Source organism: Delphinapterus leucas, chromosome 12 (assembly GCF_059928025.1).
Source record: "Delphinapterus leucas isolate spDelLeu-1000000601 "Yukka" chromosome 12, BTC_Dleu_Yukka2, whole genome shotgun sequence".
Classification (NCBI taxonomy): domain Eukaryota; kingdom Metazoa; phylum Chordata; class Mammalia; order Artiodactyla; family Monodontidae; genus Delphinapterus; species Delphinapterus leucas.
Genome location: NC_143140.1, coordinates 59,936,022 through 60,224,379, shown reverse-complemented (window position 1 = coordinate 60,224,379; position 288,358 = coordinate 59,936,022). Strand labels below are relative to the sequence as shown.

At 38.6% G+C, this 288,358-nt stretch overlaps 3 protein-coding genes across 5 annotated transcripts in view; 1 reads left to right on the top strand and 2 right to left on the bottom strand.

Annotated features, from left to right (window-relative positions):
• The window catches only part of HDDC2 (HD domain containing 2), a 17,817-nt gene extending 5,147 nt beyond the window's left edge, over positions 1-12,670 (top strand). The window contains exons 4-6 of the mRNA XM_022555905.2: positions 4,776-4,844; positions 8,717-8,855; positions 12,327-12,670. Coding sequence (XP_022411613.1) covers positions 4,776-4,844; positions 8,717-8,855; positions 12,327-12,424 — 306 coding nt within the window. The 3' untranslated portion in view covers positions 12,425-12,670. The remainder of the gene's footprint in view (positions 1-4,775; positions 4,845-8,716; positions 8,856-12,326) is intronic.
• On the bottom strand, positions 7,520-115,398 carry TPD52L1 (TPD52 like 1). 2 transcript variants are annotated; one of them, XM_089921979.1, is made up of 6 exons: positions 115,173-115,398; positions 54,357-54,472; positions 44,683-44,831; positions 31,363-31,464; positions 23,320-23,380; positions 7,520-18,372 (listed from the first exon to the last, which is right to left on the bottom strand). In XM_089921979.1, exons 1-6 carry the CDS (start codon positions 115,189-115,191, stop codon positions 18,244-18,246), a joined length of 576 nt encoding a protein of 191 aa, XP_089778105.1. In that variant the 5' UTR covers positions 115,192-115,398; the 3' UTR covers positions 7,520-18,243. The 2 variants fall into 2 exon arrangements, with proteins under 2 accessions (XP_089778105.1, XP_030616163.1); XM_030760303.2 differs by lacking the exon at positions 23,320-23,380 and having other exon boundaries at positions 7,520-18,415; positions 115,173-115,397.
• A 27,447-nt stretch (positions 115,399-142,845) lies between these two features.
• Positions 142,846-275,174, bottom strand: RNF217 (ring finger protein 217). Of its 2 annotated transcripts, XM_022555848.3 has the most exons (6): positions 273,066-275,174; positions 191,423-191,656; positions 179,492-179,656; positions 153,762-153,963; positions 149,028-149,099; positions 142,846-147,638 (listed from the first exon to the last, which is right to left on the bottom strand). In XM_022555848.3, exons 1-6 carry the CDS (start codon positions 273,939-273,941, stop codon positions 147,565-147,567), a joined length of 1,623 nt encoding a protein of 540 aa, XP_022411556.1. In that variant the 5' UTR covers positions 273,942-275,174; the 3' UTR covers positions 142,846-147,564. The 2 variants fall into 2 exon arrangements, with proteins under 2 accessions (XP_022411556.1, XP_022411566.1); XM_022555858.3 differs by lacking the exon at positions 149,028-149,099.
• Positions 275,175-288,358: the final 13,184 nt, after the last annotated feature.

Genomic DNA, 288,358 nt, shown 5'->3' with positions numbered 1-288,358 from the left:
CCGTATGCAAGCAATGATGAAAAGCCTGCCCAGCCTCATTAAACCTCCTGGCTGCTGCCCACTCCATCTGATTTACAGGAGAATAAATATCATCAGAAGGGACAGGGGAAACATCTTAAAGAACCCCAAGTTCTTGGACAGGAAACCAAAGGCTTGGGGAGCGCTGATACTCCATTGCCTCTTCCTCTGCTAGTTAGGATTTGGGACAGAGAAAAAGATCTGGGAGGTGAACAGTTCTTTATGCAGATGGTGTTCATGAATAAGATGTGGATGTCTGAGCCATAACTTAAGATAATTAAATGAGGGTTTCTTGGCTCCTTGAGGTGGAATGCACATACTGAAAACCAGGAAGTATCATTTGCCCAGAGGCTAGCCAACGGCATCAGAAAGGCTTTAAACCAAAGTAGGAATGGGAGGAAAAATACTTGATAAAATTGGAAGGCTGATTGTCTTGGAGGAGAGTAGGTATTAAGATGAAAGGGAGAATGAAGGTGTAGAAGAGAAAATTCAGGGGGGCCAAAAGTAATACTTGTAGTCTGACTCCTCTCCTAAACAGGATAAAATAAACTTCATATTATAACCCTAGTTGGTAAATGATGCCTGGTAGGGATCATTAAGAAGTAGTGGGATGAAGCTTGACTCTGGAATATAGCAATAGCAGGTTATATTCCTTTGCAAAGGGAAAACTTATTAAAACAGAAGGCAGAGTTATGATATATATGTACCTGAGAGTTAAAGTTGCTGAAGAACTAGAGGTTAAAAGGGGAAGAACAAAACTTTATTATGGGAGTAAACATGGCAAGATGGAGAAAGTGAAAAATACAGTGAACATTTTACAGAGTGCTTTTCCTGTGCCAGATAATGAGCACTTTATATATATATTAACTATTTAATCCTCACAGCAATCCTTTCAGGTAGGTACCACTATTAACCCCATTTTACAGATGAGAAACCTGAAGGACAAAGAAGTAACTTGCACAGGGTTCCACAGCTAGTAAATGGCAAGCAGGGTTTCAAACCCCATCTGTATCTACAGTTTGTCATTAGCTGTTGCACTCTTCAGCCTCACCAAAGATGTGTGAGTAATGAATACTGCTCTCTGGGTGCTTGTCACAAAACTGACAGACATTTGCTGAAAGCTTCACTCAGCTCAGAACTGTAGGCAGATTCTTGACATGCTTTGCTAACAGGAAGAAGCTAGGGAGATTATCACTCTAAATCTGTGTGAACAAGACAAAACTCAGTTTAGAAGTGGGAGTGGCAGGGCTCACCATCAGGCAGGGAAAGTCTGACATCTTCAGCCATTTGTCCTGGACTTTAATGAAGTCGATTTCAGTGGCTCATTTGAAAAGGTAGGCATGATTCTGTGGCATATGAGGCCAAACAAGGAATAACAACTAAGAGGTCTCAAAATGCAATTCTGATTGTATAATAACAAATGATATCAATGAGTTTAGGTCCAGAAAATCATTGCTTAATTTCAGGAAGAGAGCAAAAACGTATTTGTTTGCTATGTATTGTTTTTTAAAAGACATGGTGATTTTAGTCACCAGGAAGCTTATTAATAAGTCAATAATCATATGTGATTTCCAAAAAGCCAACTCAGCCTTGGGCTGCATTTATAGAAATAGAGCATTTGGCACGATGGAAGCTTTGGTTCCATTGTGTTTCGGGGTCAGACCACATATCAATCACCGTATTCAGTGCTGGGTGCATCGCTCTGAAGGAAATAAAGTAATCCCTTGTCACAGCAGGACTTTTATGTTTATATGCTAAAAGTTTAGATTTTGATATGTTTCTGTACCTATATGTTATTCAGTTCATTCTTTTCAAACAAAAGCAATGGGCAAACTTATGTTTCTAGAATGGTGTAGAGAAAAGCGATCTCTTTATAAAGACACTATTAATTTTTGAAAGTGCAAAGTATTTTCTCAAATATTTTGCTGAGATTTATGAAAAAGAAACAAGGGAGAACGCAGGTGCAAAATACTCTAAATTTCATACCACTAAGCCTGCTGTAATGGTACAAACCATTCAAGATGGTGATGTTAGTTACAAGAGCAGATTGTTGACACTGGCCAATATGGTTTGCTCTGGAAGTGGTTGTATTCTATAACATTTTTTTCTCCCGGTAATAAATAATTATATATACAAATATTCATTTTTATTTTTATTGCTTTTTCCCATCTCACCATTTGATTTTATGTGAGACCTTTGCCACTTTTATATACCCACTTTGCCAAAAGTGGTTCTTACAACCATGTTCTTTTCAAAGAGCCTAAGCTCGAGTTAGAAGAACTGGCCCAGATTAAGAGGCATAGGATGAGGATAGTGAAGGAACTGGAAGCCTTTGAGAGTAGATTGCAGACCTCATGCCCCCAAAGTGTGATATTTTAGAATTTTGGAGCAACATAGAAATGAAGGAAGAGATGGGAATGAGAGGGGCTCCTGGGACTTGGAGACTAGAAATACATACTGAACACCCTCCATGCTCTCACTCTCTCATCTCTGCTTTTCTGTGGATTTTGGCTCTCCAGGCTCTACTCGGGGCTTCTGTCTCCCAGCCTGTGCTGGACAACTCATGCAGATGGTCCCTGAGTGGCTGGTTTGAGTTACATGGCCATCCCTTGGACCAATCACTGGTCACAGAGATTCTGGCCCAGCCGGGCCACTGCTCACCTGTTTGACATTGTGTTTTTATGAGGGAGGAAGGCAGAAGAGCTGGGGCTATAGGCATGGTGGAAGGACTACAGGGACAATTTTCAGCTTGATGTAAGAAAGTACTTTCTACCAATGCTGCCTAAAGCCCATTTGGGTAACCTCTTGAGGTGCTAGGTTCCCACCACTGGACATGTTTATGGAGGGAGACTAAGAAGTGCCCAGTGATGCTGCTGGATGGTTTGGCTCATTACCCTTTAACATCTCTTTTCAGTCTGTGAGTCTGTGAGCCTACAAAATGCTGCTTGTAGTTTCCTTTATGTTAATAACAATATCTGCCCATTTGTGTAGTGCTTTACATTTTGCAATAAAAACATTTTAACAGTAAAAAATGAACATAATGGTATACAAAAAATTTCTTTGAGATTTGTAATTCACTGATACTTTCCTGTTCTCCCCACACTCAGGTTTGTTTTGAACTCTAGTATGCTTATGGTTGAAATTCATGTGGGCATCTTGCAATTCATCCACAAGATGTAAAATCCATAAAACTCTTAGAGGAAAACATAGGCAGAACACTCTATGAAATAAATCACAGCAAGATCCTTTTTGACCCACCTCCTAGAGTAATGGAAATAAAAACAAAAATAAGCAAATGGGACCTAATGAAACTTAAAAGCTTTTGCACAGCAAAGGAAACCATAAACAAGAAAAATATACAACCCTCAGAATGGGAGAAAATATTTACAAACAAAGCAACAGACAAAGGATTAATCTCCAAAGTATACAAGCAGCTCATGCAGCTCAATATCAAAAAAAAAACACAATCCAAAAATGGGTAGAAGACCTAAATAGACATTTCTCCAAAGAAGATATACAGATTGCCAACAAACACATGAAAGGATGCTCAACATCACTAATGATTAGAGAAATGCAAATCAAAACCACAATGAGGTATCACCTCACACTGGTCAGAATGACCATCATCACAAAATCTACAAACAATAAATGCTGGAGAGGGTGTGGAGAAAAGGGAACCCTCTTGCACTGTTGATGGGAATGTAAATTGATACAGCCACTATGGAGAACAGTATGGAGATTCCTTAAAAAACTAAAAACAGAACTACCATATGACCCAGCAATCCCACTACTGGGCATATACCCTGAGAAAACCATAATTCAAAATGAGTCATGTATCACAATGTTCACTGCAGCACTATTTACAATAGCCAGGACATGGAAGCAACCTAAGTGTCCATCGACAGATGAATGGATAAAGAAGATGTGGTACATATATACAATGGAATATTACTCAGCCATAAAAAGAAACGAATTTGAGTTATTTGTAGTAAGGTGGATGGACCTAGAGTCTGTCATACAGAGTAAAGTAAGTCAGAAAGAGAAAAACAAATACCATATGGTAACACATATACATGGAATCTAAAAAACAAAAAAGGTTCTGACGAACTTAGGAGCAGAACAGGAATAAAGATGCAGATGTAGAGAATGGACTCGAGGACACGGGGAGGGGGAAGGGTAAGCTGGGACGAAGTGAGAGTGGCATGGACGTATATACACTATCAAATGTAAAATAGATAGCTAGTGGGAAGCAGCCGCATAGCACAGGGAGATCAGCTCGGTGCTTTATGACCACCTAGAGGAGTGGGATAGGGAGAGTGGGAGGGAGACGCAAGAGGGAGGAGATATGGGGATATATGTATATGTATATGTATAGCTGATTCACTTTGTTATACAGCAGAAACTAACACAACATTGTAAAGCAATTGTACTCCAATAAAGATGTTAAAAAAAAAAAAAAGATGGAAGCTCCTTGGCCTTGCTTCTGATATTTCTGTAATCATTTCACACCCTCCTCATTGTCCTTATTTGTGTCTGGTGTGCTGTAGGCCACAAAATAAGTGCTCGTGAATAAATACATATGAACAAATACATTTATTTAATGTACACAACTGCCCTCCTTGTAAGCCTAAATATTGTCCAATATTCTGCTGCCCCTTTGGGAGTTATTTGTAAGAGTTTGAGTCCATTATTTGGCATTTGTAGATGAGTTGTTAAATAAATGTGAATATGATTAAAGTAATGATTTGATATTTCAGGAAGCTATGAAGCAGCTAACCCAGCTTCTCCCAGAGGGTCTCAGAAAAGAGCTCTATGAACTTTGGGAAGTAAGTATATCTGATGGGTCGCTTTTTATTGTAACTGAATTTATATGGCTCATCAGTGTTTTATTTGACTTAGACTATCTCAATAAGCTGTCTCCAACTTGTTGCTTTTTTGGTCGTGTCAGTTTCTCACCTCCCAGCTGCTGCAGGAACTTCTCAGGACTAACAGTAATTTTTCTTCCCATTTCCCTTGTCACCATAAAGCCTGGTACGGATACTGACTCACAGCCCCTGGATTTCCTGATGCATGGCTCTCATCCTCCACCCTGTCAACCTCACACCCCCCCACCCCCGTCTCTGGTCCTTGAAAGGAATGTAGGCTTTGGGGTAGTTCAGAACTGGGTTCCCACCTCACTCACCACTTCCTGGCTCAGTGACCTTGGACTCCTTCCCCTCCCTGAGTCAGTTGTCCATCTCTGAAACCATTAAGGGGTGTTAGGGCTGAGTGAGGTCAAGGCCAGGTGCTGCCATGGAGCCCAGCGCAGAACGTGGGCTCTGTGGGTGTTCAGTCCCTCCCTGGTGCTGTTTTCCAGCAGTGAAGGGAAAACGACAAACAAACCCTGCCTACTGCAGTTTCTCACTCCCCTCCAGCCCCACTGACCCTCCCTTGCTTGAGCCTCTAGCCCCTCCCCTTACGCTTGGGTAGCCCTGCCTCTCACTCTCGCTTTTCACGTTTCCTTCAAAGCCCTGCTCCCTCCTCCTGTCTTCTGAACCTGACCTTCCACCTTTTCTTTCACCCCCTAAAACTCATATGTACCTCCAAATAAGACCTTATTTGGAACTAGGATTCTTACAGAGGTAATCAAGTTAAAATGAGGTCATTTGGGTGGGGCGCTTTTCCAATATGACTGGTGTCCTTATAAAAAGGGGAGTTTGGATGTAGAGACACACATATTGGAAGAATACCATGTGAGCATGAAGAAGGCCATCTGTAAGCCAAGGACAGAGGCCTGGAGCAGTTCCTTCCCTCACAGCCCTCAGAAGGAACCAACCCTGCAAATACCTTGATTTCCAATTCCCAGCCTCCAGAACTGGGAGATAATAAATTTCTGTTGCTTAAGCCACCCGGTTTGTGGTACTTTTTACAGCAGCCTTAGAAAACTAATTCTCTCTTTCTTCCTCTTTCCCTGATTCTGTGCAGTGGCTACTTTATTATATTCTTCATTATTTTTTAATTATCTCTGTATTCTCTCTGTTTGGCTCTTTACTGTATCTGTTAGAGTTTTGTACAGTTATAGCTGAAAGAAAGCCTGTTTCCAACTCCCTTATTTTATAGATAAGAAGACTGGAGACTAAAGAGTTTTGCCTTCCCCAAGGTCTCTTAGCCAGCTGGTGACAAAGCAAGGCCACAAGCCTGCCTCCTAACTCAGCATTTTCTTTATGTCATTACGCTGTATGTTAATTAATTGAACAAGCATTTATAGTTCTTATGTATTCATGATACTATGTCAGTTACTTACTATTAATTGTAAGAGACCCTGGGTTTCCAGGGGCTGCTGTAACAAATTACCACGAACTCGGATGGCTTAAAACAACAATGTATTGTCTCACAGTTTTGGAGGCCAGAAGTCCAAATCAAGGTGCTGGCAGGGCCATGCTCCCTGAAGGCTCTGGGAGAGGATCCTTCCTTGCCTCTCCCTAGCTTCTGGTGAATGCGTCTTCCAGCTTTGACATCCTTGCCTTCTGAATACGTTGTTCGAGTCTCTGCCTCCTTAGTCAGGTGATGTTCTTCCTGTGTCTGTATCTGTGCCCAGATTTCCCTCCTGTAAGGATGTCGGTCATGGGAACTAATCCATTATGACTTTATCTTAATTTGATTACATCTGCAAAGACTCTATTTCCAAATAAGGTTACATTCGTGCGTTACAGGTAGACATGATTTTGTGGGAATGCTATTCAACAGAGAACAGACTCTCATATTAACTTACACATGTTTTAGATTCATGTACATTGGCTTCAATACCAGATTTCCAAAGTTCAAATTACTGGCTCCTCTGTTTACTAGCTATTTGATCTTGGGCAACTTACTGAACCTCTCTGTGTCTCAATTTCCTCATCTATAAAATGGTACTAATAGTAGTATACCTATTTTACAGGGTTGCGTGGCAATCAAATGAATATATGTAAAGCAGTTAGAATATTGCCTGACACATAGTACACTCTGTTTTTCTGTCTCCAGTCCATATGTTCTGATTTTGATTTAAGAAAATAGGGTCATTCTGTACCCAGGGAACTGAGTACTAGTTACATAGAAAATGGCAGTTGATCGATTTCTGAAACGTTAATCACTGCTATTCACAACTGTAAATAGCTATCAGCCCACAGGGTCACATCTAGTTAAAGCAATTAGATATCCTCGATTATAATTTATCTTTTACCATAGAAGTGTGAAGTCAAATTTTAGTAAGTCAAGGGAAAACATTTTCATTTTTTTCCTCGAAGTATCACAGAAAGATATCCGCCCTACCACCTGCATTTTGCTTTAAAGAAATAACCCTTGGAATCCCGAGGCAAAGCAAGAGGTGCTCCCTGCCATATGCTGAATGCCTGGCACACTCACCTGCCCTTGGATTGTTTCCCAACATACAGCTGAAGATACTGTTGGGTTAACAAGTACCCCTTAAAAAAGCCTCTCTCTGTTCTATCCTTTGAAGTACAAGTGCAGTATTTTGGTGGGGAGTTTGATATACAGCAACATGAGGGTCCTGGGTCCCAGAGGGAGAGTCACGAGGAGGTGGGAAAGTGGAACACATAAAAGACAAACTTTATATATGTCAGTACTTCATGTAGTGCCAATCTTTCCCCAAGGGAGAGGGAGGTAACCTTTGATCTTCCTCTCCTTTCCTCTCTTTCTCTTTCCTTCGGTCCTCCATGTTGAGAACCTGGAACTTGTATCTCTTTCCTGCTTGAAATCCTCATCCTTCTGTTGTTCTGAAAACCCCAATCAGAGCTGCATCTAATAAAAACCAAGAAATCTTCAGTGATTCACATCACATCACCCTGCTGAGAAAGCATGACAGGTTCATTATCTGAACACATCTAGGGTGGAATTACAAATGAGAACTTGGCAGGGAAATCAGTTGGGAATACTTTGGTCTTAATAGAAGAATGGTTCTATATAGTATTAATTGGGACTGGTGGTTTTGTGACATGTGTCATGCAGTATGAAGCAGACTGCCTCTTATTTCTGGTCTGCACTGAGGAGGGAGGGAACAAAGGGAAGAGGAAAGGTAAAAAAGCCACACCCCGTCCGCTACCTTCACCGCCTCCCTGCCACCAACACATGCACATACCCATGGCATGAAGAGTTCTCAGACCCTGGCTGTATCCTCAAGAGTCATAACCCGGAGGGACTTGATTAACTCCTCCCTATTTGGAAAGCAGGGACAGAGATTTTCATTGTAGAGTGGTAACCGAAATTAAATGAGAAAGCTAGAAATTCACTTCAAAAGGAAAAGGAAACGCGACATTAAATGGAGAGGGAAATAATTTGAGAAGCATAAGATGAAATATTAGCTTGAAGTTGAAAAGACCTGCTCTACTCAGGTGGATTAAAGAATAATGATCTTGAAGATAAATTACTAAACAGGAAGGAAAATGCTTGGAAGTGTCCATGTGAACACATGAGGCCTCGCAGGCATCGGGTGGAATAGATGGAGCTGTGAGCACCGCCTTCCCACATACAGCGCCGCTGTTAAGCTGTGGAATTGCAGGTGACTAGTCTCTGTGATGGGTTTGTATGCAGTGGAGAAATGTGGCCAGTGCAGAATGTGCTTTTAGCTGTGACTCTGATTTCAGGTACCAGAATGAGAATTTTCCTGGAATAACCTATCATGCAGCCCTAATCATGTGGCTTTAATTGTCCCTTTACTTAGGAATATGAGACCCAATCTAGTGCAGAAGCTAAATTTGTGAAGGAGCTGGACCAATGTGAAATGATTCTTCAGGCATCTGAATATGAAGACCTTGAGAACAAACCTGGGAGACTGCAGGACTTCTACAATTCCACCGCAGGTGCGCAATGCTGCTTTCAATAAGCATCACTTTAGTTCGGCTTAATTTACTCCTAGTGTATAAAATGTTAGTCATAACATTATATTATATGTCCACTGTTGTTACCCTCCTCTGACACTTTCGTATGGAGCATCTAAGAAGCAAATGGTGGGGTTTATGGTATGAGGTGACCTAGTGCACAAGAGCATTGCCGCCCTGGAGTCTGAGCACCAGGTTCACATCACACATACTAGCTGTGTGCTTCCAGGCAGTCTCCTGACCTCTCTGAAAAATGGAAATCATAATACCCTACTTAAGACATAGGCTGGTTTTGAGATTCAAGAGAGGTAATGTATGTCAAATGCATTATAATATGTAAGTGCTTTATAGATGTCAGGTCATGTTAAGGTGGAGGTAGAAATAGAGACTTAAAAAGAGAAAACTCCAAACAGCTGAAGTCACCGTCGTCATTATAGCTCTTCAGAGCACAGGCCTAAAGTCAAACTGCATGGGTTTGAATCCTGGTTCTGCCACATACAATTTACGTAACTTCCAGTAAATTAATACTTAACCTAGCTCTGGGCCTTTGTTTCCTTATTTTTAACTTGAGGATAATTACAAAATCTACTTTATAGGGTTATTTGAGGATATATGTGAAGTGCTTAGAAAATGGCTGGCAATAAGCCTTAGCTATCTTCTTTTTTTTTTTTTTTTTTTTTTTTTGCGGTACGCGGGCCTCTCACTGTTGTGGCCTCTCCCGTTGCGGAGCACAGGCTCCGGACGCACAGGCTCAGCGGCCATGGCTCACGGGCCCAGCCGCTCCGTGGCATGTGGGATCTTCCCGGACCGGGGCACGAACCTGCGTCCCCTGCGTTGGCAGGCAGACTCCCAACCACTGCGCCACCAGGGAAGCCTGCTATCTTCATTTTGATTCAGCTTCTAGAGTGAGGCACCAGGTGCACCGACCGCTGGTGTTCATGTTGCTCCCTGGAGTAGAACTCCATCTCTCTTCCCTGGGAGTTCTTCAGGCTCAGCTCAGCCTCCATCTCCCCTGAGAATACTGTTAGCGATGATTTTGGGGGGACCTCTCTGGACCCTTTTGTGACCTCATCAAGTAGAGGAAAGTCCCAGCTCCAAAATATGCTCCAAACTATGATTTGCATTGTAATGAAGTTGATGTGATTTTCCTTCTCTCTTTTCCAGCCCCACTACCTCTGCCCTAGACAAGGCCCTCATTATTTCCGTATTGAACTGTTGTTATAACCACCTAATTTAATCTGCTAGGCTCATGAGTTCATCCTGCATGTCTCAGTGCTTTCCTCCTCTGTAGATATAGGTATCATCACCTCTTTGTTTTTTAAACGTTTGTGGCTTTCCTCTTCCTTAAAAATAAAATCTTGACAATTTTTAAGTCATCTGAACAGCTCTGCAGGCTAAGGCCACTCAGCTGTCTGGTTTCCTCTCCTAATCTTCCCTGTCACAGCTGAGCATTCCCTTCTTTTTGCTCAATCTGCCCTTGGCCTGCAGCTTGCCTTAGTGTTGTCACAGTCTGACTTGCATTCTCTGTAATGATGTTCCTCATTGGGTTTCTTTCCAAAACCCCACTTGCGCACCCCACCCTATCATAAGCTGTTTGAGGGCTGAGACCAACCAGCTTTGTCTTATCTGTCCTTGATATAGGTGATGCTCAAAATGTTTGACTTTGGTTCAGTGGAATAATGTTGTAAACCAGGTGTCAACCAACTATAGCCCGTGGGCCAAACTGGCTGCTGCTTGTTTCTATCAATAAAGCTTTACTGAAACAGCCACGCTCTTTCTTTCTCTGTTGTCTATACTGTTTTCATGCTACAGCAGCAGAGCTGAGTACTTGGCAGCAAAGACCAAATAGTTCACAAAACCTAAAATATTTACTGTCTGACTCTTTACACGAAAAAAGGTTTGACCAATGATTGGGTTACTAGATAGCATATTTCCCCAATAAGGTAATAAAATATGTCATGTTTATGTTGTTCTTTGCATTTTAATACTATTATCTTCTATTTTGGTACATTCACAATGAAAAACAGAAAATGAAACATGAGAATACTAGTACAGTCAAAAACTATGGGAGCTGGAAGGTCATCTGGTTTAAACTCCACATTTTATTGCGGAAGAAACTTGAGCCTGGAAAGAGGGTGATGTGCGCACAGCTGATGAGATTAAAATTCACTGCACTTTCCACTGTGGTGCACTATTTCTAGTAAAAAATTAGTAAACTTAAACAGTGTAAATGATGTAAGAAATGGTTTCTTCCTATTTCTTGCCCTGGTTTGGACCAGGGTAGTAATGGTAGAAAAAGTAAGAAGTCAGATTCTGGATATATTTTGAGTATAGAGTCGACAGGATTTGTGTATGGGGTGTTTATAAGAGGAGTCTGAGGATTTTGGCCTTTCCACTAGACAGGAAAGATGGGGGGAAGAATAGGTTTGGAGGAAGAAAATCTGGGGTCCCAGAAGCCAAGGGAAGAAAGTGTTTCAAGAGGGCAGGAGTAGCCGTCGGATTTAGCAACATGGAGCTGATCGGTGTCCTTGGTAAAAGCAGTTTTGGTGGAATGACGTTAAGTCTGACAGCACGACTTTTACACCGTGGGGCAGAGGATGGCCTGGAAGCAACGAGGAGTGTGGAGGACAAGCCCTGGCCTGGTGGTAGGAGCTGCATGAGACGGAAGACAGCCACGGGTGGAGGGGCTGCAGAGAAAGCTGTATCCTCAGGACGAGTAGGTGTCAGTTAGGGCAAGAAAGTGAAGGGGACGTTCAGAGAAGAGATTGAGCATAGCGAATCAATGGAATAGAGTTAACTGTGGAATGAAGAGCAAGCAACAAAAGGCACTGGCAAGAGAAGACAGGGAAGAAGGGACGGTGGGTTTAACCACCCCCCGCCCACCGCGTGCTAGCCACCACCCACCTAAGATAGCTCGGAGCTTGGCTGCTGCCCAGGGCAGAAACCCAGAGGGGCCAAGGAGCCAGGAAGACAGCACAGACTAGCTGGTTTCATTGTAGATGTTTGCACTCTTGTTTGCATCCTGGGACAGCCCAGACCCCCTGGTCTTCCTATCAGTCTTTTTATATGTAGGTGCATTGTTCCCCACAACTAATTGCAGATTCAGAATGGACAGCAATTGTTCTCAGTTCTCTGGACTCCATCCTCCCTGAGTTTCCCTGGAGTTCCTGGTAGGGGTACTCAGAGGCTGCCTGGTGAGGTTTTCCCCAGGTCTGCCTGAGCTGTAGTTCTTTGCCTGATTCTCATCCTTACGCTTGATAGCATCTGGGGTGACTAGCGTAAGCTCCGAGTGGTTGCCTTTGGCCTCTCTCCAGGACCTGGAATCTTACTCTGCGTTGGAGTCAAGTATGGGTCAGATCACAGAATCGGGCTCCTGACAAGCCCTAGGATCCAGCTGGAGAAACTGATGTATTCACTTGTCATTATCTTTTTCCCTATCTTCTTGCATTGCAGGAAAATTCAGTCACCCTGAGATAGCCCAGCTTGTTTCTGAACTTGAGGCAGAAAGAAATGCTAACATAGCTGCCGCCGCCAGTGAACCACACTCGTGAGATGCACTCCTGTAACAAACATTTTATTTTTCTGTTTCATGGTATTGTGTTTTGCCACTGTTGGTCTGTTGATTCCCCAGATGTGAGTCTATTTTCAATTGCCTGGACTCCAGCAAGAAACGTGATAAAATTTGGACAGTAAAAGAAGCGACAGAACAGGGTGTGGTTCTGAAAATGCCATGGATGAAGACTTGGAGGGTGGGGGGCTTTTTATGAACTGAATAAATAAATTTTTAAAACCTTAAACTTCGGAATATTTATTACTGATTTTAAGTCATCTTATTCTGAGTTAATAACCTACCTCCCTGAAGGCCAGATTCGTTGAACAATAGAAAATTTAATTATGATTGCTTTTAAGAAGATTCTTCAGCTGGCTTAGTGATAAGGATCCAGGAAAGACAAAAGTATCATAATGCATTCTCCCATCAGATGAAATGTTGCTTTATTCAGATTCTGCAGCCAGATTTTTAATTCACTATGATCTGCTTTAGGCCCCTGATCGTAGACTTGTAAACCTGGTAACTGGTTCTGCCCCCGCCCCCGTCAATCCTTTCTGTCATTTGGGGATATAAATCTGGGCATGTGATCTCAAATGGCATTTCTCCTCCTCTGTTTTCCCCTGGCTGATTTATATTCTTCAGACCTTGATTATAAGATATTTATCACCAGATGAGAAATATATGAGTTATTACTGGGTCACGGGACCTTATGGAGCGAACACATCAGACCCGACTTCTTCCCCTCATTTCCCTAGCATAGGGTGAGTAATCTGCCCGCTTGCCTTTACATGTTGCACAGCCACTGAATGGTGAGGAAGGGAAGGCTATCCATGCAAACCTGCTCAGTAGTTTGGTGGGAGCATGATGCCTGTCCCTTTAATTCAAATGTCAGTTTCCATTTGAAGAAGGCCTAAAAAGGCTGGCATGGTGAGACTCCTAGGCACCGTTTCTTTGGAAACTTTGCAGTATCCATGGATACCCAATCTGCCGGAAGCAAGGTGCATGATCTCTTTAGGAGCAACACAAACGTGTACATAGAGCTGATCTGCATTGAAAAGAGCAGTGCTGCTCTGCACCGAAATGCTGTTGCATCACAGCAACAGTATGTAAAAAGCAGTAAATAGTTGAAAGTCAGCAAAGTCTGGTTATTCATTGGAGATACGGTTTAGAAGAAAACAACTATATCTATCAGTGTTTTGGAGTTTTTTCTCCTGGCATGAAAACATGCACACAAAATAACCCTTGATAAAGTTCAAATATTTGTAACCAGAAGATTTTCTGTGGCCCTGGAGTTTTATTTGGGTTGTTTGCCTGTTGTAATTTTCATAAATCCACACAGAGACTCTCGAAGTCTTTACTGGGTCAGACTTAATACTGGTCACAATCATTATCTCAGTTTTCCATTTACCTACCAAATGAGGGTTCACACTTAGTCCTAAACCTTCCTTATTGGGCTGATATATTTAAAAACAGAAAATGTAATGGTGTTATAAATAAAATATCCTTTAATAAGGACAAAATGAAGATCAGTAAAAGAAGATAGCTATTGCATTCACCAGCCGATGTCTACAAATAGTTAAGCATTATCAATCTAATGTTTTTTTCTTCTTAGATACCTGTGCTACTTGTCTGGAATTGGTCTTCTGAATAACAAACCCTAGAACTATGTTGCCGAGTAAATAATTATTCTTGGGTTGAACTGTTGGTTCGCAGACCGGCTCCCCTACGCGGAGGGCAAGGAGAGACTGCAGAAGAGGCAGCCACTCCAGCTTAGTAGGTGGCCAGTTCATAAGCAAGGCAACTTACATATGCAGCTTGTCTGGGGCGGCCTCAAGACAAGATCTCTGCACTCGCCTGTCAGAATCTTGAATTTATATAGAAGCTTTAACTGGCTTCAGTCAGTCATGTGTACCGTCCAGATGGTCTCAACCATTACCGTCACAAGGCAGCTTCCTGAAACAGCTCCTAGTGTGGGAATGGTAGGTGGAACACACATTACACGCACAGGGATGGGGGTGAGTAGCCTCCGATTGCCTGGGCCCAGCTCTCTGGTCAGCTGGTGGTCACATCCTCCTGATGACCTCCAACATGAACTCAACAAAAACAATTCCTTGTTACCTCTTGGTAATGAGGAAGAGACTACCCCGCACTCAAAAAGAGGAGCAGCTGGAAGGGTTGGTCTGCAGGGGGCACCTCAGGCTAGTTCTCCCTGCCTGGTCCCTGGGGCTGATCCCGGTCGGGTGGAGGTGGGGGTGGTTCTATCTCCAAAACAGTTCCTTGTTTTCCCATTGTCTGTGGGCTACCATTTCCCTAGCTCTTACGTAATTCTCAATGCCCTTATATTTGACAAATACTAATTCTAACAGAATGGCCAACCTGTTCGTCTTAAAATCTTGTATGCTCTAGGATAAATGACTAACGGAGTGCCTTGGGAAGAGCATCCTCTGTACCCAGCATTTTTATTTAAGTAACTTGCCAGTCTTTATAGACAAAGTGAGATTGGGGATGATTTCTATGGGAGACTTAGGATTATGTTATTTGTGGTTTGCCTTGATATATATACTCTTTATGGTAGAAACTGAAAGTCAAGTAGAAATGTAGAATAAAGAATTTTACCATTCTTAAATAAAGATTATCAAAAATAACCGTAAGACTTTGCCAAATATAGTTTGAAATTATATTTGAACGCCAGGTTTGAAGAAGTTGCTTTACATGTCATATTTAAATCACTTTTTAACCTTATCACCACCTTCCTTTATTGTACCCATCCACACTCCAATTTAATAAAAAGGGAGAGGAGAGGCTTGGGGTTAAAGTTCACAACCTTATGCACCATTTTATAGTGAAGTTCAACAACTTTCAAGCTGATGGGTAATTTTGGAACAATGCACTGTGGCAGAAGAGCCGCTTAGATTCCCAGAGTTCTCTTCACGTTGACCACTGTGAGTGGCATGGCTTATCAGGACAGTTTGTTCTGTTGTCTATGGTTCAAGAGCAGATTTATAAGAAAATGTGTAATTTAGGGAAAGATACAGATTGCTTTGCTGACATGACCTACCAATAGTCATAGTCTATGAGATTTGAGTTTAAGATAAATTTGCAGTGTAAATTTCTGAATATTTTCCATCAAAGCAACAGGATTTTAAAAGTAATGAATGGTTAAATTACAGAATGGCTTACTTAAAAACAGTTTATTTTGTAATCACAATTCACATTGGAGTTTTCAATTATTGAGATGCATTTTTGGTATCATACATGTTGTGGCATTTCGTATACTTGGCTGGCCTGACCTGAAGTCGTTTTGATTTGTTAGCAAAAGGCTATGTCCATTGCGTGCAAATACTGTTCAGTACTTGTGGAACACTTTAAACTACTGCATGTGAACTAAGCCCAGCTGGACAAAATAGGGCAACTCAGCGGCCAGTCAAGTTGGGACATACTTGCCTGTGCAAAGTCAGGGAGACACGAGCAGCTCCTGAGTGAGTAAGCAGTGAGAAGATGAGACCTACCAACCAAAAACTGATTTAATTATTCTACTCACACATCTCATGACAAAATGAAAAAAGAGATGTCATGGCCATTATATCGCTCCCAGATGAGAGGGAATAATTTTAATTAAAAACAAACTTTTCAATTAATAGAGGTGATGTGAATATAGTTTTTAAAAAACTGATGAAATTAGAATTTTTGAAGAATGGTTTAAAATAAACAGCTAGGGACTTTCCTGGTGGTCTAGTGGTTAAGACTCCATGCTCCCAATGCAGGGGACCTGGGTTCAATCCCTGGTCAGGGAACTAGATTCTGCATGCTGCAACTAAGACCTGGTGCAGCCAAAAGAATTAAAATAAATAAATAAAATAAACAGATAAAATATATTTTATTTTATTTTATTTTAGCTTTGAGGCATTAACACTAATTTTCTTGATTATTTTTCTACCGAATTTTAATACTGTGTTTTCAGATTGTAGGGTTGAGACTATTGTGTGCAGAAATGGGTTGGTGAATGAAAATACGTTTATAGCAACATAACTGCATTTTCTAATACAATGCAGGGTGCTGAATGCAATCAAAACAATGGCAGTGAGTTTACAAAAGGTGACCAGGCAACTGCAGATTGGTCACAGAGAGACCGAGGACACGCTGTAGCAGGGGGTGAGCAACACAGTCACAAGCCAGTTTGGCTTCAACCAGCAGGCTGGAAGGATAAATTAGGGAGAATGCCAAACGCTCCTACTGGCAGGGCTCCTTTGTCCACTCTGCTTCAAGTTTATAGCCCCACACCTATTGCTCCTGAGATTTCAGGCCTCAGAGATTATGTGGCCCTGAACCAGTTCGATTTTCAGTTAGGTGTATGGATTGTCCTGCTGCATTAACTTCAATGGAAGTTTTTAGGTTGGTCTTACTTCACTATTTACATATATCCACTTCTATTTAATAATAAGTTAAAAAATGAACAATGGGGCTTCCCTGGTGGCGCAGTGGTTGAGAGTCCGCCTGCCGATGCAGGGGACGCGGGTTCGTGCCCCGGTCTGGGAAGATCCCACATGCCGCGGAGCGGCTGGGCCCGTGAGCCACGGCCGCTGAGCCTGCGCGTCCGGAGCCTGTGCTCCACAACGGGAGAGGCCACAACAGTGAGAGGCCCGCGCAACGCAAAAAAAACCAAACCAAACCAAAACAAAAAACAATGAACATACTATCTCTCTATATTATGTATATTATATGTATTATATATTATTTATATATAATATATAGTTATATATATTGCTTATTTAAATTGTGAATTTTTAGTTGGTAGGTCTATTCTACACTCTACAGTGTACATTTAAAAAACGTAGCTATAGGATGCTACTAACAACAAATGCTACCTTCTACCTAATAACAAATGTATGTTCCCATTTAGAAGAAAAAAGAAGCATATGATGTGGAAGGTAAACAGTACTGCGGAAATCTGATTGTACTGATTGATGCTTTTTTCATTCTTGTGAGCAATTTGCAAACTGGAAACCGTTGCAGAGCCCTGCTTCTCCCATTTTCTAGCAATTCCCTTTTCAGCTATCTCTTGCCTACTTAACTCAGTAGTTACCAAGTTAACTACTACTCTAGGTAGATTAGAGAGAATTTTATAATTGTAGATTGTTTCAGCATCCTAAGGTAGTTGAGGTTATAATTACTTACATATCCTCTCTCATATTTTCCAAATTAGCAGAAGTCGATTTAAAATAGCATCTGCAGAATTATACCTACCACCTTTCAAGGTCATCAGCAGAACTGAAACGTAAAGAAATTAAGAATTCAAAGTCGTCATTAAAATCAATTATTTTAATTGCTTAAATAAACATAAGGAATTAAAGTAGGCGAGGGAGATTGGAAGCAGTTTGATGAAATTCTCAGTGTCATCCCATTCACTGCTAGAGACGGTCAGAAAGAGCCCCATCCTGTGGACAGAACTGAAAGGCGGCACTGAGCCTTCAAAGACATGCACTTCGTACAGGAGTCCAAGCAAAAATCAAAGCAAATAATTAATAGCTACATGTTTGGAAAATATGTTGAATTACACAAAAAACAAGGGTCGTGACCAACTGTGTACCTGCTGCAGCCGACATTTTAAAAGATGACAATCTATGAATACTAAAGTGTGATGGTCACGTGGTCCATCATCAACACAAATTCAAGTGGAAATCATTTAATTAAACTTTCAGGAGAAGCCATTTGAAGAACAAGGTCAAGGCCTGGGTCTTCCAGTGGGATTCTGGTCTTCATATCCGGATGCGCGCGGGCAGAGCAGGGTCCCTGGAGGCGGCTGCGGGCGCGGGCGGGGCCCTAGCACTGCAGCTCCTCCTCCTCGGCCCGCCGGGGGCCGCCGGCCGAGCTCTGCGCGCTGGCTTGGGCCGTGGAGCTCAGCACCTCCTCGAAGCTGCCTCCGCCGTGGTTCGTCCCGCCTACTTTCGTCTGAAACGGGTTGAGACGCGCACATGCAGTTATTTCGTTATTTCTGTAATTTTAAAAATAAGATCGATTGCTTTCAAGTTCACAAATATACTTGTCTTCTTGAAAGGGGATGCAAAGGATGTAGAGAAGTTAGTTTCCTTTAGCAGGGGGCTAGGATATCATTCATATTTGGGTTCTGCGACTGGACTCGAAACTTTAATTTGTACAGATTTGGCGACTCTCTCTTTGTCTCTTCTACATCTAAAATTCTCAGTCCCTTCAGGGGCATATGCAGATCTGTGGATTTGCACCATCTACTCACTCACCCAGAGAACCGATTTAATCAAATGCAATGGGATATTAGATAAATTCCCCCAATTTCACAAATGTGTGAATGCCTTTTAGTGACTCCAGCTTGAGTTTTCCATTTGGGATTTAGCAAGGCAATCTGGATTTCCGAAAAATGTCTCTTGAAAAGCAGAGTGGCTCAATGGAACATGATTTCTGGTTTCTAATACTTTGAGGGTTGGAGATGAATCATGGCTTAAGCACTGCTCCTCTCATATCTTTCCTGGCAGTTGTCTTTATAGGAGGAATATACCTTAAAATGCAAAGTTATGATGCTTTACGAAGCTCTCTGTGTACTTGTTATTGGCTAATAAGAATATAGTCAGGGGCTTCCCTGGTGGCGCAGTGGTTGAGAATCTGCCTGCCAATGCAGGGGACTCGGGTTCGAGCCCTGGTCTGGGAAGATCCCACATACCGCGGAGCAACTGGGCCCGTGAGCTGCAATTACTGAGCCTGCGCGTCTGGAGCCTGTGCTCCGCAGAGAACAAGAGAGGCAGCGATAGTGAGAGGCCCGCGCACCGCAATGAAGAGTGGCCCCTGCTTGCCACAACTAGAGAAAGCCCTCGCACAGAAACGAAGACCCAACACAGCCATAAATAAATAAATAAATATTTTTAAAAATTAAAAAAAAAAAAGAATATAGTCAGGAAGAAATCAATTTATAATAAAGAAATATGGTTAAGTATTTTGAAAAATTCCTTATTATAAGGTCTCTCAAAAGAATATTTAATGGTCCAAAATGCTTAATGCAAGTCTTGTTAATGGCCACATCGGCCTTCCTTTAACCATTAACAATATGGAAAAATACTTTGAGGAAAAGAAAGGTATAGAAGATGTTGCTCTTCCCAAAATGCTGTCTACACCTCACTGTCACTTATGATCACTCACAAGGACATAAACCACACTGGGAAATGTACCTGCCAATTGCCTGGCCTGCCCTTTTAAAACCTTAACCAGGATTTAAAAGCAGTTCAGTCATCGCAAATCACACACGAACTTTTCTCCCATTGTCACTAAAATCCCCCTGCCTCCGTAAATTCAGTTACTAAGTTGAATTTTTCCACTCTGCTTGGGATTGGAAAACTCATTCTGGAAAGTGACAGATTATAAATATTTTAGGCTTAGGAACCACATCGTCTCTGTCACAAATACTCAAATCAGCCATTGTAGAAAGCAGCCAAGATAATACATAAGTGAATGAGCATGTCTGTGTTCCATACAGGCTGTATGAATGGACACTGAAATGTGAATTTCGTGTAATTTAATTTTCAAATCACAAAATATTGTTCTTCCTTTGATTTTTTTTAACCATTAAAAAAAAAGTGAAAACCATTCTTAGCATACAGACGGCTCAAAAATAGGCAACCAGCTGAATCTGGCCCATAAACCTTAGTTTGCAGACCTCAGGGACAGAGCACTGATTCCTCCTCCACTCTGTGTTACCTTAGCACTGGAAAGAAGCAGGGGGTTGGTTTCAACTATCTGATTGTTCACTATGGTTATTTCTTTTCCGAGAGAGGCAAGGTTAATTCAATGTAATTAACTCTACTAATAGTTCCCGTCTTCCGTCTTCCTCTTTAGTCGCATTCTCTTTAGCAACAGAAGTCACACACAGTGTTGAAATCAGGTGAATACCAATTACTGATGTTTTCTTCTGGGCTTTGTTTTGTTCTTCTCTTCTAGTTCTTGATTTCTCAAATCAAAATAGAAAAATAAAGAGGGAGGAAACCGCTTGGAAATAAAGCAGTTTGGCCAAGAAAGGAGTGGACTAAAGGGGTTTCCTAACCATGCGGGTTTTAACTACACACTACAATACTTTAGCCAAGGACCTCCTTAAGCAGAGATGTGAACAATAAGCTTCTCCCGGACCCTTCCCTTCAAAATGGTTTTTCATCCAAGAAGTTGTCACTGTGTCCCCAACACTATAACTGCTCTTTGCAAAAAAATTTTATTTGAATTACTGAACTGGGCTTCCTGATCTTTCTTAATAAAAGTATCCGGTTGAAAGGACACAAAGAAACAGTAAGTATATCTTACCTTTTTTTATGGTTTTAATTCAGGCCATACAATGTGCTCACCAAAAAGTAGGGGCACTAAAAATATGTTCTGCTTGACATGGGTGCAGAACGGTCAGAGGGGATGTAGTTGCTCATGAGTCACTGGAACATAGTAGAACATTCCAAATATGGTTTCATAGGAGCTGATTCTGGGTCTGTTTTCTGTTTGCTTGTTTTAGATGAAATAGAAATTGTGCTTATTGAGTGTACAGGTGACACCAGCCAAGATGTCAAGTAATACATTGATGTATTACAAGGATGTAGGCAGAAAGGACTAAATTTTATATGATTTTGATGAACTGGCAAGTTTTTCATGGGAAATCAAACTATCTACACAATTGGGTATAAAATAAGAACGATCCATTGCGTGCAAATGCCAGATGGTGTGACAGATTGTGTGCAAAGATGGCAGGAACGGACGTCGCTTCACAGCAGAACATTACTCCTAATAGAACACAAATATGAACACGATGCCCTCTAAGTGGTGTTCGAAAAATCAGGCTTAAAGCAGGATGTGTGAGTGGAAATACAGCATATAGACCTGCAAGGAATTTCACTCATCTGTACTGATTCATGAGTCATTCCCTCAGCAGGAAATAACCTCAGGATTGACAAGTTACAGAAGTTTTGGAGAAGATTCAGAACACAAAAGAAAACTATGCAGAAAATAAACTATACACAGAAGGGTTAAATATCTATTGTTTAGTCTGGAGGGAAAAAAAGGAATGAGAAGTTTGTAATTATTGAGGAAGTGGGAGGTCTGACACACAGCATGACTATTAGCTATTCTCTTGTTGCCTGTGTGGGCAGAGAAAGAGAAACTAGGTGGTGGGTGGGCTGTGAGTCTTGTTAAACCCATGGACAATCATGCAGACATAGAATCTGCTTTCAGGAGGTCTTGACACAGGCTAGTATCCAGTTGGCTGAGTTAGTTTTGTGCATGTCTGAGGAAGGCGGCAGGCTCTGTACCTTCCATCCAGATGCGGTGAGAAAAGTGAGAGGCTGACAGTGTGGATCAGACACTTATCTCATATATGAACTGTGAGCTAACCAGAGTTTCCTAAAAGCAAATGAAAACAGGTTGTTCTTTATTCTTCTTTTGCTTCTTCATACCTCCTTCTTCTAAAGAAAACCTAAAAAGCACAACTTCTCCTATGTCAGAACTTGACAACAGAGTCCATCCTTCTTGGATTGTCTTAAGGCTGAGAACCAAATGTTGAGAAATTAACTCCTGGGGTTTTTGGAATCTTTTGTTTTGAAACTAGATATTCTGGCATGAGAAACGTCTGTGACACTGCAGGTCTCTACCCATAAAAAGTTTTTCCTACAAACAGCGGCAATTTAATGGCTCCCCTGGGTCCCTAAATAAATGATAATGTTGACAGGCAGAGCAGTAAAACTGCACAACTAGAGACTGCTGGTAAATGAAATCAATGAAAGCATGGTAAGTGTTGAGTAATAATTTCATTCTTGAGCCTTAAACACCTAATCACAGGTCTGGAAAAGAGAAGACTATGTGAAAGCCTCTTCTAAGGGGAAAGACCCTCCAGGTCAAAATCAATAAGAGCATCTAAGACCTCGACTAAGGAATAACTTATACCCTCACAGACTCATCTGGCAGCACATGTGAGGGTCGTATGATTCAGAAGCAGCTGGGTAATCAGCACGAGCCTATATGTGCTTTTGATCTGATTAAAGATCACACATATTCTTAATTTTCCCAGTAATAGGGAAATATAGAAATGGATTGTATGTAAAATAGTGATAATGATGTCAAGATGTAATTAAGTTTAGGTGGTATCTTTAAAAAATCTTAGTAGTATCAATGACTTTTCGTGTTTTAAACGTTCTATACAGTTAGGACTAGACTGATTTTACTTTTGCTCTTTTATCCTCTGTACGTTAACTTACCTATGCTCAAACGATAAATTCAATGATTTTTTTTTTTTTTTAGCACCTACTATAGAACAGGCATACTTTCAGTTTATACCCAGGGAACAAATGCACTATTACAAAATAATGCATTTTGTGATTCAGCTTTATTTTCCCTCCATGATAACCACGCTGTGCTGTGCTCAGTACGTGAGTGGAGCCGGCAAGTGGTGTTGATGGGCGGTGGATGGCAGGACAGCGCATGGAACCAAGTTCATTTCTACTGGTCCGTGTCCAAACCAGAGGAGCTCTGAGCTGTTACTGAACTTTCACTTACACTCTAATTTCAGAGCTCACAGGTCCTTTGTCCTATCCACAGTCATCTATCACATATCTGCTTCTTGGGGGATAGCATTAAGAGTTCTAACCAGTGAACAGATCAACACAAATCCCAATTCGCTTTCATGAACAGTTCACTTCTGAATGATTTATTTATATAAACAACTTGGTATGGCTACAGTAACACTATTCAATATTGGTTTTCTTTATAGATTTATATGTGAAGAAAAGTGACTCTGTGCACTGCTGCCTTCAAATGCTGGTAGCCCCCGCCTTTGGAGCCAATGGCCAGCAACGCCTAAGCTGTCCTGATTCAACGAACCCAGCGACACAAAATTCACTTCATCTGTACCTTAAGGCTTGTGACAGTTGTCTCAACCCTCTCCTCAAATGATTTGAAAGTAGGAGAATTCCTAAAATAACAAAAAAAGAGAGGTCAGCTCCGAAGACCTAGCTGTCTTAGCAATCGTGCTGCGCTGCCTGTTTTCTGCTCTTACTTGCAAACATCACCTCTGCACCAGAGTTAGTTGCTGATTTGCCACCTACACCAATCATGTTTTCAAATTTATTTCGCTTCTGCTAGGTTAGATCCAGAAACCATAACCCGACATGGAATTTTTCTAAGTAAAATAGATAACTATAGAATAAATAATATAGCATTTGGCAAGGATACAACTGTAATAATTCCATGGTGCACCGTACATCATTTCCAACGAGTCAAAGGAGTGATAGCTTAATTTTTCATTTACTAATTAATTGTTTCTATCATAACACTCCTTTTCCCAGCTCAGTTATTTTATAACCAATAGAAAGTCTACCTGAAGAACGTCACATTCGAGTTTTCCCACTTGGAATTTTAAAAGTCATTTATTTTAGTGAATGTGACACAAGACAGAAATAGCTAAAGGAAAAAAAAGTTCAGATGTTTTCAAACTTTAAAGTTTTAAAACTAAGCATTTTCTCAACATCCAGGAAGCAGTGTTTCTGAAAGTCAGTGCGCCCATTATTTTAGGCTGAAATATACTCACTACTTGTTTAATGCTTGATCAAAATGGTGCTATTGGCACGTGTTATACTTCCTCCCAAAGAAGATACACTTACTTGTTCTTACCAGACAGAACCTTTGCTGTCTATTGACAATTTATTTGTGACTCATTCACTGTGTTAAATAATCTACATACCATCTTGTAACTTTAAGATTTAGATCTTTATTTGGTGCTTTTTGGTTTCCTATACTGGATTTGGCCACATGACATTATGACTTAATGACATCATTACCATTAAAAATGATATCACCAAGTCCAACTAAGGAAACAGGAACTGAATTAAAAATGTGTCTTAAATCTTGTGTTCATGTTGGCTTTCAGCAACAACTGCCATCATTTTCAGGTCAAAAAATTCAACTGAACGTTACTATACTTGATAAGCCACTTGCTATTCTCTCTTGAGTGCAGAAGAAATAAAATAAGAGGAATGGCCTAAAGAAACTTCATAAGGGCGGATGGTTATAAAATACGGGCTTCATTGTATGGTGTGGGCTGTAGCATGGCTCTAATACTATCAAGAGGAAACTAATGTAGAGGATATATTTTTGAATGAATTTGGCTCATTAGGGATTGTCTCCCAAGACTCTGATGCTCCGGATGGTCACAAATGCATTTGCATCCAGGCTGTATGAAGTAACAGTGGTGAGTTCAGAGGGCCCAAGCATGGCATCACACCTTGTATATGACTCAAACATGAGTTGAATTCCTGTGAGGAATCCTCCACCGTACCTGTCTCACGATGAAATATTAGTGAAATTACATAAGAATGATTCAGAAGTGTACACTTATTAGCACTTTACTTCCAATGCATGTTTTATTTGGCCAAGCTGGTCACATGACTAACTACCTGTCATCCATCAGTTGCACAGGACCACAGTGAGCAGACAGTTCAGCCTAATGGTTCATGGTTTATGTTAGTTGAGCAAAACCTTTTTTTTTTTTTTTTTAAAGTTAATTTCAGGCAAGCTCACAAGGAATACATTTGACCCATAAGTCACTAGATGGATTCCTGGTTTCATATTTTTATGAATTCCTGATTCATATTTTTTTTCAAGGCTTTTTTGGACACCCAGACTTAAAATTTAACAAGTAAAGAAGCTCAGAGCTGCAGGCTGCACTGCTCAATTCTGGTGCTCTTATTCTAGGGGCAGCAAGTCATTCAAATATGAACTAAGCCATCTTGAATCTATGCTCTCTACTTACCACCAAATTAGGGAAATCAAATGCTGTGGTTAAACTTCCAAAGTAACCACATAACCCCAGTGTAGAAGAGACATCATCAGATATATAAAACAGACATTCCTCTAATCAAATTACACTAGAGTGCATGCTGGGGAATACGGAGAAACTATTTATTCAGATTTAATCATGTCATATACAACTACAAACTTGTAGCACTGCAAATGACCCTGGAAAGAATTTGGCTTCAGTGGGCTCAAACTATTTAGAGTAACTGAACTCCCTCTAGAATGTATTCACACCACAGTATATAATATAAAGCAGGAAGAAGAGGCACAGTTCTGACTGAAGTGAGGGAGGGTCCCAGAGACTAGATCCCCTCCCATGGAGCCCCAACCAGGGCAGCCCAAGGAAGCACTAGGGCTCCTGGAAGCACCAAGGGAAGAGCAGTAAAGCTGGTTCTAGCCTCTTATTTTTAAACATGATGAAAATGCTGTCACTGAGGTGACCTCCCCAAGGCTGCCAAGTTCACCCCTCAGGTCACACAAATCAAGAGTGTCTGGACTTAACCCAGTGTGTCTGGTCAATAGCCCAAGCCCATGACACCTACAATACTTGTACAGGATTGTCAGCCTTTTTTCCTGAGGGTCCTCAGAAAAGAGCATAAGATAGGTCATGGCATTTCCCTTTATATAAAGAAGGAAAAAACCCACAAAGTATCAACAAAGTTAACACTTCATGCACATTATACACTGATATTATGTAAAATAATTTACACAGATTACCTCATAGCAGGCATACTTATGGAATGGCGAATGGAGTAGCTTCAGGGCAAAAGCAGATTAAAGGGAAAAAAAAAAAGAAAGAAAAAAAGATAGCACAATATAAGTACATGAGAAACTCCCTATTCACAGTTTCAAAACAGCAACTTCAACTATCTGAAGTGTTCCCTGCACACCCCACCAAGATGAGATTTGCTTTTGTTGGGTAGGATGGGCCACAGTCACTTCCAAGGGAATAAGGAGACCAGGTGGTCCATGGCTGCATATTATTTCACTTCCTGTAGGTTCCCTGTAGGCCAGGGAGGAGAGGAGGAGACTGTCTGGTTTGCCCTAGGTCAGCCCAACAGCTGGTGGACATGCTCACCTGGTCCAGCTCCCTTCTCCTGTTCAGGAAGACAGTAAGGGGCAAGGGGCAGTGCCTAGCACATAGAGGCAGGCAGCTAAAAGCTAACCATTCCATTGTAGAGAAGCACTCCAGAGGACTGTGTGTAGTTAACATGAGTCAATCAAGGAAACACATGCCAGGTAAACGCAATTCACACAGTCCAACATGGTGGCAGGGCTTCTGCATCCATCCCAGGACATCTGGTACAAAGATCAACTTTTCTGAGAACTCTTAGGATCATCAGCCTTCTCACCCTGCTGATCCTACAGTGGCTATAACTCGTCTTCCCTCTGATCGGCTGCCTGTTATTTCTACGTGAGTTCCACTCGGAAATCAGGCTGCGGGAAGGGAGCAAGCAAAATGGGGTCCATTTTCCTAGGCTAGCATGCCCTCATCCAATTTCCACCACAGTCCCGGCCTTCTCTTCTCCCAGGAAGCTAACAGGTAGGGGATCAGACTCATCACCTTCCCCAACAATATCCACTGAGGTCATCAGTAGGGGCGGCACTTTACTAGAACTCAGAAAGAAAAGGACAAAGAAGTGCAGGGGATACTTACGGTCTTACCCTAGACACTCCATTTAGAAATCATAGGCAAATATTTCCTCATAAGTTACATTAAAAAAAGAATTACTAAAAGAACTTCATCAGCATTATAAATTATTCATCTCTTTAAATACAGGTAGTTTTCTTAATAAAAAAAATTTTTTTAAGGCATGTAATAAGATTCTACCTAAAAGGAGGCTTAATTCAGAGACCTGGGACTGACAGTTGCACACTTGCTAACATTTGAGCTCTTCCGGTGGCCTTTCTCCTCTTCAACTTCAGAAGGTACAGAGTTGAAGGTAAATCATCTGCCTAAGTAACAGTTACTAGGAATTCAGAAAAACACAACAATCTAGAGGAAAAAACTCCTGTTTCTCGACTTCACTTTCTGAAAGTTTCGTAAACATACGCAACTCGCAATTGCCACTTTCCTCTTCTTTGAATCTAAGGACCTCTGCCAATGTAAGAAGGCATGATGCAGAAGGAGATTCCTGAGGGATGGCTCAGCAAGTGAAAGTCGTGTAAATGATTCAGAAGTGAGATACACAGGGGCTGAAATAGATTCAAATGCATTAGGCGCCCTATACTCTGTAACTCTCCCCGGTTGTGAACACTCTCCGCAACAGAGACCTGGTCTTTGGCTGAAGCGCACCCACAGTGGGGCTCCGGGGAGGAAGGGAGCTGCTAGGGAGCCGGCAGGGCCCTGGAGGCAGCGCTTACCCGATGGAGTGAGACCTGCAGCCGGAGCAGCACAGGAGAGAAGAGCAGGAGCAGGGTTAGCACATCAGGATGCAAGGAACCGGCCTCACTGCCCACTGTCCCCTCTCTGAAGGGCCCCAAGGAAAAGACGAGGGGACCCCATTTGTTACTCTTTTTGAGTATACTGACTTTTTAATGTCTTCACAATTACTTTACCAACCTACCGTATGTGTGCTTCTCACTATTTTTCTCATGGACATATAGAGGTGGCTGGATTCTCTAATAAAGTCACACGCCTCCTCCAAAGATTTCCTCTCCACTAGACCACAAGCAGTTTGAACAAATTCACCGAGAAGTCCCAAGAAGATGGCAACATTATTAATATAAAAGTGATTCTAATAGCTTGCATTTCTTCAGAGTACTTTCATAAATGTGACCTTATTTTAACTTCAGAGAAAACAGTCTAGTTAGGTAGCTATTAACCACGTTACCTGACAGGTGGAGAAGAAGCCAGAGCAATTCCGTGACCAGGCTCGGGGCCTTCACTTAGTGGCCGTCAGGAGAAAATGAGAACCTTAGCTCAGGAAATCTTATTTATTTTTATAAAACATCTAAATTAAATCCTAACATAGCGCTTTTCATCCAGTTATTAAAAGGCCCAAATTCTAGGTTTTCAAAACCTGTAAGCATTAACTTTTAATTATTTTAAAGAAAAACTGAGAGGGGATTCCCTGGAGGTCCAGTGGTTAGGACTCTGAGCTCTTACTGCCAAGGGCCCGAGTTCGATCCCTGTTCGGGGAACTAGGATCCCGTAAGCCTCGCGGTGCAGCCAACAACAACAACAACAACAACAACCAAAAACAAAACCCCACAAAACTGAGAGGTACTGTTTTTCTTCTCAGGTATCTGAATTTTTCTGTCAATCTTTTTGAAGAAGTTCAGAAATTTGTTCCCAGAATTCACAAAAGAATTTTATGGTATAACCAACAAAATATAAAATAATATGATACTTTCAAACTGAAAAGGGGTTCAAAGTAAAATGCCTGTGATAAAATTTCCCCACTATCATTTTATAAATTGGCAAATTAATTTGAACAAAAAATTTAAAACTTACTAATTGTTCTCTTTTGAGAATCGTTATTATATTAAACTTAAATACTTTTCAAATATGACTTTTACATATATTACTTGTTCTAGTATAAAAGTAACAATTCTTTGTAAAACTTTTTGCTTTCACAGAGAGTTATCCTCATTTATTTCAAATGTTAGATATTATAGTTTGAGAAAAATATAGGCCTGAAAATATAGGTCTACAAAATTTTACAGGCCCATATTTGAATGTGGACTACATTTCCCAATATTTTTAGCCTCAGTTTGTAATGGAAGTTTTGTATCCTCTACACAGAGCAATAATTAATGAAAAGTTTGGAACTCCTGGGAAACAGGTTATCCATTATGCTAAAACAAAGCCACATTGAAACAGGAGGAAAGGCAGTCAACACAACCTTGATATTATGCCCAGCTCTTGTAGGAACATGAGTATGTCAACATGCTGCACGTGTGAAACACAGTCCTCGTTCTCTACAACTTATGAAACACACTGCACTCCTGTTCACGGACTCTCCCAATTTCAATCCTGTGGGGTCACCTTGTAACTGAGAGAGTCACTTAGTAAAGGTAAAAACTGGCATTTATTGAGTGCTTAATACATAGCAGGCTCTCGTTTGCTACTTGTATAATAAACTGAAGACGTTGTTACTTATATTCCCACTTATAACTGAGAACAGCCACAGATTCCTAGACGCCACCCAAGACCTACTGAGGTGCAACCTTGGAGAGAGAGGTGGAATCTGGGAATATGCATTTGTCAAGCTTCAGAGGTGTCCCTGAGGTCTGCTACCGTTAGAGAAACACTATTATAGTCGGCAGTATTATGCCACTGAATCCCAGTGTTCAAGTGAAAGGTTTCAACTAAGTATGTGGAGAACAAACTTTATAAACATGACAAAATATATTTTCTTGGATATAACTGGTGATAAGGTCTTTCCTGTTTTAAGGAGTTATTTAATTAGTTTAGATAAATGTTTTAATGCCACTGAAATGACTGCAAATTTTTATATAATAAAGTTAGGGTTAATTCATAATCCAGAGTATTTACCGTTCATCACACACTGCCTCTGAAGAATTTTAACTGCTTTTTGTTATTGCTTTATTAGCAAAAATGAAGATAAAGCAATGTACTCAGATTCATGCACATGTACTTACTTAACTCTAGCCTCATGAATGCCAAGTTGTTAAGATGATGCATGAATTTTGGGCACAATCCAGTAATTTTTGACGTCAAAAAATAACTTAAACACAAAGATATAAATATTTGCCTCTAGGTATCAAAGCTGCAGGGTAACAAAGAAAGCAATAGTTTAAGAATCCAGTAAAATAATACACACATATTTTTAAAAAAGAAGAACTATAAAATGTACTTGAGAAGTTTTTAAAAAGTGAATTTGATTTCTAGAGAGAAAAGTGACATTGATTTATACAGAAAAATCTCCTAAGCATATCAGCCAAATTCAAAATAAACTATGATAGGTATTTAAACAAGCAAAAAAAATGAGAGTAACAACTCTATGTAAGATAACTTCCTAGTACATAATATGAAAAATAAAAATGGTCAATACTACATTGTTTTCCTGGTGCCCATAGTGAGGTCATTTGGTTCTCGGTTCAAAATCTTGATATTCACCCTAATTTTATATAACAAATACTGAAAATAACCAAAATGAGCAAAGGGACTGGTTTAAAAATTTTGCTACAGCTATGCACTGGAAGATAATACAGCCATTAAAAATGAAGATGTAAGGACTTCCCTGGTGGTGCACTGGTTTGGAGTCCACCTGCCAATGCAGGAGACATGGGTTCGATCCCTGCTCCGGGAGGATCCCATGTGCCGTGGAGCAACTGGGCCCATGAGCCACAACTACTGAGCCTTTGAGCCTCGAGCCCGTGCTCTGCAGTGGGAGAGGCCACCGCAATGAGAAGCCTGCACACCGCAACGAGAAGTGGCCCTTGCTCTCCGCAACTAGAGAAGGCCTGTGTGCAGTAACAAAGACCCGATGCAGACAAAAATAAATAAATAATTTTTTTAAAAATGAAGATGCAATAAACATTTATTAACATATTCACAATATATTGCTAAAGTAAAGAAAGAATACTACCAGGAGCATACACTATATGGTACCTTTTTAGAATAAAAGAATAAATATCTATGCATTTAGCATAGAAAAAATACATGTACTAGTTGGGTATATACAAAAATGTAACCAAGAATAGTTTATCAGAGAATATTCCACTGAAGGCATATTTTAACTTATTGTTTAAATTACAGTGATTAAAATTCAGTGTGTGCTGCATTCTTTTGAAATCTCTCCTTATTACTGGTGATTAAAGGCACCCCCCTCTATCTTCTATTTCTACTAGGTCGGGTCCTAGTGGAAAGGGCATCTCTGGGACCAGGCCCACTAACCTGACCTTCAGGCAGAAAATGTCCCAATATAAAAATGTATCTCAGTCACCAATACTATCAGCCACATAAAATTTTAATCCAACTTAAAAAAAAAGAATGTGTTAGGAAGACCAGTTGATATATATATATATATATATATATATATATATATATATATATATATATATATATAATGCTCCCCTTCTCTCAGAAAGCCAAAGGCTTAGCCCCGTTCCCGTGGTTCTTTCCCACAGTACCTCATGTCTCCAAACTTCTTGCTGATGGCCGTCCCAACGTTGCTGAAAGCTGCAGTTGCCTTCTGCCCTGCGTGACTCAGAGTTTCATGTGTTTTCTTGTAGCTAGAAATAAAACAAAAAATAAAACAGAGAAAGATAATATCATGATTTCCCATGAAACATTCATCATACTCCTCTCTCCTGACTTTGAAAATTCCCTTTCCAAGCCAGATTTAGGAAGATGATCCACAGAAGTAATTGTTTCTATTCGTTGTTTGGGGAGGATGGGTTGGTGGCCGCTCATCAGAGGGAAACTCAGACCATTAAATCTGAATTCAGGAAAAATATACATATATAAGTCCAGATCTGAATGTGCAGATCTTTAATCACAAATAGTGGAACTGCTCTGAGAGTAGAGAGTTATTCTTAAAGAGATGTATTAACTCTGTGAAGTGACGATGAAAGCTCTAGCCATCAACGGTAACACGAATTAGAAAATGTATATTTCAAAGGGAAATTTAAGCTTTTACTGCTTATGTGGGTAAAAGTAACCATAAAATGGCAAAATAGAACTAGTTACTTAATTTTCAAATACTTAGAGCTGGGAATAAGAAGGGTGCATAATCTTAATATAGTTACTTTTTTTAAAACAGTTTTAGGAATATAGTACTGCAATGATCTGTTTACAAACCTATGTCCCCACAAGGCTGACTCCCTGAGGGCAAGGAAGCCATTCATCTTTGTGTCCCCAGTACGTGGCAGAGGGATACAAGGGAAGCTTAATAAATATTAGAGGAATGAATCAATGATCAAAGAGGAAGCTCCTCTGTAGCTCTGAACTAGGAGTCATGACAGTAAGAACAATGCAGTGTGATGGATTATAGAGAGAGAATGGACGGACTTGACAGGAGGTTATAAGTGACAAATGGAACAAGACGAATAAATTGGTTTAAGGTTTTGCGCATGGTGACAGGAAAGGTGGTGGTGTATCCACTGGGCTAGGAAATTTCTAAGTGTTAACTAATAAAGTAGAAAACAAAAGGCACCTAACCTGAGGGAATAAAAAGAAATCAGCCGAAAGTTTTGTACACCATTTCACAGTATATGTAAGTCAAGTCATTATGCTATACAGCTTAAACTTATACAGTGTTGTATGTATTATATTTAATTTAATATATCTCAATAAAACTGAAACAAACCAAACCAAAAAGTGTTCAACTGACTTTTAAAAAATAAACGAATTCTTTTTTTTTAACATCTTTATTGGAGTATAATTGCTTTACAATGGTGTGTTAGTTTCTGCTTTATAACAAAGAGAATCAGCTCTACATATACATATATCCCCATATCTCCTCCCTCTTGTGTCTCCTTCCCACCCTCCCTATCCCACCCCTCTAGGTGGTCACAAAGCACCGAGCTGATCTCCCTGTGCTATGCGGCTGCTATGTGGCTGCTTCCCACTATAAACTAATTCTTATAATGCACATACCATCTTCTTCCCATATATGTTGCTCCCAGGTAAGTTCCCCCAAAGCTCCTTGCTTAGCCTAGAACACTTGCATGCATATGGTACATCTAAGAAGACTATGTCCTGTGACATTCATTGTGTAGGAACTTCCGTTATCCCTCCCACCCTTCCACTTCCCACAAATCATCCGGCCCTAAATATACTATCAGACTCTACACAAATGCTTTAAAACATGCTCCTTGGTCTTCCTTGGGACTGAAATCACTTTATTAACATGGTATTCTATTATTCTTTTTTTGTTAGCAGGAAGGAATGAGTCTGATATTATCAGCACCGTATGTTATTTATTTACACAATGTCTGTTCTTCAGGAAGTGTAAAAATCAAGTATTATCTAGATGATAAAACCAAACCAAATATTCATTTACTAAACAGACATTTTCTAGGGAATAGGGAAAGACTGACAGGAAAAAGGGTCAAAGCAGAATTTGGTGAACGGGAGGTAATTTGTCTCTGGGGAGAGGTATGTGATTAGGGGAGGTGGACCCCAGACGGCTCTGGGTCAAGCAGCAAATGAGAAGTGGGAAAATGAAAGAAAGGAACAGCTTTTAGAATGTTTGCTTAATTTTGTTCGCTGCCAAGTTACAAAAATATCAGTTATTCAAATTACAACTTTATTTTTACATTTTACTACAGGATGTTAGGTTTTAATTATGGCGGGAGAATATTTTTGATCATGTGAAATCATGGAATTGCAGGCAGATTACACATAAAATAAAATATTAATCTCTAACTTCTTATTAGTGATAAGGCAGTTAATATAGCACTAAATGTGGACCAGAAATAAAAACCTCAATCATTATTACAAGAATTCAGGAGATGTGATCTTGAAATGGCACATGCTGAGAATTCTTCAGAAGAAACATGCTACTAAACAGGTTCCCAAAGCAGTGTCCTGATGCTTGGATTAACTAGGCGTAGAGATAGCCTTTAAAACAAAGATTTAAAGGTAGTAGTTTTAGCCTTAAAAACAAAAGGATTTATTTACAAATAAACAAAGAAAAATGTGGAATTGCTATTCCAGTTATATTTTTAGGATGCTGACAAAGTTTTCACAAAGTAGTAACCCGGCCATGAAATCAGATCTGTAGAGGGAACTCCCTGGCGGTCCAGTGGCTACGATTCTGTGCTTTCACTGCCGAGGGCGCGGGTTCGATCCCTGGTTGGGGAACTAAGATCCCACAAGCTGCACAGCATGGCCCAAAAAACCCCCAAAAATCAGATCTATGGAAAATGGGCTGTAAAACATGAAATCCATACATGATGGAAGTGAGGAAGACACTATATTATACACAGATGAAACATGGTCTTGCACTATGGACTGGAATTTAGAATTAGGCTCAGTTCTAATTAGCAAGGAAAATGTTTCCTTATGCAAAAGTTTCTCAGGCATATTGGTGAGGAAATAATCCATTAAATAACCCAAAGAGGAGACTTTGTATCTTCTCTTCCCTTCTATTCCTTTCACACTCCATAGCCAACCCATCAAGAGACCCTGCTAGTTCAGCCCTCCAAATAGATCTCGAATCTGTCTACTGTCTCACCACCTCTACTCGTCTCTGCCTTAGTTCAATTCACCATCATCACTCACCTGGGGTCTTGGCCAAGTGAGTGTCAGAGGAACAGAGTTGGGTTCTGGGGGAAAATGGGCACAGAAGAGGGAATCAAGGAAGGCCAAGGGAAGACAGTCAATCGGGTATCCACTCAGTACTGCATCTGTAAGGCCTGAAAGGTGACTCAAGGGAAAAGTAAAAAAGTACTCTGTCACACTGTGGTCTTTGCATGAGGTTGGGACTGGGTACCAGTTAGAGAATTCCTTCTTGTGTTGGTCCTGCATTTCTTTCAGGAATTTCTTGCAATTAAAGCAAATATTTAATTTACTTGTAAACTTTCCACGTAGTTTAACTTTTATATATTTGAGAATGCTTTGAATTTTGAGGTAAGAAGTGACTTTTGAACACTTTGTGTGTGTGTGTGTGAGACATTCTAAATTTAATGGCTTCATTTAAAAATAGCTGGTCAGGGAGAAGTACAGTTAGCCCGCCGCGTCTGTGGGTTCTGCATCTGCGCATTCAACCAACCACACATGGAAAACGTTCAGGAAAAAAATTCCAGGAAGTTCTAAAAAGCAAAACTTGAATTTGCCATCAGTGGGTAACTATTTCCATAGCATTTACACTGTATTTACAACTATTTACACTGCATTAGGTAGTATAAGTAATCTAGAGATGATTTCATGTGTATGGGAGGATGCATATAGGTCATGCAAATACTACACCATTTTATATAAGGGACTCGAGCATCCATGGATTTTGGTATCTTCATGGGTCCTGGGACAAAACCCCCGCAGATACCTAGGGGTGACTCTACATATAGTAAGCAATAAGTGTTAGCACATTATGTTTTAAAAACGCTTCTGTATCAAAATGTGAGACAGGTGTTTACAGGCATCTGACTACTTTAGTGAGGTATTAGGGGCATTTAAGTCCTCACCATGAAAAATGCATCTCTATATCTATGTGAAATTTCAAAGTTAAAATTCAAACGTATGGATAGCTCAATGGAGTGTTAAAGATTTTAGGGACTGTTAACTCTATTTCTGGGAATTATAAAATGTTAAATCTGAAAGGCACTACAGCCCGATCCCTTAAGACTACAGATGATGAAACTGAGGCCCAGAAGAGCTGAGTGACTCTTTAATGACAGAGGTAGGGTTAGAGTAGGCAGTGTGCCTGCCTTCCACCAGAGTGTCTTGTTGCCTAGGAGATGAGAAGGGTGAATTAGATCAACTCCAGTGTTTGTGGAGAGAAATAATACTACTATATTTCGAGAAATTTTAAGATGCACATTTTCTACCCACACTTTTAGGCCTCTTCCCCTAGGCTAACCACTACATTTCTTGAAAACAATTAGTAGTCCTTATATACATTACTTAGAGACCAATAATTGAGGACAAGAGATTTCTAGGGGTTAGGCAGTGAGAGAGGGTTATACATGGGGAAGTGAGCTCCACGAACAAAATAACTAGGGAATCCATGAGAAATAGGTCAGCAGGCTCAGAGCATTTAAAAGCTCCAAGGAGTACCACACACATTACAGCCTAAGTGAAGGGTCCCTCTGGAGTTGTGCACTGCACAGACCCTGTACCTTATGGTGCATCCCAATTGGGCTTGATCTTAAAACTGAATAAGTAATATACATCCTCATCCAGAGGCTAGGAGCCTGTGTCTTGAAACAGTGCTCTTCGGTCAGGCCACAGATAACCCCCAAGGAAGTCGGTGTATTTGCATTTTACTCCCTTTATTGTGCCATGAAATTCTGTACATAGTTTGTACTACTAATACTGAAAACTGTTTTTTCAACTCTATCACATAAAATTATGTTCAACAGTATTCAAATAATGAAAAACAATTTAAATACTAACATTCTGATTGACTTGACAACCTTATAATTTAAATGGAAGTGGTATTTAGCATTTTACGTTACTAGCATCTCTTATTTTAAGCTAAAGATAAATTATACCATTGCTGAGTTCCATAATTGATAGAGCGGACAACTAACACATTTTCCTTAAATAAAAATCAAGTGTTAAGATATCCTCAGGGACTTCCCTGGTGGCACAGTGGTTAAGAATCCGCCTGACAATGCAGGGGACACGGGCTCGAGCCCTGGTCTGGGAAGATCCCACATGCCACAGAGCAACTAAGCACATGTGCCACAACTACTGGGCCTGCGCCATACAGCCTGCAAGCCACAACTACTGAGCCTGTGTGCCACAACTACTGAAGCCCGTGCTCCTAGAGCCCGTGCTCCGCAGCAAGAGAAGTCACTGCAATGAGAAGCCCGTGCACCGCAACGAAGAGTAGACCCCACTCGCCACAACTATAGAAAGCCTGCGCGCAACGACGGAGACCCAACGCAGCCATAAATAAATAAATAAATTTATTGAAAAAAAAAAAGATATCCTCAGGTTGCTGTCAATTGTGCACTGGGAGGCAAGAAAATTGGGAGTATTTGCTTCAAGAAGTCTGTGTTGGGTGCCTCTCCTCAGGGTTCCCATAATCCCCTCTGCACAGCTCTTTGCAAACATCCTCCCAATGTGCTGCAATCACGGTTTTTAAACCTCTCTCTGGGACTCGCCTGAACTTCCTGAGGGCAGAACCACGTCTTTTTCATCATCACTGTATCCCCAGTGCCTGAATCAACTACAGCAAGAGTCACGTGAGTCTCCTCTGGATTCTGGAGGCTGGGATGCCCCAGCTTCAGCTACAGGTGCAGAGTCAGGACTTGGCAGTGCGAAGTTTCTAACTCTGCAGAAGAGCCACAGCGACCTTAAGGTGAGTGAGGGCAATTCTGCCTTGCGTGCTCTAAAGCAATCCAGCTAACAGTAGCTTTGGAGGAACCTGCACTTCCCAACAAGGCTCGAATATGGTCCAGTGTTGAACCTTTCTTTGGCAAAAGTTTAACTGTGATAAGCAAATGGCAGCTCACGTTTACTAAGCACTTTGTATGCGTTAACCTATTGAAGATGCATTTTGTTTGCTTGTTTGGAGTACAAGTAATCTTCCTCTTTTCCAATGAAAGTCAACAGAAAAATAGGCTTTACTTTTCATAGATTCAGTTTGGCTGGAATGGATAGCTTCCCCCTTCCCAGCTTTACTGAGGTATAACTGACGAAACAAAATTGTGAGATATTGGATTTGATATACATATACACTGTGAAAGGACTCTTTTCCATCTAGTAAATTAACATATCCATCACCTCACATACATATGTGTGTGTGTGTGTGTATGTATGTGTGTAGATGAGAACATTTAAGTTCTACTCTCTTAGCAATTTCAATTATACAATACAGTGTTACCAACTGTAGTCATGATATTATACATTAGATCCTCAGACCTTATTCATCTTATAACTGAAAGTATGTATTCTTACCAACCTCTCCCTATTTCACCCATATGCCCACCTCTGCAACCATCCTTGAACCCTGTTTCCAAGAGTTTGACGTTTTTTTAGATTCCACATATAATAATACCATGCAGTATCTGTCCTTCTCTGACTTACTTCACTTAGCATAATGCCCTCAAGGTCCATCCATGTTGTCGCAAACAGCAGGATTTCTTTCTTTCTCATGGCTGAATAATATTCCATTGCATTCGTGTGTGTGTGTGTGTGTGTGTGTGCGCGCGCGTGCGCGCGCGCGCACATCTTTAAGGAATGGGTAGCATTTAACTGCTAGAACAGGTGAGCTGTTTGGCCAGCACACCAACAAGGGGCTCTTCAGTAGTGTGGGGTAAGGTTCTCTGCAAGCCAAATAAAAGGCATTCTGTTGACTTGCCACGCAGATTCCTCTTCATGTCTTACAGATTTGAAAGTCAGTGTTAATAATCAAAAGGAGAAAGCGTGTCATCTTCTAACATGTTCTGACTTAAAGCATTTTTCTACATACGGATCGAAGAAAAAAATTTTAATTCAATAGTCTTCTTACAAGAAGATATCTTATAGCCCAAATCTGTTTTCTATTATGGAATTTAAAAGAGAGCATTACTTGAACAGTTGCATATGCAGCATTTCACCAAAGACACAAAAACTAGGCTTCTTTTCTTCCAAAGCTTCCCTAAACACACTATCAAAACATAGATTTACCACTTGAATCTAGAAAAGCAGAACCTACTTCCTGCCTTGTGTGATAAGACGAAAGCCGAAAGGTAAGAAGAATGAACGACCATGTGAGAGATGCGCTACGTGGTCTTTTAAAATTAGGTCTTTAATCTTCACTGGCACTTCTGAACCCAATGGTGCCACAACAGGCTCCTCATAAAAAGAGATAATAATCTTTACTGACCATAATAAGCTGTAAGTCTTAGAAGCACAAAGCAAAGAGTAAATAAATCATAAATTGAGCTTCAATTTTCAAGCACTGTGCTTTTTTTTTTTTTAATGCTGAATGTTAGAGTTTTACTCCTCTGTATATAGGATGAAGTTATTAAGTTTTCTGAAAAGATGGAATGGTTTAAATTCCATTCCACAACCTTCTCCTCTTTGTAGACCTGCCATTTGTTCTATGATACAACTCAGTGTTTATTGGTGGGCAATTTCACAGGTTAGCAAAGGCTGAACACTCACTAAAATGCAGCATATCAGTTTTAACAGCCCACCACGACATCAAGCTTACAAATTCCTTTTCCTTCTATTTCCAGAAGAGATTCAATTTCTCCTCCAGTGGTCTCCCCACCTCTTCACCCCAAAGCCGCCCACCTCCCCCATGCTTCCTTGAAGCCTAAAAACATTAAAAAGCTTCAAAGGATGAGGGTGGGGGGAATTTTTTGTGAGTGTTCTTAGATTCTCCAAAATCAAGGCAAATAAAAAACTATGACAAAAACAACAGCAACGACAAACCCAGGGACACAGATGGCCTCTCGACCTACTACTGTATGGTTATCTTTCTATTAAGGAGATAATTTTCGTCTGCGGTGTAGTTATTCCTACTCATCTGGTCCTATTCCAATTTGAATCCTACCACAGACTAAAATATGCCAAGATCTTTCATTAACATATCACAGATTTTCTTTTCATTATAAATCAAACTAAATAGGTCATGATCGCTTAATCAGTATGCAAAGTATTGCCTCTGGGATACCTGCAATACTCTGACAGCTGAAATTCTTTTTGGTGCTTTGAAATCTAATTTTATCCAATCTAACCTTACCCCAGTTCATCATTCCCCCACATCAAAATTTCATTGTATGAGGTACAGATATTGTTCTAGAATGGGTATCATGGACACTAATAGCAGGGATTTAAATATTCAAGGGAAAAATAGATTCTGCTTTTCTGTCTGCCCCCCTCCCCCCACCATATGATTAAGACTTTTCCCTTTCTCTCAGCAGCCAAGAAAAAATGGTGGGAGCAAGATGCTCTCCTGAAATTATGTTGCTGATAGACTCATGCCTCCCTCTTAAGAAAGAGATTTATTCTTCTTTACAAAGGAAAGTTCACATCATTCCTAAAGGTTAGTGAGTCCATGATCATCTGTATTTATTAACTAATCTCTGAGGAAATCTCATCTAGGTCTGCAGCTTTCAATGCATCAATATGTAGATGACTCTCAAATGTCCATTTCCATCCCTGACTTTTCCTCCGAGTTGCCCTGTCAATATATAAACTTGTTTATCTACTGGACATCTCAGACTGCACACAGCCAAAGCAGAATTCTTGGGTGTCCTCACCAGACCTGTTTCCTAGAAGAGCAAAAAGGCCTACAAAGTATCAGACACTGTTCTGCACTCATTTAATCCTCACTACCTATGATAGGTACTAATACGATCTCATTTCATGGAGGCAGGGGACCTAGATTTCAAACCAGGCAATTGGTTGGAGTCCGCAGCCCACCAGCTTAACCACAATGCTAAATCCCCACTGCTGTAACCAGTCTCAGTATTCACCCAGTAGCCCAAGTCAGAGACCTAACGTCACATTTGATCCCTCTATTTCCCTCAACCCCCCACATCCACACCACTGGGAAGTCCCATTGGGTCGACCTCCAGATCCTGTCCCCTCTCTGCTCATGACTCTCCATCACGACAACCTGGGCCATTGCAACAGTCTTATAAATGATTTTCTGGTTTCCATTCCTGCCTCTTCACAATCAATATTACACAAACCAACCAGAACGTTCTTTTTAAAAGGTGAATTAGAACAAGTCACTTCCTGCTGCAAATTCTCCAACGGCATCCAAAGCTCTTGGAATAAAATCCTCACTCCTCCCCTTGGCCTGGGAGGCCCCAGAGGCTCTGACCTCAAGCTCCTTTCACTACACTCCAGACACAGCCCTTTCTTCTGCTTCCTGAAACCTGTAAAGCTAGGTCTTGCCTCAGTGTCCTTGTGGCAATTTTTTCCTCAGCCTAAAAGCTCTTCCCCAGATCCTCTGTCATTCAGGTCTCAGCTCAAAGAAACCTCCCAGGACAGGATTTCCCTGTCAGGGACCCATCAAAGCAGCTTCCACCCTCTCCGGCAAGTCACTCTCTAGTACCTCAACCTATGCTGTCTTCATCATAGCGTCCCGACAGATCCTCATTTGTTTGCTGCTTGTTTCATGCCCTTTTCCCTTTCAACATTCATAGAGATTAGGAACTTTGTCCATCTTGTTGAATCCTGTATCCTGAGGGCTTAGATTAGCCCCTGGGTAATAATGCCTAATAGCAGACACTCACTAACACTTGTTGGGTAAACAAACTGTCAGGACCCCCCTAACAGCTTTCTATTGCCTGTGGATAAAGAATAACTCTGTTATAAACAGTTGCCACAAGCCCCGGCCCCTTCTCCCCACCACCTCAACAAGCCTAAGTAATTGGATGGATTTTCCTTAGGAGAAGGAGCCTTCTCTGCCAGCCTCAACCAGGCTGTGCCTGTGCGTCCCCCAGGACGTCCCTCCTGCCCCCCGTGGCCGGATTAAACTCCAAATCATCCTCCAGAGTTCTGCTTAAACATCTTACTCAAAAGAGCTTCCCTGAGACCCCAGGCAAGGTTCCATCCCCTGCTTTACATCCCCTACAATACCCTGGATTTGCCGTTACAACCCTGTCACACTTAGCTTTTAACCGGTTACTTGTAAAAACTTGTAAAATAAACAAAAACAAAACTGTTTTCCTGACCACGACTTTAAACTCGATAACCCCAGGGAATAACTCTGTTCTACTCATTCAACAAAAAGCTTGATACTAAGTGTACCGCCTGACTATAAAACCAGCTGGTTTTTTCAAACGTGGGAAAACAAGAAACTATATATTCTCCAGTGTGCAAAGAGGCTACAAGCCTTCCTTGAACTTGCCTGCTCTAATTCCACGTCTCAGGAAACCATGACCCATTCCCCTCACTCCCCCCGCCGCCTGCCCTGGCAGACCCAGAACAAACTGGCCACATCCTCTGCTCAGATATTCGCTGCTCCCTCCCTCCTCTCAGCAACAGAAGAGCCAGAATTGCCCTCCCTCCATTGGGTTCTCTTACCCTTGCAGTGTGGTCAGGGAGCCCAAGCAGAAAGGTCCTGCCTGGTTCTGACACCCCAGAAGGAAGTTCAGATCAAGTGACAAGAAAGCCCAGACCTGGATTAAATACAGAGGCCACCAGACCCAGGGAATTAGAGATGACTCGGCCTCACCCTATCAGGGCCATTAATTGGTATAGGCCACCAAAGTGCAAAGACAAAAAGCAAAACTACTGACAGATAAGCTCATTTAATTTAGTGCCTAAAATCCAGCTATCCTGAATTTTCAAGAGATTGTTCATATGGTGTTGGCGAGATATATATATATATATATATATATATATTTTTTTTTTTTTTCTTTTGCGGTACGTGGGCCTCTCACTGCTGTGGTCTCTCCCGTTGCAGAGCACAGGCTCCGGACGCGCAGGCCCAGCGGCCATGGCTCACGGGCCCAGCCGCTCCGCGGCATGTGGGATCTTCCCGGACTGGGGCACGAACCCGTGTCCCTTGCATCGGCAGGCGGACTCTCAACCACTGCGCCACCAGGGAAGCCCGATATATATTTTTTAAATTGATAAACATCAGTGTGTAGTTTCTTATCTTCTTCCATAATCATCAGGTTGGGGAAGGTTGGTTAACCTCTGGAGAGACACTGATGGGCTCCCTGGCTCCATCCTGCCCTACTCTGGACTGTGTCCTGACCCTTTCTGGATGAGCCCACGGGGTGCACATGCACAGATGCAGATAGAATTGCTAGGCTCTTAGAGCTGGAGAGAACATTCCCCTTTACATGGACACTAAGGGAACCACAGTGTGGAGACGTCAGGCTCCTCTTAGATCTAACTCCTCATGCAAAGGGTATCTTCACTAAGGTCTTAGATCTTAGTTCTCAGTAACCAGCAGGCAAACTTGGCCCCCAGCCAAACTGAAATAATTGCTCTCTATCATGGGTACCTTTTCTTACTACCAGGCCCCTCTACACCTGGGAGAAAAGTACCAGCAAAGAGAAAAATTGTTTCCCACTTAGATACTAGCAATGTATCTTTACCTTCCAAGGAGGAATACTAGGGAAGAAAATGCATAACACAAAGACAAAAATTTCTTGATGGTGGAATCTGGGGTCAAGGGATAGGAAGCTTCTGTGGTTTCTCCATCGGCCCCCAGCTCCCAACACACAAAAGGAAACACAATTGCATATGATGCGGGCACCTTCTTCGCTTTGGCACAAGACCCCCTGGCAAGCAAAATATTTTAAATCATTAGAGAAGTACCACAATAGTTAAATATTTCACATAATTTAAAAAGTAACGCCATGAAAGCATGATTGTAGAATACCCAAACCTATTCTGTACCTTGCCTAACATCAGACAGGAAGATAATGGCAAAGCTGAAAAACATTTCTGTTGGTCTAAGTAAGAAAAACTTGCTTCTCCTGTGTTTCTCCTTTACTCTCACATTACTATCAGACTCACAATACTTCTGACATCAGCTGTGGGGGGGTTTCCACACACCAAGCAATTCTGTGACACCAGCTGGGTGTCCTACAATTTAACTCAATTCTGACACTATCTACCTGGAGATCGAGTCAGATCCCACAGGTTAAGGGCTCACAGCCCCACAAGACTGCCCCCCCCATTCACCTCACTCCAGATGCCAATCGCAAGTCCAGATTATCACCAGTGCTTCTGACCAGTGGGCTATAAATCAGAGGTTCCCACAACCTCCTCCTTGAGTTCAATTAATTTGCTAGAGTGCCTCACAGAACTCAGGAAAACAGGTTTCTTACTGGGTTACCGATTTATTGTAAAAATGATATGATAAAAGATACAGATGTACAACCAGATGGAAGAGGCATGTGGGGATGGGTACCGAGCTTCCATTCTCTCTCCTGGCACGCCACCCTCCCGGCACCTCCATGTGTTCAGCAACCCTAAAGCTCTCCAAACCCCATATTTTTGAGATTTCTATGGAAGCTTCATCATGTAGGCATGATAGATCACTTCCAGCTCCTTTTCCCTCTCTAGAGAACGGGGCTGTGGGACTGACAGTTCCAAGCTTCTAATAATGGCTTGGTCTTTCTGGTGACCAGCCCTCATCCAGGAGTCCACCAAAAGTCACCTCATTAGAACCAAGGATACTGCTATCACCCAGGAAATTCCAAGGGATCTAGGAACTCTGTGTCAGGAACCAGGGTCAAAATGCAAATGTTAGAACAAAAGATGCTCCTGGTATAGGAAATTATAAGGGTTTTGGGAGCTCTGTGCCAGAAACCAGGGGCAGAAACCAATATATTCTATTATTTCATGAGGCCTTAACCCAGTTCTAACATTCCCTAGAGTAGTGGGGATAAAAGCACACCCCCAAACATGAGAGGTACAAACTTTTCTTTTCATGTAAATGGACAAAAAGTCTGTACAGTTTTTAAAGCTGTCAACCATTTTTTATAGTAACTCAAAATATGCAGTGAATGCCAAGTATTCTGAGGATTTAGAATTTTATGAAAAAACATAAGGAAAAAGTATATATTTAACAAATGTTAAAAAAATATATATATATATATAATGAAGAGAAAGAACTTTAAACTGTACAACTCCATAAAAGTAGTCTAAGTGAAAACAGAGTGTTGGTGAACAAAGTTTTATTTCATGAAGCTACTTTATAGAGTCTGCATCATGCAACATATTAATGATTATTCATATTTCCTTATTTTACTTCTGGAGGAAATATTTTTCCCTAGCCACCAGTATGAAATCAGCCTCATGGGAAAAAAAACTGAAGAGGCAAGACAGCAGGCTGAGTGAATTTTTTTTAAAGAAAAACATATACTTACGCAGTAGTAGTCTGCACGTCATGCCAGCTTCTGCTGAAGTTCTGTTTTAATTCATTCATCAAGTTCATGCCGAGTTTTTGTTTTATCTCAACCAGACGCCTTTCTTTCGCTGATAAAACTTGTCGTAATGTTGTAATTTCGTCTTCTAGCTACAGGTAGGAGGGAAAATGGTGGGGAAAGAGGTCAGACCAGCTGAAACACACACGGGTGCCCTCGGTGCTCCAAAGCAGCCTCTGCGCCCTCTTGTTCACATAGCCCAGTGCATGGCCTTGGCAAACACATCCTGTAGAGAAGACCATCTAATATTTAAAAATGAAAGTAGATTTTTTTAGCTTTAATAATTCTAAAAGAAATCACTACTCCTTGTAAAAAATTCACTCATACAGGGGCTTCCCTGGTGGCGCAGTGGTTTAGAGTCCGCCTGCCAATGCAGGGGGCACGGGTTCGTGCCCTGGTCCGGGAAGATCCCACATGCCACGGAGCAGTTGGGCCCGTGAGCCACGGCCACTGGGCCTGCGCGTCCAGAGCCTGTGCTCCGCAACAGCAGAGGCCACAACAGTGAGAAGCCCACGTACTGCAAAAAAAAAAAAAAAAAAAAAAATTCACTCATACAGCAAAATGTAAAGAAAATAAAAATCATGTGTAATCTACTAGGAAACAGCCACTGCTTAATTTTTTTGGTTTCTAATCATCTAAACGTTTTTCTAAAATTATACATAGATATAATTTTTGAAAAGACTGTTTTTGTAGTCTATGCCTAACAAGTTCTTTTAAAGTGTTATTAGTCAGTGTTGTTTATTTTTTGCCAACCACACCTAGCATATGTTGTGGTTTGCCAAGGTGGTGCCTCAGGAGAGAATGAACAAGGGAGGAGAGGATGTATGCAAGGGAGTGATTTGTACTGATTTTTCTTTTTAACAATCTTAATTGACATGTAGTTAACATACAATAAACTGTACACACGTAAAGTGTCCAATCTGTAAGTTTTGATATATGTATACTCCTTTGAAGTCATCGCCTTAATCAACATAGTAAAGAAATCACCACCTCCAAAAGTTTTCTAGTTCTTCTTTGTAATTCCTCCCTCCCTTTTCTCTTCCCTCACCCAGGCAGTCACTGATCTTTCACTGGAGTTTAGTTTGTATTTTCTGGAATTTAATATAAATTGAACTATACAGTATGAACTCATTCTTGCCTGACTTTGTTCACTCAATATAATAATTTGAAATCATTTGATTCATCCATGTTGCTGCATCATCAATGGCTTTTCCTTTTTTCTGCAGAGTAGTACTCCATTGTATGGATATACCACAGTTTGTTTTCTATTCAACTACTGAAGGATATTTGGGTTTGGCTAATGCAACTAAAGCTACTATTAACATTCATGTAGAAGTCTTTGTACTGATGTATCTCCTGTTTCCCCTGTGTTAGCACAACAGTAAATCTCTCCAGCATCATAAAATTGCTCTTGTACACTCTGGAAAACAGTATGGAGATTCTTTTAAAAATTAAAAATAGAACTCTCATATGATCCAGGAATTCCACTTCTGAGGATTTATCCAAAGAAAATAAAAACACTAGCTCAGAAAAGATACATGTACCCCCCCACATGTTCATTGCAGCATTATTAACAATAGCTAAGATATGGAAATAACCTAAGTGTCCATTGATAGATAAATGGATAAAGAAGATATTTTACATACACACACACACACACACACACACACACACACATACAGAAATATTATTCAGCCATTTTAAAACGAAGGAAATCTTGCCATTTAAAACATGAATGGACCTTGAGGGCAATATGCTAAGTAAAAGAAGTCAGACAGAGAAAGACAAATACCATATGACTGTATGATCTCATTTATACGTGGAATCTTAAAAAAACCACCAACCCCACAGATAAAGAGAATAGACTGGTGGTTGCCAGAGGCAAGGGAGGGGGGTGGGTGAAATGGGTGAAGGGGATCAAAAGGTATAAACTTCCTGTTATAAAATAAATAAGTCATGAAAAAATTGCTCTTGCAAATCTAATTTCTAACAAAGGAATTCTGTAAAATACCCAGATTTTAGAGAGCATTGCTATATTTTGTGAAAATAATTTTGAACCTCCTCAAAGTCTTTGATTCCAGTTATCATACTTTATTCTATTGTCACACTCTGTAACATATTGCCCTGGTAATATTGCTTAAATTTACATCTTGGTTTTCTGAAAAGTATAAATATTTGTGACTTTCTTTGTGAAGCCAGAAGAGAATCAATAGTACTCCCTTAGTATCCCACACGCACAGAGGTAAAAAAAAAAAAAGTGCCTGACACTTTACAAGATTATTATTTTTTTTAATGGAGATCTGTGTCTCATTTACATTCTAAGTGTCACTCTACTTCTGACCACAAGGAGCATCACTAACCCTGTCAGTCATCTTGCAAATGTGTTCCTTGGGTCACCAGAGACGTAGCTGCTAAAAAACACATCTCAACAATGACAGTTACCTTTGCAAAAATTAGTCCTTTTTATTAGAGCAAGGAAGATTTTACCGCAATGGTGAACAGACAAAAATAGCATTGTAAACCTTCATATTCACAAAAAATCACTTAAGCAAAACAGGCAGAAATACTGAATCAAGCATCTTAAATAATCTAGTAGAAAAGAACAATATCTTGGAGCTTTTAATATCAGCAAAATGTCCTAATAATCTAACATTATCCATTTTTTTTATGGTTATGGAACATTTCTTGTATGTTCATGGAAATCTTTCTGAAATGAATTTCACCTTCCATAAACATGTTATAATCAATAGCACCCTGTCTTTTCTTGATGAGCAAGAGTCTTCAGTATGCAGACATATACTCATTACTGCAAAAGGAGTGTACGTAGGTACCACCAAGGGGGATTATGTTTTTAGTCTTTCCATTAAATGAGAACATACTGTCATTTATTTGATTATTTTTGGCGGTACGCGGGGCTCTCACTGTTGTGGCCTCTCCCGTTGCAGAGCACAGGCTCCGGACGCGCAGGTCCAGCGGCCATGGCTCATGGGCCCAGCTGCTCCATGGCATGTGGGATCTTCCCAGACCGGGGCACAAACCCGTGTCCCCTGCATCGGCAGGCGGACTCTCAACCACTGCGCCACCAGGGAAGCCCAGACACTGTCATTTTAAAGTCAAACCCTTCTATCCTTTTGTTCTCATGTTATATTCCACTTTTTCATCTTTGTCAATGTGTTCTTCTGCATTTAGTTTGCTGCCTAAGATTTCTCAAGGTTGTATCTCTATCTCTCTTACCATAGAAAATACATGGGCTTCATTTCTGCCTTTTATTCTGTATTAGAAAGACCTTTTTGGCTTTCTTTCAGTTTGGGTGACTGAAATGACTAGGAATCTGGTTTTGTACATATATCAGGTATTACTGTAGTTTCCAACTTGTAACAAAATTAATGGGAAGTTTTTTAACTTGCAAAAAGAAATGAAAGATGTAGAGAAGAAGAAAGAGGTTTAAACAACTTGGTATTCTCAATCTTATATCTATGGAACCCCAGAAATTTATTCAAAACTATGGGGGACAGTAAGATATTCATTAGTTATTTGGGGGTGGGAGGAGTGGGTAAAGTATTCACAATTTTCTAATGAAATCCACAATCCCAAAAAGTGATAGAAACACTGAAGTGACCAATTTACCAAACAACATCCTAAAGAAAGATAAAATTCCACACCTAATAATTTAAAAATCGAAGCATACATTAAAAGGCATTTGTAGAGAAAAAACTTCTAATGATGGAAACATGAACTCAGTTACTCTGTTGGGTCTATTGTCAGGTTCTATAATGAAAGTCTCACCATTTCAATAAAATGTAAGGCTCACACTTCTTAAAGCTTTCATTTATTTATCAGTGATCTAAATATATGCCAAAATATCTATGAAGCAAAACCCAGAAGGTGAAAAAACAGATAATCTTAAATTACATTAACATGCCAGACTGAAAATGGCCAATCTCATCTCTCTCAGCAGAGCAGAGAGTCCTGACACAGCAGAAAGGCCTTTAATCACAAATGGTTTAAATGACAATCCTGGTGAGATTCATTCACTTATTTGACTAATGAGAATTTTTGGCCTAGTTACACCAGTGGTTCTCAATTTCAGTTTATATAAAAGTCACTCAGAGAGCACATTTAAAATGCAGATTCCAGAAGTAGGCCCCTTTAAATGCCCTAAGATTCTGATATCTCAAATTTGGTGAGGCCAGCCTACATATATTTTTTAACAAGCACCCCCAGTTATTCTGATGCAGGTAGTATGCAAATTCTACATTGTAAGTACCTCTGCAGCCATATCAAATTCGTTTTGGAATGAGCTGGAGTGCAGGTAAATCATCAATTAAAGTATTTAAGATATCCTTTCCCCTTTAATTTTAAATTAATCATATCTTCACTAGAAACTGATAGTCTGGTTCTTTGGTTTCTTGACCCCTTAGAAGATCTTTTTTTTTTTTTTTTTTCGTGGTACGCGGGCCTCTCACCGTTGTGGCCTCTCCCATTGCGGAGCACAGGCTCTGGACCCGCAGGCTCAGCGGCCATGGCTCACGGGCCCAGCCACTCCGCGGCATGTGGGATCTTCCCGGACCGGGGCACGAACCCGTGTCCCCTGCATCGGCAGGCGGACTCCCAACCACCGTGCCACCAGGGAAGCCCAGAAGATCTTCTTATAGGATAAATATTTATGCACAAGATTAGATATTTCAACTTGATTACTCAGATATGAATGAATAGGAATGAAAGTGTTGGTGAGGATGTGGAGAAATTGAAACCCTTGTTCATTGCTGGTGAGAATGAAAAATGGTTCAGTCACTGCGGAAAACAGTCTCTCAGTTTCTCAAAAAGTTAAACATGGAATTACCATATGACACAGCACTCCTGCTCCTAGGCATATTCTCCAAAGAATTGAGAACAGGTACTCAAATAAATACATGTATATGCATGCTCAAAACAGCACTGCTCACAATAGCCAAAAGGTGAAAACAACCCAAATATTCATCAAAGGACGAATGGATAAACAAATTGCAGTATATACATAAAATGGAATATTATTCAGTGGTAAAAATGAATGAAGTACTGATATAAGCTACAACACAGGTGAACCTCAAAAACACCAGGCTAAGTGAAATAAAGCCAGCCACTAAAGGTCACCTACTGTATGATGCCATTTACATGAACTATCTAATCCATAGAGACAGAATGCAGGCTGATGGCTGCAGAGAAGAAAGAGAAATAGGAAGCAACTGCTTCGCGGGTATGGGGTTCCCTTTTGGGACGATTAAAATGTTTTGGGGCTGGACAGAGGTGGTAGTTACACAACACTGTAAGTTTCTAAATGCCATTGAATGGTTCAATTTAAAATAATTTTATGCTATGCCAATTTATTTCAATAAAAAATAAAAAAATTATAAATTAAGTAATGAGTTAGCTTCAATATGAAATTTATACTAGAAGATTGAAAGCTTACTTTTCTATTTAATCTGCTATATTACATAAAATATCTAACTTAAATCCAGAAAAAGAAATACTTTTATAAACTATTAAGTATCAGTATGATGTTTAGGAGTAAGAGCATTTGGTCTCTTGTACACACTGCTTCAAGTCCTACCACTTCTCCTGGTTTACTCCTGCCTTGGCTAAGAATATGGAAGAATTAAAATTCAAATTCAAATAATATCTGGGAGGGTGTGACAGGCCATGGGGTGCCCAGACATTTGGTCAAACATTATTCTGGGTGTGTCTGTGAGGGTTAGTCTGCATGAGATTAACATTTGAATTGGCAGACTGAGTAAAGCAGATTGCTCTCCCAAAGTGGGTGGGCCTCATCTAATCAGTTGAAGACCTATATAGAACAAAAAGGCTGACCCTACCTTGAGTAAAAGGGAACTCTATCTGCCTGTCTGCTTTTGAGATGGGCCACTGTTTTGTCTTGTTGTTGTTTGTTTTTTTGTTTTTTCCTGCCTTCAGATTCAAACTGTAACATTGGCTCTTCCTAGGCCTTCAGACTGGAGCCACACAATCAGCTAAGTCCTTATAATAAATCTCTTTCTATATACATATATATATATATATATATATATCCTATTGGTTCTGCTTCTCTGCGGAACCCTGATTAACACAGAGGGGTGTTACAATAAGACAGTATTGGTTGTGAAGACTTTAGTTGTTCACTAGCTCAGTCCAGAAAAAATGAAAGTCTTGAAGGAAAAAAACTGAGAGAGGAAGGAAGAGCTTAGGGCACTTCTTTGGAAAGGCTAAGAGACGGGTGGCTTGAGGGCACTGTGTGCTTTTCTTGGGGAACGACACACTGAGCAACAGCCACTGTCTATTTGATGATGCTGTCTGGTATTTTTCCTACTCCTAGTAATGCCCATTTTTCTTGAGTCATTTTATCTAGGGGACATTGGCAGTACTTGATTGTTATATAATCATAAATTTATGGTTCTAATGCTAACACTTCATCCTTTTCAAAAGGCAAGCCACATTATAGAATACTGAGCATCAAATGCAGCTTAGCGAGATGAAAGTGGGAGTGGGATGTTAGTAGCACAGAAATATTGAGCAAGTTTATCTAAAAAGGGAGAATGGAAAAAACAACCCACAGAATAGATGCATAAAAACCTCAGAAAAGATGTTAGGAGCAGCTGGTAATAAGACTAATGAGAACAAATATCTGAAACAAAATAATATTTCTTTATATATTGACAAGATTTGTAAAAAAAAAAATATTCTTCTTCCAGTATTCACAAATATAAATGTTTGTTGGTGCTATGATTCAAGTTAATTATAAATCTTAATTGCTCACCTTCTGTGCACAAACCACTGCACCAGATCGGAAGTGATATTGGCCCCGCATTGAAGGAACTTTTAAAAACACACTTATTGCGTGAACATGATAATAAACTCGAGACTGAACTGTGTTAACGACAGATTCCTCTTTTAAGATGCAGACCTCGGCTAAGATGTAGCCCCTTGGCCAATACTGGCTTATTTTATGTCTCTCCCCACAAGGACAGGTCTTCTGCCAGCACTTGGTAAGCACAACAGTGCGCTGGCTGTGCGGCTGAATGGGGTTACAGGCTCGCCTGAAGTCTAAGGGCGCCCTCCTGAGAATACAGACCACAAAACAGTGCAGGGTAAAGCAGTGGGGTGGGGATCCAGCACAGTCAGCAAACAGTAGGAGAATCTGAGGAAACGAGGGAGAGGAGTGTACAGAAGAGGAGAGCGGGTGCCTGGAACACCCCAAGACCCCTCTAAGCAAAGCAATCAGACATAAGAAGTCCTCCTACACGAAGCTCTTGCTTTGGATCATGCCCACAACTGACTGCCTGATTCAAAAGCAGTCTAATAGGCTGACCTGTGAGGTGTCCTGTTACCCAAGTGCCTAACAGACCCAGTAGGATCTTCCCTCAAACAGAGAGGGGTTGCTTATGACCAGGGGCCCCAGAGGAATATCTGTGGAGAATTGAGGCAGAGAAGCTGAGCTGTCTGCACGATGTCTCAGTTCTTCATAGGGCCAGCCGTGGGACTGCTGAGATGTCCGTGATGCAATTAAACCCTAGCATTTACGGTAATCTGAATGCATGTGTGATATGAAAGAACCTAATTTGTGGTGTGTGTGTGTGTGTGTGTGTGCGCGCATGTACGCTGTGAAAGGGCAGAGAAAGTGGATTTAAGAGAATAATGAGCAGAAAACAGAGGTGACACAGATGGAGGGAGAAGAAATGGAAATGTGAAGAGGAAAAATAGGAAAGATCCCCTCCTTTGCTTTTTGCTGGGCCTGAGGCAAACAGCTGTGCCCAGTGCCCCTGGAGGTTACACTGCTACCTTTGGCAAGACATGGTGCTTCTCCACCCCTGAGGAATCCAGAAATAAGAGACAGGAAGCATGGAGGCTAATGCATCCTAAAGGATGAAAACATCAATCCTGGTAATGTGAAAAAGTAACAAGGAGTCTGGTGTTATTTTCAGAAGTCAGGCTTAAAAAGTCTTAGGAATGAGACACACTGGAGGGTCATTAATGTGGCCAAATGAGACAAGAATGTGTGAAAACACTGGTTTTTTATATTCATGGGGGCATCCATTGAGAACCAAGGCTTACTGTTTCTTGATCATAAACATAATACTTGCTCATTGTTGAAAGTTTAGAAAATACAGCATGCAGGCACACAAAAAACACAGATGTATGTACGTGTGTGTGTGTATATATATATCCCAGTAATCCCAGAACTGAGAAAAATCAAGTCATTTTATAAAAGTTGGTCTGTTACAGAGGTTGTGTATGAACTTAAACTTGGATGATAACAGTGAAGGAGTTAAATTTCAGTTTAGAATCAGTTAGCTGATGACAGTCTGCAGAATATAACTTTTGTCAACACAATTGACAGGAACAAGTCATAATCCAGGATTCCAGGCCCTAAGAAAACGTGGAGCTCAGATATTCTCTGTTTAGGTTGACTTTGGTCCATCCACTCTGGCAGGTATGGCCAATCTGAAATAAACGAGGTGGCTCTGGATCAGTGGCCACAGACAGGTCCAGCTAAAGAACCAGGCTATTTGATCTGAGGCACTGTCCTTACTAACATAATTTCTGCTGTACTAGAAGAACAAGCTGCTCCTTCATTTTATCATGAGGTTATTCTAGGGTGTGTCTTAGGAAAGCACCTGAAATGTCTTTAGTATTATTATGAGCTGTCATAAACACACACTATCAGAACCTTAGAGCTTGGAGAGTCTGGGGTGGACACAGCGGGGTGAAGCTTAATTTAAAGCTGTGTCTCCAGCCTGTAGAAGAGGCCAGAGGAAGAAGACAAGCCTTGATTCCAGCTGGACCAGGAGCTTCCTACCCTCTGGGCCAGGGATTCAAATGGGGAGGAATGCTGGCCCCTTCCCCTCTTGCCTTACTGCTTCTTCTACTTGAGAAGCTCCCTTCTCCTGCCCTTTCCTCCTACAATGTAAACGCTCCCTAGCAAAGTATTTAAGAGGTAGCAAAGTGTATGTAGTGGGTGCTACGAACAAATGGCTTTAACGAAGAGTTGTCTTCACGACAAGCCAGGCACCCTCCTCATCTCTAGGTCCAGATGCCCACGGCAACTACACAAGCTCTAATGAAGCCTAAAGTCATCATAGCTTCCCTCTCTACCGCCGGAGCTTTATTCTTCTAAAAAAGAGTACATCAACTTAATAAATTCAGTTGCTTCTATGAATGGAGTTTTCATTATAAACATAAATCCCTTCACAGTATTTGTTGAGCTAAGCTGCTGACCTAAAACAACAACTGCTCTTCAAAGGCAGCTTGCGACTGTACCAAGGTCTTGAAGGAATTCCATAAGGTTTGTAAGTGATTTATTGCCCCCACAGCATTGTGATACTAAGAAGAGTAAGAGGTGCATATTTACAACTAATTATTGTTGCTTAAGCAGCATAACCGTTTGTTTTCCCATGGCCACCAATGGATAATGGACAATTAGCATTACAAAAATACCTCAGAAAAATGAATCATCTTACAATATATCACTTATTAAATCTTATTAAATGGAAGACAACATAATTGTAATATGCAACTTATATCAACTAACAATAATTCTCAGGATTTGGAGACAGACATAGCAACAATAAGAAGATTACTAAACATACCTGAACTAGTTCTGCCTTTAATTCTTCTTTTTCCTCCTCAGAGAGCATGCTAGGGAAGTCAGCACTGGCTACTGTGTCTTCATCTCTTCCTTGCAGTGGTTCAGTCTCCAACAAACCTTTAGGCAAGATTGGGAAAACATAACGCAAGTTAAAAAATGAATTTAGGGCTTCCCTGGTGGCGCAGTGGTTGAGAGTCCGCCTGTCGATGCAGGAGACACGGGTTCGTGCCCCGGTCCGGGAAGATCCCACATGCTGTGGAGTGGCTGGGCCCCTGAGCCATGGCCGCTGAGCCTGCGCGTCCGGAGCCTGTGCTCCGCAACGGGAGAGGCCACAACAGTGAGAGGCCCATGTACCGCAAAAGAAAAAAAAAAAAAAGAATGTTTCTTCATCAAAAACACTAACTGTATGGAAAATAAAAAGACAAGCCACTAATGGAAGAAGATATCTCCCAGATGTAGAACTAGCAAAATTAGTTCCCAGAATAAACAGAATTCCTACCAACCCACATAAACAATGGAAATAACCCAATAGAAACATGGGCCAAAAAACCCAAACAGATTCATTACAGGGAGAAATCACAAGTGGTTAATAAATCCCGAATAACATGCTCAACCTCATTGATATTCCAGGAAATACAAATTAAAACATTTCATACCCACTGGATTAGCAAAAAGTTAAAAGTTTGATGATATTAATAAAAGTTGATGACTATGTAGAGGATGGAAACTCTGATCCACTGCTTGTAAAAATATAAACAGATACAAATAACTTGAAAAAAATGTATCATTATCTAGTAAAGTTGAACATTCACACACCCTACAATCCAGCATTCCACACCTATGGATATACCCAAGACACTCATACATCAGTACCTGAGGTCATTAATAAGAACTTTCATGGTAGCAAAAAACTGTAAATCAGCAAAAGTCTATCAACAGGAGAACATAAAAGCACACCGTGGTCATTTACACCAAGAAAACTCGACCCTAGTGAAATGAGTCAACTACAGCCATGCACGCCACATGGGTGAAACTCAGAAACAAGATGCTGAGTGAAAAACACAGGTTGCAGAAGAATAATAAAGCATAATTGCACATATATGAAGTCCTCAAACACACAAACTAAATAAAATACTGTTTAGGAATAAAAGTAAAAAGACAAGCAAGGCTATGGTAAAAAATTCAGGACCATGGTTTTCTCTGAGGAGTGGGAGAGACCAGTTTCAATGCTAAGTATTTCTTTTTCATAAGTAATACCTGTTCGTTGTAAAAGATAATAACATAAAATGACCCATTAGTCATTAAAATTCCTATTAATCACACTACCCAGAAATAATGATCATTTTGTCCATCCTTTCTGGTATTTCTTCTATGCATTTGTTTACATTCTCTTGTATATATTTATATGCATTTACTGTTGTGAATTTAATTTACTTTTTCAATAGGATAACATGATATCCTTCATGTCTAAAAACACATATCTATATTTATTTTTATGGTTGTACAGTATTTTGTCTCATGTATGACTGATAAATTATCCTGTTTATTGGGGAGCTGCAGTGAACATCTCCTTGCCAAGTCATTAGGCAAAATCTTGATGATTTCCTACACACTGGGTTACAGAGGCAAAGGCCATGGACATTTTTAAACCTTCTGCCTAGTTATCCCCCAGAAAGGTGGTGCCAGTTTTATGCAAACATCAGCAACCTAGGAGAGTATCTCTAGATTCTCGGTACAAGAATGTTAAGTAGGTCATTTAAAAGGTTTTAAACACTGTCATTTATTTTTGCTGGTAAATATTTATGTTTACATGTGGCCAATATATTTTTAGTCAGTGTTCTAGGATAATTGTCTAAATCAGGAATCAGCAGTAATTCCAAGCACAGTTTTAAGAGATGCACCCAGAAAGTAAGCTGCCCGCCTGCACTGGGGGCTGGGGAAGAGCCATAGGAGGAACCTGTAAGACACTCTGGTCTTCTCCCCAACTCAGCCTGGCCCAGGAACTTAGCAGATACTGCTCAAACTTAGCCAGAACCTAAATTCTCCATCTTCTCCTTTCTTGACAGTATGAGCGGACATGTACCAGGGAACAGAAAACAGTTCCAGGCACTTAGACTTTTCAAGACATCAAATGTCTTTAGTATCTTCCTATATTCTAGGAAGATTCGAAATCCATTTTAATTGCTAATATGTGAATTGGGAAACTTCTAGCAAGTTTAGGGAAGGACAGACCTCCCCTTATCCAGCAGTAGCTTCTACTCTTCAGGGGGAAGGTATATACATCTTATAAAGTGAGATATTTCCTGCACTGGCTTCAGCTCTGATCTGTCACACATGCCACTCCTCAGAGACATCATGAATCTCAAAGTTTCTCTCCCAGAAAGCAGCCATTCAGGAAATCTGCCTGGAGCCCAGAAGCTGCTAGTTAGGTCAGGTCTAATTAGACCAGCTACCTTCTTTACTCTTGTCTTTGAAATAAATGTCAGTTCCCCATCATTTTTTTGACTCACTGCGTTAGGGAAGCAGCAATCACTCATGAGGTCAAAGGATAATTCCAGAATCAAGGAGTAGGGGGAAAAAGGAGTTCGATTTTAAAAAGTGATTAAACAGTGAAAGAGTCAAAATCAGAAAGAAAAAAAAAGCAAATAGGAAGAGATACCAAGTGACAGATGATAATGTGAGAAGGGCAGTAAAATGAGTACAAAATAACCTAGTTACTATGGAAGAAGATATTAGAGAAGATTAAAAACATATTTTTAATAAAAGCAGTAATTAGTGGGCAAAACTGTTCAAGAAGCACAGTTTTTAGCAGGTACCAATACATTATGAATTTTGTTCTCTTTTCCAAATGTGCAGAACTACGCTGCCTTTATCTGGCATAGAAGAAAGAGCACTACAACAGGAGGTGGGACACTTGGAATTCTGCCTACCTGTGGGCTTGCCACTAACCAGCAGAGGACACTTGACCTCAATTATCTCATCTGTAAAATGGGTACCTTACAGGATTGTTGTTAAGATTAAATGATGTTAAATCAGATATGTGAAAATGTTTAAATTTCCATACAGACCTCAGCAACATATTGGTGAAATTTGGGGGTGACAGTTTTTAAAAGTATTAATGTGCTATGTTCTCTTTTGTGTTTCAGCCTCCCCAAGATATAGTATTTTCCTAACTGGTCTAAGGCATCCATCTGTCTGAGGTAGAGAAAAGGAGCAAAAGAAACACAAAGATTAATATTTAGATTTTTGGCATCTGAAATTGGATTTGCCAGGAAGACAACAGTTTTGCAAAATGGGCAATATTCTTAGGAGGGGATGTTCTCCACATCTTTATTTCCCTCTTTGTACATCAGAAGCCAAGGCCAGGACATCCAGGCCAGGAAGTTCCCCTTAGGTACACAGTGCATGAGGATTTACCAAGGATGTATGTACCTCCTGCTCTATGCCCCGGAGCAGGCGGGAAGAGGGAAGGGAGAAAGGAGAGGAGCTGTGAGGTGTGTATGTCCAATCTTTTCCTTTGGGTTTTGGCCCAGAAAGATTTATAGAGGAACCCGCTGGAGGTTCTGTTTGCTTCTCCAGACCCACCCTCTATCCTCTTCCACTCTGCTCTGTGCCTGGGAGACTGGCCTAAGGATTACATCAACATGGTTCCCTCACCCTTCTGCTTCCTTTCTGCATTGGCCATCAGAGCCCCAGCGGGACCCTGCGGGACAGAAAGGGGCAGGGACTGCCTTTCTCCCTGCCAGGCAGCACTGTGCAGTTTTATTTTTCCACCACCAAAGACCACAGCTTCTATTCAGTAGTTTTCTTCTACAGCTCAGCTCTTGTCAAGTTCCTAGAACCCCGCCCTGTCCTCCAGCCTAGGGATTGTACTGACTTCCTGCTGCTATTGCTCTGAGGAGCTTCAACATCCCCTGTTGGTTTCCCTTAATTCTTCCTATCTTTCTAATAGTCCCTTCATTAAACTCTTGAATCAGGCACCCCTTTGAGCATGTCATCCATTTACTTCTTTCCTGGTCCCTGACTGATATAGGAAGCCTGCCCCACTCTGATTTGGAGGGCAGTGGTCGCTCCAGAGAAAAATATCTTTCAGGCTGTCTTGCACCAACCTGGACCACATCCCTATCAACAGGTGCTGGGCGGTTGGGCATCTTGGCCCTTGGTGTTTAGTTCCCCAATTCACTCTTCTGCAGTCAGTTAACCACGCATGGGATCCAGAACTCCCCTTAGCACTTAGAGAGAAACTTGCTGCCTTGGCAAAGGGTTGGTGCCCCTGCAGCAGGAGCGGAGGTTACTGGCCCTGGCCAGAGGTCTGGGTGGAGGGGGTGGAGAAATCAGCCATCAAGAACCAAAGTGAAGCTGAATCAGCTTGGAAAGGCCCAGACTCAGGTAAGGAAGACAAGATCATAAGTAATATCTGCAGAAAACGTCAGCATCGGAAGACTTCATGGTCCCAGTGGCCCAAAGAGCCAGAGAAGAAGCCAAGGCACTACGTGGGCCCTTCCTGCTTCCATATACCAGACATCCCCTTAGCTGGGACAAGGAAAAGGGGAGCTGAAAAAGGAGAATTCTGAGCTAGAGGGTAATTTTACTAAGGAATTAAGTACTATTTAAAGGGGCTTTAAAAATGATTGTATTGGAATGGACTAAAGCTATTTTTTCTTCCCCACTATCCAAAGCGCAAGGGTAGTAGAGATACAGGTATAGGTCAGGTATGGAGCACAAGTATGTGCACCAAGGTGTGGTGTGAATAAATCTTGCAAACCTGCTGTGGGGTATTTTGCACTTCAAGATGCCCATTTTACTTTCATTAGTACATGCAACAAAATATACAGACCTGTCTTAATAAAAGTAACAAATATTCACAGGAATGACTCTACCGCAGGAACTGTGCTTCTGCATTGGCCAGGTGACATCCTGGTCTTTAAATACTCGTCAAATGCTACCATCCGCCTGCTTTCACTATACCTACAATGACCCAGTGATGACTCATTTAAGTCCCACATATGGGACTGAATGACACAACAAACTGAACCAGATCCAACTGAGAAGTCACTGTGGGCCAGTCTCAGCCTTTGCTAATGGGGACCTTCACTCATGGGACCTGGGTTCAGAGTCTGGCTCAGTTACAAGTTGCTGTGTTCTAACTTAGGTTAGTCTGAGTCCTAAGCCTATGCCTTTACCTGGCTTACAACCATCTGAAGAATAGTAAACAAAATGCTGCTGAGTACAAGTCAAGAATGAACTTGGGATGAAAGTGCCTCCCCTCCAACCTTGAAATGAAATCACCTGTTGGCATCAACATACTTGAATGCATCCGGTCAAGCGCTCCCCTGGGTTAGGCTGTGGCTTCATGCACATGACTGAAACAGTACAGATAGCTATGAGGTAAAATGATTATGAACTGTGATTTCAGATGAGTGACCATACCCTGAATTGTTGGCAAATATATAAAAGTTTCAGAATTTCTTTTAAATAACAAAAGAATCTTGCCTGTTTGTGTGCGTGCACCATATTCAGGAATTAAGAAATAAATCCAGCGAAGGAAGCGCGTATTTTCAAAAAGAATACAAAGTTATCCTAGGACTTAATAAAAAAGAAGATAGACCTGGATAGACCTAGAGTCTGTCATACAGAGTGAAGTAAGTCAGAAAGCGAAAGACAAATACCATACGCTAACACATATATATGGAATTTAAGAAAAAAAAAATGTCATGAAGAACCTAGGGGTAAGACAGGAATAAAGACACAGACCTACTAGAGAATGGACTTGAGGATATGGGGCGGGGGAAGGGTAAGCTGTGACAAAGCGAGAGAGAGGCATGGACATACATACACTACCAAACGTAAGGTAGATAGCTAGTGGGAAGCAGCCGCATAGCACAGGGAGATCAGCTCGGTGCTTTGTGACCGCCTGGAGGGGTGGGATAGGGAGGGTAGGAGGAAGGGAGACGCAAGAGAGAAGAGGTATGGGAACATATGTATATATATAACTGATTCATTTTGTTGTAAAGCAGAAACTAACACACCATTGCAAAGCAATTATACTCTAATAAAGATGTTAAAAAAATTTTTAAAAAGAATTCAATAAAATAGCTTAAATGAAAATTCACCATGCTTTAAATAACAAATTTACAACTGTAATATTTATTACTTAATTATATTTTCTTCATGATGTTTGGTAAAAATAGCTTCAGGCATTCTTTTAACATAAAACTTCAAAATATCTCCATTTATTCCCTAGGGAAAAGCTATTGAGCTTATCTCATTATTGTTGGATTTATGATTATCTCTGAGTATACACACAAAAAGCAAATACATGTTAATTTGAGAAGGGTAGAAATTAAAGCTATAAAACAAATTAGTTTATTAGAATCCCTCCTGCACATTTACTAAATCTTCCACACAAAAAACCCAAATATTATTTCTTATGCACCTCCCTTCTTGAACTGCTGTTCATTCATTTACCAGAAACTCGTATCTAGCCTATTGTTGAATCACATGTAGAGCAGATAGGGCTTTGAATGCTTTTCCTTGTTTTGCCCTGTAGTTTTGGCAGAGGGCTCAAATGCTAAGAACAATATAATGAGAGCTTTAAACTCCCACATCCTAAAAGCAAGGCTGGAACCCTAATGTAGGACACGCCAGTGGGGTAACCTATCTCCAGCCTTTGAGAGAGGGGGTGACACATAAACCCCAGCTGCCACCTATGGCAGTCTGTAGCTTTAACATATGTAGGGTCTCCCACTGTTGAGCACTGGGAAGAGTCCACCGTGGGCTTTCATCTCCCAAACCCTCTCATATAGGAGTTGCTCAACTAATATTTGTTGAGTTAATCCCCTAGAATAGAAAATCAAGCTATCAACTCTTCTTTTTTTTTTGCAGTACGCGGGCATCTCACTGTTGTGGCCTCTCCCGTTGCGGAGCACAGGCTCCGGACACGCAGGCTCAGCGGCCATGGCTCACGGGCCCAGCCGCTCCGCGGCATGTGGGATCTTCCCGGACCGGGGCACGAACCCGCGTCCCCTGCATCGGCAGGCGGATTCTCAACCACTGCACCACCAGGGAAGCCCCAACTCTTCTTTTTTTAAAAACACTGAAGTATTGTTGATTTACAATGTTGTGTAAAGTGATTCAATTATACATATATATGTCTATATATTCTTTTCCATATTCTTTTCCATTATGGCTTATTATAGGGTATTGAATATAGTTCCCTGTGCAATACAGTAGGATCTTGTGGTTTATCTATTTTATATATAGTAGTTTGTATCTGCTAATCTCAAACTCCTAATTTATCCCTCCCCCAATCCCTTTCCCCTTTGGTAACCACAGGCTTGTTTTCTATGTCTTACCAAGTCTTCCTGATGCCCTTTGCATATCTTTTCATCATCTATCATATCTGTCTATCCTTCTGAATTTTCATTGCTATGACACAGTACTGCTTGCTGTGCATACTGCTTGCTGTGATTTAGGGCTTTTGTCACTACACACTCAAAATTATTTAAATCTTAGCTAAATTTTACCTCCTTGCTTGTAGTCTCTTTCTCCACCACCCAATCTACACAACACTCAAATTAATATTTTGAACACATAACCTTCATCATGTTAAAACCCAGTTGCAAAAACATTACATGGATGGAATGGAATTGCTTCTAGCCTAAATTTGAAAATTTTTACACTAACATTCAAAACCTTCCACAGCTGGCTACAAGTGGTGATTCCAACTAGCCTGCCTATGATTCTCCCGCCAAGGCCTCAAAACCCACCAGGCTGTCATATGCAGTGTTCCTCACTCATGTTCTATTCATTCTTATGTTTTTGTGCCACTCCATCTCTCTCGAAAGCCTCTCTCCCCTTCCTCTTCAGTTTCTCTTCTAAGGATCCTACCAAGTTGCCAACAACACGAGAATAACAAGTTAACATGTCGTGTGCCTTAAACTGATCTAAAATGGCTCTTTTGCTTTCTCTATGTATTACGATGTACATTACTCTATATATTATGATATACATTATTCTATATATTACCACTAAGTATTATATAGAGTAAAAGCTACACTACGACTTGCATTTTATAAATTGCATTAATACACATAATACTATGTATTACTATAATTATAAACAAGTTTATGAAGAAAATATTTCAGGCACTGTCCTGTAAAATTTTATTAGCCTTCTTAAAATATGAAGAACACATGAGTCACCACTACTAATAGCATTATTTTCTAAAGCTTTGGTGTCATTTAATAATGTAGCTAAAAAAGATCATCTCTGTAATGCTCAGCCTGAGAGCGTGCTTATCAGTTGAATAAGGACTTTATGCTTTTTACTAAGTATTTTATCTAAAGATGCTTCTGAGGTTGTAGATGACTAAATTAAATTCTTATACTCCATCTTTCCCCTTTTTTTAAAATATGCCGTTTAGGTAATAATCCACATAGTCAGATGCTGGTTAAAATAGACTCTACTCTCTAAAGAAAAATTTGTGACTTACCAAAACCTAACGTTGGCTAAAGATGGAAGTGACATGCTATCACAGATAGAGATAAACAAATATATGGAAATATTTCCTTCCATTTCTCATTTACCCATATGTACAAGGTAACTGTCTTCTGACTGTAAGAGGAAACATACCTTTGATATAAAAATTTTAGGTGCATTGTGTATTGATGAGGTTACCAAAATTCAATAGGATACTAAAGTTAGCAGAAAGTATATGGCACGCAAGAGTTAAATAAGTACTGCACAGCCCTGAAGGGCAGGCCATCTTCAAGGAGCTCAAATCAATCAGGGATGCACATAAACCTAAATTATCATTTCTGTGACTAAGGTCTGATCAGGACTCTTACCTACCGTCAGGGATAAGAATCCCAGACAGTCTGAACTGGCCCCATTTACCCAAGGCTTCCCTGGGCTCATGCCCAACCCACGCCTTTAGGGTGCTTCTGAAGGTACTGAGAGCTGTGGAAATTTGAGGGATGGAGAGGTCCTGCTCCTCTATGGCTACAGTGGCGCTGCCCAGGCCCATGGGAGTGGCTTGCTTTGTGGCATCATTTTACTGGGCTAACTACAGAAAATGTCCTTGCATTAAGACATGGCTTCAATTATTGTGAAAGACCAGCTGGCCATTCAGGCTGGGATCCCCAGGCTGGCTGCATCTTTGAGAGATGTCATATTCTGTGGTCTGTTAAATCCAGATATTTTATTTCACTACTTCACATTGTGGTAATCAGCCTCTTAGATGATAGTTTCCACTAACAAATCTTCTGGGAGACTGATTTGCCAAGAAGACCAAATTTCTTTCGGGAAATTCTGTACTCTTTACTTTCTCAGAACAAAATCTACTAGAGAAACCAAATGAACAGCAAAAGATTATCTGGTAAGCACTGGGAAGGATAAAGAGAGTTTGATGACTTCAAGATATTTATCACTTATGCTATATTTTAACCACACAATTCATTGTCTTTCTCCTCCTTCAGATTATGAGGTACTTTATACACTCTTAATACAAGGTTCTCCATAAATATCAATATTTGTGGACTAATTTAATTAGCTCTCATGACCTTACATATGTACTATTCAAATGTCTATAAATTAAATCTGATATTCAGTCAGGGGAGCCTCTGTCTTTTTGCAGTGTTGAAGACAAAATGATCAAGACTTACAACCATTAAACTCTTAGAGGAAAACACAGGCAGAACACTCTACGACATAAATCACAGCAAGATCCTTTTTGACCCACCTCCTAGAGAAATGGAAATAAAAACAAAAATAAACAAATGGGACCTAATGAAACTTCAAAGCTTTTGCACAGCAAAGGAAACCATAAACAAGACCAAAAGACAAGCCTCAGAATAGGAGAAAATATTTGCAAATGAAGCAACTGACAAAGGATTAATCTCCAAAATTTATAAGCAGCTCATGCAGCTCAGTAACAAAAAAACAAATAACCCAATCCAAAACTTGGCAGAAGACCTAAATAGACATTTCTCTAAAGAAGATATACAGACTGCCAACAAACACATGAAAGAATGCTCAACTTCATTAATCATTAGAGAAATGCAAATCAAAACTACAATGAGATATCATCTCACACCAGTCAGAATGGCCATCATCAAAAAATCTAGAAACAATGAATACTGGAGAGGGTGTGGAGAAAAGGGAACCCTCTTGCACTGTTGGTGGGAATGTAAATTGATACAGCCACTGTGGAGAACAGTATGGAGGTTCCTTAAAAAACTACAAATAGAACTACCATATGACCCAGCAATCCCACTACTGGGCATATACCCTGAGAAAACCATAATTCAAAATGAGTCATGTACCACAATGTTCATTGCAGCTCTATTTACAATAGCCCAGAGATGGAAACAACCTAAGTGCCCATCATCAGATGAATGGATAAAGAATATGTGGCACATATATACAATGGAATATTACTCAGCCATAAAAAGAAATGAAATTGAGCTATTTGTAATGAGGTGGATAGACCTAGAGTCTGTCATACAGAGTGAAGTAAGTCAGAAAGAGAAAGACAAATACCGTATGCTAACACATATGTATGGAATTTAAGAAAAAAAAAGTCATGAAGAACCTAGGGGTAAGACAGGAATAAAGACACAGACCTACTAGAGAATGGACTTGAGGATATGGGGAGGGGGAAGGGTAAGCTGTGACAAAGCGAGAGAGAGGCATGGACATATATACACTACCAAACGTAAGCTAGTGGGAAGCAGTCGCATAGCACAAGGAGATCAGCTCGGTGCTTTGTGACCGTAGGGAGGGTGGGAGAGAGGGAGACGCAAGAGGGAAGAGATATGGGAACATATGTATATGTATAACTGATTCACTTTGTTATAAAGCAGAAACTAACACACCATTGTAAAGCAATTATACTCCAATAAAGATGTAAGAAAAAAAAAAGACAACCAACGCAGTGGCCATTGACAGAAGTATTAAATAACGCAGCAGAGAAGTAACGATCAGCACACATCAATGTATCAGCTGTCCTGGCACCATCACTACATTTTTGTTACTGCATCTAGTCCCTTCAAGAACTACATTAAGCCAGAGGCTAGCTTTCATTCTATCAATGTTCTGCCTGAGTTTATACCTTTATATTCCCCAATAAAACAATTCTGTTTCTACTTCCTTGAAAGAGATACAAGTAATTAAAGGGAGAAAGTTTAAGAGGAACTAGGATCCTCAAGACATGATGGGTGTCCCTAGAATATTAACTCCATTTGGTAACAGAAAACACCTACAGCAGGATCTTACCCAACATCCCGACAAGTTGAAATTTGACATATACCTGGGACTATCTGTGGTAGAAAGGTGTCCCTTCATGTCACCCAGGACATGGTTGTGTTACACTGTCCAACTTCTGTGTTAATTTAGGTTGTTTAGAAAATATCAATAAAAGAAAACTTTAGTTAACTGTGAATACTGTAGAAAAAAATTTCTTTAAATGTTTAAAAGTGGGTCAAGGGAACAAGTATAGAAAACACTGGGTTTTCTTTAATGAAAGTCAGAAACAGAGAAGCTTAAGTTCCTTACAGTTGATGTGGTAGATGTGTTCCTCCGGGGGCTGCTTCTGAAATTCACTCATGTGAGGCCAATGTGAATCACAACCAAAGAGTGAGCCACTCAGACCTGAGTTTTTATTCCTCACCTGAGGTCACATGGCCTTATCCACACCAATGGCTTCTGTTGGTTACAAGCATTTCAAGTGACCACACTCAAAGCCATGGGAAAAAACCACGAAGTCAATTTTCAATTAAAAGATGTGACACGAGGCAGGCCTGGATGGGGAGGCTGCAGGACGGGGAGAGGGGACAGAGCCTGGAGCCGTGCCCCATGCTCCCGGCTGGGACATCAAGGCTGTCCACGGGGCCCGGTCCGCCGTGCAGGCTGTGCAGCGGGGCCGCAGTAGGCTGCCCAGGTGGGTGCGAGGGGCAGGAAAGCATCCCTGGCAGCTTTGTAGCAGCCCACCCGGACGGACCCCTTTTGAGGACGGCAGCTTAGCTTGCACTGAGGACTGTGAAAGCATTTCATTGAGCGCTTGCTATGTGCCGAGCCTGGTTCTTGGCACCAAACCGACTGTGCCAGCCATGCAGCAAGGGGAGCGGGGGAGCAAATGGACGGTTTCCTGAGCGACAGGGACCTTGATGACGGCCGCTACCTGCCCAGGCCCAGGCCGTCCGCAGGTGGAGATGGCTATCCCTTGTACGGCAACCCACAAGGCAACAGGATAGCAAAAATCCTGTCTCCTATCGTGTGCGGGGTGGTGGTGACCCTGGTGGGGGCAACGGCCAGCTATTTCCAGTACAACAGGAGGAGGAATTGTTTCAGGACAAATGAACCAGAAAACATCTGAGGCCTTGAAGATCCACCCATTGCTTTGAGAAAAGCTCCACCCAGACAAGATCCGCCTTCATCGATCCCGTGCAAAGTTCCTTTCCTTCTTGGCTTAAGCAGCTGCCCTGAAGGGTTTTCTCTTCTGTCTGCAATAGACATGCTACCTAACCAGGAATTCCTAATTCCTCAGACACCTCAATCATGATAAGGTAGACAGCTGGACCTTGGGTTGTAAAAAGATTGCTTGATCTGTTGGTTCCATCGTGAATCCGGACAGAGATTCCAGCTCTGGAATGAGCTCCGAAACTACCTCCGGGTGTGACCTCAGGCCATGGCCATGGTCACAAAGCACAGGGGCAGCAGAATGACACCGGGGTCTTGGGCGGGAATGCCATCGGCTTCTAAAAGATGGAGACAGACTGCTGTTTGGGTTTCCAAGAAGCTGGTAAGAAGCTCGACTGATGCTGCAAGTTCCTTAGTTACGTCAGGAATCCAGACCCGCTCTGATATCACCGCCCGTGAATCGGGAATGAGTGATTTCTGACACTAACGGCAGAATTTGAACATTATTCCAGCTCACAAAAGTATGGTCATCTGCAGTGGATGAGGCTGGATTTGGGAAATTGAAGTGCAAGATGGCTGATGTGGAAACCGTCTCGGGGAAGTGATCAGGGGGCGCTTTTTCCTGTGAACATTGTTTTGCAGAACGTGGGGTAGAAACAGAGATTTGCAGATGTTGAGGCTTTTCGTATTATTTTTGGTCTTTGACCCTCTGTGGGTACCAGTTCTTAAGGCGACGGCAATGCTTTCCTTGGTTTATACTTTTCTTTTTACTGGACTAGATAGTCTTCTATCTTCAAACATCTAAAAAGTATACTACATTTTAGTAAAACTTTAGGGGAGGAAAAAGGATGGTTTGGGCAGATGAGTATAGTTTGATTCAACTGAGATTAATGCTGGTAGAATTTGAGAGTTTAAATATTAGAAGCAAAGAGGAAACCAGTCACTAGAATCTGGATCTCATAAAGAGGACACATTAAGATTCCAAATATGCATGCTTTGTGCTCACCCTTAAGGATTGAGAGCTAGGTCTCCAAAGAGAAGCTGAAAGCACAAAGCATTTGAAAGAGCTTCCCCAAAATGGAAAAGAACTTAAAACTAAAGATCCTGATTAGATGTGTCAGAATTGCATGACTTCTGTCCTGGATTTACAAAGATTTGAGCCATTTGAAGACAGCCTGCATTTCCTATTTTAGTATGAATGTCCTAGGCCTCTTCCCAAATCTTGTTGAGCTTCCCCATAAGTGAGGATGCCCACTACACATTTCCCATATATGATTTTTAGTGGAGAGTTTAATTTAACTATTGTTAAAAAGTGCGTGCATGTACACACACAGATGTACATAAATGGAACTTAAGCATTTTTAAGGTAACTCCATCCATTTTCTGTAACTGTCATGGGCAACTTTTCGTCATTTAAAATACATGTAAGAGAATAAATAAATAAATAAATAAAATACGTGACATATTTATCATGAATCTTCTTGGCTTCTCCAATTGCCTACGTTTCAAGTATAAGATTAAGGCACTTGGAATATTCTTCCCATTCCAAACCATCATTTGCTATTCTAGAAAGGCACAGTTTGACACACACCAAATAGATGCACAGTGGATAAATCTGCAACTCACACCAAAACAATCCAAAAGCAGAGTGATAAAAACGCAGCAGCCACGAAGTTGTGAATAAAAAACCAAACAAATAGTTATGGAAAAACAAAAAATAACTAATCTTCCTGATGGACAGACTCTAGGAACTTCCTTCTCTGAATAAACTCCTACATTGATGTGGAAAAATAAAACTATTGCAAGAATGTGTATAGACAAACCAAAAATAGGTAGATCATTTAACCTTTAAATAATCCTTTTTTTGTATCCCCATCCTCATTTCACACCCCCCAGCCCTATATATACATATTCAACTTTACCTCTCATGAAACTTGGAAAAGGAAACCAAACCTGACAAAAGATAAATCCGCGGAATTTAACACCCAGCCTTAGATTTTTGCCTTGAACAAGAAGGAAGACAGTCTCACTTATATTACAAGAAAAGCCCAAGGTAATAAACTATCCTGTATTCAAACTCATCAACAAAAATTAACACTCATTTAAAAAAAAGAAAGAATCTCTTCTCCTTTTCTCTCTACTTCTCCCCTCTTTCTTCTTACACCATCAGAAATAGACTCGAGAATTAGATTTTCCATTTATTTATTTGGTGAGTCATCTTGAGATAACTGAGCTATAGTCAAGGGACCTGGGACCAGTTTCTCATTTCCTCCAACCCCTGAGGGAGTGAGACAGACACAAGCTTACATATGGTCAGCTTCACTGGACAGGCTACACTCCCATCCTCGGTCATTCCTTGAATGCTCATGGGTCTTTGTAAAGGTCTGGGTCATTCTTCAGGGCAAGTTCAAGCAAAAAAAGTAAAACCATTCCCTTTACAATAGAAGACATCTTCTAGGGACTCAAGCAGAACAAAATATAACTTCCCCCCCCCCCACCGCATATTTACAGAAAGGGGTAAATAGTAAGAAAGACCTCCATAGGACCAAGGTTTTTTTTTTTTTAATAAGCTTTTAAAAGTTCTTTAGTCCTTATACAACATTATGGCTATGGTGAGAGCTAAAGAATAATGCCAGGATGCAGCCTATTGGTACCACAGCCAGACTTGAAGGCCTGATCATTTAAAAAGCATTGGCCAGAGTTATAGGCAGCCTTCCCTTTACTGTTAACAATCAGTTCAGTAGCATTCACATTTCCCCAGTTTTGCTTATCAAATCTTTAGCATTTCAAATAGTTGCTACTGACAATGTCCAGGAGAAAATCTTTTTCTCCTGAAATCTCAGTAGGAAAATAAATGCTAAAAGAGATGGAAAGATGTGTTTCTGCATCATGAAATGTTCAGCAGAAATAAAGTATGCAAGAACTAGGAAAGTTTAAGGCAAGTCATACACAAGAAAATACAATGGCTAAATAATATATGAAAAGACAACCTTACTAGTAGAAGGAAAATGCAAATTAAAATTGCAAAGTGGTATGATTTTTCGTCTAAGAGATTAGCAAAAATTCGAACGCTGGAGGACAGCCTGTGTTTGCAAGGTTGTAGAGAAACCGGTCCTCCACCACATCACTGGCTTCCGGACTCTGACAGCTGATTGGGAGAGCCTCTGACCCTGCCATCCCACTCTTGAGAATCAATCTTACAGAAAAAAATGAGAAGATGTAAGAAAATAGGTATAAGTATTTACTGCAGCATTGTTGGTAGCGGCAGAAAACTAAAAAAAACTGGCTACCCATCAGTAGGGGAACACCTGAAAGAAGTACAGGATACCCATATTGCGTTATTAAAAATAATGAACTGGACTGACATTCATGGACCAGGAGGAATGTTCACTGTATGTTGTTAAATGTGTAAAGCAACCTGCTACATCATGTTCACCCATGACCCATTTGGGGACAGCAATAAAAACTGTTGGGGAAGGCAGTCTCAAGCATGCAGTCTTTGGACCCCCATTTGGCTGAATGAGAAATGGGCCTTGTGCCTGGAACACTTCCTTACTAAGAGATAAAGAGCCCACATAGCCTGTGCTGGGCTTATCACCTCGTGAGGGAATCTCTTTCCCTATCTCAGGCTCAGTGGGTGCTCTTTTGCTCTGCTTAAGCATGTGTGTCCATGGCCTTCAAGTGCACCCCACCTTTCAGTATTTCAGACTCCACAGGGGTGCAGTTGGGATCATTCCTCTCTATTGCTGATGGTGGTAGAAAGGAGAGGGGTGAGTAAGGTCAATTGCCCCAGCCAGCTGCTGGGTGAGGGAGGGAACCTGCTAGCCATGAAGGACCTAGGCACAATACTGAAGCTCACCTTGCTCTCTTTCCTATACAAGTAAAGCACTGCTCCATCTAGAGCCTGACCGCGTTGTTGTATCTTCCTTGGCAACTCCAATATCAAGATACAATGGACAGGAGTGTTTATAGAGTCCTAGCATTGGTGCACAGTGTTCTGCTCCCGTGGGATTAATAACCAGCACACAGTACTCTGCCCAACAAAAATACCTTTTACATGTGGACATGAATGTCTGTGTGTTTGGAAGAACACTGAGGAAGGTGAGAAAAGATACACACCAAATCATTAATGCTGTTCACTTCAAAAGGGTGAGATTGGATACGGAAAAGATTAACTCTGTTTTACATAGCTCTGTATTACCTGGCTGGTTACAGTAAGCATGTGCAAGGGACTGAATGTTTGTGGTCCCCAAATTCACATGTTGAAATCATAATACCCAATGTTATGATATTAGGAGGTGGGGGGTCTTTGAGAAGTGATTAGGTCATGAGGGTTGAGCCCTCATGAATGGGATTAGTGCTCAGAGAGATCTCTCCCCACTTCCACCATGTGAGGACATAGCAAAAGATGGCCATCTATGAACCAGGAAGTGGGCTCCCACCAGACACAGAATCTGCTGGCACCTTGATCTTGGACTTCCTAGCCTCCAGAACTGTGATAAATAAATTTCTATTGTTTAAGCCACCCAGTCTATGGTATTTTTGTTATGGCATCCCAAATGGACCAACATAGCATGTAATTGTTAAAATTTTTCAAAATTTGTAATTTCAAATTTATGTATAAGTAAAACTTAAAAGGATTACAAAAGTATAAATATAGATATAAGATACTACCTATCCTAGTCAATTCAGGTAAGAAAGATAATACTTAAATCTTGGCTATTAATTTTTAAAATATCCAGAAAATGGGTTCAGGAGTCCCATGGTTGCAAATATGTCTCACAATCGTTATAGTAAGGAAGTCCTTTCTAATGTCTAACTCAAATTATTCTCACTACCATCAAAGCAAATGCCTCATTTCCATTCAGGTCAACCAACATTTATTTATTTACTATTTATTATCTTTTGTCAGTGGAATTAGTGAAAAAATACACAATATCACTGACGTGGTATTTTTAACAATATTAACTGGTATGCTCAGCAAACTACCTTAAAGACAAATATCGAAGACTAACAACAATAAAAAGGGTGAAATGCGTTAAATGCCAAAAAATGGAGGACTATTTATACACTCTGGTAAATCCATAAAAAGGAACATTTTGCAACATAAAAAAATCATTTTCCAGAAAAACAATAATAACATTAAAAGTTAAAAATACCATGTTAATTTTAAAACATATAAAACCATAGTTTCAAATTTTATATCAAATATTAAAGTGCATAGGGCTTCCCTGGTGGCGCAGTGGTTGAGAGTCCGCCTGCCAATGTAGGGGACACGGGTTCGTGCCCCGGTCCAGGAAGATCCCACATGCCGCGGAGCGGCTGGGCCCGTGAGCCATGGCTGCTGAGCCTGGGCATCCAGAACCTGTGCTCTGCAACGGGAGAGGCCACAACAGTGAGAGGCCCGCGCAGCGCAAAAAAAAAAAAAAAAAAAGTGCATATATTTTCTGTGCATAGAAAAAGACTATATGAAGGAAATCCACAAAAATCTTAAAAATGAATATTACTGGGAAGTGGATTTACAGGTGATTTTTTTTCATTTACTTCCACTTTCCTGTATTCTTCAAATTTTCTAAAATAAATATATATTAAGAAGAAAGTACAGATCTTTCTAGTTGGGTTCCTCAGGGTCCCTACATCATTCCTATCCTGGTCTGTAACATCACAGTAGAGCCTTTGATGTCTCTTTACCGGATTCAGAATGAAATACAACCCTCGAAGCAGAGCATCGAGACTGAGTAGAGCCCCCCTATGCTGGGCCCTTCAGCCTTTCTCCATCAGGCAGCCTACTCTACAGCTGTACCAGCTCACCAGTCATTCTCAGAGCCCTGGGCAATCTCTGCTCCCATTCCTCTACTCATGCTACTCTTTGGCAAGTCATGCCCTTCCCTACCATCTTCATGTGTCCAACACTGCTTCGTCCTCTAAGCCCAGGTCAAATGGTGCCTACACTGTGAAAGCTTTTCTCTGAATTAACTGCTTCCTCATGTATGTGTCTTATCTGTTCTCACTGGTTCCATTCTGGCACTCATCACATTGAATTTAGGGCTTATTAGTCCTTACCCATGAACTCTTCAAGAATAGAGACACTGTCATAATCATGTCTGAATCTCCAGCACTTAGCATCGTTGTGGCATATAACAGGAGAATTATTGGAACCTCCAGCCAAAAATCACCAGGAAAACAGAAAAGACAAGAAGGATCACTGGATCAAGGAGACCTTTCTGAGCAAGAGAGTCACAGAGTCTTACAAATTGCAATCCAAAATCAAAATCAAGGGCCATTTTTAAAAAGCCATACGTGGGAAGATAGATTTTTTACATATGTAAGAACGAATATGTAGAACGAATAGATGAGTCTTTTCAATTGTGTCAATGTTATCATCAAAGAACAGTATATATACAGTATATGTATAAACCATTAAATAACTCATTCACTTTACAGTTTTGGTATCAGTGGGAGACAATGCACACTTCTAAATCATGAATGGTGGTTTTTATTTCAAATACAGAGTGGGCGAAGGAACATGCATGAAGAAATCCTAACTTACACAAACTGAGCGAAATGGACCCAGGCAAAGGAGGTCTGGCTTTTCGAAGGTGGCTGAGGAGACTGCCTTTGGAGACAGCCAGGGAGGTACAGGGAGAGCATACAGTTCCAGAGTTCCCGCCCTCCCTGTCTCTCAGACAGTGCTAACATGCCCACCGCAATCAGAAGTCTTCAGAAGCCGGTCGACTGTCCCACACTCGCAGACACACAAGCCTTTGCTCACTCTGGGGATAAATGACTATTGAGGAACATTTAAAAATTAGGTCACACTGAATTATTGAGAAACTGTGTATATCATTTGTCTCTATTTTGTGACATTTCTGATATTTTCAATGCACATTTTTTCAAAGAAAATACATATTTAAATCTGTGGCTAGTACAATTTTGTACACATGTCGTCAATTTTCAACACATTTTTAACAGATGACTAAATCTAGAACTATATTTTAAAAAAGATCAAAGAATTTATTAATGGAACTTATGGCATGCTAAACATAGAAGCAGGAAGAATCCTGGTCCTCTTTTAAAATCCTTCCCAGTCGGTGGCAAACAAAACTTAAAAACCAGTCTTCAAGTAAGATGACTGAAAGAAGGTTTTAAATAATAATCATGGCTTTAAAATGTATGTTCTTTTAGAAAGGTGCCACCGCAGAAGTTCAACACAGACTACGAAACATGGCAGTGACTGCAGGCTCACCTACGTATCCCAGGCAACCCAACCCAGGCAGGCAGGTGGTAATCACCCACTAAGGAGACTTCATCTAATGATGCAACAACGTGGAAACACAAGGCAACTCGAGCTTTACAAAGTGCTCTATGATTCTAAAGCATTCTTGTGCAGTAAGTCATTTAAAAATTTTCATCAACATCTGATATTTTGTGATACAAGTGCTCAATTCTAGCACATTTTCTTGTATATTAAGGCAAGCTGAACTTGATATCCTTTTCCTTTAGAGTTTCATTTGAATTGAAGTAAGTGTCTAAACACAGAATTTAACACTTGACCTTTTCTTGGTTTTGTGTGTCATGCAAACATCAGTAATTATTTAGTAAATCATACAAATCTAGCAAAACATTTTTTAGGCTGTATGACTGTTAAAAATTAAAATCAATAAAATCCAGCCTTAGATCCTTCAATCCACAATCAAGAAACCAGCTGAATAGATAGGATTGCTTATTTAAATTAAAACAAACAAACAAACAAAATACCTTTACTTTTGTTTTCTTTCACCACAATCAGATTTAGTTTCATAGCATTGTCTAGATTTTATAGGCTGTTTCTTTAAGTGCCAGAAGAGGTCAGTATTGTTATGTTATCATGTATGTTCTTTTTCCTAAGGATGAAGGAAAATGAGCCAACCTTGCCCTTTTTTGCTATGACTTTTCAGTCAGATGGGTTTCTCTACCCCAGCACTATTTGACATTTGGGGCCAGAGGATTCTTTGTTGTGGAAGACCGTCCTGTGCATTGTAGGATGTTCAGTAATTTACAGGGCTTCTGCCAGACAGATACCAGTAGTACCCTTCCCCCAGCTGGGACTATCAAACTCTCTCCAGACATTGCCCCGTGTTTGCAGGGCAAAACCACACCCAGTTGAGAACCATTAAGGAAGCTCTCCTGGGGCACAGAGGCAGCCCCACATCCACAATTATGGCTGCTGGGAAGGAGCTGACACTTGTGTTCTTCATGTGTCAGGCCCTAGGTCAAGGGGTTCGATGCTCATTAATTCATATGGTTAGGCATCCCTACCCCTAATTTATAGATGAGAAAATTGATGCTCACAGAGAGAAAATGGTCGAGCCAGGTTTCCCTGCTTTTTCTATATTCAGGCAACTTATCATCTCAGTGTGTCCCTAGGCCTCCCAGCTCTGGAAGCTGCTCATGTGTTTGCAAATAGATTTCCCTTACTCCATGCATCCAAACGTGTGTAGAGGGGTAGAATGGGGGCAGCCACTGCAAGTGAGTAGAAATGTAAAATAAAGAAGAATTTTGTGATTTTTTTTCCATCTCCAGTGAATAACTGAAAAATCACTTGACCTGGCCACTACAGGTTTCAAACACTACACAAGATGCCTTCAAAGACAACAGACACAGAAGACTCAAATTGCCTTAAAGGGTTTAAAGTACTGTAAGAGCCTCCCAGTGGCTGAGAGCCTTTGCGGCTGCCTCTGCTGTAATTGGGATCCACTGGAAACTAACCGCAGATATTCTGTCCCTAAAGGTGGACAGACCTTGAGCTCCTCCATTCAGGGAGCAAAGCAGAGTTCAAGATCAAATGAAGATGGGGCTGAGGGCCAGGGTCTCAGCTTGAAGCCCTGGGCACAGTCCTACTTCCTGGTAGTGCTTTGACAGTGCTGACCTTCCCAGATCCTGACCCTTACTTATTTAACTGGAGCCACGGGCTCACTCAGAGGGCCCTGGGCTACCTGATCCCTCGGCCAGCCTCACGCTGACCCAGAGCTGCAGAGGCGCTGGCCAGCCTCACCCATGTGGACACCAGCAGTGACTGTTACTAACCACACTTGGTTGTGACATCCCCTACCTCTCTCTTTTCTTTTTTTCTGGAGACACTAGTGCCTCTACTGTCTCAGGTAAATGACACCCAAATGCCTCTTTGAAAATTGGGTGGTGCAACCCCTCACCTCTGAGGTTTAGCGGGCTTCATTCAATTCCCTTTGGGTTCTTCCACGTCACCAATTACGTACACTTTCGTTTACTTAGTTTCTGCCACCCATCTGAATCCTTAGCACTAAGATGAAAGGAAAAGTAACTTGGCAAGTTTTTAATAATCTTTTGGGGTACAGCTTAGTTAAGAGTAATCACTGGAAAAGCAATCTTGTTTCTGAAGTGTGGTCTAACTTTAAGAAAGTGTTAAATTATATATTATTTTAGAAATAACTAGTTTGCACACCTGATTAGAACATTATATTTTACTTCGGGTAGAAAATAGCTTTTGCTTAAAAAAATTCATCCAACTATTCTGCCTCTTACAGGCCTGAATCGTACACTTGACCCTCAAAAAAGTCTTTACTTTAGGGTCTCGCAGGACGAAAGAGGGAAGTGCCTCCTGATCTGGGCGACAAACATTTCACTAAAGTACTCTACGGTAGAAAAGGAACTCAAAAGAGACATGAAAATGAGAATGCAGAAAAATAAGAAAAGTTACATTTCCTGCATTTCTGAGCATGTGAGCTTGATTCATACCGCTCAATACTGAACTGGATCAAGGGGCAGATATGTACTGTTTAGAACTATTTAATTAGAGATTATGAAGAGAACAGACCTACCAAGAAGGAAAAGTAAAATGGTTCAAGGATTTAGAAGGTCAAAGTGATAACATATAAACAGAGATTGTAGTCTAGAAAAGTGACATCTCTAGAGACTGTTCAAAAGGAAAAGGACAGCAGCTCTTCTTTTCAGCAAGCAATAAGAAAGATGAAATAAAATTTCAGCAAGCAAGATTATGAGACTATGTTTGGAATATTTTCAGATTATAAATTAAATGTAGTTCCTCATGATCTAGAAAAGGTTGGGAAAATCCTTTCTGGAGCCCCTTAGTGGGAGATTCACCACACGAATGTTCTGATTAAAAGCACAGACGTGTCCAGATATCTCTGAGGAACAGTTTCAAGGTTGTTGTTTTTATTTCCCTGCCTAATGATTTAGGAATATGACTACACTTTTGCTACTAAGGGGGAGGAATCCTGATGCTGGGTCTGCCACTCACTGGGTAAGTGGCTCCGGGCAGGAACCTTCCTCACTCTCGCCTCTGTGCCCCATGTGTAAAATAAGGGGCACAGCATGTCACAGTCATAAATCTGTTTAGATACCATGGTGATGCGGGAGGTGGAGAGTCTAAGAATAAAGTCTGATATCAAATACACAAATATGAGGAAAAAGAAAAAGTTCTATTTTCACTGAAACCTGTTTTACAATTTTAATGGAATCTGATAAATACCAAAGTACATATTATGGATAAAATAAACATTTATTTCAAATACATTATTCAGTGTCATGTATTTTATATAAGCTAATAAAAAATAACCATTTAACATGTAGTATATTTCTTAAAAATAATTTGGTGATTGTTGGTCTTGCATTGAGACAGAAGGCCGGATGATAATTATATTTCCTTTATTTGTAGGGCGACATACCCAAACTCGTTTCAACATTCAAACTATAATTAAGCTCTTAACATTACTGAAACGGTAATTAAAACTTTGGAACTGCCCCAGATGTTTCTTTGGCTAATGTAAATTCGTGTTTAATCTTCTTATTATCTCTCTGTGACAGTCACGAGGATTAAGGATATGAGATGAGGTCTTAAAATAAAATATAGAAAGTCTTATAAACAACCACAACTTTGGAAGCTGTGGAAAGCTTATCTTTCCTTGTTTTCCTGAGCTTTTGATGATTCATACATTTAGAGCTAAATTTAAGGGCATCACTCCAGGTCAACTGAATTGGAATCTTTGAAGTCAACTTGGCACATCTGTGTTTTTTTAAGCCCCACAGGTGACACTGGTGTGCAGCCAGTGTTGAGAACCACTGATTTTAAATAACATAATATGATGTAAGTGGTGCCACTGTGAAACCGGCCCTGGTCTAGTTCTTAGATAAAACCTCTGCTCTCATGAAGCTTAAGAGACGCTTGATGAGCAGATAAGCAACAACTCTCGTGGCTGTGGCAGTGCTCTGGTACAACAGGGCACCGTGACAGAGCAACTGGAAGCAGGGTTTCTGTCTCAACACATGACCGACAATGATTTGAGAAGTCAAAGGAAGCCTCGCTAAGATGGGTCAGGTGTGCCGACCCCAAGAATGGGCTGAAGTTTAAAACTCCCAAAAGGAAAGAGAGCTCCAGGGAGAGATAACAGCTAGTTCAAAAGCCCTAAGGTTAAAATCTCTGCTTGGAACATCAAAGAATCAAAATATGCACGTGTTGATTAGAGCAACTGGAGATGACAATGCTGATTTGCCCAGTATTATCAGGGAATGTCACATCAGTTCCTTTTCCATAGATCTAAAGTTTACTTAATGTTAAAGCATTTTAAACTACTCATTTTATATAGAATCTTTCTCTCATTAAAGGGTGATACAAAAAATGCATGACATGCTTCTTACCCTCAAAGAACAGAGTAGAGAGCCTTAGTGTAGTCAGCTAACTATAAATTAAGAATGTATTAAACACTTTAGCCAAGGTCTAAACAATGTAGTATTAGCATAAATAAGAAATGTTTAATGCAAAAACTAATCCTGAAGGTCTTCACAGAGATAATGTTGTTTGATTTTGGTCTTACAAAATAGGAGAATTTTGACAGGTAGAGATGGGGAGGGAGATCTTGTAGGAAGAGCACTGGCAAAGTATAAGAACCAAAAAAGTTCAGGTACAGTACAAGAATGAAGAGTTGCTTAACTATCTGACGTTAGGCTTCTAGGGGAAGGAGTTAAGGAATGTACCAAAAAGCATGTTTGGTCTAGATCACAGAGGATCCTGAATTGGAAAAAAGATGGAAAGGAGACTGGAGGCAGGAGAGGAAAAGAGAAGCACAGGTTGAGCAGAGGAGTGATAGGATGTGCTTAAGGAAGAAAACACGACTTTCCTGATGCTATGATGTGCTCATGGATGACCTCAGGGGCTGCTGAATTATGAATGGCCCTTTCATCCTTAAACAGAAAACCCAGAAATGCTGAGCTTCCAGATCTATCCCTGTTTCTTCCAGACTTTTCCCTGTTGTGAACTGCCACTTCTAATTGATTGCAAACTAGACGTTGCCAAGGGAAACAAAAAAGTCGCACTCAATATTAATCATTAATTGAGTAAATAAGCTTGAATTCCAAAGGTGGTCCTAGTCAGCTCTTAGAGACTAAAAGGCATGGAGCCTTAGTATTCGTTTTCTGGGATTTTTGGGGGGGTTTTTTAGATTTTTTTTTTTTTCACGTGGACCATCTTTAAAGCCTTTATTGAATTTGTTACAACATTGCTTCTGTTTTATGTTTTGGTTCCTTGGCCGTAGGCATGTGGGATATTAGCTCCCCGACCAGGGATCAAACCCGCACCCCCTGCGTTGGAAGGTGAAGTCTTAACCACTGGACCGCCAGGAAAGACCCTGTATTCATTTTTTAATTCTTTTACTTTTCAGAAGACTTTTCCACAGAATTCTCTGGCTGTCTAAATCTTGACGATCTAAAAGAATGGATCCATAAATAGAACTGTCAGTATTATCCTCAAGAAAAAAAGCCCTTTGGGTTGTGAGATCCTTGAAGGCCTGGGCGTGGCCTTCAGCCCCACCAACTCCCCAGCTCAGTCTTGCAAGTCTCCAAGGAGAACTGCCCCGCAATGAACATATCAAAGCTTTGCACCCTTACTAAGGTTGATGCTGGAATTGGGAGAGGAGGAAGCACAAACCTAGAGTCCAACACATACACATCAATATCTATACCTAGGTATATAGATTCATATATAAAATATATGTGCATATATATTTTCTCATATATGTATGTATTTTTCATGTATATGTTTTGCATATGTATGTTTTCCATGTGTATATGCACTTTATATACATGTTTCCTGCTTTTGATATACATACAATTCTCATATCCAGAGAGGCTGTTTTCCAGCCTGCCTTAGCACTCTGCTGCTGTGTGCGCCCCCTGAAGCTATGCCGTCACAGAGAGAACGCCTCACACTGAAAGTCACAGAAAAATTGCTTGCGGATTTGTTAGCCTTCCTTCAGCCCACTGGTTCTCAGCTATTTTCCATCACGGTGCCCCTAAGGGCTGTAGCACAGCCCTCAGGAACAGTACTCAGTGTGGCACTGAGTGGCAATGGTGAGGACAGGTACTCCCCTATTCTGTCTACCCAGGAAAGTACATCAGAATAGGAAAAAGGAGGGGAGCAGAGAGGAGGGAGGAGGGACATGGGAAGGGAGAATATAAACACAAGCAGCTTGAAAACAAATTCACTAAGTCCTTCTGCCGTACCTCACTGGGGACAGGTCGTAGCCCCAGTCTCCACCCTCTATACTGAGAATCACAATATAATTTAAGAATGTCTCTTTTGGAATAAGATGGGCCTGAATCTAGTCTTGGCAACACAATTATTAGCTGAGCAATCCTGGCTATCTCACTTAGCTTCTCTAAGCTTCACTTTCCTCATCTGTAAAATACAGAAAATAATAGTAACTACCTCAAAAAGTTGCCTGGAAGATTAAATGAGATTAAGTTATGTAAACTCTTGGGTACAATGTTTAACACATAAGGGTAATGAATAGATGTTAGCAATGATTATTATAAACAATCAGCCAGGGAGAGCTGAACTGCTCCGTCAGTGCCCTTATAATTAAATGCTTGCCAGGGAAGACATGGATGCTAATAAAATCTTTCAAGAAATCAGGTGGGACACTTGTGACAGAACCAGCTCTCACTGGAGTGGCCACACATGGGCCTGACTTTATCAGTAAGGTATGTGTGCGGGTCCAGTGCAGAGCACGGGGGAGGTGAGCCCCACAGGGGTCAGTGCAGACTCGGGCCCACCACCAAAGCAGACCACTGTGGCAAAGCCCTTGGCTGGTGTTTGGAACCACGGCTAATATTCTCTTTTCTCTCCGAGTTCTTATTAACTCTAAGAAAAGTGGACTTAAACCTAGTTGGTAAGTTAACCAAGGGGAGAAAAATCAATGCTTACTTCCTTAGAACTGAAGATGGGCAGACAGCAGGAAGACTCCCTTATGAGGTGCTGCTGTACTAAAAAAACAAAACAAAACAAACCCAACCCCTTCTTCTTTCCCATGAGGTGCTAGCAGCACATCCCCTGGTGGCCACGTGATGTCATAGCAGGTGTTTTTCCATTATGGGGACAAAGTCTGCGTAAGTCACATCTGCATGTCTATTTCTCCTCCCCTTAGTAGATTACGTTTCAAGTTACTAGCATGTACATTTTGGGATCCTGCTGAGGCACTTGCAGATAAGGAAAATAAGGATTTTCCTTTTTTCTCAAAATTTGTATTGCTATGGATTAACCCAAACGAACTTCATGATGCTGGTTCTGAAACCCTTGGCATTAAGGACAGGTGTCAACATGGCCGGGTGATAGTCACATGCCTGGAGCTAAATGTCTGGTGTCCTGAGTGCTAGCTAGCCCAGTTCATCAGGAGAACACCAATTTCCACCTGGAGTCAAAGTCATCCTCAGCCCCCCTACCCCCCACTATTCTCCTGCAACAGAGGCCCTGAGGGAATAATGATGAGAGGACAGGTTTCTCCAACAACATGATCAGGAGAGCTTGATGGCTGTGTAGTAGCTATTTCAGGTCCTTCATTCATAATTCTGTTCAAATCTTTTATGATTCTAGTTTGTGCCTTGAATAGCAAGTTCCATATGTTATTATACCGTGTGAATATTGGTTCTTTTTTATTTTTCTTGAACTTACCTTTTAAAAAATAGTAATAGTTCATAATGACAAGGTATGTAGGTGTCCAGTGAGCAGAAGAAGGAGAGAGAAAAGTCAAGTAACAGAAGGCCAGTGAGGACTTCGATGTCCCACAGTTGTTCATTTCTTCCTTTGCTCTGAGCTCTCTCTCTCCTCAGACGTTAGGGAGAGAGACACACTCAGAGAATGTTTGGCTTTATACTTAGGATATCTGCACCCTGTTTTTCTATTTTGACAAACTACATGTAAGAATAGCCAGCCAAATGGGAAACACTGCTGTTCTTGGGCATCTACAATGCTGCACCATGATATTTGATAGTGGGTAGGTTCCTCTACACTGTTTCAGTAAGAAGAAAGAATATTATTCACCCAGTTTTGAACGCATCACTATCCCTTCACCATTTCCTTCTGAAATTAAAGAAAAATAATTAAGTCCATATTTTGATGGAACCTGGAAGAGGACATTCAGTCTCTCTCTTCTTCATTTAGGAATGCTTCATTTAGGAATGGTTTGGAAATTCTTTTCTTTCCATTTGAGCATATAATTTTAAAGCCTAAGTGGAAAAGATAATCTAAGAATGTTTAGGGCAGAGGTGAAATCAACTGAGATGCCTTCTATTTACACCAGGACAACCCACCTTCTTATGACAGACCCAACCGCTGGAGAAAAATCATTACCTAAGGCATCTACCACAGCAGGAAAAAAAAGTATTTGCTCCCATTTTAAGCTAATTCTCTAAAAGTAACACAATGCTTTGCCTAAGACTGAAAACTATCTTAAGGAACCTGCTCCCTGAATGTCTTCCACATAAGCTGGCCTTACTGGCATATACTCAATAAAGCAAAGCAAGCCTAGGTCTGGATTTGACCTCACTGAGTCACTGCCTTGACAGCCCAGTGGAAATCTTCTGACCGTGGAATGCCATGCACGCAGCTTGATAGGAATCTTCTAATGCAGTATTTTTTTCAAACTGTAGGTCACTACCCCATTTAGTGGATCACTAAGTCAACTTAATGGGCTGTGACTAGCATTTTTTAAATGAAATAAAACAAAGTAGCCTAGTAATATGACAGATGTATTAGTTTTATTCCTTTTATCTGTTTGATGATTTCTGTTTAAAGTCCTTTGTTTTCTATATATTTCTATATTTTTCTTCTTTGTTTTTATAATTTGTTCTTTTTAAAAAATCTATTTTACTTAAATATAGTTGATTTACAAGGTTGTATTAGTTTCTGCCATACAGCAAAGTGAATCAGCTATACATATACATATATCTCCTCGTTTATGGACTTCCTTCCCATTTAGGTCACCACAGAGCACTGAGTAGAGTTCCCTGTGCTATACAGTAGGTTCCCATTAGTTATCTATTTTATACATAGTATCAATAGCATATATATGTCAATCCCAATCTCCCAATTCATCCCACCCCTCCCCCCTTGGTACCCATAAGTTTTCTCTACATCTGTCTTTATTTCAGCTTTGCAAATAAGATCATCTATACCATTTTTTTAGATTCCACATATATGCATTAATATGTGATATTTGTTTTTCTCTTTCTCACTTACTTCACTCTGTTTGACAGTCTCTAGGTTCATTCACATCTCTACAAATGACCCAATTTTGTTCCTTTTTATGGCTGACTAATATTCCATTGTATACATGTACCACATCTTCTTTATCTATTCCCCTGTTATGGACATTTAGGTTGCTTCCGTGTCCTGGCTATTGTAAATAGTGCTGCAATGAACATTGGGGTGCATGTGTCTTTTTGAATTACGGTTTTCTCTGCATATATGCCCACTAGTGGAATTGCTGGGTCGTATGGTAGTTCGATTATTTATTTTTTTTGAGGAAACTCCATACTGTTCTCCATAGTGGTTGTATCAATTTACATTCTCACCAACAGTGCAAAAGGGTTCCCTTTTCTCCACACCCTCTCCAGCATTTATTGTTTGTAGATTTTGTGATGATGGCCATTCTGACCGGTGTGAGGTGACACCTCATTGTAGTTTTGATTTACATTTCTCTAATAATTAGTGATGTTGAGCATCTTTTCATGTGCCTCTTGGCCATCTGTTTGTCTTCTTTGGAGAAAAGTCTATTTAGGTCTTCCACCCATTATTTGATCGGTTTGGTTTTTTGATATTGAGCTGCATGAGCTGTTTGTATATTTTGGAGATTAATCCTTTGTCAGTTGCTTCATTTGCAAATATTTTCTCCTGTCTGTCATGTTAGTAAATAAAATGGGATAAATTTGCCTCAAGAGAAAAATTTCTCCAAAGAGATCATAAAGCACAACCCAACTACACCTGCTTAAAACTATCTAAAAACTATGTGAGTTGGAGGAGGTCAAAGATAAAAGTATGCGAAATGGTATACCAGATGGAGGTAAATAGTGAAAACAAACAAAAACAAAATAAAAACAGACAGCTGAAAATAATAATAATAGAAGGCAAGATTATAGTCAAGGTAAAAGCCAGTCATGAGATAAAGAGGAGCATTTCATAAAGAAAACCATCACAGGTGGATGCCTAACCAATTCACCCCAAGATCAAATACTAAACATGCACAGTAGAGGTAATACCAGCATTTGCAGGGGATGGATCCAGGCCATTTCCTGGGGCTACTGGTTGTGACATCATGGAGCATATAGTCCCCCATTGTCCCCTTCCAGGAAATCTGTTGACACTCTATACCCAAGGCTCTTGTTGGAATATTTCAGTTGTCTTATATTTTCTGGCTGCTGTAGTGAAAGTGTGAGAAGAAATCACTTCACAGTGCCTTGGCTTCCAGGCTCTTGCTGTGAGGACCTGTGACATCTGAGATGGCCTAGAAATTACTGACAAACATCCATTGGCCTTCCTTGAGCAGAATATTTTGGACTTTCTTCCTTATGATTTTCCCGTATTATTTCCTTTCTTTTTGAATGAATTGCTGTGTTTAATTCCGGTTTTTCCTCTATTACATTGAGAGCTATGTCCTCTAGTTTTGTTCTATCATTGATTACTAGAGGATTTTGACACTCATACTTAAAAATATACACTTAAAAGTCCAAAGTTTAACAATATTTCTACACTCTCCTTAAAAATTATAAAATGCTGAACATAATCCCTCTTCCTTTTATGTATTTATAAAAGCTCAAATTTTTAGTTGTCTTTTTAAACCTAAATGTTCCATTTTTCTAAACAGTCAATTTTCATTTGGATTTCCTTATCTATACTGATTTATTTTTCAGAATGATTTCTTATATCTTCTTCTCCTCCTCCTTCTTCCTCTTCTTCTCCTTCTTATACTTCCTTTAGAAGTAACTTTAATGATGGCTTATTGGCACTAAAATCATATTTTTCCACTAAAATAGTTGCTGTGGGTACATTTCTGGGTTTTCAATATTCTCTGCTGCGTTCTGGCCTCCGTTGCTTATAAGATGCTCGCCATCCAGTGGTTAAGAATCCGCCTGCCAATGCAGGGGACACGGGTTTGAGCCCTGGTCCAGGAAGATCCCACATGACACAGAGCAACTAAGCCCGCGAGCCACAACTACTGAAGCTCATGCGCCTAGAGCCCGTGCTCTGCAACAAGAGAAGCCACCACAATGAGAAGCAGGCGCACCGCAATGAAGAGTAGCCCCTGCTCGCCACAACTAGAGAAAGCCCGCGCACAACAATTTAGACCCAATGCAGACCCAAAAACTAAATAATTAAATAAAATTTTAAAAAATAAAAAAAAAAAGATGCCTGCCATCAATTTTTTTCTTTGTAGTTAATCTGAGTTCTCTTTATGGATACTTTTAAGATGTTTGCTTTACCTTTATTGTTCTCTGCGGTATACCTCGAAGAACTGTGGTTTAGTTCCAGACCACCTAAGTAAGGCGAGTGTCACAATAAAGTCAGTAATAAAAATTTTCTGGTGTCCCAGGGCATATAAAAGTTATGTTTATACTATAGTATAGTCTATTAAGTGTGCAATAATAGCATTATGTCTAAAAATATCACACTTACTACAGGAAGAAGATCCACTGAAGGATAAAAACCTGTCCTTCCACTTAGATAACAAGTTGACAGAGGAGAGAGTCACTGTAAAGTTTCCACTGGAGTCACTCGTGTTGTCTGCTATGGTAACTTGTCTGAAACCTACCCAACTGTGAAGGCTTTGGCGGAATGTACAATACGCTTGGATAACTATGGGTATCTTATTCAGCAGGTGATGCCATAAAACCTGGCCACCTTCTCAACAGAAACTTCCCAAACAAGATCACTATTAGTTATTCTTAAAGGTGAAATGCTCCCTTACTCCTCCTTCCGAATCCCAGCTAAAAACCTTTATGTCTTAACACCATAAAAATCCTCAGTAGGGCTTCCCTGGTGGCGCAGTGGTTGAGAGTCCGCCTTCCGATGCAGGGGACACGGGTTCGTGCCCCGGTCCCGGAAGATCCCACATGCTGCGGAGCCATGGCCACTGGGCCTGCACGTCCGGAGCCTGTGCTCCGCAACGGGAGAGTCCACAACAGTGAGAGGCCCACGTACCTCAAAAAAAAAAAAATCCTCGGTTAATGAGGAGGTATAAAAATAAAAGTTCATCTGACAGTTTCTGGATTTGAGATAACACAAGACTTTGTTTATTCTCTGGCAATGTGTGTATGTATGTGTGTGTGTACATGTACAAATATCTAATTACACATACACATGCACTTTTTTTGCCACTGTTTGAGAAAAACAGCATCATATTTATATACTCCTCTGTCTCTCGTTATTCTTATTTAACAATTCACAATGAATATACATGCTAAATGGTATAGCTATAGCTAATTGTTTTAAGGGACTGGTGACTATTCCATGATAAGCAAATACTATATGTATTCAAGCATTGCCCCTTTGATGGACACTTATTTACTTCACTTTTTTCTGGATGGGGAAGGGCCTACTATAATCAGTGCGGCAATGAGTATCAGTGTGTGTATTATTACACAAGGTAGTTTTAGTTCCAAAAAATTTCAAGAGAAGAATTTAAATTTTAATAGATGTTGCCTGATTGTTTTCCTAAAAGACTGAAGCAATTCACATTTCAACCAGCAGCATATGAAAGTATTCCTTTCCTCCATCCTTCTCAGTTACTGGAGTTATCACACTTTTAACTTTTTACCTATCCAAAGTATATAACACAATATCATATCATTACTCAAATCTGCGTTTGTATATTTAAGCATCTTTTCATATGCTGTCAGCCAACTGCATTTGCTTTTCTGTAAACTGTCCATTCAAATAATTTGCCTATTTTCTACTGATATATCAAAGTATTAGATTTTTTTACACTTTATTGATATTAATCCATTAACTGCTATATATGATGAAATTTTTTCTCCCACCTATTATTTGCTGATGGAATTTGATAATACTTTTTTGTGATGTAAATACTTTAAAATTTTATGTAGAATAAAATGTTTATTATTTTTCTTTTCTGTGTTTCCTTTCTTAGTAAAAACAGTCTCCCCAGTCATTACATGGTACATAGCCATGTCACTTTTCTTTGAATATTTGCATTTTTTTACAGTAAAGATTTTATTCTATGTACAATTAATTTTTTAAGGCATAGAATAAGAGTCTGACTTTATTTTTTTCAAATAGTCAATTGTACTAGGACTTTGTTATTAAATATTTTCCACTAAATTGCATATATTAAATTCCAGAATACTCTAAGATCCATCCTGGACTCCATTTTGTGGTACTTATCTATGTTGGCAATACCATGCTATTTACAGTGACTTTAGGGTATATATTAATAGTACATAAGGTGGGACTTCCCTGGTGGTGCAGTGGTTAAGAATCCACCTGCCAATGCAGGGGACACGGGTTCGATCCCTGGTCGGGGAAGATCCCACATGCCACGGAGCAACTAAGCCCATGCACCACAACTACTAAGCCTGTGCTCTAGATCCCGCAAGCCACAACTACTGAGCCCATACGCCACAATTACCGAAACCTTCACGCCTAGAGCCCGTGCTCCACAACAAGAGAAGCCACCGCAATGACAGTGTGCACCGTAACAAAGAGTAGCCCCTGCTCGCCGCAACGAGAGAAAGCCCGTGTGCAGCAAAGACCCAACGCAGCCAAAAGAAAATAAATAAATAAATAAAAATAAAATAAAGTAGTAATATTTTTTAAAAGTCCATAAGGCAACTCCCTCCCACACTTAGCTGTCGTTATCATAATGCCTTGTCTAATCTCACATATTTTTTCTTTATAGCGACTCTTAAGAGCATTTGTCCAATTCCAAAATATCTTATCTATATTGGAACTTCAAATGGACTTATATGAAATACAGTTATTAATTAATCTATTAAAGTTTTCAATTCTCCTTGGATTAATTTTGGTAGTTTATATTTTGCTATACTTCCTCTGGTTCAGGGGTCAGCAAACTACGGCTTGCAGGCCAAATCTGGCCCATTGTCCATTTTTGTAAATAAAGTTGTATTGGATCATAGCCATGCCCATTTGTTTTTATAATGTTTGTAGCTCCTTTTGTGCTACTGTGACAGAACAGAGTAGTTGTGACAGAGACCATATGACCTACAAAACCTAAAATATTTACTATATGTCCCTTTATAGAAAAAGTTCACAGGCAAAAACCAAAATAAATGAACAAACCAAAACAAACATGTAGATACAGAGTAGTGATTACCAGAAGGGAAGAGGGAGGGAGATGGTGAAATGGGTAAAGGGGGTCAACTGTATGGTGATGGATAGAAACTAAATTTTCGTGGTGAGCACACTGTAGTGTATACAGAAGTAGAAATACAATGTTGTACACGTGAAACTTATATAATGTTATAAACCAAGGTAACCTCAATAAAAGAAAAGGAAGAAAAAAAAGTTTGCAGATCCCTGCTCTAGGTTTAAAATTTAGTTTCCAAAAAGTTATATGTGGTATTCTTCAGCTTCTAAAATTTCAATATTTTAGTTTTGTTTCTTTTTTTACTTCTAACTTTGCTCTCTTTTTCTCTGGAAATAGGCTCTCAAGGGGTGTGTATCTTTCCAAATATTAACTTTTGATTTACCCTTTCTACTATTCTTGTTGTTGCTGTTTTCATTCATTTCTGTTTCCATCTTTTAAAATTCTCTCTTCTTTTAGTGTGTTTTTTCTAGTTTCTTAAGTATTAACTTTTATTATTTGTGGTTACTTTGTATCTCATAGATTTTGGAGTGTTTTCCTTTTCATTGTTTTCTAGACAGTTCAGAATTCATTTTGATTTTTTCTCTGGCCAAGTATGTTTATTTCCAAATTTCTAAAAATTTAGGGTTATATTTTAATATTTATTTCTAATTTTGTTGGACAATAAAAAATGTGGTCTGTTACACACTAACAACAGAATGTCAGAAAGAGAAATTAAGGAAACAATCCCATTTACCATTGCATAAAAAGATTAAAATACCTAGGAATAAACCTACCTAAAGAGGCAAAAGACCTGTACTCTGAAAACTGTAAGCTGCTGATGAAAGAAACTGAGTATGACACAAACAGATGGAAAGATATACCGTGTTCTTGGACTGGAAGAATCAATATTGGTAAAATGACCATACTACCCAAGGCAATCTGCAGATTCAATGCAATCCCTAACAAATTACCAATGGCATTTTTTACAGAACTAGAACAAAAACACTTTAAATCTGTATGGAAACACAAAAGACCCTGAATAGTCAAAACAATCTTGAGAAAGAAGAATGGAGCTGGAGGGATCATACTCCCTGACTTCACACTATACTACAAAGTTGCAGTAATCAAAACAGTATGGTACTGGCACAAAAACAGACATATAGATCAATGGAACAGGATAGAAAGCCCCAAATAAACCAATGAACCTATGGTCAATTAATCTATGACAAAGGGGGCAAGAGTATTCAGTGGAGAAAACACTGTCTCTTCAATAAGTGGTGCTGGGAAAACTGAACAGCTACAGGTAAAAGAATGAAATCAGAACATTCTCTAACACCATATACAAAAATAAACTCAAAATGGATTAGAGACCTAAATGTAAGACCATATACTATAAAACTCTTAGAGGAAAACATAGGCAGAACACCCTTTGACATAAGTCGCAGCACTGTTTTATTGGATCCACCTCCTAGAGTAATGAAAATAAAAACATAAATAAACAAATGGGACCTAATTAAACTTAAAAGCTTTTGCACAGCAAAGGAAACCATAAACAAAAAGACAACCTTTGGAAAGGGAGAAAATATCTGCAAATGATGCTACAGACAAGGGATTAAGTTCCAAAATAAACAAACAGCTCATACGGCTTAATATCAAAAGAAACACAAACAACCCAATAAAAAATGGACAGAAGACCTAAACAGCCATTTCTCCAAAGAAGACATACAGATGACCAACAGGCAAACTTTTCATGTGTGCCTGTTTCAATTATTAGAGAAATGCAAATCAAAACTAAAATGAGGTATCACCTCACACCTGTCAGAATGGCCATCATTAAAAAGTCTACAAATAATAAATTCTGGAGAGGGTGTGGAGAAAAAGGAACCCTCCTACACTGTTGTGGAAATGTAAATTGATGCAGCCACTATGGAGAACAGTATGGAGGTTCCTTAAAAACTAAAAATAGAGTTACCATATGATCCTGCAATCCCAGTTCCTGGGTGTGTATCCACAGAAAACTCTAATTTGAAAAGATATATGTACCCCAATGTCCACAGCATTATTTACAATAGCCAAGACATGGAAGCAACCTAAATGTCCATTGACAGATGAATGGATAAAGAAGATGTAGTGTGTATATATATAGTGGAATATTACTCAGCCATCAAAAAGAATGAAATAATGTCATGTGCAGGAACATGGATGGACCTAGAAATTATCATAGTAAGTGAAGTCAGACAAATATCATATGATATCACTTATATGTGGAATCTAAAAAAATGACATAAATGAACTTATTTACAAAACAGAAATAGACTCACAGACAGAAAATAAACTTATGGTTATGAAGGAGGATGGGGGGGATAAATTAGGAGTTTGGGATTAACATATACACACAATGATATATAAAATAGATAAACAACAAACACAGGGAACTATATTCAATATTTTATAATAATCTATAATGGAAAAGAATCTGAAATAGAATATTTAACTGAATCACTTTGCTGTACACCTTAAACTAACACAACATTGTTAATTAACTAAACTTCAAAAAAGTAAAAAAAAAAAAAAATCCCATTCCACATAAGCTAAAAAGGTAACGTTACTGTCAGAGCGTGTAATAAATTCCTCATTTTCAACATAAAAAAAGTATGTGGTCTGTAAAAGCTGTTCTGAAATTTTTAAGCTCTTTTTTGGGCCAAGTACTTCACTAACCTTCTCCATGTTTCATGGCACCAAGAGAGTTAGGGAAAGAACATGAAGTTCTATAGAAAGTTCCATAATATATCCTATTAAGTCAACTTAATTGAATCACCCAAGGCCCTTTTGTCTTTACCTATTATCTACTATCTCCTCATTAAAATACATCACTATAAAACTGAATTATTAAACAGTTATCCATGCAATTGTGATAGCTTTTGATTATGCATTTCTAGTTGCTATGCCATTATGAAGATTATGATATCACAAAGTGTGACTCTTTTTATTGTTTTGTGCTTTCCTTCCAATACAAATATTGTTCCTCATGCTTTTATTTTGTTTGCTCTTTGCCTTGTATATTTTTGCCTATCCCCTTCCTCCCTCAACCTTAAAAAATATTGCTTAAGTTTATTTCTTATAGCAACTTTTCTCCATGCTTTTATTTTTATTGCAACAGTCTCTTTATTTAGATCTTTTACACTGTAATGTAACAATGGTATACTAGATTTTTTTAATTTTATAGTTACGATTTAGTTTGTTTTCTCCTCTTTTTTTCTCTGTTATTTTGCTGGCTTGGTAGACTTTCTGTTCATTCTTTTTTCTCTTGTTAATTTGAAATTTCTACTACTCTTCTCAATTCTATAAGTTGTTGCCTTTCCTTCACAAACAGTGGTACTAAAATCTTCTGAAAACAAAGTGCCTAATACTAGTAATCAGACAAAATCGAATGTTGGCTATCTTATACAAAGCCAACTATTGCTTCCTTCCAGATCCATTATGAATCCTACATCACTTCCTCCTTTGTCCCTGTAAGGTGAGAGCTTGCATTCTTCTCTCTGTGGATATGCCCACCTCTACTGCAAAGTCCCAGAAGCTGGCCTCCTTGGATGACGCCGGAGGGCCTCATGTGACTTTGGTTTGGTCAGCCAGAGGTTTTCCCAGGAGATCTGTGAGAGCAGAGAGGTAGAAGACTCACTTCAGCCATTTCTGCTGTTCCTGCAGCCAAGCACAGTCTTGGAGGCATCGGCTTTCTGTGGCTGAGGTCCCAGTGTTTGCCCCCCACCAGCTTCATGACGTGAGCCATCCATTTTGCCGGTGCAGACAGGAGCAGGTGTAGCTCAGTTCTGGAGCCAATGGCAGGAACGGCGCTTGGTGGCAGCAGGTCCCGATGGCAGTGGCTTCCTGATTCCAAATGCTTCTTAATAGTAGCTGTGGCAGCAGCAATATGGGGCCCCAGTTCTGGGAGTAGCTTTAAGAGTTGTTCCTGAAAGCTGAGTCTGGAGTCTACCCCTTTGGCCACTATGATTCTGTGGCCTTTTAACAGGGCTCTGTAACAAATTCCTTCCTGTTTAAAATGGATGGGTGCATTCTGTCCTCTGCCGTTGGACTCTAAATGACATGCCCCTTCCTCCCCAAAGGACTCCCAGATTTTACTGAGATAATAATTGAGTACATTTGGTTTAAGACGAAGTTTCCCTTTCAGTATGTCTCTTCTATGTCAAGACTCCTTATTTAGCTCATATTACACATTCCCAATCACTATCATGATTTATTTACATTTAATCAACATTTGAGTGTCAACCAAGTTGCCAGGGATTGGGCTCTGCAGGAAAAACAACTGCTAAAACTTGATCCCTGGCTCATATAGTCACCTTCACAAGTTTCACAGGTTTTATAGATATTTTCCAGTTTCATTCTCATACAATCCAGTGACGCTTTGTTCATTGTTTTCATTAAACGTCCTTCCCTTACGATCTTCCAGTGGAGTCATACAAAGAAATAACAACAACATCAACCCTTCTTCTGTTCAAGGCCCTTCAGTGGGCACTCTTCATCCATCTATGCTTCTTTCAAATACTTATATCCTATCACTCCTAAATACAAAACCTAGCTCCAAGCTCACCCCTCCAAAAAGTTCTCCTATATAGTTCTGACCCAGGCTGGCCACCTTGAACCTTCTGGATGCTTCAGTGTTGCATATGCACCTTCAATGCTGCTTTCATTCCCATTTTTCATTCCCATTTTCTTTTCATTTTTCTTTACTGTATAAGGATTGGCTCTACTGGAAATCCCTCAGAGAAGGGGAAGTTGTCTCTTTGGCTGTCCTCAGAGTTTATAACACAGTGACTGGCATGAAGTACTCAAAATAACATGCCTTACATTCTTAATCCCCACCGTGTGTGTGTGTGTGTGTGTGTGTGTGTGTATTCCAACGTGGTATATAAACACACACACACACACACACACACACAGTAATTGTTTGAGTACTTGGTGTGCAAATTACTTAAACTCTCCAGGCCTCCATTTATTAACCTGCAAAATGAAGACGCTGTCACCTACTGCTTAGCTCTATTCTGATGAACATGAAATGGGATCTTATATGGCAATGCTCTGAGCAGTGGTCCAGGGTCCAGAGGTGAGGAAATGGTAGGGATGATGATGTCTGACAGCCAAGCCAGTGCTCATAACATCCTGACTCCCTCAGCTGTTCTCAGCCAAATTAATTTAATGTCTTCTTCTTTCCATGTACTCCAAAAGCAAAGGCTCCTTTAAGAAGCTGCACCCAGAGCCTGGAATGTCATCATCCATCCAAATGGCAGGTTCCCTCCCTTTCTACCTTCAACCACCTCTCAGAACCACCCCCTCGGCAGGCAATCCTCTCCTGACTGCCTATACAGAGGCAGCCACTGCTCTCCACCTCACAGATCTAAAAGCCTAACTCCTACACTTTGCTCACGACCTCAGCTCATGAATCCTGAAAAACAACTTGTGCTTAGATAGGTAATGGGAAGCAGCCACATAGCACAGGGAGATCAGCTCGGTGCTTTGTAACCACCTAGAGGGGTGGGATAGGGAGGGTGGGAGGGAGACACAAGAGGGAGGAGATATGGGGATATATGTATATGTATAGCTGATTCACTTTGCTATAAGGCAGAAACTAACACACCAGTATAAAGCAATTATACTCCAATAAAGATGTTAAAAAAAATAAAACTAGAAAAGAAAATGACACAGCGCTGTGCGTTTGTTCAGGGTTTACACACTTCCCCTGTGCCTCTGTGTGCTTTGCACATCTGCCTTAGATGCTGTTTAAACTGCTTTGTACGAGGTCCAGCCAAGTAACACACATTTACAGCTATTGGCTTAATAAAGTCCTCCCAGCATTGACTCAGCACCTATGCCTATCTGCCTTCCTAGGGACTCTTGGTCATTATATGCTTAACTGGTTTCTAGAAAGTACAGCTGCAGAGGAGCATAGCAGTGCCTCCGTAAAGTCAGAAGTATCCTAGAGTTAGCCTTGCCCATAAGAACTGCCCTGAAGGGGTGATCTAGGCAAGAGCCACCAGGAGAGCGGCAGTCCGAACTCAACATTCCGAATGAAAGCCAACTGCCCCAGAATCTCTGTAATGTCCTAGAGACTCCTCAGACCCTGAAATCAGTGCACCACCTAATAACAACTCACTCCAGCTCTCCTTTGACAAACTGAGAGAAGAGAGAAATTGTTCAGAGATCTATGGCTCATACCACATCAACGGAAACAGATCAAGCCTGGAGGCTCACAGTTATCTGTGCTGACACATTTTAGCATCCCTCCTAGTTCATCACTGTATCCCAGAATCTATACGTTACTCAGCGCCCAGAAGATGCTCAGGAAATGCTTGTCAGTAAACAAATGTTATCATATGCCTCTATCTAGTTCTGTCCTCAGTGCTAGTGGAAAACATCCAAATCCTGTAACTATTCTTAGTCTGATATTTAAATCCCATGATGTGGTTAGATCTCAGTTTGGTTTCCTCTCTCTTTTTTTTTCTCTAGAAAATAGCATGTACATAATCAGGTAAAATAGCTGGTCTGCCTCGACACTATCGCTGAAGTCCCCAATGGTTAGCTCTTTTTGTACTGTGGCCGATATGTTTCTTGAGTCTCTTAGATAGGTCTGTTATGTAGTTCTCTTGTTTATTCCTAAGTCCTCCTGAAGGTCTTATATTACAGCCTCTTAGTCTTCCTGAATTTTGGTCTTGGCATTGCTACTTATGCTAATCATTTAGATCACGTATTATCAGGTTTGTTACCTCATTGCTACAAATTAATCACTCCAGTATATAAATCAATCAATTAATTTGATATCATATTCACTGCTTGGTTCACTGCCATCAGATTCTCTACCCTTTCTAAATCTTAAAGAGAAAAACAAACAGTGGGCTTGAACCCAACTTCTAAGATTACTTTAAGCCATCATTGTTTCCCCTCTTCTGGCTCTACCTTTGTAACCTGCACAAGAGCAACACCAGGCAGCCTCCTTCGCACTACCAGAAAGCACTGTGAATAGTCACAATTAGATGTACTGAATAGCATTCAGCAAGCATAAAGGGCTACGGTAATAGCAAGTCATTTGGCTGCCATTCCGTGGGCCACCAGAGCTGGAACTGGTGGGATTCTGTTTCTTTATTTAAAAGAACTCTGAGCAAGTAAATAGAAAACATTTTTGATACCTGAATGTATCATTAGAAAAAACAAGAAACAGTGTTTTATATAGATGTTAAACAGTCCCACTCATGTTTTCAATTATAAGTTGAATTCTACAGAATAGGGTAATTCACACTCTCCTTTATATTCTCTGATAAAGAAAAGTTGAATACATAACACATACATATGCTGAATTTATTTATTTACTTAAAAATTATGTATCACATTTAATTTGAAAATTCCAATTTGTCGGTAATGTCACGACCTTCAAAGTTAAAGTGAAATTTTGCTCAATTTAGAAAAGTTCTAAACCATGCTTGGCACTAACTGGCCGATTAACCATAGCAGATGGTAGGTGACTCTGGGAAAAGACTCACTTTCAAATGTCTATCTTTGAAATCTTAATAATACAAGCCTGCTTTTCTTTTCCTTCCTTCCCTCCCTTTCACCTTCACTCCATAACAGAGTCGAATTGGCTTACGACATCATATATGATGAAATAATAATTACACAAAAATAAAACAGGGCTTGTGCAGCAGTTACGAAAAGACAGAGAAGAAACTGAGACATCTGATGATTCACCAAGACTCTGAGCAGAATAATTATTCACATGATAGAGCGTCAACAGAAGAACAGTAATAACCAGAGCTATGGATTAGAGGTAATGAAAAGGTAGGATCAGGATGGTATCGGAGTTCTGCCTGGTGGTGGATTCAGGTGCATTCAGACACCAGGTAGAAAGTGACTTTCCTTGTTGAAATGGCTATCAAACACTCTCCCTTAACCAGATTGCCTCTAAGAAGCTGCTCCCCAGAGCAACACAGCCCTCTTAAAAACCATTTCCAAATTTTTCTTAGAATGCTCAAACAATGCTATCATGCACGAGAGCAGAAAAGACTCACTTCAAATAAGAGCTGCCTTCTCAGCATTTCTGTCCAAAAAAACATCGCTGGCATTCAGAGTAAGTAAATTGAAGGACTAGAAAAAAGAAGTTAGTACCACTGAAAAGAAAGAAATGAAAGATCATTCTGCTACATTGAAGCTATCCTGTGGAAAAAAACTTGTGCCTTCAATATATACCAGACACAATAAAATTATCAGCATTGTGAAAACAAAACAATAGTACAACTTGCATTATCCTAAAGCCTAAATAGAAAGGGAAAAAGACGATCTGCTTGTGAAGTGCTTTGAGGGATTTACAGAATAAACATTCAACCACGAATACCACGGAAAATTAGCATTCCTGTAGTGGTTCTTAGTTAACAAAGGTCTTTGAGGCTTGTGGGGATTATTATAATTCTTATTCACACTTCAGGGAGTCCAGCCGCTGAGCAATTGCCTTCAACCCAGAGGCTGAGTGGGACTACCCTGTCTTTCTTTGAGCAGCTCTATACTTACTGCCTTTAGCAACAGGGTCTACTTGGGTAATCCACTGTCTTCTAAGGGTCTACTTGGGTTCTACAGAACACAGTGATAAACGAGAAACGGAAGATCTAAGGCACAGCGTTTTTCCTCTTGAAGTTCACTGTTGCCTGGAGAGTTAAAGTTGATCAGGCAAGCGACTGGGGAAGTTATGTCCAAATTGCAGGAGAGAACCATGAAGGATGGCTGGAATGCAGTCAGGTACGTCTGTTAAGATTGAGCGGTCTGAAGAAGATGCAGGATTTCAGAGGGACATCAAAGGTCTTTAAGGTTGGGTGAAAAGAATGTTTATATTTTGTAAGAGACAAAGAAATAACAAAATCCAATCAAGTGATGTGGGGCTACAGGTTGCCCTTTAGAAGTCACGGAGTTGTGGACACAGCAATTATAAGTTCAGAATATTCACCAGGGTCACCAGTGGGAATGCAGGCAGCGTCCCAACCCAAATCTCTTCTCCTTGTGCAACTTCAAGTGTACTCAGAAAGCCACGTCTCTCTTCTGGAAAGTAAGCTCAGTTAAAGGCTCTGTGCACAGTATCAATCCCAGAGAGAGGCAGAATCATCTACAACCATCACTCCACCCACCACCTTCAGCACTTTACTGTTTTCTTTAGCACTGACCAACAACTAGTATACTACATCTTCAGTTAATTTATGTTGTTTACTATTTGCCTCTTCCCTAGAATATGAACTTCCTGAGGGCAGAAATTTTCATTTTGTTTGCTTGTGTTTTTCTGGTCTAGAACAATGTCTTGGCACATAGATATTTTTTTTATTTATTCACTTATTTTTTAGATATCTTTTTTTATTGAGGTAAAATGGTTTATAACATTATATTAGTTTCAGGTGTAAATATTTTAGATAATTATTGCACAAAGAAATGAATGAATGAAAAAATGAATAAAACCAAAGCCACAGAACTGGGGTACTTGCGGGAAGACATCTGAGTATTTGGTATTTTATATTATGTTTGAGAGAATTTCGTCTATTGAGAGACGATCAGGTTTATAATTACAATTTTAAGTGTTTAATTAGGAAATTGATTTAAATGTGATTTTTAAGTGGAAATCTTACTAAGTTTGTAAGTAATATTAGAACATTTAAGAGAATTTTAGATTTACTATATTTACATATTTAATTTTTAGATTTACAAGATTTAAGTAATTGGGAAGGATGTCAACTAGAAAACTGAAGTACTCAAATATGAAATTGACTATATGAGCTAAATTTGTATGTCATACTATTTGACTGTCATACTATTCAAAGTTCCTTTAAGAGTAATTATTAGCATTTGCTAATTTTATAAATAGAATAAGATTTGCAAGCTGAACTTAAGAGTGTAAGTTTTCTGAATCTGACTGTCATGAATAAAATGTTAATGTTTGAATGAAAAAAATAAACCTCCACATAGTCTTTTCAACAAGACACAGGAACAAATCACCACAATGTGCTGCAGAAGGTGGAAGGCTGCACGTGACAGGATCACAGGGCTGCGAGGCAGGAAGGAAACCCGTGTTCTGTTCTAGTGTCTCCACTTATAAGAAACTAGCCTGGGTCAACGCCCCCATCCCCCCTCCAGATCTCTTGGAGTGTTTTCATCCACAAAATGAGGAGACTGTATGAGATCATTTATTAGTCCCTCCCAACTCTAAATTATGATGCTGTTCCTTAAGGACATAAAACAGATTCCAAATGCCATGGAAGTTGACAGAAGAGGGGGATTACCTCCAGGGAGAAGATCAGAAGTTCATTAGTAGCTGGATGGGATCTGACAAGTTGAAATGAGAGGAACCAGCATTCCAGGCGGACAAAACCACCTGAGCGAAGGGTCTAACATGGGGAAGTAGAAAGTGGGCTTGGAAAACGAAGGGACAGGAAAACGTCCAATGATGAGCAAGCCATCCAGTGCGGCCAAGAGAGCACTTCACCAGTGTGTTGATGAATACATCTCATAGCTCAAAAAGCTAATGTGTTAGTAGCAGCCTTTACTGTATCTGCTAGGACGCCAGAGATATTTTCATAGCACAATGATAGTATTTACACAGGACCTAAACAAACACTTGATTATCAAAATTATTACATCTATTTGTATTAAGATTAGATTTGGGAAGAAGGATATGCTTTTACATTACACAGTTATTTCTTGGGAGCTTATTTTAAAATGACCTTATACTGTACTACTTTATTAGTATAAAAGACTAATCATGATTCAAGTATTCATTTTACAGAATTCACCTTGAGTTCTATGAAACAGTTCTATGATCTGATATTTCTGTAAGAGATTTCCTCTTTAAATTCTCAGCAAAGCTAAAAATACTCTCCAGTGAAAGGTCAGTGAAAATGAGAGAAAAATGGACTCATATTCATCAATATTTCAAACCCTCACAGGTTATCAGCAAAGACTTGGGGGAGGTGGCACATTCAGGGAAGGAAATAAGTGTTTTTCAAGTTCAGTAACTTCTTGCAACATGCAGAATAGTGGACATAAGGATATGGACATATTTTCTCATAAATCTCTACAAAATAGAAAGCAGAGCAGGTCACATGCACATTACAGAAGAAAATGTTACCAAATTATTGTAGCTTTTATTTCTATAAATGAGACTTTCATTTGTCCAGTTAAAATAGTTTTAACAGGTTTGCTGATCCGAGGTTTTCAACTGCACTGAAAATCAGCTGCTCAGGTAAAGCATCCCCACGGGACTGGGCTGCAGTCTCTCCTTCTCGTCCCTCCTCTGCCCTGTTGGACCCTCCGCCCCAGGACAGTCAGAAAAACCTGGGCACCGAAAGCACACGGTTCATTTGCACATCTCATACTGAAGACTATTAAGTATTTGCTCAATATTTGCTTAATGGAGATTGGGAGAAACTGAATATCTATTTCTTTGTTTGGAAAATATACATCAGGTGTCCAATGACCTCTTCTCTTTTGAGCTGTCTCACGAACAAAACTCTATGAAAAAAATGTGAAATTCTATATTGAATAAAGATATCACAGGGGAAACTAAGAGGTGATGATAGCATTTCCTGGGAAAGCACCATTAGACGCATCTCTTGTCCTAAGTTTATCTCCTCAGCCTCCAGGCATCTCTTCATCTCTCCTGCTCTATTTCTTTTTCTCCTGCTAAGGCTCACTCTTTGTGGGTCCTTCCCTCCCTGCTTCCCATATTTCTCCCTTACCCTCTCCACAGCCCTCTCACCCTCGTTTTCTTAAGAGGAGCAACTTAGTTCTGCCCCAGCTTCTATTTTTATGTCGACATTCCCCAACACCTAAGCTTAATATCTTCTTCAACATTTCAATCTTGGAAACATTCTGTGACAATGAAAGAATACTGAGAATTCTTACTATCACTCTAGCACTTCTTTAATTTGGAGAGCTTTTATGAGAAGTTATAATAAAAAATTTTAAAAACTATTCACTTCTTATAAAAGTTGAAATGTTCATCCCCTATTACACCCTGCCGGAGTTATATAAGACATTATCCACTCAGTTCTTTTCATTCATTCATTCACCGTTTCCTCCACAAATATTTACAGAGTGCTTTCCATGGGCCAGACATTGTTCTGGACACTGGGGATATGGTAATAAAGGAGACAAAGCCCCTGCCCTCAAGGAGTTTAAATGATAGTTGGGAGAAAATGAAGACAAATAGTTATGCATAATATAACATGCCATAGTGCTATGAAGAAAAAGAAGGTAAAGGGAATAGATTGTGATGGGGTTTTACGTATTTATATTTATACATAAATAGTTTTCATTTGTGCATTATTTATTTTTTGAAACATCTGAAATAGCAAGAGCAGAAATCTGCATTTGTCATTAGGAGCTTTACAGAATATTCAGAAATCTCAAGCATGCTGCTAAGCAACAGAAACCGGGATCTTCCAAGGCCCGCCATCCAGAATACACACCTTGCTCCACAGGCTCCGCATTCCTTCAGCAAGGCTGCACTGTAATAATCAACATCCAAGCCACAAGAGATCAGAAATAAGATCAGCTAACTGAAAAGACAAGCAATGCCAGCACTCCCCACCACCCTGATGATCTATTAAATTATTATGAGAGAAGCAATGGAAATGAAGCAAAAAATTTAACCTGTTCGTCCTCAAAACATGTCCAAACGATGAACATTGCTTTGTTATGCCTGCATATCTCTAAGCTTTTACCCAAGTAAAGAAAGAAGGACCCAAAGAGCAATCATTTAAAATATCCTCTTGGGACTTCCCTGGGGGCGCAGTGGTTAACAGTCCGCCTGCCAATACGGGGGACACGGGTTCGAGCCCTGGTCCGGGAAGATCCCACATGCTGTGGAGCAACTAAGCCCATGAGCCACAACTACTGAGCCCGTGAGCCACAACTGCTGAGCCCGTGTGCCACAACTACTGAAGCCCGCGCACCTAGAGCCCGTGCTCCACAACAAGAGAAGCCACCACGAGAAGCCCGCGCACCACAATGAAGAGTAGCCCCGGCTCACTGCAACTAGAGAAAGCCCGCACCAGCAACGAAGACCCAATGCAGCCAAAAATAAATAAATAAATTTATAAAAATAAAAATTAAATAAAATATCCTCTTGTTAGCAAAACTGCAGTGTGCTTTAGTAGGTAAAATTTATACTTCAGAAAAGAACTTTGCATGCTGGCCAGATGTCCAAATTCCATCAACTTATGTACTTATTTCTATCTTCAACCTACTCATCTTTCCTTAGCTCCAGAGAGCTATATTTAATCGTGTGGTAGGTGGTGTACCACATCCAAAGAATTTTCTGATAAAAGACTGCATTAAACATAGTAACTTGACACCTAACTGCTTCAATAAAAATAGGGTGGTAAGCTCACAAAGAAATGACATTTATTTAATAAATAAATCTCACCTTTCCTTTAATTACCATAATAGTACCCAAGCACCATCCCAAGTGCTTCACGGGCATCATCTCCCTCAGTCATCACCAAACCCACTGGGTGGCCACAACTCTCACCGTTTTGCAGATGACCAAACTGAGACTTGGTTAAGTTAAAGGTCACACAACCAAAAAATGACTGAACTGGGACACGAATCCAAATCTCTGTGACAACATCTGTGCTCTCCACCACTAGGCCAGAGTTCCTTTATCTGACAGAACCTTTATCTTTCTTCTATTTCTTCCTCCTGACTTCTCCCCACATGACCGCACTCATCTTCTCAGCCTGGAGAAACAGCTTATGTGGGTGTACAGTCAATCTCTAAATGAGAAGTACCAGTATCCAGACTAAAATATTAGGAATTACGTTAGGAAATGAAAATACCTAACTTGATTGCAAACTTTCCATATAGAAATGCAAGCAAGCATAGTTCCATTATGATTGTTTTATATATATAGGAACAGCAGCTTTATATATAGAAACATACACACACATTTATACGTGTACATATATACATACACAACTTTTTTATTTTTAGAAAGCAACACGGATAAAAGAACTTGAATGAGCCTTTCAAGAACGAGCTAGTCAGTACCTCAAAGGACATCCGATCCAACCCCTCAGGTAAGAGGTGAGCAAACAGACCTGAGAGGTGAGTCATAATGATCTCAAAGCCGAGACCAGACACAAGTCTCCGGGCTCCCAGGCCAGTGCCCTCTCTCTACATCAGACTGCCTCCCAAAAGGGTTTGATCAAGAGACAGATGACAGAAACAACAGAAAGCATCTACCCAGGGAAAAATGTAGATTTATATTGGGGAAAGCAGCCAGGGCTCTCTATAGATATCCTTTGGACCATGTGCCTGACTCAAAGTGGAGAGTCCTTTGGGGCAAATGACTGAGCTGGCACAGCCTGGTAATTAGGGGAAGGGAGAGAGGAAAATGGGGCACAGACCAGTGGGGAAGCTGGGCTCTCTCTGCCTCCTGGATTCCTTCTGTGAGCACGTGATCACATCTACAAACTGACCGCACAGTCACCAGTCTGCCACAGAAAAAGAAGAGGCCTGCTGATAGAAAGTAAGGGTTACATTTCATGGTGATACTGGTAGATGGACTCTGGTCTTGCAAGAATGGCAAACCCTGGGTCAGTTTGTTCTTTTTATGGGGGAAGTCGCAGGGAATGGAACATATTTTTTCATTTATTTAACTACTATGCTTCAAACTATTTTCTTCACATTTATTTTTTCCCATTCATGCAATTATCCAATACTGAACTGAGTCAGTAGAAAGAGCCAGTTGATTTCAGTGGAGCACTAACAAGGAACCAGTAGACTCTCAAAAAGATTGTAACTTGCTTCATTCATTTAACAAATATCGATTGAACCCCTATTATGTGTAAGCTCCAGGTACTGGAGATTGAGCACTGACGAACACAGTAAAATATTTTGGCCTCAGTGAACTTACTTTTAGGAGGGGTAGGAAAAGCCAAGGGAAAAAAAATACATTAGGTAAAATAGACAGTATGTGAGAGGGGAATAGCGGCTAAAAAGAGAAATGGAAAGCAGGTTAGGGAAATATCAATAGTAAGTGTCTCTGTGCACCTGAGTGGTGAGGGTGTAGGGTGAAGTGTCATGTAAAGAGGCCACAACGACATGATCATCACTAACCTTTGCGGGGCCCACAGCAAGAGCGCAAAGGAGGCACACAGCCTGTCCTCTCTTCCCACAGACACGCTGCACCATGTTAGCTACCAACTGCCACATGGCATGTTACCATGAAGTTAGCTGCTTCAAATGACATGCTTCTATTATCTCTGAGCTTCTGTGGGTCAGAAACCTGGGCACAGCTTGGCTGGGTCCTCTTTCAGGGTATCACAGGGCAGTAAGCTGTAACCCAGGTGTCAGCCACAGTGCACTCTCTTTTTTTCTTTTTTTTTAAAAATTAATTAATTAATTTATTTATTTTTGGTTGCTGCACGTGGGCTTTCTCTAGTTGCAGCGAGCGGGGGCTACTCTTCGTTGTGGTGCACGGGCTTCTCATTGCGGTGGCCTCTCTTGTTGCAGAGCACAGGCCCTAGGTGTGCGGGCTTCAGTAGTTGTGGTGTGCGGGCTCAGTAGTTGTGCCTCGTGGGCTCTAGAGCACAGGCTCAGTAGTTGTAGCGCACGGGCCTAGTTGCTCCACGGCATGTGGGATCTTCCCGGACCAGGGCTTGAGCCCGTGTCCCCTGCACTGGCAGGTGGATTCTTAACCACTGTGCCACCAGGGAAGCCCAGCGCTCTCATCTAGAAGTTTGACTGGGGAGAATCCACTTCAAGTCTCACTCAGGTTGTTGGCAGAATAATTTCCTGGCATCTACAGAGCAGAAGGCCTTAGGTTTTTGCTGCCTTCCTCAGGTCCTAGAAAACACCCACAGTTTCTAGAAGCTGCCCAAAGTTCCTGGTCACGTGAGCTTGTCTAACACAGCTGCTTCCTTCATCAACCCACCAGGAGAGTCTCAACTCCAGTCTGCTAAGACAGAGTATTATTAAAGTAACATAATCAAAGGATAACATCCCATCATGTCTGTCACATGCTGTTAGAAGCGAGTCACAGGTCCTGCCTGAAATCTCGGTGGAAAGACCATACAGGGGTATGAAAACTGGAAATCATTCATCACCTGGGGTCACCTAGAGGTCTGTCCATCACAAGCACAAACAGGGGTTCCTGTGCACGTGCATGGGGAAACCTAGCCCAGTGAGTTTATATCGGAACTCTCAAACAGAACGTGCATCAGAATCATTGGGAGGGCATTTTAAAACACAGATGGCTCGCCTCCAAAGTCTCTGATTCAGTAGGTCGAGAGCGGGGCTTAAGAATTTGCACTTCTGACAAGTTCCCAGGTGAAGCCCATGATGCTGGTCAAGGGATCACATTGACAACCAGTACCCTAGCCTGTATGTCCAAGCGGCTCCCACTGCCAACTCCAAGAGCAGCCTGCCCGTCATCTCTCAGGATGGAGAATGTTCACACTGGCAGCATGGTCTACTCTTGGAAGCACAGGCAAGCCTGGTAACACACTGAGGGCTGTTTGCGCAGAGAATTCTGGAGTCCCGGGTACCCAGAGCTCGGTCTAGAAGAAGAGGCATAGGTTCTAGGCGGGTCTATAGACTACTCATTCCAGACAAGGCTCACACAGAAGGCCAAAATGGGGTCCTCTAAAGTTAATGGCTCAGGAAAGGTGTCAAGAATTGTGAAGTGTTGGATTTTGCCCCACTTGCAAGCAAACAAATTAGCCTGCCAGTTTCATAGATGTTGGCAGAAGATACAAGACTCCTGGGTCACAGAAAAAAGAAAATGTATTACTTACAACAATAGCAGTAGCCATAGCAACATCATTGCACCAGTTCCCTAAGCCCTAATTCCACAAGGGTGACGTGCTGAGGGCCGATTACACAGTGGGATGTGTTTCCGAGAGTAGCACCGAGATTAGGATGCTCCGATTTTATACAGGGGCTGCTAGCAAATCTGCACGACATGGGGTCCAGAGGGAGTCCTGATCTTTATTATCTTGGATGGTAAATCTACCTGCCCCTAAGGGAGACAGTCTCTGTCTTCCAAGGCTGCCTGCTATGCAAAACCTCCTTGAAAAGAGAGTCAAGGGAAAATTAGCTGTGAATGCCTTTGCTCACAAGACCAGTTGCGCAGAAACTTGAGAGACCGACAGAGAACTGTCTCCTGACAACAGGGGCCCAGTTGCCAGGACTAAGGGTAACACTGAAGGTACTGTGGGAGAGTTAGGGAAAGTAGCTGAGGGAGAGTTTCTGAGGCAGAAGGCTCAGAAGGCTCAGCTGAAAGGCTCTGAAGAGGCAGCAAAGGGAACTCCAAAGGAGAGCATTAGGAGATAAGGTCGGGGAAACGACGAGGAGGAAGGGGAATCACGCAGCACCCTTGTGGCCACAGTAAGGACCCTCCTCTTTATTCTTAGTGAAAGGAGGAGTTCCTGCAGAGTTCTGCAGGGAGGAATGGCATGATACTACCTGTTTTGAGACGATCACTCTCGTTACTATGCTGGGAATAGACTGAAGACAGGCCAGGGCCCAAGCAGGGAGACCAGCTAGGAAAATCCTGCAGGAACTCAGGTGAGAAATAGTGGTGGCCTGGACCAAGGTCAGAGAGAGGGTGGGAAGCTGTCTCCCCAGCTAGGAAAATCCTGCAGGAACTCAGGTGAGAAATAGTGGTGGCCGGGACCAAGGTCAGCAGAGAGGGTGGGAAGCTGTTCCACTCTCAATATATTGTGAAAGTAGAGCTGGCATGACAGACTGGAAATGGGATATGGATATGATGGGGGGGAACCCCAAAACAAAAACCTTTCCTGGGATAGGTTTTGGGCTTCCATGTTTGAAATGGAGTTGCCATTAGCTGAGATGGCAATAACTTTGGGAGATACTGGGAGACTAGGGTTATTTCAGAGGAAGAAGATCAGAAATTCAATGTTAGACATGTTAAGTTCAAGATTTTAGACATTCATGCAGACGTAGTAAGTGAGTAGGCTGAAGGTGAGGGGCCAGGTCCAGGCTGGGAAAATAAATTTGGGAGTTGCTGGTTTGTTGGCGTATGAATTGAATTTAAAAGCACAAGTCACGAGGAGCTCACCAAGAGAGCGAGTGCAGATAGAAGGCAAAGGACACTGAGGGGGGGCTTGCGAAGAAGGAGGGGGGCAAAGTGCTTGGCATCCTGGAAACCAAGAGAACAAAGTGCTCCAGGGAGGAGGGAATGAGCAACTGCGCCAAGAGATGCTGGTAGGTCAACTAAGATGGGGACGGTCGGAGGACTGACCACTGGATTTTTAAAGAGAAAGAGCTAATTTTCTCTTTCCTCAAAGAGAACCCAAATTCAAAGCAATTACATGGGACCGTTATAACTCCACCATATATAACAGGTCCCATTACATTAATCCAAAATATCTATTTTCCCTCAGCCTTGAGGAAGGAATAAGAAGAAAGGACAAAAATCTGAGAAAGGCAACTCTGCAGAGGCAGGCACAGGGCGTCACGGGGAAGAGAGGGCCAAGCAAAACACTGGCATCAAGTTCTTTTTTTCCTGAGGTCAGATCTCCACAGGAGGTAGTTTTTGTACTTACATGTTGTGAATTCCTGGGTCATTGCAAACAAGCATATTTAACTGTAAGTACACAACATGTGGGATGACACTAAATATAAATGGATTTTTTCTCTACAGTAGCAAAAGTCATAAAAAGTTATATTTGTATCTAATTGTAAGATTTGGGATAGTAGATTATAAAATGTTAGTGCTAATACCACTATTATTTGTCCAGTTCTCTTAATGAGGGAAGTCAGCAACCCTATAACATACCTAATCAAAGAACTTAAGTCAATGTGGCGTGGGCAATATTGTGATTCCAATTCTTTTCAAATGTATACCTGAATCTCTTTTCAGATGTGTGTTTTACCGCTGCTTTTTTACTGTTACTCAACCGACCTCCCTTTTTCTTCCAATACGAGATTTGCTTTTCAAATGTAGTGGATTTTTTATTTGTAAGTACAAGGGCCTTTCTCCCTTGTGGACGCCAAAACCCTTGCTCGAAAGGAGGGGCCTGGGTCTCAGGCCTTCTCCTGCATGCAAGAGAATCTGTAAAGCATATGCGTTGAGCACTACCATGAAGTGACCACCTGCCTTCTGGCTGGTGGATACACTCCCCTTATGTCTTCACGTGCAGATTTTATCAAAATAGCAAGATCATATTTCAAAAAATTTCTGCATGTGTATTCTTGTCTCTATACATTGTATCTATGCATCTTATCTCATCTGTATACATTCTCTGTCACAGGGAAAAAAACGCAAAGTCCTAATCCTCCTTCTTTCAGGGACAGTGTCATTGAGAGTGGACTACGGGAACCTGATGGAACATCTCATAATGACTGCAACCATGCCTGGCACACAGTAGGCCCACAATAGATATTTTCCTTGTCAGTAATGTCCTTCATGGAATGAGGAAAATAGAAATAGGTGAGTGCTTATAAGAACCTTCCAATCACTTGAAATAAACTTTGCAGGAAGAATGAAGATCTCGAAATTTCCAGATGGAGACCTGGGGTATCAAAAGAGGAATAACGAGGCCAAAGACTTCAATTTCCTCCTGGCCTAATTCTTGTCCTAACTCTTAAGTAAGGGAACCATCTTTCCATGATGTCTTCATGTGGAAATGAATCCATTTTGAAATCCCGAATGTTGGAAATACTTATAAACAATTTTCTTTTCTACTCTCATTATTGCTACTCTCAGCTCATTCATGTGCAGGGGGGAAAATCAGTGAAAAACAAATAAACAAATATCCAACAGCCAGAGACTCTGAAACTGAGAAATCTGAAGAGATCCCTTCTCACCGTCCCCAATCCCTAGTTACCTTTTTCTTTTGAATGAATCAGTTCTGTTTCCAGAATACTTGACAAGGTGCTCTTGTTATTGATTGACAAAAGAAGTGTCTAATTATAAGAAAATTGCATTTTGCAATTTCCAAGGGCTTGGAGGATTCTATGTTTTAGATACACAGCAGGGAAAATGTAATTTGCGTAAGGTGCAAATAACCATGGATAAGTCTGGAGATGAGGTGTAACATATACACACATTTTCAGTGTGTGGTACATCATTTGGCTATAGCACAAATAGTCAAGTGTCAGATTTTTGTCTTTTGAGAAAGAAGCAATATGGTGGTGAAGAAGGGGTACTCTTGGAGATTTGTGGTTTTATTCTGGGAATTTCACACCCTCTGCATCAAAATGTAGCACTTATAAACGACTCACACTGTGAGAAACTATTTAAAATTCATCTTTCCTTGAGGACCCAAAGCTTTCATTTAGCCAACTCAAATTCATTAAAATGTCCTACTGCCTTCCCTGGTGCATTAATAGTGATTCTTAATTTAATGTATAGGTTTTAAATAAATTACACTTCATTTCTAAAATATTCAATGAAAAGTAGAATGACAGGCTTGAAAATCCACAGATTGGGGTCATCCTTTACGTGTTCTTAACTGCATCCTAACTCCATAAGTTTAAAAGGTGGCTTCAAAGTGTTGCTGGGGACCTTCCAAAACTGCAGTAATGAAGAACGTCCACATACATGGAGAGCAAGCCAGGCTGATGACTGGGACTGCCACCCTCTTTTCTTCAATTGCCATTTTTAAAAATTAATTTTTATTGGAGTATAGTTGATTTACAATGTTGTGTCAGTTTCTGCTGTACAGCAAAGTGAATCAGTTATACATATACATATATCCACTCTTTTTTAGATTCTTTTCCTATATAGGTCATTACAGAGTATTAAGAAGAGTTTCCTGTGCATATATTATACAATAGGTCCTTATTAGTTATCTATCTTATATATAGCAGTGTGTATATGTCAATCCCAATCTCCCAGTTTATCCTTTCCCCCTCTTTCCCCCTCGGTAACCATAAGTTTGTTTCAATTGCCATTTTAGACCACAAAAATTTAACACAGAGATTGCTACAGTAGCTTAAGGACAAACCCTCTGACGATTCAATTTTTTCCACCAGGTACCTTCTTAAAGTAGGTATTGTGCTAACATGCTGGGAGACGGTTAAATTAAAACATATCGGGGTAAACAAGTAATTATAATACTCATGAGACTATAAAAATCTTTCTTTCTTGGGTATTCCTTGAGATGAGTCTTTTTAGCAGGCATCTAGAGTGTACAGACCCTACTTTGTGGAGACAAGCAGGTAGATCCTATGCCTTTTATTTATTTTAAAGTCCTGAGATTACGAGATGTAGACGAACACGAAGTGGAATAACATATTTGAACCATTCTACCTTTGAAATGGCTTTTCCTTGCAGCTGCTGATAAAATTCCATACTGGTTCTAAGAATCACATGGCCTGTGATTTTACAGAATTTCCCATCTTGAAAACAGAACTAAAACAGCAAGCTGTTGCTACATAAGCACCCCTACCCCAACTTGCCATAATACGGGGCTTATTCTTGCAGACCTCAGCTATTCTGGGTCATATGCCCAGACCTAGACGCTGCCCATATATGCAATGGACAGTATGGTTAAATTCTGCCCTTTTAAAACCCCCTTGACCATACTCTATTATTTTTAACTTTGCACACTGACCACTTCTACACACCAACTTAAGGAGATGGTATAGAATATTAATGAAATCCCAAAGTGTGGAGTCAAACTCTCTGATTCCAACTCTGGGCTCCAACACATCCAAGACCTATGAATTAAAGGAAGTTGTGCTACTACTCTGTCATTTAGTTTCTTCATCTGTAAAACGAAAATAGCATTACCTTTCTCTTGACTTTGTTGTATTTAGTAATAACATAATTTTTTTTAAGTGCATAATAGCATGGCATCTGGCACTTTAAAAAAATATAGTATTATTGTTTTTATCACCCTCATTGTGAATTAGTTCTAATTAGTACTTTAATACTCAAAAAGTCCCAATGAGATGGAAATATATCATGTCGTTAGTTCTATGTGCCATTACCCATAGGAATGACTCTTCTTGGTTGCCCTCCCTGGAAAGATGACCCATGTCAATCAAACACATCTTTGCTTCCCGTTGGCATATACTGCCCATCCCATACTGAGAAATGGTGTAGTATAGTGGTGGAGCTCACACTCTGGACTCAGATGGACTTGCAATTGAATTCTGCCTGCCTCACTGAATTTTTCTGACCTTCAGTTTTCCCTGTCTATAAAATGAGTTAAAAGTAATAGTATCTATCCCATGGTGTCATTAAAAGATTCAATAAGATAATGCAGGTAAAGTTCTTTGCTACTAAAAACATCAGCAAATGTTTATAGAGTACTTACAAAGTGTCAGGTACCGTTTTAAGCACTTTGCATATATTAACTCGTTAAATCCTCATTACAGTCCTATGAGATAGCTGTTATTGTTTTCCTCACTTTATGTATGGGGAAACCAAGGCCCAGAGAGATCAAATACATTTTTCAGGGTCATGTTAATGATAAGTGACCATGGTAGGATCAAAATACAAGCAGTTTGACTTGATTCTGGAATCTTAACCACTATCCCCTGCTACCTCTCAACAGTAAGTGCTTATTGAATATTTGCTATTACTATAGTAATCAATAAATATTTGTTGAAATATTTATTTGACAAATCATTATTTGTCAACGTATCAATGCTTATTTATTATTTACTTAGCTCCCTAAGTACCAAATCTTATGACTGGCCAGAAAAATGGACTCTTTTGCTTATAAGTTTTTTGAAGCAACTTCTCAGATTCTGCCTACCAAGAGTATCAAGAAAACAAGGTGTATATTAGGGAATGCAATTCAAAATAGGTTCCAATATACTATAATATCTATGATTTGTGGTTCCAATATACTATAATATCTATGATTTATTATGACTCCATTTTATAAGAATTTTAATTGCAACAATAGTACATGATTTGTTGCAAATGATTGACTTTATCTTATATAAACATCATTAATTACTTTAAAACTTTTATTTAGAGGGAAAATAAAACAATAGAAGGTAGCTCTGAAGACACTAAGAATGCTCTTCATAATATTTTCAAAAGTCATTAATCAAAATGTGTAATACCTAGCTTCCACAGTTTGAGGTTTATGATTATATGGCCTGAAATGTGGAAAACAGATTTTTTTTCCTTGGGTATCTGATCCCTACAATATAAGAGACTTGACCTGTTGCTATTTATGAGAGAAGGGATTATTTTACTGCTTTGTAAAAAAAAAAAAAATGCCTTGTTTACAAAGCAAGAATTTGTTTTCATGGAATATTAATAAAAAGGTTATAACTGTATTCATTTTTCTAGAGCTCATTCCTTGCTTCATTTTCTTTTCTTATCCTGGCTTGTTTTCTTTCATCTGTTTCTAATTTACATTACCTTGCTGTAATGTAATTTACATTACCTTGTTTCATATATCTGTATAAACTGCCCTGAGCTCTTCCTGGAAAAATATGAGTGCAGATAAATGTCCTTTGAGCAAAGTAGAAAGTAAGGTAAATATGACCTTTTCACTTTAATGGAATCTGCAAACAGGATTAATCTGATGTTTATTACTTTATGTCATTCATGGACTTATGAGAATCCTCCTGAGCAGAATGTCTGAATACAAAAAATAGTTACTGTAATTTGGCTGAATAATGGCACCCAAAGATATCAGGTCCCAATAACTGGAACCTCTGAATGTTACCTTATATGGGCAAAGGGTCTTTGCAGATGTGATGAAGTTAAGGATCTTGGGATGGGGAGATTATCTTGGATTACCCAGGGGAGCTCTAAATGAAATCACAAGCATTCTTAAAAGAGAGACAGAGGGAGATCTGACAGACAGAAGAGAAGGCAATATGACCACAAAAGCAGAGACTGGAAAGATGCAGCCAAAGAATACCAACAGCCACCAGTAGCTGGAAGAGGTAAGGAAAACTTATTCCTTAGAGCATCCAGAGGGATCGAAGCCTTGCTGACATCTTAATTTTGGTCCAGTGATAGTGACTTTGGACTTCTAGCCTCCAAACTGTGAGAGAAAACATTTCTGTTGTTTTAAGCCACTAAGTTTGCAGTAATTTGTTACAGCAATTATAGGACACTAATACAATTATTAATCTGAATACATACAAGTGTGAAGTGAAATTTTGCCTTTTAACATTAAAGACAATGGGAAAGACAGAAAGTTATTTCCTAGAGTAACGAAATATTGAAAGGTAGTTCAAAAAGATCAGGAACTTTAAAGGACTGCCATATGTTTCAGGAAAATGCTACATTCCTAAATAAATTCCCTAATATATCATTTTTATGAAAGCAAATTCTCTACTACCAGGAAAACAACTGGCAACGTTGGCCTCCTGTGGGCCTCTCACTGCATACTGTTCTCCAGGCCCTCTTCGTGGAATGGCTCTGCTCCTAACCCCACTTCTGTGTTTTACCTTCTACCAAAGTCAAAGAACATATCTGCAGCATTTCACTTAGGGAAACGTTTCTAGGACCCGCTGCTGCATTTATGGAGTGATGTGTGCAAATCATATCCATAGCATTTGTGGCGGGGGGCGTGGTCCCCTGCAAAGTACATGGGGATATCTTATCAGCAGCTGACCACTTAACCTCACTCAGTTTTGCTTTTCTCTAGATCAAGAGGCAGAAAGAGAAGCCATCCCCACTCTAGATAATTCTAAAATAAACGGTGTTGAAGATAGAAACTTGCATTTAGGAAATCACAGGACTCTCTTAGAATCTAAGAGGCAATTCATTTAGCCAGAGTAACGTGCGAAGGGGCAAGAAGATCTTGAACTTGATGTTACAAGAAATTTACATCTTTGACCTGTTTCCTTTCTGGAGAACGGGAAGGGCAACACTACCTAGCTCATGAGACTGCTGTGAAGAAGAAATGAGTCAACACATGTAAAGCACAAAGAGCAGAAACAGGGACACAGTGAACAAACTCTGCTGGTTTGATTATCACCTACTAGGCCAGGAGATTTTTCAGGCTCTTGCTACACTGTGGCCCTCTTCTTATCGTTAAGATGCTTGCAATTTTACATTTTACTTATCAAATAACTATCAAATTAATGTCCATCTCTTCCTCTACTGTAAATTTCATGAAGCAGAGATCAAGGCCATGTTTGTTCCTCCTAGCACAGTGCTTGGCCAAGGAAAGCACTGGAATATTTGTTAAGTATACTTCTCAAGTAAAGCAAACGAATGACACTAGTGGGTCCAATCTGTAGTTTCAGTAACCTGATGAATGTTTTCTATCTGCTGTGCCAGAGTAACAGATTCTGTTACTCACTCACTGAGTGAGTAACCTCACTGAGTAACAGATTCACCTGGGAAGATTTCAAATATATCCATGCCAAGGCCCCAGAGATTCCAATTTGATTGGCCTGGAATCTGCCAGGGCCTGTATTTAAGACTGCAAATAATTCTAATCTGCAAAGCAGGTTGGAAAGCTCCAGCCTTGTTTCCACCTGCTTCAGCTTAGGAGTGAAGGCCTCCAACCTGACCTCTGCTTTTGAATTTGACCAACAACCCTTGGTTGAATTCTCCTTTCCTATTTAGAGAGTGCGGGAAAAAATACTGGAATTGGCAGCTTTATGCACAGGATCTTGGCTGATGGTAAGAACGAGGATGGTTTGTACTGTTCAGACCATCGTAATCCTGGCAGCAAACCTGCTGGGTGGCTCCAGGCCCAAGTATCTGCCAAGTCGCTCACATGCAAGACGCTTAGGCCTCTAAAGGGCGAGCACATAGGGTCATGAACCTCTTCTTCCTTTTTTTTTTTTAAACGGGTTTTTAATTTATTTTAAAAAGGCTTCACAGAATTTCCCGCAGTGTGTTAGAAAGGTGGTGGTGATTGTTTTAAAGGCTGAACTCTGCCCCCTGATCCCTTCTTGGCGTTGCTCCCAAGACAGACTCCAGAGTCAGTGTCCTTCCTACCAGTCTCCTGTTCCACCTCCGCCCACCTCTGTTTCTTTCCACCGACCATTTACTTCCACTCTTGTACGATTCCTTCAGGATTCCCTAACCCTCGTCCGCGTGTGACCCCAAGACACCAGGCTGCCCTTGGTGAAGCGGTCTCGGGCTCCTCGAGCGGGCGACCCCAGGAGCTGGGAGCGTGGCGGCCAGACCGTGGCCGGCGGCCCTGCGCGCCTGGGGAGGCAGAAGTCGCTCCCGACCGTGGGAAACAGGGACACCCGTGTCGAGCTGCTGAAGATCAGCGGGCCGTAACGCTCTCCCGGCCTTGGAAGGCAGGTCCAGGCCCTGCAAACCCCTCGCGTAGCCGGGAGAGCCGGGTCCCGCGGAACCACCGCCGCGGCGCGCGCCGCGCTCAGCCCGGGACTTGGGAGTTGCGGGACGCTAGCCCTCCGCTCAGGGCAGGAGGCGTAGCGCTCCCCGCTACTCCCCGCGGGGAAAAGGGAACGAAACGCGGACTCCGGTTCCTGCCCAACAGGTTCTTTGGGCGCCCACGAGGCTCGGGAAGCGTGTGGGCGACGGGCTGGGAAAGGAGTAGGGCATTCCGCTGGCGCATTTCCTGCGGAGGGTCCTCTGCATTTAATGCGTCCTTCACTGGTCCCCAGCCCCACAGCAAGTCCTGAGTTTGGGGAGCAGGAATTGCCCCGCAAGCGCGGGTAGGAGCGGAGTTGCGGGCATGTGGTGCGGTCACCCACCAGCTCGGTCCGGGAGCAAAGTTAGGTGATGCAGGGAAAGGGCCTTTACGTTCCCCAGGGCCTGACCCTCAGGGGGGTCGGCGACCACTCACCTCGTGCCTGCGCCTCCATGGTGGCCGACTTCGGACTGAGCGCGGCGGGGGCGCCCGGCGCTTGGAGGAAAAGCAGCAGCGGTGCCCGAGCTCGGAACGCAGCTGGCACAGCCGCTCGCGTCCTCTTCCTGCAAGGTTGTAGCGAGCGCAGCGCTGAAAGGGCGGGGACCGCGGAGCGGCCTCAGCTGCCCGCTTCTGGTTACCTCCGCCCCTTCCAGTCCACCTGGCCCAGGCCTCGCGGGGAGGGAGCCTACCGCTGGGCGCCACCTGCCGGCCGCTCCGCGCATCGGGCGGACGGCGCCCGCTCTGGGCTCTGGGCGCGTGCTCCGCCCTATGAAGGCTTGAGGTCGGCTGTGCCTTCACTGTTTTGTGTATTTGGGGTTTTTTTAGTGAATACATTTATTGATACCCATTTTATATAGTTCAATGAAATAATCCACAAATTTAAAAGCATTTTTCTTTTGGATATCACCATGGTCCATGTAAATACTTAACTGTCAGAATCGTCTGCAAGTAGCCCTCCAAGTCACGTGTTTAAGTTTACAGACCTGAATATACATATTTCATTAAACAGTGGCACTTATGTACTCAAGTGATCCAGTGGCTTTGGAATTTATGACTACTGGGCATGTGGGATAAAAATAATGTGTACGTTTAAATCAAGGGAAGGGTATCAATCATCAACAAAAAGAAAAATTATGAATTAATATCCTAGGTGAAGAAAGTTCCACAGTTGACACTTGGTGTCAGAATACTGGAGATGAACTTTTTTGTGTGTGTGTGTTTTGTTTTTGTTTTTATGGGACAGTTTATTGTGAATGATGTTGCTAGGCCAATGGCAAGATCCATGGGCTGCAGCACAGTGGGCCAATGCCCCGGGGAGAGGAAGGAGGGTGGATTTACAGTAAGGAATCATTGCTCCTGGTAGAAATACAGTGCTAGGTTCCTCTGACATTCTGGACCCCAAATTTTTGTCAACTGATCAGTATATAACTGTTTTATGTGTGTTTCTGTTTAACGATACATCACTTAATACATGCTGTTAACTCATTAACATTGAGCTCCCCGGTCAACAGCCCTATTAAGCTTATTTAACTTAGGAAACCTGAATGAAACTTCTTAAGCTTATTCAATGTATGCATTTCTCCCTAAGGCACAGACTGCCATCTGGCACTTAGGATACCTGACAGCACTTCAGCACTAGGCTTGGGGATCATTTTAAATAGCAAAATCACCCTCCATAACACACAAAAATAGCCTGTTTATAGTCTGTGAGAAGGGCACTTGTTTCTAATCTGAGTGCTGAAACAAGAAGGTGGAGCTTAGCCTTTTTAGACCTTTGCTGGGAGGTGTGCACATGTCTACCCAAGTTTTTCAGGCTTGTACCCGTGTCCGGGAGGGACCATGAAAGCACTTTATTGATTCTGGTGTCACAAATAAATTTTTGTGGGGAGGCAAATTCACAGATATGGAATCTGCAAATAAAAAGCATCAACTGTGGATATACTTTCTAATCTGAAACCCATGGGTTGTATCTGTAAGTTGATGAAGCAGTCATATTTTCAGAGAAAAGACTAGAAACTCACAGTTCACTTCTTGGCCTGGCCTGGCAATGTGACTAGAAAGCATGGCAGGGACTAAGAAATATCACCTGTCTCACCTCCTCAGGTCCTTAGCTGTCACGGATCTTCCCCTTTTCTTCCCATCTATGCCATCCTCATTTGCAAAATACACTGTAGTATTTACTTACATTTGGTCTTGAATGATTTGCTGTATGACTCAGTCTCTTTTCTCTCTTAGATGGTAAAGTCTGTCAGGGTCCAGTGTGGGTCTTATATTGAGCCTCTCATATTTCCTGCCAAAGAGCCTTATACAAATTCATAGCTAAAAAAAGATTTATTGAATAAACAATTAACTAACTAGTAGGTTCTATAGTTACTCTCAGATTATAGTCTAATAAACATTAATAGAATCTTACATTTTTGCTTGAAAGAAGGAATACTCATGATTGCCTGGCACATGTATAAACATATTAGTGTTTTTTGTTATGTTGAAGATGTCCTTGATTTGTAATCAGTGCCATTAAAATTCCTCTATAGGGCTTCCCTGGTGGCGCAGTGGTTAAGAATCCGCCTGCCAATGCAGGGGACATGGGTTCAAGCCCTAGTCCAGGAAGATCCCACATGCCGCGTAGCAACTAAGCCCGTGAGCCACAACTACTGAGCCTGCGCTCTAGACCCCATGAGCCACAGCTACTGAGCCCGCGTGCTGCAACTACTGAAGCCCGCGTGCCCTAGAGCCCGTGCACCGCAACAAAGAGTAGCCCCTGCTCTCCACAGCTAGAGAAAGCCCAAGCGCAGCAACAAAGACCCAATGCAGCCAAAAATAAATAAAGTCATATAAAAAAAATTCCTCTATAGATCACCAGGCATAGGTGAGCTATAGAGGAATGGTTTTTGGTGATAGTGACCATGGATGCACCAAGTGATGAATCAGAATTGGTGATTAAATCACTTTTTAGAGTCTATTCCGTCGTTCTGGTCCTCTCTACACTGGAGATTAAACACCAGGTTACAGCTGACTCTTAGCTGTTAAAAGGAGCTAAAAATAGTTAACGATGTTCTAGCTTGAGTCATCTAAACTTCTTCTAAACTCTGACTTATTTTTCTGATTTATAAAATTTTAAGGTCTGCCCTCTTAAACTCTTGTATCATTGTTCATAATAATGAAATATCGATATTGATTCAGAAACAGCTACTGAATATCTTCTATGTGTCAAGGACTGTGCTAGATGCTGAGGATACAGGTAGAGCCATGATCCGTTTTACCCGGCGGTTTATGGTCTCGTGAGAAGGAGGGGTAAAGAGATGCTTTATAAAGCAGTGCAATATAATAAGTCTGTACCAGAGTTAAGTCGAGTATGCATGTGAGAAATGAGGGAGGTCTCCTAACTCAGACGGGGGAGGAGATAAAGGAAGGTTTCTTTGAGGATGCTTGCCTCACCTGAGTCTTGCAGGATGAAGGAATTAACCAGGTTTGCGGTGTTATTCCCCACATAATGGTTTAGGCAAAGAAGACTGTGCTATGTCCTTCTTTCTCCTTGCCACTTAGGATGATGAATTTCCTTCACATCTTTAAAGCTTAGGAAAACAACCCTCTTCACCCTCTTGTTCTTTGTTCCAGTAGATACTCCACATGGAAAACAACGGGAGGGTGTTTGGTTAAGTCAATGAAAACCTGGTTCGCTCCTCCAGAATTGACCTTTCTACAGAGGTGGGGATGCAGTGGAAATCTTAAGTGTCCAAAGGGAAGGGGTACTCAGCAGTCTCGCCTAAACGAGTCCTGGTTACTTATAACCAAGATTTTTTTAAAAAGCAGTAATTTTCTAAGGTCTTAATACAGAGTTTCTTAACCTCAGCACTGTTGCTATTTTTCACTTGCTAATGTTTTCTTGTGCTATAGGATGGATAGGAGCATCCCTGGCCTTTGTTCACTACATGCCAGTAGCAACTCCTCAGTTGTGACGTCAAAAATGTCTCCAGACGTTGCCAAATGTCCCCTGGAGGGCCAAGTTGCCCCCTGGTGAGAACCATGACTTTAACTCTTTCCTGAAGGTCATTATGAATAGAACAATATGAATAGAAATGCTTACCGTGTGTAATATAGGGAGGCCCATAGTATACAGAGCCCTCTGCACCTAGCCAGGGAGGGATCCTTACCCAACATTTCCGCACACAGCTGCTCTGGAGCTTTCCTGTCGTCTCTTCCCTTGTCATCATCACTCCTCACCTGCAGACGCCTTTTCCGAAAAAGGACTAAGAGGGGCTTTACCTCGTTCCTAAAGAGAGAGGGGAAGAGAAAGAGAAGGCAGAATGATCCCTGTGGTTTTTCTCTGTAACTCTGTATGAGGAAAGTGCTAGAAGTTCGTTCTCTTTTTTTTTTTTTGCAGTATGCGGGCCTCTCACTGTTGTGGCCTCTCCCATTGCAGAGAACAGGCTCCGGAAGCGCAGGCTCAGCGGCCACGGCTCACGGGCCCAGCCGCTCCGCGGCATGTGGGATCTTCCCAGACCGGGGCACGAACCCGTGTCCCCTGCATCGGCAGGCGGACTCTCAACTGCGTCACCAGGGAAGCCCTCGTTCTCTTTTTTGAGGTTGAACGTGTTCATGTAAGTTCTGCCCAACTACACACTTGACCTTACAGTGACAGTGTTCTTAGCCCAATCTCTTTTCCTGGGAGACGGGTAACAAGGAGGATGGGGAAGACATTACTTATGTGGGCCCTCAGGTTGGTTCAAAGGTGCAATTTCTTTACAAAAGGCCCCAAGATGGCTTGTTGCTGATTAGATAGCTCTTGTGGTTAGTGGCTGTGTTTCCAGTGGCCGCCTTAGCCAGGGTTTGACCTCTAGATAAGTGGATATGACCACACCATTCTCGTAAAACAAAAGCGGAAAAGCAAGTATCGGCCCTGCTTTTTCAAACACAATGTACACTTCTGGCTTTGTTGTTTACAAGTGACATTGAAAAATTAGAGAAAGGTTAAGTAGAACATCACAGAGATTATTGATAAGGTCTTACAGGAGCCAGGAGGCTCGTTCATTTTGTTAACAGAAATCTGGGTGATATCTTAATGACAGCCCACGTCTATCATCCACGGTCACGGGATAGACCGCAGACAATGCCACAAATGGCAAAGGATTGTTTATCATTAAAACTGCAGTAGGTCAATAAGAACATGTCAACGTAACCTGTGTTACACCAGCTTATGTCAAATTCAAGGACCTGGGCTGGTAGGTAGGCTTGTCTCAGTTTAAGACTCAATCAGAAAATCAGCTCTGCTAGGGTTGTGAATGAGTGAATAGTATTAACTTTTCATTTTGCAAACTATAAAATGGAATAAAGCCATTTAAATTTGATTTGAAATGCTGTATATTGCCCAGTGTATATATAATATACACTGTATAGTGCCAACATATTTGTGGAAGAAGAAAAAATAAACCCCAAATTAGTAATTATTAAAAAGAATCATTTTGGAGTTGAAAAATTCTTAAAGCACTATAAACTTCAATTGATCAAATATTCTAATGATAATATTTAAACTTTTGAATAAAAATGAGCATATATGAATTGTTCAGAGGAAAACATTTTCATGAGCTCTCTCTCAGAAGTTTTTGTTTTTTGGTAGTAAGACTTCCTCATGAGTGAGGAGAAATCTGTTTCTCCAGGGAACTTTCCTATGATAAGCTGATGAAGCAAGTTGTACAGGAAAAATTAGCAAGTCAAATATATCTCATATAGTATTAACTCATAATTAACTTTGGAATTAACTGCATTTTACATTCACTAATTTCAACCAAACACATAGTTTATGTAAAAAAAATCTGTAAATTTTCTTTTTTTGTTCATATATACAGAGTTGTTCTCAGTTAATTTCAAAACTTAAAAAATCTATTATGAAAATCTGTGAAATGGTTTTACCAAGATTAAACAAAACATTTTTTGAAGTTTATTTTTAAAATGGAAAAAAATCCAAGAGTTTTTAGTAGTTCTTTTAAGGTTCTGATTAGGAAGTCTGAAAATTTTCAATTTATACATCACCTTATATAGGTGTATAAGGTGTATAATTTTCACCTTATACATCAAAAGTAATTTCACAGAAATTAAAATATCAAATATTTCTAAGCCATAGAAAAGCTAAAAGAAAATATAACTGAGTATTTATTAGGTTTTGCAGTTTGAGGAGTACTTTCAAAGTTTAGATATGATAGAAAGGGGAAAAACGAACATATTTGGCTTCAAAAACTAAAACTTCTATCCATCAAAAATAATCAAAATTAGCAATATGGAAAATAACTTACAACACCAACAATAGGAAAAGGGATGAAATCTCTAGACTCTAAAAGACCTTGTACAGCTGCAACCTTGATACCCAAACCCAACAAAGGCAGTCCTAGGAGAGAAAATTATGAAAAATTATTACTATCAATGCAAAAGTTCTAAATAAAATGAAGGCAAATAAAATCCAACAGTATATTAAATGCGTGTGTGTGTGTGTGTGTGTGTGTGTGTGTGCTTATCACTTTACCAATCAAGGTTAAACCAAGCAATCCAGGATGGTTTGACTTTAGAAAATACAGTAATGAAACCAGTGGAGTACCGTAGCTGGCTTGTACTGACTTGTGAGATTGTCGAATCTTCAGGAGATAGGAAAGGATGTTATTCAGGAAAAAAGAAAATGAATCTAGATGTAAGGTCAGAAATGCAGAATGGAATGGAAAACGAATGGTGACTATAAGGGGTAAAGCATAAATACAATAAAAAAAAATGCTCAAGTTTAGAATAACATGGAATTTAAAGATATTGCACAATTGTGTATATATACGTGTTATATATATGTGTTATATATATATACATATATATATATACACGCAGAGAAAAAAATATTCACAAAAATGTATTTGTGGAAAATGATTATCATAAATTTGCAAAAACCCAAAAGATCTGAGTAAATTATTAAATAAGTTGATTTCTTTACTTAGAAAACATTAAACATCCGTTAAAGTTATGATTCCAAAGAGTGGGTGATAAAACAAAAAATATGTGGTACTATGAAAAAGAATATGTTATAAGGTTCACTAAAAAAATCAAGGTATAAATTATATAGAAAAATATATTTCAACCATGTTTAAAGGCAGGGGACCTATGCTTTTTTTTTTTTTTTTTTTTTTTGGGGGGACCTATGCTTTTAAAAGACTGAAGGAAATACGACATGTTAATAATAGTTGTTTGAGTTATGGGACTGAGAATGATTTGATTTCTGAGTTTTTCCAGTTGTGCTTTAATGAACACATATTACTTTTCCATTGAATAAAATAAACATTTAAATTTTAAAAATTATGTTAAGGAAAGGAACACATTTTTGTCGAACTAAATACATAATATAATTTATGTATCCATCTTCCCCTCAAATTTTTTGAGTCGTTTCCTTTTCTTGCTATCATAAACCAGGGCTATTATGCACATTGTTGTAAATATATTCAGGTGTAATTGTGCAACATTTTTGTTAAAGTGTATATCTAGGAGTGGAATTGCTGGCTTGAATGGTATCAAATATTCAATTTTATGATATAATTATAAATTATTTTAAAAATTGTTTCCATTTTGTCTCATACTCTCTTAGTATATAAGAATTCTTCTTGCTCCGTACCCTTGCCAACATGTAAAAATCCTTTGTAAATTTTTAGGTTATACAATGAAATGGGCTAATGTGATCAATATTAATCTTTATAATTATCTGCACAAACTTCATCAATATATGTTTTTCTTTATGAACTTTTTACTTAAATACAGTGTTTCTTAAGTGTTGCCAATCTAGTGTGTGTAAAATTGTATTTCATTGCAGTCTTCATATGCATTTCCTAGAATAACAAGATTAAGTATATTTTCATATGATTATTTACCATTCTGTTTCCTCTTTTGTAATATACATGTTCTTTTCTTTTGCCCACTTCTCTATTGGGTTGTTTTGCATTATATGGTTAACATTTGGGAGCTCTATACACATTCTACATACTAGTCTTTTGTCAGTTACACATATTGCAAACATTTTCTCCCACTTTGTAGCTTCTCTTCTCACTTGTTTTCTATATTTTTTAATTGATTGGCATTCTAATTTTAATATGGTGAACTGTTCTATTTTCACTTACTTTTTGTGCTTTTCTGTTTAGTAAGAGAGAGCATTTATTGCTCTGGAATCATAAATATATTCTCCCTATATTTTCTTCTAAAGGTCTTAATATTTTGTCTTTCACATTTAAATAAAATATTCTTTCAATTTAAGTGAATTAAATTTTGCTTATAGTGTGAAGAAAGAATCCAAGTGCATTTTCCTCCATACCATTCCAGGTCAATTATTAGTACATCTTTTTTTTTTTTTTCCAAAAAATTTGCAATGCCAACTCTGTCATATATGACATTCCCATACATATGTGGTTTAATTTCTGGAATATCTATTCCATTCCACTGATCAATTTATCTATCCCTAGGCCGATATTACAGAATCTTAATTAATGATATTTGATACTAAATTGTAAATCTGCTCAGGAACATCTTCTAGCTTGTACTTCTTCAAATGTGTCTTGGCTACACATAGCTCTTTATTCTTTCACAGACATTTCAGAATTAGCAAGACAAATTCTACAAAAACTGCTACTAGAATTTTGATCAAAGTATCATAGAACCTATAGATAAATTTTTAAAAATTTGAATCTCCCATCCATGATCAGAGTAACTAATTCCATTCATTTATGTCTCCTTTAATATCTTTCAATTAAGTTTTATCGTATTCTTAATACAATAAACACCTTGAACTTCTTTTGTTACATTCATTCCTAGGTTCCTTGTATTTTTTGTTGAGTCTAAACTTTATGAAGACTATTCTTGCATTTGACTCCCCATTTTTTTATAGTTACAAGACCTTTTTTCTTATTTCTTTCTGAATGGAAATAAGAATCTGCATATGCCTCCAAGGGATCTTACTTCCCCAGATATCTGCCCATAAGTCACCCCTGTCCTCATATCTCCCTTACTATTTTTTAGCCTCTTCTCTTCATTTAAAAAGTGTATTTAAAGTTTTCAATAATTTAAGAATATGTACGTTTTTATCTAGTGGGGTGGTATCAGGATCTCTGGTCTATCATATTATGAGAATTAGAGATTTGAGGTTTTCATTTGCCAAATGTAAATTTACTAATGCAAGGTTTTCTCATTCCTAGTTTTCCTTACTTTCTAATCTTCGAAGGAGCAATAGACTTCACATGTAAGTATTATCCTGTTGATCTATGATGATCTTATGTATGGGCAGAGTGGACAGGCAACCACTTGGAGCTGTCAATACAGCCTTTTGCCAAAAATTACTCCTGACTCTTGATGATTGACATTCTCTCGCTAGGCAGTTTTCTAGATAACTTGAAGGCAGTTGTTAAAAAGTAAACGTGTTCTGACAAATGGTTAATATACTAATTTATGATCATATATATGGATACCTTAAAAGAGAATTAGGGACCTGTGCTTGATAAGTGTTGACTGGGAAAAGTGAAGATAGAGTGCCACCTCTAGGTGACCATCCGGTTGGAATCTCTAGAAAATAGAAGTTAGGAAGGCTGGTCAGCAAGACCAGCCACACAGAAATGGTGGGTTAGTTCTGGGAATAAGTTGTAGATAAGGTTGGATAAATCAGTGGAACCCAAGGAGAATCTGAGATGCCAAATGGTTCATACTATTAGAGGTCATGTTCTAATTTTCATTTTGAAAAATGAAACCCAAAGTAATAATATTGATTTAAGTTAATATTAACAATTTAATTTTAGACTGTGCCACAATGATAAAATAATCTCTTGCACACACATAAAGTCTCTTTGAAGAGAGGTATTTTCATTAACCTTACAGACAAAACTGAGTCTTGGGTTGTTTAACTGGCTTAGATCAGACAGCTAACAACTGTGGAGCTGAACTATGAACCCAGATTAAATTCCTCAACCTGTGTTCTTAACACAGATGCCAGACTGCCTCCAGTTTCTAATTATTTTTCCCTCCATTCCTGGGAACAGTTAAAAAAATTACAACCACAATTCATTCTGTAATAAGATTAGGGAATATTCAGTGAAAATATAAGTTAAAAAAAATTAATCGATTAAATTCTCCTGAAATAAATGTTGCATAACATCAATGGAAGAATTTGAAAAAAGAAAAAAATAATGTTGGCTTTCTCTTAAAAACATTGACTTACCTCTAGACCAGGATGCTTCGCTTTCTGCATATCCAACGATATCTGTTACCCAATCACCTGTCTTTTTCAGAAGAGGAAGAAAAGGGCTGCTCTATTTATGAGCTGGGTCAACAGTTTAAAACACTCACTAGAAAAATGAAGAAAATTAACACAATCTGACAAGCTGAAGGAACTCTCAAGCAATGTGACATTTCAAACCAGTTCAGTAAGGAAAATGTGTAATTATTCCCCATAACTGTCAAATGAGTAGAGCAGCTGCTTTAAATGCTAGTTAATAAAATCAATTTGACAGCAAACAGGATCCATCAAACTGCTTGAATAATTCAATATCCTCTGGAAAAAAGATTTTCCTCCCTTTTTACTACTCTTAAATATTCAAGAAGTTTTGTTTTCTACTTACGAGATTAAAAAAAAAATTCCACCTCTCTGTATCTCCAACTCACTTTTGCCAAAGTACTACCCTGTACTAACATACATATGTTCACAGCCTGGTTTTGATAACTCATAATGATAAGAGTCACAACTGATTTCTACTTCATAAGCTAAAGTGTTCCACCTACATCTGTCATTTTCAATAAAAGCAGCAAGAAACTTTTGAAGTACACAATATAATTATTCAAATAAAAAGGAAGTAATTTTTTCTATAATTTGTTACTGTTGAGCATTTATCATACCTTTTATTCTATCATCATGATTATTTTCTGTTACTCAGATTTGCCTGTCATTGTACTAATTTCTTGGCATGGGATATTTCTCTATTTTTCTAAGAAGTCTCTCCTTCTGTCAGTTCTTTATGTCTCTTAGGTTTTGTCATTCTTTCCAATAAGCTCCATTACTTTATTTAATGTCTCTTTTTTTTAAGCCATAAATTACTGCGTTCAAATTTGTACTGCCCTAAAATTATTTTTAGCTATTATAGTTTAAAATTCATGACATATGCAGTGATTATGTTACATTTTCTACATGTACTATGGGCGATTCAGCCATAATCTAACTCATTTGGCAGCCTCTAGTATTTTTTTTCTTTCAAGTCAGCCACCATGCTGTTACTAATGATTCTTCTAATCATGTTATCACTGTCTTTATAAAAAAAAAGAACTCTCCATAACCCAAGGGCATTTCTTACTTGCGTTGTCTCACAAGTAAGACAACATTTAAAAAAATAAACTACTCCAAGATCAAACATGTTAGGAAATCTGCATATTATAATGTCCTCTTAGAGTTTTACAGTGCTGTGACAACCTCTGCAATAACAAAATACTGTGTAATTTGATTTAACTCAGCTTTTCGCAAACTCGACACCACATACACACACATAAACACTTTTGAGGGGTGGTGAGGAGAAGTATTTACTAAAATCTCATGGAACTCAATTCTCGGGAAAACGATGACTCTACAGGAAAGGAGTCCACAGTCTTCCCCACGACCCAGGAGGCCTTCCCTGATGTGGCCACATCCACCTCTCTCCCTGTGCCGGCCAATTACTCACTTGTACTCCGGGGTCCGGCTATTTGTAACCGCTTGCAGTTTCCACCATGAGGCAAGTGCTTCCACAGCCCTCTGCATTTACATGTACTTTAATCTCTGTTGGGAAAATCCTTTGTCCTCTTGTCCATCAAACTAATGTCTCATAATTCTTTGATTCAATTTTAAAAAATTGCTTCCTCTTTCGAAAACTCTCCTAACCCTTCATATAATGAAATCTATTGATATAAAATAATGTTTCTCAAGTGCTGTATGAGGTATAGTTCTGGTTGGTACCCAAAGTACAGTTTTCTACATTAACACTTATGTATCTAACAAATGTTAAAAACATACTGGTTTAACATTTATCATAATGATAGAAAACTGGTTTTGGAAATATATTGATTTTCCCTTAAGAAATAAGTCAAGTTAAATAAAAATATTAAGTAAGTAACAGCTCTTTTGGATTGACAAAATAGGATGTAAATGATAGTTTGAGGAAATACTGACCTAAGCTAGCTTAACGCTACTGATTCAAAATTGCAGTGCCCAATAGGAACACCAGAGGGCTCCAAACCATAAGCACGTTGAAACATAAGCACGTAAAAGACCTTATTTCAGTGGCAACAAATCCAATGATGATAACAGCTATCATTTCTTGATTATCTAGTTTGTTTTAAGCATTTTGCTAGGCAATTTACATGTATAAACTGAGTTATCCCTCACGATATCCCTTGAAATGAGCTATTATTACCTCCGTTTTCTAGGTGAGGTTATTTCTGTTAGTGACAATGTTTTGTTTCAATTTGATCTTTTGAATGTAACATTGTTCCATGCACTGTGCAGAGGTTTTGATATAGGTCACCTTAGTTATGACTTTCAAGAACGCTGTGCGCTAGGCTGTGTTGCATTCCTTGTTTACAGATGAAGAAACTGAGGCTTAAGAGTGATTAGTTAATTTGCCCAAAATTACAGGGTAAGGCAGTTTTTGGTGAGACACGTCTGTCTGAAACTAAAGCTTCTGATTTCATGCAGTCAAACAGCTTCTCAAGCATTTCACAGCGCACCTTTCTCTTCGTGTGCATTAAATACATAACGTTTAGCATATTCATTACATCACCCCTATAACAGTGTGGTATTAGGTTAACGTGTTAAAAGCAATCATCACGCAAGGTATAACAATGTTGATACAAGTGTTGGATGTTTATTACAATATTCTTATGTATATTTATCAGCAAAAATAAAGAAGCAAGGGAACGAGCAGCTTAAGTAAATTCACCATTGTATACTAAATGCATTTCATGATTTAATAAAGTGACACGTATCAAGGTAAGAATAAATCCTAACCTAAAGTCAGTGTTGGCTACGTGACTCTGGGTCATTTTAGAAATGCAAGGGTTATACACCTTTGTACCGGTACCAAGAGAGTTATCTATTAAAAAAGAGATAGAGACCCAAAGAGAGATTCCAGGGTAATCACTATAATGATTATGGCTTTAATAACCGTGTCTTGGTTCAACAAATATTTATGCTGCTGACAGCATTTCACCAGCAGCTGAAATGCTGAACACTCACCAGAGTGTTCCCCACAAGAAGCTTCTATTTTAAAGTTTATACTAAAGTGGAAGCATCATGAAAGAAATTTAAATTGTGAAATTTCAAATGCGATAGTAAGGACTTGCCTGGTTAAGAATCCACCTGCCAACGCAGGGGACACGGGTTCGAGCCCTGGTCCGCGAAGATCCCCCATGCCGCTGAGCAACTAAGCCCACGTGCCACGACTACTGAGCCTGCATTTTAGAGCCCACAAGCCACAACTACTGAGCCCGTGAGCCACAACTACTGAGCCCGTGCGCCACAACTACTGAAGCCCGTGTGCCCTAGAGCCCATGCTCTGCAACAAGAGAAGCCACCGCAATGAGAAGCCTGCGCACTGCAATGAAGGGTAACCGCTGCTCACTGCAACTACAGAAAGCCCGCGCGCAGCAACGAAGACCCAATGCAGCCAAAAATACATAAATAAATAAATAAATTTATTTTTTTTAAGTGCAGTAGTAGTCCTACATTAGAATATTTACTTTAGTAATAAATCACCTGGGATAAATGTAAATAGAATAGCCCTGGTTCCTGACAGCAAAGATAATCACAGAATTGAAGCATTGGCTTTTGCAGAAGTTTTCCCCTTTTGTATGTTCTGGCCCTCTGAACAAATACTTCTCTGTGACAAGCTTTGTTATCTTTGGTCACCAGATTGTCCTCTAAATTGGTTGAAGCTTGTGGATCCTAAGTTATAAGTAAGATCTTTCAAACCACAAGAAGTTATAAGCAATATGATGAGTTCAATAGTTTGAATTTAGGCCCCAAATGGCTGTGTTTGAATTTTAAAACACACCTGTTTTTTAAGGGACTTTGAAAGGATTGGAGGACTACTCGTGTTACGTGGCCCTGTTCTTGAATGTCTGATAAATTTCATGCATATGCTGGTCAGGTCGTAACAGATTGTCATATGGCTACTAACCCAGCTAGAGGTCTTTTCTTTCTTACACATTTAATCTGTGGGTTGGTAGGTGGTGGCATTAACATTTTGCTCATGCTTTCAAGTTTAGTCCTTCACAGAAAGGCTCCTATGATAGCTTCTATTTTGGAATCAAGATAGTACTATTTTTAAATTTAATTGATTTTTATTATTTCACCAAAATACAATTTACAAATAAGTTAAACCTTTGTCATGTGTGTCTCTGTATAGGCACCCACACATATATATGGATACATACACGTAGTAGTCATGTGCTGGCAAACCAGCTCTCTGCCCCACTCCCACCAAACAAACAAACAAAAATGCTCTGGTGTGTAGATACTGCCAATTTCTGTAGTGTAAACACTCACATCTTTGCTGATTTGAAACTACTAACTTGCTGTTACTGAACATAGAGTCTGGAAGAGATGAACATAATTGATTCTTGAAATCTGATGGAAGCCAGTGTCAAGACATGCGTGCGTGCGCACGTGTGTGTGTGTATCAGAGGCTAATGTGATTAGCCTAACAAACTGTCTTATTTCTCTTCTTTGTTGGTATATTTATCCCTACAACGCTGCATTGCTACCGCTTACGCTCTCACGTCTCCTCAGCCCAGGCTTTTACTTTGGCCGCACAGAGGCAATCAGTTGCTGGCAAAGGTAACCTGGCAGCACCTTCCTCAGATTTCCATCTTGGGAGCTCTCTGCCTCTACTTCACTGGATGCCCTGTGCAGACTTCTGAGCCCTTGAAATTCACGTACATGGAAGTATGAAGGAGTTATTGTTCCACGGAGCAACCCTCAACTAATGGGCATCAGAGCAGGTGGATAAACTTGTCCTCTTCTGTCTTTGGGGTGGGCAATTCTGAGAAACAGATTACATGGCTATTCTCAGGGACCTCGAGGATTGATTGAGGTACAGTTCCCACAGAGACAACTGTGCCTTGATAATGCATCCTTAGATAAGCCTACAGTCCTTTCCTTTTTCATTCTCCCAGCTGTTCACTTGGGTTCACTGTTTCTTGGGTTCACATCCCAAATTAAATTATTACCTTCAAGCAAGATCTTGGGCTCTGCTTTTTTGGAGGGCACAGCCTGAGACTCTAGGCTTATTGCTAAGGCTATATGATGAGAGCGAACTGATGAAATGTAATCACCACCAGCAACAACGAATAGGTGTTTTTTTGTCTACAAAAATTTTTGTCTACAAAACACTTAATTTGCTTTCTCCTTAGTTTAACTTCAAATTAAGATCATTTGGCTTAGACTGTAACTTCCAATAAAAAAAAAGACAGTTATGTGATAAAACCCAAATGGCCTTATAAAAAGGAGAAAATACTTGCAATACAATGGTTTACAAAATTGCCTTGGGCTTCTTCTATTTAAGGTTTATATGTCAGCAAACTATCAAAGACAAAGAAATATACATTTACTCAGTAAACTATCTATTTCTCCTGCCCACATTCACAAAATATGAGTTCTTATAGTCATATACCAGAAGTAATACGTTTAAGAGCACACAAAATTCTCATGCAGGGTTTAAAATGGTTATGGAAACCATTGTCATAATATAATAGCAAAACATGGTGACTATGCTGATTTTCACATCAGTAAGTAAAAAAATTAATAATGAACTCAGAAGGTAATTTTAACCCCTACACATCCTGTGTTATAAATTGGGTTATACTATTTTGGGCTTAGGTTTAAAACATTTAAGTATGGTAAGAGCTATTTTTGATTTATACATTTCTGTGTTTTCCTTCTCTTTCAAATAACCACAAATCAAAACTTAATAGGAGGCATTCTCATTCAAATAAAATGAAAGAAGAAACACTCTAAATACACAACATATCCAAAAGATAAGACATATATAAAACTTAAATTTTCTTTAAATCTTTAATAGAAAGTACCCAAATACATAACCAGATGAGTAATACTATATTTTACCTAAGTTACTTATTTAGAAACAAATAATTTTAACTTTCCCCAATTTTAAAACATAGAACTTGAACACAAAAGAAAGACGTGTATATAATGAGAATTTAGAAAATACAAAAAAGACTATTAAAAGAAAACCAAAAATCTTATTTGAGTGTAAGAACATTTCATTTTCTTTTCTTCCTTTTTATTTTGGTGTGTGTATGTAATTCAAAATTTTAAAAGCCATTTCATTGATGTACAATTGACATTAAACTTTTATATTTAAATTTAAAATGTACAATTGAATGAGTTCCCACATGTGTATAAATCATTACCACAATCAAGTTAATGAACATTTTCCAAAAAGTTTTCTTGTGTCCAATTGTAATCTATCCTCCAATCTCTTTCTTCTCTCTGTCTAGGAGTCCAAGTGCACATGCATGAGAACTTCTGATATTGTCCCACAGATTCTTAAGATTTTTTTCATTTTTCTTCAATCTTTTCCTTTCTGTTCTTCAGATAGAATAATTTTTACTGATCTAGCTTCAAGTTTACTGACTCTTTACTCTGCTATCTCCATTATACTTTTGAACTCATCCAGGGAATTTTTCCAGATATTGCATTTTTCAAGTTTAAAAAATTTCATTTGATTCTTTTTTTTTTTTTTTGCGGTACGCGGGCCTCTCACTGTTGTGGCCTCTCCCGTTGCGGAGCACAGGCTCCGGATGTGCAGGCTCAGCGGCCATGGCTCAACGGGCCCAGCCGCTCTGTGGCACGTGGGATCTTCCCGGACCGGGGCACGAACCCGTGCCCCCTGCATCGGCAGGCGGACTCTCAACCACTGCACCACCAGGGAAGCCCTCATTTGATTCTTTTTAAAATAGTTTCTATTTCTCTGCTGAGCTTTCCTCTTTTCATTCATTTCTCCTTCTCCACTCTCTCCCCTCCACAACTCCCCTCCTGCCCTGTCTTCTTTCTGTGGTTCTGAAGGCAGGTAAAGGTAGCAGAGGGTTCTACTGGAACTTTAGCAGCTGTGTCCTCTACAATCATGCCTTTGGAGCAAAACATTAGAGGTAAACAACAGAGACCATCCCACCATGGGGGTTGCTTCTCCACGTTTGATTTTTGACCACAACCTGCCTGTTCTTGTTTATTTTAACCTTTTCTGGTACATGTTTTTTGTTTTTGTTGTACTCACAGGAAAGGGTCAGCTATAGGGCGTTTATACCACCATAGCAGAACATATGCTCCCTAGAAACATTTATTTTTGTTTTATAAAACAAATTTTAGATGAAATAAAAGCAAAGAGCTAGACTTTTATAATAAAAAATGGCTACCTGTAGTTTTAAACACATTTGTTCAGCCCCAAAGACATTTGGGGGATAAAGACTTGGAGCCTTTCTTGGCTTATTTAATAGTAATAATACCAAGTTAACATAGTTGAAATAAGTTTCAGGTGGTTATTGTGCTGTACTTGATACTTCCTGGTTCTGCTCCTGAACCCATGCCTAATGAATTAGATTATTGCAATTTTCCAGGCCTTTATTAATTCATTTGTAGAGAAAATACGCAACAAGAATAGTGTTCTTAAAGGCTCTTAGCAAAGATATGAGAGATGTTTGACGCTGTTTCCTAATGACCTGGTAACTGTTTAGCAATGATGTGTAAAGTGTTCCAATACAAACCTCTTACTCCTCCCAGGCTTTAAAAAATGATTCAGCTTTCTCTTCACAATTACTCTTAGTCTAACACTGAGCAAAGTTTGAATACAAAGTCGTGGAGGATAAAAACTGGGGGATCATGCAATCCTGTTTTTTATGCTTTTCATTTAACAAAACACCATCAGCATTTAGTCATGTTGTAGATATTGCTCGTCATTCTGAAGCAACTCCAAGAATAATGGAATGATTCTGAGTGCCTCTGGTGGTTACAGGAAATGTTGCAGTGATGTGTGTGGTGTTTAGCACACAGATTTCCTCCTCAGAGGACCAAATGGTTCTAGCAATGAGCTAGCAACATGACTCCAAAAGTACTTTGAGCAGCCTTTATTCATGCTGCTTGGGACTGGGCTTATGGCCTCCTGGAGTTAATTGCAGCTGCCAGTCTTTCCTGCAGGGCCAGCTGCTTTTTATGGTCAGAGGAGATAAACAGAGGCTCAATAGGAGATCTATTTCTGGATGTTGAAAGGGCCTCTGTGCTGCTGGTTGCAGGGGTGTGTGTGTGTGTGGGGGGAATCATCCAACCTCCCTCATGGAATGCCTGGATGATTTCTCGGGCTGTCCGCATGCAGGCACTTCCTGTACCCAATTTAAATAGTAGATCGGCTAAGAGAAACAAGTATTAAAGCATCTTACAGTATGCAATGATGTCTAACTTGGCAAGCCAATATGTTAATTCAAGGTTGAATTAATGACCAGGGTAAGAAGCTTACTAATTTGGGGTCACTATTACAACCCAGCAATTGTTAAGGACATTCTCTGGGTCAAGTGTGATTTGCTTGAGGGAAGGGAGAAGGGAGATTCCATTCATTGAACACTACTTTGAACCTCCTGCATGAACAGTATCCACAGTATGTTTATTCCCATTGTGCAGTTGTTAAAGCAAATTTAACTTTATACAATTGTGAAAGAGGTTTTTAACTGCCGTAGTTTAACTTTATTACATATTACTGTTCATATAATGTGTGTGTTAGCGATCTGGTCCCCCCACATTCAAGGAAGGGAACTTGGCTACAGAAAGATGGAACACCTCCTCCAAGGCCAGGGACCCATGAGCAGGCAGTAGAAACCAGGCCTTTGGACTCAAGTCATGCTCTTTTCATTACCCCAGACCACCTTATTCATGTGATCTAAGTTTCTTGGTTAAGAATGCAAGTCAACTGGAAGTTTATACCTCTTTGTGAACTTCTAGTTGCAAAATAAATGAGTCACAGGTACGAAATGCACAGTGTGGCATATATAGTCAATAACTGTGGAATATCTTTGTTAACATATGGTAACTAGACTTACTATGGTGATCACTTTGAAATGTATAGAAGTATGGAATTACTATGTTGAGTAACAGGAAGTAACATAGTGTTCTAGGCCAATTATACTTCAAAAACAAACAAACAAACTCATAGAAAAAGAGATCAGATTTGTGGTCAACCAGAGGCCGGGGGTGGGGGAGGAGGGGGGATTGGATGAAGTCAGTCAAAAGGTACAGACTTCCAGTTATAAGATAAATAAGAACTAGGGATGTCATGTACAATATGATAAATATAATTAACACTGCTGCATGTTATATATGAAAGTTGTTAAAGACTAAATCTTAAAGTTCTCATCACAAAGAAAAATCGTTTTTTCTATTTTTAAAAATTTTGTATCTATATGAGATGATGGGTGTTCACTAAACTTATTGTGATAATCATTTCCTGATGTACTGATATGTAAATCAAAACATTATGGGGGCTTCCCTGGTGGCGCAGTGGTTGAGAGTCCGCCTGCCGATGCAGGGGACACGGGTTCGTGCCCCGGTCCGGGAAGATCCCACATGCCGCGGAGCGGCTGGGCCCGTGAGCCATGGCCGCTGAGCCTGCGCGTCCGGAGGCTGTGCTCCGCAGCGGGAGAGGCCACAACAGTGAGAGGCCCGCGTACCGCAAAAAAAACAAAAAACAAAACAAACAAACAAAAAAAAACATTATGCTGTACGCCTTGAACCTTTGCCTAGCACTGTCTCCACTAGACCAGTGTTGGGGCCTGGCCTTCTCCTAAATGCATATACGCTATATTTCTTATAACATAGGAGGAGCTCAATACATGTTTACCAAAAAACTAATTAACTGAATAAAAAATATCAAATAGATTTGCAACAAATGATTAAATCAAAGAGAAAATAATTGGCAATATTCTGTGTGCTCGCAGACATGCTGTCCATTTGATGGGAGCCTCAACTCCCTATGTGTGATTATTCCCTATTTCCCAATGTTCCTTTGTAAAAAATTGCAGATGTTGAAAGACTGCTTCGGTAACTTGCCTCGGATTCCCTGGCTAATAAGAGGAGATGGAGAAGCAATCCACTGCTGTGGCTCAAATCTCAGCTCTGTCCCTGACAGGCTGTATGACGGGGCAAGTTATTTAGACACAGTCAATGCTAACAAATAATGGAACAGTGGTAATTCTAATGTTTGGGGGGAACCAGGACACGCTAATGTAGAGGAAAGAAAATTGCCTTTGGGACTGAAATCAGATGCGGTTTGCAACTGTCTTGACTTCACTTCTTCGGCTCCTTTTTCCTATTCTAGCTTCTTAAATGTCCCTTTCTTTCCTCTTTCCTTCCCTTCTCCCTTTCATCCCGTTCTCCTTCTGTTCCTTTTCTTTTGGGTAACGTTTTTAATGAGATGTAGAAACTTTATCAGCCAGGTTTATGAGAAGTGATCTGGCAAATGGAAGCTGCGATCAGAACACTGCAGGCAACTGTCTTCTAGCCTCCCCATAAAACTAATTTAATTTAAAAATTCACCTCCTCAATTAAAAAACAAACAAAACAACTTTCTTCCTTTAAACATGCAGGCATGGGATGTGTTGCTGGCGCACAGACGTCCCAGCCTCGCTGTCCCTCCCCTTGTGCTCGCGGAGGGAGACTCGCTTCTCCCAGAACCCCTGTCCAGAGGAGCGGGCAACAGCTGAGGTGGGCGGGGGGAGGGAGGCGGCGAGCAGCGTCCGGGCCGCAAGCGCCCCACCCGTGTCCCCGCCAGACGCCCGGAGGCAAGGCGGTCACCGCCCGCAGCCAGTCCGACTGCCTCGCTCAGGGCAGCCGGCGGCCTCGTGCGAGGCTTGCCGGGGACCAAGATGCTCGTGGGCACTGGCTCCGCCTCCCCCGAAGGAAGGCTTTTGCAACCCCTGGATCCCAGGACTGTAGTGGTCCTTGGGGCGCCTCCCACTGGACCGGGTGTGCCTGGTCCCGGCCTGCGCTGGGAGAGGATGCGCGGAGCGGGCCTCTGAGTGTAAGCTCCTGTCCGGAGACGCCCACTCTGCTTTGGACAAAGGCAACTCCAATTTGTTTTTGTTGAGGATTGGGGAGAAGGATGTTGAAACTGTGAAATGGTATTTCCCTCTCCCTTCCCTTCACTTCCCCTTTCGTCCTTCCTTTCCTTCCTGCCCTCTCTTTTCTTTTCTCTTTCCTTCTCTTCTCTCTCCCTCCCTTCTTTCCTTTCTTCCTTTCCTTCTTTCTTCCCAAAAGATATCAGAATTTTCCCAGGGGAAGGAACTACCTACTTGCAGGCAGCAGCCTGGAGTTTGAATGAAGACGTTGCTGCATGACTTCAAACAGATCACTGAACTTTTGGTATTTTTAGTTTTGTTTCATTTGTAAAACTTATAAAATGGGGATAATATAACACCACAGGGTGGCTGTAAGGATTACATAAGAATACATGTGAACATACTGGATGAACAGAGATCCTGCATGAACACATAACAGGTTCGTGTCAAGCATTATCCATTAAAATAATTTGCCTTTTGGCAAAACACGATGTCTAGGAATGATACCAAGCTAGCATATTCCAGTACTTGTGAGTGATATCAGTGAATCATATTGTATGGGCCAATGTGTCCATAATGAAACGGTCACTAACAATAGTAAGCGCTAACGTTTATTGAAAGCTTGTTAAGAGCAAGGCACTATTTTAAATGCTTTACGTGTTTTTAAAACTCAGTTAACCCTCACAGCTCACTTGGAGGCATGTGCTGCCCTCCCCAGTACAGAAGAGAAAACTGAGCCACAGAGAGGTTAAGTGACTTGGCCAAGGTTACACACCCTGCAAGAGGCAGAGTTGGGGTTTGAATACAGCAGCCTAGCCACCCAGCTGTGGTCTTAACTTCTTTGCAAACCTACCTCAATTGCGCTGAGGATTAAAACCTGGCCTATTGTAAGTTTCATTTCTAATAATCATTTTATATTAAATTCCTAATAGTACCTTGTCTAACACCCGTATGAAGTGATACAATATATTTTTTATCATCCCTTCCTAGTCAATAACCCACACCCCTAAAGTAACTAGTGTTGTGGCTTCTGTCACCATCGATTAGTTTTATCATAAGTATATCCCCTTTCGTGTCTGGCTTCATTTGCTCAACAGGTCTGTGAGATTCAACCATATTTTTGTGCACTGCTCTGTAGATTTTTAAGAATTATTTTTTCATTGTTGTTGCTCTGTAGTATTCCATGGTATAAATCTACCCCAGTATACTTATCCACTTTACTCTTGATGGGAATCCTTATACATGTCCTTTGGTCAACAAATGCCCTTGTTTCCCTGATTATAGATCTAGGGAAAGAATTGCTAGGTTAAAGAGAAGGCGTATATATTTAGCTCTAATGGTTTACTGGTTTCTACTTTCCCCACTCCAGTCCAGCCTCCTCTGTCTAAAGAGCAATCACCACCCTAGCCAAATTCCTAATTTCACAGTATTTGCTTCTTTATCACACCCCATGCAGAATGATCGTCACTGTTCTGTGCGCTTTCCTCAAAACATGCCACGGCAACACAACACAATCCACCTTCCAAAACACACACTCATGAATTTCTATGCATTCCCGCTTCTCCATTCTTAGAATCTAGTGCAGAAATGACTTCGATAACTTTCCAAATTTACTTATGTACATGTAACTTTGGCACTGCCAAATTTTATCTTTTAATTTCTTTAAATTCCAAATCTATTGGAAAAAAACCCCGAGTCTTCTCTTTTAAAAACTTTTATTAGGCTTTGCTAGGTGACGCTGCACGATGTCTTGCACACATCATGCGAGTAAACAGCACTCCACAGGAATCCATACAACAGTTCATACAGTGACAATCAAAGTAGTTGATTCCCATTATAGTTTGCATCCAAGTAGAGTGAATGTCGTTACACCCCTCCATGATCTGATCTCACAATTAAGATTACCCTTCCATTCTAAAACAATCAACCAAAAACAAACAAACAAAAAAAAATAGAAGCCCAACCACAACAAAAAGCCATAGGGATGTTACTGAAAGTCCAAAATTGGACTCCAAAATTTCACAAAGTATCAATCTTTTGAAAGACTAGCCCCTGAATTTTAGGGTAGCCCCTAAAATTTGTGTGATCTGACACTTGGGTTGCTTTTACCGCCAGCAGCAAGTGAGATTGTATTTACGAAGAAGGATCATTACACTGATATATATCCACTGAAAATTCTTGAGGTAATAGATTTTTAAATCTCATTGCTTAAAAAAAAAAAAAAAAAAAAAAATCTGTTAATTTCCATGTCCTGTCCAGCAGGACATATCTGTTGGCAGGAAGATTCTTTTCCTCTTTTTTTCTTTGTCAAATATTTACACATATTTGCATATACAACCTGTGTCTTTGTCTTTTCTAAGCACATGATTTATTTTAATTATTCACTATACATTCATCAGGAAACATTGAATTGCATACTATAGTACATAAAGAATACAACAAAACCAGCTTTTTGTATAACACAAAAGGCAAGGACCAAGAAGAGCAAGGTAATATACTGTACAAAATGTCTCGATGTCGATAAAGCCCACTGTGAGTTAATAACTCTATGTAAATAGCAAACACCATCATTCTTCAGCATCTGTGTGGAAGTAGATTACAGATGAAATATTACCAAAGACAACTGGTAGTGAACTGGTCGAATTCCTGAAGTACCATATAATTTCTTTTATTTTTAATGCTTTTTTAAAGTAATTTTGCCCTAATTGGAGTATAGATAAAGACCGATAACCATTTCAATTCCTGTTTTAAACTTTAATAATCAGCATTCTTTTTGGTGGTTTAAAAATACATTTCAATTATAATGGCTTCAATTTATGGTGTTTAAGATCCTTTTAAAAATACTTTAGCTTAAAAATGAGCAATGAATTTAAGAAAAATATATTGGCTAACCTGTTGTTCTAGAGATAATACAGTGAATGAAAGTAGCAAATGCAGCCTATATATATATATTCCTAGAGATACACTGTCTCATCAGCACTTTAAATAGGACAAAAGAACACTCACAAAAAATATATGGCTCTTTAGATAAGAAATAAAGTCAAGTGAAAAAAATAAGGCACTAAGAACATATATAAATGTTTTATATTCTCATCACACAAAGCACCGTATGGAAGGTTAAAGGGACTATACATTAGTGCTATTGGAAAATGGTAATAAGCCCAGTTTCCCTGACTTTTATTCACTAATTTCTTGCTTTCTTATAAGTGATTAATGTATAAACACTAAAATGGTGGGGGGAAATTATATATTCTGCTAAAAGCACAATTCATGGAACCAACAGCATGAAATAATCATTTGGAGATAAGCAGCAGATTGCTCTAAAAATGTAAGAAATTAAGGTCTTAAATACTCCTGATTTTTCAACATTTTCATCACAAAAGAATTTGTTTCCTTTCCAGCTTTCTTTTAGGAATTTCTACAAAAGAGTATTAATATTTTCTATTTTCTTATTTTATTTCTACATGTCTCTTTCTTAAAATATATTCATAATGGTTTCCTCCACATAGTTTTATGAATACCAAAGTTAACAGTATGACTAATGAAATGTAGACAAAGTTAAAAAGTAAAATTATATAAATACTTTCAATATCATTGAAAATGTAAAGAAAATCTCTTTTCAACCAGGCTCATATATAAATATGAAAAGTAGTATGACATTATTTGGAAAATGGCTACAAGTTTTACAGAAAATGAAAAACGTATAATGTAATGAAACTATGGACAAGATCTAGTACAAACTACTAGTGAAAGTCATTCATCTTAAAATTAAGAAATTCTTCTCATTTGCTATTGTTTGTGAGGATGTAATTATTGATAAAATGGGATATATTCTGGTAATTCAAACAGGAGGTAACAATTATTCTTTAGAACTGCAATTTCTAAATATAATGACAGCGTAAACACCCAAATGTTTTTCTTTTTAGCATTTTACATTCTTTGAGTAAAAGGAGAATATGAATACAGTAATTTAATAGGCCCACAATTTTGCAATATATATATACATATAAATAAATTTGTTTCATGAATATATCTTATAACCAATTTTGTTTACAATAGAAACAAAACAACTAACTGTTGTGGCTTCTTAATAAATAATGTGTTGTTATGTTATGTTAAAATGTGTTAACATAACAACATTTTTATGCCACTGTTTTTGTGTTCCTTCTACACAGAACTATTTCTGTTCTCTCGGAATTTACTACTTATTAAATTAATAATTTCTTTCATAAGCAACATATATATATCATATATATATACCAATTAGTGTTCTAGGTTTCATACAAAATATAAGGTTGGTTCACCTTTTTCAAGACCATCTACAGAATTTAAATTATGATGAAAATGATCAAATAACAAAATTAAGCTGTTGCCACGTGGAATTAAAAAAATAGGTCTTATGCAGACGTAGAGAATGGACATGAGGACATGGGGAGGGGGAAGGGTAAGCTGGGACGAAGTGAGAAAGTGGCATGGACATATATACACTACCAAACGTAAAATAGATACTAGTGGGAAGCAGCCGCATAGCACAGGGAGATCAGCTCGGTGCTTTGTGACCACCTAGAGGGTGGGATAGGGAGGGTGGGAGGGAGATGCAAGAGGGAGGAGGTATGGTGATATATGTATATGTATAGCTGATTCACTTTGTTATAAAGCAGAAACTAACACACCATTGTAAAGCAATTATACTGCAATAAAGATGTTAAAAAAATAGGTCTTAGAGAAAGGGTTTGTAATCAGTTGATAAAGTCATACTTTATCTAGAATTTTCTTCATAAAGGAACATAAAGCATGCTAATTTTGTTTAAACTGAAAAAAATTCAGATATTTCTATCAAGTATTTAGACAGTATTTACTCCAGGGAAACAATAAAGTTATATTTGGACATAGAGGAAGTAATATATTAATGAAAAATATTATTTTTAAGAACTTGACTGGATTATTGACATGATTTCTCCAACTGGGGCATGAGGTGAACACCTAACTTTACAGGGAACTGATGACCGATGTGGTCTGCCAGCTACAAGGAAAAATCTGAAGTAACATCATCTCAGCAATTTGAGGGGATTTTTAACACCCAAGTTTGACTATCCCTTGAATTTTTCCATATCATGTAATAAACCTATGCTAAATATATCTTGAGTGTGGCTTATATCTAAATCATATCAATGAAAAAGTTGAACATTTGCAAACGATGCATGGTTTCTCTAGAATAGGGCTGATATTAGTTACATGTAATACCATCCACTTTAGATTATCAGGAAGTCTAATAACATTCCCAGAACTAAGAATCCACAGTCAAGTACAAATCCAACAATATATTATAAATCCATCCCTAAGTCCAAGCTGTGGTACTTTTTGTTGAAACGAAGACCCCCAAACCACACATCTGGTCATTTTGGATGAATCAAGGATGATCTGGGGTCAGACTGGATCAATGTCCACACGTGCTTTCTGTCCAACTAATAGGCAAACACAATATTGACCTTATAATAATCATGAAACAATTTCTGAAGCTTGGTTTCAGAGTATTTCTATGCTCTCTGATTCAAATAACGTCTCATTCATTTTACTTCTTGTCAGAGGGCTGGGCAGTGTTCTCCAACTCCTATCAGGAAGAGGGACGTGTTCCAAATATTCCTGAGATGTTTTAACTTACAGATAAAAGAAGCCAAGGTATGTTTACTACCAGGGCCAAATTCTGGAGTCCTTTCAGTTTGAATTTCATTTGAGTCAAAAAAGTTAATGGTGAGAGAATTTATCCCACACTTCGTCAAGATGGGAAGGAGACGGCAGAGGGAAAAAGCAAGATAACCAGGAAATCTAAAAAGAAAACAGAAACTTGATGTTGAAGCATGTGAGTATCACTTCACAAGCAGGGAAGAAAGTCATTTAATATGATGGAACAGAGTGACAAAAATGTGGGATAGACCTGAAAAACAAAAAAAATTTTTCTATGCTAATAAGTCTGTGTAATCTAAGTAATGCAGTAAGTAAATATACCTAATGAAATTTCTTTTATAAGCTAAAAGGAAGTGGCCAAAAAAAAAAAGGCAGTAGTAATTTTTTATGTTTTCTTTTAAATTTATTGCCTTTTAAGTCCATATTGTTAGTCTCAAAATAGTCACTTCTTTAGTCAAAAAAGAATATAGTTTATAATATGCATAATTACATGCTGCTAAAATTGGCACTATGTATGAGAAAATGTAAGGTATGTGACATATGAAGACTTCAGCTAATGCCCCAAATAGACAATTACAAGTCTCACACTTCTGTGACTCTCTGCTTCTTGGATTTCGATAAAATGACTACAGTCCAGCCTCAGAACAGTGATGTACAATAAAAGCCCCACTCAACAGTTGGCTATGAAATGAGTATTAGTTCCATCCTCTAAACCAGAGTTACGAAGGAATGCCTTTCTCTTATAAAGGTTTGCATTGAAAAGGTAGCATTTCACAATCTTGAATACTCCCCAAATTTGGAACTCTGATTTTGTTCAGACCATAGTTTAATGCCTCTATAAAATTATTTCAGTTTTATTAAAGTAATAATTATAGATATTCATATTAAACTGGGACTTGCAACTTATTTTCCAGAGGAGGAAAATGTCATAATTAAAACACAATGATTTGAAAAACAAAATATGCTAACTGGCTGTTGATGGTAGTTTTGATTTACTATGTTACTAATCAGTGGAATTTCTTTTATAGATTTCATGAAAAATAAAAATGCTCCTAAAACTTTCAGTAGAAACTAACTTAATATTTTAAACAAACATTCCAACTAGGTTATTAGGTAACATGCATTAATTACTTGCTACGTTTGAGCTCCTAATACCAACTTCTAGGATTACTATAATTTCAGAAACTTGGCTACATCTTTTCCAGGTATGTTTCACTTGTTTTAAATTTTCAGCTTGATTCCACCCACCCCCCTCCCTGCCCGCCCCCCCCCCCACCGCCAAATTTAAAGAGGTGACATATATTTGCTAATACTGTTATTCTACTATCTCCATCAAAATACTGCAATTAGTTTCCTCAACTCTGTCAAATTGCTTAAATGGCACAAGTATTTTAAAGTGCATTATTGGATCTTAAGGCTATATTTATACTAAGCATTAACACAAAACAATAAAGTTGACCACAGGAAAGATTACTTTCAATAGTTGGGATAGATTTCAGCCACAAATATGAAAGGTTAAGCATACAATCCAATGGGAAGACTCACATTAAGGCATATATGCAGCCTGCATATAAAATTCAAATATAAAATGGCATTTGCCATGAATTTTTATTTTGGTACTTAATGAAGTATACCAATGGATATTATTTAGGCCACTAACTTTTTATAATTATGAATTTAACAGAGCTCATAAAAGTCTAGTGTTAAAAACAACTGCATTGTTTAACAAGGGAGAAAGCAGATCCATTTGGTGGCACGTGTACTCAATTTGACAAAGGTCTGGAAGGAATGCTAGTGCTTTGCACGTGCCTGAGTGAGTTTTTAACCCACTCCTTTCTCTCCTCCTCTTTTCTAGTGTAGAGGAGCTGGTTAGAATCTCAAAGGAGTGTAGAAAAATGAGGTTGCATTGTTTGGGGACTGGAAGAGTATTTTGAAGGTCCTTTAGGGGATCCATGGGCCATGTATTTGGGTGATAGGATTGAAAGATAAAGACTACCTGTGGCCTTGGGACTCAAGAGATGGTGGGTGACACAAGACAGGGAATTTCCTGACAGGCACCACTGAATCCTGATATCACAGCAAGGAAAGTACAATTAAAGGTACCAGGTTGTAACCCGACCAGTGTTTAATTTATCTTTGATTGTTTTCCAGTCTGTTCTACCTTTAGGATACAATAGCACTTATCAGAAAATCAAGGTTGGTGGCAACAGGATGTTGTTTGTGCCAAAAGGTTTGACCCTTCTTTTCTTAACTTCACATACAGAAGTTCTTAGGGAAATGCTGGGATTCATTGTAAAATAAAGGTTTCATGTTATCCAAGTTTATGAGCAACCCAACAAACCACCAAACCTCACATACAGTCAAAATTATTTTTCTGTGGAGAATGTGGTCATTCATAATTACCAACATGTTGCTTCCTACTTTTCACAAAGGCATAATTAAGTTCCTCTGTGGAGCAACATGCATGAACATGGAGAGTGTTTTAAAAAACGTGACAAACATGATCACTTTGGCTATTTCATGTAAATCCCTCAAGTTTTAAAACTAGGCAATCCAAATGTCAATGCATCTTTCTCACATTATCTTATAGACATCTCATTGCATTTTATTTTTATTGGAATAAGATGAATTTTCTTTTGTAAGTGTTGGCAAGATATTTATTTGGCTAATCAAGCATGGGGGGGGAAATTATCCTGCAAAAGATGCTTTTCTTTAAAAATTATGCACTTTTACACAAGTCTTTCTCCAAGAAAAGGGCCTTAAGTATATTATCTCTATGATCTCATTCATTGAAAGTGCATGAAAATTTTATTACTAATATAAAAACCGAATTTAAAAACTTATGAAAATGTTCACACAGTGACAAAAATATATGTAAAGGATCTTCACTAATGCTTTGTAATAGAGAAGTGAAAACAAACTTGATGTTCATTCAATAGGAGACTGATTAAATAAAGTACAGCCCCACAATGGAATATGTAGTAATTGACAGAAGAATGAGATACATCTATTTAAACTCTTATGGAAAGATGTCTACCAATTCATAGTAAAATGAAAAATAGTCACAGGACAGTAAGCATATTATTATTCTATTTATACAAAATGAATACACACACAGATACACACACACACACGCATACTTATTTGTATATTTATAGATAGTATCTGGAAAGACACATACCAAATTATTAACAGTGGTTACCCCTAGAAAATAAGGGGTGGGGAAAAGCAGAGGAAGTTGTATTTTATAATTCAATATACTTTGATTTTTTTAAAAGGAGCATATATTAAATTTACAATGAAAACATACCAAAAAATGACAAGCCTTGGATAAAAAGATATTCATCTTACATGCATGCTGCTTTTGTTAAAGTTGTTTTTAGAATTTACCCCAAAAGGTGCGACTGTTTTACCTTCAAGTTAGCACTAACATATAAATGATCTTTTATTTTTCTTCTCCCTTTTTAAGATCTTAACGATACTTAGCAAAAAAATTCACAAATAACTATTTTAAGTCACTAGCAGGGAAAGGCCTGATATATACCAACTTTGAAAGCAAAAAATGCATATGTTAATTTTTTTTAAATCTATGCAATAGAAAAATGAAAATCCTGTGCAGCACTGTGCACACTATCGCGAGTGCTGATGAAAGAGCCTCCACTGATAACAAACGCCGCTCTGTAAGTGGAAAACTGGAACATTTCCAAATAATATAAAAATATCTCCAAAAGATAAATTATTCAAAGAAAGGAATAAAAATCCCTGAGTAGGCCAAAGACAACAGATACAATAACCTAAGAAAATAGATTATCCAGGACCAGAGAGTATATTATTTAGCTAGATGGTATATATGTATTCATATACAGCTATGTATATGTCTAAGTATATATACATACACATATCAAACATAAACACATCCACTAGATTTAGAATTAATCATATTCACACATTGTCAAACTAACACCCAAGTCTAGGAAAGGACAATTTACATAAATTAAGCACTCTTACAACAGAATTACACGGATTTAGGGCTAGAAATTCCCATTCTCTCAGTTTTAATACTAGAGCAAGTAGAATAGGCACTCAATAAATATTTGTTGGATGGATAGATGGTTGGATGAATGGAAAGATGAATTTATGAAACTAGATTCTTCTTGTATCATGTTATGCTTTAGAAATATGCTATTCCAGGCCATAAATGGCACACCCTCCTCGAACTGGAAATAGACTAGTCCAAAGTATAGCTTTTCTGAGCGTTACTCAGAAAAGAATGGAAGTGCTGGCTTGTTATCCATGAAAGCAAACTTCACTATTACAGACTTTCCAGATCAAATAAGAATGATAAATGTTCTTATACTCTGGAGCCCAACAAGACAAACTATCCATGTTAATGCATGTTTTATCACATAATCTATTTCAATTCAGAAAAGGTTATTGAAGAATAAATGCTACATCTACGCCAATACCTAATGTTAAGGATCTGGAGACAAGTGGAAACTTTAAGCTTCTTAGAGGTCTTTAATTCCCTTCTGCTGATGAACATTCGTGATGAAAACAAAAAAAAAAAACACAGTTTAATTACTTGTCCTTTTCTTATTTTTAAAGATTTCTCAGCTTGGTAAAACATCCTGAAAATAATTTTTTCATTTTTTTTTGTTTCCTTCTCCAAAAGCAGTTTATATTTTTGATAAACCCATGAACACAAAAAGTTTTGTTTTAAATCACCCCTCCATAAGAAGATACCAACACATTATTATGCATTGGAGCAATAAACATAAGAAAAATCCTTCAAAAACAGTATTTGTTTTTATGAAAAACTTGAGGAGTAAAAGAGAGAGAGAGAGAGGGAAAGGAGAGGTGAGAGGGTGGGGTTTTAAACAATATCATATGCTTAACCTAAAGCATAATTATTGTAATCACAAGTTGGTTAAAAAATTAGCAGAATAGGGATATGTTTAAAGGCCTCAGCAGTTCTCTCTACAGCACACTTATTTAAATTAATTATAGAGTGAAGCAAGTATGCCAACATATAAGAAATCTGAAAAAGAAGACAGAACGTTCAGGTCTTGAGAATTTCCTAGAAGCAGCCTATTAGTTTTATCAGTTTATAAAGTTTGATAATCCTTGAGGGACACTGCACAAATTTCTGTGTGTGTGTGTGGGCAGGGGGGGAGAGAGAGAAAGAGAAAGAAATAGAAATGGTCAACATCAAAATAGCCTGTTGTGTACGTTGACTTTAATTCAGTACATTACCAAATTATGCCCACAAAGGAACAATCATTTTTAAATATGTCTATGAAAATGTGGAAAAATAGTGTAGGCATGGAACTTGACAAGTACAAGATATTGGACCTAGTTTTAATACAGATATGTATATACACACACATTCACACCCCTACACATATACACTTCAGTAACTATGATTCTTCTCATTCGTTTAGTTTCATTAGTTCCCTTTTGGGCATTGAGATTTTTAACAATTATAGCATCTGAAGGATGAAGGAATTATACTGCTTGGGTCACGGATGAAAATTGGTGCATATGGTGAGCCTTCATCTTCTGAAAAGTGGCCTTGCTTGTTGGTACAGGTGGGACCTTCAGTTATTCACACCAAGTCTCAGAAGAGGGCATGGAGGGAGATTCAGGTACAAAGACAGTCCAAGCAATGCTCAGGAGATGCATGCTCAGACAGTTCTGAGGATAACTGGTTCTAATTAAAATACTTTCTTCCAAGAACCATTAAGAAGATCAGAGTTATGATATAGATGTTTATAGTCTATGAAAGTGACCATTTTGTAAAAGCAGCAATCTGTATAAGGAAAGGACAGGATACCATGTCGGGAATGCACCGGAGCTAGAGGCATTGTGGCCTGCACAGAACACAGGAGAAGAGATGGCAAAAGGGTCCTCTTGGCAGTTTTCAAGAAGTGACCCTCAGACAGGTGTCTAATTCTGGGTAGCTCCTACCCGGACCAGCGTAGTCAGATGAAATCATCCGCGTTTACCAGTGCATTCCTGTCCGTGATCGTTTTCTCTGTTTTTTACAAAGGCAATAGATAGGAAATACAAATAAACCTGGGGGTTAAAAAAAAAAAAAGATTAAAGCTAATTAAGAGGACAGGCTTTTAGTATCATAGATTTGAAAATTTTCTATTTTCAAATTTTTATTTTGCAAGCTATTTATAAATAATCATTATTTAGTAATACATGAAAATGAAAAGAGGGAAGATACCTATGCTATGAAATGTACTTCGTTCTTCAAGATTTCATTCTTTATTATTTTTCTTCAGCTCCTTCTCCCCCTTTTAATGAAGTCTGTGATACCAGTTTGGATATGAATGTTTTTCATCAAAATATCAAAACTTAAATCTTCTTTATCATCCCTAGTCATATCACTTGCACACTGATATTCATGCTTCGGTTTCAGGCCATATAGCATGTTACTTAAGAAAATGGGCAGTGGAGCAAATGTCAGCTTTGATTCCCAGTTCTACCACTTGGGAGGTCCTAGTAAAGCCTTAATTTCCTCAGCTGTAAAATGCAGATAATAATAGTATTTACTTCATAAAGCCTCATTCACTGTAAGAACTTAAATGTTAGTTACCTTATAATTCTATCTGTCCTGCACATGCAAATTACTTGCTAAACAGAACTTTACATATAAAAATCAATTTATTCAGGAAAAAAGAGAAATCCCATCTGCTATGTGGAACAATCATCAAAGCAGCCTTTAGCTCTAGTGTTTAATTTTAAATCCTCTACAGCAGTGGTTCTCAAAGTGTGGTCCTTGGACCGCCTGCATCAGCATCACCTAACTTTTTAGAACTAGGCCCCTACACTGAATCAGAAACTGTGAGTAGGAACCAGGAACCTGTTTTTTAACCAACCCTCAAGGTTCTTATAAAGCACTCCAGAGTCTGAGAACCATTGCTCGAAAATACATATTTTAATATACTTTATGAATAAAACTATATTTATCACTGATACATTTTCTATTTGTTAGTGCTCAAGTATATGCTGGGTACGTGTTCCTATCCACATCAAAAGCATCTTTTTGACCCAGGGAACCCTTTTACTAGAACTAACCGAAGACCCAAAGGTGTAACAGAGCCTCTTTTCTTCAATGTTCCAACCTGAACTCAGAATTGGAAGATCTGGGTCCTCGTCTACTGGAATCTTTTGCTAAGATACTAGTTACATTAACTTTTGTATTAAAAGGGGACTAATAATGCTTTATAAGAAACATGAATCAAAGTGTTCATGGGCTGAGAAAGTGTCACACAAATACACCCTGTACGAAACACACTCCTCTGAATCTATAAATCATGTGCTGATTGCTTATTTCGAGCAAGCATGGAACAGGTACCATCTACACTTAATACTGACTCACTATTACATTTACACTCATATTCTCTCTGTGGCACTCAGAGAATTCTCATCTCAGATACATTAAGTATTTCTTACCGATTACAACTGCTATGGCCCCTAGTGCTAATCCCAAGACCAGAATTAGAGGTGCAATGAATAATTTTCCAGCTGGAAAACAAAAGGCAAACCATTTAGAGAGTCTTAAACTAAAACTAAAAACAATTTCAGCAATGCTTAATATCACAATGTATGTTATTTTTTAAGGAGTCATTAAAATTAAGGCAATATTTCTCTAAGGAAATGTATCAGGTGTAGAACAAATACACATATGTAAGTTCAGTAACTTCACTCAAGTCCTGGGCACATGTGTCATACATCACATAAATCATCCTTTACAAGCAAGAAAATACCAAAGCTACTGGTTCACTTTATTCCACCAGGACCATTCATCTTTGTGTTTTTCCTTTAGATCTCTTCCATTTTAAATTTTTTAAATTCTGAAAGATTAAGAAAGGAGTGACATTCTGAGCTGGCAGGAGAAAATCTAATTAGGTCACAAAATGGAGAGCTAGTAGGTGCTACAGAGGGCTGTGCCCAAGTCCACATCTGAAAATGTGATTTATTTATTTCCTGGGTCCAAAATAAACTAACTATATGAACACCTAATACACTGAATTACAAATGGGATGTTTCAATACCACTGTTAGAAAAAATTCCCAATAAACATACAATATATTGAAGGTTTTTCAAATGAATCATTTTAACAAACTTAGAAAGGAAGCACTTATAAGGATGCCAAATGGCATCAACCAGCACTTTTTTTTCTAAATGAATAACTGAGCAGTGATTACAATAAACTCTAGTTATAGCACAGAGTTCACAACTGGAATCCTACTAGCGTTAAAAGACACTAGCACAAAAATAGGGGCTAGTAGTTAATATCTTGTCATTACATAGTAATCTTGATCTTAAGACATGTGACAGCAATAGCTGTACAACCCAAACACAACAAGAGAAGAGGAAGGAATGGAGGGACTTTGCAGTAGACTCCCTTAGCTGTTGAAAATAAAGCAGCAACACCAGTCTATAAATAAGGACAGTAATTTGGAATAACCAATTACATTAAAAAACAGAAACATAATGCAGCCATGTGTTGGAAATTTGTCAGAAAAATATTAACTTCTTTATTCTTAAGAAAGGGGCTTTGGAACCACAGAAAAAACATAGATTAAAAAATACAGTTTTTAATATCTAATTTTGAAAAAACTGCCATTCAATTGACACAATGTCTAACCATGGGGTTTACTTACATTTTTCACCAATGACAGAATCAATCAAGTAATACTAAATCGCATTGAACAATTACATTTTGTACATTCTTAAAGCTACACTTGAGTTTATACTATATTGATTTGTATATTGTAAAAGAATCTGGTTTTTTTCCTACACATGTAGCTCAGTGTGCTCATTCATGTTTCCTTTTTAAGTAATTATCAATATATTTTCATAATAGTGATGAAACATGACTGCAAAGTAACAGCAGTATTTTTTTTTATTTTCAAATATCACAGAACTCAAATAACCAGATATGTGCTCTCTCTCTTTGGGAAGTAATAAACTTATTACAATCATGCAATCAATGTTCAGTACACGTTAAGTCTACCTTTGAAACTGTCTTGAGGACATTTAAGCACAGATTCTCTAATTCCTAGATCAATAATAATTCTTTTAAAATACCATTCTCAATAGCTGAAATAGTATTCTATTATATCCATATATTCTAGCTTATTTAAATATTTTAGTATTTATTTTTTGTTCCCTTTTCTGCTATTTTAAATTATACTTGCAAATAAACCATTGTCAACCTAGATGTTTTATCATGTTTTAAAATATCCTTCACATTATTATCAAATTTCTTTGTAAAAGAATTGCACAAAATTTCCAGTTATTTCAATAGAGTATGGATGTCCAGCATAGAGTATTAACTCGACAAAATATGTGCTAATCAATATCCAGAAAAAAATTTCATTTTTTACATTTCTCTGACTACTAATAACACTGAATCTTTTAAAACATGTTTATTGTCTATCTGTATTTCTTCAATTCTGGTTCCAGACTTCTTTTCTTTTTGAAAAATGTGATATTTATTTTTGGAGGGGGGGCCTCCATTGCTTTTGTTCATATAAATTATTTGCCAACTAGAAATCAGTTAAGGACCTGTATGTTCTTTATTATTATATGTTTTAATGTAATATTTTCAATATTTGTATGGAATTATATGAGAACAAAGCATTCTTTCTGTCACTTTTATTCCCAACACCATTCACTGAATAACCTACCTACTCCCTACCAGGGAGATACCTGCATGTCAGAGGCTGCTAATTACCCTCAAATCGCTGTTCTCCCTTATTCTCTAGAGGCAGAACCTCTGATCTGTGGCTGGGCAGATGGTCACATGACCATCCTTGTTTTCCAACCTCCAGCTGTGAGAGGAGGGCAGGCCCTTTCTCTGTCTCTGTCCAAGGACATCTGCAGGCTGTGGTCCCAAACTGAGGAGCAAACTGGGTTCCATCATGCAAGGATGGAGGGCAGGAGGGCTTTGCTGTCATCCATCTACTCTCTTCCATGGCAGGGAGAACGTAACCTTGGGGCTTACAGAGTAACACCTTTTCCTGACTTTTGTAGGGATGAGATGTTTGAAATTAAATTGCTCTTTTTATTTAAAAACATTGCTTATAAAATAATTCTGTCTGATTTTGTAAAATGTAATGGGTAACATGAATTATTGTATTTTTTCCTTGTTTGTCCACAGGAAAAAAGTCCATATTTCCCTACTATACTTGGAGTGATGGTGCAACAGCAGTTCGAGGCGGCTGTGCTGGAGGTGCAAAAATATGTGTAGGAGGGAGAGCTTATCATAGGGCCAGCTGCTCCCTCCTTTGTCAGGTTCACCCTGACACACACGAGTACACACACATACACAGAAAAGAAAATGGGCCCAAAAGAAAACCATTTATAGAAAGCTGACCATAAAATTAAAAATAAAAACAGAGAAGACTGTACAAAGAAAATATTTCCCTGCTGACAATGTTTATGGGCTGTCCATTCTACAGGCTGTTAAATATCTTGACTCTATTTTATGACCTGGAAAGAGAATTCTAGTGGCATCTAGGCAAATGGTGAAAGGACTCAAAGAGAATGCACCCAAAATATTATTGAACAAATAGGGCAGGAAATGACTTTCCTTATTTAAGAATGACTAAACAGAAAAACGAAAAGGAAAAAAAAAAGCACGGTCAAATCAAAGATTATTTAAAACAAAAATGAAAGGAAACACTTTGCCACAAAATGGCATTGAAGTAGGAAAGGAAAGGACTACCAGTGCAGGAAATGTAAGGATTTTGGTTTTTAGGTTGCTTTCTGTATGTACAGACTTACAAATAGGTTACAGCTTAAAACTTAATTTTGCAGTTAGTTTTCTCATGGTAATATTGTTATAAATAGTGGTTAGATTCCCTAGCTATCCCTCTAAAGTCTGTTTAACTAGTAAGTATATATTGGTTATAAGTATATATTGGTTATATAAATATAATATATACCGTTATAAGCAACTAAACAGAAAAGCACTGAAAATCATTAAAACCAATCTTGACTATATTGAATGCTGTTGGTTGTGGGAAATTATGTTTAATTAAAGCTCAGTAAGGGTGTTTTTATAGATATCATATAAGATTTTAGAAAATGATGGCACTGCTTTCCCCATGATAAAATGAAATTTAAAATATATGTTCTATTGTTTACCTGACAGAAGTATATTATTACCATCAGCTTTGTTCTGATTAGCCTGACATGATTCTAGCGAGGACAGCAGTTTACAACAGTAATGAAGTGATGGAGGGCTAAAGAGTGATATAAAGATGGTCTCACGAAGTAACCAGGCACAAGTAAGTAGAAAGCAAGAAACGCAGACAATGTTAAAAAGTATTGTGTATACATGAGAAAGACTGCCAGAGAAAGAAATAATGGAGTTCTGCATGATGAAAAAGAAAGAAATCTCACAGTAGGTATATTCCAGAGGAGTAGGGAGCCATTGGAAGAACTATTAGGCCAGAAGAACACTGCATCACTCAAAGGTGGTGACACTAGGCCACAGCAGGAATCCGTGTTTATCTTTGCATATTTGTATATGAGACTGTGTGTTGTTGAGGACGAAGAAAGGGGTAAAAAATTCAATCCATAAAAGCATTGCACTTGGATATTTAAACTTGGGTTTGTATGCAATGAGGGCATTTGATGCTCATTTAATTAACTGTTAGCTATTAATATTAACTACTAATACAACAGAAAATACATACAAATATATACAATGGCTTATCAACTATATAGGTACAATGGAACTCCATTACAAGACTCTGAAACATAAGGATTTTTAAAATTGCACTGTTTGCCTTCCATGGATGAATAGAGGATATGCCTAAGACCAATGCTAGGTACTGTCACTACAAAAGAAATGTGACATTGTCCCCTTTCATCAAGTGGCTTACAATAGGCTTTCAGAAGACTAATGACTTCATATTTCTGCAGTGTAATAAATTGTTTTTCGAACAAAATCTGCTTGCTCATGTAAGCAGTGCCCTGCTAGCAAACAAGTTTTTAATTTTAAACTCAAAGGGAGAGAAAACATCTTCCTCCTATTTTGAGCTAAAGGCTCTACTAGAATACCTGGCAGGTGCTGAGATTTGTCATGGCTATTTTATTACATTCCTAAGTTCTATTGTCATCACTGCTTCCTTCCTGGGGAAGATTGTATAAGTCACGTCAGACACTCACCACAGACTGACCCTCGCACTAGTCTCCTTAGATGAGGTCTCTCTGGGAGGTAGCGGTATTTGCATCCAAATATACTGAGGTTTGATGTGTGGTCTCCAAAGAAACGGAGCTGGCGGTATCTCTCCCCACATCGATAACAAAAATTAGTGTTACATTGTGAACAGGTCATATGGTCACACCCTTCCGTTCTCTGGATATGGATCTGTACCAGCGAAAGAGGGAAAGAAAAAAAAGGTTACTAAATTTTTTATAAAGTAGAATCTGGCAAATGTATGGAATAACAGTTACTAGTTTCACCAAAATAAAAGCCTTACAAAGCATTCCTGAGGCTGTAAGTTTGCTTATTATCATGCTCTCCCAGGTCACCTTTGTATCAAACATTTTAAACATGTGTAAAGCTCAATAACATTTCAGGTGCTCAAGCTGTTGGCTTATTTTGAATAATACAGATATAAACAAACACATCCCAAAGAAAACTCACTTATCTTTCTAGACATGCGTCGAACTCAGTGATTAGGAGGCAATTTAAAATGCTGTGAAGGTGAGAAATGCAAATCAAAACTACAAGGAGGTATGACCTCACACTGGTTAGAATGGGCATCATCAGAAAATCTACAAACAACAAATTCTGGAGAGGGTGTGGAGAAAAGGGAACCCTCCTGCACTGTTGGTGGGAATGTAAATTGATACAGCCACTATGGAGAACAGTATGGAGGTTCCTTAAAAAACTAAAAATAGAATTACCATATGACCCAGCAATCCCACTACTGGGCATATACCCAGAGAAGACCATAATTCAAAAAGACACATGCACCGCAATGGTCACTACAGCACTATTTACAACAGCCAGGTCATGGAAGCAACCTAAATGCCCATTGACAGACGAATGGATAAAGAACTTGTGGTACATATACAAAATGGAATATTACTCAGCCATAAAAAAGGAACAAAACTGGGTCATTTGTAGAGACATGGATGGACCTAGAGACTGTCATACAGAGTGAAGTAAGTCAGAAAGAGAAAAACAAATATCATATATTAATGCATATATGTGGAATCTATAAAAAATGGTACAGGTGAACTGGTTTGCAAGGCAGAAATAGAGACACAGATGTAGAGAACAAACGTATGGACACCAAGGGGGGAAAGCCAGGGGTGGTGGTGGTGGTCGCATGAATTGGGAGATTGGGATGGACATATATACACTTATATAAAATAGATAACTAATAAGAACCTACTGTATAAAAAAATTAATAAAATTCAAATTAAAAAAATGCTGTGAAGGTATGTTTTGTTGATGCTATGATCAGCAAGAACGAGGTGGCTTGGGGAATAAGAAGAGATGAAGAGGATTCCTTAAAGGAAAGGATTGTGTAAAATCTTTGTAAATAAATGTCAAGGAAAAGAAATCCTGTTGTGGAAGGAAATGATAGCAGGTGTAAGTGTATTTGCAGTACCATTTTAGTTTCCAGCTCTAATTTCATTTGCAAATGCTTGTACAGGACTGTGTATACAATGCTACCTGTGCAACTAAGCACCTCCCTCTGTTGTTGCTGTCAAGTTACAGGTAAGTACGGAGGTTACTTCTTATCTCCCAAGCTAAAATTTAGATACTACTTACATGAGAATAAAAATGTGATAATATACATACAGTGACTAAAACATTTTGGGGGCACATATTGAGTCAGATCAGTATAATATTGGTTCCATCTATCCCTTCCCCTTCACCCACCTAAAAATGTGAGATACTAAATACCAGGGCAATGCAACTGACACTCCCTGATTGCCAGGTGATCTCCTTTCTCACTTCTTCAATTGGGTGATTCTTAGGCTGATGCTAGACTAGAGTACCTTCCTGGATAGGTGAGGGCTAGCTTGAGATTAAGGGCATATAAGCATCTGTGGTCAAGGGTAACTACCAATCAATATTTGGTCAGTAGAAGCAAAATTTGTTTTTTCTGCTATTGGCCACCTCATCTTTTTCAATTACGTTGAATTCTTTTACCAGACAGTCCAGTGAGAGTCGACCCAGGTTTTGTTGGGCCTGAAGGTTATCTAATTGGGGGGCCCTCTTAAAGGAGAAGCATGTAAATTACAAATGCAAATTAGATACAAGGCCTAAGGAGACCTGAGCAGGTGAGGGTCTCTGCAGCTTGAGCTCTTTAGCTTCCTGGTAATTTCTCCCTTAGTCTCCCCATTGCACCTGTTTCTATGAATGATTCTGAAGAACAATTCCTATGACCACATCCATTTAGCACAGCAGATGGTATTAAGGAATGAGGTAGGCTAAGGCCCTACTGAACCTTTGAACTATTTCTCATGCTTTAAACTACCTGAGCACTAGGAGAGAACGTGTTCAGAGACAGCAGCTGAGCACCCAAAATAAAGGTTACTTAATCATATGCTCAACTTTTGGACTGTATACTGTAATCGCTCTTAATATGGAGGTAATTAAAGCTTAACAGATTTCCTGGCCACATAGCATAGTGTTGTATGTGACCTGTAAAGGGAAAAGGACTAATATTTGTTTAGAGCCTACTAAATGCCAAGCACTGTACCTAGCTTAGCGCCTTCAAGCCTCATAACCACACCATGAGACTGGCATGCTTATTCATAACCAGAGCTCAGAAAAGTAATCTGCTTGAATGAATGGAGAAAGTATTTTGATTCTTGTCTGTTTCTTTATTATGCTAAGCAGCCTCTTATTATAAACTTTAAGATAAAACCAGAGGGTCAATTGTATTCTTTGCTAACTGACAGAGTAGTCATGTCTGCCCTCCTGTACAAGGCATGTTCGAGTCTTTCTGCTTGTTTTAGCCGCTCTCTGGGCCAGTTCACATTCTTCCTTTAAAATAATGTCAAAAATTTTTCTGACAAGAAACTTGCTCTAATAAGTTAAACTAGTCACTGACAGTTCATTTGCCTCAAAATTTCATGTATCATTTTTACTGTCATTTTATATCTGCTTGTAATATTGTTTCATTGTGTTCTAAAATCTTTACGTGGTATACTTATTATTTCATTTAAATAGTGAAGACTGCAATTTTTAGCCTCTTTTAACAATCTTTCCTCGTTTCTAAAATAATATTTGAAACACAGCAGGCAACTAAAATACTGTTAGTCCAAAAATATTTCTGCACAGGAAGTGATAAAATTCTAAGTTCTGACAATACTCTACAGGAACCTTGTACGTTGCAGGATTATATAGTTCTATAGATTAATTTGAATATTTTACTCATATAATGGCGATGATTTAATCATGAAAATGGTTTCATAATTTCCAACTATCAAGTACACAGTGCTTCCTTTAATACTACTGCAAATATATATTGATTATATATGAATATTTTATAACTTCATGCTAAATAGAAATGAACTGACATAATGCAAGTTAACTTGTAACAGAAGACATTACTTTTCACATTTGCTAAGAAGCAAGTTGTAATTTTGAACTCCTAACACCCAGAGGCTAATAAATTTCATATGATAAACGACTTCCCTGAATATATCTTTAAAGGTCACACTTTGACAATGCCATTTTTGTTTTTAAAACATAGAGCCTTAAAAAGTAGGTTTAAATTACATTTATGTTAAGTCCATTTTATTTCTCAGTGAAGCTTTATAAGTTATTTTATTATAGCTTCAAAACATTCATCAGTTTAGCTCTGCTAAAAAACATACCAATCACCCAAGTGGCTGTAATTCAGCACCAAAATTCTGTTCTTGGGCTTCCCTGGTGGCGCAGTGGTTGAAAGTCCGCCTGCCGATGCAGGGGACGCTGGTTCGTGCCCCAGTCCAGGAAGATCCCACATGCCGCGGAGCAGCTGCGCCCGTGAGCCATGGCCGCTGAGCCTGCGCGACCGGAGCCTGTGCTCCGCAACGGGAGAGGCCACAACAGTGAGAGGCCCGCGTGCCGCAACAACAACAAAAAATTCTGTTCTTACTTAAGCAATGGAGACAGAGTAAGACAGATGAGATATTTCTAACCCATTAGATTAAACTGACTACCCATAAGCCACAAACATCATTTGATTTGTTATCACTAACAGGGTTTCTTCTCTCCATCTGTACCAAATAAGGATGGCTGATACGTAAGGAGTTGAATATTTAAGCACTAAATGTCGCTTATATAGCTCTACATTTACAAGCCATGATATAAAATGTTCAGGATATGCCAGATATTTCTTTAATGAGATTGATATTAAGTCCACATAGTAGTAGACAGAAATGACAGCACGGATCGTTTTTGGGCCTATGACATTCTTTATAGTACATATCAACACCTGTAATAAGAGAGTACTCAATATATGTACCTGCCCTCTTCAAGTTGTTTACATTTAGTTTAATAAAATGCCCACAAATTATCTTAAAAAATAGAACTAGACCATTTAGGAGGAAGATGGTGGAAGAGTAAGACGCAAAGATCACCTTCCTCCCCACAGATACACCAGAAATACATCTACACGTGGAACAACTCCTACAGAACACCTACTGAACGCTGGCAGAACACCTAAGACGTCCCAAAAGGCAAGAAACCCCCCACGTACCTGGAGGCGATTAAGAGCGCTGCTTAAAGGAGCTCCAGAGGCGGGCGTGAGCCGCGGCTAAAAGCGCGGACCCCAGAGACGGGCATGAGATGCTAAGGCTTCTGCTGCTGCCACCAAGAACCCTCTGTGTGAGCAGAGGTCACTATCCACACCCCCCTTCCAGGGGGCCTGTCCAGCCCGCCACTGCCAGGGTCCCAGGATCCAGGGACACCTCCCCCGGGAGAACGCACGGCGCGCCTCAGGCTGGTGCAACGTCACGCCGGCCTCTGCCACCGCAGGCTCGCCCCGCACTCCATGCCCCTCCCTCATCCCCGGCCTGAGTGAGCCAGAGCCCCCAAATCAGCGGCTCCTTTAACCCCATCCTGTCTGAGCGAAGAACAGACGCCCTGCGGCGACCTACACGCAGAGGCGGGGCCAAATCCAAAGCTGAGCCCCTGGGAGCTGTGAGAACAAAGAAGAGAAAGGGAAATCTCTCCCAGCAGCCTCAGAAGCCGCTGATTAAAGCTCCACAATCAACTTGATGTACCCTGCATCTGTGGAATACATGAATAGACAACGAATCATCCCAAATTGAGGAGGTGGACTTTGAGAGGAAAATTTATGATTTTTTCCCCCTTTCCTCTTTTTGTGAGTGTGTATGTGTATGCTTCTGTGTGAGATTTTGTCTGTATAGCTTTGCTTCCACCATTTGTCCTAGGGTTCTATCCGTCCGTTTTTTTTTGTTTGTTTTTTTCTTTTACTTCTTTAAAAAAATTTTTTTTCTTAATAATTATTTATTTTAATAACTATTTTATTTTATCTTACTTTATTTTCTTCTTTCTTTCTTTCTTTCCTTCCCTCCTTCCTTCCTCCCTCCCTCCTTCTTTCCCTCCTTCCTTCCTTCCTTCCTCCCTCCCTTCCTCCTTTCCTCCCTTCCTCCCTTCCTCTCTTTCTCTCTTTCTTTCTTCCATTTCTCCCTTTTATTCTGACCGTGTGGATGAAAGGCTCTTGGTGCTGCAGCCAGGAGTCAGTGCTGTGCCTCTGAGGTGGGAGAGCCAACTTCAGGACACTGGTCCACAAGAGACCTCCCAGCTCCACATAATATCAAATGGCGAAAATCTCCCAGAGATCTCCATCTCAATGCCAGCACCCAGCTTCACTCAACGACCAGCAAGCTACAGTGCTGGACATCCTATGCCAAACAACTAACAAGACAGGAACACAACCCCACCCATTAGCAGAGAGGCTGCCGAAAATCATAATAAGGCCACAGACACCCCAAAACACACCACCAGACGTGGACCTGCCCACCAGAAAGACAAGATCCAGCCTCATCCACCAGAACACAGGCACTAGTCCCCTCCACCAGGAAGCCTACACAACCCACTGAACCAACTTTAGCCACTGGGGACAGACACCAAAAACAGGAACTACGAACCTGCAGCCTACAAAAAGGAGACCCCAAACAGAGTAAGATAAGCAAATTGAGAAGACAGAAAAACACACAGCAGATGAAGGAGCAAGATAAAAACCCACCAGACCTAACAAATGAAGAGGAAATAGGCAGTCTACCTGGAAAAGAATTCAGAATAATGATAGTAAAGATGATCCAAAATCTTGGAAATAGAATAGACAAAATGCAAGAAACATTTAACAAGGACCTAGAAGAACTAAAGATGAAACTATAGATGAAACAAGATGATTTGCATTAGAACTAAAGATGAAACAAGATGATTTGCATTAGAGAAATGCAAATCAATGATGAACAACACAATAAATGAAATTAAAAATACTCTAGATGGGATCAATAGCAGAATAACTGAGGCAGAAGAACGGATAAGTGACCTGGAAGATAAAATAGTGGAAATAACTACTGCAGAGCAGAATAAAGAAAAAGGAATGAAAAGAACTGAGGACAGTCTCAGAGACCTCTGGCACAACATTAAACACACCAACATTCGAATTACAGGGGTTCCAGAAGAAGAAGAGAAAAAGAAACGGACTGAGAAAATATTTGAAGAGCTTACAGTTGAAAACTTCCCTAACATGGGAAAGGAAATAGTTAATCAAGTCCAGGAAGCACAGAGAGCCCCATACAGGATAAATGCAAGGAGAAATACGCCAAGACACATATTAATCAAACTGTCAAAAGTTAAATACAAAGATAACATATTAAAAGCAGCAAGGGAAAAACAACAAATAACACACAAGGGAATCCCCATAAGGTTAACAGCTGATCTTTCAGCAGAAACTCTGCAAGCCAGAAGGGACTGGCAGGACATATTTAAAGTGATGAAGGAGAAAAACCTGCAACCAAGATTACTCTACCCAGCAAGGATCTCATTCAGATTTGATGGAGAAATTAAAACCTTTACAGACAAGCAAAAGCTGAGAGAGTTCAGCACCACCAAACCAGCTTTACAACAAATGCTAAAGGAACTTCTCTAGGCAAGAAACACAAGAGAAGGAAAGACCTACAATAATGAACCCAAAACAATTAAGAAAATGGGAATAGGAACATACATATTGATAATTACCTTAAATGTAAACGGACTAAATTCTCCCACCAAAAGACACAGATTGGCTGAATAGATACAAAAACAAGACACATATATATGCTGTCTACAAGAGACCCACTTCAGACCTAGAGACACATACAGACTGAAAGTAAGGGGATGGAAAAAGATATTCCATGCAAATGGAAACCAAAAGAAAGCTGGAGTAGCAATTCTCATATCAGACAAAATAGACTTTAAAATAAAGACTATTAGAAGAGACAAAGAAGGACACTACATAATGATCAAGATATCAATCCAAGAAGATATAACAATTGTAAATATTTATACCCAACATAGGAGCACCTCAATACATAAGGCAAATACTAACAGCCATAAAAGGGGAAATCGACAGTAACGCATTTAACACCACACTTTCACCAATGGACAGGTCATCCAAACTGAAAATAAATAAGGAAACACAAGCTTTAAATGATACATTAAACAAGATGGACTTAATTGATATTTATAGGACATTCTATACAAAAACAACAGAATACACATTTTTCTCAAGTGCTCATGAAACATTCTCCAGGACAGATCATATCTTGGGGCACAAATCAAGCCTTGGTAAATTTAAGAAAATTAAAATTGTATCAAGTATCTTTTCCGACCACAACGCTATGAGACTAGATATCAATTACAGGAAAAGATCTGTAAAAAATACAAACACATGGAGGCTAAACAATACACTACTTAATGACGAAGTGATCACTGAGGATATCAAAAAGGAAATAAAAAAATACCTAGAAACAAATGACAATGGAGACACGACGACCCAAAACCTACAGGATGCAGCAAAAGCAGTTCTAAGAGGGAAGTTTATAGCAATACAATCCTACCTTAAGAAACAGGAAACATCTCGAATAAACAACCTAACTTTGCACCTAAAGCAATTAGAGAAAGAAGAACAAAAAAACCCCAAAGTTAGCAGAAGGAAAGAAATAATAAAAATCAGATCAGAAATAAATGAAAAAGAAATGAAGGAAATGATAGCAAAGATCAATAAAACTAAAATCTGGTTCTTTGAGAAGATAAAGAAAATTGATAAACCATTAGCCAGACTCATCAAGAAAAAAAGGGAGAAGACTCAAATCAATAGAATTAGAAATGAAAAAGCAGAAGTAACAACTGACACTGCAGAAACACAAAAGATCATGAGAGATTACTACAAGCAGCTCTATGCTAATAAAATGGACAACCTGGAAGAAATGGACAAATTCTTAGAAATGCACAACCTGCCAAGACTGAATCAGGAAGAAATAGAAAATATGAACAGACCAATCACAAGCACTGAAATTGAAACTGTGATCAAAAATCTTCCAACAAACAAAAACGCAGGACCAGATGGCTTCACAGGCGAATTCTATCAAACATTTAGAGAAGAGCTAACCCTATCTTTCTCAAACTCTTCCAAAATATAGCAGAGGGAGGAACACTCCCAAACTCATTCTATGAGGCCACCATCACTCTGATACCAAAACCAGACAAAGATGTCACAAAGAAAGAAAACTACAGGCCAATATCACTGATGAACATAGATGCAAAAATCCTCAACAAAATACTAGCAAACAGAATCCAACAGCACATTAAAAGGATCATACACCATGATCAAGTAGGGTTTATTCCAGGAATGCAAGGATTCTTCAATATACGCAAATCAATCAACGTGATACACCATATTAACAAATTGAGGGAGAAAAACCATATGATCATCTCAATAGATGCAGAGAAAGCTTTTGACAAAATTCAACACCCATTTATGATAAAAACCCTCCAGAAAGTAGGCATAGAAGGAACTTTCCTCAACATAATAAAGGCCATATATAACAAACGCACAGCCAACGTCATCCTCAATGGTGAAAAACTGAAACCATTTCCACTAAGATCAGGAACAAGACAAGGTTGCCCACTCTCACCACTCTTATTCAACATAGTTTTGGAAGTTTTAGCCACAGCAATCAGAGAAGAAAAGGAAATAAAAGGAATCCAAATCGGAAAAGAAGAAGTAAAGCTGTCACTGTTTGCAGATGACATGATTATATACATAGAGAATCCTAAAGATGCTACCAGAAAACTACTAGAGCTAATCAATGAATTTCGTAAAGTAGCAGGATCCAAAATTAATGCACAGAAATCTCTGGCATTCCTATACACTATTGATGAAAAATCTGAAAATGAAATCAAGAAAACACTCCCATTTACCACTGCAACAAAAAGAATAAAATATCTAGGAATAAACCTACCTAAGGAGACAAAAGACCTGTATGCAGAAAATTATAAGACACTGATGAAAGAAATTAAAGATGATACAAATAGATGGAGAGATATACCATGTTCTTGGATTGGAAGAATCAACACTGTGAAAGTGACTCTACTACCCAAAGCAATCTACAGATTCAATGCAATCCCTATCAAACTACCACCGGCATTTTTCACAGAACTAGAACAAAAAATTTCACAATTTGTATGGAAACACAAAAGACCCCGAATAGCCAAAGCAATCTTGAGAATGAAAAACGGAGCTGGAGGAATCGGGCTCCCTGACTTCAGACTATACTGCAAAGCTACAGTAATCAAGACAGTATGGTACTGGCACAAAAACAGAAAGATAGATCAATGGAACCCAGAGATAAACCCACGCACATATGGTCACCTTATCTTTGATAAAGGAGGCAGGAATGTACAGTGGAGAAAGGACAGCCTCTTCAATAAGTGGTGCTGGGAAAGCTGGACAGGTATCTGTAAAAGTATGAGATTAGATCACTCCCTAACACCATACACAAAAATAAGCTCAAAATGGATTAAAGACCTAAATGTAAGGCCAGAAACTATCAAACTCTTAGAGGAAAACATAGGCAGAACACTATGACATAAATCACAGCAAGATCTGTTTTGACCCACCTCCTAGAGAAATGGAAATAAAAACAAAAATAAACAAATGGGACCTAATGAAACTTCAAAGCTTTTGCACAGCAAAGGAAACCATAAATAAGACCAAAAGACCACCCTCAGAATGGGAGAAAATATTTGCAAATGAAGCAGTTGACAAAGGATTAATCTCCAAAATTTATAAGCAGCTCATGCATCTCAATAACAAAAAAACAAACAACCCAATCCAAAAATGCGCAGAAGACCTAAATAGACATTTCTCTAAAGAAGATATACAGACTGCCAACAAACACATGAAAGAATGCTCAACTTCATTAATCATTAGAGAAAGGCAAATCAGAACTACAATGAGATATCAGCTCACACCAGTCAGAATGGCCATCATCAAAAAATCTAGAAACAATAAATGCTGGAGAGGGTGTGGAGAAAAGGGAACCCTCTTGCACTGCTGGTGGGAATGTGAATTGGTACAGCCACTAGGGAGAACAGTATGGAGGTTCCTTAAAAAACTACAAATAGAACTACCATATGACCCAGCAATCCCACTACTGGGCATATACCCTGAGAAAACCATAATTCAAGAAGAGTCATGTACCAAAATGTTCATTGTAGCTCTATTTACAATAGCCCAGAGATGGAAACAACCTAAGTGTCCATCATCGGATGAATGGATAAAGAAGATGTGGCACATATATACAATGGAATATTACTCAGCCATAAAAAGAAACGAAATTGAGCTATTTATAATGAGGTAGATGGACCTAGAGTCTGTCATACAGAGTGAAGTAAGTCAGAAAGAGAAAGACAAATACCATATGCTAACACATATATATGGAACTTAAGAAAAAAAAATGTCATGAAGAACCTAGGGGTAAGACAGGAATAAAGACACAGACCTACTAGAGAATGGACTTGAGGATATGGGGAGGGGGAAGGGTAAGCTGTGACAAAGCAAGAGAGTGGCATGGACATATATACACTACCAAACGTAAAATAGATAGCTAGTGGGAAGCAGCCGCATAGCACAGGGAGATCAGCTCGGTGCTTTGTAACCACCTAGAGGGGTGGGATAGGGAGGGTGGGAGGGAGGGAGATGCAAGAGGGAAGAGATATGGGAACATATGTATATATATAACTGATTCACTTCGTTATAAAGCAGAAACTAACACACCATTGTAAAGCAATTATACTCCAATAAAGATGTAAAAGAACAAAAACAAAACAAAAAAAAACCCCCCAAAAAATAGAACTAGAATTCAGCTTTCTATTTTCATACAGATTCTACTTAATTATAAGGTGGAAGAATAACAATAAATGAACTGCTAAATATCCAACCTATTTTATAACTAAATCAATACACATCTGCCCACAAGTATTTATCTCCACTTTCGCCAAGAATTGAAGGCTTATTTCATTCTTTATGCAGGAAATGATAACTAAATTAGCTGTTATGCATTATTTTTCCCAACAAATAATTTACTCTATGTATAAAATCATTTTAATATATGTATTTGCCTCAATGGCTTTGATATGGGGGGATTAATTAGAAGCAATAATTATGAGGAAAGTTTTAAAAAATCCCACGAGTAACTCTCAGTTCCTTACTTATCTCACTATACCAATTCTCCATAACACAGGGATTTTTTTAAACATCTTTATTGCAGTATAATTGCTTTACAACATGTGTTAGTTTCTGCTGTATAACAAAGTGAATCATCTATACGTATACATATATCCCCATATCCCTCCCTCTTGCATCTCCCTCTCACCCTCGCTATTCCACCGCTCTAGGTGGTCACAAAGCACTGAGCTGATCTCCCTGTGCTATGTGGCTGCTTCTCACTAGCTATGTATTTTACATTTGGTAGTGTATATATGTCCATGCCACTCTCTCACTTCGTCCCAGCTTACCCTTCCCCCTCCCCGTGTCCTCAAGTCGGATTCTCTACGTCTTCATCTTTATTCCTGTCTTGCCCCTAGGTTCTTCAACACAGGGATATTTAAAAAGCAAACATCTACACAAAGTCTTCAAAGACCTCATTAAAAATATGAACCTAGAATTGTTGTCCAATTACAAAATAATTAATATATGGGGGTAAAAATGAAAGAATTCCAGAGATGCTAAGACTCCTCTGTTCCTTTTCTGGTGCCATGACTTAAGGAAGCACTTCATTAAGTGAATGCGCAAGTCAAGAAAAGACAGTGTTACCACATACAAAAAAGTTGTGAGAAATTTCAGCGAAAGGGCTGAAAAGCAATCAGTCCAATTTAGAACAGGAAGTCAGCTGGTTTCAAGAACATCTTCAAAAAATAACAATGGAATATACACCAAGCAATAGAATTCCTGAGGAGCTAAATATTAAATAACATGAGAAATAAAGTGGTATTTCTATTCCCAATAAGGAAGAAAGAAAAACAGTAAGAGCTTTCAGGAAAAACAAAACAAAATGAAAGGCATGTAAGTTCCAAATATGAGGCGTAACAAACTACAGCATGATTAAGTAATTGACAGTGAGCAAAGATGCAAAAGGCATTTTTCCTAGAAGTTGTGATCTCATGGAAAAGGAAATGTAATCTTTGCTCCATAATTATATGTTTTTGATTATGTAAATACCCAATTGGTTATCCCATGTTAGAATTATCCTTTAGAAATAACAGAAGTATTAAATATTATATTAGAATAGAATGTGAATGTTATTAAATTTAACAATATAAAAACAAAGTTACAGCTTACAGAAAATGGGAAATAGAGAAGTGGAAAGAGTTGTAGGAGGGCTAGATCCTCATATATCACCTAAAATTGTTAGACTATTGAACCAAGGTTACAGTATATTATTTAAAGGTAAAAGATAATCAAAAGAAGAGCTAAAATAATAATTATCAAAAATTAGAAGGAGAAGAAAGGGAAGGGATAAGCAGAATGAATCCTCATCTGTCATGTCAAACATGGTGGCCTCTATTATGGTAAACTATATTGCAAAAAATATATAAGATGATTTCAAAATCATTTGGTGTCTCCTGCTATGTTAGCTTTTTAAAGCCAATACTCTAATTGTCCTCCAATGTCCTGGTTTTCTTAGTTATAGGAAATTTCGTACATATTTCAGTCTTATGATTGATTTATGATGACAAATTCTTTGAAGAAGGGTGCAGAATACAGTCCGATTCTCATTCCTCACGGTAGAGTGTACTACAAATTAGCCCCTAATTTTCTTCCTTCTTCTTTACCGTACTTCCCTTAGCCCCACACCCCATGATCTCCAGATGTCAGTTTTCCCCTCCTTCCCATTCATCTTTACCCTTTCCCCTCTGTGACTGCACGACTTAGCCAGCTAATAGCTCAGGTGTCTCCCCATCCTAATAAATCCTTCCTTTAATTCCACATGACCTTCTAGCCTATGATTACTCCCACCCTTCCATTTTAACCAAGCTTCTTAAAAGAATATTTTCACTGCTTTTCTTACTCACCTCTCAATTCTTCCTCAGTTGACAGCAACCCCATGTTACTGCAGTCAAATATTCTACTGCTGAGCTATATACCGACAACCCCATGTTACTGAAACATCCAGATCAACTGTCTTTCTCCAGGAAACATTCATTCATTCACTCAATAAATATTTATTTGTCCATTGATAAAATCTGACATGGCTTCTGCCATTAAGGAGATTTTAGTCTAAGCTGTAGATAGACATAATCAATTCTGCAAATAAACAGACACTCATAAGCTATGAAGGAAAAGGATATGGTATGAAGAGAATACTTAAGAAGCTTGATCTGGTCTAAGGGTCAGAAGAAGCTCCTCTAAGGAAGTGTCAGTTGATCTGAGAAATGAAGAATAAATTAAGTTCACCAGTTAAGAAGACTTGGAGGTAGGGAGGCCATTCCCAGCACAGCATATTCAAGGCACTGTATCCATGAAATGAGAAGCAAGCTGTACTTGCTTGAGTGAGTATTTCTCACTCTCTATTTTCAAACTCTTTAATTATATGTCTCTGCTCAAACCCTCTCCCAGTTGATAAGATCTGAAAGGGCCCAGATCATGTACATCTTGTTTGTTATTTTATTAAAGGGAGTTGCACTGATCCTGTTACATAGCATATTCTCAATAAATATTAAAAGAACAAATGAGTATTATCCATGACCCTCTAATTGCCAAATCCAATGAACGTGTTTTTAATTCTTATCTTATTGTATCTCTCAGTGTCATTTAATCAGTTGACCACTACTTCCCTCTGACCTTCGATATACTCTTGCTTCAGTGACACCTTTTTTCCAGGGGCTCCTCTTACCTCTCTTAGGTTCCTATTTCTTCACTTATCTCTTTTTTTATTTAACATCTTTATTAGAGTATAATTGCTTTACAATGGTGTGTTAGTTTCTGCTTTATAACAAAGTGAATCAGTTATACATATACATATATTCCCATATCTCCTCCCTCTTGCATCTCCCTCCCACCCTCCCTATCCCACCCCTCTAGGTGGTCACACAGCACCGAGCTGATCTCCCTGTGCTATGCGGCTGCTTCCCACTAGCTATCTATTTTACATTTGGTAGTGTATATATGTCCATGCCACTCTCACTTCATCCCAGCTTACCCTTTCCCCTCCCCGTGTCCTCAAGTCCATTCTCTACGTCTGTGTCCTTATTCTTGTCCTGCCCCTAGGTTCTTCAGAAGCATTTTTTTTATTCCATATATATGTGTTAGCATACGGTATTTGTTTTTCTCTGACTTACTTCACTCTGTATGACAGACTCTAGGTCTGTCCACCTCACTACAAATAACTCAATTTCGTTTCTTCACTTACCTCTTAATCCCATCCATGAATCACCACTTTGCACATACTCTTTGGGTGATCTCTTCCATACTCAAATGGCTTCAACTTCCCTCCACTGGATCTCATTTCCTAATTTCCACTGCAGACCTGGCTCCTGAGCTGCAGAGTCATGTAGCAACTGGTTGGGGGTCATATGCACCTGTAATGCCTTACAGCCATTTCAAAGTCAAATAAGCAAAACCAAACTCATAACCATTCCAAGGCTCCCTAGCCCAACAACAAGAAAACTCCATCTCCATGATTTTATCACAGTTTATGGTATCACCATCTATTTAGATACTCAAGCTAAATACCCTGTTGTTATCCTCTTCTCACTTCTCACCTCCAGCCATTGAACAAAATCAGACAGTTTTAGCCACAAGATATTTATCGAATATTTCTCTTCTCCAGCCTTTGACCATTACCTTAGCTCATACAATCACCATTTCCTTCTAGATGTCTACAACCACCTTCATATAATCAACAGCAACCAACCTAAAATATAAATTGGTTACCACCATTCCCTTGTTTATAACTTTTCAGTCTGGAGGATGAAATCCAAGTTTCTTAACATTGCATGCAAAGCCCAGGCTTCTGTTTGTTTCTACAGCCCCACCTTTCACCACTTCCTTCTGTGAACCCTACTCTAAGGGAACCACAAAGTGCTTGTGGCTCTGGTACACAGCACTCATTTCCTGGCTCTGTGCCCTGTCCTTTAAGTGTAATACTCCCACTCCTGGATACCTTTCATCATGCCAAATCCACCCAATAATCCTCAACAACCTAGCTCTCCCTGCTTTCCCCGAGATGAACGGAGATGTCCCCTTTACCATGAACTCTCTTATAATACTCTATGCAAAGCCCTGCTGAAGTGCAACAGTGTTTTATCATCTTCCGTGTAACCACTGCGTCTCCCCTTCTGTGGGTTTCAAGAGAAAAAGGACCATGCTGTACAGAGCACATAATGGATTCTCACTAAAAGTACATATAAGGAGGAAAGAAAAATGACATTCATTCATTCAACCATTTTCTGTTTAGTGCTAAACAGTGCCCAGAACTGCTCTAAAGGCACAAGGTACCTCAAGGATCAAAAACAGATCAATATCCCTGCTTTCATGATGCAAAATATATCCACTATTTTAAATAGTGATAAGCAATATGGAGCTATGGAAAAAAATAAAGCCTATAAGGAGCATATTACCTATTGAGGTAGGGGAAAGTGATTACTGAGAAGCTGAATTTTGCTCAAAAACATGAAGGGAGAGAGCTGGGTGTGTAGATATCTGGGGAAAGAATATTTCAAAGGGTAGAGCAGGCATGGACACCCTGAGAAGGAAACATGTCTCATGTTTTTTTTTTTGCTGTACGCGAGCCTCTCACTGTTGTGGCCTCTCCCATTGCGGAGCACAGGCTCCGGACGCGCAGGCTCAGCGGCCATGGCTCACGGGCCCAGCCGCTCCGCGGCATGTGGGATCTTCCCGGACCGGGGCACGAACCCGTGTCCCCTGCATCGGCAGGCGGACTGTCAACCACTGCGCCACCAGGGAAGCCCATGCCTCATGTTTTTGAAGCACAGCCAGGAGGGCAGTGTGGCTGGAGGAGGGTGAAGGAAGTACGAGATGAGGTCGGAGGAATAATGGGGTGCAGGCGTGAGCAGAGTGTGATGGGGCACATGGTCACTGTAGGGACTAGCTTTTGCTTTGTGTGAGATGGGAGCCATGGAGGATTTTGAGCAGAGGGGTACGTAATCTGCCTTAGGTTTAGCAGTCTCGTTCTGGCTGCTGGGCTGCTGGGTTAGGAACATTGTGAAGAGTAAGAATCCAGTCAGGAGGCTATTGCAAAAATCTTAGAGGGAGAAAGATGATGATGTCCTGTACCAGATTAGTGACAGCAAGGGTGCTGAGATGTTGTCAAATTCCACATATATTTCGATGGTACAATCTACAAAAGTTAATGACTGACAGTATGTGTGGGTGTGAGAGAAAGAGGTCAAATTCTTGACTTGAGCAGCTAGAAGGTTGCAGTTGCCATGTACTGAGATGGAGAAACTATGAGAAAGCCCATCTTGGGGACAGGAGAGTGCACTGTGCTGGAGAAGCTCACTAAGGCAAGTGAAGACATTGCTTAGGAATTTGGATATAGACCTTGTCTCATAGTTCTTCAAACTTTGTTGATCTGCCTACTGATTGCTGCTACCAGCAAAACTTGTAACCTGTTTGGAATTCTAAGTTGAGTTTGCTGCAGAAAGAAAAAGCAATTCTTAAAGCATGAAATCAAATGAAAAGAAAAATAAATGAACCATCTTAGAAAGCTTTAGATCCTTTAGCAAAACTGGCCCCATAGGTATCCAAATGGAAAATGGGCAGATTTTTACTCAATTATTCCCTGTCTACACAGCTCGTTGGCCTTCATTCCTCTCAGAAGCCCTCATCTCTAACAGGGGCTCTCCACAGGGTCTCTCAGGCCCCTGGAGATGCTTCAGAATTTCTTTGGTAGGGGAATGTTCAGTTGTCACAAAGGTGGCTGATACTGGCATTTTGGGCTGTTCTTCAATGTTTGGGACATCCCACACAGAAGTGATTTAGGTTCCACCCATACAATTTTCTGACACACTAGACATTTATATAGGTGAAAATCTGTTTATAAATATCTGAACATGTTATCTAACTTCATTTTATATATAAATGCAAAATAATGTTTGTATGGTTTTACTAGATAATTTTTTAGTTACTGTATAACTACGGTGTAAACTGAGAAAGAGTGATTGTATTCAGAATCTAACTTCATTTTATATATAAGCCCCAAAGAGGTATGTACGATTTTTTTTTTTTTTTTTTTTTTTTGCGGTACGCGGGCCTCTCACTGTTGTGGCCTCTCCCATTGCGGAGCACAGGCTCCGGACGCGCAGGCTCAGTGGCCATGGCTCACGGGCCCAGCCACTCCGCGGCATGCGGGATCCTCCCGGACCGGGGCACGAACCCGTGTCCCCTGCATTGGCCGGCGGACTCCCAACCACTGCACCACCAGGGAAGCCCCTGTATGATTTTAATGTATCTTGAATTTTCTAGCAATAAAATTGTATACATTCATATGTACATATGCATACATATATAAGCTTACATATATATACACACACACATATGTACATATACACTAATTTTGTCCTCATTTTAAAATGTCAGATAAAAACGATAGCTATTGATAATATTTCGGCTTCACTTCATGGTTTCTTAAATCCAAATTTATGCATTTTAAATGGGTTCAAAAATCTGCTACTTTTTGTCTTTTAATGTCATGGTACCTGAACATTTACATGTTGAAATACATATTATTTCATTATATTTGCACTTATTTTTATTCTATATTACGAGGACAATGTATTGATTTTTAATGAAATGTTATATGTACTCACATTATACATTTAATCTCAGACAGTAAACAAATATTGAAGTTATTAGTCATAAAAATGGAGCATTGGATGAAATACAGTTTATATCCTATAAAACATTTGTCACCAAACAATCAGGCTCTTCTCACAACTAAGGTCTAGGTTTTGGCACTTCAAGAAAACAGTAGCAGTGATAACCGCTGCTTCAAATTTAGTGATTTCAAGCAATCTGGAGAGTTAAAGTGGGTAATTAGTGGTCAAGGAGAAGCTATTTTATTTTCTGCAACGGGCACTATTTAAAAGCAGTCACCAGCTGCTGAACATACTTTTGCAGCAATGTGTGAAGTGCTAGAGGATTGCAGGATTATCTATAAAATCCAACATTAATACCCTAAGTTCTTTCCTCAGTAACCATAGGCTCTATAGCTATAGCTCAGATATAAGAGCCCACAGACAGGGTTTGTGCTAATTTGATGTGAACAGGAGCAAATTAATCTTTTCCCTGAATCGATACATTTTTGCCAAAAGCATCCTATTACAGGATTTAAGAGAATAAAATATCTGAAAGGAAATATTTTGACAAGCACATTCCTGTAATTCCAAATTCTCAATAAATTATGAATATAATGTACTTTCCCCTGCCTGCCTTTTGGTTCAGTTACTTAACCTCTCTGAAACTGTTTCTATATCTTTAAGTGGTGGTAATTACCCCCTTCTCACAACTTTCCTTTGAGATTTAAATGAGACAACAAATGTAACTCACATACTATTGAACCTATCGTTTTATTATTACTGTGAAACACCTTAAAGTTTTATCAAAAGGCATTTAATAGTTAAGATTTGGAGGGCACATTGGAACTTAGCATCTTAGTATCACATCTGAGGATCTGATGAGATAATATGTGTGTAAAACTGCAATGGAGAGTAATATGTAGTAAATATCAGTACGTGTAGATAGTATTGCCATTATTATTACTGTGCTAACACTACAAAGAAAGAGGGTTGTACAAAGGCATTTTTATGAATGAAATAAAGCTGGCATATTAGAACTCAGCACTCCCTGCTCATATCTTGGCATTTCTTAAAAAAAAAAAAAAAAGAAGTGACTGTCCTGCCTCCTAAAAATAGGATATATGTTGACCTTGGAATAAAATAAATGACTTAATTATCCTTAATTCATAAATCACATTACTTATATATTAGCCTATGAAAATGTATAACTTCCTAATTAATTATCCCTATTCAATGTTTTGTAAAATGTCCTAACTAGAGATATGTTATTACTTATATAAGAGAAAAATTAAAGTGGTCAGCTGCATGTCATCTAGTTGGCTATGACTATATTTGTACCACATTATATAAATATTTACATAAGTATTTCTCTTATCTGACATTAAGGAAGAAGGTAGTTTGGGGTAAGGATGTTTGAGGAATTCCCCTTTAATTTTCCAAATTATGAAAAGCTAACCATTTTGAGAAATATTAACACCAACTTTGCTTTAGTAAGCCCAGTATTCTTAGAAACATTGAACTTTTACCTGAGGAAGGAAAAAGAAAATGTAATAGTCAAATCCTTAGAGGTTGCAGAGGCAAACAGAGATGTGTAAGCAGCTCCAGAAAGCTGTGATGTTAGAGTCCTTCTGTTCTCTTGTTAGGTTCTACTTATTTTTACTCATGAAGTATTTCCAACATTTAAGATTTAAAGATGATAGTGTAACAGACATGCATGGATTTACCACTGATATTTAATAATGTTAACATATTACAATATTTCTTTCAGAAATATTTTTGAAGAGATAAAATTTTCTTTATATACTGCCTTTTTTATAAAATTGTTTCTTAACTTTAACCTCCTGCTGGCTTTAAACTGGCTTGCCTCAAATTATTGGGTAAAAGGGCCTGAAGGTGTGTCCAGCTCTCTTTTGAAAGTACGTATGTTAAAAAAATATACTCAGAGGGCAGAAATCTGGCCTTTGTCGAGTTTTGAATGTTAAAACCCCATTTTAAAAAACATTTTAAATAGAAAAACATGATATAGCTAAAAGATAAAACCTGGTTAACTAACACTAATTGACTAGTATTAAACCTTTTGAGGAACAATCAGAAGATTGGATCATTAACCATTCTTACAGAGTTCTCATTTACATTCCTGAAGGTTCATGATTGTTTTTATCTTTAATGATGCTTATTATAATATTAGACAATAATATTAGAGATTTCTAATTCTTCTAAAATCTAAAATTGTTCAGGCCTTTAGAATCATCCAGCTGGGGTTTGCTATGACCTAACACACATTTATTAATAAACTAAAATAAATAATAAAAAGACTTTCGGGGAGTTCCCTGGTGGCCTACTGGTTAGGATTATGGGCTTTCACTGCTGTGGCCAAGGTTCAATCCCTGATTGGGGAACTGAGATCCTGCAAGCCACACAGTGCTGCCAAATAAAAAAAAAGCGACTTTTTATAAAGTATGCGTTGAACAATAAAATTTTAGGTGGTCGCCATTTTCTGGAAAAAAGGAAATGATAAAATAATTTCTTTGTTTTTTGCTTTTAATTTAGTTTAGTGGGGTATTACTGTACCATTTAAAGAACTATCAATGTATACTTTGGAATAGTTTAAGTATTTCAGGCTTTCAAATGATAATATATATTAAAAAAAATTTGCACTTAATATTGTTTCCAAAATTTTTTATGAACAATTTAAATCTAAAGTATACAAATGAAATTGCTTACAACTGCTTACTTATTTGTTTTGTATTGTATAATCTCATGTTTGTTCATTTTTAGGTGTGCATCTCACTTTTCACTTTCTTTGACAATTTTTTTTCTTATTAACTCAGAGTTTAGTATCTAATCTGTGCTATAAGACACAAGTCTCAAATGAATTTTTGCATAAAACTGAACAAATATTCTAATACCTCCAACAAAATTTAAATCTGCTATTTGCTTTAAATTTAATTTAAAATTATCATGAACTAGATTTAGTCTTGTGGTAACTATTTTCCAGAGAGACATTTTAAAATTAGCATATATTTCTGGTAGGTTAAGAATTTATACAAAATAGAAGACACATTTTTAAGATAAAAATTGGTGTCTCACAAGTGACTGAAGAATACTATGAATTAAGGAAGCAATGAGACTCAAAAAAAATGGCTAAGAAAAGTTGATCTTACTATGCTACTATTAATTTTTCATAAAAATGTCCTATAAATAAATGACTTCCATAAATGCTTATATATTTTTACACTAGTATTAAAAAACACACACTTATGAATAAGTATCTTGATTGTATATGGGAGAAAAAATGTTTTAATACTCATTCTGATTATCTGCCAAAATTCAATTATAAATAATAATTTTGATTTCTCAGCATAAGTCAAATCTCTTCATAATATTATACCATCTATTAAACTGATCTTTCCACTTGAGATAAAGATAAAAACTCATTACAGGATAAATAATAATTATAAGCTAATGAAAGAAAAGTTGGTTTATTTGGAATACTAACTGAAATAATGAATTGATTATCAAACCTTGTATGGATGGGAAAATTTTACAAAAGCATAATCATTTAACACTCACCAGTACAAGCACAGAAGTTTTTTAAAAAAATTAGCAGCTACAAGATTAGGGAGCTCAGAAAAGAGCTCTTATATATATTAATTTAACATATGTTTAGAGAAAAATTACAAATCAATGGGTAGGGGGACACATTTAGATTAGATGCTATTAATTTGGAAAAAATTAGTGTATGTATCCAATGCATAATAAACATCAAAATAAGTAATGGGTAGATCAAAGAGTTAAAATATTTAGAAATTAAATACTAAAAAGAAAGAAAGAAAATAGACCATTTATCAAGCTTCTGGATGATAGATAACTTTTTAGGCTTAGTAGTAAAATATTTATAAAAGATATATAAATATAAATATATTCACATATCATATATGTGTATGTGTTTATGTGTTCTTTCTTTCCAAAAATAAAAAGAATGATATATTTGGTCAAACACAAATTTTTAAAAATTAAAAAAATGCACACACATAAACCAATTAAGTTTAAAAAAATTATCACTGATATAAAAGAAAGTAATAAAAGATAGGAAAAAATATGTCAGAAAAGGAATTAATATTTTTAAATAGAAAATAGAGAGCTCATATAGTTTGATAATAAAAAATATCCCCAACCTGACCTAAACAAGTGGGCAAAGGATATGAACAGATAATTCAAAAAGGGGCATTTCAAACTCACAAATACATGAATTCGTACTCAATCTAAAAGCAAACAAGACAATTCAAAATATAAGAACAAAATATTTTTAAAGTATTAAATATGCATTTAAAAATACTTGAACTGCTAATAAGAAATGATCATACAGAAATAGGTTCTCAGGTTTTTCTGGTGGAATTATAAATTGTTTCAGTCTTTTTAGAAAGCAAATTGGCACTATGTACCAAATACTGAAAACACTGATATCCTTTAACCTAGTAATTCTGTCTTCAGGAATATATGCTTTTAAGGGTCCAAAATATGGAAAAATACATATTCAAGATGAATATCAATACACTATTTATAATATATAGATATTTTTTAAAAAACCCCAAACACCAACAAAGCCAGCTTTGGTAACTAACAGCAGAAGGATATTTAAGCAAATATTACTTACTTAGTAAATGTTACGAAAAGTATTTAGTAACATAAGAAAGGTTTGACATGTTAAATGGAAAAACAAAGCATATCAAATTATCCCCATACTACGATTCTATATTTTTTAAAGCTACTTAAATAGGGGAGAGACCGAGGAGACACTAATATGTTAACAGTGAGTGTATTGGAGTGGCAGGATTCTGGTGAATTCTTTCCCTCTCTTTTCCAAATTTCTATCATATGTTATATGACCTTTATGAACAAAACAAACATTTAAAAATCAAAATAGGGCTCCCCTGGTGGCGCAGCAGTTGAGGGTTCGCCTGCCGATGCAGGGGACACAGGTTCGTGCCCCGGTCCGGGAAGATCCCACATGCCGCGGAGCGGCTGGGCCAGTGAGCCATGGCCGCTGAGCCTGCGCGTCCGGAGCCTGTGCTCCGCAACGGGAGAGGCCACAACAGTGAGAGGCCCGCGTACCGCAAAAAAAAATAATAATAAAAAATCAAAAATCAAAATAATTATTAAAATTATGAATCAATCTAAGCAAATATACCTGTGCAGGGTACATAAATATACTTTGGTCACAACAACATTTTAAACATATTTGATCATTATTGAAAACATATTCATATGAAAATATATGATAATTCTTTTGTTCACCTGGAAGCACTGTGTGAAATTTTTTTCATAAATTCCTAGCATCTTCCTTTTTCATATTTATAAATTTTAAAAGATTATTTATAAAAATAAAGCCTTGGAATATAAAATATTAATACACTGAATAACAGCTCCTTGTGGATTTCTAGTATTAGAGAGGCTTCATGGGCAAAAATATAATTTTATGGTCCAACAACAATGACAAAAAAATCACAATTAAGGAAGTGCAAAACTTTAAAGTCATATGCTTATAAAAGCCCTGAAACTATCTGTATTCAAAACGAGTCATAAAATACGACTTAAGCTGACATAAATTTTATGGAACCTGGATCTCACCAGCAAGTAGATTCTCCACTACAAGGTAGTCATGTAAACTCATTCCAGGGTTCTTTGGCTCCTTCCCCTTCAGCTATTTAAAGGGTAGTTCATTTTCAAACCCCAACCTTTTAGCTATTATTTCAAAAGAGAACCAGCATGTATGCATCCTCTTAGCTGTTTATCTATATTTGTAAAAACTGTGGGAGCTGTTAGTGCATTCAGTAAATTCCTTACAGCTGGGTGCTTTTTCTTTCAATACATCGTTCATTTAATGTTCATTGAGTTCATTTAATGTTAGATTGAGGGATTACAGTAACAAACGTATGTTTTTATGTATTACCTCAACTCATTCAGAAAATCCCTAACATATAATGCTGCAGTAGTCCTCATTTAGCACTCATTCTTAGAGCCAGGCCGACTGGTAATTGTTTCACAGCTTTCCAGAGGGATATAAAGTATACTTAAGAACAAAGTGTCAAGCAGAATGACTTAAACAGCGCTCTTGAATTCCTACTGGCCTTTATTTAGTTTGAAACTGAGCAGTACCTCTGAGTAAACTGGAAAGGCAACAGAAAGGGGGAAAGGCCTCATCTTACGTAAAAAATAAACATCTACGGAGCAACTGATGCAGTGATCTGAAGCAGCCTTACTAAAACACCACTGTAAAGCAATTATACTCCAATAAAGATGTTTAAAAAAAAATCAAAGGGATAATTGTAAATGAATTTGCCTTCTACACGGAAAACAAAGAAAGCTTTAACTCAAACATCTGTAGACGTCACTTTTAAGACAGCCAGGCCATCCAAACTATTTCAAAAATTTCTTCCAATTGCTAGGAACATAACATGTTCCAATTGCTAAGAACATAACATGTTATTTCAGGCAATGCTTTACTTACTATACATATAAACTAGTATGTGAATTTGGTGTAGTGAATCTGTGCATTATATTTATTCTCATTTATAGGCTTCAGAATATACTTCTACTACTTCAAGCTTCATTCACATGATTAATTTAAAAAATTTTCCTGATAATTCAAATTTCATTTATCTTGGTGCTAAGCATCCTGGAAGGAATTGCAAAATTATTCTTGAAAGAAAATTAGGCCTGGTTTAGACAAGATTATCAAAAATAAATTTGGCACAAAATGGAAACCACACATGGTGGAGTGTACATATGCATTTACATACATATAATTTTCTAAAGTGAGCTTTAAAAAAAAAAAAAACTTCAAACTTCAACAGACCCCTATCCTGTAAGAGTCAAATCCAAAGTTTTCTGGCTGGATTTACGTGCTGATTTGTCTATAGGAGATCGTTCCCTGGCTGTCTGCATGGTTGACTTTCAACATCTAGGTCTCTGCTCAAATGCTTGCTAACTCTTGATTACTTGCATGAAAGTAAAATGGGATTCATAAAGTCCTGATTTTAGCTCTTAGCTTCTACGTCACCAGATTTACAAAAAGGGAAATGACCAGTTTAATGTAATCCTAAAGTGATAAGCAATGGCAGAGGGGAAAAATCCCAAAGGATTACAAGGATTCAGAGCCTACCTAATTGAGAAGTGATTATAGTACATGTTGGCAAACTAGAAATAATATTTTATATCATTTTCATATGAGCTTCTTCCTGTACACACATCTCCATTTTTAAATGGAAAATTAGAATTTTGAAGTTTAAGATCCATATTTATACGTAGCCTCCTTAAATTCTGAAATGTAATGTAAGAATACACATTGTTTATATATAAAAATCTTCATTTTAGTTATGTAATATAATTACTCTTCTAAAATGAAACAGCAAATATTCTTTTTCTCCACCTCTGCATTAAGAAAGTTATACAGAGACTTCACTTCAATATTGTAAATAGTATCGTTCAGTGATAGCCAGATGCACGTGTTTGTTTCCTTCCCTCCCGAAGTTTGTCTCACCTTGCACTTCGGACACTTCTGGGCGTTCCTCTGCCCATGCTCAATTTCGCTGGCCCAGTGACGCAATAATTTGTCTCCTTTTTTGTACTCCTTGCAGTTAACACCTTCATGCCAAGGAGAGTGGCACTTAAAACACCAGACGAATTGGCAAGTGGGGCACTGGATCTGCATAAGGAAAAGTAATATTAAGTACTAGTAGGTATATTAAATTGTCTAAAAAGATAAGAATGGTGATGCTTAGGGAAATTAGCTAAAAGGCTATAATTGGTCCAAATTTAAAATACCTCCCCCTATACAAAACTGAAACTAGAATAAGATATGACTGTTCTGTTATTAAAGGAGGAAAGAATTGCTTTGGCATGGGTGATTTGACTGTTTGTAGACCACACTAGAATTAAACCCTTCGGATATTCTGGAAATCAATTTGGCCTTAGGAAAACCCCCTAGATTGAAGCACAGAGTAAAATCTGAAGGCTCACAATGCCCCAGATCCACACTCAGCCTTCTGCCCTTGAACTCGCCTGTCCCTTGAACCAATTTTCCAGGCATTTCCATCGCTCTTCTTACCAATGGCTTCATTCACTTTTATAAAATCAAAGCTCCACAGATGCTTCATCAAATGAAAAATGCACTGGCAAATAAACTACTATACCAGCATTTGCTGTGATAATGGATATCCATGGTTTGCTATTAATCTAAGGGAGGTTAATTATAAAAATAATATAAAGGATCTTATTAGAAATATATACGTATGGTGGTCCTGCGGCCTGTACCTAGGAAACCATCAGAAGATGTCTTCGTATGTTCACTATGTGGAGGTGTATGTGAAAAATGCATGTGTATGTTTTGAAAATATCTGTCTTCCACTTGACATGAAAGACACTTTATCTGACTTCCTGTATTTTGAATAACAGTGCAGCATCCCATTCTCTCACCATATTTCCGGTCCTCACTCTCTACAAACATATGAGCATAACTTGACTTTCCCAGTTCTGTTTGATTAAAGTGAATTAATAAAATGTCTCACTATAAACAACTGACTATTCTCTGTGCTCCTGCAAATTACTTCACTGAGCATGACTGAATTTACTGACTACACTTTGAAGATTAGTTAGAATTTCTTTTGGTAAACTGTATACAATATCACTACTTTCTTTTTTGGAAAACCACTTTTTTGACAATGGTGGTTCCAATCTATAGATTAACTGAGTGGCAATTACAATCAGCTCTTATGTTTATACCTCAAAGCACGGCAGTATTCATCTATGTCAAGGATAGATAATGTTATTCCTAGGCAAATATGAGTAACAAAAATACTTTCTCTTTTACTTTATAGCAAAACAAAATAGTATTTTGTCATAAAATTCTAAAAATCTTCATGTTTATTTATTAAAATGCTGTTATATGGTAATGTTTATACTGCTGTATAACATGCATAATTTATCTTTATCAACAAAATAATGCTGTAAAGTCGATATGAACATCATAAGTTTACAGATGAGGAAACTAATGCTCACAGAGATTAAATAACTTGCCCAAAGAAACATAGCAAGTAAAGTTGTCTGACTTCAAGGCCAGCATTGTTTTCATTGTGCCAAAACAATTCCTCATACTAAACAGCATTCTTGCTTTGATGACTGAAAACCAAAGTGTAAAAGTCAAAGAAGGTCATGTGGTTAATCTATTCAGTAAATCAGAATTCTATATGATTATCAACTAAGGTGAATTTTGAAAATCCCTTTCAAGATTTTACTCCCATAAATTAGGAGACCCCCTGTTTTTTTTTTTTAAAGGATGATACTATTTAGTCATTTAAAATAGCCATTTTTGCCTTTTCTGATCATTAAAGTTAAAATAAGTTATTTTTAAAGTAAGAAGAATGAGTCGAAATGGGTAAACTCCAGATAATAAAACAATGTAAAAAGATCACTTAAAACAATGAAGAATACATGTGAATATTACATGAGGGCCTACGTGAATGTAATTTTTGAATGTAATGAATGAAACGAGGAAGTTGAAAAGACTCACTTTTCCTCCTGCTTCTGCCACTACGTCAGAAGGGCTGGAATATTTAATTCAGTTCTCTTCTATTAGACATTATACATAATTCTAAATTACTGAACTCTAGCATTGTTAAATTAAAAAAAAACAAACCTCTTTGGTTTTTAATCAGTCAGTCTTAGATTATACTTATGAAATGAATAGTAGAAGAATGACTGTAATGGGGGCTTTGAAACTGGGATTAACTCAAAGGATGTCAGACATTATAATGGTTCAAGGATCTCTGTGACCAAGTGCTGAACTATCGTATCTATGGATCTCTAATGAAGACAATTAGAAATGTAGGTTCTCCTAAGAATGATAAGGAATCTAATACTCGGTGTCCTTCCCAGGGACTCTGGCTCCCAACTTCACATAATAAACAACTAAGTTTCACTGCCGATCCTCACAGACAACACAGACTTGGTTGCAAACTATGAAAGGAGTTTTGCAGCAAGCTCTCAAGTGAAGATAAATAATTTAAATTCAGGCTCGCCTGCTTACTGTCTCACTGAAAACATTAAAATAACTACTGCCTTGCTTTGGATTAAAATAATACAAGGACTAATCACCAATCCCAACCACCTTGTTATTCAAAGACTGCACCTGAATTGTTTAAATACTGACTTTTTGGTTTGAAGATGCCTTATTCATTCCAACCGTAACCATATTCAAAATTGTAGACATGAACACTGCATCTTCCTCCACATGAAATGCCATCTCACAGCCACAGCCCTCCCACACAGAGTGCCTGCCTCCTGAGTCATTATGTTCACACAGCGGCCACCACACTCTACGCTGGCTACTCAAAGTGTAGTTGGGGAAGCGGCAGCATCGGCAACACCTGGGAGCTTGTTGGAGACAAAGAATTCATGTCACACCCCCGACCTACTGAACCAGAGCCTGCATTTTCGTCCCCATGTTAAAGTCTGAGAGCATTGCTCTGTATCATGTGACCCCACAGCACTGGCCACAACTGCTTACACCAGGGATGAGTCCCCAGGCGAAAAGCAGGGACCTACTTGTGGGCAAGAAGCCTACGAGGTGGCTGGCAGGAGCTCTGGGCAGAGCATGTTCCTTGTTGAACAGAGACTAGCCAAGACAGATTTTCTCTCTTGAGGAATGAAAAAGGGATACACATGCACTCTACCTTGGCTGCAGAGGCAAAGACAGAGAAAAGTTAAGTGAACACAGTGCAGATCATTGGAGAAGGGAACAACAGTCATTTTCACTTCTAGTAACACAACAGAGGGGCTCTCATGTCCTCAGAGCTAGTGTCTGGTTCTCCACGAGGCCCACCTGGGTGGCAGCTGGGACTGCTTTCTTGCCCTTCCTACTACTTCCCGTGCAACCTCATAGTAAAACGCATTAAGTGAGGGGGCTTGAAAGACAGCAAAGCTCTGCTTCTTGTAATTGGAGAAGGTCCAATGAACACAATCTGTCTATTGAAATCTTAACCAGATGAAATGCTACTTGCTCCAAGATGTCTTCCCTATTTCTCCCAACCAGATTCAGTATCTTGCAGAACTTACATTACAGCTACATTACACGTAGCTATCTAATCTCCCTAACAGCCTACAGGTTCACTGAGGGCAAAGGCTGCTTCTCATTCACTCTGTTTCCTGAGTTAAGTAACACAGAACTTGTGGCACATGGTAGGCACTCAGTAAGTTCCTTGTAAAATGAATTATTTTGCACAGAGCAAGTACTGCATATTGGCTAACATTACATAAATTCCAAGAAAACCCAACATGTCTAATTTATGACCAGTGGCTGAGATGGTATCATTGCTTCTTAGATTACCAAATGATGTTTACTAAATATTTTACCCACATAACATTTTACTGAACATCATGATTAATGTGCAAACTCTTCTACAAGAGGCAAGGCTACAAGTGTTTCAAAAATAAAGTTATCAGAGTTAGGAATCTTGACTAACTTGTTCTATAATCCATGAACAATAAAAGAACCTCATATTACATTTTTTTTACTTTTGAATTCCCTTAGTTTTTCTAGAATTCTGGGCTACAGTGACACTCAGATGACAAATTAAACCAACCCACTTGCCCGAAGCAAATGATATTTTCTCTTGACAGTTCATCATGCCAATAAAGAAATAACCCACATAACAAAAACAGAATTCAAAACCAAAGAGCACCCCAAATAAGTCTTTTCTTGCCTAAATACTATACACTCCTATATTCATAATTATTTTAAATAAATCACAAAATCATTACTTATCAAACTCAAAATATTAGACAACATACTCGACAAAATCGAGTATGAATTAACTCGATTTTCCAAGAAGAATCTGCTTTATTAGAAATTCAGATTAAGACAAATACTCAAGAATGAAACATTCATCAAATCATTTGACCATTCAACAGATACTTATTGAGCACCTTCAAGTAACAGATACTGAGCGTACTGATTTTAGGCACATCGAAAAGAATGAAAATACTGTCCTCAAAAAAATTACTGAAGGCAGACAGATATAATAAACCGCAAGAGCTATAAAACCATGTAACAACTGCTAGAGTAGACGCTTGGACAAGAGGGTGCCATGAGAAATGTGTCTCAGGGAAGGCTAAAGAGTAGAAGTCAGAGAGAATACGGCCTTGGAAGATAAGTGGGATGTCACTGGGACAAGTGTCAGGATAACACTTCAGGCAGAGTCCAGCCTGAGCCACCATCGAGGCCTGAGAGCACACGGTGCATTGGGGAAATAGTAAGTGCTCCAGTGGGGCCCGAACAGAGGTGTCACTTCAGCTGGGTCAACCCTGAGCCTTGTAGACGTGCCCAAAAACAGGGTCCAATTAGTCTTACATTAAGGTTCCTATACTCCTGATGTGTCTTTCAAAACACACTGTGGTCCAGAAACTTCTTATACGAACCATATAGAACTTATGGCTGTCTGACTAGTATGTCCTAAAGAAACTGATCAATATACATAAATAATCACGACATCTTGTAGTTATAAAAAGTTTTGTAACAACTTAAGGAGGTTTTCTTGAAGACAAGAATATTGTGAGGAAGTGCTGGGTGTTACAGACAGGAGAAAAGAAGTCTCTTATGCGTGACTTCAAATACTTTCAAGGAAGCACGATCTGCTCCCTTATAAGATCAAATCCTAGAGCAAGAGTGGCAGTGGCGGAAGGTTCTCCAAGTGGGAAAGATGACTTGACTTCTTGCCTTGATTTTATTCCCTAAGATTTTACCTCCTACTTGGGAACCTCTCCCTGAATGTAGTGCCAATAACACATGGGCTTCATGAGGCACTGCTCCCTAAACATAGTCCAAACGTGGTCAAGTGAGCCTTCCTTTAATTTCTCACAGCATAGCTTAAACTAAACTGGAAAATGAAAGGGAAATTTTCCTAAAGGTTGGGGAGCAAATAAGGACAAGAATACATAGTAACTCATGACAAGATAACCTAAATGGAGATAGAGTGTTTATTCATCTAAATAACTTTACCGACATCCCTCTTATGGTTTCCAGGCTCCTTTTACATGTGCAACACACTATTTATTGCACAATACATTCACTTCAATACTAGCTTTTATTTTCAACGGAGAGGCATGGTTTTCTAGGGCAGTATATTGGAACTTGGGAATGGGGGTTTTGTTCTTTGAAAAGAGTCCTTCCTCTCTTCCTAATTTGAGAATCACTGTTCCATACTAACCCATCTTGCTTGTATTGCCAGGAATCATCTTTAAGCATTTATAGACTCTTCCTCTAAACCTAGAGAGCAAGGCCCAGAGGAATATCTGAATCTATTTCTTCCACCTCTTCATAGATGAATATAAAGTGTACTGGAAGATTCTGCTCTGACTTGCATAACCCAAATTCACTAGCCAGAGCAGGATGGCATCATCCGGTTTTCAAAAGGACACCCTATTCTGAACACAACACAGAAGGCTAACATCTCACAGAGATACCCACGGAAAGAAGCAAGAGGGCTAAGTACAGAGTGTACATGAGAAAATGGGAGTATTCTCTGTAGCCAATAGGTGAAGCAGGAGAAAGAGATCTCAGCCTGAATGTAACAATGAATCTTTCAAAATGGAAGGGAATGATTCTATAAGTAGCAAGGTCCCTAACAATGGAAGTGTTCAGTGTCTGAATGGTCACCTGGTGTAGGCATATAGACTAAAGCATGGGGTTCCCTTACAGTTCTGAGATGGCAGATATGGAAAAGTAGAAATACAGAGTAAAGTAGGTGAGAAATGCACAGTCCTAACATCTTCCAGATCACTTTATAATGGGCGCAAGGCTTGGCTTACTTTTACCCACTGTTCAGCAGGTTGTCAAAGAGAAATGATTCTTCACTTGTCTCTTGTGCTGAAGATACAAGGGATGACGTGATGAAGTGAAAAAGACAAACAGTTCTCAATCCCATGGCTGGTCAATTTATGGTAGCCATGAGCCTCTATTATTACAATTATTGTAGTTTTTTCTCTTTTAAGGTCAGATGAAGGCTAAAATTTCAAATGAATTCCAATATTTGGCTTTTGTTGCTAGAAGTTCCAAGTACAAGTAAAGACGCTATAAAATATTATGGCTAACTTATGCATCAAGACAGGAAACAAAGAACAACTTTAGCAAAGCATCTCATTAGTAACTACAGGGAGAAACACATCCTAATAAAACTTAGTAGGCTTGCATCATAGCTGAGCGCTATACATTTGTTTAGTGGAAACATATATAACACACCCTTTGTTTAAGATGGCTTCTTTTTTTTTTTTAATTTTTACTTTATATTGGAGTATAGTTGATTTACAATGTTGTGTTAGTTTCAGGTGTACAGCAAAGTGATTTAGCCATACATATGCATGTATCTATTCTTTTTCAGATTCTTTTCCCACTTAGGTTATTACAGAATATTGAGTAGAGCTCCCTGTGCTATACGGTAGTAGTGTGTGTATGTTAATCCCAACCTAATTTATCCCTCCCCCACAAGATGGCTTCTTTAAACTGGGCTAGAGGACTTTTATCTTTATCTCCCTCACAAATCTATGCTAGCAACAATCATTTAAGAAACTACACTTGTTTTCTATCGGCTCCTGACATCAATGATGCATTACTGCCAAGAGAATTCAGTGTGTGTCGTAAGCTAAACTGATCTTGCCAGGCTGAGGCACAATCTGACTCCCAATGTGTAAACACTGTCAACCTGAAGTGATGGTGTCGAGGGAAAACAGAAGAGCAGAGCAGCATGCTAACTACACTTTCATGCGAAAGCTTTAAACATTTTTATAGATGGAAAAAATTCCTCAAATCATGTTTACAAGAAGGGAGCTTAGGCACATTTTATTCATTTATTTTTTATCTATTTCTATATAAATGAAAATTGCTCATTGGAAGTACAACTGAAGAGGTACAGCTGGGATTTGAATAAACAAAGGACTGGCAGGCCCCCAGAAGCAGAAATAGTGGGAAACCATTGCCATCCCTAGGGCCAAAGAGACAAGGCAAGAAAGAATTTTCTGGAGCCTAGTGAGAATTAGAAACATGGGTGGGTGGGTGGGGGGGGGGACTACCTAGGGGGAAGCCACAGTCATGAGGGACATAGCTACCGCCAGAGCTTTGGCACTGAATTAGGAAGGGAGTAAGGAAGTAATGCATCAACTATTCTCCTTTCCATCCTCCCTGCCAATGCCAACCCTTGGTTGAACCCAAATAGAGACTGAGGTGGTAAGGGAGTCGGGGAAGCAGTCCAAAGAGGTATCTTTCTGGAGTTTAGGACAGGTCATCGAGGTTTGAATAACTGACAAAGGAAGAGGTAAGCTGGGTATTACTAGAATTCCAGCCTTTCACTTAAGCATATTTTAAAGTACACCAATTAGGAACAACAAACCCACTGACTTGATTATACTCTTAAAGACCTTAGAACAGTTCTTTTCCGCATGAGGAAATAATGTATTTGTGCAGTTTTATAATATAAACTGTGATTTCAACCCAGAAAATTTATGATTACAAGAGAGAAAAAGTAATGCATAATATACAAGGTAAGAACATAGAGGGAGTTTCCTCAGGACATTTTATTGGCTTTTTTCACCTTATGATGAGTCAAAGCACTGTTTTGTGAATTATCAAGGTTCTGCTTAATATTTGTGGGAGAAGAGTGGGGATTATTATTAGTTTTGCCTCAAGGAAACCATAAAAAGGATTATCTCCAACATGTTCCCTGTGTTGATTTATGCGTGCCCTTCAACTTACTCCAAATCAATATGAAAAGGGGGATCGTTTCTTGGTCTACACTTGGAAATAAGAAGGAAACCCAGAACTCCCCCTACCTCAGTAGAACTCCTAGGAGTAAAATAAGTACATTTAAGTATCTGCAATCCTCTTCTCTCTCCCGTGAGAAACTGTAACTTTTCCCACCTCCCAAAACATATATTTCTAATTTCTGTGAATTCAGGGACCTCCTCCCCTCCTCAAATATTAATGCTTTCCATCAGATCACTCCTAGCGTTAGATCCATGCTTCTTGGATATCTCTTTGATGCCCCAAAGGGTCTTCAAAATTAACTTTATCCCACATTTCAAATGAATTCGTTTTCTACTCCCCAAACCTGCTCCTCTTTCTCAAGACACAGTCTGTTTCACCCCCCTTTACTCTGACCATCCATCAGTCACCCCATCTTTTATTCCACCTCTATTCTTTTTGACTCCTCAGTCCCTTCCCTAATAACCCAGGGTTGTTCATTCTGCTGCCTTTGCCTGATAGTGATAATAAGCATAATAATTTCTAGCATGTGTTGAGCACTTAGGATATATCAGACATGGTGCTAAGCACTTTATATATGTGAACTTGTTTAATCCTTATTACACTCTTATGACAGGTATTATTACTACCACCAGTAAAAGATGCAGAAACTGTACTCAGAGTTACAGAGCTAGCATACGGCAGGATGAGAATTTAAATTTGGTTTGAAGCCTGTGCTCTGACCCACCTTTTCTAGCATAGCAAATTCAACATTTCAAGGCTTCGTTTAATGTGTTTGCCCTTTACTGAAGCCTTCCCAATCTCTCCTGTCTTTTCTTCTCCTGTGCTCTCAGCATATTCCACCCACATTTATGATGCATTGGCCCATTTATTCGTTCCCTCAAGACGTATATTTTGAGAGAATACTCTACCAAAGTGCTTGACACAGGTTATCAGCAGTAAGCAAGTCTGGACCTGGTCTCCTAGAGACCAGTGGGAGAGACTTTAAGCAAATAACCACACAAATACACCATAAAATCTTAGCTGATAATTGCCATGGAGAAAACCTTCAGGTGCTGGTGATGTGTCTGTCTCCAGGCATCACCTGAGGACCATTACAACCATAACTTCAACATTTTTAATTTCTCGATGCTAACTTGTTCTCTGTATTAACATTCATTTGGAGCTGCATTAATAAAGTATAGGAACTGTTTAGGTTAGAAATTAGATTTCTAAATGGAAACAAATCAATCTTGTAGAAATGGAGTGGTAAAACTCTTTGGCTTCATGAGTTGCAGGGATGAGAAGGCAAATGTTATGAATGAAAAAGACTGGATTTGACCAAAGGCAAGGTTGTCTCAATGTAAATTTCTCAATTCAGGAATATGCTTGTACTATTTCATATAGTAAGAGTTTTATTGCATTCAGAACATAACGAAAAGCTCTATTTACTAAATTTTTGCCAGAAGATGTTGAGTGAGGGATAAGTTTATCCTAGAAGGTTAAACTGGCACCTAAAAGGTCTTGTTACTGCTTGTTGATATACTCTGTTTATCCCTCTTCCACCTGCAGTGTACAAAAAATTTACAAAAACCTATTCAAATGAAGTACCCAAACATGATATTTTATATCTCAAATTTCATATGTGATATACTCAAAGGTATTTCCTGCTATAAAATAGCTATAATATTTTCAAGCAATTTTAACCTTGTATGTTAAGTGCTTCTGAATTGACAGCAGAAACCGTAATAAATGCTCAAAGAATGACATCTTGGATCAGGACATTATAACTCGACTCACAAAGAATAATACTGAAATATACATTACAAGGGTTTTATTAATAGATACAAAATACAATTTAGGCTCTAAGCAATATTATGAAGAGAGTTTAAATTGCTCAGACATGTTAGACATTAGCAGTAAACTTTTTTTCTATTTCTGTTGCCTTATGACTCAATTTATTTTCTTCAAGTAATTGAACTCACTGCTCTTAAAGTTATGACAAACTATACCAATTTGGAAGTGGGTTCTGTTATTGGGAAAACTGAATTTTAAAAAATACAGCAAACCTAAAAAATATCCATTGCTTAGCCCCAAAGAATGATGGTATTAGTCTCAGTTTAGGGTGCTACAGTGTAATCATGAATATCACAGGGGCTTTGCTGGAGTATCCATGCCTGCGCTCCCTTTACTCATAATACCCAGACAGGTATGGGCATGTGAATCAGGTAGTTAATACTAATGTGAGAACTTGGAGTTTAATGATGAAAATGCTATATAAACATTAAACTAAACATATAAACAGTAAAAATCATTGCTTCAGGAATTGTGTAGAACTATGCAGAATACAGAACAGGAGGATGGATAATTTACCTCTTTCGTTATAGATCATCTTTTCTGTAAGAGTAAATACAAGTCACAACAATAACCATCCCCAAATTCTGCAGTAGCTTTATTTTTCTTGAGAGCTGCTTAATAGTTTCACTTTAGGTTGAGATTTTTCATCCCTCACCTATTACCAACGATTTCAATTGCTTCATGATCAGTAACATCTAGTTTGTGCTGATTTCTGCTTCATTTACTGCAAAGGTTCCCAATTCTGCTACATATTAGAGTCACCTGGTGAGGTTCAGCTATTTGCAGGACAGTTGTTCTGGGGCGAGAGGGTTGTGGGCTGGAGACCAGACACTGGTGTGTCTAAAAGCTCGCCAGGTGATTCGGCTGTGAATCAAGGATTTGCTCCCACAGTTGTTGCCGTGGTTTCCATGCCTTCAGTCTTGCCCTCCTCTGACATCCTCTATATGCTGCCAGAATGATCTTCCTGCAATGCCCACAGAATTAAACTCAAGCCTGAGCACAGTGTGAAAGACTCAACATGATCTGCTCTTAAATACCTGACCAGCTGCCTCCCCGCTACTCTCTCTCCCTAGCTCTATCAAGCACTCATTTCCAACACGCCTGCCTCAGCCTCCAGGCCTGACGCTTACTCATCCCTTGCTCTGAAATGCTCTCCACTGTTTATCTGCCTGGAGAACTGCATCTTCTCCATGAAGCCTTTCCTGACACGCTAGCCCCCCTCCTCGGTCAGTGTTCTCAAAGCACAAGTGTATTGGGTTTCACATTTTTGTTTTTTGACTACTCATATTGAACTGTCATTTTAGAACATATGTCTCTCTCACCTTCATTAGACATTTTTATGAGCAAGGACTGTGTCACATTTGCCACTGTATCCCCAAAACTTAGCACGCTGCCTAGCATATACTGGCATTTTGTATTTGCTGAATAAATAGCATATTATACTATTTTCACTTATTATAGACAGAACCGGAGGAGGACTCACATTGGGTTCACTGAAAAATTTAAGCTTGTACTAAAATTTTTTAAAAGACTTAGTATTTATTTAATATTTAGTAATAGCAATGATAATTACTTTAAAGATTAGTCTTTCAATTAGTGAATTTTACACAGGTTAAAGCCAAAGAAGTTTAATTAAATCCTCACTAGTGCTCTAACGATGATAGTCATAGCATCCCCAAACCATACATTTTCAGAATCATAGCCATTGTATACTCACCTTGGACTCGATAAGGGAAGGAAGCCCACTTAATGCCTACCACAAGTTGGCCTAATTTGGCTGTTCCCACCATGTGCCATCTAACCCACAACTCTGGTGAACATGCTTACTTTGTATTTGCTTTCTGATCTGGAAGGGGTGGGAATATGTCCTTTTTTCTTGAAGGTTGTAAAGTGCTTGCACTGAGGACATGGCTTGGTGCTGGAATCAATACGGCCAAGTTCCAAGAAATACTTGTATTTGATGGAGTCTTCATGCGTTAAGTTATAGATAACCGTTGTTTCTTCCAAGAATTCAAAACATTCTGTGATAGGGCATTTGATTTCCACTTGGCCAAGTTGTACCTGTGTGAAAGAGCAAATGGGAGAGAAAAAAGGTGCCAGTTATTAAGCTTCTCTTCCTTTTTCTTTTTCTTTTTTCATACAGTACTGCTTATTTCATGATCACTGTAAAGGATTATCTGTCATTTTTCATGATTCCTAACATAATAAATGATAATCACTTTGGTACCTATATCAGGCAGTACCAAATAAATAATACTATATAATGTTTCCAAAATGATTGATAGTGTGTTTAAGCATTCTCTATCATTAAATATAATGATAATCAAATATGAGAACTTAAATGGGCCTAAGCCACAGGCTCACCTAGGAAGCAAATTCTCATTCCATCCTCTGGAAACTGCAGGATGAGATAGCATTCAGACAATGAGCCAACTAAAGGAACAGCTAGGATGAAAATGTGTTTCAGATTTTTCAACCTTACTACAAAGTTTCCTTACTACAACCTTACTCAGCAGTAAACCTGGGGCACATTTAACTACTTTAAAAAGACAAAAAAAGAGGATTTTGAAAGTACTTATATATACTACATCTAGTAGTTTAAAAATCACTGCTAGAGGGCTTCCCTGGTGGCACAGTGGTTGGGAGTCCGCCTGCCGATGCAGGGGACACGGGTTCATGCCCCGGTCCGGGAAGATCCCACATGCCGCGGAGCGGCTGGGCCCGTGAGCCATGGCCGCTGGGCTCGCGCGTCCGGAGCCTGTGCTCCGCAACGGGAGAGGCCACAACAGTGAGAGGCCCGCGTACCGCAAAAAAAAAAAAAACAAACAAACATTGCTAGAAAAACCCTCTATTTTCCCTGACTCTTCCAGGCAAAGAACATATAACTGTTCCCATGTCATCAGAATCATAGGAACAAGTAAGAAAACTAAACCAATCCTAATGCTTTAAAAAAATCCCTATGAGATCTGGCTACTACTGAGGTAATTTATAAAATGAATTTCTTCAAAGAACTACAGAGTTAGATTAGGAGAGAGGAGAAGGAATATACTGGAATGCTACATTTACCATTTATTTGGTAGGGGATTCTACAAATGGTTAGCATTAAAAATTACAGTATAAGATTCAAGTACAAAGTGTGGCCACAATTAAATTTTAAAAGATGAAGAAAATAAGCTACTTTGAAAGAAGGAGGACCTGGAATTGTTTTCCACAAGTAGTGAGCAAGAACTCTTTATATTCATAGCATCATAATCTCTTTTTGCTCATCTTAGGGTAGCAGAGGGAGGTAGTGAAAGCTCCAAAAGGCAAACAACACTAAACCATTTCTTTTTCACTTGGGTGAACCTGACATTCTGAGAAGGCAAAACACATTGACCTTAATGAGAAAAGCACGCTATGAAAATGGAGGGAGGAATGAGGAAAAGCCACGTGATCCAGGGGAAGAAAATCTCTGCAGTGAGCAATTAACAAAACCCCTAAATTCACAGTAACTTTTCTTTTAACTTTGCTGTGTATCTGGCACAGACTTGAGGAAAGGTAGTGAAGAAGCTACAGGCTGAAGGATGCCTGGGAACAATATATTTAATACTGGTAAAGAACATGAACCAGACGGATAATGAAATGAAAAAATCTGGCTTTGGGTAAACCATTTTATTAGTACTGACCTGCTGAAATATAAGTTGCTCTATCATCTTATGCTACGATTGTACAAAACATAGTCCAGAGAGGTCTTTCAAATATTAGCCCAAAGCAATTTTTTCTACTTTTTTTGATGAGTCTGCTTATAGTTACAATCAGATTTTATTTTTATACTTGTTACAGAGTTATTATAACCCAAATTATGTTTTGTAATAAATTATTTTCAGTTACGGCTGAAGGCAGAGGCTGTACAGATGAACTGGGCTCAGAGCAGGAGGGCAGAGCACGCAGCCATGTTAGGAGTCTGAAGTAGACACCTAAGAAAAGAGAACACTTCCGTTTTCAGCATGTGAAAGACAATTTCTTTTCACTCCACATAGAAGGAGTCCACTTGGATCATCTCAAGGGACTCTCGCTTATTGAAGAGCTGCATACTTTGGGGAGTAAGAGCTAGAATGTTTTACTCCCAGGTCAATGTTTTAACCTGGCCTCCCTTGCCTCTAAGTTTACTTATTTTAAGTATATAAATAATAACAATGGAAGCAGTAATTTCACAACCACCCAGAGAGTCGGGTCGTATAGAAATGGACCGTGGTATAGGGACCAGAACCATCCAAGGCAGCTCAAGGGAGAGAGTAATCTGGTCACTCTTCCTGCAGTGGGTGTTCATTACCACACCACACTGGGACACCTACCATCTAACGTCCAACCAAGTGCCTTTTCTTCTACAGTGTCTCTCAAATCTGCCTGTAAGTCTATTCTATTTCCATAGCACACACAATTTCCTTATGCTTCACACCCTCTGCATTTTGCATATTCCATACCTTCTCTTCTCTCTGAAAGCTCCAAAATCCCTACCCCACTACACTGAGCCAAATGATCTCATATTTTATTAAACAGACAGAAGCAATATGATCACATTCCTTTATCTTCCCACTACAAACTCTCCCAATCTATGTCTGTCTCCATCTTTTCTGTCTTCCCTCCTTTTTTTTGTATTCTTCCCTGTTATTTTTTTTTAAGGATCATGCAGCTTGATCTATTCTCTTCATCAGATTTTTTTACAGCTTTTAAAAAAAATTTTTATTTATTTATTTGGCTGCTTCGGATCTTGGTGGCAGCACTCGGGATCTTCATTGCGGCCTGAGGGATCTTTAGTTGCAGCATGTGAATTCCTAGCTGCAGCATGTGGAATTTAGTTCCCTGACCAGGGATCAAACCCAGGCCCCCTGTATTAGGAGCGCAGAGTTTTAGCCACTGGACCACCAGAGAAGTCCCAAGTCTTCCCTTTTTTTTAGCTTTTATGTTTTTCTTTCTTTGTTTTTAATTTTTATTTTATATTGGAATATAGTTGATTTACAATATTGTCTTAGTTTTAGGTGTACAGCAAAGTGATTTAGTCATACAGATACATATATCTATTCTTTTTCAGATTCTTTTCCCATATAGGTTATTACAGAGTATTCAGTGGAGTTCCCTGTGCTATACAGTAGGTCCTTGCTGATTATTTTGTATATAGTAGTGTGTATATGTTAATCCCAACCTCCTAGTTTATTTCTGTCTTCCCTCCTTTTACAGCATAAGGCCTGAATCTACTTCCAGGACAACTGCATGAGTCTCTTGAAGTGTTTGTTGAGAATTCAAATTTCCTGGCCCACCTACGGCTTATACAATTTGAATTATTGCTGGTAAGCTAATATTTGGCAGTTTGGAACAATTACTCATACAATCCTTTGAATTACTCATACTTCTTCATACTAACAATATCCCCTTTTTCATAATAAAATGCTACTCATGACCTATGCAATCTCTTGGCCTCTACATGTCTATCTTTTCCGAATAATTTCCTCAATTTCCGAATAACTTCCTCAAAAGATCACTAAAAACCAATAATCATGATTAAGCAAAGTGCATTCATTTATTTATTCAACAAGGTACATATTTCATCAATTCATAAGTATTTCAGTATGGGTCTAAAGAAAATAAGAAATCTTTAAAAAACATAATCACGATACCAAATATTTTCTAAAATGACAATAATTCTTTAATTTCAATTTAACAGTTTCAATAACATCATCTAACTTCTATTTATAGGATTTTATGTACTTAACATCCTTAAAACAAAGGTCTAAATTTCTGTTGCGGTCAATGCTAATACTACTATTTATATCACTGAAAAATATGCTCTCTAATTCTGAACAAAAACATGTCCATTCTTGTAAGACAAAATTACTTAATTCTAAAACAATCTCCAAGGGTGTTAGTAAGAGACACAATTATCCACTAGATAATTATCCACTACCTCAAGCTAGATGGCTAATTTGTCACTTGGGAGAACTCAGAAGTAATTTAATGCCACAGCCACAGGTGAGAGAAACCACCGGAAAAGTGACAGATTAATTAATTAACTCTTTCAAAAAACAAAAAAAGAGAGAAAATATAAACCTTGGATTCGAAGCTCAGTTTATCAAATGCATGGTTTATGAATTTGATCTTGGTTTTAAGTGTTGATCATGATAGTTTACAGTGTGCCTCGGCCTCTTGTTCACTTAATACCAAGGGATTTCAGATTTCCTCTATCATTAAAAAGGAACATATTAATATGGCAGAGGAGAAGAGATTACCACAACAAAAGCAATAACAATAGTCATGAAATGTATGCAGCACCTCCTCCATGCCAGGCACTGTTAGAAGCACTTTCTGTGCATTAATTACTTTGTGGCAGAGAGGCACAGTCATTTTTAGGTTCTACATTTCTCCATAAGGCTGCTTTACTGATAAATATGCTTCTTTGTTTACTCAGCAGGTATTACAGAGCATTGTGCTAGATGCCTTTGATTTTTTTAAAAAACTAATGAAAACCATCAAGTCAAATATCCCAGAAGTTCTCTCAACCCCAAGCAAGAAAAATATAAAGAAAATCCACTTAGGCACATCAAGTAAAAGTGCCAAGTACCAAATACAAAGGAAGTATATTAAAAGCAACAGAGGAAAAAGACATTCCCACACAGAACACTTCAGCCCCAGGTCCCTTGCTGGTAAATTCTACTGAGAATTTAAGGATGAAATAACACTGATATTACAAAACTACTCTTAGTGAATAGTGATAAAAAGGGGGGGGGAAGAAAAGGGGGGGGATCACTATTCAGGTTGTTTTATGAGGCCAGCATAATCATGATACCAAAACCTGATAAGGACATTTCAAGAAAGGAAAACTACTGACTAATCTCTTCGTAAACACAAGTGCAAAAATCCTAAACAAAACATTAACAAACCAATCTAGACAATACATGAAAAAGATAATATATCATAATCAAAGTGGGCTTATTCCAAGAATGCAAGATTGGTTTAACATTCAAAAATCAATTGCTATAACTCACACATTAATAAAATAAAGGAGAAACATCATATGATTATCTCAATAGAAAGAGGAAAGGTTATTTGATAAATTCAACATTCATGCATGTTAAAATCTTAGCAAACTAGGATGCAAATTCCATAATCTAATAACGAGTATATATAAGAAAATCTACAGTAAACCTAACACTCAATGGTGAAATACTGAAAGCTTTTTTCTTAAGACTGGAAATTGGGTGAGTACGCACTGCCACCATTACTAAACATTGACTAGAGCTAGCCAATGCAAGAAGAGAAAAAGAAAAATGAAAATAAAATAATTAGAAATGAAGATATAAAATCCCCCATTTTTTGCAGATTGCATAATTGTATATGCAGAAAATCCAACATAATCTACAGATAAACTATTAGGATAAATAAGTGAATTTAGAAAATTTGCTGAATAGGTCAATACACAAAAATCAAACTTACTTCCATACACTAGTAACAAGCAATTTCAAAATAATATTTAAGAAATAGTATCACTTATAACATATTAAAAACATCAAATATGAATAAATGCAACAAACAATGTTCAATACCCCTGTATAGAAATATCTGAAATATTTTTGGGAAAATGGAAAGAAGCAAATTAATGGAGAAATATATCAAGTTCTTGAACTGGAAGATTCATTAAAGATGTAAATATGGTCCATATTGACCTACAGATTCCAGGCCATCTTAATAAAATTCCCAGCAATTTTCTCTCTCTCTTTCTCACTCTCCCTCTTGCTCTCTCTCTCTCTTTTTCGAGGGGAATCATCTTCTAATTTTGAATTAGAAGATGATTCTAAAACTATATTAATTACAATAGTGTGATGCTGGCACAAGGATAGATAAGGACAGATATCAGAAAAATAGAACAGAAAAAGAGTACAGAACAGAACCACTTACATACGAACACTCGATGTTTTGAAATTATAGAGCAGTGGGGACAATGTTATTCTTCAATAAAGTGTGCTGGGTCACTTAAATATCTATTAAAAAAATATGTTTGATTCCTACCCCAAACCAGGTAGACTGTAGCTATAATTATAAAAGGTGAAACAATAAAACTTCTAAAGATGGTCAAGAAGAATATCTTCATGTCCTTAGGGAAGGGAAAGATTGCTTACACATGACACTAAAAAAACTCACCATTTAAAAAAAGTGATAAATTTGACTAAGTAAAATTTAAAACTTCTGTTCATCAATAGATACTGTTAAGAGAATGAAAATGCAAATGAGAATTGGAAAAGATACTTGCAATATGTAAAGAATAAGGTTTTGCTTATCCAGAATACATAAAGAGCCCTTCCAAATCAGTAAAAAAAAAGGCAGACAGCCAACCCAACAGATAAATGGTCAAGAGGATGTTCAAGTGACCAATAAACATATGAAAATACGTTTAACTTCATGAGTTGTCAGGGAAATAAACATTAAAACCAAAATGACATGGAATTTTGAAGGAATTAATTAATTGAGCTCTCATAACTCTCAAAGATTCAGCAAAATAATGTTTAAACAGTTAAAACAATAACTATACAATTAGTACAGTATTAATTTTCTATTCAGTCATGCCAAATGTATTTTTCTATAGACAGTCCTCCTTTATGTTACTTAAACTTCTTTCTTCTTTCCTCACTACCCAAACTTTCATGCTCCCTTATCCACTTAAGTAAAATTTTATCCAATAGGTGAATTGCACATTCAGATTTGGGAACTCAAGCAGTAAAAACTGTTTCTTAATATGTGGAAAGAATTATAAACTTAATCCAATTTTTCTCCTTGAAAAGCATACTGAGATATATTATTAGGTTTAAGCAAACAATTTTTAGGATTCTATAGCTTATCTTGATTCTTTAAGAAGATAACACCCAAATTCTAATCCATCCTCAAAGAATATTAATAAGGAGGGCTTTTTCAATGCAAATCACTGAGTAAGTATTTAGACTGAGAGAGAAATGCATAATGTGTGCTCAGATAAACAGAATGCGTACATATTCATTTAACTATAATCAATTTTACCTTTTGAAAGGTAGAAATTTTAGAACAGGCTAGATATTTGGATACACTAGAGAGGGAAATATTTCTAAAAGAAAAAAATTTGAGCTTACTTTGTTTAAATGTTGTCCACTCTTTTTTTCATCATTACACTCATTTAAATCAGATATTCCAATTTATTACAATCAGAAAATAAAGATACTACATAGGTAATTTATGAAAAGAACCCTGGAATGGAAATCAGATATAGGATTCTGGTGTTATTAATATTTATGTGGCTGCATGTCCTTGAGTTCCAGGGACACACACAACCAAATCTCTTAGAGATGGACAGATTCACCTTTAGGATTCCCTACTGGCGCTAAAATTGTATAATTATAATATATGCTCTAACTTACAAAAAGTGTATGTAAGCTCTAAAGCTTTAGCTCTAGCTTAAAAAGCTGTAGAGGTTAATAGTTAAAAGAGTAGATTCCAGACTCAAATTGGCTCTGCTCCTTACTACTAGTTGCTAAATCTTTCTCTTGCCCAGCATCTGTATCTGTAAAAATCGGAATTTACCAATCGAATTTGGTTGTTTAGAGGATTGTATGAGTTGACTTACATAAAATACCTGGAACAGTACCTGATAGGGATACTCAATAAAAGTTTGCTAATATTTACCTTTGTTGATATTCAGAAAGCAGTATTTCACAAAATTAATTTCAGAAATTAGGAACTCTTTTATGCTTATTTCTTATACAAGGAGAACATTTTAAATTCTGTAATCATCCATAATTCATAATTCAGTACTCTCATTCATAATTCAGTGTTCTTCCTCCAAAAGCGTATATGTAAAGGAAGGTAACTAAAAGTACAAATTACATGAATATACTGTAGAACTGAATGCTGAGATACAAAAGAAAAACAAATCATATACATTTACATCAAAGGTGTCCCCATTTTAAAAATAAATTTAACCAAGAATGGAAATACAGATGCATAATTATGGAAATGTACATATATAGTTCACATTAATAGACATAAAATAGCTTTGGAAATATTTTAGTCAATCCAGTACCACAGATTAATAATCAGTATTACTCTAGTGGGAGAGGGAAACCTTAAATTTTGTTTTACTCAGAGGTTTAATTTCAGTTAAAAGGGGCAAGTGAAAATTTCAGAGACTAGAAACAACTTTGGAAGCTTTAAAAAAATATATTACAAAGCTCACAAGAGACCTTTTATAACTTCTCTCTCCCCCTCTTCATTGGTGTCTTTCCCTTGGCTTTCAAACTATGCTTAAATATCCTAAAAATGCCAAAAGCAAACAAAAGCAAAAGCCATTGGTGGTTTAGTTATGGAAAAGTATTTTGCCCTTCCACAAATCATATTAAATTCGTTTAACAAGTCTGAAAAGTGACATAAGAAAGCAAAATTTTGCAGATACAGGTGATTTTGAGGATTTACGAGTATTAGTGCCCAGTTAGAGCCACTGACTCAAGTGTGGGTATATTTAAGGTACTGGATTCAAGGAAAATTATTGCAAAACAGACATGTCAGCCCAGACATGGGTAATGTAGTAGCTCCTCCAGTTTTTTCCCCTGTACACACCAAGGTAATTTTAATTTTCTCTTGGGTCTTGTAGCATGTTTACCCACTGTTCTTGGTAAGGGATTGTTAAATGCTTGAAGATAGCTGTCATGTCCCTTCAGTCTTCTTTCTCAGGAAAACATCCCACTTCTTTAACTATTCCTCACCTATTGTTTGAAGACTTTCCTTCTCCTACGTTGTTGGTTTGTAAAAGTGTGATACCCAGAAACCAAAGCCATCATGCAGGTGTGGTCTGGCTACTGGGGAAACAGGATTATCCTCAACCACAGTAAACTGAAAGAAAGGAAAAGGAAAAGAAAAAAGTCCTCAGGAATTATAAGTTACCAAAATTAACCCAAGAAGAAGTAGAAAATGTGAATGGGCCAAGTATAATAGAAGACATGAGGGTATGTCTTCTTCTAGGAAGGCCATCTATTTCCTAGATTTTCACCTTTGTTGCAATTGAATATTCTCTCACTGAGAATATTCTTGATGAAAAATAATATTCTCTTTCTCTCTGTGGTTTTTATTTCTTTCCTTATCTTGTCTCTTTCTCATTTTCATTACTTTTACTTTGGTCCCTAAATCAGGCTCCCCAAACAATTAATCTTTTGTTTCTTAAAATAATTAGCTTTGGGCTTGTTTATCCTTCATATTGCTTTTTTCTCTTTTAGTTTTCCTTTCTTTTGATTTTTACATTTAGTATTATGCTCTCCCTGCTTTTGTCTCATTTTGTTATTCTTTTTCTAGTTTCTTACGATCACTTTGTTTTCTGCTTTCTCTTTAGTAATGAATACAGTTTTTGCTACGTTCCAAAAATTTTGGTATGAAATGTTCTCTCTTCATTATTTTCTAGGCAGTTTATCGTCTGTTTTTACTTCCTATTTAAGTGTTTCTTAATTTCTATGCAGTTAAAACTTTCTTTGGTAACTTTTTTTCTAAAATTTACTTGATTATGAATAGAGTAGGTAGACTGTAAAAACTATTAATTTTGAGGTATTAAGGTTCTTTTCTAGCCAATTACATAATCTTTTAAAAATGTTTTTTGGATATTAAAAATATTTAATCAAGAGAAGTAAGATTCTATATAGATTTCTATTAAATCACAGCTTTGATGATTTAAGTCAACTTCTCTATGGGCTCATTAATTTATCTACTCAATCTGATTCTGAAAGAGGAATATTGAAATTGCTTACTATAATTTTTTTCAAATTATCTTTGCACTTCTAGTTTTTATATTTTTGGTTTATATGTTTGACTGCAGTGTTCCTTGGTGCATACAGGCTTGTGACATATCTTCGTAAATAGTCTTCTCTCTATCTGGTGTTTTTACATTTAAATTCTACCTCAACCTCATCAGAAATTAATACTACCACTTCCTCTTTTTATTGTCATTTTCCTCCTATGGCTCTGCTCATTTCTTCTCACCTCAACTTCATTTTAAATCACTTTGCTGGAAACGATTCTATGGATTAATTAAATACTCAAATATTTATTCAGTGTCTACCATGGACAAGGCACTCTACTAGCTACTGGGGGGAATTTAAAAATGAATAAACTACCTTCAAGCAATTTTCAGTTTATTAGGGGAGAGAGACTTGGGCATAAATAACCACAGTTCAGGTGGAGAAGCACAAAGGAGAACTGGGTTTGACTGCTCATGGAAAAGAAAGTATTTTAGTTAAACTATGAAGAATGAAAAGGATCACAATGAGTAGATTTGACTATGTCTTATTTCTTAAATAGAAAAAAAATGAAAAATAATATGAAATACATATCTGATAATGTTAGGTCAGAAAACATAATAAACATTGTATTTGTATATTATAAATATGTAAAAGCATATATGAAAAAACATATAAACTGAGAGGGAAGAAGAAAGAATTACTAAAACGATTTTTCAGGTTGTGGAATTATTTTTTTCTTATTTAATGTTCTAGTATTGGTTTTTTAAAATAAATTTATTTATTTTTGGCGGGGCGTGTTGGGTCTTCGTTGCTGTGTGCGGGCTTTCTCTAGTTGCAGTGAACGGGGGCTACTCTTTGTTGCGGTGTGCAGGCTTCTCATTGTCGTGGCTTCTTTTGTTGCGGAGCATGGGCTCTAGGCGCGCAGTCTTCAGTAGTTGTGGCATGTGGGCTCAGTAGTTGTGGCTTGCGGGCTCTAGAGCGCAGGCTCATAGTTGTGGCACATCAGGCTTAGTTGCTCCGCGGCATGTGGGATCTTCCGGGGCCAGGGCTCAAACCTGTGTTCCTTGCATTGGCAGGCAGATTCTTAACCACTGCGCCACCAGGGAAGCCCAATGTTCTAGTATTTTTGTTACAATTTTTATCATTCAGTAATTTTTTTTTGCATCAGTGTTTTCTGACTCTTAATAGGTGACAGATACAGAATGGATAGCAACACCAGTAAACCAAAACTTTGCATTGGTCTTGAAAACAAGAGAGAATACTGAGAATTATGGGTCCAGGATTTTACTTATCAAAACTAAATTATGAACATTATTTAAGTTTGTTTCTGAACACACTTGGTAGTCTAAGTTATAGCCTCTACCATTGCACTGATGGATTCTGGGCTCTGTCCTAACCCTCTGCAGGGTGCAGTGGAGAAAGCAGACATTTCGTAAGTCAACTAAACCCTGTGGGAATTTCATCCCACACAGTCCTGCCATCATCACAGCTACTTCACAAAAAGCAACATTCCTTTCATGGAGCTCATGTCAAAATAGTTTGTTTTTTGCTTTTTTTTAAAAAAAATAATATCCAGAAACCTTTCTTCTTGAAACTTGTTTAACAAATAGAACAACAAAATCACTCCTTACGATACTACTTGTAAACCTGGAGGTAGTCCAAGTTTGACAAACTTTAAAAATACATGTTCTGTATTTTTATTCACAGCCATTTCAATATTTGGTGGGTTTTTTTTTCCCCTACAGGTTTTGGTCTTTCAATACTGGCAAGCATCAGTGCTTTCCTAGACTTTAACCCAAGTTAACATCATTTTTTAACTTAAAAAGAGCAATTTCAACAGAGCCTTTTCATGCCAAAAACAAAGTATCTTTGTGCACCATGCACCCAATTCTAGGAATAGTCTGTTCATTACCTGGAGTTTTTAGATTCGAGAAAGAAAAATATAATTCCATTCTTGGCTTCTATTCATTATTTCCAGATACAAAACACTGCTTAGTGTAGAGTGACCAAATTTTCCTTTCTGTCTCCCAGGAATAAAGTTAAAATGTATATGAATATGAAAAGAGAAAAAAATGTGTTTTTTTTTATAAAAAGTGTCTTCTCTTTTGATGTTTGAATTTTAATACCTCCAAAGTAGGGAGAAATCTTTGCCTAGGAATATAGAAATCTCTTTTAAAAATATGATTGAGCTAGAGAGGTATCCAAAAAGGCTAGCCTGGTGAATGAAAAGTTTTGTGGTTAGAGTGAAAAAGGGTTGGAATACCTGGTATACCCACTGTGTTAAATGTCTTGATTTACTGCACATACACTTGAGAAAACCCCATCCTGCTTCAACTGAGCTTCTTTTCTTTAGGAGACTACAGTACGATGATGAAAACCTCTTGACTTTGCTGCTGGCCAACGAGGTAAATACTGCTCTTGCATTAGAATGGAGACTGCTCAAATGAGATTGTTTTCATTGAAATAACAAATCACTTAAGAAAATTAGCTAAGACAAAGTATAGAGGAAGATGGTAAAACAGAGACCACAACAGAAGACTGTGAGCTATATGGAAAGAGTAGAACACATCACCATATTCTAACAGAGAAAATAATCATAAGTAAAAATGAAATTCAAGTTGTTTTTAAAAACCCTTATACTTGGGCTTCCCTGGTGGCGCAGTGGTTGAGAGTTCGCCTGCCGATACAGGGGACGCGGGTTCATGCCCCGCGGAGCGGCTGGGCCCGTGAGCCATGGCCGCTGAGCCTGCGCATCCGGAGCCTGTGCTCCACAACGGGAGAGGTCACAACAGTGAGAGGCCCACATACCGCAAAAAAAAAAAAAAAAAAATAGGAAAAATTGTAAAGGCAGAATAATAATTTAAAGGTTTTTTATAAAGCACTTATGAATACTATATATACTAATACTGTTTTGTATTAGTACTATTTCCAGTTTTATTATATGTTCTTACCTCATTTTTATATTGAATTACAATAAATTTTGCCATTATATTCCAGAAGTTAAATCCTCTTAGAACTACTCAGAGTGTATATATATATATGTATATCAGGGGATCCTAACCTGGGATCCTGAAATTATCTTTTACTATTACTATTACTTTACTGTTACTCTTTGCATGTGAAAAAAATGCTACTGTACTATGAGTACATTGTGGTTCTTTTGTATTTGTTTTAATTTTTTTCATCCAGTAAGGGAGACAGATTTGGGCAGTTAAATCATTTACATACCCACCTGTTCTTCCATGAAATCAAGGGTCATCCAGGAAAGCAATGCGGTTCTCAGAGAGTTTAGGGATTGCATACGGAAACCTGCCTACTAAAAAGACTCAACTGATAAACATCTAACTTTGATTCTTTTTTTTTTGTGAGAAAGGTTTTTAATATTTGTTTTAGTTTTGTCCTCTCAAAACAGGAATGCCCAGTGCCTTTTGTCATTCTTTCTACCACAGAAAAGTGGAGCTCTGATGACATGTTCGTGCTCTATAGTAAAGGCTTAAATTGTAAACCTTCCTGAAACTTCTGGTACTGTCACAGTGAACTGAATGATGGTGATGATGACAGCAGCAGCTAATATTTATTGAAGCTTTAATCCAAACCCAGTCACTGCCAGAGCCTGGACACACTGTCACTAAGCAAGCCCCTGCAGATGCCTCTCCAGACTTGGCAAAATTAGTCACCTGGAATAATAATGCCATGTCGCTAGAGGCCACCCAGAATTCTTAAATGCCTAATGAAAAGCAGTACATGCCTTTCGAAACATGATACTTGGATGAGCATAAGCAGTCTGTAGACAAGCAGATGGTCCCAAGCGCATCTGGGCTGTCATCATTGAGCAGCAGCCTTTCTCTGGGTCCCTCTAGGTCACTCCTTCTTTACCTATGAAACAGTTCTAATTTCCACCTCCTCCTCAAGTCCTCACCCCAACCTTTCCTTTCAGGTGACTGATACACATGCAATCAACAGCCTCACTCCCACTTGACACGGTAAAATATAATGTGTTCAGCTGAGAGCCCCTTCAACTTTCTGTTCCCCATACATTCTCTTCCACCCTTCCTTCCTCTTTGGTGGAAAGCAAGACCTTCCAAGCTTCCCAAGATGAATATTTCTACCTGCCTTGTCAGGAATCTCAACTCTCTCTGGTAACTTCAGACAATCAAGCATATGATGTGCTCAAGTTTCTCCCATCAAAAAAGCAAAATGAAATAAAAACTCATTAGGACCCCTATATGCCTTAGTCTCTACATCTTAGTTTCCCTCCATTTTTCAGCCAAGCTAACTGAAAGATTATTTAATGTTCTTGTCTCTGTGTCCACATTTAAAAACCCACTACAATCTGTCTCACCCCTCCACTTTAAGTCACTCTCTACAAAATTACCAATGACCTTCTCCTTCCTAACTGCCCTCATGAATCCTTATCTTACTTGCCTCCTCTGCAGCACTGACCCTGCTGACCTCTGCTTCTTTCTTGACCCCTAGGACATCACATTCTCTTGGTTCTCAGTACTTCCTTCTGTCCCTTTTGTGAATTCTTCCTATGTCTATCTCTTAAAACTTCCTGGGTTTCCAAGGCTCTGTTTATTACAGATTGTTCTCTGAGAGTTATTCCTTCACCCCTATGGTTTCAAGTCCACACATATGCAGAAGGCTTCCCCACGTAAACCTCCAGCCCAAATATCTCTACTGAGCTTCTGATATCTACATGCAATTACTTACTTGATGTCTTCAGTCACATACCTCATACTCAGCCTAAAACCAAACTCATCACTTCCCCATCTCTCCCTGACAGCCCACTGTCCTTCATGTTCCTTATTCCTGTGAGTGGCACAGAAACCAGAAAAGAAGGTATTCTCTCTCCTGACTTTTCTTTGCCTGTCTCTCCCTCAACCAATCAATCAACAAAATTCCATTTTATTCATACTTCAAAGAACCATTTATATCTTTTGATCTCCACTGCCACGAAGTTAGCTCAGGCTCTGGAGTACTCTTTCTAAAACACAAATCTGGTCATGATACTCCACTAATTAAAATTTCAATGATGATAACTTTGTGCTTCAGGATTAAGTGAAAACCCCTTTGTATATGAAATAAAGATCCAATTAATGATTTGATGGCTTTTCTGGATTCCCTATTGCCATTGCCCCATCGCAAGCTATGCCCCAGTCATACACTAGTTTGCCTCTAGAACCTGCTGTTCCTTCTACCTGGGACATGATTCATGCACATGTGTCTTGCCTAAATTCTGCAGGTCTTAGCTTAGACGTCAAATCTGTAGCAGCCTGTGCTCATTCCTGTCATTTTATTTATCCCATTACAGGCTGATTGCTTGTATTTTCCATTATCCTATAAATTTTTTTGAGGGCAGAAACTCTGCCTTGTTTATTCTTGCATTTCATATACCTCACTCACTACCTGGCACAGGGTAGGTGCTTAATGAATATTTGCTGAAATTCCAAAAGAGGTTAATATAACTAGTGTTGGTTTTCCAGGTAGTTTTCAGGTAATGGATCTGTAGCCACAGAAGGCTAAGGGTCAAGCAGGGAGCACAGATAGAGATGATAAAGGGGAGCACGGGGCCACTAGCCCAGGGGAAGCACTAATTATACGGGAGGAAATGTGATTTTATTTGTTTTGTCTAGTGTATAATGTAGGCTTGTAGGAAGAATAATTAATGTGTTGTTCTGGATCATTCTAAGGGGTTCTGGGAGGGAGGGGGGTGACAGTCAGATTAGCCTTGATCAATAGCTCTAAGAAGATAAAAAGATCAGTTATAACTACCAGGGCAGAGAACTCACATGGGCTGGAAGCCCAGCCTTCCTTAAGGGGAAGAGACACATCCTTGACTGGACACAGGCTCAACTACTGTACCCAACATGTTAATGGAAAGAAAAAAGGCTAGGATGTAGGAAAGGAAACACTTCTGGGCCTCTCTAATGGTCAGCCCATCCTTCCTAGTCCAACTCCTCTAAAGTGTCCCTAGGCTGCTCCGATTAAGGGGCACTGATTTTTTTTTTTTGCTTTTGTTTGTGTTTTAATGCACTAGCTGCCAACAGTGTTACTGGCTGACCAAAATTTCACTAGATCCTTACTATATATAATGGAACCATGTAAGTTTTGTTAACTGTTGAATAATATCATCATTTTGAGGAAGAATAGAAACATATTTTTTCTCCCTAAACGAAATAGGTCTGGTAGACCTATTTCTCACTTGCTAGAACTAACTGGAAATCAGATATCAATCATACTGGGGCCCTGGAGTGTAGGGAAGTATTTGATAATAGTCTTGGGGTCTCTTGTGTTTGTGCATAAATGATTTTATAAAGGAAATGTGGAAAACAGGAAAAGGGGAAAAATTAGGTTTTGTCTTATCATCCAAATGTGAACAATATTAACACCTTCATATATATCCTTCTAGAATATACTGTATTCTACAGGCACACTAAATTCAATTTGGCATCCTGCCTTTCCATATAACACAACATGAGCATTTTCCATGTTATTACCACTTATAATCATCATTTCAGAATGTTGTATAATATTTCAGAAAGTAGAGGACCCACAGTTAACCTGTGGAGACTCCTTCCAATTTTATGCTATTATAAATAATGTGGTGATGAATAACTTCATGCATGAAGCTTCTTCTGTATTTCAGATTATTTCCTTAGGATAGATTCCCAGAATTGGAATTATTGGGTCAAAGAACATGATTATTATTAAGACTCCTGACATATACTGCCAAACTGCTCTCCAAAAGCCGTATTTATTTACAGTCCATGATAGTAACCATTTCACCACAACTTGCTCTGATTAGTACCATCATTAAAAAAACAAGCATGCAAAGTAAAACAACAAAAGAAAACCTCCAATACTTTCGCCTTTAATGTGATAAGCAAAAATGGCAATATTTTTCTTTATATATGTGTGTTTTAAACATTTTTTTTTACTAATTGTAAGCTTTCGTATATACGTCAGTATATTTATTTGTTGTTTTCTCCTTTCCTGTGAATCTTCTAGCTATGTGCTGACTTGAAAGAGTTTGATGACCTGTACATACTATTCAGTATTCATGAAGATTATATAATACTCCATGTGAAGAAAGAATAGTTTCCAGCAAGATGAGCCAAAGCAACAAGCCTGTATCCAGAATCCAACCCTGAACAGATGTTTGCTTGGCAGCCTAGCTGCAATAATTAACATCAGAAAGCAGGGCAATTAAAAAAAAATACAACCAGATCTCACATCTATGAATCATGGTTCTGTAAATGTCCCAAACCATCTGGATGACTGGGCTCCAATGCTCCATTTTGAGAAAGACCTGAACGATAGTACTAAAGACAAGGGACCTCTGAATACCAAATGCTCATAGGATATTGTTTGTTGCCTCTTAAATCACTTCTCATTCCCTACCTTTTAATAACGGATATTGATGTAACTGTCTCAAGCCCTCTTTCCCTGGATTATATACTTCTCTTAGGCACATACCACATTTGATTTATCTTTATATCCTAGGGAGCACCAGGACCCTGCCCTGCATACAGTAAGCACTTTGTATTTGTTTGTTGAAATAAATTGAAATAGAATAATCAAAGCCTTGGCAGATGTCTGACCCCAAGCCAGAGGGTGTCTCTTAATTGCACTGGTAGTTGTTTACCATTACGATAAACAGCTCTGTCTAAGGCCCCGCTGATGGTGGGAAGTCGGCACAGGAAAAGCACAGCAGTGCTGCAGTGAAAAGCAATGTAAAGACAGAACAGCCCTTGGCTTCTGAGGCAGGTGGAGCGCCTTCACAGCACGTATGGTGCTTGCCCAGGTTTGCTGTGTGGTTCTTCACAAAGCTGACTGAGCTAGGAGGCAAACAGTGACTTCAATTTCATGTGCAAAATGGAAATATACTATTATTTTAATATACATTATTTTAGCTAAGGATTATTCATTTTCCCAATAAACAGATGGTGACAGGCAATTCTCAAAGGGAAAGAGAGGATTGCCCACCTGAATTACCAACTTAGAGAGATTTTCATTTAAATTTCTCAGTATTATTTGATCGAATATTTTCAAAACATTTAAGTAACATCTCTCCCGCATTTTAGGAAACATGCTAATTGCCTCCAATCCACATCATTTCTTTTGCAGTATTAAAATCTTCACTAAATCTGTTCTTGCAAAGAATTTACTAAAGCACTTTTTAAAAAAAGAATGCATGGCATAATCTGTCCCTCAAATTATTTCCTTCCAGCTTTCAATTAATGAAACATTTCAAGTCTCTGCCTCTCTCTCTCTCTCTCTCTCTCTCTCTGTCTCTCTCTCACACACACACACACACACACACACACGCCTCTTACTTTTTTCTTCTTTTTTGCTTAACCACTTAAGAGAATAGGGGCATTATTTTACTTAATCATGATATAATCATCTCATCAGGAAACAGCATAGATAAAATATTCCTACCCAATACACATTCTATATTCATATTTCCCTAACTGTCCCCAAAATGTTCTTCATAGCTGATTTTTAAAAATCACTCAGGATCCAGTCAAGGGTCATATAGTACATTTTGTTGTCATTTCTCTTTCATCTGTTTTAACCTTTTAGTTTTTTAAATAAAATAATGTTACTAACATTTTAAGAATTCAGGCGAGTTGTTTTGCAGAATGTCTCACAATCTGGAATTGTTTGCTATTTCCCCATAAACAAGTATGACTTAAACATTTTGGGTGGTGTGTGCTTCCCATGGTGTCAGATCAAGAAGCTTGTATTTTCAGTTTTCTCCATTGTTGGCGGTGACAGTTTTGATCACTTGGTTATGGTGATGCCTGTGCCAGCTCTCTCTATTTTAAAAGTACTTTTCCCTTGTAATTAATCAATAATCTGATTGATACTTGACTATGGGACTATATTTTATTCCCCCAAAACACTTTACTCGGTAGTTTTACCACTGGGTATCAAAAACCACTGAGCATCATTGTCTCTAGGCCCTTTCAGTCATCAGACTTATTAAATATATATATAATTTTATACATGTATATATTATAAATTTAATGTATTTTAAATACATATATTATTAATTTTTTTCTTTATTTTAAATCAGCATTTCATACTGATGCTTCCACTTATAACCCAATGCTACAAGGGCTCTTTCTCACTTTCCCTCATTCCGTACTTATAACTCTCTTCTGCCATGGTTAGAAAACTGATATCAACATATTTATTTATTTGCTTTATCTTCCAGTACGTAAATAAGAATTTCCTAATTACCGTATCAACAAATTAACAACAATAAACCACTAGAGAAAGATAAAGATTTGTCTGAAATTCTCTTTCTGCTCATAATATATCCTACTAAGCATACACTCAGAGTACTGTGTTTAAAGTTGCCTGAACTCATTCTTCTGTGTCTATGCAATTTGATAAATAGTTATACCCTTTGCTTCTGTTCATACTCTATCTTCAGGCTTACTTCTTTAAAATTTTTTTTAAAGTTCTTTTTGATTGAATTTTATTTTTGATAAGTAGAACATTAACATGGTTCAAAAGTCAAAACTACATTGAAAGGCATACTCAGAGTATTTTTACTTCTACTCTAGCTTCCACCCCATTCCCACTCGCCTCTATAGGTAACCATTTCACTGTCTTGTGTATCCCTCCTATGCTTCTTTTTGCAAAAATAGGCAGATATATTCATATATTCACATTTTTTTGTATTTTTCCCTAAAGTGTTTTCAGTCTAGTTGAAGAGATACAGCATTCCCAAGTAAAAAGTTAACTAAAGAATACAAGGCAGAATATTAGTGACAAAATAGTCCACAAAATACATGCACTAGTACTAAATGCTCTGGAGGTTTTCTTCAGTACATCTCTAAGAGGTATTCAGAGACAGGTTTTAATAACCTGTTTATTCATGCACAGGATTAAAAAAGCTACAAACATCCAGAGCTTTGCATTGCCAAACACATAATACAGTAAGAATAACATTTTCAAAATTAGCTAAAGCAAGTTGTAGTCATTATTTGCACTCATTCTTCACCATCAAATGAGCATTCACAATCTGTCACGTACATGACAAGAAGGAATAGTTATCATTATACAAAAGACAGCGGAAATCATGAAAGTCCACCTTAGAATTTTTAAATATTTAGCAATAGAAGTCGATATACGCTACAAGCTTTTTATTTTTTCTATTTTAAAATAGAATACACAAGCTAATTCTTCACTTTAAAACAGCAAACTTAAAGAGTTCTCATAAATAACTCTAACTGGCCTTAGAAGTAAAAACTTTATTAGTGATAGGACCTTTGGCTAGAAATTGATTAAATATCCAGACATGATCATTTCTGATTTTAAAGGTTAATTAAGTAACTATTCAGTTAAGTGCTATTCAGATGTAATCTGCTTTCCCATAGCTTATCAAAAACTTAATGGATTAGAGAGGCAAATACATCTGTATTAAAGTAGTATTAATAATACCCAACATGGACAATACGTACCAAGCACTATACCAAATGCTTTGTATGCATCATTCTGTTCTCTCTTTATAACATTCATATGAGGTTATTTTTATTGTTATAATCATCGTCATCATCTCCATTTTGCAAATGAGGAAACTAAGGCTTCTCAAAAGTTAAGTAGCTTTCCCAGGGTCACAGAGCGATACAATACTGTCTATGCAACTGAAAAATTAGAGTTAGGGAAGTCACCTATATGTGATTGTTCACTCTATTTTTATCAATATCATACTTGCCTGTTATTTTAAAAAATCAAATGATTCTTACAAGGTAGGTAATAACAACAGAAACCCAACTCTAACCCCTATTCTGAGAGGGAAACAGTTTTTAACATAACTGTTTCTTTTGTTACCTTTTTGTTTCTAGAGAATATGCTTATGCTCCTAATATTCGAAGATTAGAATTTAGAACTCTCCTACTTTTCTCATCATTTTACTTATTTCCATCCTCTCTGTAGTTATAACACGTTTTTGTTAATTAAAAATTCATTTTAAAATATTGTGACTACGTAAGTGATATTTACTATTTACTAGTGAGCCTAATATTATATTACAATGTCATTTCATTTCTCACATAACTCTTTTTTTTTTTTTTTTTTGTAGTACGCGGGCCTCTCCCATTGCGGAACACAGGCTCCGGACGCGCAGGCTCAGCGGCCATGGCTCACGGGCCCAGCCGCTCCGCGGCATGTGGGATCTTCCCAGACCAGGGCACAAACCCATGTCCCCTGCATCGACAGGTGGACTCTCAACCACTGCGCCACCAGGGAAGCCCTCTCACATAACTCTTAACATTTCTAGGGCTTATAATTTTTATTTTTTAGCTTTTTATATCCCTATTACTAATATTTCTTAAAACTCTGCAACTGAATTACAAACCTCTCTTGAAGATTATTTTGCACATAATCAGATGAACTAGTTCATCAAATTCCATTTCTTCTTTCTCAGAGCATACTTTCTGGAGCCCTCTGTCCTGCTCCAATATGGACTGTTGCTAAGCCTAATATTTTGCCTTCTGTTGGAGCCCACAGCTTCCTGGAGTTCATGTTAACCACTATCTTGCTTCATTACTCCTGTTTTGCTGAAGAACATCTCCATGGAGGAGTCATGCAATCCACATTTCAGAGTGAGAGAGTAAGAAGCTGATTGGGGACATCTGTGAGCCAGCCTCACTGGCTGACTGCACTCCTAAAATCAGGTGGCAAGCTGGCCTTTTTGCTGGGAAATCACCAAGTACCAGTAACCTTAGGTATTTTCCCTGGAGCTATACACATTCTCCAGGGAAGAATCCTCTGGCTTTATGCCTGGAAGCATATGTCCAACAGCCAGTGACAGAGCATGTGGCCAAACCGGGTGTTGGGGATTTGTTGCCCTTTGGTGGACTTGCCCACAGATCCCTACTGTCAGTGCAGAGCCTCTATCTCATCACACTGGGCCTGCAGCATCCCTGCTAGAAATCTTATTACTCTGGGAAAGGGGCAATCACCTTGCTGTGTAAGGTTCAGAAAGGTGAGGGGGGTGGAGTTCCTACTCTTCATTCAGATTTTCAACTAATCCTGCTACCTTCAGCCCCACAATACACCACCATCTTAAAAATATTCTGAGGCTTCCTGTTCCAAAGACTTTCTGAGAGTCACTGGTGCAGACTAACCTCTTTCCTTTTTTTTAGTCATCCAAGTTTCAACTAGCTCTAAGTCAGTTATCCCTCCATCCATTTTCTCCTTTTGAAAATGGGTCTGGATTTCTGGTCCACTGTTGTCTTCTCCCTAGTTCTCATTGTCCTTCTGAGTTGAAATCCAAGTTTTGTGAATGCTAATGTGTTTGGAAAGCCTTCAACTAAAACAAACAAGATGTTATGTTTTCAATGAAAATTCTTCTGCTCAAGGAGATTTGTCCTTGAAATAATACAATGAGCTCATTCTGTTGTATCAAAATGAGGTATGAATTAGACCAAGTTTTGGAAAAAAAGGGTAAATAATTCTAATTTTTAACACAATACCAGTGACCCCTGCATTTCCAGCAAGTCACTTGATCTTATGAAAATAAAGATAATTGTAACTTTCCTCAAGTGTAAAATGGAAGGCTTGAGTAAGAAATTATTAAAAACGCTGTACAAAATACAGATATAATGCAGTAGCATTTTTTGGTTCTGTTCTTCATTAATTGATGCTAATGCCAAAGAAAGGAGCCAATTTACCATGCTTCTATAAAGAATATAAAGCTTTTCTTTAATACTTACAAGTTACTCTATCACAAACTCTTGAATAGCCAGCATTAGAAATGACTAGTGGTTACACTTATAAAAACTCTAATTCTACTGTGTACTATTAGAAGATTGCGTGTAAACATATGTTTAAAAGCATCAGAAAATCTGATTAAAAGAAATAAGTGGTAACCTCTTTTGTAAAGTGAATAAATGCTTCTCTGTATCACTGGCTTTGTAATTCTACATGTTTTATCTTAACCTTTTACCACTGAATGTGTTAATCTATTTATAATGCTTTGCTTGTGCCAAAATAACCACTGAATACAATTTGAATAGAAAGATTAATGTGACTGATGCCCACACTGTAAAAATATACACTCAGTTAAAATTTAATAATAACTTCCCAAAAAGTCAATGACATTCATATATACATAACTAAGGAAAGAATTTAATCCCTATTTCAATCATAGGATTATATACACTTGAGCTTAAAGGTCTACAAAACACATGACCGTAGTATCAAGTAGAGGGAAATGTGTACACTCCCTAAAACAACATTACTTACCCAGAAATCTTTTTACTCCATGTAGGTTATTTTTATCCTTTTATGCCTCCATGTACATGTTTTCTATACCTAACTTATAGCTTATGGTAAGACATACAAATAAAATAAAGCTGCAAAATAAAGGCAAAAGAACTCCTGTCTATGGGCTTCCCTGGTGGCGCAGTGATTGAAAGTCCGCCTGCCGATGCAGGGACACAGGCTCGTGCCCGGTCTGGGAAGATCCCACACGCCGCGGAGCGGCTGGGCCCGTGAGCCATGGCCGCTGAGCCTGCGCGTCCGGAGCCTGTGCTCCGCAACAGGAGAGGCCAAAACAGGGAGAGGCCCGCGTACCGCAAAAAAAAAAAAAAAAAAAAAGAACCCCTGTCTAAGCTTGCTCAGGACAACTCCAATTAATCCCGAAATTTAACTCCGTGTTTCCCAGTGCAAAGACAAATGTGAAAAGCAGTGGGGTGAACGTCTGTTAGTGTTCAGTAAAGAAAAGCATACCAACTAACTGAGAGAAACATTTTTTTCTACATGAAATTCTAAGAAAACCTGTATGACTCTTCATATAAAACACTGAATACCATGAAAGGCAGAGTCACCAAAGATATTTTTTGAAAGATGTTTTCACATGGCCATGTCTTTTTTTCTCTTTAGTTGTATTCACAGCTAAGACTTATTTCAGTAAAAGGGAAAATAAACAAAGGGAAAAGGCACATGGAGTGAAGTCCAGAGGAAAACAGGTGCAAGTTTCCAAAAGCGCTCTCGCAGTGGAGTCACAGAGGGCAAGTAATTCTGCCAGCAAAAGACAATGCATGTGAAGTCTCACAGTCCATTAGAGATTCAGGGCCCAAGGTTTTACTGGGGACTGCTCATGTTAGCTGCCTCTGCCTAGCACAAGCCCAAATTCCAGACTCCCAGAAGACAGGCAGGTTTTCAGGATAAATTGTACTCTGTGCACAAACAGTTTAGGGACAGTGACCCAACCTTACCATTTGGGCAAGGTTTTACTTCAGTGTAGGAAAATGTTTCCCACTCAAGTTCCCATATGTCAACCAAGGGTCCAACTTGCAAGTCGGACTTTCTAAGGATGGTGGGCTCAAGCCTGCTATGTTAACTCCTTTCTGCACAGATTCCATGAAAATGAGGCACTAATGACCCACTAAACTGACCTACAACCTATTAATGAGTCAAGCGAGTTTGAAAACGCAGTTTTAATATTTCCCATCTTAAACAAAGAAACAAACAAAAAATCCCTTTCTTGACACCCCATTCCCCGAAACCTTACAATTTTTTTCTTTGCTTTCCTTCACTGTAAAATTTTAAAAATCTAGAAAAGTAAAAGAATAATGAATGAAACATATTCCTGTCATCTAGTAATAATAATTAAGATGTTGTATTTGCTTAGACTTTCACTTATGTGTGTGTATATGATTTATTTAGCTATTTATTTATTTAAAGAAAAAAATAGTACAAATACTGAAGTCGCCTTTAACTAGCCCCATTTTCTTATTTCTTCTCCCAGTAGCATCAACAGTCATTAGGTGGGCAGGCGTCCTTCTAGTCCTGTTTACACTATTAGGTAAAAGTGTTTTATTTGCCTATATAGTCAACATGTATTGTTCTATATTGTGCCTTTTTCCACTCAGCATTTTTTGAGACCTACTTATGTTGGTAGATAAAGATTTAATTTTTTCGCTGAAATGCTATATATAATGTTTTATCATATGATATGTCATATTTTATTAATCCAATATGTTTTTAGCAGACTCAAGGTTGTTTCCAAAGTCAGTTCTTAGAAATAGTATAGCAGTGAAAATGCCTGTACATGTTAATATATCTGTGAATGAGTATCTTCAGAATTAAAATTCTTGGGTCTTGGAGGAACTATGTCTCTTTTTACATTACTATTTTTTTTTAAGATAATGTGAAAATACGGAAAATACAAAAAAATGATATATAGTAGTATCTATAATTTTATAGTATTCATATTTATAACTCTATTGATTATATGCATATATATTTTAAATAAAATACAGATCATACTATATACACTATTATGACTTGTTTTTATACTTATTATATCATAATCATATTTCCTAAAATATTTTAAAGTGTCTGCATATATGGGTGTCCCATTATTTAACCAACATCTACGATTCAGCATTTAGAGTTTTCCACGCTTTCTCTATTATATAATATAGTGATTAATATCCTAGTGATAAGTATTGGTGTGTGTGTGCATTTCTGACTGTTTTCTTACAAAAAATCATAAAATTCCTGACTTTAAAAGTATGAATTTTGAGGTCCTGGAACCAAGATGGTGGAGTAGAAGGACGTACTCTCATTCCCTCTTGCGAGAACACCAGAATCACAATTGGCTGCTGGACAATCATCGACAGGAAGACACTGGAACTCACCAAAAAAGACACCCCACATCCAAAGACAAAGAGGAAGCCACAGTGAGACGGTACGAGGGGCGCAATCACAGCAAAATCAAATCCCATAGCTGCTGGGTGGATGACTCACAGACTGGAGAACACTTATACCACAGAAGTCCACCCACTGGAGTGATGGTTCTGAGCCCCACGTCAGCCTTCCCAAGCTGGGGGTCCAGCAAGTGGAGGAGGAATTCCTAGAGAATCAGACTTTGAAGGCTAGTGGGATTTGATTTCAGGACTTTGACAGAACTGGGGAAAACAGAGACTCCACTCTTGGAGGGCACACACAAAGTAGTGTGCCCATCAGGACCCAGGGGAAGGAGCAGTGACACCAGGGGAGACTGAACCAGACCTACCTGCTAGTGTTGGAGGGTCCCCTGCAGAGGCGGGCGGTGGCTGTGGCTCACCGTAGGGATGAGGACACTGGCAGCAGAAGTTCTGGGAAGTACTCCTTGGCGTGAGCCCTCCCAGAGTCCGCCATTAGCCCCACCAAAGAGCCCAGGTAGGCTCCAGTGTTGGGTTGCCGAAGGCCAAACAACCAACAGGGAGGGAACCCAGCCCCACCCATCAGCAGTCAAGAGGATTATAGTTTTACTCAGCTCTGCCCACCAGAGCAACAGTCAGCTATACCCACCACCAGTCCCTCTCATCAGGAAACATGCACAAGCCTCTTAGACAGCCTCATCCACCAGAAGGCAGACAGGAGAACCAAGAAGAACTACAATTCTGCAGCCTGTGGAACAAAACCAACATTCACAGAAAGATAGACAAGATGAAAAGGCAGAGGGCTATGTACCAGATGAAGGAACAAGATAAAACCCAGGAAAAACAACTAAATGAAGTGGACATAGGCAACCTTCCAGAAAAAGCATTCAAAATAATGATAGTGAAGATGATCCAGGACCTCGAAAAAAGAATGGAGGCAAAGATCAAGAAAATGCAAGAAATGTTTAACAAAGACCTAGAAGAATTAAAAAACAAACAAACAGAGATGAATACAATAACTGAAATGAAAACACTGGAAGGAATCAATAGCAGAATAATTTAGGCAGAAGAACGGATAAGTGACCTGGAAGACAGAATGGTGGACTTCACTGCTGAGGAACAGAATAAAGAAAAAAGAATGAAAAGAAATGAAAACAGCCTAAGAGACCTCTGGGACAACATTAAACACAACAACATTCATATTATAGGGGTCCCAGAAGAAGAAGAGAGAGAGAAAGGACCTGGGAAAATATCTGAAGAAATTATAGTCGAAAACTTCCCTAACATGGGAAAGGAAATAGCCACCCAAGTCCAGAAAGCGCAGAGAGTCCCATACAGGATAACCCAAGAAGAAACACGCCGAGACACATAGTAATCAAACTGGCAATAATTAAAGACAAAGAAAAATTATTAAAGCAGCAAGGGAAAAATAACAAATAACATACAAGGGAACTCCCATAAGGTTAACAGCTGATTTCTCAGCAGAGACTTTACAAGCCAGAAGGGAGTGGCATGATATACTTAAACTGATGAAAGGGAAGAACCTACAGCCAAGATTACTCTACCCAGCAAGGATCTCATTCAGATTCAATGGAGACATCAAAAGCTTTACAGACAAGCAAAAGCTAAGAGAATTCAGCACCACCAAACCAGCTCTACAACAAATGCTAAAGGAAATTCTCTAAGTGGAAACACAAGAGAAGAAAAGGACCTACAAAAACAAACCCAAAACAATTAAGAAAATGGTCATAGGAACATACATATTGATAATCACCTTAAAGGTGAATGGATTAAATGCTCCAACCAAAAGATACACGCTTGCTGAATGGATACAAAAACAAGACCCATCTATATGCTGTCTACAAGAGACCCACTTCAGACTTAGGGACATATATAGACTGAAAGTGAGGGGATGGAAAAGATATTCCATGCAAATGGAAGTCAAAAGAGAGCTGGAGTAGCAATACTCATATCAGATAAAATAGATTTTAAAATAAAGAATGTCACAAGAGGCAAGAAAGTACACTACATAATGATCAAGGGATCAATCCAAGAAGAAAATATAACAATTATAAATATATATGCACCCAACATAGGAGCACCTCAATACATAAGGCAACTGCTAACAGCTATAAAAGAGGAAATTGACAGTAACACAATAGTGGGGGACTTTAACACCTCACTTATACCAATGGACAGATCATCCAAAATGAAAATAAATGAGGAAACAGAAGCTTTAAATGACACAATAGACCAGATAGATTTAATTGATATTTATAGGACATTGCATCCAAAAACAGCAGATTACACTTTCTTCTCAAGTGCGCATGGAACATTCTCCAGGATAGATCACACCTTGGGTCACAAATCAAGCCACAGTAATTTTAAGAAAACTGAAATCACATCAAGCATCTTTTCTGACCACAACACTATGAGATTAGAAATCAATTACAGGGAAAAATACGTAAAAAACACAAACACATGGAGGCTAAATAATACATTACTAAATAACCAAGAGATCACTGAAGAAATCAAAGAGGAAATCAAAAATTACCTCGAGACAAATGACAATGAAAACATGACAATCCAAAACCTATGGGATGCAGCAAAGGCAGTTCTAAGAGGGAAGTTTATAGCTATACAAGCCCACCTCAAAAAACAAGAAAAATCTCAAATAAATAATCTAACCTTACACCTAAATGAACTAGAGAAAGAAGAATAAACAAAACCCAAAGTTAGCAGAAGGAAAGAGATCATAAAGATCAGAGCAGAAATAAATGAAATAGAAACAAAGTAAACAATAACAAAGATCAATAAAACTAAAAGCTGGTTCTTTGAGAAGATAAACAAAATTGATAAACCATTAGCCAGATTCATCAAGAAAAAGAGGGAGAGGGCTCAAATCAATAAAATTAGAAATGAAAAAGGAGAAGTTACAACAGACACCACAGAAATACAAAGCATCCTAAGAGACTACTACAAGTAACTCTATGCTAATAAAATGGACAACCTGGAAGAAATGGACAAATTCTTAGAAAGGTATAACCTTCCAAGACTGAACCAGGAAGAAATAGAAAATATGAACAGACCAATCACAAGTAATGAAATTGAAACGGTGATTAAAAATCTTCCGACAAAAGTCCAGGACCACATGGCTTCAAAGGTGAATTCTATCAAACATTTACAGAACAACTAACACCCATCCTTCTCAAACTCTTCCAAAAAATTTCAGAGGAAGGAACACTCCCAAACTCATTCTATGAGGCCACCAACACACTGATACCAAAACTAGACAAAGATACTATGAAAAAAGAAAATTACAGACCAATATCACTGATGAATATAGATGCAAAAATCCTCAACAAAATACTAGCAAACAGAATCCAACAACACATTAAAAGGATCATATACCATGATAAAGTGGGATTTAGCCCAGGGATGCAAAGGTTCTTCAGTATATGTAAATCAATCAATGTGATAAACCATATTAACAAATTGAAGAATAAAAACCCATATGATCATCTCAATAGATGCAGAAAAAGCTTTTGACAAAATTCAACACCAATTTATGATAAAAACTCTCCAGAAAGTGGGCATAGAGGGAACCTACCTCAACATAATAAAGCCCATATACGACCAACCCACAGCAAACATCATTCTCAATGGTGAAAAACTGAAAGCATTTCCTCTAAGATCAGGAACAAGACAAGGATGTCCACTCTCACCACTATTAGTCAACATAGTTTTGGAAGTCCTAGCCACAGCAATCAGAGAAGAAAAGGAAATAAAAGGAATCCAAATCGGAAAAGAAGAAGTAAAGCTGTCACTGTTTGCAGATGACATGATACTATACATAAAGAATCCTAAAGATGCCACCAGAAAACTACTAGAGCTAATCAATGAATTTGGTAAAGATGCAGGATACAAAATTAATGCACAGAAATCTCTTGCATTCCTATACACTAATGATGAAAAATCTGAAAGAGAAATTAAGGGAACACTCCCAGTTACCACTGCAAGAAAAAGAATAAAATAGCTAGGAATAAACCTACCGAGGGAGACAAAAGACCTGTGTGCAGACAACTATAAGCACTGATGAAAGAAATTAAAGATGACACAAACAGATGGAGAGATATACCATGTTCTTGGATTCGAAGAATCAATATTGTGAAAATGACTATACTACCCAAAGCAATCTACAGATTCAATGCAATCCCTATCAAATTACCAATGGCATTTTTTACAGAATTAGAACAAAAACTCTTAAAATTTGTATGGAGAAACAAAGGACCCCGAAGAGCGAAAGCAGTCTTGAGGGAAAAAAAAGGAGCTGGAGGAATCAGGCTCCCTGACTTCAGACTATACTACAAAGCTACACTAATCAAGACAATATGGTACTGGCACAAAAACAGAAACATAGATCAATGGAACAAGATAGAAAGCCCAGAGATAAACCCACGCACCTATGGTCAACTAATCTATGACAAAGGAGGCAAGGATATACAATGGAGAAAAGACAGTCTCTTCAATAAGTGGTGCTGGGAAAACTGGACAGCTACATGTAAAAGAATGAAATTAGAACACTCCCTAACACCATACACAAAAATAAACTCAAAATGGATTCGAGATCTAAATGTAAGACCGGACACCATAAACCTCTTAGGGGAAAACACAGGAAGAACACTCTTTGACATAAATCACAGCAAGACCTTTTTTGATCTACCTCCTAGGGTAATGGAAATAAAAACAAAAATAAACAAATGGGACCTAATGAAACTTCAAAGCTTTTGCACAGCAAAGGAAACCACAAACAAGATGAAAAGGCAACCCTCAGAATGGGAGAAAATACTTGCAAATGAATCAATGGACAAAGGATAAATCTCCAAAATATATAAACAGCTTATGCAGCTCAATATTAAAAAACAAACAACCCAGTCCAAAAATGGGCAGAAGACCTAAATAGACATTTCTCCAAAGAAGACATACAGATGGCCAAGAAGCACATGAAAAGCTGCTCAACATCACTAATTATTAGAGAAATGCAAATGAAAACTACAATGAGGTATCACCTCACACCAGTTAGAATGGGTATCATCAGAAAATCTACAAACAACAAATGCTGGAGAGGGTGTGGAGAAAAGGGAACCCTCTTGCACTGTTGGTGGGAATGTAAATTGATACAGCCACTATGGAGAACAGTATGGAGGTTCCTTAAAAAACTAAAAATAGAATTACCATATGATCCAGCAATCCCACTACTGGGCATATACCCAGAGAAAACCATAATTCAAAAAGACACATGCACCCCAATGTTCAATGCAGCACTATTTACAATAGCCAGGTCATGGAAGCAACCTAGATGCCCATCGACAGATGAATGGATAAAGAAGATGTGGTACATGTATACAATGGAATATTTCTCAGCCATAAAAAGGAACAAAATTAGGTCATTTGTAGAGACGTGGATGGATCTAGAGACTGTCGGAGTGAAGTAAGTCAGAAAGAGAAAAACAAATATCGTATATTAACACATATATGTGGAACCTAGAAAAATGGTACAGATCAACAGGTTTGCAGGGCAGAAATTGAGACACAGATGTAGAGAACAAATGTATGGACACCAAGGGGGGAAAGCAGCCAGGGGTGGGGATGGTAGTGTGATGAATTGGGAGATTGGGATTGACATGTATACACTGATATGTATAAAACTGATGACTGATAAGGACCTGCTGTATAAAAAAATAAGTAAAATTTAAAAATTTAAAAATAAGTATGAATTTTGTATAACATCTCATACATCTAGTATATGGCTATTTTAAAAATCAACACTAATTGTATGAAGAGATTTTTTACAAGGACATAAAGTAATGCAGTCCAGGTCTGTATCTTTCTGAAGATGTGACTTCAGACAGGACACTTAATGTGTCCCTTTGTTTCCTTTTCTGGAATATCAACGTATTTTGCTGACCTTCTAATAACTAGCTAGCATACACATTGATATCAAGAAAACTGCTATGTGGCTGCTAAGTGTTAGGTGAAAGTCTGTAAATTTGGACACTAGGATTTAAATGGTAATTTTGGTGGCTTTCTGTGAGAATAAAAACACACTACTAATAAACATATATAGTTGCAGGGCCAGTTCATCTCAGGACACAGGTGGCCTAAACAATATCATGAGCAGGGTCATGATTATATGATTCATCAGGAAGCAGTTCTGGATTTGCTCAAAAGTTCAATCAAGCAAATGACTAAGTTCCCATCAATACTATACTATAACATACGTCAACAGATGACCTTAACCTGAAATAGTATTAGTTTTTAATTAAAAAGTAATTTCCCTTCATTACAAAAATGGATTCTTCAGAAAACTGTACCCTAGGTAAATGAAAGATTCATTGGAGGAATGAAGTCTTTATTACTGTCCATCAGAATGCCAAGCATCTAACCAACATGAAAAGCTTAGTTTTGGTGTGTTTGATTTTTGAACTGTTTCTGACAATAATTGACTGAAAGATTGAGTTATCTTTCAAGACTAATTATTCTACCTATAGTTGGATGATGGAATCTGTGTAGATAAGAATTCATATCCTATTTCCATCATCAGAAAGGATACTGTTCAATTAATAGCTATATCAAATAATTTAATCCTAATATTAACTAATGAAAAGTAGAGCTTTATAGCAATTATAATTTTATTTTTCTATCTGTTCCTTAGTTTCATCATCTGTACATACCTCACAGAGTTTTTCCAAGGATTTTGTGAGCTAATCCATGCAAGGCATTTCGAGTAGAGCCTGGAATGCAGTATAAACTCAACTAAGTGTTAGTGATTATCATCATTATTCAAAATCTTTTCCTACCTACTCTACAGCGGTATTTTGTTAAAAGCACAGAAGAGATTCCAATCTATTCTGGGATCACCTAGTTTAGTCAGGGCAATCCATTTTGCCCAAAGCCAGGGAATATGTTATAAATGTACTACCTGGGGCTGTCTACCTAAACAGCACCCTCTGGAGTTGTGTAACACATTAGCCTTGAATTTGGTCCAGAGACAGTTCCTATTTAGAAAATAACAAGATGATGAGTAAAAAGGGTTGGCTGACTTAGTATAACTTGCATATGTAGCTTGGAGGGCATTATATTTCTAGGATTTATACTAACATTTCACAAATGAATTTTCTATCTTACAGCAACAAATAATAACTGCTTTTACTTCTTGGTGCTGTTTTATGTCATTTATCTTATAAACATTATCCAGTAGGTAAATAACAGCCAAGTAGTGATTTGAACCTTGACCTGCTAGGTGAAAAATACTGTGCTCTCTTCCAGTTGCCACTCAGTGAGATGACACACGGAATTATTAAAATACAATGAGTATACATGGAGTATTCTTGTTATGTCCTTTCTTTCAGAATCCATACACTTCTCTTTTACTATATTATTTAATATGAATTAGATATGGTAGATGAATAAGAACTGTGCAATGAATAAATTGGCATTAAACATAGCCAAAGCTTTTAGAATTTTTTTTTTTTTTTTTAGCACAAATATACTCTGGCCTCAGCACTTTTGTGCCTGCTCGCCCTTCTCCCTGGAGAAGAGTGAGGTCTCCTCCTCTGGGTGTTCACATGCCTCATTCCCTTGCTTCACTCAGGGCTCTTCTGAACCATCCCATCATGCACAAAGCCTTCCAAAAACAGCACATGAGCTCACACGTGCACCCGCGTGCATGCACGCGTGCACACACACACACACACATTACCTACGTCTACCTATCTACCTTTCCTCTTACCTTGGTTCTGTTCTTCTGGCAATAACCATTATCACCACTGTCCTGCTATGTATATTTATTTATTATCTGTTGCTTCCTATGAGAATGTAAGCTCCAAAAACCGCTATATCCCTAGAACCATGACCAGTCTATGTTATATATAGTAGGTGCTCAGTAATATAATAATGCTGAATCAGTGAAAACATCAAAATTAAATATCAGTTTTTTCAAATATTTTTTTTTCCCCAATGGGCTTTTAAGTATAATTTTTAAGAAATGGTAACTTTCAGGAAACAAACATTTAATATTCTATATCTGAAAAACCACCATGACAAATGAATGTGTTGTTCAAAGATATTTTACTCAAAGCTCTGAAAAGATACTTTCAACTTGAGGTATGAAATAGGCATTTAAAAAGGACATGGAATACAATCATCAAAATATAATGAACATTGAATAAGAAATTCAATGATCAGAGATTAGACAATAAAGCCAAAAATCAAATTAAACTAAATCATTATTTCTAATTTATTCAAATATTAATGACACAAGCACATTACAAAAGTCAAATATAACTTGAAATCCCACAAGCTGTCTGCTACCATAATTTTGCTAAGGAGCACCAAAGGAAAACAAGGGACAAATTCTTGGAAAATTTCAAATAGAAAAAATTTCTGTAAAACACAAAACTAATGCTTTCTAAGAATATAAAATACTTGAGTTATAAATCTACCTTTATCAATAAAGCTCATGTAATTATCAAAATATATTTTAAATGGAAGCCCAAAAGCAGTATATACAATTGTGAACCACTAGGCAAAATGGATATATGCAGTGTTAATACAATTAATATATGAAAACACACTGCAGAGATGATGGAGTACATTTAAAATGTTATATTCATTATAGATACCTTATATTTATCAGTGAATGTTAAGTTACAAAAATTTCCCAAATTCTGTCAGGTGAGCTATTCAAACTTAAAAGTCCTCAATCTGTTCTGTTTACCAGGATAGGTCTTTATAATGCTTTCTATTTTAGTATTATATATATTTAAATATATTTTAAATATTTAGAAACATCTAGAATGCCTAATTCCTTTCTATTCTTTGGAAATTTCTTATTGCTTCTTTTTAAGGATGCTTTAAAGAACTAGATGCCAAACTACCTTTGATTATCTCTTTTGTTTAATCAAGGCCTTTAATCAAATTCAGTATCTATTTGTTCAATAAGTGTCCTTTTAAAAGGAGAAAGTGGCTTGATTTAAAATTGACCTCTGGCCAGCACCTCCTGATGTGACCCTTTCAGCTCCCACTAAAATGCATATGAAGACAAAGGAAAAAGACAAGAACTCAGTAGCAAAAACTAGGGCTGGCAGTTAACACCCTACCAGGAAGAATTTCTTTAAACACCAGGGTTGAGGAAGGAGATACAGAGGAGGAGGAGTAAAGAAAAAACAAAACGCAAGGACAAATAGAGAGCTAAGTGGAAAATACCATGAAAGAAATAATATTCGTTCCGATTAAACGCTCATTTTTAAATTAAAAGTGACTTTTTCATAACCTAACATTTCCTTGTTCTCTCATGTAAAACTTTTGGACCTAATTCAATGGAAGACGCATCCACACTAATGAATGTTGGCAGATGCTTTAAGACATTACCTAACCAAGTGATTTTTGAGTAATTACATGAAGAAAATTGTTAACAAGGCTAAGATAATCAGATCAAGAAACTGAAAATCATAGACAATGGCATCTGACAGACACAGTACATACTCAATAAACAGTGGCTATTATTATTACCTGTATCATTGAAGGTGACAGCCCATTTAACACTCAGGATTTGCTTTTAGTCTTTAGCAGTAGTCTACTGTCCCTGAAGATTAAAGTTTTTGTGGAGCAAAACCTAGGCAAACTTTAAAAGAAGAAAAGTTTGTCTTATGTGTTCTGCCTCCTTCCCTTTTATCTTCCCCTTGTCATTTCTTGAATTCTTGGTTCCCTTTTATCACCACCATAAGTATACCTTCAAAGTTATTGCTTTCCAGAGTGATTTAAGTCTAAAGAGCCTGTGCTAATGTGTCTGAGATGCCAGTAGCTTAGTGTGTTAACCTTGCCAGGTTTTTACTGAATTTCACCCCCTGTCTTTTTGGAGACACATCTTAATTGAAATCATGAATCTAACAGCAAAACTTTAGGTTCCATGGCAGACCAGGGAGGGGCAGACGTGAGTGCTGGCAGATCTTAGATCATTTCTCAGATCTCTTTTCTGCTGCACCCAAACATAGCAGGCTAGGGAGACTACTAAAGGCACTTGGACCCCAGAGTCTCTGGCTTAACTGGGATGTCATGGGGTGGCCAGGAGCAAAGAAGCAAAATGCACTCTTTCTGTAAATTTTGCCTAAGATATTAAATAGTTGGGGTAAAGAGCCAGTATATATTTAAACAAAAGCAGTTGCTGTTTTCCTTAAATTCTAAAAGGTACACTATTTTTTACACAGCAAACTTTTTATTGAGTTAAAAAAAAAACCTCAATTGAAGCATTTTTGAACATTTCCTAGAGATTCAATGTGAAATAGTTTGTGCCAGAAGAATAGAAATTGGTACAGGCATTCAAATCTGCAAAATGCAATTCTCCCTTGAGCTACTTTGTGAACTGCTTATTTAGAGGGCAGTTATAGTAATGTAGACATTTAATTAAATATTAAATATCAAATCGGTTCATACATTAGACTTCATTAGCACACTCCAACAAGGAAGCTCAACTGAAACTAAAGTTAAACATATACGATTACTAATAAACCAAGAATAATATAAACAGAAACTTGGTAAATCATTATGTTCTGGCAGTTCCTATCTTAAGAGAAATAATTTCTAGTCATACTAGTAGCTTTGTGCCTGTTACTTAAACACCATCCTCATTCATTTAGAGCAAACACTCAAGAATAATAATTTAAGAAAATGCTTTTCATTTCAATTATGTGAAATGTATGAGATGCAAAGAAGACAGTACACCCGGAGGGCAACTGCTGTCCTTTCTTCTTTTCTCTGTGAAAGCCACACCTATCAGTCTGAAAACCTGTCTGACCCTTAGATTGCGTAAAAAAAAAAAAAACTGCTAAGCTGTTTTTGCATCAGCAAACAGAGGTGGAGGAAGACAAGCATGAACCAAAAAAGCTATTTACTGAAACTAGTCTAAAATAACTGGAGCAATAGAGAAATCTGATCATTTTTAAAGATTCTATAACAAGGGTAAGATCAACTGGAAATAAAATTGCAAGGATATAAACAGTTTTTTCAGAAATTTCTCCCAATAAATATGCATGGAGAGACTGCAGCTTGTAGCAGTTTATGTCTACTAGTTAGGAAAACAAAGGCTTTTATATTTGTCTATATCTTTCAGGGGAATAACACAATAGAAATGATAGAAAAAAAGGGAAGGAGGGAGGAAGGGAGGGATGGAAGAAAGGAAGGAAGGAGGAAGAGAGAGAGAGGAGAAATAAAAGAGAGAGTAAGAAAAGAGAGAGAAAGACAGTCAATATCAAATTATTATGCCAGGAGAATAGTCAGCTGCCATGAACCGAAGTCCTGTGGCATCATGGTGCATTATTACATGGATATAGCTCTCCATGGCATATATTCATATTCATTCTCTCTCTCTCTCTCTCTCTTTCTCTACCTCCCTCTCTCTCTGTCTCTTGCCTCCTTATTCTTTCTAGAAAGACATGGCATCATTTGAAAGACAATCACCTCTGCTTCTAAGAAAGTGAAAAAAATTTACTGTCCAGGTGCCATGTCTGTGAGAGGGCTTGACAGGAGATGTTTTGAAGAAATCACAAGGGCTCCTGCAGCACAATTAAATGTGCCCTTTGTCTACATAACCTACCTTTATCCCCTTCTTGGACTGGCTTGTGAGGGTGGATGAGAAGAGAAAAAAAACTAGTTATGCAAGAGCCTTGATTTTCATCCTATGCCTTTACCCAAGTTCTGGCAACAGACCCATGAATACAAATAGAGAAAAAAAATGGTTCAAGGTCAAAGAACATATACTCTTATATGTACATTTTGGACACCTCTGCTCAGGGAAGCCCACTCTACCTACTTTTTTATTCTCTGTGAACTAATTATATAAAATTACATGCAATGTGGTATAAAAGTACATATAATAAGGTATCATTTTCAACCATTAAATCAAGTAAAAACATTTTAATTGATAGCAGTGAATGTTAATATCAGTATGAAGAAACTAATAGTCTCATGTATTGCTAACGGCAAAGTAAATTATAAACCATTTTTGCAAATAATTTAGTGACTTCCGTTCAATATGATGAACTCAGCTGATATGAAAAATTTATCATACACAAACGCATAAAAAATACTGAATGAAATGAAATATTTTTGCTATCTAATTAAGCTTGAAACCAAGAGAGGGAAGTCACCAGGATCCAGAGAAAGAGGGGTCTCCAAGGAAGGGGCCAGATACAGGCTATAGCTGAGGGCAATCAAGGGAGGGGAAAGGATCCAATCACAAGGAGATCTTGATCTGAGCTAAATGCACAAGGCCACAGAGGGCTGCTCCATTTGCAGGACTAAACAATACCCCACCAAAGGTAAGAGGGGAAGCCATCAGCCTTGATGGATGGTAGAAAGAGAATCATTCCAAAAAGTTGGAAACCAAGGCTTAAACTGTGCTCAGGACGGGGATGTCCAGACTCATAGCACTCTGTGATTCGTGGACCCCGAGCAAAAACTGGATATGATGACTGGTCTGGGATTAGGTAATGCTTAGCTTCTTTGTAAGTATGGCTCTCTAACCTGGAGCACAAGGGATGTTTGTGGAACACAATCCCAGTAAGGATGCATGTAACCATAAGAAAGTGCAAGGTTAAGAACAAGGAAACATACATGCACGAAGCAACAGTCACCACAAATGAGATTTCTGCAGCCCAAGCAATGGACACAGCTGAATACATGAAAAAAGACTTTAAGGTAAGTAGGTTTAAAACCTTCAAATTGAGTAAGGGAAGAGTAGAAACTATTAGGCAAGGATAAGGTTGCTGCAGGAAAAAAAAAGTAAAAGAGGTCAAAATGAAGTAGATAGAAATTCTAGATGAAAAGCACAATCATTGAAATAACTCAACCAACAAGTTGATTTCTAGGCTCAACAGAGTTGAAGACAAAATTAAAGAATTAGATGATAGATCTCAGAAAATTATCTAGAATTTAGTTTTATATATATGTTGAATATACATATATTAAATATATGTATATATTCAATAATTGTATTTATCGAACAAAATAATTGTAACATACACTGATAAGACTATGAAGTTGTTATAAATCCATTTAGTGGAATAGCATGCTTTCTTTAAAATTAATTACAAAGTCTGTGGAGCAAATTGGTAAATCCATAAAAAAGAAATCTAAGTGAAAGAAAGGATAGTAATTTCTATGCAATAATTATGAGTATATAACATATATAGAAATATATATAGCAATACAACATCGTACTAGCGAATGTGCTAGGGAAGTGAGGTTATATACTTTAATCTCTTCTATAGCCCTGTAGTTAGGAGTTGAGTATTACTAATCACCTGTATTAGATAAGTCCTCTAAAATTTCTCAACTCCCAACATCACAGTTACAATGTAAATTGTGGAATCTAGAGAAAAAAGTTCAGGCCTCTTTTCTCTTCATTAAATACGACTTAACATCTCCAACAAAAGGGGTACTCTACTTCTATGTCCCATTCTTCATTCACACTTTAAATGACACTGTTATGGGGAAATGGCCTCTATAAAGAAGCAGGAGCTCTCTGGGAAGTGTGCTCAGACCTCTGGTCCTTTGCAGGAATGGCCAGAGATGATGCAGACTTTGACAGCTCTTTCCTGGACCTGGCAGAGTGCCTCAAAAAATATCTGTTGAATCAATAGACCATTATTGAGTCCTTAGAAATGGACACATTTTCTTACTGATTTTTCAAGGCTGTAGGACAGAGTATAAATCTTCTTTACCTGCAGTTTAAATACTACTCCTAGAAAGTGTGATATAAATCAAGCCTGAATTTGCTACATAAATAACAATTTCCCATAATTCCTAATTATGCTCCAATGCCTTATGCTCTAGACAAAACCATATTTAATTAATTAGCAATCTATGCTTGAAAGCTTTCTACTGCATATACAGTTCAAGGAGAATAGCATAAATTCGTATTTCTAGAATATAACATGATACATGAATTTCTCGCATTACATCCTAAAAATTCTTAAAGATTAAATGTCCCTTCAAGATTGCAAAGATTTGGATTTAAGAAAAAAATTCTTTCAAAAGATTTTCAAAGGAAGCTTTGAAGATCTGTTATTGGAAGCTTAGGCAATGACCGCTTGATGACTGAAAATCCTATCCACATATCTGCTTTTATCAAGAAAGATTTTCCTGCAAAGATCAAGTTTCTCATTCTGTTGCCTGCAAAACAGAAAGTCTTTCTGCTTTCTCATCATCTTTAAGAAGTTTCACCTTATACCCTTATGTTATGCAAGATCTATCTGTCTTTAAATTGCAGAGTCAACATTCTTGCATGGAATTTTTTATCCTTTGATGTCTCAATATGCTGATATTTCAATGTCAAAAAGCTTCAGATACTTCCCTGAATGACCTGAGGCACCAGGTTTGAGGCCGAGTTTACAAAATCAATCCTTTCCATTGCGGCTATAAATCCTACATACAAGCCCTTAGAAAATACCTTTTATTTTTCTTCCTTTTGTCAACTACTGAAAAAAACCTGAATATTCATGTGACTATAGAGTAATGAGATCACTGTAGTATATACAGAAGTCAAAATATAATACTGTACACATAATCATAACAAAATTTTATTTAAAAAAACAAACAGGGAAAGTCTGAAAAACTGTCACAGCCAAGAGGAGCTGAGACATGATGACTAAATGTAAGGTGGTAACCTGGATGGGATCCTGGAAGAGAAAAAGGACATTAGGGAAAAACTAAGGAAATCTGAATAAGGTATGTACTTCGGTAAATAACAATGTATCAATATCGGTTCATGTGACAAATGCACCATACTAATGTAAGATGTTAATAATAGGGGGTACTGGGTATGGGTTATACAGAAACCGTGCTATCTTTGTAATAATTCTGTAAATCTACAACTGTCCTAAAATAAAAGCTTATTTTAAAAAATAAAAGAGACTAACTTTCACAGGAACAAGTCAGAATTAACATTTCAAAATGAGTGTGGCTCTTGTCCTTTGTGTATATAGTTTGCATTTATAATTTTACCTTTCCCTTTACACCAAAGGCTTGTAATCAACACAAGAGAGGGTCATAAAAAAGACTCAGACCCTCACAGAACCTCACTAAGAGCTTTATTCTTCTTCTACCGATGCTATCATGGCTCAGAACACTTCTGTACCTGCCTTTGGGGACAATTTCCTAGCCAGGCAAGAAAATCATTCTCATTATCTTGAATCTGCCAGGCATTTATTCTCCCCAGGGCTAGGGCCTTGACTGCACTGCTTATCTCCCCTCAACTTCCACCCCCATACCTCTTGCCTGTGATTCACCAGCCACAGGAAAACTATCCTATCTGGATGCTGGTGGGTGTGGTTTGAGGGTGAAGGCAGAGGAAAAGGCTAGGACGCAGGCTAGAATTGCAGTGTGATGACAGCCATTCCTACACCAGCAGCCTCCCACTCTTAGGCACACAACTGGACCTTAGTAACAGGGTTAAGATAGGATGTAGACCGTAAGTCAAAAGAGAAATACTATCATTGGTATATCTTGTTTCTTTTAATAATTGGTTTTAGATCTTATTTATACATTTCTCTAAAACTTTCCTACTGGATTTTTTCTAAAACTACCTCTGAGAAAGGCAACCTTATTTGATTGCTGAATTCTAAAGAAAAAAATTTTAACTCACCATTAAAGAAAAAAGATCAGAAGCAATTTTAAAACATGCATTTCACGTGCAGAGTTTTGCAGAGCTTGATGTCATTTGGCTGCTGGACAATGAAACTAAACATAGATGTTGGGATCAGTTAGTTCTAAGTTCCCATCACAGGCCTTCCCTAACTTCTCTGACTGAACCTCAATTTCTTCCTCCCAAACCATTTACCTCACAAGGAGATTTCAGGACTAAAAAGGACAGCATAAGTGAAGGGGCACAGTGTGAGATCTGACGACAGCTACTCACAAACACTCAATAAACATTTAGCTTTTCCTTTACTACAATTACCTTTCATAACGATGATGATGACGCTGTCTACCAATCCTCGAGTGTTCATTATGTACTAGCTACTGTATCTCCATTATAACATGAGGACCAGGAGACTTGGGGAAGTTAAATACCTTTTCCAAGGTCACAAGTCCGCAAGCAGCAGTGCTGGGAGTTTACCCCATATCTGCCTTAATCCGGAGCCAGTCCTGTTCGCCACTACGATGCTTACTCCCTCTTCTTAACAGTTGCTGTAGAAACATGTAGGCTCTCCATTCTGCTTCTTACTGACCCCACCTTGAATAAACCTATCATATGTAACAATGTATTTTAGTTTGATTTTAAAAGAATAAATCCTGGATTGCCAATCACAGCTATGTATGCCACATTTTGGTAACAAATACAGAAAAATATTAAAATAAGAGGAAATGATGAAAAATCTGTTTCATTCCACTCCATTCTAGACTAAACACCAATGCTAATTGCTAAATCATATGATCTCAACACTGCAAGTCAAGACTTTAAACATCACCTACTATACCCACATATCTGATTCTTAGCCACCTTTACCTGTCTAACCACATGTGCATATGTGTGTGTGTGTGTGTATAAAATGATAGGAAGCTCACTAGTAAGGCAGGCCACTCAGTCTTTGGCCACCGCTGTTACTAAATCAATCTTTCCAATATACGACCAATTTTTTTCACTTTCTCCTTATCCTACAGTAAGGTTCCCAGACTCCATGGCATGCTGGTTGCTCTTATTCATCTGACATATCTGCCTTATACCATGACTCCAGAACTATAACAATATAACGAGTAGCCTCCTCTGACCAACAGAGTCCTCAAAACTCCTCTACATATAATAGAACAAAATAGATTCTACAATATACATCAAAGTACTTAGTTACAAAATAACATAATAGGGAAGATTCTACTCTAATGAGGGATATGAAGCCTCATAAGCCAACACAAAAGTCACATGGACACTGGCAGAAAGTAGAGAAGAGGAGGGAGACTGCCAACAGGAAAGCGTAGGGCCAGGGTTAAAATGACAACAGAAAGCAACAAAGGAAAATAGGGGGCAGCAGTAGGTAGGAGTCAATAACAGGGTCAAAAGAAATAATAACTTTAGGGATGAAAGTCAGGGAAGGGATCCAGATTGGAAGTAAATGAGGAAATGCAACCAAAACAAAGCACAGAGAAGCAAGCAATTCTTCTAAGTCCCATAGGGAGGTGAGGAGTGGCCAGGAGAGCATTTAAATATTGAGATGGAGGCAAAAGTAGGACAGTAATTCAAAGCGACCTGGGCCAGTTAGAAACCTCATCACCTCCAGTGAAGAGGAGGATTGGAAGACTTAAGGTCATCGATTACTTAATCCACAAATGAGCACATTGTTGCAGTGCCTGGAAAGTGGCAGCTAAATTCCTCAGCAGCCAAGCAAGCTTCCTCACACTCAATAGTGACAGACCAGACAGAAAGACACTTCATTTAGAAGCTAACAACTAGACAAAGATGTTCCAATTGGGATAATCAAAGTAGGCCACTGTAAGGATTGTTATTCTTTTCAGTATTTTACTCTCTGACAATACCAAAATAATTCAACCCTTAGAAGTTTGGAGTTTATAAAAACTTGTCATTAAAGATCCTATTTCATATTTAGAAACCCTTAGAAGTTTGGAGTTTATAAAAACTTGTCATTAAAGATCCTATTACATATTTAGAATACAAAAGCACTTAAAATATACCTGCACAAATCATTTTAGTATGCCCTGCCTAGCTGGAAACACGGGAATTCTAGAGGTCGGCTTCAGAATACTCCCTCATCTGTCAGAGATAATTGATGGCAGTAACATTTGTTCTTCAGCTGCTGTGCATTTTTTCACTTATCGTTGCTTTGAATCACACGACTGAGGATTAAAAGATAATCACTTCGTTTCCCTCTCTCAGCACAAATAATAAGGAATCCATGCAGTGATGCATGGAGGATTCCGTTACAATGTATTCCTATCACACAAGGAAGGAATCCTATGCTTCATTCAAAATTGTAAAATTAAAGGAGAAAACCAAGACAAGTCTGTGAATTCTGGACTAGTAAGTAAATAATCCCTAAATTTAATGACTGTGATTCAATTTTTAACTGCACATTTTAACACTAAAAAAGTGTACTTATAATTAGGAAGTAACTAACTTATTTCAATTTATTTTTATTGTCATATTTAATTACTAGTTGAAAATGTATTAGTACATCTTTATCATGAGATACTAACAGGTGGTAACATTAATATGGGATTCTGTGTACCTCAGCTGTCACTAGATCCTTCATTCTATAGTTCTTAAATTAAGTCCAACAAGCTTAAAAGCACAGTTCTATTTATTGCTGACCTCAAAGGCACAGCCTCTAAAAATAAATGGTAGCAAGAATGGAGTACAGTAGAAGAATAAACATACAGGAAGACCAATAACAAGAAAAAAACACAGTGAGAATACTAGAAAATTTATTTAAAATTTCACATCAATACTAGACTCAGCATTCCCTAACAGAACTCTAATCTTCAGAATACTTTTGCCTTTATTTTCCTCATGAGAAAGAGCTCATAAATAAGCAGTAGGTGCATATTAATTAATAAGGAAATCAAAGGACAATTTAAAAATTAATATTCTGCAAAATGCCAAATCAATAAGTAAAAGGTAATCTCTGAGTTGATGATTGAAAATGTGAGACTCTATATTCCAAGGTCTTTTTGGAATTTTTAAATTATGTGTAACTGAAGTATAGTTCTCATACATCATACTTTTATACATATGAAACGCCTTATAACATTAAAAGTAAAAGGAAGAACAAAAAATGCTTAGCAAAAGCATGTTACCGTTTAAGTTTACCCTATTTTTAGAAAATCTTTTTACACAGTAATCCGTTCAGGACTCTCTCTTCCCATTAGTGGAGCATGTTGCTGGACTACAAAGCCTGATTCAAACTAGAATATGAAAAACTTCCTCAAAATGTATTGGGTCACAAAATTATTTCCATTCCCTTTAAAACATGCAGATACTCCCATACTTCAGTCAATATACTTGGATAAAATATATTCTAGAGTGTCTATTTCTCTAATGAATACAAATCTGAAATGCACCAGGTTTTCCTAGAATATTTGATTAACATGAGGACCAAAATTTTCTTAGGAAATCAAGACAGAATAATATTTAAGGGTAAAAGAATCAATAGTTGTGCTTTTCAAAAAATAAGAAAAGGTTTTCTTTACAGCATTTATATTCATATAAAATGACAGCGAACAAATTGTAACTGTTGTCTGATACCTCTAATACCCACCCCTTGCATTTATACATTATGTGTTATATATAACACCTCATATATTATAACATTATGTGTTAGTGTTTCTGAAACTGGAATCCAATACACAGTGATCATCACTATACTCAGAGTTTTTTTAAAACCCGGTTTTAAAGACAAAACTCCTTTTTGAGTGATTATCCATGTCTTACACCATTTAATAGAATATGTCTAGCTTCTAGATTCTTAAATAAATTAAAACACTGCTTTAAGATCAAGATAATGGTACAACATGGCAAGGTTTTGTACTACCAATTGCCAAGGGCTAAAGGGAAAGGAACAGAGATGTTAATGTAGAAAGTAAATATTAAATGATGAAACCCCATTATATAACCAGGGTTTCTCAGTAGTCTGAATGGAGAAAGGCTTGAGAGAATTGAGTCATCACATGACCAATGGCAGACTAACAAGGATAACATTCATCTACACTGATTTAGTTTCAGGAAAAAAAAATATTCATTGCATTAAACTGATCTTGTAAATTTGTAGTTAAGTTACTGGTTGTGTAACTGTGTTGGGACCTATGTTAAAATTTGTTTCTGTTTTATAGCTGTAGAACTGCATGAGGGGAATACGTATAAAGCATGTGGAAAGTATAACTGCGTGTTTATGTATATTATAATGTTAAGTCAACAGCAGGGAGTCCATGACAATTTTCTCCTTTAAAGGTGGTCTGAGTATTTCTCAATTTTAAGAAGTACTGCTGCATACTTTCCTAAGCAGTCTTTATCATTTCATCTGATCCTCAGAGCAGCCCTGCAGGGCTTATCTCAACATTTTCAAGATTAGGCAAATGCGGCACAGTTGGCTTACCTGTCCTGCCTGCAGTTATACTTTCGGCTTTGGCTAAGTACAGTGCTTTTTCCATAATACCACAAACATATCAGTGAGTGTGAACTACAATTTTAAACCTTGGGAGAAATAAAAAAGTTTGTATTTGCTATTTTTCTAAGAGAAGTGGCAGAGATGAAAGAAGAGATACACTTATAGGTATTCACAAGGCAGAAAGCATCCAGTGAAACCGAAGAAGAGCTCTGCTGGGCCTGTCAGCTGAGGAAGCAATGAATCCCTGCCAGCTCCAAGCACCAACTTCCCTGTGCACCTGCGGTTAGCCACTGATATCACGAGCAGGCTAAAAATGGAATGGCGTTTCTACAAGAGGAAATTTAAAATAAAATATCCCAAGACCAACCACTCTCAGGACTCGGCTAGGAGACTCAGAACCAGAGCTAATAGGAGCCAGCAGGCCCTGCTTGCCCTCATTGTCCTATGCGCTGTGTTTTTTCCTTGTTCATTCATCAGAGGATCCAAGTCACCCTGAAACAGGAAGGTGTGTTTGATGTCAAATTCTGCTATACACCAACTGCAGGTTCTAGACCATAGGTAAAGGTGTAAGAAGACATGTTTACACTTGAAAACAAAAAGTGGCAGCAAAAAGCACTTTTGAAGGACTCAATTCAACATCTACTTATTTAGTGCCTACTATATGCAAGGCATTGTTCTTCACCAAAATGAGAATATAGATTCCTTGTCAACTACAAGTTTATAATCTCATAGGCGCTTATAATCTTATGTTGACAAATAATTACTATAAATTTGATAAGGGCTATGACCAATATAAACATAATATGTATGGAAAATGGTATTTAGAGAATTTAGAATTTTGAGATGTTGGGCAAACTGAAGATTTAGGTAAGCTTATGGATTTACATTAGCATTTAGGAAACCTCCAGTCAAATGAGTCTTCACTCCCCCTTGTCTATACCCCATGGCAGTTCTTTTCCTCAGCTCCTTTCCCCTGTTTCAGACTGAGGAAGAAAAGGCAGATGTAAGTGACACATAAGGTGTCATCCACAGAGTGGGATAACAAAGGTGCAAAGGGGAAAGTGACGTGCGAAAAAATGAGGTAATAGAGATGACCAAGATTTGAGGCTAAGCAACTAGGAGGATAGAGATGACAGTAACTGAGAAAGGAACATAGGAAGATGAAGTGGTGAATGTTCTGGAGAAAACATAAAAACTTTCTTTTTGGAAATATTTAATTTGAGGTATGTCAGAAGCAATGTCTCTTAGGAGATGCCCCCAGCTCACAATCAGAAAAGGGACTCTGGAGCCTGCAAGAGAGATCAGGGTTAAACACAGAAATTCTGGAGTCACTCCTGCATAAGGGCAGCTGAAGGGATGGGAACAATGAGGTCAAAGGAGTACGTACAGGGTGGAAAACAAGTGTGAAGGCAGATCATGGAGAAATTCACTAACTGAGAAGACAGGGTCCAGAGACGCCATCAAGGGTGAGACAGCAATAAAGCTAAAGGTAGAGAGAATGGAAAGACAGCAGGGACAGCAGTGTTCAGGGCTGTAGAGGGTGAACAGATAGAAGGCAGAGCATTACCTTGAAAACAATGTCAGGGTTTCTCAGGCTCCTTCAAGGTCCTAGGAATGTACTCAAAGGGTCACGTTTTTGCAGAAATAAGATATTTCAACTGCAACTGGTTAACACCACTTTCTCCTTCCACTCTGACCTCTCCCCATCACTGGGTCAGCTATTGTTATTGCAGCTATGAGTGAACATTTTTCAGATCTGAGAATTTGAGTTGGTGATATAAGAAGTGAGAGTTTGGGGGGATATGTCGAGATTTACCGTCACTTTTGAGTATAGTTAACTAATTGGTAGGGCCCCAGGGTAGGAACAACTTCCAGGAATGTCTTACTTCCTCCTGAAATGACTCACCTGGATCATGACATAAGGTACAAGGATTGTATCACACAGCATCATGTCCTACAGAGCTCAGGGTGGGAAATACGCATGCCATGCAAGAGAAAACAGGTTTGAAATGTAGGGAGGCAGACATTTATCTGTGGAAAACTCCTTCTCATCATCAAACACAAAGCATTTAAACAGGGATTTTATTCGCTATGCTTAGGTCAAAATGGAAGTTCTCTTCAATCAGTTTAACAATTAAAGACACATCATACTTTTTTTTATAGAAATATGACATAGAATTTATCAGCATGCCTTTGTCTATAGAACACAAATTTGTAGGAGTGCTACAGGCAAGTTTGTATGAGAGACATGTTTCACGCACCCCAACTATCAATACTAAAAACATATTACAGATGTATGAAGCAGTTAATACCATATTATATTTTAAAATTGTGTGCCTTTGTACTGTTTTTCAGCTTTCTAAATTTGTAATTTGTTTTGATTTTTCTAACCATTTTCTTTTGCACCTAATTTTATATCCACAATTTATGGTTCTTTGTCTTAAAGACTACACCCACATGGCATAAGCTTCAGAGTCCAAAAACCTAGGTCTACCCCTGATTACAGATCTTACTTTCAAGACAGCTGTATCAGTAGAATGGTGGGGGCAGAACTCAGATTGCAATGGATTAAAGAGATTTAAAACTCTTCATAAAAAGAACATCATAAAAATAACAAAAGGAAAACCATGAACTGGGGAAAGATATTGGCAACACTCATAACTAACAAAGGATTAGTACTGTGAGTATAAAACGACAACTCCCATGAATCAATAAGGAAGAGACAAGTAACCCAAGAGACAAAGAGAAAAAAATGTGCTAGACCTGAAAAGGCACTTCAAAGAAAACATGAATGAATCATAATGTAAAAAAAAAACATGTTCAACCTCATGCACACATTAAATTACGAGATTTTTTTTCATACCCACCAGATTGGTCAAACACTTAAAGTACTACAAAGTGCTCTTGAGGTTATGGAGCAACAAGGACTTTCATCAGTTGTGAGATCAAGTATAAACTGGCACAATGACTTTGGAAAACAATTTGGCAATACCAAGCCAAGCTAAAGGTGCACATTCTTATGAAGCATCATACCTTCCTGGAAATAAACCCTGGAGAAATTCCAGTACCTGTGTGTTGTAATAGAAACAGTAAACAACAACATCAGAAACAATTTAAATGTTTATCAATAGTATAATGTCTGAGTAAATTGGGGTTTATTCATACAATGAACTACAAAACAGCAATGAGAATGAGCAAATTGCTGTCATGCACTTCAATATGGATGAATCTCAGGAATTTAACTTTGAATTTAAAAAGCATGGCATAAAAGAATATACAACAGGGGCTTCCCTGGCAGCGCAGTGGTTGAGAGTCTGCCTGCCAATGCAGGGGACACGGGTTCGAGCCCTGGTCTGGGAGGATCCCACATGCCGTGGAGCAACTGGGCCCGTGAGCCACAACTACTGAGCCTGCATGTCTGGAGCCTGTGCTCCGCAACAAGAGAGGCCACGATAGTGAGAGGCCCGCGCACCGCGATGAAGAGTGGCCCCCGCTTGCCGCAACTGGAGAAAGCCCTCACACAGAAACGAAGACCCAACACAGCCATAAATAAATAAGAAAAAAAAAATTAATTAAAAATTGCAACCTCCCTTTAAAAAAAAAAAGAATATACAACATATGTTTTCATTTATATAAAGGTGAAATTAGGCAAAAATAATCAAAACTGTTTAGGGATACATATATTTGTGGTGAAAATATATTAATAAATGATTCAATAAAATCTGAGATATTAATTATCTCTCAAGGAAAGAGCACAGGAATGTTTTGGATGGGTATCACGAGGCAATAAAACAATATTAACTTAAAAAATTGTGTCAAGAAGATAAAGGTATAAATAACAAGTCCCAAACATCTCCCTATTCAGGGTTCTAAATACCATCAAGAATTAGCAGTAATCTTGTTTCAATTCTTTCTTAATGGATATATAAGTTTTCCATAGGTAATATTTGAGTACCTAGCATCACGGTTTTGCATAATACTAGCAGCCGGGATTTACAAATGATATTTTATACACCTATACCATCAGAAATTCTTGTACTATATCCTTGACTATCTCAGTGCTCTCTCGGACAGTGAGCTCCAAATCCCTGAGGCTGTCAATAGTCAGCCACAGAGCTATAAAATTCAGAGTCAAGTAGAAGATGTAAATTTTCAAGTATAATTCTTACTCCTAAAAAGATGAAAGCATACTTAGAAATATAACGCCACACAACTGCCTACTGTAGCACTGTGAGCACTGAAGGAAACACAGGGCAGCTCAGGATATATTAGTTTCAAAATACATTCAAAAGTTGGTTGTAGAAATTTTTGTTACCTACTTAAAGTCATGCTAGTAACTATCTTCTTTCTCCAAATTGGAAGCAGCAATTGCAACTGAGGGAGGTTTGGAGTCAGAAGTCTGGGTAATCTTGGTTATTTCACTTACAAGCTTGTGAACTATGGCACTTATGAGGCAATTGGAAATTTTAACACTGACTAGATATATGGTGATATTAAGAAATTATTGTTAATTCTTTAGGTGCAAGAATATATTCTGGTTATGTTTAAAAGAAAGTCTTTATAGAGATACATACTGAGGTATTAGAAGATGAAATTATGTCAGGAACTTGCTTCAAAATAATAAAGAGAAGGGAAATTAATGAGAATAAAGATGGAACAAAATTGGTCACAGGTCACTGACTATTGGTAGTTCCGTGATGGGCATGAGGGGATTACACTACTCTGTCCATTATTTTATGTTTGAATTTTTCCATAATAAAAAGATGCATACACATATTTATAACACACACATATCCCTCACATACTTTTTTCTCTAGGCTAACACTTAAAAATTACCATTTCTTCTAGCCTCACTTTTTCCTCCTCCTCCCATGATGATCCCCTCCCCTTCTCCAACCTTTACACTCAAGGAGAGCAATTCATTTTCTAAAATGTAAAACATTGTTGCTTCAATGACTCCTCACTGCCTGCAGGATAAAGGCCCAAATTCCCTGCCCTTGATTACAGATGCAGCGCTTTGTGACTGAGTCCTCCTCACGGATCAATTGTGTCTTCTGCTTCTACTAAAGTCACTTCGATTCAATGGAAGAGCTATGTTTTTGCAGTCGTGGTTCTCTCAGGCCTGGAAACTCTTCAGTAGCCCCTTCCACATCTGGCTAATTCCTTCTTACCCTCAGATCTCACCTGAAGCCTGACTGGGTTCTTAATAAAACCCTTCCTAACAAATAGCCTACCTATCCCTCCTGTGTGCTGTCCCAGCACCTGTGCCCACCTCTAACTACTACACTGCAAGACAAGGGCTTTTACTTATATGCCTATCTGTCTAGTCTGTAATTCCTTGACTTAAAAACATTGTATGTTTGCTTTGCATCCCCAGGACTTGGAATAGTACGTGTAGTATCTAGAAAGCACTCAGTGAATATTTGTGCAATTAGGGAATAATCTTATTCTCTCATATTTCCTTAGCCTTTTCATCAAAAAAAAAGGAGAGCTAAGCAAACGGTGGTCAAGATGGGCTAAGGATAATAGTTTTAATAATAACAATAGAAAGGTGGGAGAGAAGAAGAGCTAATATGTATTAGTGCTTACTACCTGCCAGTTATTGTTCTAAGCATTCTATTTATATTAATTCATTTAACCAGAAAACCCAAGCCTCCTGTTAAAAATTCGGATTCCTGGGACCATCCCAGAATTAGTGAATCAGAATTTCTTAGGGGTGGACTCAGGAATCTATTTTTAATAGGTGCCTCATACATTTCTGATGTTAAGTCAGCTTTAGGAATAACTAGCAGTACAGAGCCAAAGAAAGTTCATATGATAGCATGTACACTTTTCATTTTGAAGTTCACCGTTACATAATATTTATTATTCCATGATATTCTATAAATTTGTGAATAATCCTAGTGTAGGCAGAGTCAATGACATTGGTTTCTCAGCCTGTAAAATGGACAAATATTCTGTTAAATTGGAGAATTTAAGAGGCTTCACAGCAGTGTCTTTTTCTGATCTCTAATTATGACATCATCAAGGAAACAAATTGTTTTAGGTAAGTGATGGCTGGTCGTTTAGCAAGTAAGGATAAGATTAATAAACTTCCAATTGCTTTAAAGTTAGAATTTGACAACAAATTATATTATAACAAAGAATAATATCCTGCTGAATAATTTACAAAGACTTGGAATAGAAATCCCCAGTGTTTTATCATTCAAAAGTTAATTTCCAACTTCCTAAAACCAAATACAAATTCTGAACAAAAACAAAAAACATGCCAATTTCAACAAGAAAATTCTTCTCTCCTCCTACTATTCTAAACTTTCATTATTTTGCTCTAGGAATCAGCAAACTGGCCATTACTTTACATCTACACACCATTAGAAATATAAAGCAGCACAAAGCATCCTATGGCAAGTACATTCTTAAAATGAATATTCTACAGCTTCTCAGTTTCTTGCTTGTTCCTGCTTGACTATGTATTATTTATGAAGCTTTCATCTGAGAATAGGGAACACATTTTAATATATGTAGCTGTCTGTGAGACCAGTATTTAAGATACCAGCTCGTTTTATTTAGGAAACATCCTAATTACAAAAGTACACCTTTGTGATAATAATAAGTGTTCTACTAAAATAATATTAAAAGGAAGTATTTCTTCACATGTGGAGGGTACTCTCTAGCCTTACTACTGAATATGTGATGTCCCACACCAGCAGCACTGGCGTTCCCTTGGAGTTTGGTAGAAATGCAGAACTTGAGCCCCATCCCAGACCTATTGAATCAGAATCTGCAATGTTAACAAGATGCCCTGGGCCTTGAAAGCGTTGTTTTATAGTTTTCATAAATCATTTGAGTCCCCTGAGTTCCATCTCAATTCTGGATTAACAACCTGTGTGGCCTTGGAGGAACCCACCTGACTCTGAGCTGTGCTGTCCAATAGAGCTTTCCGTGAACTTTCTGTGATGATGGAAATGTTCTATCCCTGGGCTGTCAAACACAGTAGCCACTGGTCACATGAGCACTTGAAATGTTGCTATTGAGACTGAGGAACTGAATCTTCAATTTTATTTAATTTTCAATTTATATTTAAATAGTTCCATGTAGCTATTAGTACAAATCTAGAAAGTACCGATAGTATAAAATCCCTTCCAGCTCTAACTTCTTACAAACTTGATCCAGAAAAATGATTTACAAAATCATATTCAGGACTGTATTTAAAAGAAATATCTGCTGAGTTCCTACTATGTGTCAAGCACTCAGGCTTCATTAATGAACAAATGGAACAAAATCCTTGTCCTCATGGTTTACAAACTTGCAGGGAGAGAAAGACAATGAAATAAATACAATAAATAAAATGTAACATTATTAGAAGATAATAAGGCTATGGGAAATAGAGGAGAAAAGAAAGGATGAAGAATGGTGGTGCAGGGATGAGAGCTGGTAGCATTTCATGAGGTGCTTGCAGAGAGGAGGCCACCAGGAGAAGCTGACATTGGAGCACAGCCTGGAAGCAGACAGGAGTTAAACATGTAAATATCAGGAGGAAGAATGCACCCAGAGAGAGTAAGAAGCTACTGCAAAGGTCACAATGTGAGTAAGGGCCTGATGTGAATGAGAAACAGTAAAGAGTCTCCGGAAGGTGGATCTGAGTGAGCCATGGCAGAAGTAATGGGAGATGGATCAGAGAGGAAACAGCAGGGAGGAGAGGGTCATGGGTTATTCGGGGCTTCAGGCCACTATAAGTCTTTTAACGTTTATTCTGAGGAGCCACTATAAAAGAGTAATGTGTCAGATCACAGTTTTTAAAACGATCTCTCTGGCTTCATTCTTGAGATCATTCCACAAAGGCTCCAGGGCAGAAGCAGGAGGAATAGTTAGGCTTTTATTGCTGGATTCCTGGTCAGAAATGATAGTGGCTTGGTTCACAGCAGTATCAGGAGAAATGGTGAGAAATGGCTGGATTCTGGATATATTTTAAAGGTAGAACTAACAATAGTGCATGAAAATTAAGAATGTAGTATGATAGAAAGAGAAAGTCAAAGTTGTTTCCAAAGTTTTTGTCTAAACAACTGGAAAAATGGAATGGCCATCAACTGAGATGGGAAAAACTATGGGTGGAACACATTTAGATGGAAATATAAAGAGTGGAGTATTTGACATGCCTATTATACATCCAAGTAGAGAAGTATTACGCAGAAGGATAAACCAGTCTGGATTTCAATGGAACAGCCAGAGCAGGTGATATAAATTAGAGAATCCATGGTATGTAGAGACTATTTGCTAGAAATTAAATAAGATGACAAGAGCAGTGAACATAAACAGAGAAGAGAAGAGGACCAAGGCCGTTGAGAGTTAAAACAAAAGTTAAGAAGTAACTCAAAAAAGGAGGAACTAAGAAAGAATCATACAAGAAATATCCAGAGTAGAAAGGAAAAAAATCAAGACTATGGTGTCCTTGAAGTGAAGAAAGTGTTTCAAAAGGGAGTGATTGATTATGTCAAATACTGTTAAGAAATTAAGTAATGTGAGAGTGAAAAAATTACCGTTAGATTAAGCAACATCAAGGCCAATGGTGACCTTTACAAGAGCAGTTATAATGAAGAGGTAGAGGGAAAGCTTGACTGAAGTGTGTTCAAGAGACAATGAAAAGAAAGGAAATAAGAAATGGGGAATATAGACAACTTTTGCAAAGAACTGGACTGTAAGGAGAGTGGAGGAAAGGAATGCTAGCTACAATGGAAAATGGGGCCATATGAGGGTTTTTGTATTTATTTTGTTGTTGTTGTTTTTAAAGAAAAGAGCAATAACAGAGAGTTTGTATGCTGATGAGAAAGATCCAGGAAAGGGAAAAATCAATGATGTGGGACAGTGCTCAGCAAACTATTTGACACGTGGGCCAAATCTGGCCCATTGACTATTTTTACAGCCCATGAGCTGAGTGATTTCTACATTTCTAAATGTTTGAAAAGAAAAATCCAAAGAAGAACAATATTTCATGAAATAAGAAAATCACTTCAAATTCAAATTTCATTGTCTACAAATAAAGCTTTATTGGAACACAGCCATGCTCATCATTTACGCATTGTGTATGACTGCTTTTGCTCATTATGGCTGAGTTGAGTTGTTGTGATAAGGGATTATATGTGACATTTTCATTGATTCCCACTGTTGCACAGAGCTCGATGAATCACAATGATAGTTACTGTTATAACTTAACAGTATTTCAAGTGTCATATATATCGCCATACCGTGCACTTTATTTTCTTATTACGAATGCAAAAGGAGATAAAATGAACTTGGAATGTCATGCTTTGAAGGCACAGTGCAGTGTGGATTATTTTGCTATTGAATTAGATGGCAAAGCATTTTGTTATGTAGTAACATGATAGCTATGCTAAAAGAATACAGTATATGTCAACATTACCAGCCTATACACTTATCACAATACTCCCAACTCATAGGAAAGCAATAGTCAGTCAAATTAGAAGATTTAAAACAGAATATCCCATTACAGCAGAATTTCTTCACAAATGTAAAAAGTAAAATGAGGCTGCAACAAAACTTAATTTTGCAAATGGCATATTTGTTAGACAAGCAAAGAAAGCTGTTTACCAATTGCATATTAATTAAATTATATTATACTGCAGTTGCCAAAGATATGTTTCTAGAGAGAATAAGCTTATTTAAGACTAAGCCTTTTGGTAAGAACACTGCTCCAAAGAGTTGAAGAAATTGGAAGCAACATCAACAGTCAATTAATTTAAAAACAAGGCAAATGATTTCAAGTCATTTTCCTTAGCTCTTTACATGTCAATAGGTGTACAGATACTAATTAATTGTTATTTTTTTGAGGAGTCAATGCTATTTGAAGTGATAGGCAAATTAGCCTCGTATGAATAGTCTGCATGAAATAAACTACAGGCAAGAATATTTTTAAAGACGTTGAGAAAACATAAATTCAGTATAACCTGAAGTGGAATCTGTTAAGATATATTACAATGGATTTGTGGTAAAAATATATGTAGAATAGAAAAAGGTTTAGTTTGTCAAATTAACAAAGCTAGTGAAAATTTAATGTGTTTAAAGGTTAGGATTACTCACTGTTTTATTCATTAACAGGTACTTTACGAAAAATATTCAAATCTATCATGTTATTGAACGAGTAGCGTTAACAGTGGAATTAATTTGCTTTCATGAAGTGAATTATGAGTAGCTCTGTGCATTTTGTCAGGAATAGAAGTTACCTTACCACACAGTACACAGTAGTGTGATGGGCTAGTACTGGTAAAATTTAATTGCAATTTTTTTAGCTCAGATCAGTTTGAAATTTTTCTGAATGACAAGAACCACCTTTAACCAACCTTTGGAAATTAGATTTTGCTGAAAACCTTATGTTTATTAATGAATTCAACCTAAGATCACAGACAAGACAGCACTTGTATTCAAGAGTTATACTACAGTAAAATCATTTTGACAACTACCATTTGAATCACAAGTAATGTCAAGCTGCTCTATAAATTTCTTGTGCTGTTAAAAATTAAAACTAGAAGTAAAATATCCATTCCCACACAAATTTGAAGCTGATATTCTTTCTGAGCTCAAACTACAATTCAGTCAGCATTTTTTTTGGACCCTGATTGCAATGCAACAGAAATTTCATATTTCAAAATTCATTTCAGTCACAAAGGACCACATATTGTATGATTCTATTTACATGAAATATCCAGAATAAGCAAATCTATACAGGCAGAAAGTAGAGTAATGGTTTCTTAGAACTGGGAGGGATGTCGAGGGGGCAGGGAGTGACTGCTAATGGGTGTGGGATTTCTTTAAGAGAGAACTAAAATGTTCTAAAATTAGATAGTAGTAATGGTTTTACAACCCTGTGAATATACTAAATAACATTTAATTATACACTTTAAATAGGTGAACTGTATGATATGTGAAGTACACTTCAATAAAAATGTTTTTAAAAATCCATTTAATTGTGCATCAAGGAGCTTCCACCCAACCTTTAATTGGAAGTAATCAATTTGCAACGTAATGACATTCCAAATGCAAATAAAGAGAAAAATCTACTAAATCCTATAAAGGACTTCCAAAGATAAATAAGAATATATATATAGGCCAGTAGCTTGATACCAATGTTTGACAATGCCTATCTGTGTGAAAAGACATTTTAAAGATGAAATATGTAAAATCTCAAGACAGATCAACATTGACAGAAGACTTATTTGCAATTAATACTGATGATAGGGGACACTAACTTTGAACCCCAATTAAGCAAACTGTTATCCCAAAAGAAAAATTCTATTCTTTTTTTTTTTTTTTTTGCGGTACACGGGCCTCTCACTGTGTGGCCTCTCCCATTGCGGAGCACAGGCTCCGGACGCGCAGGCTAGCGGCCATGGCTCACGGGCCTAGCCGCTTCGCAGCATGTGGGATCTTCCCGGACCGGGGCACGTGCATCGGCAGGCAGACCTCTCAACCACTGCGCCACCAGGGAAGCCCCCAAAATTCTATTCTTATTAGTAGATCTGTATTACATATAAAAAATCCTCTATTACTTTTATTTTTAAGTTTGTCAATAAAAATATGTGGAAATTTGTTTTATTCTCTTGGAAGTTCTTACATAATATTCTTGAATTTGTCTCTTGGCCTGCAAAACCTAAAATATTTACTATGTAGCCCTTTACTGAAAATATTTGTCAACTAATGATATGGAAGAAAGAAGATACAGATGTTGGAAAATCGTTTTGAGAAAGCAAAAAAGGGGAGTTCTTATACCACTGGAGAGATTTAATTCAGCCTTTAAAAAAATCTATTAGAAATGATTAGGTACAATGACCTAGCATGAAGGTAGGACTTACAATAATCAAAACAGATTACAGCAAAGGTCAAAGACAACTGGGGGAAGAAATCAATGGTGGAAGCCATGCATACAATATCTTTGTAAAATTCGAAGGATATGTGAGATCAGTAGTTGAAAATAATATCAAAGAAAGTTTGTCGTCTGATGGCTGTCCCCCTTTTCTGCTAACCACAAAACTGCATCTTTCTAAATGTGAAAAAAATATGCCAACATGGCAATACCCAGAAAGAAGGTAAGGCATTTATAGAAGTAGTGATCTTTAGCTTTATAAAAAGAGATAGTTTAAGATCAAGAATAATGTCAACTTGGCAGTGAAGACAGATGTGTACTTCCACTTAGACGAGAAACTGAGAATTACGCTCCTTTAATGGAGATGATTATTTCTACTTTTGTAACCTATCTAGAATTCATTTTAAAAAATGAAAGAACTGAAAGCAGAGAAGAGTGGAAGATACAGTTTTCATTAAAAACATGGTGAATAATTATGGACTATCATCCATAACTTCTATCAGAGAGGTCTCCAGAGCTTTTGCAAATGCATAGTCGACAGTGGTAGGGCAAGAGACCCAAGAGGGTGAGTTTAAACCCAATTATCTCTATGGTGATACCCTACACTGTATTTTGTAGATGTGTGCTATCTACTAAAAAAGTGCTAGTTTGGTCCCTGCAGTGAGCCACAGCCACCCGCCACCTCTGCAGGATACCCTCCAATACTAGCAGCCGTGTGGCTGACAGGGTCTTGGTGCTCCAGCCTGGTGTCAGGCCTGAGCCTCTGAGGAGGGAGAGCTGAGTTCAGGACATTTGACTGCCAGAGACCTCCCGGCCTCACATAATATCAATCGGTGAGAGCTCTCCCAAGATGTCCATCTCAATGCTAACATGCTATGCATCAATGCTAGTAAATGGATTAAATGCTCCAGCCAAAAGACAGAGACGGGCTGAATGGCTATGAAAACAAGACCTGCATATATGCTGTCCACAAGAGACCCACTTCAGACCTAGGGACACATACAGACTGAAAGTGAGGGGATGGAAAAAGATATTCCATGCACATGGATATCAAAAGAAAGCTGGAGTAGCAATTCTCATATCAGACAAAATAGACTTTAAAATAAAGTCTATTACAAGAGACAAAGAAGGACACTACATTATGATCTAAGGATCAATCCAAGAAGAAGATATAACAATTGTAAATATTTATGCACCCAATACAGGAGCACCTCAATACGTAAGGCAAATGCTAACAGCCATAAAAGGGGAAACTGACAGTAACACAATCATAGTAGGGGACATTAACACCCTACTTTTACCAATGGACAGATCATCCAAAATGAAAATAAAAAAGGAAGCACAAGCTTTAAATGATTTGTTAAACTAGATGGACTTAATTGATTTTTATAGGACATTCCATCCAAAAACAACAGAATACACTGTCTTCTCAAGTGCTCATGGAACACTCTCCAGAATAGATCATATCCTGGGTCACAAATCAAGCCTTGGTAAATTTAAAAAATTGAAATAGTATCAAGTATCTTTCTGACCACAACGCTATGAGAGTAGACATCAATTACAGGAAAAAAACTGTAAAAAATACAAACACATGGAGGTTAAACAATATGCTACTAAATAACCAAGAGATCACTGAAGAAATCAAAGAGGAAATCAAAAAACACCTAGAAACAAATGAAAACACGATGACCCAATACCTCTGGGATGCAGCAAAAGCAGTTCTAAGAGGGAAGTTTATAGCAATACAATCCTATCTCAAGGAACAAGAAAAATCTCAAATAAACAACCTAACCTTACACTTAAAGCAATTAGAGAAAGAAAAACAATAAAAACCCGCAAGTTAGCAAAAGGAAAGAAATCATAAAGATCAGATCAGAAATAAGTGAAAAAGAAATGAAGGAAATGATAATAAAAATCAATAAAACTAAAAGCTGGTTCTTTCAGAAGATAAACAAAATTGATAAACCACTAGTCAGACTCATCAAGAAAAAAAGGGAGAAGACTCAAATCAACAGAATTAGAAATGAAAAAGCAGAAGTAACAACTGACCCTGCAGAAATACAAAGGATCATGAGAGATTACTACAAGCAACGATATGCCAATAAAATGGACAATCTGGAAGAAATGGACAAATTCTTAGAAAAGCACAACCCTCTGAGACTGAACCAGGAAGGAATAGAAAATATAAACAAACCAATCACAAGCACTGAAATTGAAACTGTGATCAAAAATCTTCCAACAAACAAAAGCCCAGGACCAGATGGATTCACAGGTGAATTCTATCAAACATTTAGAGAAGAGCTAACACCTATCCTTCTCAGAATCTTCCAAAATATAGCAGAGGGAGGAACACTCCCAAACTCATTCTACAAGGCCACCATAACCCTGATATCAAAACCAGACAAAGATGTCACAAAAAAAGGAAACTGTAGGCCAATGTCACTGATGAATACAGATGCAAAAATCCTCAATAAAATACTAGCAAACAAAATCCAACAGCACATTAAAAGGATCATACATGATGATCAAGTGGGGTTTATCCCAGGAATGCAAGGATTCTTCAATATTCGCAAATCAATCAATGTGATACACCATATTAACAAACTGAAGGATAAAAACCACATGATCATCTCAGTAGATGCAGAAAAAGCTTTTGACAAAATTCAACATCCATTTATGATAAAAACTCTCCAGAAAATAGGCACAGAGGGAACTTACCTCAACATAATCAAGGCCGCGTATGACAAACCAACAGCGAACAACATTCTCAATAGTGAAAAACTGAAGCCATTCCCTCTAAAATCAGGTACAAGACAAGGATGCCCACTCTCACCACTATTATTCAACATAGTTTTGGAAGTTTTAGCCACAGCCATTAGAGAAGAAAAAGAAATAACAGGAATCCAAATTGGAAAAGGAAAAGCAATGCTGTCACTCTTTGCAGATGACATGATACTATACATAGAGAATCCTAAAGATGCTACCAGAAAACTACTAGAGCTAATCAATGAATCTGGCAAAGTTGCAGGATACAAAATAAATGCACAGAAATCTCTTGCATTCCTATACCCTAATGATGAAAAATCTGAAAGAGAAATTAAGGAAACACTCCCATTTACCACTGCAACAAACAGAATAAAATACCTAGGAATAAACCTACCTAAGGAGACAAAAGATCTGTACACAGATAACTATAAGACACTGATGAAAGAAATTAAAGATAATACAAACAGATGGAGCGATATACCATGCTCTTCATTTGGAAGAATCAACATTGCAAAAATGACTATACTACCCAAAGCAAACTACAGCTTCAGTGCACTGCCTATCAAACTACCAATGGCATTTTTCACAGAACTAGAACAACAAATTTCACCATTTGTATGGAAACACAAAAGACTCCGAGTAGCCAAAGCAACCTTGAGAAAGAAAAATGGAGCTGGAGGAATCAGGCTCCCTGACTTCAGACTATACTACAAAGCTACAGTAATCAATATGGTACTGGCACAAAAACAGAAATATAGATCAATGGGACAGGACAGAAAGCCCAAAGATAAACCCACGCACATATGGTCACCTCATCTTTGATAAAGGAGGCAAGAATATACAATGGAGAAGAGACAGCCTGTTTAATAAGTGGTGCTGGGAAAACTGGACAGCTACATGTAAAAAAATGAAATTAGAACACTCCCTAACACCATACACAAAAATAAACTCAAAATGGATTAAAGACGTAAATGTAAGTCCAGACACTATAAAACTCTTAAAAGAAAACATAGGAAGAACACTCTTTGACATAAATCACAGCTAGATCCTTTTTGACCCACCCCCTAGAGAAATGGAAATAAAAACAAAAATAAACAAATGGGACCTAATGAAACTTAAGAGCTTTTGCACAGCAAAGGAAACCATAAACAAGATGAAAAGACACCTCTCAGAATGGGAGAAGATATTTGCAAACGAAGCAACTGCCAAAGGATTAATCTCCAAAATATACCAGCAGCTCATGCAGCTCTATATCAAAATAAAAAAACAGCCCAATCCAAAAATGGGCAGAAGACCTAAATAGACATTTCTCCAAAGAAGATATACAGATTGCCAACAAACACTTGAAAGGATGCTCAACATCACTAATCATTAGAGAAATGCCAATCAAAACTACAATGAGGTATCACCTCACACCATCAGAATGGCCATCAACAAAAAATCTACAAAAAATAAATGCTGGGGAGGGTGTGGAGAAAAGGGAACCCTCTTGCACTGTTGGTGGGAATGTAATTTGATACAGCCACTATGGAGAACAGTATGGAGGTTCCTTAAAAAACTAAAAACAGAACTACCATATGACCCAGCAATCCCTGTACTGGGCATATACCCTGAGAAAACCATAATTCAAAAAGAGTCATGTACCACAATGTTCATTACAGCACTATTTACAATAGCCAGGACATGGAAGCAACCTCCGTGTCCATCAACAGATGAATGGATAAAGAAGATGTGGCATATATATACAATGGAATATTACTCAGCCATAAAGAGAAACAAAATTGAGTTATTTGTAGTGAGGTGGGTGGACCTAGAGACTGTCATACAGAGTGAAGTAAGTCAGAAAGAGAAAAACAAATACCTTATGCTAACACACATATATGGACTGTAAAGAAAAAAATGATTCTGATGAACCTAGGGGCAGGACAGGAATAAAGACGCAGACGCAGAGAATGCACTTGAGGACATGGGGAGGGGGAAGGGTAAGTTGGGATGAAGTGAGAGAGTAGCACTGACATATATACACTACCAAATGTAAAATAGATAGCTAGTGGGAAGTAGCTTCATTGCACAGGGAGATCAGCAGGCTGCTTTGTGACCACCTAGAGGGGTGGGATAGGGAGGGTGAGAGGTAGATGCAAGAGGGAGGGGATATATGTATGTGTATAGTTGATTCACTTTGTTATACAGCAGTAACTAACACAACAATGTAAAGCAATTATACTCTAATACTGATGTTAAAAAACAAATTATCACAATAAAAGAAAAGTGCTAGTTTACATACAAAATAAACCTATATTACCTGTCACCAGGGATGCCATAAGAGGACAATGATTACAGAATACTAGAGGTAGAAGAAATCTTGGAAATTATAGTATTCATATTCCTGAGTGTTTAAAATGAACTTAAAAAATAAAAAATATCAACCAAATTTTAAAAGTATATTAATGTAACATACATGTTTTCACAACACCCATTATTAACAAATGCTAACATTTTATCATTCTGCTTCCTATTTTTTATACAAAAAGATAGAACATTACAGATAAAAAGTACTTACCATTCTTCTCTCCTGCTGCAGAATTATGCACTCTTATAAATCTGGCTTATGTTTATTTTTTAATACTACACTAAAAACATATCTTTGAACAACATATCATGACTTTATATGTTTTTTAAAATTTCATTGCATTGAAACTGCTTGAATTCTGAAATTTTGTTGGTTATTACTTAATATTGCATTTTCAGTATCTATATTTATGTTAATACATATAGAGAGATTTAGTTGATCAAGTTTAAGTGCAGTTGAATAGTGTGCTTATGAATATACTAGAATTCACTCATCCATTTCCTAATGATAGAAATTTGCTTCCAATTTTTCAACTATTATAAATAATGTTGCAATACATACCTTGTACATACCTCTCACATATGTGCAAGAGTTTTTTGGGGACAAGCAGTGTCTAAATGTCCCTTTGCCCCATATCCTAACCAGCACTTGGTTTGCATCAGACTTTCTGATCTTGCCATTTTTAAGACCAAAATGTTATCTTGTTTTGTTGTTGCTAATTTGTGTTTTCCTCATTAGTATAAATTGTAATGCATCTTAATAATGAGTATGAACTTTTTTGTATACATTTACTGGTCATTTATGTCATTAAACTTTGCATTTTCCAATGAGTAACTAGTCTTTTTCTTATTGATTTCTAAGAGTTCTTCTGTATACGGATAATAATTCTTTATGACTTGTATATTTTATTTTTATTTTTTTTTGCGGTACGCGGGCCTCTCACTGTTGTGGCCTCTCCCGTTGCAGAGCACAGGCTCTGGACGCGCAGGCTCAGCGGCCATGCCTCACAGGCCTAGCCGCTTCGTGGCATGTGGGATCTTCCCGGACCGGGGCACGAACCCATGTCCCCTGCATCGGCAGGCAGACTCTCAACCACTGCGCCACCAGGGAAGCCCTATGACTTGTATATTTTAGAAAATGATATTTGCAGGATGTGAATTGACTTTAACCCTAATTTATAGTATCATTTTCCTCCCTCAGAGATTTTTCACTTAGATGGAAACTTCTTACTTTTAATTTTAATGAATGTATTTTCCTCGCCTATTGAAATTATTGTATGGTTTCTCTCCTTCAATCTATTAATGTGATAAATAATATGAAATAGATCTCTCAATGTTAAATAAAGCATTTTGCATTCCTGAGATAATTGATCATGATGTAATTGTGGTTTTTAAAAATGCATTTGCTGGATTTTATTTGCTAGCATTTAGTTAGGATTTTAAAAATTAATGTAAATGATGTAAATGGGACTACAATCTCCTTTTTCTTACTCTTATTTTTGTATTCTCCCAGTCTGCCTTTATTTATCAAGCTCATATGAGCTTCATAATATAAACATTTTACAATGTGTAAAGGTTTCACATACATCATCCCATTAATTGACTTTTCCAATAGTCATAGGCTTATAATATAGCAAAGATTGAAACTCAAATATTCTAACTCCAGACTTCCTTTTTACTGGTCCAGTAAGAAGCACTACATTTGAAATAGGTCCACAAAGCACTGCAGGAGATTAATTAATTAATTAATCGGTTTACTAGGGGTGAAAGGTCACTATTATGTTCACCCACACACACACAAAAGTGAGGGTTAGTATTTTTTACTGGTCATCTCTGTTCACATAAGTGTATGACTGAAAAGAAGGTAGCTTTGATACATAGATATCTACTCGAATTAGATGACCTCTAAGGTTCTTTCCAGTAGTGAAAGGTTAGGACATAAATCCATTAAACCACCAGTCAGGCTCTAAATTTACACTTGTTCTGCTCATATTCCATCCACTACCTCAATCTTCTACTTACTGTGCCTTCCTCTGTACACTAAATAGACTGAATATTCCACATATTCATATCTAGCCCATATCTTGGTTATCATAAATACGAACACCAGAATTTGTCTTTAGCTCCCAAGACGTGAAAATCTTTCAAAGTTAGTAGCTCTAAACCTTTTCTGGGTAATGGTCTAAAAACCAGTAAATGTTGTTAACCTAATCACAAGAGAAAATGGATTTTGCATAGGATCTCAGGGCATTTATAACCCTTCTGAAGACAATCCATGAACTATTATGACTACCAAGTTAAGAACCCCTATTTGGAAAAAGGGATGCTGAAGTGATGTTGAACAGAAAATACATAGAAAGCTTTTCTTTTCCTTTAAAACAAAGTACTCTCTAAAGTGGCCCTTCCACTCTGACAGTTATATCTGTTTCTTCCCTTTTCTCACCAGACAACAAACCTGCAAGCCAAGGAAGGATGAATGACTTCCCTTTACAGTTCTTCAATCTTATTCAAAGAAAACATTTGAGTAATACAAACCCATTTTCATTCTTCTCACCAGAAACTGAGTAAATAACTTTCACATACTATAAAGTCATCAACTTTTGACACTTTCTCTTTACAAATTTATCAATGGTATACCCAAGGTGACCTGGTAAACAAGTGTTTGCATACCATATAGAAATTTTTAAAGTCTTGAGAGAGTAGGTATGTAGGTAAAACAATTTTTTGTTTTCAGGTAGGATCTACCATAGCATCATATATAAATAGATTATTAATGATAAATAGTCTACAAGATGGCAATGGTTATAAATTATTATGTGAAATGTGTTATTTATACAAAACGCAATGCAGGAATATATATATATATATTTTTTTTTGGTGGTTGGGGATAGGGTTTTGACTATGGAATTTTTGAAATATCAACCACATTTTTTGCTATAGAAAATATCAAAGTATCTATAAAGTGAGATAAACACTGAAAAAATATCTTATATCACCTCATGAACTAGGTTTTATTTTTTAATAAAATCGATACTTCTGGGACCTCCCTGGTGGTACAGTGGTTAAGAACCCACCTGCCAATGCAGGGGACACAGTTTCGATCTCTGGCCCGTGAAGATCCCACATGCCGCAGAGGAACTAAGCTCGTGCGCCACAACTACTCAAGCCCGCACGCCTAGAGCCTGTGCTCCACAACAAGAGAAGCCACCGCAGTGAGAAACCCGCACACCACAACAAAGAGTAGCCCCCATTATTCACAACTAGAGAAAGCCTGCCGCAGCAACGAAGACCCAATGCAGCCAAAAATAAATAAATAAAAATTTTAAAAACATAAATTAATTGTTTAAAAAAATAAATAAAATAGGTACTTCCAAGAAAATATGTTAAAGTGTTGGGATACAAAATTAAATCCCATTCACATTTATAGAGGAAAAATAATGAACTGACTTTGAAATGAGTTGTTCTTGACAAGAAGATTAATACAGAGGGAAAAAAAAGAGCTAAATTCTTTGCAAACAATTTAAATGAAGTATTACAAACGTAATGGATGTTCTAAACATAAACTATAAAGTCCAACTTTTCTAACTACTTAAATTTTTCTCAAATTGCTTTATAAACAAAGTACTCCTAGATGCTACCCGGTATCTGTGATTGCTCACACTACCTAATTTGAAAATATTTTAAATTTAGTAAACACTACTGGTCTTTAAATCACTTTTATCCAGCGGTGTTACATGGCAAGACAACTGAAAAACCTGTCATGATACAAATGCATAAGGTTTATATTCTTCTAAAATTTACACAACCCACACATGGAACAAATCTATTTTAAAGATAAATACTTGAGGTTTTCTCATAAATACTTTAAAAAATCGATATTTTATTACCTCCAACTGAAATATTACCGGTTCTATGATGAATAATAGAATGTAATTAGAGGAAACACTTCAGGACTCTGAAATAAACAAATGACGGTTCATATAGGAGAGAGGGGGAACTCAGTTACTCAGCATAAAATCAACAAAGTAAATCTTTGTTTAAGTAATTACTTTATCAGTGTACCCTTACTATAAACAAAGAAAAGGACAACCACAGCCAAAATAAAACAGCCACTGTACAGTTAAGCCATGACCCCAGGGCCTTTCCCATTAAAGGTAGAGGAAGTGGAACTGACACCCAAAGGGAATACTGTTACAAAACCAAGAATTAGGAGTAAGAGAGTGTAATAAAATAAGAATTAATTGAGGAAGCAAAGGACAATCATTCAAAACAATGCAAAACCATAAGGACAAGAACTGAATAGAGTTATGAAATAATCCTAACTTCCTCTCAGAATTTACTGGTGGACCAGTGAGACCTTCGCCATCTGTGAGAAGGGGAGGGTGGGAGTTCCTATTTGTTTTAAGTAATGACATAAGCAAACTGTTGAGCATAAAATGAGGAAAGACTAAGAACGGCAAATTGCAAAAAAGTAGGTAGCAGAAAATAGCTCAACTTCTTTGATAAACTGATTCTGACAATCAGTAAAATAACAACTATGGACACCTATTCAAAAGATGTTTTCATATTTTTCGGTCAGTGATTTTCTACATGGTGTCTCTGGAACCAAACAATTAAAACCAAACAAACAAACCCACTGCAGACAGACAAAATGCAAGAGGGAATCAAGTTGAACAGAGGTTGATCATACGCTGCTTGAAAGATAAAGACGGCAGCTAGTCCAGAGTTATACAACGTGGACCTCTGAACATTAAAGGCTGCAAGGACTGGCAGGACATTCTGCTAGACCAAAGGCAAAGCACTCCCTGCACCTTTTAAAACCAAAAGCCCAATAAGTGATAGGACAGGAGACAGAACCATTTCCACACTAGCGCAGGCCACTGTCATCTCTGCCCTGGACTGCTGCAGACGCCTCCTAACCCTTTTCCCTGCTCCTCTTCCTGCCACCTCACCCCTCAAACACAGTTTATTCTCCACACTGAAGCCAGGCTCTTTTCGGAGCATTAATTATCATTTGACAGCTCTACTAAATTTTCCAATGGCTTATTATTACAGTTGGAATAAAGTACCAATTCCACAGAGGGGCATCACAGCTGTACGTGATCTGACCCACATCTCCCTCGATAAGCCATCTCCGACCAGGCTCCCTCTGTTCCCTGTTCTGGAGACACAGCACACCCGTGGGTCTAGCTATGCAGAGTGATGCTCTGTCCAGCTGCCTGTGGTGCTCTGCTCTGTACTGAGACCTCTGTTCCACAGACTCCTGCTCACCATTCAGCTCTCACCTCTTTACCTGTATTTGCATACTGTCCTTCCCAGCCCCTCTCTCTAGCCATGGTGACTTGCACACCCCCTCCCTCTCTATTTCCACAAATGTAATTTTTTTTTTTCTTTTTGCCGTACGCGGGCCTCTCACCATTGTGGCCTCTCCCGTTGCGGAGCACAGGCTCCAGACGTGCAGGCTCAGTGGCCATGGCTCACGGGCTTAGCCGCTCTGCGGCATGTGGGATCTTCCCGGACCGGGGCATGAACCCGTGTCCCCTGCATCGGCAGGCGGACTCTCAACCACTGCACCACCAGGGAAGCCCCACAAATGTAATTTTGAGTGTGTATGTGTGCTTGCTCACCCCACCTCACTTGGAGACACGCCCCACCCCTAACTCCCTTCTCCTACTCCCCCTGTACATCAACAACCACTTTTTAGATACTAGCCAAGTTCCAACTTTTTCTACTCCGATAAACACAGCCTTCTCTTCCTAGAACCACTTAAGTCAACAACCAGCATCACACAATGTAATTATAAACTTTCCCTAATATTTGCTGGACAGCTTACTTTTCACCTATTGAATTTCTAAACTCGCTGAGGATGGATCATAGACTACACTGTCTCTTCTCATAGTGATCAGCATAGCTCTAAACAAATATTTTGTGCTCTGTAAACGTTTTTAAGAGAATAAGAATGCTCTAGTTCCCCCTCCCCTTTGATTCCCTTAAACCTACTGAGTACTAGAGAACAGATCTTCTACAGCGTGACTACAGTGAAAGAAAGGAAAAGTCTTGTCCACTTGAAAAGATTTCTCTACATAAAGGTCTCTGCAACTCACTAATTATCTAGTAGAACGTTTTTTATCGTATGTTTTTCCAGAAGTGGTGATGAGATGATTAATAGTAATTCTTCCATCTTGTCTCAGCTACAGTCTTATGATCAGAAGCAGGCCCTTTATATCTGACTGTGCAGGGTTAAGGGTAGGGTTATGGTCCCAGATCAGCGTCCTTAACCAGCCTGTGATGAGATCTCCTGCTTTACCTTGACCTCATTAGCACCCTGAGCAAACCAACAAGGTTTTGTCCAATCCATCTAGACTATAACAAGCCAAAAGAATCCAAAAGTTGCAGTGATTTTTTTAACATCTGAATCTTATTGTATTAATGATACAAAACATCTTATCATCACTAATAGAATGAATAATAATTGTGAAAGCAATGTGTTAGAACCAGCTTTCTTATTTTTAAAAATCTTTGTTCAGCATTTAGTGACACTGGGTCTCTAAGGTCTATGTTCAATTTATTTTGATATATTGCTTGAAAAAGCACCACACACAGACACAGAGAGGCAAAACAAAACAAAAAAAACCTGTTGCCTGGGCTTACTAAATCATTATACTTATTTTTACATCTCATCTACCAAATATTCAAAGATTGCTGATGAAATTCAGCTAGTAGATGTACATCTTCCCTAATGTCAATCAACTATTCTTGCAGCTAATCATAAAGTGCTACTTTTTAAACAAGTGGGTCAAAACTCTCTGAAGCAATTCATTTGGGTAATTTTCAAGCAAGACTGAAAATTCTATTTCCAAATTTTGTTAAGTTTGTAGTGATTTTTAAAGAGAAAAGTATATCTGGACAAACAGTATTTTTCAGAAATCCTAAAAGCTAAAAAAAAAAAAGCAAACTCTTGGGAAAAGAATTACTATTGTTTCAAATATTTTCTTTTCAAGCATTCCTCTAAACTCTCCCTTTATCCTAAGGGTGAAGCCCTCAGTGACTCACAAAGTGACATATTAAAAACTAACAACAGAAGAAAGGTAAGCTCAAGGAACATCTATTTTAGGTTGATTCGAACTAAACCTGAAATACATGAATTTACCTGAATGACTATACTTAGATTTTTACAAATCAAGATCAGCAAATAATCTTCTTGTAACACACAAATAAACTTGAGACATTCACACACACACACACACACACACACACACACACACACACAGAGTTTTAACATAAAGCACCAGCACACTGAACACACAGAATATTTCTTTTATTTTTAGGAGCCTATTATTTTCAAAATGTTTCTTTCACAAACAAACAATCTTGAGGAGGAAAAATGGTAATATAAGAAAAAAAACACTAAAGTTAATAGTAAGACTAGTTAAAAGCAGGATTAAATTAGAACTCTTGGGATTGCACCTATCATTTCCCACCAAGGGCATCTCTAGCAGAAGAATAAAACCCCCCCTACTCTCTATGGAACTAATGAAAGAAACTCACTTTCCCTACCAAGGTCATATGCTCATACAAACATGGTACACTAAGATCTAGCCATATCAAAGTCATTTCTGATTTGACCCAACAGCTCTACTTAGACTTAAACTAATAATAAACTAAACTGTAAACATTAGGAAAAATGGCATTATCAAAGGAAACAAAACACTAGTGAAACACTATGACCAATTGTTTTATTTTACCTGCTGTTTTAAATTGTTAAGCAACCAGAGGAAAAAGCTGCGGTGATCTAACTTGCCTCTTACATCTCGGAGATTCAGGAACACTGAATATGTCCAATAATCAAGTGAGGAAATAAGGCAAGAATCAACACCACAAAAAGGGAAGTAATTTGCTAGGTAGCCTATAATTAGCCTCTGAATCTTACAGTAGAGAATATCATTGAGGCAAACAGCTTAGGAAGATTTAAAACGGGATCAGTCATTCACATGAATGCATAAGCACAGAATTTAGTTACCTCAGCTGGGGGAAAAGAAAAAGGCCCATCATAAAAGCAATACACCTCCTTTGTTTCAGGGTGCACATATCCTCAACCAGGAAGAGATTTCTGAGCACAACACGTTTGGTTCTGGAAACGCAAGGCTTACCTATTTGAGAGGACACTAATCAAATGATAAAATCAGCCAAATTGGAATATCATAAACAATAAAAAACCAACAGTGGGTCAATTTAACAAAGGTTAACTAGGGTGGTTAATTCTTAGGTATCATTAAATAATATAATTTCTGTATAGAATATCCCTGGACTACAAAAACTATCTGTTACATCAACTCTCTTTATTCAGCAAGGTATTCAATCTTTTCAAATAATATTTTAACCTCTAATGAAGCTAAAGTTTTGATATAATGGAAATTACATTATGTAGAATAATTTTAAGTGGTGTTAATAATTAGAAGCTGACCCTGATCTCAAGATATTTCAGTTACAATGGAATTATCTAAAATATTTAATTTTAAAAGGAAACAACTTTTATGTAAGCTTTACTTAAAACTAAATGAAGCTTTATTGTTAAATTATTCAAGGATAAAGCATAAAAAAAACCCCACAACACCAAAGTATAAAATCAATATAATGATATGAATAGGAAATATATAATTAAATGATTGAAAAGACATGAAATTTTTTTAAAAAAACAAATTAAAATTCAGGCTCAAAACCTTTACTACCTAAATTCACAACATTCCTGATTTTTGTCTGAAGTAGTGTGGTGGATTAAAAATATGGCCCCAAATTCTTTTACATGTTCACAAAAAAAGTTGAGGTCTAAGTCTCTTCCCCTTGAATCTAGGCAGCCTATGACTGCTTCGCCCAGGTGATGCTGAGTGACTTCCAAAGTTAAGAGAGAAAAGATCATGCAGCTTCCACTTGGCTTACTTGAGACTCTTGCCCCAGAGGAAGCCGGCCTCCATGTAAGAAGCCTACTTCCCTGAGACTATCTTGCTGTCAAGGCCACATGTAGGCACTTCTGTACACAGCTGCAGCTGAGTATCCTGACAAAGGCCAGCCAGCATCAGCTGACAGCCAAGTGAGCAAGCTGACATCTGACTACAACTGCATGAGAAGCCCCAAGTGTGAACTGACCAGCTGAGCCCTTCCCAAATTCCTGACCCACATGCCATGATCAAAAAAAAAAAAAATGGTTGTCTTAAGTTCCCAGGTTCAGGAGGAATTTGTTAAGCAGAAGACATAGTAACCAGAATAGGTTTTATAATTAAAGAAGCATTTCAGTGATAGGTGGGATGCCAGGATAAAGACTCAGGCCATAGCATTCTGTTGCATTAAAAATTTAAATCTACTGTGAAATAAGATATCAAAAATTCAGGTTCAAAATCCTACCTTATTTTTCCTACCAACCTAAACTTACTATAATTTACTATCAATCATTCACTCAGTCTTTTAACAAATACTTATTGAGCACCTATTCCATTCTGGGCTTCATGCTAAATGCTAGTTATAAAAGCAGCTCAAATAATAGTGGGGAAGGGGAGATAATTAATCAAACATCAAATAATCACACAAACATATAATTACAAAAGGGGATAAAGATACAATGGCTGCAGAGTAAAAAGGACTCTAAAAGCATAAACGGCAGGAATGATTCAGTCTGGAGACTCAAGGATGGCTGACATCTGAAAGAAGAGGAAAATTAACAGAGAGAAGGCTACACGCCTGATACACGCCTGATATAGAGCTGGAGGGACAGAGAAGAGACTGAAGAGAGCAGAGGTCAAACCTTATCATCAGTGTTATGAACTGGAATCTTTTTGTACAGCAATGGGAAGGTCTTGTAGGTGTTTAAGCGAGATAATGAAATGTTGAGATTTTCATTTTAAATACCATCTTGCCTATCTATTCTCATACTCTGTATATTGACAACTAGCATCTGATTTATTAATTATTTATAGACTAACTACGTAAGTCCACTACACAAATACTCATTTCATGTGTACAGTATGCCAAGAGCTAAGAAATCAATCAAAAAAAATGAATAAGGTTTCTGCATGCATCAAGCTTTACAGTCTAATGGGAGCATAGAGCAGGAAACAGGTGATTTAAATATAGTGAAATGAGAAGAATCTTATAGTGAGTCAAAGCGTTGTCACAGAATATAGAAAGGATGCTTAATCCAGATATAGGGGGTCAAGAAGAATTCTCAAAGGAAGAAATGTCTAAGCTAAGACTAGAAGAATGAATCAGTGTGAAAGAGGCAAACAGAGTTGGGGGAGTGTGGGGAAAAAAAGTAGACCCCCCCCCAAGATAGAACCTAATGTCACTAAACTAAAGGATCATAATTAAAGAGAGTCACAGAGTGCTCAAGGAACAAAAAGAAGTTTAATATGGCTAAAGGCTTAGGGGGGCACTTGATGAGAAACAAAGTTAAGAGTGGTAAACAGGAGTTAGATCACTCAGGCACATGTAAATCATGTTTACATTCTATTGTACAAGCAACAGGCAGACTAAAAGGCAAAGAAGGGGAATGCTAAGACCAGTCGTGCATTTTATAAGACAATGCTGACTGTAGTGTGAAGGACAGACTGGAAATGGTCAAGATTGGAGCACTAGGACCAAGCAGGAAGCTGTGGCTGGAATCCAGGAGAGAAATGGTGGAGGCCTCAGCAAATGCCAGTAGAAATGAAGAAAAGTAGAGTAGAGGAAATATAAAAATAATTTCAGGAGGTAGAACTGAAAGAACTTGGTGATTAATTAGATCTGGGGGGTGAGGGAGAGGAAGAATTCAGGGACGATGCCCAAGTTTCTGGCCTGGGTATAACTGATGGAAACATGGAAGCCCAAAGGAAGGGCAAAGCTTTAGGGGTGTGGGAAGGAAGAGGAGGAAAGGGAGATTTCATCCTGAGAGGTTTAAGGTGGCTGTGGGTGGTACATGCAGGTGGCAATGTCGAGGAGACAAACAGCTACCTGGTACTGCAGGTGAGAAGAGTCATCTGGGCTAGAGACAAAGATTTGGAAGTCAAGAGCATATAGGTGTTACCTAAAACCATGGGAGTGGACGACATGACCCCACTACTAGTACACAGTGTGAGGAGAGGAGAGAGAGGGTTTAATATAGGACCATGTAGACACCAACGTTAAGAGATGGTAACATAAGAAAAAGCTCAAACGGAAACAAAAGGAATGGCCAAGAGAATCAGGAAGAAAACGGGAGAGTGTGCTGCCATTAAAACTTAATAGTAAGTCAAATCATAGCTCCTCTACACTCCTCTTGATTTTCGTACACGACGATGAGGCTGACTTTGGTAGAAATATTCCTCTGGATCTAAATTTGGGCAAGAGACTTCCACTTCCTCAAAACATATAATTAAGTTTCTTCTTGGACTGGAAGACTTGTGATTCTGTACAATATGCATATAAACTTAAAAGAAAATGAAATAAATATATATTTAACCTATAAATAAGATAATAAATGCAAAGACTGTAAAAAGACCTTGGGTTTTAGAGCCAAATGGACCTGAATTGAAATCCCACCTTTGCCATTTCCTAGCTGTGTGATTTAGGGCGAGTTATTTAATCTCTCTAACCTTGAGTTTCCTCACATAACATTCTGCTACCTACAGTACAGAAATTGGGCTGTTCCTGTTTTCTTGAACCCATTCTAATCAGAAAGCCAACCCCACCAGTGCCAATGAAAACAGCACTGTTCACACTTACAAATAATCTCCTTGCTGGGAAATCCAGTGGTCAATTTTAATCTTTATCCTGCTGAAACTATCGGAAGCATTAGACAAAAATGATTACTCTTTCCTTTTTAAAACATCACCTTTGTTTGGCCTTTGGGTAACTACTCTGCCTTGGTTTTCTTCTTGCCTATCTGGCCCTCTCCCTTTCAGACTTTTTGCTGGTTCTTTCATACATCCCAGACTTTATATATCAGCAAACACTGGTAGGCCCAGACTCAGTCCTCAATCCTTCCCTATCAACTATCATGCCCCAGGTGACCTCATCTGGTCTCATGGCTTTAAATATCACCTGTATGTCAAAAATATTCAAATTTACATCTTCTGTTAAGATTGCTCTGCTGAATGCCACACACCAACTGCCTATTCAACATCCTTTTATGAATGTCTAAATACCTTTTCAAACTTAGCATGAACTCCTGATTCTCCTTAAAACTAGTCCTCCTACAGTATTCCTCACCTTATTAAATGACAAACCCATTCTTCTAATTGCTTGGGCTCAAAACCTGAGTCATCCTGGACTCTTTTTTCTCTCATCCCACACCCCATCATCAGCACATTCTGTCAGCTCTATTGTCACAATATATTCAAAATTCCACCAGTGCAAACCATGTTCACCTCTATCACCCTAGTCTGAACTGTCACACCTCCCTTCTGGCTTACTGCCATCGTCTTCTAACTGGTCTTTTTACTTCCATTCTTGACTCCCATAGTATATTCTCCACAGAGAGCCAGAGTACTTTCTTATAAAGGTAAAGTCATATCTGATTAGCTTAAAATCATCTTACAGCTTCCAATCTCATTCAGAGGAAACGCAAATTCTCTATGGCCTTAAAGCCCTTTCCGATCAGCTTTTCCCACTCTTCCTGCTGGTTTCTTCTTATCGCTCACCACCTCATTCCCTATGCTTCAGCCGCATGGATCTTTTTGCCATTCCTGGAACCCCCCCAAGTATGCTCCTGTCTCTGGAACTTTATACTTGCTGTTCCCTTAGATATCCTCATGGTTTGCTCTCTCACGGCCGTCAGAAAGATCTCTGCTCAAAAGTCACCTTGTAAAATAAACCCTCCCTGACAACTCCTAAAAACACTATAAATATATAAAGAAAAACCTCCTCCCCAATATTTCTTATCACCCGTCCCTTGTTTTTCTTTCTCTATAGCCCTTATTATCTCCTAATATACTAAATAATTTACTTATTTTATTATCAACCTCTCCCCAGCCTAGTATATAAACTCCATGAAGTAAGGGGCTTTATCTGTTACTGTTCTCTGTATCCCCAACACCTCCAACAGCGTTTCATATATAATAAGTATTTAATATGTAAGGGAATTAAAATTAAATAATGAAACGTGTAAAAATGCTTGGAATATAGATGTTCAATTAATGGTTGTTATTATTTGTGGAAACTCAAGTGTAAGTACCCAAAATTGATAGGGCAAATAGTACTGATAACATTGAAAGAGAATATTATTCTAGGAATTTATTGTCCTGCAGACACTGAATTTTTGTTTTAAGACAGAACTTGATTTGGGAAGGTTCATTTCGTTTATCACATAAAACCCTTCTGACACTGAATTTAAACAAAAAAACCCAATTCTTTGAAAGTATCATAACTTTAAAGATTTGCCACATTGTCATGAATGATCCAAAACAAACAGCAAAATTATGTTTTCTTTTAAGCAAAGGTAATAAATATTTTGAAAGAAGCAAAGTATTAACTAATATTCTATTGATCACAATTACAAAGAACTCTGAGAAATATGTTTATTAAGAAAAAAGTAATGAGTGGATTTATTACTTTGAAATAAACATAATAGGAGGAATAGTAATATGCTTACTAAAAGGTTAACTGGTATTCCAGAATCGGCTTAAGAAAATCCTCCCAGAAAGGAAGCAGAAGAGGGGAGACCCACAGCCGTCTGAGAACTTAAAGGAAAGCTTATTTATGCTTGGAAGACAAAGCTTGGAAAAAACACTGCCCACTAGTCTCTAAGATGGCTCCTTGGGGGCATTTAATACATTTATAGATTATCTCATGGTCCTTGCCACACAGGTACTCAATAAATGTTTGTTAAATGTGTAAATGGTACATTAACAAATGAAAAAGTTAATTATAAGAAATTATGACTCAAGTATCTGTCTACATCCCCATCACAAACTCTTAATGAAAAGCTGGGAGCTGAAGTCCTAACGTTCTCCTTTTGCCGTCTCTCATATGAGGAGTAAGGAAGAGTCTTCAAGTGTAAAAGCTGAGCTCTATCTACTCTAGGAGAAAAAAGAAAAAATCACCACTGTAAAGCTTTCAGTTGACGCATGAGGTAAGTAGTACTAGTCATGTTATTTGAGATCTTGTAGGCTATGGAGCACAATGCAGGGTTTCTCCACGTGGTGTCGTCATCTCCAGATGCTGGAAGCGACGGGAAGGAAGACACCCAGGCAGTGCCTGGACCAGGTCCTGCTGGCCCAGAGATAAGCCCTTGATAGGGGATTGATTCCTCTGCAGAAATCAAGTGCTACTTAAAATCAAATTTTGAAAAGTAAGAGAAAAAAGAAATTATTAAAGAGAAATGAAGAAATTATTAAAAGAGATATCATTAAAGAGTCAGAAGAGGAAAATAAGTAAGTGCATGAGTCAGGAAGGTATGAAAGCAAATGTTACCACAGCCCCCCAATACACATACACATACACACACACACACACACACACACACACACACTCATTCTGTACACACAAAAATAAGCTTACATACGCCTGAATTCTCACTTTTCAAATTCTCAAAGTGATTTAACAGAGTTCAGTCTCTTTTATTCTTCACATTTTTAAGACTACCAAAATCACACCTGGCATGATAGGATCTGTAAATCACCTGTGTGAAGACGGCTGCATGCAAACTCCATACTGAACAGGACAGATTCTAAAACTACCCAGGTTGTTTTAAGGTTTAAAGGGAAAAAGTAGGTTACACTTTTACCCATAAAAGTCTGGATGACTCAGAGTTTAATAATAGGATACAGAAGCTTTCATCCCTAGGTCACTGATTCGAGGGTGACTATGGTAGACAGTCATTCCAGGACATTACCATCTAGCAGCTGTTTTGTTCACAAACTGCAGAAGAAATGTGTTGCTTGTCTCTATTAATACTCATTTGACAGGTGTATACATTCCAAGTCACGCATCTGCCAATCGCGAGCACTTTGAAGCAGAGTGATGAAAGCTGCAACAGCTCTTACCTTTAGAAAGCCCTTAGGATGCCCAATTCTCTTCTTTCTTTACGTAAAGTACTAAATATTAATATTTCACATCATAACAGATTTTACTGTCTCAAAGCAAAATCATAAAAGATACCTGTGGAGGATTTTTTGAAATGAGCGCAATATCATTCTATGAAACAAGGAAAGCAACAATCTTTCCTCCTAGAAAACGTGGTAAAGGCCAAACCAGCTGAGGTCAGTACTCAGAATGGCCCTGCGACCTGCAGGAGACTGCAGACATCCCTGGGACTGTGCGCTCTAAGCCATGATCATACGTGCACACACAGCTTACTAGGAAACGTACTTCTAAAATTTAGGTACCAAATATTTATGTACCCAGGCAACACAAACCAGTTAAACTCCCACTATCTCCGTCATGGTACTCTACAGCCTTTAAGTAACTCCCCTATGTAAGTGCCAAAGATTATAATGTATCAGTTCAGTCCTTCACCATGGCAACTGGAAACTGGATGGTACCTATCGGCCAGTAAAGTTATTCCACTAAGAAGGATTCTCCAACAGGCCCAGTCACAGCGATAACTGAAGAAGAATTATGTTTTGAAAAACTAAAACTATTATTTTTAGAACACAGTATGGAGGTATTTAAGTCACCACCCTGCTATGTCTGCACTGAAATAATGAAGACACCTATCTATCAGCCTTTGCCACATATTCAGTCCACGGCACTAATGGAAATAAGATTTATGATCTAAAAACCTGCATTCCTGTCTTCCAACTTTGTACCTTCTTTGAAAGAACTCAGCATCTCCTTTTAGAATATTAATTTAACCAGGCAATATTCCAACTCACATTTAGTATGCATTTTTAATGTTTGCATAAAATGCTTAACAGGGACTCTGCTTTGTTTTCTTAAGTGATGTTAAATAATACACTATTTGGCACAGATCCAAAAGATGATGAAAAAAGTCACTAATAACTTTTTATTTCAAATATATCATTTTACTTTAAAAGGTCTTAAAAGAGTCTTGCACGTTCAAGCTTGACAGATTTACTTCTGTCAAAACCAAAATGCCTCATAAAATGAGAAAGAGGGCATTCTCCATGCCCTTTGACCTGGTTCAGTAATGCAACAAAACAACTCTGCAGTTTGATTTTGTTTTGCTTTAGAATTGGTGTGTCATTACAGATCATGGTCTGCAATCCCATTTCATTGATGAGGAAATTAAGACACAGAGAGGTTAAGTGATGTGGAAACACAGACTCTAAGTAGAAGGGACCTAATCATTAACACAGATCAGAATTATAACCACAGGCCTAGTTTTATCCAAGTGAAAGAAATGCCATTTTTGTATAAGCTGAAAGTTTGTTTAAAAACTCTTTAATTCTAAGTTTAATAACAAACTTAGCAAACCTATTATTTTTGTCTACTTTAAGTCTTTGTCTTTTGTCTTAAACATCGAGAATCTCAGAGTAGAATTCAGTGCTCAAGCAGATCACCTCCTTCTAGCCGTGGTTTCTGGGGGCAGTTTCATCCTCTCTTTGTCGCTCAGCTCTTCATAAACTCAATAACTAATTAGTTGAGCATCTGTTATGTGTCAGACAACATTCTAGGTGCTAAAGCCACAGTAGGGAACAAATCACGTGAAAACTCCTGTCTTCATGGAAATCAACGGCATAAGTACAAGGCAGAGTATTTTTATCACTATGGAGAAAATAAATAGCTGGAAAGGAGATCTAGAGTGGGGGGTGAGGCTCAACTTTGGGTAACCACCAAACAGGTGGTCAGTGAAGGTCACACAGGTGACATCTGCATACAGACCTGAGAGGGAGAAGGGGAAGGAGTAAGCAAGGGAATGGGGGGTGGGGGGGGACTCCAGGGGGATAGTCCAGGCTCAAGGAACAACACACACAAAGCCCTGAAGTGGAAGCATGCCTGGCCTGCATGATTCATCTTTTTGTTGTTGTTCATTATTTCAAATAAAGTGTATTTTTTCTTTATTGAAAGTTCTGCCAAATACTTCAGAAGAAGGTCAGGAACATACATACAATCCTAAATACTGCCGACAACCTTCAGATACTACGTTACTTCAGAGGAGCTTTTCCCAGTTGTGCATGGCAATGATTCTTCACTCACCTTGCCACCCTCCACTCCCCACCCCCATTCCTTCTCTTTCTCCACTGGAGATCAAAACACTGACTTCCTAAAACTAACTTGTGGTGGCAAAAAAAATTTTGCTTTGGGGAAAGGGCCCACCTTAAAGGAATCAAACTGCAGAGTACCCCAACCTATAATGACCACCTCCCTTGAACTTCTAAACCCACTGCATCTGTATCCAGCCCTTAAGAGTAAGTGCTACATGATATTGTTACTCCGCTTACATCTTATTATATGCTACCTTGTATTTGTGTACACATCTTGTATACACACAAGGGGACTTCCTTGGAGCAGGGCCCATACCTTGGGAATGTCTGAATCCCACCACAGGGCTTTGCACATGGATGGCACCGATATCTGATGGGCTGTTTGACAGTGATGTCATAGAAACTGACACGATGGGCAGCAGGCTTTCCTCCTTTTTCAAGCATCTGTCTGCCGATAACGCATGAAAGAGACATCATAGTCTCTCACAGGCGTTTGGATAATCTCAGCCATCTTGGCCAAGTCACTGTTTGTGTAACATTCCATTCTGTCTAAATTCCCCTTTGCGTTTGCCGTTGGGCACGTTACACACTTTCAGTCTAGACACAAGCATGGATTAGCCACAACACACAGAGCAACTGCACCGTGTGAAATCCTCTTCAGTTCGCTTCAGCCAATGTTATTCAACACTATTATGGGAAAGGATACCAACACGAAACTACCAGACACAGGGGCTATAAAACCCTGTCCATACAGTCTAGCCGGACAAACAGACACATATGGAACAACCTCAGTGCATGCAAGACATGCAGAAGTATTTTGAAATACTTGGCCTGGAGGGTGAGGTAAGGCTTCACGGAAAAGTTGGCACCTGAACAGCCAGAGTTTTGAAAGATGAATAGGCGTCGGACAATCAGACATGGGATCAAAGGGCATTCCGGATTGTGCAAAACACTGGCAGAAACATAACAGACTGAAAACTGCAGGAAGGACGCATTCACCACCAGGGAAGGAAAGCCGGTCTACTGCACTCTTAAACTTTCCAAGAAAAAAAACAAGTTTTCAAATAAGGAGCTGAGGAGGAAAGTTTCACCAGCACTTGTTTTGTTAAGCCTCTTAGCCTTGCTTTGCTTTGTTTCGCTCTTTCTGTTTTGTTCCCGCTCAGAGAAATAAAGCACTCTGCTGGCATAAAACTTCAGTGAGAAAAAGTACTTCAACTTAACTGAGAAAAAGGAAACTGAAAAGCGGACCAGGGCCAAGGAATAAATAAATTAGTAACACTTTTTCTGGATTATCTAAATGGAACAAAATTTCAAATTCGGTATCATTCATTGCAACTCCTCTCTCCACCAACTCAATACATATCTATTGTATGCCCACTATTTGTTAGTTTCTGGGATACCAGGCCTCTGAGGCACTCTCATTGCCCTCCTCTTTGAGCAAGCTCCTTGCCTGCAATCTAATAAAAGAAATAGCAGAAGGCAATTCACTTGTACCCTGTTCCTTCTATGGTTGCCAATCAAAGCTCGAAGCTCAAGCAGAGTTAAATTCCAGTCAAGTTAACCAGCGAAGACAAACACACTTAAACCAACAACCGAGATGTAAGAAACTGACAGAGGTCCTCCATAAGGGTGTTCATCACCTCTTCCTGTGAGCAGGGAGCTGGCGAGCTGGATTTCCTGGCCAGTGATTTGGAATGCTGAATGGGGGACAGGGGAGGGACAGAGGGGCTGAGGTTACCTGGGAGCTCAGGTAGACTTTGAGGCACTCCTCGCACACGGCCTTCTTGCAGCAGGGCAAGGGCTTGATGGGCTTGTCTTCCAGGCACACCCGGCACATCAGCACCATGAGGGGCGCATAGGGATCCCCGACCCCACCCAGGCCAGAGTAGGGTGGAGCTCCCAGCAGGCTGGGCACGGAGAACGGCTCGGGCGCCAGGTAGAACTCCAGCTCGATGCTGCCGCCGTCGGGGGACAGGGTGTCCGCTGGGAGCGACAGCCGGGGGCTGGGGAAGGAGGAGGGGGTGCTGGGAGGGTTGGTCACCGGCGGAGCCCGGGGTGGCGACGCGGGCAGCGAGAGCCGCTCCGCCGAGGGGACCTCGGGCAGGTCGTTCTCCACGCAGAACACGGAGCAGAAGACTTGTCTCTTGGCGGGGGGCGGGCGCCGCTGGCCCAGCACGTCCAGGACCAGTCCGTCTGGGGCCCCGACGCGGGTCCGGGGCTCCGGCTGCTCGCCGGGGGGCGCCTCCTGCTGTTCATCCCCTCTCTCGCTTCGGTCCCTCGCTTCCTCCTCCTCCTTTGCCAGCTGCTGTTGCAAAGCCTGGGGGTTGAGGGGCCCGGTGTAGGCCAGTCCTGCGGGCTGCGCCGGTGCCTGGTTCTTCTTCCAGCTCGGGGCCCCCCGGCTTCTCGCGGGCTCCGGGACGCTCGTGTCCGCGCAGCCCGAGTCGCTTCCGCAGCTGTCGCCTCTCGGCTCGGCGGAGGAGGCGCGCGGCCCGGGCGCCCCGGTGCTGTCCCCCGGCGGCCTCGGGGGCTCGGGGTGGCCCGTGGCGCCGCCAGGGGGGGTCCGCGCCTCCAGGGGCCCGCCGCTGCCGCTCACCGTGCTCTGCTCCTCGCCCATAGCCGCCCGCGGCCGAAGCCGCCGCCGCCCATCCAGCCGCCGGGACCCCCACCCGGCGCCGGCGGGCAGCGGGGGCAGCGGCTCGGCTCGACTCGCGGCTCCGCTTCTGCTTCCGGGTCCCTCCTCCGGGGCTGGGACGCCCCGAGCTCCCTCAGGGGAGCCCGTGCTCCCGGGCGGCGGCGCGCGGGGAGCCCGGCCCGGCCCGCTGTTCCTCCTCCTCCTCCTCGTCCTCCTGGTTCTCCTGCGCGGCCGGGCACCGCCTCGGGGGCGCCGAGGGCCGCTCGCTCTGGCCGCCGGCGCGCCCGCCCCACATGCAGGTCGGGGCGGCGCCGCGGCCCCCGGGAGCCCCTGGAGGGACAGAAGGGTCCGGAGGGAGGAGGCCGTCAGTCCCGCGCCATCGCCGGTCCCCGCTGGGGGCCGGGCGGCCGGAGGGCGGTGGTCAAAGGGTCGAGGGGCCTGTGGCGCCGCCGCGGCGCGCACCAGGAGGGGCAGCCGGCGCGCGAGCCAGCCGCCGCGGCCCCTGGGGGAGAGGCCGGAGCGCGCGACCTCCCGCTCCCGCTCCTCGCGCTTCACCTAGCGCCCTCCTCACCGCCCCTCACCCCACCCCTTTGGCACACACCTCCCCACACGTACACACGCGCGCGGGCACCGCGCACTCACTCACGCACACCCCGAGTGGGTGTGATCTCAGACCAGGATGCGCTCTCGCCCCCAGGGTTCACGCTCGGCCTCCACTAAACCCTCCAGAGCCGGCAGGCTGCCCTTCGGGCTACGCTTTGAGCAGAACTTCCTACAAAACTCTTTACTGAAAGCTAGAACTAGAAAACCCTGGCTAGTTAGGATTTTGGTTTCGCTTGTTTCTCTTGCGTTCGTCCAATTTTAAATCCTCCGAAGAGGGAGTTCAGAGAATTAACGCTAGGAATTATTAGTTCAAAATGCTGTGTATACAACTCTCTGCTCTCTGCTTAATGAGGTAGGAAGGATGTTTGAAACCCACAAAAGTGCCAAAAGCACGTTTAACCTACTACTCCTTTAACTAGAATCCTTATGAGAGCTGGTAAATAACGAATTTAAGATTTATCCCCCTTTCCTCCTTTTCGATGTCCTCTTAGGAACTTTTTTTTTGTTTAACCCTTTGAATATTCCAAAATGGGTAGCATTAAGGTAGTAAGATGGTCTGGCCTAATTAATAAACCGGATCGTTGGAAATCATGAAAAGTTTCATTAGTACAACCATATTTATCCCCAAAACCGTTTCCAAGACAACAATTATAGTTGAGCCAGAACTTAATTATGTGTTGATCTATCTTTATTTTCCAGGAAGTATTAGTCACCCAGACTGGTGCATGTTAGTTCCCTAAAGCCAATGAAAACATTTTTGGGAAGCCAACCTTTGTTTTTTTCATCGAGAGGGAATTCAATTTACACATTCATGTAATAGGAAGGAGCTGTGAAGTGTGTAGAAATTTTTATCTTGAAGTTGATATTGGGTTGTTCTAAAATATTTTCCAAATCAGATAACAAATGCTAGAAAGATGACTAGCTATGCAGTATGAAGAAAGGAGGGTAACACCAAAGAACATGTCCATCATGTATGTCTGATGTTCAGCGGCACCACAAATGGATGAATCTAATCAATCAGTCTAAATGCCCACCTCATTGATCAGTCTGACCCAAGAATGAAGAATTCTTACTTGGAAGATTAAACGCTATTTAGGGATTTTTTTTTTTCACCTTGGCTAATTGATTTCCTAGTAACTGTTATTTTTTTTCCAAATGATCCTAGTGTTTATTGTTTTAAAGGCAGGGACAAGAAGCCTACATGTTTGTGTCTTTTTTTTTTTTTTTTTTTTGCAGTACGCGGGCCTCTCACCGTTGTGGCCTCTCCCGTTGCGGAGCACAGGCTCTGGACACACAGGCTCAGCGGCCATGGCTCACGGGCCCAGCCGCTCCATGGCACGTGGGATCTTCCCAGACCGGGGCACGAACCCGTGTCCCCTGCATCGGCAGGCGGACTCTCAACCACTGAGCCACCAGGGAAGCCCTGTGTCTTTTTTTGTATGCCATCTGTTAACTACTTTTCTATTCTTTCTAAAGGGATATAAAAGTAATCTGTGTTTTCTGGGTGACAACAGTGAGAGTAAGACCAGAGTAACCATGATGGATACAAAAAAATATATCTCCACGGTGTCTCTAGGAATCAAACCCCTCAAGGTCTTCCCATAGTTTGGGGACTCACTCCTCCACACATATTTGCCGTAGGTGTTCCAAGAACTTGTTCTTGCAGTGCCCACCATTTTGTTCCTTATCCCTCAGATTTGGCTTTCCTCGACACTGAATCAAGTCACTGGTGGGATTTTTGAAGGCTGCCCTATAGCTCTGCAGCCCTTCTCCTTACCATAACTTCCTCCCCATGGGATTCATCTGGTGTTTGTGAAAATAGAACCATGGCATGCCATATCTCCAGCCTCCAGACAGACTCAGACTTGCCTCAATCCTGGGCCCAGCGCCCCTGGTGTTCAATCTGGGACCCATGGGACACCAGTAACATGGAATTGAAATGCAAAGTTAATATGGTGATCCTACTATCAATTTCCCCTAAAATGAAACACATGAAGCACCTATGATAGTTGTACTGATAGGATTCATTAAAAAAAATTGGTTGAAAATATAGTTACTGTAGCAAAATTTTCACTTATCTGACACAAGCTTAATATTCTCGAAACTCAGACCATCTGCTCCATGTCAGGCTGCATACAGTTGTTAGTATGGTATAAACGCTATCACCAATATTCTGTCACTACCAGTTTCAACCTTCAGTGTTTTGTAATTTGCAATGGGCTGTGCACATTCCCTAAAACCAAGACTTGAATACTGAAGACAATGTCAAGTTTGAGAATTGACATAGTCAATTACTTTTGGTCATTACTGAACGTTATTTTTTCTATTACCAACTTTCCTATCCTGGCGTTTAAGCATGACTTGTTTTTGCTTCCCCGGAAAATTTTTATTCAGACTTTAATTCGATAATTAAAGGGCCTAGATTTATTAATTTATTTAAAAGTGTTATGAAAACTCAGAAAAGCTGTGAATAATTTTAATTTTACATACTAAAGGTAAAGCGGATTTCTTCGTAACTGTCGTGGAGAAAAAATACATAATGTTTAAATACCATGAAATAATTATACAGCAAATACCTGACTTGTTTTCCTATCAGTCCTTCAACTATCAAATATATATGTGTGTGTGTATATATATATATATATATATTTTTTTTTTTTAATTCATTTCCTGAAGAGGAATGAAAACAGTGGAATGAATTTCTAGGTCTGCTTCTGAAAGACAGAGTGAAATGTTGGTCCTCACTCTCCTATTTTCTCTCCTCTTCACCCACGGAGGGAGAGAACCTGGAATCATTAAGGAAAAGGGGCATTAGTACAACACAATTGTTTCGCTTATTCTTCCACCCAAATTTCCTAAGGAAAATCCAAATGAGATAAGGTTAAAAATAAAATGAAACAGTATATTCCTTCCAATTATAAAATTAAAGCCCAAATGCTTTGAAAACAGAGGAAACCAAGAATAAAAAGGAAGATGAGGAAGGAAAATGAAGACAAATGGGAGGGAGGAAGGGGAAAAAAAAAAAGGAAGGAGAGAAGGAGAGAGGGAAGGAGGGAAGGAAGAAAGGAAGGGAAGAACTTTATTATCCACTACCCAAAATAACCACTTAAACTACTTTAACATATTGATAAACTTCATTCTACTGTTTACATCTGTGTGTATAAAAAAAATCAAATGATATATGCTCCTTTTCCTACATTTTTAAAATTAGTAATATATCCTGACCATTTTTCACACTATTAAGATATCTGTATATCATCATGATTTGTGACAATATAGAACTTTACTATATAGATGCATCACAATTTATTTAACTAATTCCATTTTATTTTTAAAAAGTAGATTATTTATGATTTTAAGAAAACATACATTTAACATATATGAATATGTATTATAACCTTTGTGTACATTCCTAATATACCATAGCATAAAGTCCTAAAAATTAAATAGCTGCTCAAAAGAGTAGATGTAACTTTGAGGTTTTGGCACACATATCAGAGAAACTTAGCACCAGTTTATAGCCCCATTAACAGTGAGGGTATGAGAGAGTCTACATCCCTAATCCTTCTAAGGAGATTTTTAAAACTTAAAAATGCTGTAAATAACATGTTACTTTTAAATTAATGAGCACATTCTTTTAGATAAAAAGGGAAAAATCAAATATTAACTGTCAATTCCCTTTGGATATATATAATTTAGCATCACATGTTATGGGTCTCTATTCCTGAGGTTATGGTTCTAACAGCTTTCCTTCCTCATCTTTTTAAAAAATTTCCTCATTACCTCTTCTAGTGACAGTAATGCTCTAAAAATACTCGAAGGTAACCTCAGTCATAGGTAATACTTCTAAGTCTATGATACCAATTCCTCATTTCCTAAATACAGGTGCACCTAAATACAGGTGCACTTATTTGAGTGCCCCAGACTCATTCCCAAATGAATACGGTGCCAAGGAAACCCCATCTTTCAGCCCTCACTGTGGAAGCTCTTTGAATTAAGACAAGAAGAGATCCACTAATAGTGCAAGATCGACTCTTCTTGACCTGAGAAAAGCCCGTTCCCTCCTCACAGAAAAAGTCACCTTGGAGTTTAAAGGCAACTTAGAGTTTCTACTATGGTGGCTTTGGTTTACCAGAAAGATGTCAACCCTGGCTCTGCATCTAGAAATCCCTGGTCTCCTCTTCCCAAGGTACAGAGTGACACAAAGAGAGAGAGATGCATTCTGTTCTCTCTGTTTCCCCGCTTCCCTTTCTGAAAGGGGTGTCAAGTCACAGCCTCCTCCTGACAGGCTTTGTTTATAGCAGGAGTCAGAAAAATTTACAGCCTGGCTCCTCCCTGGCCCTGAGACTGGAATGCCTCGTTGGTTCGGTAAGCAAGAGCAAGATAAATCTCTTCTTATACAACTCTCAGTACCCAGTGCCTCCTTGCTGAGTAATTCACAGTAAAGGAAATCATTTTGTCCAAACTAAAGGGTAATCAAACATCAATGTAACAGAACTGAAGATGCACTTTTACAAAATGACACTTTAATTCTGAAAAGAGTAGAGATTTTCTTAGCAAAAGGAAAAGCAAATCTCTTCCAAATTAGGGAAGAAGTAAGAGGTAATTTAGAGAAAATTTATTTAGAACAATGGCAAAGTGCTTACAAAACTATGTTAAATGAAAAAAGACAAGAAAAATCTAATATATATGATTACAGCTGTGTTGGGATGTATATGATAAAATAAGGACAAAAGTAATAGGAGTTATTGTATAAGGGTGATGTGGTTATGAATTTTTTTTCATTTCCCAAAATTTCTAAAATATTATGTTGCTTTTATAATGGACAAAAGAGAAAAACAAGATTTTTTTTTTTAAAGAGTGAAACAGTTTCATCCTAATGAACAGGGAAATAGATTTGGTGTTAATAGATGTTATTTGCATGTACACTCGTGATAGTTAAGGTAAGCAATTCCTCCCATTTGTGTTACAATTCAGTCCAACAACCATTTCCTGAAAGTCTATTAGATCCTGTGTCAAACTTTGGAAAATTCAATTTACTAATTTGTTCCCCAAATTTTCCTTCATTTTTAACTTCATAACATCTATGAAACACTTTAAGCTGTCCAGAGCCAGAGCATATCTTAGCTATATGTGGAAGCCCAGTTCCTAGCATTCTACACATATTTAGTTCTCAACAAAACATTTTTAAAGGCAAGAAACCACGAAAAAAATGATCTTCTGTAGTGACTTAATTGTTATATAGAACTATGGTTCTCAAATTGTGTGCCAAGGGGCCTTGAGGCACAGCAGTAAACTCCTAGTTTCTAATTTATTAAAACTCTTAGGATATTTAGAATTCTTCAGGGAATCATGGCATTACCTGTTGGACACCATGTAAACTACTGCTGTTGAGTTGTTTGAACCTAATTACTATTAGGAATTTCTTTTTGCCTAAATTAAAGGGCACCATGAAAAATAACTGAGACACGAGGGTGCCACAATCTGAGAAAGTTTGGAACCTCAGGTTGGAAACCACAGGTATAGAGCAGAAACAACAGGATCAAGATGCTAACCTCTTAGAGATTTATATTTTAAATGTATGAGACACCTATGTCATAAAGGATTAACCTTGCCTAAGAAAAGTTTTGGTCTTTGCTGCCAGCTCCTGGAAGGTAAGTATAGGCCCTGACTACAAGAATGAGTCTCTCTGTTTATGTGAGGACCTTAGACCTCACATAAACCATGCCACAGAGTCTTTGCTAACAATGTCATGTATGGGGTGGCAGAGGGTGTCCTTGGGTCACGTGGTATCGGCTTGACCTCTGGAGGGGCTGGGAACTAAGCTGAGCCACTTGTGTGGTCTGCCATGTCTACATCACTGACTTCCCATAAAAAGCCTGGATAGCAAGGTTTGATGAGCTTCTGTGGTTGGCAAAATTCCATGCATGTTGTCACACATCATTGCTGGGAGAAATAAGCACTGTCCACACAACTCCACTGGAAGGAGACAACTGGTGGCTCCATGACCAGCCTCTCCTGGACCCTACCCGTACCTTTGCCTGTTACTGATTTGAATCCGTGTCATTTCATTGTAATAAACCATAGCTGTGAGTAGACATTTTTGCTGAGTTCTGAAAGTCCTTCTAGAGAATTATTCAATCTGAGGGTGGTCATGGGAACTTCCTGAAATACACCACTGCAAAAATGGAAATCGACTAACTTTTGTGAGTTTCCATTTCCCCAAGCAGAAAGATGTCATTGAGAAGGTACAGTATCCACTAAGGCAAGAATAAGACAAGTTTAATATAAAAACAGAATAAGAGAAAATTCATGACCTTGTTCTTGGCACACAAGAAAGTTGATTGTCTCAGAAAATATAGATAATTAAGTGACCCTTTTAATTTATGAGGTGCTTGAAATTCATTATGACATTTCACTTGACAAAATCTAGGAAAATATTAAATGATTCTGAAATGTTCTAAGCTGACAGTTTAAGCCATTCAGTTACATTTATTTTTAAATTATGGCAAATAATTTTATCTATTTATCCCTTAACACACTTGCTATCAGGTTGGAATGGGAGAACCCAGCTGCCTTTGGAGGATGTTAAATACCACAAGCTGTTTCTCAAACACTGTGGAATCAATAAAGCACAAAATATTTTCTCAAATACTTTTTAAAAATTTCTCAGCATGTATCTTAAAAAGCTTTTTATTCACAAATTCCTAACTCATTTATATTTTATTTTTTCTTATATTTATAAGACTTTGGAGCTGTTATTATAAGCCTTATGAGAATAATGCTTTATTCCATAATTATATAATAGAAAAAGCACAAGACTGGGTAATTTAATATCTGTATCATAGTCGTATTTTGCCATTGTCTATTTCCGGGCCTCAGTTTTTACTTCTGTAAAATGGGCAGATTGAACTGGATGACTCTAAGGTTCATTTCAATACTAAAACTATCATTTTCAATTTAACCAATAGACATTAATCCCTATTTTGTGTACATAGTTGTGAAATGTATAAGGTGTATAAATGGGGAATGTAACTCAATCCATGCCTGGATGGTATAGAACCGTAAATTCAGGATTCTGGGAGTTGCAATGCAGGGGGGATTTCTGCCTTGGTGGATCATAGAAAGTTTTATGAAGAGCCTGGAAGATAAATTAGATTCTTACAGATGGAGAAGTTAGCGAGGATAGTAAACATTTCAGTAGGAGGACTAGATGAGCAAACATGATGGCAGATCACATATGGTGCCTTGGGTGGCAGCTTGTGGTCCTGGGTGTCTGATCATATGTGATGCATGGAGAAAGGACAGGAGGGGAGGCAAGAAAGATAAGCTGACACAAAATTATTTAGGGACTTTGTACTGGATAGTTCTATTTGTCCTTTTAGATCCACTCTCTGCTTTTGTCTACCCTCTCTGCCTCTGGAGGCCGATGCATAGGGGCACACATCAATGTCCTCAACCACCCTCTGCCTTCCAAAGCAGGTCAGCCAAGGGAAGGCACTAGCAGGTGACCAGAAAGTTGGTGTGTTTATTTTTCTAGCTCTCGATCTGCCAGTTCCCTGCATGCTGCATGCTGTCTGTGCCCCTCTATCAAAGGCCATAGGTGCCATCATCTCTGGGTTCTGAGAATTTCTTCCTTCAGATCAAGAGGAGGTGTGTTAGCTTCCCAGGGCTGCTATAACAAAATACTGCAAACAAGAAGTCTTAAAATAACAATAATTTATTGTCTCATAGTTCTGGAGACTAGAAGTCTGAAATAAAGCTGTCGGCAGGGCCATGCTCCCTCTGAAATCTGTAAGGGAGAATCCTTCTTCGCCTCTTCTAGCTTTTTGCATTTGCTAGCAATCTTTGGCATTCCTTGGCTTGTAGAAGCATCACTGAAATCTTTGCCTCTGTTATAAGAAGATGACATTCTGAAGTACAGGGGGTTAGTACTTCACATATCTGTTTGAGGGACACAATTCAACTTATAACAGGAGATAAGGCTCCCCGCAGTTGCTAATACCGAGGTACTGTGCTATCTCTTATGCAAGTCCTAAACCCTATCCACACCTTTGTAATTGGTCCCAGGACTAAGCTCTACTATGTTACCCAGTTTGTTTGTACAGTCTGTTTTCTTCAGGGATTCTGATTGTATAGATTCGATTTCCCTGACAATGATTGGACCAAGCATTTTGTTTTGCTTTAGACAGTGGGATATATTTAATAGTTTAAGTTCTGGGTTTAAAAAAAAATAGATACTATAGCAAAGTAAATATGCAATAGAGGAAGGAGAGCCAGGGGACAAGACATGAGGTAGTAGCTTATTGTTATGTTGCCATGTTGGGTCCCGATGGGGTCTGAAGTGGGAAGGGGCACCAAAGGCTTCCTGCATCCCAGAGTAAAATCCGAAGTCTTCCTTACGGCCTTTCATATGGTTTCACCTTTTCCTACCCATGACCCTCATCTCCCCCTCATTCATCACACAGACTCTCACTGGCCCTTTGCTTTTCCTCAAATGTCCCAGTCATACTCTTAGCCCAGAGCCTTGATCCATATTCCCTCTGCCAGGAGTGCTTTTGCTCCCTGGCACAGGCATGTCCCCCTCTCACTTCCTTCTGGTCTCTGCTCAAAATGTTCCTCTTCCAATAGAGACCTTCAATAACGGACTTTGGTAAAATACAGTCACCTTCATATACCTCAACCCCAGTCGTCTCCAACCCTTTATTTATTTTTCCTTACTGTGATCATCAAGTGAGGTAGTACTTATTTCTTTATTTGTTAATTATCTCTCCCTCCTTAGAATTTAAGCTCCGTGAGAACAGGGATACTTTCTGTTTGTCTCCTATTCTGCCCCAGTGGATAGAACTGTATCTGGCACAACAAACATTCATTAAATGGCAGTCACCATTAGAGGCAGAATCTGTGGGATACGGTATAGATGTAACGTGGTGAAAAGGATGACCAAAAGGAACTGAATATGGCTCCAAAGGGTGTTTTTTCCTCTTAGGTAGACCTGATTTCACACAAGTTAATTTTAATGCCTTTCAAAGACGGGAATGTGTGGTAACCCAGTTTAGTTATTTTTTCATTTTACATTTAAAAAAAAGTTTCTTTTATTTTCAATGTCATTTTAAAAGTTCTAACGTTAGTCATTGAAATCAGTAATTCTTACGAGAAATGTAAGTTGTGACTCATAAATACATTTTTAAGATTGTGCTTCCGATTTGTATGCTGTTATTCTATTATCAGATTCTATTGATACGATTCTGTCTGTGGGTTGTGGCAGAGAGTTCTAGTGCTTTTTTTCCCCTTTCCTTTAACTTCATGTAACAGTCTTACTATGCCTATGTCTCACCAGCTGACTCAATGCTCCCTTCTTTACATCAAATAGTCAAATTAGAGAATTCGTCAATATGTTTAACATGATTATCCAGCTTGCTCTGTGATGCATGACATCTGTTACTTAATTACTTGCTTCCAGATTTAGGCATGACTAAGAGATATTGTGAAATTACAACTCAACAATGCTTTATGGGACAGGTGTTCCCACACCTAAGAGACTATCCAGCATTGAGCCAGCACCTCGCAAAATGGCGTCAAGCCAGCACTTCTCAAAATGGCGTCAGTGGATGAAATTCTGCAGGCAGATGGAGACGCGATCTGTTGACCTCTAATTGTCTCAGTGAGTCACGAATCTGCAAAACCTCTCAGACCCTGGGCTCTAGAGACTATTTATGCTATTATTTTAAGAATCCTTTTAAATTCATAGGGACTATGAAGTAATAAAATTAGGGTAATATTAAATGTTACTAGTGATAAATGTCAATGAACTTGAATCAAACAAGACTTAAGGGCTTCCCTGGTGGCGCAGTGGTTGAGAGTCTGCTTACTAATGCAGGGGACACGGGTTTAAGCCATGGTCTGGGAAGATCCCACATGCCGCGGAGCAACTGGGCCCGTGAGCCACAACTACTGAGCCTGCGCATCTGGAGCCTGCACTCCACAACAAGAGAGGCTGTGACAGTGAGAGGCCCACGCACCGCGATGACGAGTGGCCCCCGCTTGCCACAACTAGAGAAAGCCCTTGCACAGAAACGAAGACCCAACACAGCCAAAAATAAAAAATAAATAAATTAAAAGAAGGCTCAACATTAAAAAAAAAAAAAAAAAAAACAAGACTTAAGTCAGGGAAAAGACCTTCTTTTTTTCCCCACTAGAAAATATTATGATTAATAAAGTATTTTAAAGTCTAGATATAATTCCTACTTTTTATGTTCACTAAAATGCAGCAGTGAAGACTCAGAGTATATAATCATTCACTTTTTAATGTATAATATTCATTTGAAAGACAAATAAAAGTTAAAACTAGGAACTTGGAAATTCAAGTTTACTTCAATTGTTTACTGAACAGTTATGTTAAAATCAGATTATGAAGAAGTCAAAGTATATCACCATCCTGGCTACGGAGGATTATGACTGTTGATTTTATGCCATTTTTCTCTAATTCCAAAGCAGCCAGATTATTCTTACTAAGGTTAGATTTGGAAAAATATTGTGAAGTGAACAATGTGTGCGTTGGTGTACCTTGCCTTGCTCATGGTGTAAGTGGTAGGGTCTTATGCTGGTAGTACCTGGAAAATAATGTTGCCTGCCAAATTCATCTGGCAAGACTCAAAACATTTCTTTATCATTCCCTTCATCAAAACTTAACCTTACCTATGTCCAGTTCCCTCAGACCTTTGTGTTGCCCTCAAAATGACAAGGGGTAATTATTATCATTAATAATAATATCACTTATCTATAGCATGATTCACAACATATTTTCACATGCATTATCTCATCCAATTCTTCAACATTGTACAATAGGAATGTCTAATACACATAAACCAGCAAACTACCGTCCACCACTTGTACAGCTTTCAAGCTAAGAATGGTTTTAATATTTTTAAGGAGCTATAGAAAAAAATAAAAGGGGCCATGAAGCAAAATGTTTGATTTTAAATATATTTTTAACAATGCCAAGAAACTAGTGTGCTCTGTCTCTCCCTTTCTTATTAAATTTTATTTATTTATTTATTTTTGGTTGAACACAGGCAAATTTATTTTGTTTTGATAGCTATCCCTTTTAATATGTATTAGAAAATGCATACTTAGCACATCAAACCCATGGTTTCACAGTAATCGCTACTCAGGATGAAATTGAAGTAGATAACTATATTAGACCTAAGACAACCTCAAGAAAAATATTGAGTAAATAGTACAGGAAGGAGATTTGGAAGTATCTGTTAAAAACAAAAATATAAATAACCTACGATTCTGCAATTCAACTTGTAGGAATCAACCCTCAGTAAATTTTCACACACACACACACACACACACACACACACGACGCTCCTGCGTAGTATCCTATAACAACAAAAACAGAAAAGTTTTCCTGTGTATCACATGAGAAATGGGTAAATAAAATGTGGCAGAGTCACATCATGGCAATCTACATAACAATTACAAAGGATGAACTGCATCTACACTTAGCAACATGCTAGATCTCAAAAACATTGCTAAGCAAAGAAAGAAAACTGCAGAATGATTCAATATACCATCTGCATTAAACACAGTATTTTCAATAAACTCCCTTTCTTTCTCTCTCTCTCTCTCAATTTCTTTTGCTTAGAAAGGAGTGAGAACAAGTACTCCCTTCTCACTAACCACAGCCTGAGACCCTGCTGACCTCATCCTCCTTACTTATCTGTCTCTTTGAATCTGTAGTACGGTGAAGGCAATGAAATAGTAGGGATAAACAAGACAAGGAGAGAAGAAAGGATGGGCATATGGGAGAGTTGCATTATTTTAGAACAGGAATAAAATAAAAATTCCAAAAAATAATAAGAGCGCTACTTTCCCTTGCTCTCCCTGAATTCAAATGTATCATGAGGGCATGGGCAATTAATAAGAAAGATGAGAAGTAGAAAGATGAAGAATGACTACTTACTGACACTTATTTTGTACCAAGAACTTTAGGATGTGTTTTTCTTTTTTTAACATCATCTAACTTAATTCTTAATTTATCCACTATTATCCTATGTATAACAACTACTCAGGAATCCTCTCTGATTCTTAGCAGCTCAGGAAATAATACAGCCCTAAAGACATCCAACAGAGGGATAGAGTAGATAGAGTTAAGAATATGTAGTGACATACCACAGAAGTATAATCCCTAGGGTATGATACAAATAGCTCTTATTGGACACGCAACATCAGGAAACTTTGTCTAATGCCCATTTGTGTTAATGTTTAAATCACGTAATCATTTGGTCTTCAATTTCTAATCTGCAAAATTAGAGGGTTTATCTGGATACTTGAATCTGTTCCATCTCTAAGGCCTGTAAGTCTGAAATGCCGCCACTGGCTAAACTGTAGAGAATTACATCCTTCCAAGTCCAAAATATACCATTAGTTAAAACAATAAAATGTTGCAAGGGAATTGTATCATTGTATCAATTGTATATCAATTGTATCTCCTGAAGGCTCTGAAAATAAACTGAGATTGAGTTCAATAGGAAATAAAACTTTTTGAAATACCTACTTTCTTTGACATTTTAGACACTATTATTGGACTTTTTCTCCTAGAGACTTAATAGTTCTGTATGATTTTAAAATTTCAAAAACTGACAATCAAGTTCTGCTTCTATAGTCATGTAAGTTCTTAGGGGACTGACTCTCCCTCATATAGCAGATATAAACTCTGAATCAAAACCAAAAATAAAACAAACAACAACACACAGACCAAAAAACAAAAACAATTACTGAAAGCTCTGGACAGTGAGCAAAAGCAGGCAGATTCTGGAGGAGAGTCAACCTTGAAAGAAGGAATTGGCTCAGGATGAGACTCCTGTTTCTATAGCTTTATCCGTAGGACAGACCATGGTCTGCGCTGCACAAGGTGGCAGGAAACATGTTAGAAAACTCAGAAGTTTGAATGAAACTCAGAGGTTTGAATGACTGGAGGAGAGTTTGGACAACATCAGCTGCCAGAAAGTAAGGGGGGAATCTCATAAAGAGAGAGGCAGTAGGCTAAGCCACAGAGTCTATGTATTAGTTCTGCCAGAATCTCTGGCTGACTCTGAAACACACATGAATGGGGCACACTGTAAGCAGTCCAGCTAAGGATAAAGTAGTTAAAATGAGATGAAAGCTGCTACAAAGAGACAACATTTGTAGTTTAAATCCAGCCAAGTTAATTGCGTGTTCAAACAAAACCAATAAGCAGTTAATAAATAGTTAAATCCAAATATCATTAAATATCAACAATTTGGAGAAATATAGAGAACTGATAATCCTACAACATATTCCCAATGTCCAGCATACAATCCAAAATTATTTGACATGAACAACAAGGAAAATATGACCCATTTGCATAAGACAAAACAACAACAGAGAGCAAACACAAAATAACCCAGATGTTGGAATTAGCAGACAAGGACATTTAAAGCAGATATTATAATTATGCTCAATGAGGTAAAGGAAAATATTCTCATAATGAATTTTAAACTCTCAGCAAATGTACAGAAACTACAAAATAGAACCAAATGGAGATTGGTTTAAGATGGCGGAGTAGAAGGACGTGCTCTCACTCCCTCTTGCAAGAACACCAGAATCACAACTAACTGCTGAACAATCATTGACAAGAAGACACTGGAAATCACCAAAAATGATACCCCACATCCAAAGACAAAGAAGAAGCCACAATGAGACGGTAGGAGGGGCGCAATCACAATTAAATCAAATTAAATTAAATCACAATTAAATCAAATTCC

Excerpts from the sequence above, each read along its gene's own strand:
- TPD52L1 (XM_089921979.1), bottom strand. Across the intron at positions 44,832-54,356 it reads TAAAGGCAGAACTAGTTCAG|CTAGAAGACGAAATTACAAC; the intron begins GTATGTTTAGTA and ends TCCTACCTGTAG. Across the intron at positions 23,381-31,362 it reads AAGAAGTTTGGAGACATGAG|GAATTCTCCTACTTTCAAAT; the intron begins GTACTGTGGGAA and ends TTGTTATTTTAG.
- RNF217 (XM_022555848.3), bottom strand. The coding sequence starts at position 273,941 with ATGGGCGAGGAGCAGAGCACGGTGAGCGGCAGCGGCGGGCCCCTGGAG. Across the intron at positions 149,100-153,761 it reads AGTGCGAGGGTCAGTCTGTG|CTGGAAAATTATTCATTGCA; the intron begins GTGAGTGTCTGA and ends TTTGTTTTCCAG. Across the intron at positions 147,639-149,027 it reads GGCCATAGCAGTTGTAATCG|GTTTATTTGTATTTCCTATC; the intron begins GTAAGAAATACT and ends TTTAACCCCCAG.